General features: G+C 40.9%; 11 protein-coding genes and 1 long non-coding RNA gene across 23 annotated transcripts; 8 read left to right on the top strand and 4 right to left on the bottom strand.

The window, feature by feature from the left end:
- Positions 1-3951: 3951 nt before the first annotated feature.
- Positions 3952-9127, top strand: s1pr1 (sphingosine-1-phosphate receptor 1). The gene is made up of 2 exons (XM_085437072.1): positions 3952-4206; positions 5721-9127. Exon 2 carries the CDS (start codon positions 5831-5833, stop codon positions 6959-6961), a length of 1131 nt encoding a protein of 376 aa, XP_085293198.1. The 5' UTR covers positions 3952-4206; positions 5721-5830; the 3' UTR covers positions 6962-9127.
- Positions 9128-20385: 11258 nt separating this feature from the next.
- On the top strand, positions 20386-38551 carry zbtb37 (zinc finger and BTB domain containing 37). The gene is made up of 4 exons (XM_085437798.1): positions 20386-20745; positions 26651-27589; positions 27712-27811; positions 29958-38551. The coding sequence occupies exons 2-4, from the start codon at positions 26670-26672 to the stop codon at positions 30477-30479; spliced, it is 1542 nt and encodes a 513-aa protein (XP_085293924.1). The 5' UTR covers positions 20386-20745; positions 26651-26669; the 3' UTR covers positions 30480-38551.
- A 28-nt stretch (positions 38552-38579) lies between these two features.
- On the bottom strand, positions 38580-49144 carry serpinc1 (serpin peptidase inhibitor, clade C (antithrombin), member 1). Of its 2 annotated transcripts, XM_085437800.1 has the most exons (9): positions 49074-49138; positions 47427-47498; positions 46307-46667; positions 42817-43032; positions 42012-42149; positions 40923-41141; positions 40168-40342; positions 39502-39566; positions 38580-38923 (listed from the first exon to the last, which is right to left on the bottom strand). In XM_085437800.1, the coding sequence occupies exons 3-9, from the start codon at positions 46664-46666 to the stop codon at positions 38747-38749; spliced, it is 1350 nt and encodes a 449-aa protein (XP_085293926.1). In that variant the 5' UTR covers position 46667; positions 47427-47498; positions 49074-49138; the 3' UTR covers positions 38580-38746. The 2 variants fall into 2 exon arrangements, with proteins under 2 accessions (XP_085293926.1, XP_085293925.1); XM_085437799.1 differs by lacking the exon at positions 47427-47498 and having other exon boundaries at positions 49074-49144.
- Positions 49145-51214: 2070 nt separating this feature from the next.
- stil (STIL centriolar assembly protein) lies at positions 51215-61475 on the bottom strand. Of its 3 annotated transcripts, none has more exons than XM_085436709.1 (16): positions 60772-61475; positions 59837-59944; positions 59376-59491; positions 59085-59260; positions 58523-58770; positions 58364-58447; positions 57950-58036; positions 57737-57878; positions 57554-57657; positions 57350-57458; positions 56041-56766; positions 55716-55818; positions 55411-55630; positions 55069-55141; positions 53953-54227; positions 51215-52176 (listed from the first exon to the last, which is right to left on the bottom strand). In XM_085436709.1, exons 1-16 carry the CDS (start codon positions 60834-60836, stop codon positions 51600-51602), a joined length of 3213 nt encoding a protein of 1070 aa, XP_085292835.1. In that variant the 5' UTR covers positions 60837-61475; the 3' UTR covers positions 51215-51599. The 3 variants fall into 3 exon arrangements, with proteins under 3 accessions (XP_085292835.1, XP_085292833.1, XP_085292834.1); XM_085436707.1 differs by having other exon boundaries at positions 55069-55144; positions 60772-61474; XM_085436708.1 differs by having other exon boundaries at positions 55069-55144; positions 57554-57654; positions 60772-61474.
- On the top strand, positions 54158-59377 carry LOC146689152 (uncharacterized). The gene is made up of 3 exons (XR_014915988.1): positions 54158-54216; positions 58337-58663; positions 59030-59377. It is a non-coding gene; the product is annotated as an uncharacterized LOC146689152 (long non-coding RNA).
- A 1227-nt stretch (positions 61476-62702) lies between the features above and the next one.
- On the top strand, positions 62703-90504 carry LOC146689150 (polypyrimidine tract-binding protein 1-like). 5 transcript variants are annotated; one of them, XM_085436123.1, is made up of 15 exons: positions 62728-62785; positions 66557-66590; positions 76007-76067; positions 77634-77806; positions 78058-78204; positions 78294-78422; positions 78955-79065; positions 79146-79320; positions 79842-79919; positions 80375-80499; positions 82014-82047; positions 85136-85228; positions 86502-86718; positions 86817-86894; positions 87332-90504. In XM_085436123.1, exons 1-15 carry the CDS (start codon positions 62778-62780, stop codon positions 87462-87464), a joined length of 1596 nt encoding a protein of 531 aa, XP_085292249.1. In that variant the 5' UTR covers positions 62728-62777; the 3' UTR covers positions 87465-90504. The 5 variants fall into 5 exon arrangements, with proteins under 5 accessions (XP_085292250.1, XP_085292249.1, XP_085292246.1 ...); XM_085436120.1 differs by having other exon boundaries at positions 80357-80499; XM_085436122.1 differs by having other exon boundaries at positions 62735-62785; positions 66560-66590; positions 80357-80499.
- A 10417-nt stretch (positions 90505-100921) lies between these two features.
- Positions 100922-128089, top strand: b4galt6 (UDP-Gal:betaGlcNAc beta 1,4- galactosyltransferase, polypeptide 6). Of its 3 annotated transcripts, none has more exons than XM_085436405.1 (9): positions 100922-101688; positions 106927-107043; positions 113505-113618; positions 113735-113916; positions 114950-115066; positions 119709-119896; positions 120018-120140; positions 122083-122184; positions 125517-128089. In XM_085436405.1, exons 1-9 carry the CDS (start codon positions 101574-101576, stop codon positions 125662-125664), a joined length of 1206 nt encoding a protein of 401 aa, XP_085292531.1. In that variant the 5' UTR covers positions 100922-101573; the 3' UTR covers positions 125665-128089. The 3 variants fall into 3 exon arrangements, with proteins under 3 accessions (XP_085292531.1, XP_085292533.1, XP_085292532.1); XM_085436406.1 differs by having other exon boundaries at positions 100923-101688; positions 113792-113916; XM_085436407.1 differs by lacking the exon at positions 120018-120140.
- A 2737-nt stretch (positions 128090-130826) lies between these two features.
- LOC146689148 (desmoglein-2.1) lies at positions 130827-151734 on the bottom strand. Its single transcript, XM_085437354.1, has 14 exons — positions 151584-151734; positions 151206-151331; positions 150421-150576; positions 149222-149360; positions 148610-148779; positions 148114-148248; positions 142511-142696; positions 140511-141097; positions 136680-136822; positions 135992-136213; positions 134844-135083; positions 134399-134532; positions 133878-134186; positions 130827-133762 (listed from the first exon to the last, which is right to left on the bottom strand). The coding sequence occupies exons 1-14, from the start codon at positions 151623-151625 to the stop codon at positions 133064-133066; spliced, it is 3288 nt and encodes a 1095-aa protein (XP_085293480.1). The 5' UTR covers positions 151626-151734; the 3' UTR covers positions 130827-133063.
- On the top strand, positions 144874-206453 carry prpf38a (pre-mRNA processing factor 38A). Of its 3 annotated transcripts, none has more exons than XM_085437358.1 (10): positions 144874-144955; positions 200387-200546; positions 201634-201755; positions 202939-203024; positions 203109-203219; positions 204078-204184; positions 204327-204353; positions 204453-204544; positions 205309-205357; positions 206196-206453. In XM_085437358.1, exons 2-10 carry the CDS (start codon positions 200410-200412, stop codon positions 206239-206241), a joined length of 777 nt encoding a protein of 258 aa, XP_085293484.1. In that variant the 5' UTR covers positions 144874-144955; positions 200387-200409; the 3' UTR covers positions 206242-206453. The 3 variants fall into 3 exon arrangements, with proteins under 3 accessions (XP_085293484.1, XP_085293483.1, XP_085293482.1); XM_085437357.1 differs by lacking the exon at positions 144874-144955 and adding an exon at positions 145329-145414; XM_085437356.1 differs by lacking the exon at positions 144874-144955 and adding an exon at positions 198102-198330.
- Positions 179129-196543, bottom strand: orc1 (origin recognition complex, subunit 1). The gene is made up of 17 exons (XM_085437355.1): positions 196273-196543; positions 194390-194514; positions 193192-193364; positions 192685-193117; positions 191165-191417; positions 188813-188875; positions 188397-188498; positions 185090-185333; positions 184906-185012; positions 184393-184494; positions 184081-184252; positions 183709-183816; positions 181931-182080; positions 181408-181527; positions 181141-181310; positions 180955-181042; positions 179129-179498 (listed from the first exon to the last, which is right to left on the bottom strand). Exons 1-17 carry the CDS (start codon positions 196365-196367, stop codon positions 179304-179306), a joined length of 2700 nt encoding a protein of 899 aa, XP_085293481.1. The 5' UTR covers positions 196368-196543; the 3' UTR covers positions 179129-179303.
- A 2494-nt stretch (positions 206454-208947) lies between the features above and the next one.
- On the top strand, positions 208948-226148 carry trmt1l (tRNA methyltransferase 1-like). Its single transcript, XM_085437182.1, has 16 exons — positions 208948-209009; positions 212188-212283; positions 212430-212492; positions 216867-216980; positions 217193-217257; positions 219475-219631; positions 221360-221480; positions 221565-221644; positions 221939-222191; positions 222650-222862; positions 222944-223134; positions 223741-223807; positions 224680-224843; positions 224921-224986; positions 225400-225526; positions 225690-226148. Exons 1-16 carry the CDS (start codon positions 208949-208951, stop codon positions 225877-225879), a joined length of 2028 nt encoding a protein of 675 aa, XP_085293308.1. The 5' UTR covers position 208948; the 3' UTR covers positions 225880-226148.
- Positions 226149-227927: 1779 nt separating this feature from the next.
- On the top strand, positions 227928-257627 carry LOC146689144 (protein Niban 1-like). The gene is made up of 14 exons (XM_085436986.1): positions 227928-228054; positions 243772-243902; positions 244647-244775; positions 244860-244974; positions 247570-247734; positions 248611-248726; positions 250172-250276; positions 250544-250706; positions 250869-251056; positions 251457-251603; positions 252415-252525; positions 252770-252877; positions 253581-253692; positions 253799-257627. Exons 1-14 carry the CDS (start codon positions 228000-228002, stop codon positions 255010-255012), a joined length of 2859 nt encoding a protein of 952 aa, XP_085293112.1. The 5' UTR covers positions 227928-227999; the 3' UTR covers positions 255013-257627.
- Positions 257628-271426: the final 13799 nt, after the last annotated feature.

Raw genomic sequence — 271426 nt, 5'->3', positions numbered from 1 at the left:
GTAAAATCTCAAATTTCATGTTCAGCCCCTTTGATCCACTGCATTTGAAATTAATTCATTTTGTTTGGACTGTATTTTATTTTATTTTTGTCTGTGGGCTTGTTGGTGATTTCTCTTCCACAGTTTCAGAGTGCTCCTTCTCAGTTCTCTAGCTGTCGTCATGGTGATGCTCAGCTATGCAGAGCCTGAATACAGTTAGCAGCTTTGAGGAAAGAGGCCTTTGTTACCCTCAACCCCCATTACCTCCTATTCTGTCCTCCCCTTTTCTCACCCTTGAACACTTTCTGTTAATGTCAGCTTCGTCTTCAGCAAAATAAAATCGAACCTCGGTCATATGCCCAGCAGCAGCATTTACCAAATACACTAATATAGCCCCAGTATGGTCCAAAAACATATATGCAGTAACATTTCTCTTTTCATGAGATATGTAGTATGATTTCTTAGGTTCAACATTCAATTTGATGTTTTTGGACTATTTTGTATTAAATGAAATGAAGGCTTTAAATTATTTCCAAATTATTGCATTCTGGTTTTTCTGTACATTTTTTATACATTTCTTGTTTGGCAACAAACAAGAAATGCGCTGAAGCCATACTGGAATTTAATTTGTAATAAACAGTCATTAGAAAGGAGTCCAATCTAATTTTAAAGCCAGAGAGCTGGATTTACTGTAAATTCTCAGAAGCTCATCCTTTACATGTACTCAGTTTTCTAGGACATCAATCAAGCATCTTACAAAAGTGCTAAGTTGGGTTGAGATCTTGTACCTGTGAAGGCAACACCATTTCATTCACATCATTTTCAGTTCAGTGAGAAGTACACTACACACTGCCTCAAGATAGAAATTCTTTATCATATGATAAAGTCTAAATTCTGTTTCAACATGCTGTGCTCCTTCATTCTAGTACAAAATGTATGCTATCAAGATTTTGTGAGTTTATCTATGGAGAGGGTTTTCAGCCATGCTGCTCCCATGGAGTACTCCAAAATCCTAACTGCAAATTGCTTAATGTGTAAGACACTGTGCATTGGTCAAGGGAAGCAACAGTGCAGGTCACCAGGAAATAATGTCAAAAATAAAAAAATATGGCATGAAAAGCACAGATAATCTCTGCAGTGGTCATTGTTTTTAACACTCATTTTTCATGTCTGCTCTTCATAAGTACTTTATCTTTCCCCACAGCTGACTGACGTTCCAATAACAGCACAAATAAGAGCACAGTCTGCCTGTACCACATATTTTAGACACTGTCTGAAAAGAGATGTTCTCTGCAGGGAGACAGACAGTCTGCCGTCTACCTGGAGTTAACACGGTACCACTGCTGTCCCTTTAAGGGGGCACCTGGAACCAAAGCTTGCTAGCAAAATGCATCATTCAGCATAACAGCCACTAGATAGACCTACTGGAGGGTCCCAAGGTTTCATGCATTTTATATAATTTGTCATTATCTCAATATTCTTATCAACAGTTTCTGTATAACCGGTTGACCTGCAGATCTCAAACAATGGCAGTGCCTGGACAGGAAGTAAGGTCATCATGCAGGCATCTCACAGAAATGATCCCAATGATGGCGCCTTTCAGAGCTATTGTCAGTGTCTTTCTTGGTAAAAAAGATAAAATCTTCACTATTCTTAAGAGGGGTAATGTTTTTGATGTCATCGTGTCCTTTTGTGATGTAACTTTGTGTTCTGAATCATCAAGGTTTCTTAAAAATATCTATAGTCCCAAGAACATGAACAATCAGATAATCCCCCTATGACCAAGTACTTAGTCACGGTGAGAAGGAAAAAAATCCCTTTTAAAAAGAAAAAACCTCCAATAGAACCAGGATCAGGAAGGGGAAGTCATTTGGTGTGACTCATTGGGGACTGGAAAAAGACAGACCACCCATCCATCCATCCATCCATCCTGCTTATCCAGGGCCAGGGGGCAGCAGCCTAAGCAGAGAAGCCCAGACCTCTCTCTCTCTCGGCCATCTCCAGCTTATCTAGGGAAACACCAAGGTGTATCATTGGCTGTGCAAAAACTGAAACACTAGATACAGAAAAACACAACCTGAAACTAGAAACTTAGAACAGACTAGAAATAACAAAGAAACCGAGGGGCACAAGGAAACACACAGCAACAACAACGACATCAAGCAGAGGAAGACAGAGGACTAAATACACCCAAGAAAACGAAGGGATGAGAAACAGGAGGGAAACGCTGCTGGAATCAATCAGACTAACAAGAAAGGGAAACAAAACTGAACATAATGCACACAGGCCAGGAGATTTTCAAAATAAAACAGGAAACATGAAACACACAGTAAGACACAAGAGAGACACGACTAGGAAACAGATGAATAAACATGGAGACTTGGCACACATGATAGACATGACAGACTACACAGGGAAGCAGAAATGGGAACAGACTAAAATGAACAAAAGCCTAAGAACTAGAAACTAAACTGAAACTAAATGCCACATGAGAGAATAAGAAACATAGAAACACTGAGCCATGAACCCAGTACAATGACACTTCTGCCAGCTGGCTACACCTAGAAATTATGTCCATGAAAATACTGAACAGAATCAATGACAAAGGGCAAGTCTGGCAGAGTCCAACACTGACCAGGAATGAGTCCGGACCAAGCTCTTACAACGATTGTATAAGGATCGAATGGCTGAATGGAGAAAGATAGGAAGAAAAAAAATGTAAGAAGCCGTCACTTGACCCAGCTGTCTTACCCTTACTCCCAAACTGAGATTATTGTACTCGGAACAAAAAAATGTAAAAATATAGTGTCCAACCAGATGCTTACTTTAGATGGCATTACCCATCTCCCCAAGATATGTTCGGTGATCATATTAAACAAATCTCTAAAACTAGAAACATCCTGTTCATGCATTTATTATTTCTAGGATGGACTATTGTAATTCTGTATTATGTGCTATGATTCACTTTAAATCCTGACTAAAACTCTTCAAATAAACCATTCTTTTGCAAGTGATCATATAACTGCTTGACATCTACTCTAAGAATTTTTGAAATAAAAGGAAAACAAATTAGGATGATGAAGAGAGATCTTTCCACAAACCCAGCGACAGACAGAAGACAAGATATACATAATGTCTCAGGAAATATCTAACAACAAAATGTTTAATACAATTGGTTAGACAGATATAAAATCTACTCACTCAGTTAAGCGTGTCAGTGTGTCATATACAGTATATGCTATATAAAATTTTTAAAGTATGACACAATACAAGCACAATATCAAAATAAGGCGTCAATAAGAGATCTTGCACCCACATCCGGTTACTATGTTATGTGTAAGAAAACTTCTAAAAGTGCTATGCTAGCGCTAAGTGCTAAAAAAGTGTCTTCATTGTTAGATGCAGGAAACATAATTAATAATAATTTGACAGTTAGCTGAAAGTGTATGAACCCATGATGAATCCATGACAGCCCCCCCCCCCCCCCCCCCCCCCCCCCCCCCCACACACACACACACACACACACACACCATGACATGAAAGATATGATGTAGGTCACAGAGGCTACAGACTCATTATGGGGCAAACCAAGTCTGGATTGAGGGGGGACATGGTATAGGGAGTGCATATGGTTGATTCCCACAAACAAACTAAATGACATACTGTATGATAACTAAAATGCTATTATATTTTTTAGAATGTTGTTTCTGCATCTAATTAATTTTTACTCTTTTATTTAATATAAACTTTGTTTACTTAAATTACATCTCAGGTCAATTTTTGTTTTGTGTTCACTCTAATGTTTTTTACTCTCAGGTCTCTGTTAATAATAATCTTTATATGAGTTTTATTCATTTATTTGTTTGATTAACGATAATAAGAAGGCAGAAAAACGGCAAAAAAAGACGCGTGGATCCGAAGGAGGGAAGTATCGTCATCATACCATCCTCATCTTCAGTGTGTGTTTCGGATAGAGTGTGCGTGTGTTTCATTGTGTTTGTGCGTCTCTGGTGTCTTTCACTCCGACGCGGGCTGTTTTCCTTGGGACTCTGACTGAAGATGTAAAAAGAAAAAGGGGAAAAAGTGTCTGTGTTATCAACCTTGTCTTCAAGCAATAGAAACTTTGTTTAGCTGTTTTAGCTGAAATTAAACCGAAGCGGATCGTCGTGAAGTCGTTTTGCGTTCATTTGGTGTGAAGAGGAGAACTCCGCGTTCATCTGAACTCAGGTCAGTTTGATCAAATAAATGGAATTTTAGAGATTTAAAAAAAATCGCAGACAGTTTTTATAAAAATCCTCAAAAGGCAGTCGTGCAGTAACTTAAGTACTTTATAATATGAACAAGGACTAACCAACCGATTTCACCGAACAGGGAATCACCGAGAAAATATTTCATTAATAATTTGAAACCTTTTCTACAAGTAGTCTTGTAAGGCGCGACCGTTAGAAATGCGAGGACTTCTCTTTAAGACTGATAAAACACATCTGAGAGACGAGTTTCTGAACCCAAATCAATTTCTGGGCTTTAAAGTTTTTTTTAAAGGATGTTTGTTCGCTTTTGAGCTACAAGACGCCAACATTTTTTCCATTTCCTTTATAAAAGCTATGCGTTCAGTTTGCAAGAAAAATCACCGTTTGCAAATAAATTATCCGTCTAAACAAAATCCTCAGTTAGTTTATGATTCTGAACAAAAAATAGGAAAAAGATATCACCATGCCTCAGTGCATTTAGAGCGTTCAAATCACCAGAATGCTAGTTAGGTTACAGTTATAATTCCAATAATTAAACAACATATATATATATATATATATATATATATATATATATATATATATATATATATATATATATATATATATATATATATATATAGTCATATGTTGTGATATGCTGCTGTTTGTTTGTTTGTTTTTAAGCTTTTTTGGGGGGGGGAGGGGGGGTGATGACAAATAGGTAAAGGATTAGTTATAAAGTTATAAAGTAAGTTGTAAACAAAAAAGATTCTTTTGACACATCAGGAATGACAGATTAATCATTTGGTGGTTTCTTTTATTTGGTGTTCCATATATTTTTGGTTAAATTGAATCAAATCCCAGACTCAAGAAAGCAAAGTTTATACAGCTGCACAATTCAACATTTCTTTTTTATTTAATGATTAAAAGGTAAATATAACAAAATATACTGCAATGTTGTGTTGTACTGTGTTTTAGGCATTCTAAAGCTTCTATCCTTCTCTTAATACATCAGACTGAAGACAGACTTGAGATTTGCTTTTCATTTTTGTTTTCATTTGTTGCATTTTTCTAACTCTAAAATGAAAGATTTTCTTACAATATAGATAAATCAGAGTCTACACTACAGAAATATTCTTCTACAGAACCCTTCTCATGCACTTTGATTAGAAACTATTCACTGAGAGCCAGAACAAACAAAAAATGTCACTTCAATTTGTGATGAAACAATGATCCAGCAAAAAAGAGACTAATCTTAAGTAAGCAACTTAAATTCAAGTCATTTAAACTGTAAGTCCATACGAATACTCAACTAAAAGTATCCTTTAGAATCATAAGATAATGAAACCTCAGATGACATTCAAAGCTTGCTTCATCAACCTAGCTGCTCCTAATCAGCTGGTTTGAAAGCAAAGATCAGAAAAAAACTAAACTACTTTTAAAGACTATTTGTTGTCTAATATGCTGATGTGAGACCAGTTATTAATGTTTTTTTCTTTCTCTCTGTAGGGCCATGTCACCATTCAGCTGGACTCTCTCTGCTGTTCTTCACAGTTACTACCAAACATGAAGGACTGAAGTCTGAGGACACGGTGCCCCCTGCTGGACTAGTGCTGCAGATGGAGGCCATGGCTGAGCCCAGCTACTCTGATCTGATTGCCAAACACTACAATTACACCGGCAAGTTCCGGAAGACGGAGCAGGACTCAGGTCTGAAGGCTGATTCTGTGATCTTCATCATTGTGTGCTGCTTCATCATCCTAGAGAACATCCTGGTCCTGACTACAATCTGGAGGACCAAGAAGTTCCACAAGCCCATGTATTACTTCATTGGGAACCTCGCACTGTCTGATCTTCTGGCTGGTGTCGTCTACACTGCCAACATCCTACTGTCAGGTGCCAATACCTACAAGTTGACACCCACCCAGTGGTTCTTCAGGGAAGGCAGCATGTTTGTGGCGCTGGCGGCCTCTGTCTTCAGCCTACTTGCCATTGCCATTGAGCGCCACCTCACCATGCTGAAGATGAAGCTGCACAACAATGGGAACACCTTCCGCGTCTTTCTACTCATCAGCACTGTGTGGATGATCGCAGCCATTCTAGGCGGTCTGCCGGTGATGGGCTGGAACTGCATCCAGAGTATGACACAGTGCTCCACCGTGCTACCACTCTACCACAAAGCCTACATCCTGTTCTGCACCACTGTCTTCAGTATCATTCTTATGGCCATTGTGGTGCTCTATGCCAGGATCTATGCATTGGTGCGCACTCGTAGCCGCAAACTGGTCTTCCGCAAAGTGTCCAATGGTCGCAGCAATGCCAGTGCAAACAGTAAGAGTTCAGAGAAGTCAATGGCACTCCTGAAGACAGTCATCATCGTTCTCAGCTGCTTCATTGCCTGCTGGGCACCACTCTTTATCCTCCTGCTGCTAGATGTGGCCTGTGAGACGCTAAGCTGCCCAATCCTCTACAAGGCAGAGTGGTTCCTGGCACTTGCAGTCCTGAACTCTGCCATGAACCCACTCATCTACACGCTGACCAGCAACGAGATGCGGCGTGCATTCCTAAAGACACTGTTGTGCTGTACTGCCTTCATTCGACCACGCACCAAGCTCACAGGACCAATAATGGGGGCGGAGTTTAGCCGCAGCAAGTCTGATAACTCCTCTCATCCCAACAAGGAGGAAGTGGAGTACTCACCGAGGGAGACAACCGTAGTGTCCTCGGGGAATGTCACCTCATCATCTTAAACATGCAGGACAAACAAGCAGATGTACAGGGTCAGATGAGGAGTACGTGTTTGTACACAAAATACATGTGAACTCTGCCATGTAGCCAAGTCACGAAACCTCCAGCTGACCAGGACTCACAGACTTTCAGACTGATTGGAAAGTAAAAGAGGTCCAGACACTGTTTGTAGTTCCAAACCGTCATGTCGCAGCACCTACTGGAGAGTCAGTGGCTGTAACTCCTGTAGGCTGGGATGGATTGTGTTTCATCTCATCTGCTTAATGTGGATCATTGTGGTCCTGCGTCATTCAAGACCTGGTCAGAACATAAAGTGCTTCTTCAGATTTTATACAGATATCCAAACATGCTGATACACAGCATTTCTCTGCAAAATACACTTTACCAGACAGTCAAAGCATGATAAAATAGTGACTTATTGATGTGTTTTGATGCATCAAGGTTAATTTTACTGAATAACACTTACGACATACATAGAAAGTGATCCACATAGAGGAATCAGACTTTATACTCACCCTCTAAGAACAACTAGAACATGTAGCACTTACTATCAGATGTTTAAAATATGAAAATGAATTAAAGAAAACTGTCCTCTATCCCCTTTTACCTTCCCATACAGGGACGCACTTATGAATGCAGAGCTCAGCTGCTTTAAACAACAGTTCATTTTTCTTTAATCGTCATGAATAAATCTTTTACCAATGCTTTATTATTGTTCTACATATGAAGTCTACTCTGCTCAAAAAGAAAAATAATATTGAGGCAAACTTTACTTACCTATTAAAAAAATCACATAAGTCATGATTATAAATAAAATCAGTTTGTTATTTAAACAAACTATTTTTAACCCCAATTTTCAATTAAACTGTAATTGTATTTTCCTGTTAATCATAAGTAACTTGCCTTCCATGTATTTTAAATTAAATTTTAAAAACCTCAATAAGGTGGAAATGTTCAGATAAAGGGTCAAATATAATTCATTTGTCAACTCTTTGTATTTATTTACTTTTTTTTAAAAAACATTTTGATCATTTTTGATCTTGTCAAATTTTCTTTTCCCAAAATGATGCGATTCTGTCAGAATTTTGTTTCTATTTTTAGAATTTTGCTTAATTTTAATATTGTTATAGAAATGAAATGGTCTTAAAACCACAATAGAGCCTTACCAAAAGTGGCTTGAAAAATAAATAACTAAATAAACAAATAATCAAATAAAGAAGTCAGAAGTCCAAATTTGTTCAATCTATAATAACAATAATAAGAAATAATAAAGACAAAGCACAGAAACGTTAAACGTTTTTTGTCTTGTTTTGTCTTGGTCATCATAAAAAATGTTTCTTTAAACCATCACCAATATTGTTATTTAGACTATTGAGTTTATTGTAGTATAAAACAAACAAAACATTTGGAACGTTAAATATTTGACAAAATATTGATATAAAAAATTATATTCAAAATACTAGCCTCATCTAAAACCCTTCAATAAACACTATCTATTAAAAAAACCCAAATAAGATAAAAAACTATTTTTTGTCCAAGAAGCAACTGAACTCTGAATTCATGAATGTTTTTGATGTGACAAGAATTAACTGTGCAAAAGTTGTAGAAAAGTTTGGGTCAGAATGTATTTTCTGCTTTCCGTCAGTGTTCCCATTGTTATTAGTAGTGATGTCAGTGTATTTTAATTATTTTAAAGCTGAAAGGAAAAAATGTAATTTCCACATTTCCTGTAAATTTGTTAATTTGGTAACTATCTTCAAAAGAACAAATAATCTTATTGAAAGCTATGAGTAGGATGCAAACTGGTCTCTGTGATGAGACGATTTTTGCAATTTTAGGATTTTTCTTTTAAATTTGCTGCTGAAATGCTTACAGAGAAATGTGCCATTTTTATCGTAATGATTGTGTTTAGTCATTGACAGGAAAGGGCGTTCATGCCAGTTGTTCTCTGTTACCAAGATCAACGGTCCCTTTCAACTTCTCTCATCCTTTATCAGGAGCAGATCAATTAATTAATTAATTAAATTGTGTGTTATCAAGAACATTGACACAGTCCAAGCTGACCTGTGCATTCTTTAACTCCCAAATGTTCGGTTGATGGGGTTTTTTTTGTTTTGTTTTGTTTTGTTTTGTTTTTTAGCAATTAATAAAGACAGAAATAGAAACACGCTGTTTTTGTTCTTCACAAATAACATCTGAAAGGCTGCAAACTGATGTTACAATTTCCAAAAGAAATTCATATACAGACAATACAAAGATTAGGGGTTAGGGAAGGAAGACAGGACAAAAATATGATGTAGAAGAAAGCCAGAGATTATCAATAACTAATAATTAAATGCAGTGAGTGAAAAGAGGTGAGAGAAGAAGGAATGCTCACTGCAACAAGGGAAGCCCCCCAGCAGCTTAACTCCCATTCTACTTTTAAACATCCTGGGAACCACAAGTAAGCCAGCAGTTTGAGGGTTAATTGGGGTGATATGGTACTATGAGGTCTTTCAGATGAGATGGGGCCTGATTATTCAAGACCTTTTATGTGATGAGAACAATGAAAGAAAGGAGAAGGAAGAATTATTTACACGAAAGTGATTGAAATTTTAACCAGATGTTCAGTGATAGCTTACAGCTGTACTATGCTTTAAACTACGTATTTCACGTGTTGTCAATGTAGCCACTACTCTCTCTTTTTTTGAATCATTCATTTTAGAATGAAAAGGGTATTCCTAATTTATCAGTTTCTTTTTTTATCATGAAACACCAACATTTCCACTTTTCTTGAGCCATTAATTTGAGGTTGTTAATTAGTTTTTCCCAGTTAACAGCTATCCTTATTTTAGCAAACAGTTACAACCCTTTGTCCAAGCACCAGTTTTAGTCATGTAAACCATTTATAATTAAACTTTGAATTGTTGTTTCATCCATGATTGTTACAGTCCTCTTGCCTGAGAAGTCTAGGGGAGCTATGGAGTGTAAAACAGTGTCAGTAACACAGTAACAGTAAGTGTTAACAGACCAAACCATAGACTTAGCCTCCAAACAAATTAACCATTGTGTCAAAAGGTTTTTTTTTAATTTTATTATTATTATTATTATTAAAAAACTTTTTCAATTTTACAATTAACTATTTAAAATTAACTTACACAATGAAAATGAATAGGAGAAGAAAAGGGAAGCAAATTAACACCAGGGTCTCCTAGGCCACAAAACCCTCCAACTGTTAATAGAAAGTACACAAACACTATTCTCAAGATTGAAACCAAAGATATATCGCCTGAAGTCCTTGGGTGGCCTCAAAACAGGAGAAAAAAGTACATAAATAATAATGTCAGACAGCCCCTAACAAGCTTCCACTAATAAATAAATTAACCACTTTACCAAACCAGCTGAACAAACAGGTCCCACAAATTTGCTGCTTTTATCTTGTAATATCACTTTAAGAAAAAGCAGAACTACAACAACTACTATTACTACTACATGCACGTAGTGGCGGACAAGCAGAGGAAGATAGCCGTAGTGGTAGACGTAGTGATACCGAATGACAGCAACATCAGGAAGAAGGAAGACGAGAAGCTGGAGAAGTACCAAGGCCTCAGACAAGAGCTCGAGACGAGAAGATAACAGGTAACATGGGTGCCAGTGGTAACTGAAGTGCTATATATGTGTGTATGTATATACATAAAAAAAAAAAAAATATATATATATATATATATGCAAAAGATGGATTGATAGATTTTCGATCCCTTTCTCTCTGTCTTTCTAGACAGAGAGAAAGAGAGAAAGGGAGGTAGAGAGACGGATAAAAATCAATTACACTTGATGTATAGTGTGGTTCTCAGCTTGTCTTTTGCTTCAGAGTGTCATTGTTAATGAGATTCACTGACTATCCCAGCTGCTGATCCCTGACTTCTAAGAAGGGGGTTGTCTCTGTGAGCCCACAGGGAGAGATAAATATAACTAAAACCTTTTGCTCTGAATGAGGCCCAGTCGATGGTCAGCTGATGCCCTGCATCTAATCCAGACTGATCGGAAGTCTGTTAGGTCAACACTTAATGTTATTTTTCATTCATAAAAGCAATCATGACACAGAACATTACAAAGCATTTATTTCCTCAATCACCTGGCAATGGGCCAAATAAGGTTTCACAAACATCTAAGATTAGGGTATATTATGGGCTGGAATGATATTGAGGAAGTGCTTTGCTAGTCTCTAAAAAAAGAAGTTTTACCTCCACCATGGAACCACAAACCATCACATTTCATCATCATGTTAGCACATCTATAGAAATTTGACAGTATTATTGAACCTAAAAAGGTTAATGGCCCAGAAACTAAAACATGTTAATATTTCTTAAGCAGAAAAACACTTTTTGAAGCCAGACCTATTTCAGTGATAAGCTATCATTAATTCTTTCAAGAATAAGTCTAAAACTATTTAAAGCAGATGTAGGCCTTATAACACTAACCCTGATTAAAAATTACAACCACTATCTGAAAAACCTTTCATTTTAAATTGTGACTTCATTCATCTTTTCTACATCCAAATGTAAGTAATTCTCTGAGTGTAACCCTCATTACAAAATCACTCACATGGTATTTGGGTCTTCTAACTAAAATAGGAGAATGGGAACATAAATGCCATCATTGCCACACCTGGCCAACATCTGGCTGACATACACCCTGCCATGACACCAGTCAGTCAGCAGTGCCAGTATGATGCCGGATCTGGGCCAGACCTGTTTTCTGTGAGCCTGGGCCACATAAACCAAACCACAATCGGGCCAGATGTGGCATGCCATCACATAAACACTGCCATCTATGGCAGGCCTGACCCATATCTGGATGACATACCACTTACCATGCCAGCAGTCAGCCAGCAGTGCCGGCTTGACACCAGATTGGCACAGACCTGTCTGCTATGCGGGTTACCTCTCATTACATCTGAGAAAAGGTAAAAAGACTTAACATCCAGCCTTTTATGTTTAAAGCGATACAGAGTGCTAAACAGAGTTTATCTAAATGTGCTTTTGCTAATAGTAAATCATTTCTATTCTTAATAAAATATATAATCAAAGTATAGTTTGAATTAATATTATGAATGAGAAATGCAGTTTAAGTGACGAAAACGTCTGTTCTAATGTCTTGATTTTGTTTGCGTAGACCTGATTCATAGACCGCGGAAGATTAGTGTCTGTGTGTGGCTGCAGGAACGTGAAAAGATAAGAAATGTGTCTGCGGGCCGTCATTATACACGATTCTGAATGAGAGAAATGGTATTAACTGTGTTGTAATTGTTAAACACAGAACCATAAGTTGCATGTCATTTTGCTGATAGTTAGTCATGTCCAGAATCAAGGACTGACTGACCCAATATTAGAGATGGACCGATCCGATATTACGTATCGGTATCGGTCCGATACTGACCTAAATTACTGGATCGGATATCGGAGAAAAATAAAAAATGTAATCCGATCCATTAAATATCAGGAAAGCACCTCACAAAACTTGCAACACGCCGTAACTCACCTCAGAACGTTAGCAGTCGGAGCAGTATGCATCACGTGATAGAGCGGCTGTGGCATGCGGGACCTGTCGGTGGTCTGGATAGCATTTGGAGCTTCGCTAGCAACCCAGCATTTCATCTCCGACAAAGTTATCCCGAGAGAAGTAAAGCAAGTGTGTAAGTCCATCTCTGAATGTTTGTAAAGCATTCCTGCATTAAGCTTAACAAACGATATATGGAGCGACTGCCTCTTCTTGCTGCTACTTCAATCATGAAACTGCTTAACGATCAGCTGATCGGCTTTTCTGTCGCGAGTCCGTGTCTCTAGTTTGCTTTTGGCCCACTTTGCACCAGAAAGAGGAAACCAGCGGCTGAACAACAGCAGCACGTTTAAGCTTGATCAGCTGTTGTTAGAATGTATTTAATATTACTTTCTACTCGAGGATCTTTTTCTACGTAGCTGACGCTGGTAACTGTGCAGGGGCGGATCTAGCAAAGTTTAGCCAGGGGGGCCGATAGGGCATTAACAAGGAAAAGGGGGCACAAAGACATACTTTTCTTTCTTATTCTCATTTAAAATGTCTAGCTTTTAATAAATAATTATCTGACACCCAAAGTTTTAATTTGATGCAAAATAAATAGAAGTCCATTACTGTATATAGTAACTATTAAGTCTAATATATATACCCTAGTAAGCTATAGTACTTTTTCCTTTGGGAAGGTACCATCTGTGCAGTCTGCAATTTTGTTGAAGAAAGATGTTGAATCTATTTAATATTTCTTGAAAAATAATTGATTTCTGTGCATTTTTTTTTCACACTGCATCAAATTAAGGTTGATTACGTCGATTAAGCATCATGAGGTGGAGCGTGAGGGGTGGTTCCCTATTTTTTATTTATTTATTTTTGTTGTTGCTGGGAGTTGGAACCCTATTAGTTAGGCTGCTTAATATTTATGCTAAGTACTCTTTAAAATACCAGAATAGGGAGGATGGTGTAGGTTTAAGTTTATTAGATTGATCAGTATTGCTGAACTATGAAATATTTTTTTTTGCATACAGGTATAACAGAATAGCTTTAGTGTAGTTGTTGTTTTAAACTTGAGTATGAACTTATACAAAATGCAGCAAGATATTTAAAAAAAACAGTTTTGTTGATTAAAAAACACTATATCGGATTCATATCGGTATCGGCAGATATCCAAATTTATGATATCGGTATCGGTATCGGACATAAAAAAGTGGTATCGTGCCATCTCTACCCAATATAGACAATATCTGCACCATCCAATGTCCAGTGTTTAGTGGGTGAGTATCAAACCCTTGCACTATTTAACTCACCAGATCAAAGTCAGAAAGTTTTATTGTCTGGATGCTTTAAGATGATTAAAAGGGGAGGGGGGTATTTCTGTTATCTGTTACATCATTCATCACTTCTGACAGTAATTTTGAATCTTAGCAAGGTCAGATGACTTTGAATGAATTCATCTGTCGTCAGAGGAAAATATGTTGCTTATTATATTCAGTTGAATCTCCCTTTATTTCCAAAAACAAAGAAGAAGAAGAAGAAGAAGAAGAAGAAGCAGAAGAACTAAAAGACAAAACAAATTTTTTGTGACCTCTCATGTCCAAATACATGAACTACATGGTGGGTACTGGATGTGCGTGGGGGGCTGAAAGCACTCAAGGGGCCAACCACCCCTACATGAAGGCAAATAAGCAGAGACTCTGCCTGATACCCTGTCACAAAATTCTCCTCTCTAAACACAATGTAGCTCACATTCTTCTCTTGCATAAGAACACAAAGCCTTAATCTGGTTTTCCCATCGTATCCTGATTATGAAGACTATATGCCGTTTTGCACCTCCATATCTTTATGTGTTCAATACTTTTTCCCTGTGTCATTTCACATTATTATGCATAGTTAAATTTATGGACATCTATGGTTTCATTTGTTTGTATGTTTGTATTTGAAAGTCTGATAAGAAGGACCCAACACACAGGCATTTTTCTGCTCATGCAGCTTTCCAGCTGCACACTACACTGCTCTCCCACTAGGCTCTAGGGTCCTACTCGAAAGGGAAGGCATGATCAGATGATGGAGGTCAGCTTTGTAGGTCAGCCTCCCCTGACACCACACCCTGAATCACTGCTCCACCAATCACCTGCAGCTGAGGCACAAACTACACCTGCCACAGAAGAGTCGTTACCTATGGATGATCATGCCCTTCAGATAGCCATCAGCATATGGAGCATGCAGACCCAGCACCCAGTCCAAGAGGCCCTGGAAAGTGGCTGGCTCTAGACATGCTGAACTGAAGTGTCACAGACTGCTACAAACCATACCCCACATAGCAGACAGGTCTGGCCCAGATAAGGTGTCAAGCCGACACTGCTGGCTGACTTCTGGCATGGTAACTGCTATGTCATCCAGATATGGGTCAGCCCTGGTGTAGCTGGCTCTATTTGGGGCGACCGTGGCTCAGGGGGTTGGGAAGCATATATGTAACCGCAAGGTCGCTGGTTCGATCCCCGGGCTCTCTGTCCTGGCTCTCGGTCGCTGTGTCCTTGGGCAAGACACTTTACCCTACTGGTGTTGGCCAGAGGGGCCGATGGCGCGATATGGCAGCCTCGCCTCTGTCAGTCTGCCCCAGGGCAGCTGTGGCTACAACCGTAGCTGCCTCCACCAGTGTGTGAATGCGAGAGTGAATGAATAGTGGCATTGTAAAGCGCTTTGGGTGCCTTGAAAAGCGCTATATAAATCCAATCCATTATTATTATTATTTATGTGATGGCATACCACATCTGGCCTGATTATGGTTTGGTTTATGTGGCCCAGGCTCATAGAAAACAGGTCTGGCCTGGATCCGGCATCAAGCTGGCACGTCTGACTGACTGGTGTCATGGCAGGGTGTATGCCAACCAGGTGTGGTCCAGGTGTGGCAATGATGGCACTTTTTATGTTCCTATTTTAGTTAGAAGACCCAAATACCATGTTGCAATACTATACTGCTATGGTAGCCAATGTTTCTGTGATGGACCGAGTTGAAAAACAGGAGGAGCCTAGGAATTATTAGAAAAACATAGTTTCCATTTGTTTAACCCCCACAAAATTATATTTACAAGACTAACAAATGTTGAGCTCTAGTGATGGGACGTTCTGTATCGAGGCTTCGGAGCGTGTGTCGAGTAATGGAGGGGGCGTTTCCGCGAAGCGCGTATCGAGGCTTGCTTCATTTATGGGAGGAGCTGAAAATGATGACGTCCGAAGCCTCGCTGCCCGGCTGTACCACGTGACTGGTTCATGAAGCGGTTCGAACTTTGCCGCAAATAATCATTTTCCATGCTGCCAGCATAAATATACACAGTATACTGCCATCACTACACTATAGGTGTTTTACACACTCCTTTTGTTGTTGACATTTACAGGCTGTGTGCAAAATGCCACACTCTTCAAATTCATGCCAGCTATTATTTTTACGTCCAGTAGGTGTCCTGCTAGAGCAAATGAAGCTTCATGAAGCTTCGCGTTGGGGTGAACCAATTGGATGAAAAGCTTCAGTGCTTCATGGGGCTTCATCTGCCCATCACTATTGAGCTCATAAAAGAGGTCAAAGAAACAAAGCTGAACTTAGGCAAAGACTGCAACCTTAACCGACCAAATGACTGCCCAAACATACATAATTGACCTAAACATGAAATGACATACTAGGGTATATATAATGGCTGATCAGACCATTGTGACACATGAGGGGTAACAAACAAAACACAATCATAAATCACAACAATGCAGTACAATCTAGTTTGTTAATAAACTAACCACTAAAGAAGAAAATCAAAAAAACCCCATTAAACCCTAAACTCAAATATTTAATTAAATACAAATACTTTGTTTTTAAGGTAAAGAAAACACACATTCCCCCCTTCAGCAGGAAGTGGTGGTGTGGTCCAATTATCTTCCTTCATATTTAATGGTTTCAAACCCTGGCTACCATCTTTTGTCCAGCAACTCCCAGGGATGATGGCAGGTAAGAAATAAAAAGACAAAAGTTAGTCAGAAAGCAAAGAAATGAAGAAGTATGAATACATAAATAAACTAAATGTGCGCGCTTACAAATAGAACAAATGTATCCAAACCAATCAATGAAGTTATTGGCAACTAAAATGTATTACTATGTTCAAATGAAGAATGAAAATACAAAAGTTACCGACTTTAGAGTGTGGCCATGGGTTTGGCCATCACAGTTTCAAATGCAGGTTTGACAGGTTAGTGAGTGTACACTTATTTGTGAGAGTTTACTCATGTTTGTGTTTGTTAGTGGTTTGATTCCTGGCTCTTCCAGTCTGCATGTCAAGTATCCTTGGGCACGATACTAACCCAAACTGCTCTCCAATGCATCATTGGAGTGTGAATGTGTCTGAACGTAGTACTCAGCACTCAGTTTAGAGAAAGTGATTGGGCGACTGTTGATGTTGCTTTGAGAGTAGAAACGCCGTTATATAAGAATCAGTCCATTCACTGTCCGAACAGTTCCAGCAGCAGTATTAATTGATATATTGTTAATTATAAATTATCAAAATTATTCAATTCAAAATAAATTTGCTGCATTACCTTTGTTGAGACATTTTTAATCTGTGCTAAATATGGTACATGTTGTTATTACATGGCTTGATTAAGGTACACATTAGACTGACATCTGGAGCCACAGCTGAAACTGTTCTGGGCCAGTACAGGACCACCAGTGTGTCTGCAACTGACCTTGCGCTGGCCCACCTCTGGCAAACCTGATCTGGGCCACCAAAAGGCCGTCATTCTTTGCGGTAAGTGGGCCATGTGTAAGCACATTGTGTGGGCCAGATCCGGGCCATACCAATTTTGCTATGTGGGACAGAGTGGAGAAGGCCATTTTTCCCTTTTTTTCTGCCAGTAGCCTTTGGTTATCCAACTTATCACTAGCGCCAGAATGGTTTTTGTGACGTTTGTTTTCAACATCTGTAACTCCTGTAACTTCTGAACCATTTGCTCAGTTGAAAAGATTCCAGCGGTTCCTGAAAGCACCAGCTCTACGCTTTTCTGTGATATTAGGGTCATTACGGTAAATTCAAGTCTCGCAGCAGCCCAACGAAGGCAAAGGTCACTTGAGAGAAGAGAGAGTGAGTGTGATGAAAGGAGAAAACGGACATTTTATCAGGCATTTGTCTGTTTTAAGTTGTTTTTGTTTTGTTTTGTTTTTGCTGTTTGCTGTGTTGTCTTGTTTTATTTGCAGATATTTGGATGTTGCACCCCGCCTAGGATTACTGTAATGACCCTAACATCACTGAAAAAGGATGGAGTTGATGCCTTCAGGAGCAATTGGAATTTTTTAAAATTGTGCCAGTGGTTCAAGAGTCACGATAATTTGACATACAAAGCCAGCACTCCCATCGGGTTTTAATGAGTTAAATCCAGTACTGTGAAAAAACCAGCCTATCCAGTCCAGGAGCTCGTCAACCTGGGGCATGTAATAAGTGTCAAACTCTGAGACTTCATTCACCTTGCAGTAGTCAACACAAAACCGTATAGACGCATCTTTCTTTACCACAAAATCTATTGGGCTACACCACGCACTGTCTGACTCTTATAATATTTATAACATTAGTTTAATTAATATTACTATATTTTTAGCATTTCAGCCAATTCCTTCTGTACAATTTTTCTCTTATGTTCAGGTAACCTGTAGGGTCCTGAACACCTCTGGCCTTCAGCCTCTCTCCATGCTTTTGTCAGGTTGAGGTGAAATATCTCTGTGACTCCTCCCCTGTCCAAAAAATCATCGCACAAAGTGTCCTTGCCACTTGGCGAATAACTTTGAGCTAGAAGAAGGAAGTAATACAAGTACTATGTCTCTCAGTGAAAATTGCCTGAGCCTAGTGACTCTATTGTACAGGTGCTGCTAACATTTCCTCCTGATATAATCTGCTCAATGTGTGCAGCTTTGCTCTCAGGTCCAGAACATATTGAATCTCATGTTTAGGTGTTGATCGATGCTGGCGGCTGCAGCCCGCAATGCGGATGCTCAGCAGTCGGCCTTCTCTTCCTCAGGGCCAGGGTGCAAGCCATAGAAGAAGGGTCAGTCTTCTGGTCCCATCTGCCCCTCCCTGAAGAGGCAGTGATGGTCCTCCATGGAGAGGCCCAGCCTGTCCAACATTGTTCACCCTACATCAGGGCCATCACCTTTTACACTCACTATGTGAGTGCATTTAATTATTTGTTATTATTATAAGTCTTTCTCCCCTCACTCCAACCTGTCATGGCTCGAGGTTTCTTCCTGTTAAAAAGGACTTTTTCCTTCACACTGTCGCCAAAGCTCTTGCTCATAGGCAGTCATATGATTGTTGGGGTTTTCCCTGTTCTCTTTGTATTATTGCAGGGTCTTTACCTTACAATATAAAGCACCTTGATGCAACTGTTGTTGTGATTTGGCCCTATATACATAAAATTTAATTGAAATGAACTGAATGACATGGTTGCTGCTGCAGGGAGGCTGAGGTCCTCCTCTGATAATAATGGCAGCAACCTCAGGACCCATTCTTCAACTGGATTGGAATGGCTAGGGGTCGACCTCTTCCCCCATCCGATGGAGTGTCACTGCCAGGGCAGGGGTTAGTAGAGGGGTGTCGGCGATGAGCCAGACTGAGCGACCAGGTCCTCCAGCACATTTGTCCGGTGCTCAGCCTGGTTCTACAGCCAGACTGTCCAGTCTGCTACATCTGACTGACTGTTTAGATCCTGCCTTTTCCTCTTTTCCAGATAGTGGTGGGTTCTGTTTTATCTACCAGTTCCACTTACAGGTTTCACTAACTGAGTACTCTGCTTTGCCCTCCTATGTTCACACCTGCTCCTCCCATTCCTTATGCTCAGTCATTCTCATTGCCCATTTTCTCAATTATTAAGCCAAAAATAAAGATAAAATGACCTGGTTATGATCGCTCACCAACCTCATATTTTACTGATACTACAGTTTAACCTATCACTGTAATAATGGGCACAAAATTAATAGTCTTATTTTTTTTAAACCAAATTTCTAAATCCAGAATTAATCATATAATTTATGTGCTCTGTGAAACTGCCAAAGCCTGACAGTTCAGCAGTTATTTCCCTTCTTAGCTTCAGGTCCTTTACCAGTATATTACCTTTTTACCTCTCAGAAATCAGACATTTTTGTACCATTGATACTTGGCTTTAACCAGGGCACCGCTGCCCCTTGTGCCCCCCTTAACTGCTCCACACTCTTATTTTGAAACCACAGGAGATCGCGCTTTCACTTTGTAATGGCCAAACGTCAAAACTACCTTCATCAGCCATCAGGTGTGCTAAATCTGTGGTTCGTTTCAAAAAAACCAATTTCTGTAGGTTAGCTTTTCTTAAATCTGTGGCCCATTATCTGTGCTTTTTGTTCTCCTTTAATTCCTGCATGCAGGGATGAATATTATATTATTTATTTATTATTATTATATTATTGTAGACTCACTACGGGTGTCAACAAAAATGTAAAAATAACTTTCGAGTCTTCATACCTTGCCATAATACATTTTCATTATAATGATCTGGTGTTTATAAGTTGTACATTTGACTTCCCGTGTCTGAAAAAGTTGTTGAAATGTACAAATGTAGAACTTTGAATACCTAAAAGGCTTTTTGCCACATGCCGGGGTTTATGAAGTTTCATATCTTATGAAAGGAGAAACAGCTTTTCTGAATCCAGCTGTGAGGATGTCCGGTTGTTTTACTTTAGGTCTGCTGAAGTCAAACTCCAAATACCAGGAGATGGTCTCTGGGCGAATGCACGCAGGGAACCGTAGTGTTTAGGCTGTGCTGAAAACAGCGCTCTGCCCTGCTAGGACTACATTTCCCATCGCGCCGCGCGCTTTTTCTTCCCCCTTTCCTTCCTTCCTGCAGTCTCGGCCCTTCTGCCGTGAAAAGGAGGCTGTGAAGTCTGGGCTGTCCGCCGTCACTGAGCCGATCCTGAACCAGCTCGCAGGTACAGTGGAATGGCAGCAGAGCGCCTGCTGACGGACCGGAGCCCGCGCTCAGCTGTCGTTCCGGGGTCTTGAACAGCTCGCTACCGCCGCTGGAGCCTCGGAGCCTCGGAGCCTGGAGGAGCCGCGGGTGGAGCTGCAGCCTGTCAGGCCGAGCCGAGCCGAGCTGCTGTCATCTCCCGTCCGTTAATGATGCTCAGCAAGCTGCAGAACTGAAGTATCGGCAACCCGAAAGCAGACCAGAGCATTTTTCACTGCTCCCTCCCCCTCAGGTGAGAATCCGGCTGCACACCTGGAGGTTCACCTGCCCCCCCCGAGACACAGCGACTCGCATCGGTTTGGTAGTTGTCCTGTGAGCAGGCTGGACCTGATCAGAGTACAGGTGATCTACCCTGTGACCTGTCATTTCAACGCGACTCCTCCATTTTGATCGGTTAATCAGGTCTTGATGTAACTTGAGGTCCTTGGTGTCTGTCAGCCTTTTGTACAGGCAGGTTTGGGTGGGACTGTGGTGCAACATGACCCTGACTGAAGCACACTTTGTGTGATTTTGGCGCCTGGTCTAAATTTTCCCTGCACATCGCAATGAGCCAGTGCAATGAGTGTCAACACACTGTACAGATTCATACAAATTAAAAGTGTGTGAAGCTGCTTTATGCAAAGCCTGGCAGCAGATAGAGTACTTGAGTTTCTATTGAGGAGGTGGCGTAAATAGACTTCTTACTGAAAGTGCTCCTGATCACAGAAAGTGCTGAACAGCGGGGTCACACCAAACTGAACATCCTGTACAAACAAAACTCATTTTCCAAAAAAAAAGAAATATGAAGAATGACTGCAAAACAACTCCAGAGAGGCAAAACTACAGACGGAGGATGAACCTCAAACCCAAACTTAAAACCACACAGACATGCAATAACAACCATGCAGACACAACACTACACAAAAACACAAAGCAGCCACCAAGGATCTGGGTCCCCTGTGTGGTAGAGGTAGGCCTTTCACGTGTCTGTACCTACGAGCATGTTTGTCTATGGCCCTTCATACCTACAAAACACAGCATCACTGAATGTGACAGGAAACCGAGAAAAACTGCAGTTATTTAGTGAATAGTAATTGTTGATTAGTGTAATATGTGTAAGTATAACTAACATGAGAAAACTTTGATGGGATAACTCGATAGTTAACTGAGTGCTACGGGGCAGTTTAACACAGCCAAGCCTTCTTTCTTTCTCTGCATTAGCTCGACTAACAAAACCTAAAAGCCCAGCCAGCGATAATGGTTATCAGCATCCTTTGTTATCCAGGGCTTTCAGGTCCAGGCTCTGTGCATGCTCACAGAAAACAGGGAAAAGAAAATGTATCTTTTGACTCTTCTTCCTCGGCAGCTGAGCATTGCTTATTCCAATAGGTTTCATCAGCAGACAAACAGGTAATAAAGGTTACAAGAAATATATTAAAATATATAACAATGAGCTGCAACACTGGTGCTGCAAATAAGAGAGAAATGTTTAGGAGGACTGTTAATTTTGTGAACTAAAACTTGCCATGTGTTTTTGTTGACAGCTGCACATTAGAGCTCTGAAACATTGAATGTTAGTGTGTTCACGTCTGACGCTCCTCCATCGCCTATTGTACAGGAGACATGGAAATCACTTTAGTTTATCACCAGATCAGAGCAAAATTAATCTTACTAATTGGAAAGTATTGGCCTACAAATGTAGATGATGACTTTTTTATCCTTAGCCCTGTTGGCTGTAATTCCAGCAGCGTAAAAACCACTAAACATGTATACGTTTGCACATCACTAACTGAATGCATTCAGATTCCAGTGACCGTTTGTGCTGCTGTAACTTCACAGTTGGGCTTCATTTGATGATGTTAGTAAGGCATGGCTATTCCCTACTCTCCAACAGAGAATCGCTGAAAAGATGCTGTAAGTAAAAGAATAAAACTGTGGAGGGCCCGGCTGATTTTAAATCGAAAGTTGGAACATAACCTGCTCATAACCAGGTTTTGTGTTCAGCAGAAGTTGCCATGGTAAAAAGAGACCTCTTGATGACACTAAGAACTCTGACTTTAAACTCCGGACCTGATTCAGCAGACAACACTCCAGTGCACCATAAAATAAACCAGAGGGTTCTTATTCTGCTGCTCATGAATAAAATCAGTTTTGTCCAATCAGCATGTCATTATCCTCATGAAGATTGAAAATCATCTGATGAATTGGAATCGTCATAGATTAGACTTGCTGGAGGAACTCTGCTGTTTCCATTACTTCTGGCTGTATCTGATTAAACCCTTCCCTGACCATTAGGTAGCCACGGGCATACTAGGCAAAGACAAACACAAGACTGCTCAGAGACAAAAGTGAGAGACTTGGCACTCAGAGAATCGTGAAATAGAAATCTTTGGGAATAGCAAATACGAAGCAGAATGCCGTTAATAGATGCAGTGCCTGGTGACTATAATCTAGTCCTACTGACACCATAGTATGTTCCTGTTTTTACAGTGGGGCAAAAAAGTATTTAGTCAGCCACCGATTGTGCAAGTTCCCCCACCTAAAATGATGACAGAGGTCAGTAATTTGCACCAGAGGTACACTTCAACTGTGAGAGACAGAATGTGAAAGAAAAATCCATGAATCCACATGGTAGGATTTGTAAAGAATTTATTCGTAAATCAGGGTGGAAAATAAGTATTTGGTCAATAACAAAAATACAACTCAATACTTTGTAACATAACCTTTGTTGGCAATAACAGAGGTCAAACGTTTACTATAGGTCTTTACCAGGTTTGCACACACAGTAGCTGGTATTTTGGCCCATTCCTCCATGCAGATCTTCTCGAGAGCAGTGATGTTTTGGGGCTGTCGCCGAGCAACACGGACTTTCAACTCCCGCCACAGATTTTCTATGGGGTTGAGGTCTGGAGACTGGCTAGGCCACTCCAGGACTTTCAAATGCTTCTTACGGAGCCATTCCTTTGTTGCCCGGGCGGTGTGTTTTGGATCATTGTCATGTTGGAAGACCCAGCCTCGTTTCATCTTCAAAGTTCTCACTGATGGAAGGAGGTTTTGGCTCAAAATCTCACGATGCATGGCCCCATTCATTCTGTCCTTAACACGGATCAGTCGTCCTGTCCCCTTGGCAGAAAAACAGCCCCATAGCATGATGTTTCCACCCCCATGCTTCACAGTAGGTATGGTGTTCTTGGGATGCAACTCAGTATTCTTCTTCCTCCAAACACGACGAGTTGAGTTTATACCAAAAAGTTCTACTTTGGTTTCATCTGACCACATGACATTCTCCCAATCCTCTGCTGTATCATCCATGTGCTCTCTGGCAAACTTCAGACGGGCCTGGACATGCACTGGCTTCAGCAGCGGAACACGTCTGGCACTGCGGGATTTGATTCCCTGCCGTTGTAGTGTGTTACTGATGGTGACCTTTGTTACTTTGGTCCCAGCTCTCTGCAGGTCATTCACCAGGTCCCCCCGTGTGGTTCTGGGATCTTTGCTCACCGTTCTCATGATCATTTTGACCCCACGGGATGAGATCTTGCGTGGAGCCCCAGATCGAGGGAGATTATCAGTGGTCTTGTATGTCTTCCATTTTCTGATGATTGCTCCCACAGTTGATTTTTTCACACCAAGCTGCTTGCCTATTGTAGATTCACTCTTCCCAGTCTGGTGCAGGTCTACAATACTTTTCCTGGTGTCCTTCGAAAGCTCTTTGGTCTTGGCCATGGCAGAGTTTGGAGTCTGACTGTTTGAGGCTGTGGACAGGTGTCTTTTATACAGATGATGAGTTCAAACAGGTGCCATTCATACAGGTAACGAGTGGGGGACAGAAAAGCTTCTTACAGAAGACGTTACAGGTCTGTGAGAGCCAGAGATTTTCCTTGTTTGAGGTGACCAAATACTTATTTTCCACCCTAATTTACGAATAAATTCTTTACAAATCCTACCATGTGGATTCATGGATTTTTTTTTTCACATTCTGTCTCTCACAGTTGAAGTGTACCTCTGGTGCAAATTACTGACCTCTGTCATCATTTTAAGTGGGGGAACTTGCACAATCGGTGGCTGACTAAATACTTTTTTGCCCCACTGTAAATTAAACCTGTGTCTATGGGAGTTGTCAGAAGGTGGATGGATGAGGCTGTGGAGGCATAGGAAGATGGGTTTTAAAAGTTTGACTGGCTAAAGAATAGAATATGTCCAATTTTGTGAACACACCATCAGACCAGCCAGCACTGTATGCTTTGTGAACAATAAGCCTTTGATCAGTAGTAACCTGAAAGAACAAAGAGACGAAAAGGTCCAGGAACAAAAGAGCTGAGGAGAGTGCCGCACGATCTAAGGGTGAAGCTAAGGATATGCAAGAGCTCGTACGGGAGGAAGCTGGAGACCAAATTCAAGAAGAACAACACAAGGGATGGGTAGAGGGAGGAGGAGCTGAGGTTTAGGTTCTGAGAGATGATGGTTCTCGGCAAGTAGAAGGATTTCAAGTAGGGATGTTCCTGGCGACTGATTTAATAGTCCACTAATGGTGGAAGAAAATTAGACTAACCCATTAGCCTAAAACTAAGAAATACTCGCGTATTAAGGTAGATTTGAGAACCGTTTAATAGAAAATGTCAAACTCTTATAACATTTATATTCTTCAATAATGAATCATGCCTTAAACGTGCAGCACCTCGACACTATGAACCTCTCCTGATTGACTGAACTCCTCACTCTATCGCTAAGGGAAAGCCCATCTACCTTTCGGAGAAAGCCCTTGTCCGCCACTTGTATCTACTATCATTCACAAAAGATGAGACCAAGATTAACAGATTTATGGTATTTCTCCACAACAATGCGCCAACTGGTGACAGATGAGTGCAAACATTTAGGACACAATAATTTACCTTCATTGGGTAATTAACATTTTAACAATTGGATTAAATGACTAATCTGTATCGACCAGTGAGAAGACATTAGCAATTAGTCGGCTAAGTCCCTACTTTGAAGTATTCACTGGGCAGCATGATGGGGTCTGTGCGCTCTACTACAAAGTGAGTGTAACATATCCAGGGTATATTTCCATTTTCTGGATTCACTTACCCTAACATCGGTTGGTGATCAGGTTACACAAAGCTGGTTATGAATTCGATAAGTTAACCCAGAGTTTCCACAGAGACATTACCAAAGCATTAATGGAAGAACTTCTTTGAGCAGTCTTGTTAGAATGGGGCGTAATCGACACTTTGGAGGAAGTGATTGTTGAAGTTACCTCAGAGAAATTAATTGGAGAGGAAAAAAGTCTAATTGAATATCAATGAAAGTAGCTGTAAATAGTAATACATCTATGACATGGTTATTATTGATTTATAATGGTAAAAATTTTATTTGTCAAGAAATTCACAAAGTCATTACAAGTTAAGGTTAAAGCGATTCTTGGCTCAGCAGAGCTCTGGCCCTTTGTCAGCCTGGCTACAGTGCTGAAGAGAAATCTTGGGCTGTTCGTCTTTTCGTCAGTCAGTGATGAATAGTCCGATGTTCTAGCTTTACATGGGGGCTTTTTTTTTATAGAACTGCAAACTTTTTTTCCAGACTAATCATTGATCTTCTAAATTTCTGCCATTTTCTCTCCAACTTATGGGCTATTTACTTTAAGGTGTGCCTTTGAGAGTTACACCAGGGAGTTTAGTACTTCTGATTTGAGGCTTTCTTTTTAGAGGACCTACAGTATGTTGAGTTATACGCAGACAAGGGTGTAACACTATTAACAAGATAATCGACTCTGTAGGGGCAGAGTTTACTTGCTTTCTTTGCACTACTTTGGCACATGACATTGAAAAAGATAACAGTGGAAGAACTTGAACTGAATTATGCACTGCAAATTCCATATGGCTGTAACTTGTTTTTGCTTTTTGCGGATTTGCTTTCCATGATAAGGTAGCATTAGTCACAACACCCCCAATCAGTAATGTCACTGTTTCATTGAAGATTGATGAAAAAAAACATCCTGTTTTATTAATCTGGAATCAGATTAATAAAACGGGGTGTCCTTGATGGTTTCCACGTTACTGGCATGACAAGGAGCTCCCATATTATTAATCTGGAATCATTTGCCAGTTTTAAGCAAAAAGGTCCTGGTGTGGGTCAGCACTGATGTGTTGCTGTGTTTTCAGTGTCCCTGCAGGCTGCAGCATGGAGCGTACCGGCAGCATACAGCTGGACATCCCAGACTTCAGTAACTCTGTTCTTTCTCACCTGAACCAGCTGCGTGTTCAAGGCCGTCTCTGTGACATTGTGGTCAATGTTCAGGGCCAAAGCTTTCGTGCACACAAGGTCGTACTAGCAGCCAGCTCGCCATACTTTCGGGACCACATGTCTCTGAGTCAGATGAGCACTGTGTCACTGACAGTGATCCGTAATCCATCAGTGTTCGAGCAACTGCTGTCCTTTTGCTACACGGGCCGTCTCTGCTTGCAGCTTGCAGACATCATCAGCTACCTGACAGCTGCCAGCTTCCTGCAGATGCAGCACATTATTGACCGCTGCACCCAAATTCTTGAGGGTATCCACCTTAAGATCAGTCTGGCTGACCTGGACGAAGAGTCCAGGGATGAGGAGGGGGCACGGGGCTCCAGGAATAGTAGGACATTGGAGGCTGTGGTGCGAGGAGGGGGTCACAGTGGTCTGCGGCTGCTTGGCCCACGGGGAGGTGCAGAGCCATGTGAAGCAGTCAGTCCAGCAGAAGAGCCACTTAGCCCAGTTCCAGCGGTGGAGCACAGTGGGCTAGAAGGGCCAGGGACCACCAGCGGAAGAGCAGGCAAAGAACCGATACTACGCATCAACCGAGCTGGTCAGTGGTATGTGGAGACCAGCAGTGAACCAGAACGGACCGGCAGCGCTGAGGAGAGCAGCATGGATGGGATCAGGATAAAAACAGAGAGGATGGAGGAATGGATTGGAACAGAAGAGCACCAGGAGGAGGGAGGGCCAGTGGAAGAGGGGGCCACGGTGATGATTGACACATCAGGACGCAGTACACTGGTGACTGGGCCAGTAGGAACGCTGGGGGCCCGTAGTATCCAGCCATCCTCCAGCTTCAGCGAGACAGACAGGTGAGTCATAGCTAAGATATTCCTCCATGGTTCACTGACTGGTCTGCAGACACCTGATGATGATGATTTGTGTGTGGGTTTTGTTCCCCTTTCCTTTTAAATTAACTGATTTTTGATGTCAGGTTTAGTCCCACTGGCAGCGTGGTCGTCCTCACAGAACGTCAGAGAGCAAAGAGCGAGTCTCCTAGCAGGGCAGATGAGTTGCGACAGCCAAACTCACAGGTACAAACACAAACTGTCATAGTTAGTAAGCCAGTAGAGACCAACCTTTTTTTTTTTTTCTTCTTCTTTTACAGACAACTGAAATTATTAAAACACCATGTTTCTTTTCCATGGATAAGAAACATGGAGGAAGTTACCAGGAAAGAGTCAGCAATATGGAGATGTGTCACATTTGTCCCTGTCACTCTCTTTCACCTTTTCTTGCTCTCTTATGTTACGTTTGACACCTTATTGGGAATGTTTTGTTACTCTCGTGGCCAAATGAGGAAGTGCGGTGTTCACACTGAAAGTGAGAGCAATGTGGACTCTTCTAGGGTGGACATAAATCACAGAGAAACACAGTAAAGAAATTTAGATATATGAAGTGAATAATAAATACTTTTTTTAAATTTATATGCATCCTGTTAGTATGTGTTATTTAATTATTAAATACAACTTCACTAAGCTTATATAGTAATATGTAATGATTTACAAAGAAACTGGAAACCCAGTGGCTCGTGGTTACTGGCTTACAAAGTGGTTCTTAAATAGATACAGAGTCTATTTAGTGATTACCAGCCTAGTCATGATAAAGGATCACTAGACTCTTCCTGTAGATATGCAACAACCTAAAGAAAAGCACTGTTTTTTTTCTGAATCCCATAACAACAAAAATTAAAGTAATGTGTGATCATTTTGTACATCATTGAAAAATGGCAAAAAGTCAGTTTTGGTCAAATTTTAACAAATTGTAGTTTTTACTGAGCTGTTTTACAGCTGATCAAAAGTTTAAGACTGCAAAAAACCAGAAAACCCCCTAAAACAGAAATCAACATTCCAAACATGAACTCAGTAATGAGTAGCTCCGCCGTTATTGTTGATCCCTTCAAAAATCTGTTGCGGCATGCTTGATGCAAACGTTTCCATGAGGTGAGTGGGAAGATTTCTCCAAGTGGTGAAGACGGCTGCACAAAGGGCATCTACTGTCTGGAACTGTTGTCCATTTTTGTAAACTTCCCCTGCCATCCATCTCCAAAGGTTCTCAGTTGGATTTAGATCAGGGGAACACGCAGGATGGTCCAACAGAGTGATGTTATTCTCCTGGAAAAAATCCCTTGCATTGTGGGTATTGTGTACTGTAGCATTGTCCTGTTGAAAAACTCAGTCGTTACCACACAGACGAGAGCCCTCAGTCATGAGGGATGCTTTCTGCAACATCTGGACATAGCCAGCGGCCGTTTGATGCCCCTACACCTCCTGAAGCTCTATTGTTCCATTTAAGGAAAAAGCACCCCAGACAGTTATGGTGCCCCCTCCACTGTGGCGCGCAGAAAACATCTCAGGTGGGATCTGCTTGCCATTCCAGTAACATTGGAAACCCTTTGTCTCTCTCCCATTTCTTCTTGTTGCATGTTGAAGCTCTACTTGGAACCTTGTTGAGATCTAACCATGCAAAATATGATTTATTTATTTTTTTGCCATTTTTCAAGTGGTCTTAAACTTTTGATTGGACCTTTCCTGCTGAATCTAACCTTTTAAAGGACTTTTAAAATCTCCTTATTGTGCAGTAATACAAAACAATCAGGGTACATTTAAATCACATATTGAATTAAATTGAGTTGAAAGTCTTTACTGATATACGTTATCATAAAAGATACAACTGTCAGTGTAAATGGAAAAACTGATCCACCCTTTGAGGGCTCGACTCACTAAAAATGAAAGATAAAAAATATCACCACAGGCTTGCGTCATAATGTGGGTTAGTAGTGTGTATGGCCTCATTGTACTCATACGCACTGCTAACAACATCTGGTCTTTATGTTGACGAGATGATTGATGTCCCAAGGAATCTATTATAGTTTGAATTCAGTTTTATTTATATAGCACCAAATCATAACAACAGTTGTTTCAAGGTGCTTTATGTTGTAACATAAAGACACTACAATAATAAGTTTTCACTTTTTTTAAAAGAGAAATCTGTTGGCAGTTTCTTACGGACATTAACATACTCAGGTAACGCAAATTTGACCGACAACAGAGTGTGATGCAGGAGGACAGTTTTGTTCAGGGCATGTTTATCTAAAATGATCTAAAGTCTTATTTGATTCATTCTGTCATGGTGTCCACTATGTTAACGTTTAATTTTGCATTTCATTCTACCCATCAGGGAGAGGAGCATACAACGTTTGATATGGGCGGTTACGAGGACTACTTGAGGGAGCAGGTAGGAGATCGCTGGTTCCGCTACAATCCACGCCTCACCTGCATCTACTGCTGCAAATCCTTCAACCAGAAAGGGAGCCTAGACCGTCACATGCGCCTACATATGGGTATAACACCATTTGTCTGCCGCATCTGTGGGAAGAAGTACACCCGTAAAGACCAGCTGGAGTACCATATCCGCAAGCACACTGGCAACAAACCTTTCCACTGCCACGTTTGTGGGAAGAGCTTCCCCTTCCAGGCCATCCTCAACCAGCATTTCCGCAAGAACCACCCAGGCTGCGCACCCCAGGAAGCCCACAGCGCCTCTCCTGAGACTACCACCGCTTCAGTTACATCCAGGGGTGGTCCCAGTGATGAGGCCTCCCCTAGTCAGGAGGAATCTGAAGGTGGAGGAGGTAATAGTGCTGGAGGGCAATATGGAGAGGGTCCCCAAGCCTCTGTTTCTACAACAGGACCAGACTGACCCCAGTGAAGGAAGGAACATGGGGTGGGGGGTGAGTGGGGCAGCATGATCCTGTTGTAACCAAAGCTAACAGGATGTTAAACCCGCTGAAGTCAAAGGACCCCTCAGAGTCTGAAATGAGATTTATCCGCTTTAAACCGCATCTACCTTCACCTACTAAACCGAACAGATTAAGCTAAAATGAAGAAATTCCACACACTCCAACAACCTCATATGCCACAAAGTTCAGTGGTTCTCGTTTGCCTCCGTCTAGTTTATGTTACAGATTTCTACTTTTATATTTACAGGTATTACTGGTCCACAATACAGCATCACAACAGTATGTCTGGTGGAGACTTTGCCAAACTACTCAGTGCCAGTTAAACAATTCAAATCCCTCATATTTGCCTTGAGACAATCTGGAGCCGTTGGATGATGATGATAATAATAATAGTAGTAGTAATAATAATCTTATGCGTTCTATAAGTGCCATAATGGCGTTAAAAGATATAGTTGCACAAAAAAGTTCAATGAGAAACTTAAAACTATTTAGCTGACGGTGCATCCCAGTGTGATTGGAGTTACTGGTCTTTCCCCATTTTCCTGCATTTGGCACGATTCAGGATAGATAAAGTTATTACACTACACACTTTGACACTACGTACATACCTCACTGTACAGCACAAAAAACTGCAGGCACAATCTTCTGTTTCACAATATGACCATCCATCAAAAATTGTAAAATGTATTGCGAGACGGTAGAAAGACGATGTAAGTGGACTGGTTCTCATGTAGCGCTTTTCTACTCTGAGCACTCAAAGCGTTTTATACGACTTGCCTCATCCACGAATTCACACAAACACTTTGCTGTGTGCTTTCTATCTAACAGTCACACACATTTGAGCGACTTGGGGTTAATATCTTGCCCGTGGATATTTGGATTGGAGATTAGAGCAGCCATGGCTCGAACCACCGACCTTCCATTTAGAGGGTGACTTGCTCTACCTCTGAAGTCATAGCCACCCGTGTGTGCCCAATGGAAGAATTTGCAGGTGTAGATGAATATATACTTGGCCGATAAAAATCTGCAAATGTTTAATGTTATTATTTTTGATCGAGAATAGTCAAAAACCCAAATACCTGCATTTTAAAAGAGAGAAGATTTGCCTTCGTCACTGTGAACTAAATTTTTCTTTGGGGAGTATTTTGGGGTTTTGAACTGCTGTATACAAAGTTTTTAACTATTAGTGCATCTCACAAAAATAGAATATGGAGAAAAAGTGTGGCTCTGCTAAGATCCTATTGAAGCTGCTCTGCCAACTTCGTGTGGATTTTTGGATCAGGTTTTCACATCTTCCTCGAAAATACTCCATAGAGTCTCTGTGGGGTTTAGGTCATGTGATTTGGCTTGACAATTAAGTAGAGTAATAGCGTTGTTGGCAACCATGTGGTAGTAGTGGTGGAACTGTAGTCAGGTCAGTCCTGTTGGCAAAGGAAATTTGCACCGGCATCGCTAGATAGAAACATGAACTCTGTTAATGCAGCCGTCTTCCTGGAAGTTTATCCTTTGACATATAAAAACTCTCCACTCAGCCGGCCTTTTCAGCAGTGACCATCTGTGGCTTACCCTCCTTGTGGTGGATATTAATGATCGTCATGTGGAGAGCCGTCAGGTCAGCAGTCTTCCCCATGACTGTGATTGTGTACTGAGACAGATACTGTGGTTTGAATAGAAATTTTCTAAAATGATAAAGACCTCAGTGCAGTATCTCGGACAGTTTGAAATACTCCATTTCTAATTTTCTTGAGCTATAAGCAAACTTCAAAAATGCTTGAAAATATTGACTTTGTGTGTAATTAATATAGAATATATGAAAATCACCATTGTGAATGAAATTGCCAAAATAATCACTTTTTCACTGTAATTTTTGGAGATGCAGTAGTATATCCCATTGCCTTCGAATGCAACATAGGTCATGTGACTTATTTGTGTCACATGAAAACTATTACATGCTTTCATGTGACCCTGTGATAAAGTCACAAGTTTGTATGTATGTATGCACAAGTATGGCCCTGAGAATCGAATGCGGACGGCTCCATCAGCCTTCCGCTTCTCTGGATGTACACGGGATGTGTCGTAGAACAAATATTGAGAGGCATTCTCACGCTTCATGCAGGCAAAATGGATGGAAAAAGGTCTGTGGGGACTCCAGTCACACTGGGTTAATGAATTTGGCGCATGAATTGAATAGAACTTCCTTACAATAGTGTTTTTACTGTGGCAGTTGAACTCAGCTTCTACAGCAGGTTTTAGATCACACTTGACCACCAACAAACTCACAGCAGGAAAACTGGACATGGTCCAGCCTCAGATAAGCTACACAGCTCAATTACCTCTCATCACTACGCAATACAGCTGCAGCACAGCACCACCAGGAAGCGCTCTGCTCCACTCCCACAGAGATCTCAGTCACTTTTCTCAGATATTTTTATAAACAAACATGTATTTATTGTTTTTCTTCAGTTTTCTTGGACACTTTCTTGCTCTGACAACGGGTGTGATGGAAGACAGCTTGTTGTTTGAGGAGAACAAGATATTGGGAAGACCCGATCAGTATCTTGTGTGACAGTTAGTGACGCATTTAATCTACTGCACTTACCAACAAGCCTGAGGGAAAAAAATCAGACTGAAACTAACAGTGAAGAACAGGTGAAGCACAGGCATTCAAGACACCGACACAGTAGAAAGGTCTGCTGAAGTGACTCCAATTATAGTCAGCACACCGGTCTAATCAAAATTTATTGCCATCGCTACTGTAAACACAGTGTACAGAGAGACGAGACAACATGGCTCCAACAGCTGTAGTGCAACAAAAAACTACAAACATGACTCGTAGATTAAAAAACAATATAAATGGGGAGAAAGCCTTATATATAAGGGGGCCAGACCCCACTGACATAGCTAAAAACATGCATTATTATAAAAAAAAAAAAACTCACCATAAAGTGTCAGGAAAAGGGAAATGATCTCTTCGGGTCTCCTTTGGGAATACCTCGCCTTAGAACAGGGGTGGGAAACTCCAGGCCTCGAGGGCCGGTGTCCTGCAGGTTTTAGATGTGTCCTTGATCCAACACAGCTGATTCAAATGGCTAAATTACCTCCTCAACATGTCTTGAAGTTTGTTTGTTTTTTACCGGATAGTAAAGATCATAAAATAATACATTAATATGCTTGCCTTATTTAACCTATTAAAAATATTAGTTTTGTGAGAGTTCAAAAATCCTTCTGTAACTTGTTGAGCACCACAGCACTGCCACAGATGACCTCACCTTCACTCCTGATGTCACAGACATGAAACTGTGACATTTCAGACACTGTTGAGGATAAATGTCTAAACATTCAGAAATGGAGTCTTCACCTAAAAAGGTAGACCACAAAATATATACATTTGATACATAAACAGAACACACGTTACCCGACCTTGGCTTCGTTTTTGTGTACGGAGTGCAGTAGAGGTAATGCGTCACTGACAATAGATGGTTCTGATCTGGATGAACGTTGATTGGATATTGACAAGCCAAACCCTGATAGACCAGATGGATGTAGTGGCCAGGCCATGGAGCTGAACTTCAGAAGCCTCCTGTGATCAGAGTTGACCTGTTGGCGGGCGGGAGCAGGTCGGACTATCTGGCAACCAAAGGAAAGATGGCGTGGCCGTGTGGGCCCCTCAAAACGCCAAAACAACTAAACCTCTTATCAATGAGGGAGAACGAGAAGGTCACAAAGTTTTTGTAACAAGAGAACAATAACAAATCTACACACATTATAAGACAAATGTATTTAAACTACTAAGATGTTTTTGTTTTGTTTTTTAAATATGATTAATGTAAACAAGCTAGGAGTAGGCAGGTAGCACACAGATGGACTGTTACTGTTTTCTTCTACAGAGCTGTGAAACAGATTCTCAGTGGATGGTCAATTTTTTTATGCAAGTGAAGCCAGCGGCTCTGTCCTCAATCGAGTGATTGGAGATTTTGTCCCAGATGCCACTGCAGCCACTGCTGCTAGGCTCACACTTCAGGCTAACCAGGATATCAGGTATACAAACTCTTTTCTTTTATTCAAAGAATTGGATGTTTACCTTTCCCACGTAGCAGTATGCTAACAGCTAAACCTCAGTGCAGTATGCACGCTGCAGAAATAAAACTTACCTGTAAACAAAAAAAAAAGCAGCAGGGAAGGCATCCTCATGAGTCGCCGTAGAGGTCGGCAAAACCAAGACTGGGAAATATGAAACAGAAATGAGCATGGTGACCTCAAGACCTCTTTCCACAGACTGTGTGGATGTCTCCCACAGTCTGGGTCGGTGTTTAAGTATGTGGTGATCTTGCCTCTAACAGATGTTTAAGTTTTGTCTGCTGTGTTGGGCTGGAACGTGACTTTGAGCAGGTGTTTTGAGAGAAATCGACTTTTAGAAGCAACCAAAAGGGGCTGAATACAATGACTCGTGCAGGAAATATTGCATAAAATTAAGCAAACATTATTCAATTAAGTTCCATTCAACAGTCACCCCAAGGTGCTGTGTATTGTACCCTACAGAATAACGGGGAAAAGCACATTTATAGAATATTTCATGTTCCATAAAGTGACAATCAAATGATTTTAGCTGCTAATTAATAATCAAATTCTTTGAACAAATTCCCCTAAATGGACATTACTTTTGGAAGGTATTTAGTATTTCAACATGGCTCCATCACATTCAAATCAGGAGCTGATTAAAAACTTTTTAAAACCTGCCGTGATTATACAGATTAAACAGTGCAACGTGCTGGGAGGTATGTGACATGACAAAGAGCAGCTCAAGTCATTTGCCTGAACCCGCATCTAGCAGCAGCCAACACGTGACTTTACAGTACATTTGTGTATTCGTGTTATTTCCTGCATCATTTTTTCAGGTCAAATGTATCCATTTTATTGTAGTCTTAACATGTTATGTTAGCAAAATAATGTTCGTCTCAATTTCAATTCAGTTTATACAGCACCGAATCGCAACAACAGTCTCCTCAAGGCGCTTTATATTGTGAGGTAGACCCAACAGTAATCCATACTCAGTAGGTATTATAGCAGTTGAGGACTTTTAAGTGTGGAACTCTTTAGTTTTGTTGATATAAGGCTAAAAAGAAGACGTTGGCAATTACCTGCTATTTCTTCTTGTGTTTAAACGTGAATTACAAATCCACAGGTACAGGGCTTTCCTGCTGCAGAGTGGGCCTTTTCAGGGTAACAACTAGACATAGGATAGACTGTTTCAGCATTGTATTGCTGTTTCTGGCCATTGACCAACAAAAATGCCTTTTATTTCTGAGAAACCCCACCCAAAAGAAAAAAAAAACTAAAAGAAATGGGTGTGCCACCATTTTCGTAAAATCCCAGATGCATATACTTGTTTTATCATATATAAAGTCCAGTACCAGAAAGCGTAGCCCGAAACACTTTTTCACCTTCAATAATATTTTCTGCACAGGTCAGGATTCAGCCCCTCTATTGATTCAATTACCGACATCATGTAGACGATTTAAGACCTGAGCGTTTCTTCATGTGTTTCATAAGAAGTCCGGTTCATTTTGGTTCACTTTGTGTTTTACATTTATCAGGAATTATCCAATGTATAGAAATTTTTTTAGAGCAGTGATCATGAGAAGTACTTCAAAGAGACATTTCTGACAAAGAACAAAAGATTCAAGTTGCACATGTTGACCTGTTCCAGCATTAAGACATTAACTTGGGGTTTCCAACCACCGTAGATCCAGGAACAAACAGATTGGCCTTCTTTTTTGTGTTTCACGTTCTGTTTCTGCTTCCTCCTCTTTGCCCTGAGTTGAAGGAAAGCAGGGAAGACTTCATGTTTTCACTGAGCAATACATCATTTCAAGTTATTGCTGGTAACAAGCTGCTCCCTTCTGGTTCAGTGTGGTCCTACTTGAGAAATCTACAGCAGGAAAAGTTGGCTTAGAGCTGCATTCAGAAACAACTGCATTTCAAACTTGATCATAAGAGAATCGCTCAACCAAGTCTTTCTCTGCTCAAACAGTTTGCCTATAAGGCACCAACAACAAGCCAATCTTCATGAATCTGTCCAGTGGAAATAGATGCGACAGATTTCAGTCTATATTCAAATTATCATTCTGTTGTACATCAGACTTGTATAGTTATACGCAAAAATATTAAGAAACACTTGGTAAAGCAAGCAAATGTGTCTCAATTCACCCAAAATGGGTTGTGAAGTGTAGCGAACACTGAACTGTAAGAGGGAAGGTGCTCAACTGAACCAACCTCGGTGAAATGGCCTCGCCTAGCATTCTTAAATGTTGTTCACTCGTTAGTTTTTGAAGTAAACTGGCCTGTATCTGCTGTTTGCCCAATCCCTTGGAGTCACAAACAGTCTCTGTCATTATGCTCAACAACACGAGCGACGCAGTAATGAGTCAGACATGAGTAAATGTTAAGGCTCATCGCAGTGTTCACCGTTACTTCAGCTACGTTTGCTTTAAACACAGACGGCCCAAATCAGACTTTTCCTCCTCAGTGATTTCTCATGTCCTGATCCGCTTTCATCCTCAAACTGTGAAAAACAGCAGAACCTCCTCATGATCCTCACGTCTTTGAGTCAGTCAAGGTTCCAGCTCATTTGCTTTATTCAGAATGCTAAAGTTTAATTCTCTTGTAATAGGTGCAGTCTAAATTTTCTTTTTCCTACCTGGATAAATCCAGTGTTTAGCACATGAATATCCAGTAACATTGACAACAACATGCCTAACCATGAATCTGATCATTTAACTATATTCACGTAATAACTCTTTAATGTTGATTCCTCAGAGTATATCCTAATATATCAATGCAGAAAATAAGTCAAAGTAAACAAATTTTAGATAGTAAATTAACTTTTAATACTGTACTTTTTTTTTCTTGAAGAGGAAGTACTTAAGTTCTGTAGTAGATGAACCTGAAAGGTTTTATGTGAACATCTTTTATGTTGCATGTCTATTGCTAAATCATGTTGGTGGAGGGTGTGGGAGGGTGGGGGGATGTGAGGCCAAAGGTCAGTTAGTTTAGATAAATGTGAAGATGCTTACTTTCACTATGACCACTAGATCACTCACAGGTTGCATCTCCTTCAAAGGAAATAAAGCACTTTAAGTGACAAATGCCACCGACTCGCCTCTGTCTCCAGCAGCATTTACAAACGTGCGCGTGTGAACGTGACACACACATCTGGAATTCAGCACTACTCTCTCACCTGTTTTCCATGAACATGTTTAGAAGTGCCTCAAACTGAATACTGCAACTACTCCTACTACTACTAAAAATAAAAAAAATGTATAAAAATAAAAAAAAGTTTGTTGTTATTGCAGCAAAACGCTCAGAATTAAAGTATTTTAATGCGTTAAGATTTTCTGCTCTTTAATATTTTAAGTTATTGGATGTAAATCCTCTCGTTTCTTGGCACTCTGTCAGGTGTGGATGGGTTTTTTTTTTTCCAGTCCTTGTGGAGAATCTGGATGGTTTTCAGTAAGCTGAGTTCGGGCTGACAGGGCAGATGCTTCTTGTCCTTCATGTGGTCTCTTTTCATGTTCAGTTCTTTTTCATCTGAAGCCACGGTGAGTATCTCAAGGCAGAGATATTCAACAACACTGTTATTTCATTTGTTTTGCATTTATTTACTTAAATCATTTACTGTGGAAACACTTTTGAAAGCTGCATCTTTTCTAAGTCACCCTGATCGCTGATTTGAGACCGGGAAGAGGAGACATGAACCCATCGTCAGGGGTGATCAGCTAGTGGATTCCCGGCGCCGGTCCCAAGCTTGGATAAATCTAACTGCTGTGACGTGTTGTTGGGAAATGAGGGAGAAGCACCAAGGCACCATACACCAGCGGGCTGGCCTGGGAACGCCTTGGTGTTCCCCCGGACAAGCTGGAGGAAGTGGCTGATGAGAGGGAGGACTGTGCTTCTCTGCTTAGGCTGCTGCCACCGCAGATGGATGGATGGAATTAAATGAAATGAAGTTAAAGTACAGAACAAACGTCTAAAACTTTGGCTAAAAATCAAAAACCCCACTCTTGAGTGTGTAGTGTATAATGTTGTAAAATGAAGTTTGCATTAGCTCCACATCATACAGCACAGTGCCGAATTGTTATGCAGTATATTTACATTTTGAAATATTTATTACTATATTTTTACGATTTGCGGCTTTTAACAAAGCAGTGATCGCTTCATGTGTAGGGTTTTATTGGTTGCAGGGATCAGCCACACGGCCGGTGAATAGCAGTGTGTTGATGATGGACTCTCTGATGAGCAGCAGAAACGGCCGGTCGGCTGTAAAAACCTCCCTGTACGGATTGAAGGAGCGTCCAACGGCCACCACAGCGGTGGCTGCTGCCGCCTCACTGCCCTCCTCATTCACCTGCAACAGCACACACAGTTGCTTATTAACTCAAATTAAAACCTGTGTCTGAGAGATGTACTCGTATAAATGCATCTCTCTGAATTTATATCAACTGTCAGGATACCAATATGGATTTAGATGTTTATGTTTTAATACCAAACGAAATGATATACAAAAAAAGGCCCAAAATAACATTTAAGGCAAAAGCATTTTTTCCAAAAAAGGTCTGGAAATTCAAGACAAATCGTTAAAAAAAATAAAATAAAAAAAACATTTAAAATGGAAACACTACCACTCAAATGTGGTCTTTCATTACAGAAGCACCCCTCACCCCTTAGTCCTGATCATAGTATGTAGAAATGTATGTAGCCATCACCCACCAGTTTGTCATGTTTTTTACCATCTCAGGACTGAAATAACCAAGAAAACCTGCAAGCTCATAGGAAAACAATTTCTTTTTATACTTCTGCATTGGCTTTGCTTCTCAGACCTGGAAGCTACGCTGATCATTCGAATACAGTCAATGGTCCCGACCCACACTTGGAAAAAAGGACTGTAAAACATGCTCTAAGTGATGTAGATAGTATTTGACTGACCTCCAGGAAAGCTTTATGGAAGGCATCTGAGATGTAGAGCCCAAAGTTGCTATCCTCCAGCATCCCTGAAACACAGAAGGAATTTTGTGGTTTTTCTTAACTGTTCATTTATAACTGCCATAATCAAAACCAACAACAGGTCAAGTTGACTTTTTCTGCTTCCCTTCTATATTCAGAATAAAAACGCAGACCACTTAATAGAAGCCATGAAAACACACCATGCTGCAGGGTCTCCTCCATTTATGTTTGCATCAAAACCTGATTTAAATGACATGAATCTTCAGTAAATAATATAATTTGGTCTTTGGAGAGAGTCTTCCTTTCGTCTTGATGCATGCTCAATCATCCAGGTAAGTAAATCCCCCAAAGTTGATTGTGTTCATCTGGACGTAGCGTTTTCAGTGGGAGAAATGTTTCGTCACTCATCCAAGTGACTTCTTGAGTCTCCGCTGACTGCAGGTTTCCCCAAATTCCAAACATGTTCAGACTGTTAAATGTTTGGACCAAATGTATCATGTTTGACCAGATTGACCAAATATAATTGAATAACATGTATAACAATTATATTTGATTATGTAATGGTATAATCAAAAATAATACTCAAATTCACTTTTAATTCAGTTGATGTGGACTTTGGACTGAGATCCAAAGTTCAGGTTTAAGTACCTGGCAGGCTGGCCTTGTCAGAGCTGAACAGGTCAGTCAATCCCATTTCCTTAAGCTTCTCCTTCAAGCTGAAGCTGTGCTCCACTTTAAAGCGAGGGACCTCAACAGAGACAGTTGTTTCCTTCATCTGATCCAACCAACTGTTCAGTTTTGCCAGGTCCAGACTCTCCTCCACCTCAACAAACAAGTACACATAGCACAGAGGTGAAGTACAACAGCAATGAAATATGCACCAGTCAACATTTGACTCTTAAATTACTACATATCTTTAAAAAGGCATTTTTTCTGTAGCTCAAAAATAAAGAAAAAGTAGCAGGACAAAAGACCAAAAGTTTTTATTTGTTACTTACATTCTGAATTTCTGCTTAATGTAATAATGATTCCTTTTTAATTAGTATTATGGCCACTTTAAGTGTGAAATAACTAGTAGGAGTAGCAGGGGCCCTAGTTCAATTCTGACCTGAGGCCACTAATTGTGTGTCTTTCCCCATTTGCTTTCTCCCTGCTTTCCTATGTGTCTTCACTGTACTATTCAATGAAGGCAAAAGAGCCCAAAAGTTTTGTTAAAAACAATAATAAGCAGCATCAGTGTAGGTCTGATAGCAATTATAATTATCTTATCATTTTGAAACGGCTCTTTTCCATGTTGTGTGAAAGGGACAGAAAATGTTATGGTTGTATTTTTCTAAGTCGTTTATAACTGAAACATAATTATAAACAGTAGACAAGATGAGCTGAAAACATAGACGGGTTACCTGACTGAGTGTGGTGTCTCTGCTTGGCAGGATGATCACCATGGTGATGTCGTCTCCACGATATGGCATCTCCAGCAGCTGCACATGATCATCAGGGAAATACTTGTACCTGAACTTGGTCTGCTGGTACATCATGTTGACGGAGCAGGTGCGACTCTCACTGACATGGAAGTCTGTGTTGAACACCTGGTCTTTATCAAACTTGTGCTTCCACTGACCCTAAAAGGCAGAAAGTGTGCTCACTTTCTTATATTATACAAGCTCCCTGTTGGCTCACTCCAAGTCTGACAATTCTGACGTTCCCACCTGACCCCTGACCCATGTTTAATGAATGCATATCCCTTGATACTGATACTGAGACTTTAGAGAAAGCAATTATGCTGTGTGTTTCCCTCCATACCATCACCCCCAACCATTTACCGTTCTGTGCCTGTAGCTGAAAATGTATGTGGCTGTACTGAAAACATTAGGAGGGTTCAAAAACCACTTAAAAGGCTTCGTAATTTCACTAAATCAAATAAAGTACATGTCCAAAAAGAAAAAGCTGGTTCATAGACTGAACTGGAGCGTGCCTTATCCTCACTACATGAAATTTACTCACTGAGACATAAGCAGACTCAAGAAAGTGGAAGCTATAACGCGCTCATCAACCACTAATCCAAGCACTGCACCAATGTGTTGCCCAGAGATTAAATTCCTGTTATTTTACATCTTTAAAAACCTTATTTCAATCTCAGATCTTAATCTTAAAATACAAAGTTTCAATGGGTGAGGTGTTTTAGAGTGAGAAAAAAATGTAATATGGATTTTAGGAAATGCAGCGATATTTCCATTAGAATTCCATGTTTTGAGATGATGGTCCTGACTAACATATAAATATTCCCTTCTGGTTACTTTCTATAAGGATATTAGTGTAAAAACAAGGAAGAACTTTTTACATTTTGATCAAATTGCAGCATTCGTATAGCACCAAATCACAATGACAGCTGCCTCAAGGCACTTTACAGGTACAAACCCTGCAATAATGATGTATGGAGCATGCAGACAAAAATAATTTAGTTTGAGCTGCAGTATTTGGTATTCAAGTACCTTAAAGTAGATGGTGTTCACAAGCACCAGGACTGTGGTGCGATCCAGGGACCCAGCTGGCAGCGTGTCCTGTATTCGGTTCTCTGTCTTGTTGGAAATCCAGTTATTGATGGTGACCCGGGCGTTCTCTGGGTTCTCCTACACCACAGACACAAGGTTATCAGTATAACTGGTGTAAGACAGATCAATGCCCTTTTGTGAATAATGCTAAATTTGCAATCTCAGCCTCCCTAGAGATTTAAGGAAAATGGGATTTTAATGTTAACTATTTAAAGGTGCAGTATACCTTAAACTGAGCGAGGCAGTTTCTGTTTCACACCACTCCCAATCCTAATCAGTACAAAGTTTTTTTCTAAGCCTGACTTTCCTGAATTTTAAAGTATCCAGATGTTCAAACTAAATAGTTCACATATATACTATATATTGATACAATATAAAGGTCCACCCACTATCTTTATAAGCTTACAGTGTGAATACATTTGCTACACTGGGGGATCCAGCCTTCCAGGCTTGCTGGTTCATTTAATCATCTCATCAGTATAAACTGTTTGTATTTGTGCGACTGGCTTTCTGGAAACTCGACAGCTGTCGTAAGTCGGTGTGGTTGAAGTCAAACCTCAAAGCGTTTGACCTCTCAAAAATAAACCTGAAGAAAAGACAAAGGCCATAACGACCAACCACTCTACTCTGGGCTATTGTAGGATGTCGATTCTTTGACTATTATTATTATTCATATTTGGCAGCATCATAAATTCTAGGCTCCAGAGTTCAAAGTTGTCTCAAATTGAGTTCTTTTCCTTTTTACCTTGAAGTTGAGAGGCAGCAGTTTGGCTCCGTACACTGTCTCGCTAATGTTCTGGTATGTCTCGTTGAAGGTTAATGATTTGTCTCCAAACAGTCGGTTGGCAGATATTAGTTCAGTGGTTTCATCCTTCTTTCTGTACAGACGGCAGTTGAGTTTGGCAAAGAAGAAATGGACCTGATCCGATGTCTTTTCTTTGATGGTATCAAACTCAAATACCTGCAGAAAATCAAAAGTTTATTTTGAGCTACAAAATTGGGATAGCTGTGGCTCTGGGGGTAGAGGGAGTTATAATAATGGATTGCATTTATATAGCGCTTTTCAGGACCCCTCAAAGCGCTTAACAATACTACTATTCATTCACTCTCACATTCACACACTGGTGAAGGCAAGCTACAGTTGTAGCCACAGCTGCCCTGGGGCAGACTGACAGAGGCGAGGCTGCCATATCGCGCCATCGGCCCCTCTGGCCACCACCAGTAGGCGGTAGGTGAAGTGTCTTGCCCAAGGACACAACGACCGAGACTGTCCGAGCCGGGGCTCGAACCAGCAACCTTGCGATTACAAGACAAACACCCAACTCTTGAGCCACGATCGCCCCGTTTCTTGTTAGTTATCTACTAACAAGAAAGGGATTTGATCCCTGGCTCCTCCAGCCTGCATGGCTAAATATCCTTGGGCATGACACTGAACCTCGAGTGGCCCCCAGTGCATCCATCAGAGTGTAAGTGTGTGAATGTTGGGTTAAAAGTGCTTAGGTATAGAAAAAGGTAATTGCATGAATGTATGTGAGTGTGCACTGGGAGCATCAGAAGCCCTAGGATAAGCAGAGGCTGAGGATGAGTGTGATTACTGGGGATGAAGTCACAGTTGCAGGTCCCTGGTGTGGTTGAGCTATATAAATAAAATTTACTAACTTAACTGAAAGTTTTTCTCACAGTCTTGAGATGCTGGAGCAGCTTGTTATCCTTTTAAGAATATTCGAAAATGCATGAAAAACCCATTTTCATGTGCTTTGTGGAGTCGGAGGAGACCTTCGACTGTGTCTCATGGGATCCTGTGGGAGGTGCCACAGAAAGTCCTCATTGCTGTCAGTAAGATGGTCTTGTTCCTGATGAGTGTTGAACTTTTTCCAGCTTTGTCTTTGTCACAACTTCTGTTCATTTTTTTATGGACAGAACTTCTAAGTATTACCAAATGGTGAAAGGCTTTGGCGGTCTCAGAATATAGTCTCTGGCTTTCAGGATTGACGTAGATATATTACACCTCCCATGTCTTAGGGCACGATTCTCAGCTGGAAAAGGGTGAAACTCTCACTCCAGATCAGGAACAAATTGCCACCTCAAGTATCTAAGCAAGTATCTTTCGGGTCTTGTTCAAAAGTGAGTGGAGAGGGGAGATTGGGGATGGTTTGTGGCTGCTTCTGCACTGATGCTGAAGCTGTACAGGTATGTTGTGGTGTGTGAGAGTAAAAGCGATTTACGTCCCCATCCTCATCTATGGTAATGAGCTCTGGATAGTGACTGAAAGAATGAGATCATGGATACAAACTGCCAAAATTAGTTTTCTCTGAAGATTGGCTGGCCTTTCTCTTATAGTTCAGAAAGTTTGGAGGGACTCCGAGTACAGCTGCTATTCTCCCACATTAAAAGGAGCTAGGTGAGGTAGTTTGGGTATCTGACTAGGATGCATCTCTTGCGTGAGGTGCTTCGTCTACCAGGCCATGTACAACCCTTTTAAATAAACAATCAAGATATGATTGTAGTGCAGGCTTTCAGCTTTAATTCAAGTAGGTCAATTAACTGTGAATTAACTGTTTGTGAATTACAACCATTTTCATGCATACTCCCTGAATTTTTACAGGCTCAAAAGTTATTGGACAGTTTAATGAAAAGCATTTTCATGGCCCAGCAAGACCTCTTCCCCTGGTATTGCATGACAAAACTAGGCAGATTGTAAAACCTGGAGTTGATACCAAGTGCTAAACTTCCATTTCATAGTTTTAAATTGAAACTTTCGATATGTGGTCTGAAAGATATCCGAAAGATAGCAAAAGCTCTACAGATTGCCAAATAAACAGTCACGTGCTTAAGAGAGCGATTGAGGACGGTCCTTTCTACGGTCCTCTCCCATAAAGGCAGACAGAAGAAACCAGGATGAACTGGTACCAGAATGATGGAAAGAAAACATTATAAAGAAGGAGAGAAACAGCTCATGATCTGAAGCAGACTGTCCCATAATGCCATGGGTATGTGGTGCCAGTGGTAAATGGACTGGTACTTATATTGCTCCTTTCTACTCAATTGTGACCCCTCAAAGGATATTCTAATACAAGTCTCATTCACTCAATCACATACACACATTCATGCAGTGCTTTTATCTATACTTAAGCACTTTTATCTAAAATTCGGAGACACACTCCAATGAATAGGGGAACTGAGGGGTATCTTGCCCAAGGACACTTCAACACGTGGACTGTAGAATAAAGGACTGATTCACCGACGTTCCGATTGATAGACAACCCACCTGAACCACTCCAAACAGACACTGCTATCACTGGTAAGATTTTAGTTTCTATTCAAAAACTGAATTCAGGCAAATATAGCGGCTCACTGAATGTGTGAGTCTGTCTGCTGCAAAGATTTCTGCTGTTTTGACTGCGTGAAACATATTGCTTCAGTCCTGTGTAAAAATGGACAGACTAACTTTCAAAACTAAAACAGGTGAAGACAGAATTATTAGTCACCCTACGAAAATGTAATTTAAAAAAAAAGTATTTCCCAAGTGTGCTTTTAACAGAGCAGATGATAGCATTTCCAACATACTAGTTTCCTTCAGAAAGCATAAATTGTTTCTATTTGCACACAATAACATCATTATCATGATGTTATCATGATCATCATCATATTGCAATGCTAAAAGTCAAACGTGTATCTTTTTTTGCTGGATAGCAGCCTGCAGTTCTTCACCAGGAGCGACGTATGTTTGGGTTGTTGTTGTTGCGTTGGAAGGCAATGCAATGACTGAGACCCAGTTTTGATATGGATTCTTTGACGTTTTCTGTCAAAATCTTCATATATCCTTTCTTCATAATTGCCCCCATCTAAATGAGATTCCCAGTTCAAAACAGAGAGAAGCATTCCCACAGCATAACACTCCCACTACTGTGCAGATGGTGTTCTTAGATTAAAGTTATGTTTTGATTTATGATTTATTTGAAATGCTTTATTTAAAAGCTCTGTTTTAGCACGCTGATCATTTTAATTCACATAAAGCTGGATGTTAAGACCTACCAATACTGGTAAATTTTATTCTTTTCTGAAATTATTTTAATATTGTGTGCAAACAGAAATGATTTATGATTCAAAATGCTATATTGAAAATCCCTTTGTCTGTTAAAAAAGCACTTGGGAAAATTTTGACAAAAGCTTTGGGTTGGGGGTGCGGTTGTCTTCATCTACAACTAAAGGATCACAATGATGCAGCATTTCACCTTCATGATCTGCTTCAGCGTTTCATTGCAAGCTCCGAGTTTGGTCATGGCGAATGCGGTGGAGACGCTGATGGGGGACATGAAGATGTTAGACTCGGGGCTCCTGCCAAGAGCCAGCTGTTTGTACAGTGACAGACCAAAGCGTCCATTGGCCTTTGACAGTTCCCATACTCGGGGATTGGTGAAGTTAGGGACTGCCTCAGGCTCCAGCGATGGTCCGTCAGAGAACTCAGGGCTGCGATAGACACAGTATGGCTCCAGAGAGAGGTCCTTGGGTTTGGCAGAGCAGATGTCTATAGCGATGGCAACAGAGAGGAATGGCAGGAACACCAGAACCAACAGGCAATCGGCAAACCTCATCCTGGAAAAAGGACGAGCAAGAAGTGAGCTTATAATATTGCAGCTCAGTCCATTTGACTTCAGTTTTCTAAGATTTTATTGGAAGTCTGCCAATTTCAAGCACAAGTTGTATTTATTACCACATACAATTGAGTGCATTTTTCATAAGTCAGAATGAAATCAACAGTAGATAACTCTCTTGAAAGAGTGTAAAACAGCTAACTGATCATACGCATAGGAATGTTTTATTTGAAGAGTTTCAGTTCGGGAAGGTTACAGATGATCTTTTTATGGCCTCTGACAGTGGGGGTCATCTCTGTGCTTGTCCTGCTAGACCTCAGTGCAGAGTTTGATACTGTTGACCATAATATTTTATCACAGAGATTAGAACATGCTGCAGGTATTACAGGTGCTGCGTTGCAGTGGTTTGTACCATATCTATCTAATAGACTCCAATTTGTTCATGTAAATGGAGAGTCTTATTCACACACCAAGGTTAATTATGGAGTTCCACAGGGTTGAGTGCTAGGACCAATTCTGTTTACATTATACATGCTTCCCCTTAGGCAGTAACATCAAAGGCATAGCATAGCATAGCATTTTTCACTGCTATGCAGATGACAAACAACTGTATCTATCCATGAGCCCAGATAACACACACCAATTAGTTTAATTGCAAGAAAATCCTAAAGACATAAAAACCTGGATGAACTCTAATTTCCTGCTTCTAAATTAAGACAAAACCCCTAAACGTCTAACCAGTGTCTAACCAGATACTTACTTTGGATGGCATTATCTTGGCCTCCAGTAACACTCTGAGGAACCTTGGAGTTGTTTTTGACCAGGAAATGTCCTTCAATGCACATATTAAACAAATATGTAGGACTGCTTTCTTCAGTTTGCACAACATCTTTAAAATTAGAAATATCCTGTCTCAGAGTGATGCTGAAAAATTAGTTTGTGCATTTAATCCTTCTAGGCTGGACATTTGTCATTATTGTCAGGATGTCCTAAAAACTCTGTGAAAAGTCTTCGGTTGATGCATGTTGATGTTGCAGCAAGAGTCCTGACAGGGACTAGAAAGAGAGAGCATATTTCTCCCATACTGGGTTCTCTTGTTGGCTCCCTGTTAAATCCAGAATCAAATTTAAAATCCTTATCATCACATACAAGGTCTTAAATAATCATTCCCATCTTTTCTAAAAGACCTCATATTACATATAACCCCAATAGAGCATTTCACTCTCAGACTGCAGGGTTACTTGTGGTTCCTATGGGATATAAAAGTAGAATGGGAGGCAGAGCCTTCAGCTTTTAGCCCTCTCTTCTCTAAAACCAGCTCTCAGTTTGGATTCAGGAGACAGACAGCCTCTCTACTTTTAAGATTGAGTTAAAATGTTCCTTTTTTTGATAAAGCATATAGTTAGGGCTCAATCAGGTGACCCTGAATCCTCCCATAGTCAGGTTGCTGGGGGAGTGTTTCTTCTTCACTCACTATGTGTTTATACACAACTCTGCTTTTTGTCATTAGTTATTATTCATCTCTGGCTCTTTTCCACAGCATGGCTTTGTCCTGTCTCCCTCCCCTCACTCCCAATGGGTCGCAGCAGATGGCTGCCCCTCTCTGAGCCTGGTTCTGGCAGAGATTTCTTCCTGTTAAAAGGGAGTTTTTCCTTCCCAGTGTCACCAAGGGGTTGTTTATATGGGTTCATTTAATTGTTGGGATTTTCTCTTTTTTTTCCTCTATATTCTTGTAGGGTCTTCACCTTTGGTGCTATATAAACAAAATTTAATTGAACTGTAGTTTTGGACTCTTGTGATTGGAATATAGTTTTTTGATGTACTGTATGTACATATATGGATGTATATATCAACTTTTCCATTGATCTATTATTTTGTATGTCTTTTATAGAATGAACATACACTATTAGAATAACAACAAGACAAATAGAAGAGTTCCTTCCATCTTTGTCATCTTCAACTGCTCATTTGTACAAAGCCGGATCTTCTATCCACCGTCAGCTCTTTTAGACAAACTTTCCAAACACTGCTAGCACAGAGACAAAACGCAATCTAAGAGAGAACTAAAATAACCCCAAAGCCAATAAACTAACACAAAACACCAGGAACATGTGGAGCATTAACTTTGCTAAAAACAGCAGCCAGGATCAACAAAAATACAATATACTCTTTAAACATCAATACTGAATACAAGGATAGCATAAAGTCACAAGTGTGTAAAGTTCAAAACAACCAGAAACATTTTCCCTATCATCGATCGATCATCAACATTTTTAAAATGAGACATTTCCTTCACTAAAGCATGTTTGCTGTGTGGCATCACAAACACGATATTCTACTCTAGTCTACCATATGCATATTTCACTGTTATAGCAGAAAAAGAATAAAATTAAAGATTGGGTCTTACTTGACCAGGTAGAGCCGTGAGTGTTCACACAGGCAGATTTGTGCGGTTTGAGCTGAACTCAGGTCAGTGTCCTGCAGAGCGCACAAACAACAAATCAACCTTTGAGACATTGATCCACTGTTAGTCAGAACAATCTGCAGCCATCAACAGAAAGACGCATTCGCCCACACAATGACGACTGGAGCAGTCATCCCACAACAAAACATCCTTAGAAAAACAAATTCTTTACCACTACTGGAACAAAATGTCTTCTTATGATCACAAATCACATATTTAAATATTCGATTTTATGAAATATTTTAAGAAACAATTCTTGGAAAATGTTACATTTGAATTAAAACAGGTTTGACATGGTGAGTCACCTCAGTTCATCCTGCCTGATAAACGATCTTTAAACTCAACTCCACAATCTCTTTGAAACAGCCTTCTTCTCCAAATACTTTGGGACTCTTTTAGTCTTTACCTTAACAGGAAAGCTGTGAGAGAGAGAGCAGGAGGACAACACAACAAAAGGCAACACAGGGCAGATTTAAACCCGGGCCACTTCGACAGCAAATGGGCCAACTGCTCAACCTGGTGAGTTAAACCATGGCCCCAAACCCGATTACTTCTGACTGTCTGTATGCGAAAACGGATTTCAACAGCAGGTGGTTGGACAGTCGGTGTTCAAGGTCAGAGCTGTGTACTATGAAAAGGCCATGTTAGGGATGTCCTCTGAGCTTCAAGGATTACTTGTAAAAACATTGGCTCTCATTTCCTGTTGTGGGTGTCATTTACGAACAGTTCATAGGCACAAATGTCCGCATAAATTATGCATACAAACATTTCATGGAAAAATCAGTTATTAATCTGTTATATTTTCATACCTGGATTCATTTGAACTTAGCAAAGAAATCAGCAGCCTGGCTGCCTTAGAAATCTATACACAAGCCTTTAAATTTACCACCACTACTACAATAAGCAGTAATAATTATATTCATTATTGCCTTTCAGTCATTATTTACAGTTTTCCAAAGTACCATAAGCCACAAAATGCGCAGAATTAAAGTTAAAAACAATGAAGCCTACAAATGAAGCTAACTAACCGGGAGGGCATACAACAAGTTTTGGAAGGACATCCAGCACCATAAAGACAACTTTATTAAAAGGAGCTGGTGCCCCAAGATGAAGTGAAACTCAAAATACAACAATGCCACAGAGCTCTCAGGCCAGAGTAGTGTAGCCTCAGTCAATGGTTTGTTTGCTTTCAGGAATTTCAAACCAAAGAACGATGCTCCTCACTGCATGGAAAAAGACGGGGATACTCCGTGGTGACTGGAGGACACATTTTGAACATGATTAACCCACAGAAACTCTGGCAAAGAGAGAGCCTTAGGCACCAATAAGGAGAACGTTGTGGGAGAGGGAAAACCGCCTCCTGCCAAACTACATGTGTACAAAAGCAGGCTGGTAATGTACAGCAGCGCAAGCAAGGGAGCAGAGGATTTAAAGAAAAGGGGATCCTGATTCATCTGGAGAAACCAAATGGACCTGCTGCTCAGGATACCGCAGAGGTGAGACAGAAGAGGGGTTGGCTGCAAGCCGGGAGATGACAGCCAACAGAGTCACCAGGAGATGATCAGAGAGACTGCAAAGCTTCACGGGGCACCACTAAGTGACAAGATTGTAACTGAAGGCAGCAGGTTGAACTAAATGCATTACAGTAATGAGGAACTTTGTAAAAGATGAAGCTAGGAGTTAGAAAACTCCATATCAAGTAACGAACATGCTGACTACTATTTATGTGGAGTAATGCCATAGCTAATGTTTACTAGGTGATCGTTAGTTTAACAAAACAAAAACAAAAACCTTTTCTAGAACGATCACGTTTCCTTGGCTCCGGCACGGACAGAGTTCTGGTTCTGAAGCTCTGGTGGGTGTGGAAATACTCATTTCTAACAGAGTACATTTCCAGATGACGTCTGAAGTAAGCAACACCATCAGCTGCAGTTTTAATAGAATTTCCTGGGAAAACTTTATTTGTGGATTCATAAATACTAAAACAAATTGTTCATGAGACATTTTACAGAAGAGGAAAATATGACACAAACACACAAATCTGACCAACTCAATAGACTATTAGTTCATTAACACACTGAGCACACCATTCAAACTTTAATGGTTTTTAAAAAGAAACCAGGTTTCCAGTAAAAAAAAGAAAAGAAAATCGTATTAGCAACAGTCCTGAGCTCCTTGAGCAAAGCAAATTCCACTTAAAGTTTAAGAGGTTTGTTTAGTCTGGTTTACACGGTGTCATAAGAGTTTGGGCAGCTATCTTAAATAGTTTACCCTCCAGCATTTTTCTGCATCCCAGAGAATTGCTAGGACTAAAGACGGCAAATTTCCAGTGACAGCCAGTGTCCATGGAAACCAGGACGTCTATCAGACCAGCTGAGAGTACCTAGGACACACCAGGCTTCAACTATCTATAAAAGCTTAGTGCATATTACAGTTCAATATGGGGTTGCTTTACTGGTGATGTGGGCATCAGAAGAGTTTGGGCAGCTGTCTCAGGCGGCTCAGGTCCAGGATGTTTCCCAGTGATCCCTCTGTCTGACGGAGGTTTGCCCTGACAAAAGATGGCTGCCTGTTGGAATGGTTCTTTTTGTCACTGGTATGTGGTTCAGTGTGGTTGGCTAATAGCTGCATTTTGGGGCGCAGATCCTGGATCAGCTGACTCTGTGGGAGGAACCTCGCATTCACAGCTTCTGTCAGGGGCTCACGATCTGATGTCTCCTGAACTCCCACCTCCTTTTGCTCCACCTCATCTTCGCCATCCTCTTCCTCGATCAACCCATACTTTCTCATGTACTTTCTGGTGGCCAGAGACATGTTACTAGGTGATGGCAGAGAATCACTGGTGGAGGAAGGAGTGAGACTAGAATGAGGAATGTGGCCTCCCAAGGACAGCCTGCTGAGCTGAGAGTCACTCAAGTAGTGCAGGGCAATGGCGTTGGCCTCCAGGCTCAGATCCACGCTGCCTCCTGGACACAGAGCGCTGGCTGTCGGCTCAGAAACACTCAGTCTAGAAAGTACTGCTGCCGGGTTGATGCTGGCCAGAGTGCTGACAGTACACAGAGAGAAAAACAGTCATGACATCGGCTATAAACTTGTTGTGCAGATGCATTACATTCCAACACTGACAGGATAAAGTGTAGCAGCATAGTTAAGATAACGCAGACCTTTCATCTACCTTAGTGAAATGCAAATTCCTCGATAACTTGTGTCTTGTCTGATTTAGGCTGTGCATTTGAGAGTTACACAGGGGAGTAGGGCTGTTCGATATAACCATATATATCGGATGACGATATAAAAACGTCTATCGTTTCATTTTACACTATCGTTTGTTTCGTGGTGTTGCAAAATAAACTGTTTATGGCAATATTTTTTCATTGTTTTGATGGTCACTGTAGTGGCTACATTCATTTCTTAAAGTTATCTCTTTCTCTTATATTTAATATAACCACACTACGGACGGACAAGCGCCTGTTTTTATGCGTTGTCGTTAGCAACAACGACAGTAACACCATCGCGTGTCCGCTTGTTTATGTTCCACATAAACCTTTCACAATAAAGCTCAAGATCCTGTTGAGACTTTTCAAAATAAACTGAATCACGTGAAAGAGCAGATTATTTAGGGATGAGAAGTAAAAAAGAGCCGCCAGGTGCTAAAAAAATAAACCTTAGACTCAAACGTTAGAACAGGCTTTTTCCCGCAGCACGCCGTGTAATAAATACTCACAAAGAAAACAGCGGCCTTTACAACTTATGTCTAAAAATGTATCGTTTCATGCATCTGTTAAAACACTCGACTACATGACGCGCAGCTGGAAACACTTCACGCAAGTCGAGCTGCCCGAGATTCTCAGAATTTACAGAAAATGTTACATTTTTGTGATTTATATCGTTATCGGGATGATAGAATTCTTATATCGGGATATGAGATTTTGGTCATATCGCACAGCCCTACAGGGGAGTCAGGCATCTCTGATTTGTTGCCTTCAATTTCAGAGTACACAGTGTGTTCAGAGTTGTATGCAGTGATGAATGTAACACTGTAAAAAAGCCAGTCAACCTCAGTGGGAGTAGAGTTTAGGTAGCTGTTCTGCACATGGCGTTTAAGAACATAACAGTAAAAAAGTAATCATATCCCTAAAATGACACAGAGCTTTCAGAAAGATATCTACTGCAATTCAATTTATCCCCCACTGCTTTGTAATGCATTACTGTAAAATTCAATTTGACTAGAAAATCTTTAGAAGAAAAATAAAACAGCGCTTTCAAGGAATATTGTTAAATGTTCAGTTTCTAGGCCATACATCAGAACAAGATGGACCATGTGATTCAAGTGGTGAGATCACTTAAATTTCGAGAGAAGCTGAGTCTAATAATAGAATAAATGCCATGCTGTGGCAGACATTTTCAACATTTACATGGATATTTAAAAAAACCCCAAAAAAAAACAAACAAAAAAAAACCTCACCTACAATAGTCATTTACTAACATGGAAAAGAGACCTAATGTTTATTAATCCACATTTCACCATTTTACTCTTTTTTTGCAGTTGACGATGTCATATTGTTCTTTGTGATACATTTGGTTTTAATAATCAGGAGGAAAGAAGCAGCAGAGAGGCGTATAAGACTGAAACTCTGTTTGCTGGTCCCAACACTGAATAGTCACATTTTAGGGGGGGGTTTAATAAATTTAGACAGATTTCTAGAAATGAGAGCAGCTTCATCAAAGTGTGCCATCTCTCCAAACAAGATCAGGTTTTTCCTGGAAACTTCCCAATTATCTGTGAAGCAGACACATATCCGTGTGTGAGGCGTTTCAGTACCTGGCAGTTTCCACAGCTTTCCGATGGTTTTTGCCAGACTCTGTCAGAACGTCTTCGTCCACGTGGACTCCGAGCTGCTGCAGCTGCCGCAGTGTAGCACTGACCACCGGGTCTTCTACTGGACTCTGCTGCTGCTTCTTGCTGGATGAAGAGGACGACATGGACTGGAAGGACTGAGAACAATCAGAAACTGCTGACAGACTCCTCGTCCTCCTGGATTCGTCCTCCACTTCCTGTTTGCTAGGTGACTCCTGAAGACGACTGGTGAGTTGAGTCTGAGACACAGAGCAAAAGTAATTATCTTTATATGACATGCACAGTTCTGTCCTTTGTACCCAGAGAACAAATGAACCCTGTGTTAATAATACTGACCAATGGAAAGGAAAAAAAAGTAGTTCAATTTGGAATTAAATGTAATGATACACAATCTTTGTGTTTTAGGTTACTTTTACTGAACAGTGATGTCCTTTGATTGATCCTTGTGGGGGGTTTTTCTGTTAATGTTTGACATATTATGTTTTCATCAGGAGGAGGAAAGAAAAAATAAAAAAATAAAAAAATCAAGGAATTCTGTACAATGAATCCAAAACGCTGCCCTACACCAATGACTGGCAACGCCCAGCAGTGGGCAGTGCAAAGTATATGCAGCCTAGAGCATTCGTACCTGTGCTGCTGTGTACCTGTGCATTAAAGCACACTTTAAATACATTATCTCTCCCTGCTGGTAATGAAACTTCTGCGTGCATGTCTATTTAATGTTTTAGGAAGGCAAAGGGTGAAAGTAGACACAGTCTCTATTACACGTTTTGCTGTGATATTGGTTTGAAAAATTTCTGCAACATGGCTTCTCTCTGACTCTGGAGGCTTAACCCTTTTCTGGATTCAACAGGTGAACACGTTTTTCTAAAGGGACCGGTACTTCTGTAACGCCATTCTACTCAGCTCAGCAGTTAAAGCGCTTTTTACCAAAAGTCTCATTCACCCAGTCACAAAGAGATTCATGCAGTGCTTTCTGGAAAGGAAGGGTCTATTCCTATCATTCTGACTGCAGAGTCAAACTGTTACCTTTTATTAGACCTGGCATCAAACAGGTTTGCAGATACTATTTTGTCTCACCATGAGGTTGTGGTAGAAGGTGTGCTGTTCCTCTGTTGGTTTGTACATGCTGAGACTTTCTCCCAGAACTGGACTGCTGATGTGGAAAAGAGCAAAGGCATTGGTGAGATAGCTCCACAACAGCGGTTAAAACTTTTCGCTAAACTTCAGTAGCACCACAGGTTTATTCAGTGTCACTGCAAATCAAACCATCAATTTACAAAAAGAAAACCATGAAAGCAGAAGTTAAGACCCATTAACTGAGTGGATTTATCTCAGTTGCACGAGGTTGTCAGTACTTCTGCAGTACAGAGAAATTTGAGCTGAAAAGAATTTGTTTCTTTAAATGGCACCTGGTCTCACCTGTGCACACCAGGTGGGGAGCAGGGAGCTGAATGACCTCTGTCACTGTCAGCACTACCCGCAGGCCTGATGAGTGATGATGAAGAGTTTGAGGGGCTAGAGGAGGAAGATGAAGGTGGAGGCTTGGGTGTAGACGGGGGCCCAGTAGAGGAGGGAGGGTGCACCTGCTCTTCCTGATGTGAGGTGGACTGTGCAGGACTCCCCCAGAACAGACTAGCACCTGGAAAAAGAGTGATGGGGAAAAATGGTGATGATGTGAGCTATAAGCCTCTTCCTGGAGATTTGACTGCTCAGTAAACACTCACCCGTCTCTACGGCGATGCTGGCCACACTCATGGGTGTGTGTATGTCGCCTGGGGACTGGTTAGAGGACTGAAGCTTCTTCTGAGCCTCCAGGAGCATCTGGACCTGCCCGATTATCAGAAAATATTAACTGCAGCAAGGATGCAGCCACGTTAAACAGTACTTGTTGAAACTAGCCAGCAATACTATCCACAGAAGCCTTTAAATACAGCCACAGTTCCAGTTTCAGGCCTCTTCCTGGTTCCCTGTGTGCCAATGATAAGTCCTTGTTCTTATTCATGACGTATATATTCTGGTTGTGTTGTGTGGAAAGAGTACAACTGTTACCTGAGCCTGCAGCAGGCGCAGCTGGTGCTCCTGATGGAGGAGGAGCTGGTAGGTGTCTGGCGGTACAACTCTACCCGCCTGATAACAGCATTGATTCATACAGGAGGGTTGGGAAAGCCAGGGCGAGGGCACAGGGTCTGCTGCTGCATAGGAGTGTGGGGAGGAGGCTGGGGGTCTGCACGGGAAAGAAGGAGTAGGAGGGCAGACAAGTGTGCAGGGAGGAGAGTGGTGGTGGGTGGAGAGGGGAGTAGAGACATCAGGGTTGAGGGGAGCTGGGTGGCTGGAGGAGTGTGGAGGTGAAACATGTTGATGAGATGGAGAGGGGGCAGGGCAAGTGAATGATGGAGGAACAGACCGAGTGGTGGGGGCAGGAGGTACAGAAAGAGATGGATGGTTGCTAGGAGGAGGAGGAGGAGCATGGATGAGACTAGAAGGAGAAGGATCATTATGATGGGACACAGGTGAAGCAGCAGGAAGGAGACCTGGGGAGGCGATAATGGCGGTACAGTTGTAGGGATGGTTAGAGCAGCAGTTGCAGGGCTGCTGTGGGTTGGAGTTGGGGTTGGGGGTGCTTTGAAGATAAAGAGGAGTTCTAGGGGCTGAAGAGGAGTTTCCACGTGGATGAGCTGGAGGCTTGCAGGCAGAGGCAGGATTGGGCTGAGTGCAGGTGAAGCTGGAGTCAATCAGCAGAGAGAGCTCGGGAACAGATGGCTCCACCCGCCGAGCCTGAAAGGAACAACAGATTACTGCAGAGAGAGAGACACAGAGAGACAGAGAGAGAGAGACAGACACACACACACACACTTTTGGCTTTTAACACAACTTTATTTACACCACATTAAAAACAAAGACCACAAAAAACCCCACCTAGCACAAAGTTGCTACTACATAATCAGCAACATCAACATGCACTAACCATTTACTAACCCCAACCAGAGAGGAGGAAGAACAAGAGGAAGAATGTTGTTTTGTCAGCAAGCAGGAGTGAAGTATCATATAAAGTGTACACCCACATTTGAATCAAATGTTGTGGATTTCTATTAAAAAGGCTGGGGAAAAGGAGATGAACACGAAACACTGGATTTGCAAGTTGCGTGACGCACAAAAGTAAAATATTCCCAACATCTGAGCCTGAGACAGCCTAAGGGCTGGGAAAACTAATGTTAAATCAGCACATCCGCAGAACGGTCAGACCTCACATCTCACACACGTAACATTTTCCACATCTGAGAAAAACATCTCCACACCACCCAAACCACCCCAGAGTGTGTTAACGGAAGCGTTGACCCGAGCCCATTCTGTGACTGACCTGGTGAGCTGGAGTATGAGGGCTCGGGGACGGCCGTGGAGAAAGATCATCATCCTCAACTCCAGAGTCCTGATCAGTGACAGAAAGGGCAGCGGAGGGTGGAGGCGCTCTGAGGGCACAAACAAATCAGCACACGAGCATTAACACACTTTTTAGTCACCACTGCTAATTGTCTGACAAGTACTAACTAGTTCATTGGCCTGCCTGCTGAAGGAGATCTGAGCTTCTCTGAAGACCTCCAACTTTCTGCTGTGATCCTCTGAAGTCAGCTCCACCTGCAGAGTCTTCCCATCCACCTGCACTGCCTGCTGAGCATACACAGCACAGCTGATCATGAGTGAATGACTGAGGAGGAGGAGAAAGAGTTTAAAACAGGTGCTGTGTTACCTGGTAGAGAGTGGCTGTGTGTGAAGCCGTCAGCAGCTGGCAGTCCAGCTGTGGTCCTGAGCCTCGACAGCGGAAGAACTGAGGAGCTCTGCGAGCGCAACCGAACACAACGAGGAGGAAGAAGCCACCGTCGGACAGCACTCTGAAACACAGCACAGCCGATCAGACACGCGAACACGTCCAATCCACTCCTTTCTGCCACCGTCACCTCACCTGTCCTGGAGGGTGGAGCTGAACATGAATCTCAGACACCAGGCCCACACCTGAGGGTTGTAGATGTGTGTGACTCCACTCAGCCAGCTGTCACGAGACAGGAAGCAGAAAGAAATACCCCCACTTAAGAGAAGCAAAAACATCTGGGCTTACATCTGGACTGTTAGAATTCATCTAAAAAAAAAAAACCTTTCACATCATTTTTTCTCGGTACTCCTACTCGGAGTAGAACATTTCATAAAAAATACAAGTGCCTCTCATTAATAATTAGAAAATTAAAATCAGAATTTCTTAAAATGTGAACAATTTTTAAAAGAACTCATACATCAGTGCTAATCACATCCCAAAAGAACTACCAGGTGATAATTTGGACTTTTTCCCCCCCAGGCTTGTCTGATGAAAGGTGAAGCTTACAGTCCGACCAGCGGCAGGCTGGAGGCTTTCGGATCAGACTCAAGCAGCAGGAGCAACTTCCTGGTCTGGTCCATGGTCAGAAACCTGAAAAGAGAACTAAGACGTCAGCAAACGTGATCAGAGGCCGAGACGTGTGGTGATGAACTCTCGCTCTCTCACCCTCTCTGTCGGCTGCTGTCACGCCCCAGTGGTCTGCTTACGTTGGTTAGACTCCTGAACAGAGCAGTCGGGATGATGGGGACACTTCTGACCGGCTCCACTTCCACGCTGACAGACGGACTGATGATTGACCAGCTGAGGGTAAACGTTGCAGCATCACTCTGCTCACAGCAGGCCACATGCCCTTTGACCTTTAGCAGCTGAGACAGATCTAGAGTCTGTCGGCTGCTCACAAACTGCTGCAACACCTAAAACACCAACACACAGTCAACACAGTTTTGTATTATTGTTGAGTCTTTACCTTACAATATAAAGTGTCTTAAGGCAACTGTTCTTGTAATTCAGCAAAATCACAAGAACAGCTGAATTGAACACCAGCAGCTGCTGTGCTCCACCTAAAACCACATCTGTGTCAGTCTAAGCATGCATATGCCAAGATCATTGTAGTAAGAAGAGTTGATCATGTGCTGCATTCACTGGGAAATGTTTTGTCTGTGTAATCTTTAGGCAGTTTCAAGTGGCCACTAGAGGAAGCGGAAGGGCTGAAGGGTAACAAACTCACCTTGAAGCAGTGATGGAGCTCGGCCTCTGATTGGACGACAGTCTCAGTCTGAGAGGAGAATAAACAGGGAACCAGGACGTCTCCAGGCAGAGGAGCAGAGGGAACCTGACCCGAGGCTCCGGCCTGATCCCGACCCGGGTCGAAGCGATCTAGGGTGATTGTGATGCCCTCCTCATCTGAACCACAGCAACACACAGAGGACAGACAGCTGGACTAAGGTGCTCGATGCCACAGACACATTTATAAAAGAGCTGAATCAGCATTCAGGATGAGCTGAAGTTAACCTCTGACCTGAATCGACAGAAACCGTTCCCAATAAGAAACAGTGGAGGTGGGGCTTGTTACTGCGACGGGCGTGACGATGCGCCAGACGAAGAGTTTTCTCTAATAGCACCAACTGAGGCTTCCTGCAGAGACACATACCTCATCTGTTGTCACTTAAGTATGACAAGATTATAGTAGGTTAAATTTGTTATTGATTCAGTGAATAAAATATAAAGTGTAAAAGTCTGTCATGTTTTTATTGCTCTACGTGGTTTAAAAAAAAGCATCTTATTTTCCTTATTTTCACTCAAATGTGAAAAGTATCCATTCTTAATAACCATCTTAATAACTTAGTATGCAGTCTTTTCCTTCAGCAGACTTTTGCACACATTAGCAGACCACAAGCAGTGAGTCTAGATCTCAGCTACAATGTGCTCTCACTACAACAGTGCACAACCAGCTCTATTGATCAGCAAGGAAGTAGTTACCTGTGTGAGCTGAGGTGAAGGCGGAGCTTCTCGCCCATGGGGCTGCTGTCCCACAGAGCTGATCTGGATTTAGGGAAACTCAGTGGTGTCCGAGGGTTCACCGAGTTCCTGTACACCACAAGAGATAAGATGGGGACACTCCAAAAACAGCTTTGTTATATTTCATAACAAAATAATTCACATTTTAATCAAGTCACAAAAACCTAATCATTAAAGAATGACTAAAATACAAGGATGACAAGAAATTGTATTTTTTGTATTCAGAGTCCAAGTGTCAAAGTATATTCTGGTCATCTTCACCGATGTTGACATAAAGTTTTTAAAGAGCTTATTCAATTCACTGTTAAATCTAGGCTAGCTATAGCTCACGGAAACTCACAGACCAGTTCAGTTTATAAAGAGATATCTAGATGGTAAATTATATAGCGCTTTTCTACTCTGAGTAGCCCTCAAAGGACTTTATACAACTTGCCTCAATCACCATTTTTCTACCTAAGTGCTTTCTATTTAACAATCATACTCCTAGAGTTGCCCAAATGGGAATGGGAGAATGGCATCCATGCTGATTGAGGCTTGGGGAAAAGAGGTCCAGAGGAAACTAGAGACTGTGGGTTTTCAGCAGTGTTTTGGCCTGGAAGGAAGATTGTTTGTTTGTCGTTACCAAGCCAAGTCAAGTCAACACGAAAGTTACAACCTTCTTCCAGCTCAGAATCTGATCACCTCCTTCGCTGCTGTCATAAAGGGGAACACGCGAGGTTCACAGCCTGTGATATAATCCATAACAGATCAAACCACTGCTGAACAGACAGCTTTCATTTCTCTTGTCGTTTTTGGGAGATGGGGGTGGGTTATTAAACTATTACCTGCTGTCAAAGGAACGGGCCCTGTAACGGAGCAGCTTAACGACGACTAGCTGTGTGCTAACATTAACTCACCGTGCTCTCGCAGTCTCCTGGAACATTTCACACGGCAGTCCCTGGAGGCTTCGCGGGTAGTTCATCGCTGTTGTCGCTGAAAGAAGAGACTGTGAGCGCTAAATTGAGCCTGCTGTTACCGACTGCTGGGGTATTTGCGTTAGCCTAGCGATCGGGCCATATTAGCGCCCTTGCTACCTGCCTAAACGTAACAAAGCTGAACTCTTCGGGAAGGTCACTGAAAGATTAAAAAAGTTCCAACCGTCCTGGAACAAATTTCTTGTCTGTTACTATCTTAGTAAATCAGGCCGCAAACAATCCGCAGAAAACACAGGTCTGCTACAGTTTAATTATGGCGCTGTTTCCCGACTCGACTGGCGGGGCAACAGAATCAGCCAATAGCAAGTTCCGCTGCAGCCACTCTGGCCAATGGCGTGCCGCGTCTTCTTCTTCTAATTCTAACCCTGTCCATCCTGCTCACTCGTAATGAAGATCTGAAAGTCTTCAGCTCTTCCTCCTGTATTTGTGTCAGTGCCACCATGTCCAAACAATACATCATTGCAGGTCTCACTACCATCTTGTAAACCTTCCCTTTCTTTCTTGCTGCTATCCCTCTGTCACAGATCAACACTCGTCTCCACCCACTCCACCTGCCTGCAGTCTCTTCTTCACCTCGCTCGTGCGCTGTTTCTTTAAATGGCCAGCGCGAGGTATCCACCTTCACTACCTCTGCTCCTTCATTCACACACGTATTTTTTTCTGTCTTCCATTCCTCTGTATTAGGGCCACATAAGGAAAAAATATTATTCAACATTTCGAGGTTAAGGTCGTAACTCTATTTTGAAAAAGAAAAGAAAAGAAAGAAAGCTGAAATGTGGAGATTACAGTTCTTTACACCCGCTTTAAAATGTCTGGTGTGGATGAGTTAGTGATTTTTAAAAATGTTTTATTTCTGTCAACCTCTTTAAGTTTACCTTGACCAGCAAAAAGCATGGGCTACCAGAGAAAAGTCTGAGCCAGCCAGGTGGTCTCCGTTTAAAAACACATGATCTATGTATGAGAATCTGTTGAATTATTTGTGTGTTCAGCTGTATCATTTTCAAGCACACAAGTAGTTTCCTGGAAAGCAGCACATGGAGGAATTATTTATCAACCTGTTATATGACACCAGTTCAACAGGCTCCTGTGTGAAGCGCAGAAATAGGTTGATTAAAGTTGGATACCACCAAGTTCCTGCACTTCTGGGCTTTGTTATCATGTCTTGGGGACAGTGAAACACATTATTCCACACAATTTAAAAAGTCAAACCGGACCAAATTAAAATATATATTTCCATTACTTTGTGCTTCCTGTCTTTTATTGTTATTTTTTCTTTTAATCGTCTTGATCTTGGACTCTGGTACTTTGTAATTGATGTATTTTCAGATTTCACAGGGCAAGCACTGCTAGCCTTGCTTGCACGGAAAAGACAGGGTTACTACTATACAAAGCATCCCCCTTTTCCCCAGGTTTAAAGGTAAGAGGTTTTATTGTCGAATGAACAGAATGAACTGTGATTTACACCACACAATAAAATTCACTGTCACATACAAGCTAAATCTTCTAAATCCCCCCCCCCCGTTTTCTGGTCAGTATACTCAAAATGTTTTTTAGTGTTTTGTCATTAATGTTGCAGATTCAAAATCAAATATAAAAGTGTTCAGGTGCCCTTTCGGACATATAATCAGTTTGTTTTGTCGGGACAACGCCCACTTTCACAGAGTAAAACGTGTATCCGTTTTTTCCCGTGAATGCGTGTATCTTACTCATAGCAAATCTTCGCTGGAATAGCGCTTCTTTGTTGTTGTATTTTGGGTCCAACCAGCCAATCAACGTACGATTTTGCACATGAACGCCCACCAGTTTTGCGAGCCGTCCAATCAGCGAGTCCTCACGACGGACGCCATCTTGTCCGTTTAAAGCGGCGGTGCTCGGGGTCCCTGTTGGCTGCTGTTGGGACCTGTTGCTCTGTAGTTCCGTGTTGTGCAATGGACGGGTGAGTTATTCCACAGTCTCACGGTGACACTCCGCTTAAATGTCGTTTCTGCTCTTTCATGGAAACCCGGGAGCACCGGGGTTTGTCGGAGGCGCTGTAGTGTGCAGGGAGCGCTCCTGCTGTCGCGGAGTAGTCGCAGAAGTGAGTTTTGTGCTGGGAGCAGGAAGCGTGACTAGCACAGTTAGCTGTGCTGTTAGCTCACGGTGGGCCGTGCTCTGCGGGCACCTACCTCTCTTTTCCAAAGTCCCACATCACGGCCGCACTGAAGCGCGACCCGGTTACCCGCTGAGGCTCTGCTCGGGGACGTTTTGGAAGGTTGTTGGTGATGTGTATAGGATACATGAGCGGTGAGAAGTAACCAGAGCACACAGGTTAGAGGCTCACGCCCATTCTGGTTTATCTTGCCAGGCAGTCGTTCACGTGAAACAGTAACAGTTAAAATTTAAAAAACTAATAAAAGCATAAATTAATAAAGTAGCGTCACTTGTGTCGTGTGTCCCGAAATATGGAGCTGGCCCTCTAATCCTTTAAATGCGGAAACTGTACTTTAAAGTGTGTGTGTGAGCGAGAGAGGACTGCTGTGAAACTCCTAATTGTCATGTTTCATCTGGAGTGCATTTTTAAAAGCTGTAACACACTCGTAGAAGTCGCCATCAGGAGTGTGCGTGTGTTGTTTTCTGGGGGTGATTTTGTTTTGAGTGTGTGCTCAGGTTTAGATGTAAAGTAGATGGTGTCTTGCTTTAGTCTGCTGGATTAGGGAAAGGGCCTAAAAGTGGCTGTTTTTCACAGAGTTCAGTTGCAGCGATGGTGAATAGGAGAAAGCAGCTTTGTTGGTGGAGGGAGGGAATGTGAGGCCTGTAAGCCTGCTGCTGTTAAACTGTGTGGACTGACGGGGGAAAATAGCAGCGTTATTAGCGTTGATCACACCGGTAGCTGTGTCCACTCATAATATAATGCGTGTCATTTCAGCTTCAGTCAGGGGGCTGTGGAGCATTCACGGCCCTGATGGAATATTTGTGTTTCGTCAGGACTCATCCCTGCCCCGAGGGCTCCTCTTCCAGCTGCTCCTCATTGAGCACAGTGGTGTGGGCCTCAGCCTGGCCAGCCGGTTTTCACTTGCTCTGGGCCATACCTTAGTGTGTAAAACGCGTTTTGTTTTTTGTTTAGTTTGTTCCAAGCTCTTTGTGTCATTTATTCATTTTCATATCGAGGCGTCTTTGGGTAGGTTTGTTCAGCAAACCTTTATTTTTGAGACTGACCCATTGTTTGTACATTTCCTCCAAAAAGCTGTGGGTGAAAAAGGGCAGGTTTCCTTTGACTTGCATCCGATAAATCAGTTCCACAATTACGTAACTCTCACCTCTGTCTACAGGCAAACATACTCTTTAAGGGGAAAGTGAGGAACTTGAGCATACTGGATGGAAGTTTGTGTGTTTGTGGGGGGGTGAACAACACCAACAAGTCATGTTTGGAGTATAGCCTGCAGTCCATGTTGATAAGTCAAAGCGGCAGCAGAAAGGATGTAGATATAGTACCTGTGTGTGAGAAAGTCAAACTGCTGTTCAGTGGACTTGTGCACTGTGTGCTTATAGTAGTGCTTTTAAATTTATTTATTTATTTTTTTTACACAAAGGAATTTCTTGAATTGGAATATAATTTATCGAGTAATTCGAAAAATTCTCCAAAAAAGTCTTTGCTTCAATTAATGCACGGCTCTGTAGCGCGCCGTTGTTACCATGGAAACAAGAACACGAGCGTTTCACCCCCATCTGCGATTAAAAACAGACCTGCAATGCAAACGCATTTAAGAGCAGCGTGTGAAAATAAAGTCTGAAAACATTAAGCCTCTAGTTTTAAACAGAAACAGACACACACAAGAGGCGGAGCCGTTACCGAGACGGGAGCTCACGATGAGTAAAAGAAAACTTATTTGTAGCATCCAAAACAGCAGCGCTGTTCCTGTAACCACCATTAAAACCTTTACTGGGAAAAAGCTCGCAGGAGCCCTTCATCAAAGCACCCGATTAACAAACTCCATATGTAAAGACTGTTCGTTTTACACTGAGATAAATCGGCAGTATACCTACAGAAGTTGTATTAAAATATGCAGATGAACTATTCATTCAGTCTGATACATGTTTCAATGATACAGCCTGCTGCAGGCTGTTGTTTTACATATAGACATACCGCAGCAGACAGGGGTGAGTCTAAAGGGGGGCATGGGGTGTACTAGACCATATTTATTTCAAGGCTTTTGTAACATGTTGTAACATTTTTCAGATTAAAAGTGAAATAGTGTAAAATATTTTATTAATTCAGTTACATTAATATTTAAAAATATATAAATAAATTTTCTTCACAAGCCAATAAATGTATTTTCTTTAAAAAATGTATTTTCTTTGCAAAGACCTCCCAGAGCCCTCTAATAGTTTGTTGGCATTGCTTGACTTTCACGGCAATATCCGTGTATTCAAATGCATTGTAGTGCAATGCTGATGTCTCCACACGGATTTGGGATAAATGTCTGTGCGTTTTATTTTGTTTTTTGTTAGGAGCAGCTGTTCTGATAACTGTGACTCTACAGACTGTGTAACAGGGGCCGTCGGGATGCCACCATGTTCCCGACAGACAGGAACTAGAATTGAAGTCAAAGCTTAGTGTTGATGGACAGAAAGACACCAGCACTCCTGTTACCAAAGGAGCATCGTGTGTGTGTGTGTGTGTGTGTGTGTGTCTGACTGTGTTCACACCACGGGTCAGTACACTCTGTCAGTTCTCTACACATCCCGGCTTATCAAAGCCTGGTCATCTGATGATTTGCTGATAAGAGCTGATGGTTTGCTTTGGCAGTAAAAAAAAATTTCTTCATCTGTTCACTGTGAATCCATCACACTTTTTATTGATTTAGTTTTAGTTGAACTTGGTCTAGGATTTCAGTCCTATCCATAGTTGATAAAGCAGCTGTGGAGCACATTCGCATCCTGTATCTCCTGTACTGAGTGACCATATCCCATGTGACTGGCAAGACGCTTCAGCTGCTCAGTGTTCACAGCCGCCTTTACTGGTTGGTTGCTGGAGCTTTGTAATGATTTGGTCTGAATGAGAAATTATGATAGTGAATAAGCAATAAACACAAGTTTCGGGTCTTAAGTGCCTCAAGTGTTCTAATGTCCAACTGCAAAAATTGGTTTCAAAAACAGCAGAACTTCTCAAGCTTTTGGGTTGAGCGGCCACTCCTGTGACCTCTGACCTAAGGAAAAAGGTTGGTGATGGAAAAGAGGGTGCAGGGTTCAGTGAGGTGCAAGTGGCTCTGACTGGCTTCAAAAAGCTGCGTCTCAATAGGCAGCACCTCCACCGTCACCAAACTATTGTAGCAGTCAGAGCAGTTGGAGGCTGCGTGGAGCTAGTATCCATGTGCTGCTTGTGGAAAAGGTCTGCTTCAGACTCTGCTTCATTCTCTTATCACCGTTTGGATCTTGTATGAAAAACACTTGAGGTTGCCGTGAGGTTTTTATGGAAAAGGTGAGGTGCACACTGAGGCAAGCAGGTGCTGAATAGAGATGTCCCATCTGCAGGGCAAACCAACCCGCCGAGCTATCGGTCCCTTGCCGATCGCTGCTGCCTGCTCGGCCTCTCTCGGCTTCTGTCCACCTGCTCCCGCACAGTCTTCAACATCATCACCTTTCTTTTTCTTTTTTGATACCTCAGTGAGACTCATTCTGTGTTCGAGTTTTCCCTGGCTGCCTCTAACACGCTGTCTTTTCTTCACAGCAGTGTCCACCACGATATAACAGTTGGCACCAAGGTAGGCACCTCTGCTTCCTCCTCCTCTTCCTTTCTGTCTGGTTTCTTGCTTTGTTTGCTGCTGTGTCATCACTGAGTGTCTGAATAGATGGAGATGCTGCCATCTGGAACAGTGCAGAGCTTTCTCCTTTAATCGTTGTGGAGGTGGCTCCCTTGTCTGTCTTTTGAATGCCCAAAGCCCAGCAGTAATTTGACCTCAGGTACAGTCCAAAACTGGTCTGTGGATAATCAGTTTATTCAACAGCAACATGCACATGCATGCATGCACTCTTAAGCAGCATGCTACTGCTGTTGCACAAATCAGCCACTCAGCAAAGATCCTGTGGATGTTTGTTGTCATTCCTGTGGACTGTTGAAAAGTCCATCACATCAGAACTTTCACTTTGAAAGTAGTCTCCTGCAGTGAGTGCTTTTCAGGTTCTAGATGGGCTGCAGAGTGTTTTTGTAACTCCTAATCAAGTCTTCTCTGAGTCCACTCAGAGATGCTGTTGATTGCTAAAAAGCACTGACTAAACCACAGCAGACTGTTTTTCATTCTTAATTTGATGGCAGAGGTGATTCTCACAGGTGATTTTGTGTCCACGTTCTATGCTCTGCTTCTCCGACAATGAGGTCAGACACAGTGCAAGGACTCAAAAAGTCCAGAGTTAAAATCCGTAGGAGTGTGGTGCTGCGGCAGAAATGGTGCTGTGACATACTTGCTGTACAACATTTTAAGTGCAGCCGAACTCACTGACTAAAATGGTGTGAAAGTGTAAATGAGGCAACACGAATGTTGATCTGTAAATTATTGGATGTTGTTTGAAGGGAACAGCATCATCAACATAGCCTTGAAGCTCCAGTGCAAATACCAAACTAAAAGAGTGGTTTTCTTAGATGCATAATTAAAAAAAAAAAAAAGAGTAATGGTTTGAAGCTCTTCCTTCAGTCGTCCTTACCAATGTTTGCACAAATGACAGATTTTCTAGTAGCTAGCTGGCAGACGCCTATATCAAACTCGTACCTGCTGGCTTTCGTGTTAAGATGAAGAGTGTGTGAAAAGTGGCTACAACCACTATTTTGTCCTTACCAGTGTTTGGAGAGGAGTATCAATATAGCCACATGTGATTGTAAGTGGTTCTTATATAGTGCTTTTCTACTTGAGCACTCAAAGCACTTTATACAACATGCCTCAGAAAGAACTTGAGCATAGAAAAAGTGCTTGTATGGCTGACTATGTAATAATTTTCACTATTAATATTGGTGTTAATAAAAAACTCCCCATATTCTTCATAACCCAGCAGTGTCAATAAGTTGCTATAAGATGATTCACAAATTTATTTAATAAGAATTTTCCTTTAGCTTATTAAAACCTAAACCTTGTCTGGGTTTAAAAATAAGTTGGTCTGAAGTGAAGTGCCTCCTTCGGCTTTAGTGATTGGCTAGTACACTATAAGCACAAATATCGTAAACAGTGACTCCCTGGTGTTCAGCAGGTCTGTATTCAGTCATTAAACTGGAATGCTGCTTGATCTCTCTGACTTTTCCGGCATTGAAGCCGCGTGTCAGATTACAACAAGTCCTCAGGTACATGACTGCTGCTTTTCATTCTTCAGGAGCACAATGAATAATAGAACATGATATTATAGCGGCATCAGAGACGTTTATTTGTAAGCAGTAGATGTGAAGTACTCATCCTTATTGTGCATAATAACAGGCAGGTTTTTATTCAGCTGCCTTGAACATGCAAACCTGGAAAATAAGTCAGTGTTGTAAGAAATGCAGATGGGGTGTGGATCTGTGACCGTGACCTGTGGGGGTTTAACATGTACTTATTAAATGGACTGGTTCTTGTATAGCGCTTTTCTATTCCTGAGCACTCAATAGCTTTATATATCTTGCTTCATTCATCGATTCATACAGGTACCACCACCTAATAGAACGCGCTAAAAATGGAGTCGACCCGTGCCGACCCGATCCGAATAGGTACTAATGGAAAAGGCCCCCTTGACAGCATCAGCACATTCCCCTTATCAACACTAATTTCTACATAAACGCATCCTTATTCTTATTCAGGCCATTCAAGGTAGTAATCAAAACTAATCATGGTGCTAATTAAACATTGCATTAATTTTCTATTTTACACATTTTTTAAGGCAGCAGCTGTCTATTATTTTATTGAGTAATCTACTGATTATTCCATCGATTAATCGGGTAAGAAATGCTTATCTTATTAATGAGCAATAATAAATATTCATTATTGAGAATGCATCAAGATGCCATATTAAAGTCAAAATTTTTAAAGAAACGATTTTCTTGAATGTAAAAATATATAAATGATGTCAAGTACAGTCAAATAAAAATAAGACATGAAATGTACACTAAGGCATAAAAATTAACCTTTACTCTGTGTTCTTGGAAGAGTTTCTGACATTAATAGGAGACAGGTTTTTGTGCTGCTGAAAACGGACTTTATGATAGTGTAGATGTTGATCAAAATTAATAATAATAATAATAATAATAATAATAATAATAATAATAATAATAATAATAATAATAATCAGTCGCTCAGTGTTTTACTAGCCAATGTACATTTTTATTGGCTTGTGAAAAAAACATTTTTCTGCATTTTTAAATATTAATGTAAATTAATTAATAAAATATTTTACACTATTTCACTTTTAATCTGAAGAATGTTTCAAAAGCCTTGAAGTAAATATGGTCTAGTACACCCCATGGCCCCCTTTAGACTCACCCCTGTTTGCTGTGGTATGGCTATATGTATAAAAGAATGGCTACTGTCAGTCGTCAGTTGATCTGCATATTTTAATACAGCTTCTGGAGGCATACTGCCGATTTGTCTCTATGTAAAACAAATAGTCCTTATTGGATTTAAATTGGAGTTTGTTGATCGGGTGCTTTGATGAAGGGCTCCTGCGAGCTTTTTCCCAGTAAAGGTTTTAATGGTGGTTACAGGAACAGCGCTGCTGTTTTTGGGTTCCAGAAACACATTTTCTTTCACTCATCTCGAGCTCCCGTCTCGGTAACTGCTCCGCCTCTTTACTCTTCTGCATGTGTGTGTTTAAAACTTTAGGCTTAATGTTTTCAGACTTTATTTTCACACGCAGCTGTTAAATACGTTTGTATTGCAGGTCTGCTTTTAATGGCAGATCGGGGTGAAACGCTTGCATTCGTGTTTCCATGGTGACAACAGAGCTACAGAGCAAAGAAATTGTGCCAAATTTTTATTTGTATTTTTTTTAATATTAGAATTACTTAATAAATCATTGCAGCCTTATTATTATTAATAATAATAATAATAATAATAATAATAATTATTATTATTATTATTATTATTATTATTATTATTATTATTATTATTATTATTATTATCATCATCATTTTATAAATTCAGATTCTTTGGACCACTGTTTGCACGGTCCTACCAAAATAAAGTCGCAGCTTGAGTTGAAGCCCGGCAGTTCATGTGATTCTAGTGGTTTTATTAAGGTTTCTGTTACCGAAAAAGTATTGCTCACAGTTGTGAATGTGTGTGACATCTCAGCAGCCAATACTCACATTCCTCAGGTCACTCTTTGGCAGTCACGTTCAGTGTGTTTGTCGATACAAGCTAGAATCTAAGCCAAAATCACATGAAGGTAACAAATAGCTGCGATCTAAGAGCAGGAGGAGATCTGAGAAGGAGGGATGTTCTTTGATGATTACAGCTCTCCTGTTTCTTTCTGTCTTCAGGCAAGTCATTTAAAACCATTCTGAGCTGGTATTGCATGTATTCCGTTAGAATACGTGCAGCACCTTCATACTGCTGAAATTGCAGCGAAGCAACTTAATCATGGTATTTATTGTCAATCAATCACATTTCTTTCATTTTGATCTGTGTCAAACAATTACCATGTCTCCTTTATTAGGCCATGAGGCATCAAGCTGTAATGTTTAAATGCATCTAGTCAGAGCTCTAATGGCTGCATTCATAGGGATCATTTTGTGCAGAGTTGCATGGTATGTGAAATACCACATTTTATATAAACACTCAGAGCCTGAAGGAGAAAACATGGCAGATGGGTTCAGCTTTCTTAATGAAGAAAGCTGAGAACCACTGTGGTGATACCTTCTATCTCCAAAGCCCTTTTTCCATTAGTGCCTACTTGGATCGACTGGTTTCCCATTACAATCTTGTACCACCGATTGTGCGTGGTCATTGTTATATCAGCATGTCTGAGTTTGATGTCATTATTTTGCAATGCGAATTTTACAACAAAGGTGGATGTCGAGGCGATGATGTACCTGCTGCTTGGCCTGTGACTTTTCATCAGACTGAGGAATACGGCATTGTTTTTTGTGGCCATTTCCCTGAGAAAAATGCAGGTACTATTTTAGTACCAGTTATTATGACCTAATGAAAAACCCTGAAAACCATGGCAGGTCGATCCGAGTAGGTACTAATGGAAAAGGGGCTCAGCTGGAGTGTTAGGTTTTATCAAGCCAGCCACCACAAAGCCAACACTGGCTGTGTTTGTGTTGAACTTCCGCTACGATCAGAGGGGAATACTACATTGGGATCCTTGTTTTGGAATGCTGTAATTCTGGGACGATCAAGATCTTTCCCACATGTGGGAAACTTCCTGACATTTGGCTGATATCTGATTATCTGCATTCTGGGATGTTTGAGCACTCGTCGACTGTGAAGAAGAACACCCTTTAACACGAAGCAACTTCCTTACGAGCGCCTTGGAGAGAGAGTCAACTATTTGTCCTACCTGGTTACAGGCAGGTTCTAGTGCTTCTATGACTTTGTCATCGACTCTCGGTCCACATTCCATCATGGAGAAAAATGTACTTTTCCTAATGACTCACTGTAGAGTAATGTGCTTTACCTGAATTTGAGTGATGGATGAGTGGAAGACCTATTGCTTTAACGTTGTCTTAATGTGTTGTCTTCATCCCCTTTGTCTTTGTTGTCTGCGTTGTCTTTGTCACCTTCTTTCTTCTCTTGTACTTCATCCTCCCCTTAAAGTGTTTTTGGGGTGAGTCAGCCATTGCGTTAATCACTGGCAGGCACATAACTAAGACAAAAACAACTCCCCCTCAGTCTAAATGGATTACAGTTGGGCACATAATGATCATCCAAACTCTGGTCTGTACATTAGTGATGAGCTTTCCCTGAGTTTATTCCATTTGCAGCATGGCTCCAGAGGAAGCAGCAGGTCCTCTGTAATTACATGTGGATAAACAGAGTTGTGGTTTGACTGTAACAGTCTGTCAAAACCAGATGTCTGTGTGGATGCGCACAGCTATGGCTCTTTTGTTTTGCTCCTCAGTTATGGGGCAGGCTGGCAGTTGGCATCTGTCAGACAACAGATGGAGATGGCGATAGAGGGGCTGGATGGGGTGGCACAGGAGACAGAGCAGGGCTCAGGTTTCTGCAGCTTTTTATTATTCATCTGATCACGAAGTTGACAACAAATTTGTGAACATAAAACCTCCTGCTTGGGCTCATGTATGAGGAAAGATTCTGGCAATATCAGAAACGTATTTTGGGGGGGCGGTGGTAAATCTGCTCACATATTGACACTGAGCATGAGCAGTGTCAATGTGTGTGTGAATGATAGAAAGTGCTTGTATAAATGGATGTGAATGAGGCAAGTTGTGAAAAGCGCTATATAAGAACCAGTCCATTTAATAAGTGCATGTTAAATCCCCACAGGTCATGTTCCACACCCAATCTGCATTTCTTACAACACAGACAAACTTATTTTCCAGGTTTGCATGTTCGAGGCAGCTGAATAAAAACCTGCCTGTTATAAGCAGTCACAAAAATACAGTTTACAAAGCTGTAGGCAACTGAAAAGCTCAGGAGTTCGAGTGCTTCGGATGTTTTGTGATAAAGGTAACTTGTAACTGTGCCAATGTGTTAATTGTAACTACATAAACTTTGTGCAAATTAAAGGTTCTTTAAAGAATTTAAAGTGACGACTTTAGCCTGAAGTTTGGTGCACAGTAGAATATGTAGGACATGCATGGTGGTGTTTTAGTAGTTTTGACTTTTGAAAATCTACTCTCAGTAATAACATTTAATATTGAATTAAGGTCCTGATTTGGAACAACATCTATAGCAGTGCTGTCTTTACCTCTTCTAGTTGAAACACAACTTCAGAGACAGACACACAGCTCGTCCTCACTAACAGCTAGAGTAGTTAACGTTCATAACACTGAACAGGACTTAAGGAGAAAGTTCAGAGGTCAGTAAAGGTCCTGTTTCATTAACACTGAAGTATTAAAGGGTCTTCATACATGTTAACCTGGCTGACACATATGGTAACATTAGCTGTTTACTATTAGCAATTACATGATAGCTACATTGGGGGGGGACCGTGGTTTGATCCCCAGCTCTCTGTCCTGGTCGTTGTGTCCTTGGGCAAGACACTTCACCCACCACCTACTGGTGATGGCCAGAGGGGCCGATGGCGCGATATGGCAGCCTCGCTTCTGTCAGTCTGCCCCAGGGCAGCTGTGGCTACAACTGTAGCTGCCTCCACCGGTGTGTGAATGTGAGAGTGAATGAATAGTGGAAATGTAAAGCACATGGAGTGTCTAGAAAAGCGCTATTATTATTATTATTATTATTAGCCATCTGTTATCATTAGTACAGTGGCTAGCAGACTGTAGTTGGATAAAAGAATCATTATTGCAGGCTGAACAGGTCACAGATGGAATATTGAGCGTTGTTGGTGGATTAGTGGATTAGATACATTTAGAGGCTGTCAGGCTGCTGACTGTACAGAGCAGTGAGAACTGTGGCTGAACTAATGAGAGAGCTCAGAGTGTGATGAACTCATCCAAGCTAATAAAGAGTGAAATTTGGAGAAGAGGTTTCAGAACTGAGCAGTGTGACCTCACGGTTGTAGCCAACTGTGGGGTCACTTTTAAATAGCTGGCAGTGAGCAGTTAAATCTGTCCCAGTGAGTGCATTTAAAAAAAAAAAAAAAATATATATATATATATATATATATATATATATATATATATATATATATATATATATATATATATATATATATATATATAGATAGATAGATAGATAGATAGATAGATAGATAGATAGATAGAGGCAGGCTCTATTTTAGCATAACTAATACCACACTCCACAAAGTCGGTACTTACGGATTTCGGAGCTGCAACCAGCTTTCAGTGTTGGTTTTTCTGGCTTAAAGTTCAAGTCAAGGTGACGGTATTTATATAACACGTTTTAAACAACGAAGTTGACCAAAGTGCTGCACATTAAAAAAGTATATAGGAGCTTCTAGCTGTGAGGCAACAGTGCTAACCACTGTGCTGCCCCTGATATAAAATAAGATGAAATCAAACGCATTTCACACGCAGTACTCGAGCTGACTTACCTTTGTTTGAATGATGACTTGTACGCGTTGACTCCACGGACAAGGTACGAAAATATGTCAGACTACGTCAATAGCGGTTGGTCTTCAGGGTTTCCACGGCCGTATTTCATACGGGTCCATGTTTCCAATGCACATTATTTTCTGCAAGTACCGCTGCTTCGCCTCTGGACGCAATCGGTCTCTATACAGTCCATTCTCTTTTGAGCTGCTTTTAAGCATCTTTCTTGTAGTCGTCGTTCCAACACAGTGTGTTTGTTTTGATTCGTAGACCCCGAAAATGACGCCGCACTCCCACAATGCATTGCGGTGTGACGTCAACTCCAAAGTCCTATTACCGTGAATGGTATGATATGGTCCAGCCCTACCCAGGTGCCAAGCTTTAAAAGTAGGCAATAAAATCTTAAAATCAATACTAAAACGTACAGGAAGTCAGTGAAGGGACGACAGGACCGGGGTAATGTGTTCATGCATTTAAACACCTGTTAAGGGCCGAGCTGCTGCATTTTGGAGTAACTGCAAGTGGTGAAAAGATCACTGTTAATACCAAAGTATAGGGAGTTGCAGTAGTCCAGGCAGCAAGTGATAATGGCATGAAAGCATTGTGTGCTGGAAAGGGCAACGATTGAGCTTAGCATGTCTTTTATTGTGTGTTAGAAAGTGTTTAGGCATAGTTAATGGTGCTGTATGATTGTGTGTGACTGGGTGAATATGACCTACAGCAGAAAGGTGCGTTTACCATTCATCTTGTTTTGCTTTCTAAGACTAAGACATGGCCGCTATAGACTGTTTCTTTATTGACATCTAGTGGCAGCAGCATTACTGTGTGCCCCTCAATTCTGCTTATTCTCTACAAGTTGTGTAGTTTTCTTCCCTTTTGCCTTTTGCTGTAAATGTTGTACCCACTGTGACCTGGGAAAAAAACAAACAAACAATCAAACTGTTAATCGATGTATCAGTTACACGGCAGGGGGACTAAACGACTTTTGGATCAGACTCTGAGCCTGTCAGCAGAGCTTAATGTCACGGTGTACAGTTGGTGCAAAGGATAAAGAAGTAGCTGTCTGATCACATTGTTTAAACCTAAAACACGAAGTCAGTGGAAGTGCAGTCCAGAACCTGCCCCGGGCTGGATGATGTCAGGTACAGCTCAGGGTTCTGCAGAGGAAAGCAGGTTTTAACAAACCTGGATGTGGACTTCACTGAGACAGCTTGGGTCACATGTTAGCAAATAGTTTTACATCCTGTGTATGTTCGTTTGTATTTAGGCAGTTTTACAAAGGGGAAACAAATATGTCATTACTTTCTATAATATGCTGTAGCCATCTGCCAAATATGATGACTATTATTTTATGATATATTTGTAATATTTTTATGTATTTTTCATTTATTTTATTATTTTTATTGCAACTGTTGTAACAAAAGTATTTTCCACCACCATAATCATCATAAAGGAGATATAAATGAAGCCCTGGTACCAGGACTCTCAGAATTTTATCCCAAAAGTCGGTGCATGGCTGTTTTGCAGAGCAGGTAGACGGAAGAGGAAGTGCATAAATTAAATGCAGCAGCTGGGGTCTGTGTGCTCTTGTGCTAACCAGCTGTTGTCCAGGAAGGCTTGGATTACATCTAAGCGATGCACCACTTAGTTTAACTTGAGATGTATGAAAATCCCAACAGTTGTAAACAGTTTGAATCCTCGAATTTTTTGGTTTGATGGCGAGATGTCTTTATAATTAAAGCCGTTGGACCTCACTTGTGTGGAACTGCAGTTTAATCACAGAACTGTTCTAAAGTTTTGCTAATGAAGAGCAAAAACAGGATCTCATGCAGGCGAGAGCTTTTCACATGTTTGGGACAGATTCATTCACTGCTCTTCATGAAATCTTCTCTCGTCTGTCCCCGTCAAAAATGCAAAGGCATCACTTCTTGTTTGGTATCCTAATTCTGTCCTGTCATGTATAAATGAGGTGCATACTGACTGAGGAGAAGAGGTCAAACTGAAGTGCTTCTGTTGTTTCAGAGAGGATCTGACGAACTTTGCTCCAGCGTCTCCAACAGCCCTTATATCATGAGCACCACAGGTCAGAACCCACTCTGCACACGCGAAGGTGTTTGTGTCAATGCACAACTTTTAATGGACAATATTAGCTTATTGAGTTTTGAGTTATGTTTTTCCAGACATGGGATGAAGTAAGGGGTTCATAGTGTAAGATGACTTAAGATTCCTGACTATGAATGACACAAAACTCCTCTAGAGTCCAGGAGTGAAAATATGTATTTAAAATGATCAGAAAAATAATTATTATTCAGATTTTCAGACAGACTATCTGCACTCTGAAAGAACAGATTGAAATATCCATTAATCTCATATAAATACTTTTTTTTTTTTTTTTTTTTTTTAAATGTAAAAAATATTGGACAGAAATGGTTTCATGCCGGTTTACAGGCGGATGATAAAGACAGAATCAGCAGTGTTAACACAATAAGTTTGAAACACCACAAACTGATGGGAGTGTTCAGTAGGGCTGGGCGATATGACCCAAAATTCATATCTCGATATTTTTTAGCTGGATGGCGATATAAGATATATATCTCGATATATTTTTTTTAAAGCCATAAAGTAAGAACAAAAAGAGAGTTCTTAGTCAAAGCTGTGTCCCAGATGTCACACAGGCACTTTTATTAACATAGAGCAGATGTACATAAAATTTACTCAAAAATAAATTATGAGCATTTATTAAATAATAATGCTCCATAAATAAAAGAAAACAATGTTGTTTTTGTGCATAACAAAAAGCTCACAAATGTGCAGTCAAAATGTAAACTAAAAGACGAGCACTATAACAAGGACAGATTTCACAGCTGTTCCCAACTTGTACTGCGTGACTGACAACCTGGAGTTTGAAATCCGCTTCGCAACCACGTCTCTTAACAGGTGCCATTTATGGTCCTTATACACAGTAAGGTAATATTACGTTGAAGCACAGTACGTATCACTCCGCGAGGCTCAGCCGTAATGCTCCGACAATCCATCAAGCGCTGCAGCTCCGTAGCTTACCAAAGTCGTACTAAAACATTTTTTGACAGATTGCTGAGCGCCGTGTTCCACATAAAATCGGTGCGCGGCCATCAAGCACAACCAGAATTCATACATAAGGCGCGCTGTCAACTTTTGAGAAAATGAAAGGATTTTAGTCCGTGCAGCACCTCTGGGCTGCATGGCGTTAGCGTGGTTAGCTCGTTAGCGTGGTTAGCTAGCTAACACGTTGACGCCGTCCAGCCCCACGCACGGGGCGATGCGCAGTAACTCGTTAACGGATTTGCCGTGTCCATCTTGTCGCTTCCTGCAGGTGAAGCGATGGGGGAGGAGGGGGAGTTGTGTTCAGTGAAGGAGAGGCGAGGCCGAGTAACGTTGCGTAGAGACGAAAGTGGACGAAAGAGAGGCAAACTTGCGGCTCCGCAAGTATAATTATAACGTAACATAGACTATATCGATATAAAGGATATTGTCACATCTTATATCTCGTATAAAAATATATCGATATTTTTTAAAAACTCGATATATCGCCCAGCTCTAGTGTTCAGCACCAGGACTCCCGTCCCTCCTTTGATTCATTTAATAAAAAACGGTTTCCTCTCCTCTGTAGCCAATGGCAACGACAGCAAAAAGTTCAAAGGTGACATAAGAGGTCCCAGCGTGCCATCCAGGGTCATCCACATCCGTAAGCTTCCCAGCGACATCACAGAGGCGGAGGTGATCAGCCTCGGAGTGCCTTTTGGAGACGTCACCAACCTGCTGATGCTCAAAGCCAAGAACCAGGTACACACTACAGCATCCTGTGAGAGTGTATTTCTTTTCCATCCACAGTTCACAGGATCCAGATAACATAACTTAGTTTGGTCGCGTCTCAAATTGAGATGTGTGTTGTTGTTTTTTTTTGTTTTGTTTTTTTTAAACATGTAGAAAGAGACACTGATCAATACTAAGGCTCTCAGGTCTACAGATCTGTGTGTTGAGGAACTGCATCGTGAGCAGAACTTGCATGTTCTGTGTCTCTTGTCTCTTCTTAGGCCTTTTTAGAGATGAACTCAGAGGAAGCAGCTCAGAACCTGGTGGGTTATTACTCCACCATGGTGCCGATCATCAGGCACCATCCAGTCTATGTACAGTTTTCCAACCACAAGGAGCTCAAGACTGACAACTCCCCAAACCAGGAGGTAACACATACTACTGTTAGCGCCTTAACAGCTCCGTCCCTCTGCTAGCACCTTGTTAACCCCCCCCCCTTTCCTCTCTTCTCTTTCAGAGGGCTCAGGCGGCTCTTCGGGCTCTGAGTTCATCTCACGTGGACACGGCGGCGGTGGCTCCGAGCACAGTACTGAGGGTGGTGGTGGAGAACCTCATCTATCCCGTTACCCTGGATGCTCTGTGCCAGGTATCCGTAGTGCACCACAGCAGTGTGCGTGCATGTATGTAGATCACTGCTTTGATCAAAGTCATGACAGATGGAGAATAACTGTGAACCGACTGTTCTAAAGTTCATCTATAATAAAACGGCAGTTAAACACGCACCTTTTCTGTGCTTCGCTCTACCTGTTTTACTCCAGCATCAGGTGTTTGCACTAATGACATGCTGTCAATTCCGCTAAGAAGTAGTTAAGTAACAAATTACTTTAGCAGGAAAAGAGAAGATAACCCGAGCAACACTCGGCACAAAACAGAGCAGCAACACAAACAAACCAGATGCAGCATAAAATGATGACCTGCAGTACAGGTTGGTTAGCAAGAGGCTTGCAGATGTGCAGCAACTCTTGGCAGGCTAAAACAACATAAATGAGATTTAGCAGTTTGGTGTGCAGACGGTATGGTGATCAGCTGATCTGTGGGGAAGAGCTGAGCGTGATGTTGTCCTGCCTGTTGGATTTGGTTTATTTAGTGACTAAACTAAGCTGCTGTTTGGTCCTCAGATCTTCTCAAAGTTTGGCACTGTGCTGAGGATCATCATCTTCACAAAGAACAATCAGTTCCAGGCTCTGCTGCAGTATCCGGACGGCGCGTCAGCCCAGGCGGCCAAACTGGTGAGCATGATGGTTCCCAGTCTTTTTGTCGCTTCTACTAAATGGTAGAAGTAACGAGTGTTACTGCTGCGCTGTTTCAGTCTCTGGACGGTCAAAACATCTATAATGGCTGCTGTACTCTGAGGATCAGCTTCTCCAAACTCACCAGTCTCAACGTCAAATACAACAACGAGAAGAGCCGAGACTTCACCAGACCAGACCTTCCCACTGGAGACGGCCAGCCCACCATGGAGCATACGGCCATGGCAGCCTTTAGTAAGATCCCACCATACTGATGTAACATCACTACAGCTGTGCTCAGCTGAGGCAGAAGAGAAAAAAAAAAAGTACTACACCAGTGGAACTGAGGGACAGATTTAGTATGGAAGTTGTTCTCTGACACACACAGAGACACTGCAGACATGACATGTGAGTCAAAAGGGCATCAGAATGCTCTCAGTGCTCGTTTCAGTCAGTGAAATGAGCAGAAACTCAAAAGAAGATCAATTACCAAACTGAATCCTGCAATACTACTCTAGATGGCAAGAATAAAAATACTGAGTTGAAATTATCATTCTAGTTGTCTGTAATAACCTAAACTGATTAAAGTCCAGTAAATCAGTTCAATTCAGTTTTATTTAGAGATACTGCACGAATGGGGGGAAAAAAGCAGTCCTACATATTTGTTTAATATGTGCATTGAAGGACACATCCTGGTTAAAAATTGTATGATTGATTTGTGGTGGAATCTCACTACTTTGCTGAGTTAAAATCCAGCCGGTGTTTCTTGTCTGCAGCTCCAGGCATCATCTCTGCTGCACCGTACGCTGGAGCCACTCACGCTTTCCCACCAGCCTTCACCCTGCAGCCTGCTGGTGAGTGTCAGTGCTAAGAGAGGATGTCTGTTAGATGACACACACTTTGAAAAGTGATCACCTTGTTTTTTGAGAATGACCTTTGCAGCTGCAGACAGACCCAGCAGTTGAGTTATTGTGATGAAGCCTTTAGAGGGTTTTCAGTTGCTTATCCTTAGGGAGGAGTCTACGCGTTCCTTATCAGTGTGGAAATAATGGTTAGGTTCAGGATCACTGTGCATGGGAAACCTGTTGCATTCCCTCCTTCCTCTGCACCTGAGGAAGTTAGGTCTCATGATTTAATTCAGGGATGCAAATATTTTCCATATCAGTTCATCTGCAATTATCATTTGTTCTCCACATACCAGAAGTGTTGAAGCCTTAGTGTATGACTGTGGGTTGTGTGACGCATCTCTGGCAGCTTGCAGATTTTTGTTTACTTGTCTCAACTCTCCCAGTGTCCTCCCCCTATCCAGGCCTTGCGGTCCCCGCTCTGCCCGGAGCCCTGGCCTCTCTGTCCCTCCCTGGGGCCACCAGATTGGGATTCCATCCAATCCCTGCTGGACACTCTGTCTTGCTGGTCAGCAATCTCAATCCTGAGGTTAGTGATTGTCTCCCTACAGGCTGTTAATTCATGTATCTGATTGTATCTAACCTGCACTGATGTCACCAGTCTTGCTACAGCTTTGGACTAGCCTGCATGTTTTTTTTTGTTTTGTTTTGTTTTGTTTTTGTTTTTTTTAGAGGATTTTGTTTTCTAAAGCTTCAGTTGGTCTGAACATTCAGTATTTTGGACATGGAGTGAGATGTAAAGTGTTTTCAGTGCTCTGTTCCACCTGGATTTTAAAGTTCTTCATGTTTGAATCAGTTAGTGGAAGTGGAGCAGTGAGTGCACAGGAATTAAAAAAGGAAAAAAAGGCAGCTTGGATCACAGCTCAGCTGCAACGTGCACAGCGGTGGTCCTCAGAACCGCCTCTCTCTGACACGGCTTGATGTCATCTGTGGTTTCTTCACCACTGCGGTTTATTTCTAAACGCTACCACATAATCCACAGCTGTGAGCAGCATACAGGCCCACTGTGACCAGTATGACGCTGATGGACTGTTGAGCCACAACATTAAACCTACCTGCCTAGTGCTGTACATGCACCAGTCTGCAGTGTTGGGATACCAGTTGACTAACTCATCAGGATGCTGATGGTGGGTCTGCCTCCCACTCCAGTCCATTTTTGATCAGATTAGGATCTTGGTCATGTGGAGCCCACACCCTCTGGTTCATATGCCCAAATAGAAAACATGTGACTATTGTCAAGCAAGTTCTTAACAGTCCAACATCCCCAACAGAGTGTCACTGTTAGGGATGTTCCCAATCTAATGGAAGGGGTTAAGCATTGTCTATACAGACACTCCGTCTTTAAAATCCATTTAAAAGCATTCGTCACATTCTTAAATGTGTGTGTGGCAGCAGTCACGTGCCTGTGTACACACTGCAGTGATCCAGTAGTTATGTCCCTCTGCTGTGACTCAGCCAGCTGTTCATCTCCTACATCAAAGTACTGCAAGGAGGAATCCATGGTACTGAATAGGCCAATCACTGTCCTGACCTGACATTTAGTGGCATTGCAGGGAGCTGCAGGTCAGATACCCCCTGCGCTTACAGCATAGGAATGTTGTAGATTTGCCACTGCAGCAGAAATCCCCACTAACAGAGCGGTGCACCTCAGTCTGGTTGTTAAATGATGGGAAATCTTTCTGAATTCTCATCATTAAACGGTTTGACTTCATGTTTGTTCGTCTCCTCTGACACTGATGTTTTGCTCACAGATGGGTTTTGCCTTTGATTCGGGAATTTTTTTTCATATTAAACTATGTCATGACCCCTCCCCTACCACACACACACACACGCCTGTGCACTCATGTAAAAATGTTGTTCTCATATTGACATTATCTGTATGTGATCCCTCCTCCAAAGGTAATTAACCTTCTGATTGACCCTGCACCTGTCTTTTTTCCCCTTTAATTTGTTGCCATGGAAACACCTCGGACCCTGCACCTGTCCTGCCCTCCCACCTTTACCTGTCCTGTCCCTCCGCTGCCTTCTCTGCTGTCTTTAAAGAGAGTTACGCCCCACTGCCTCTTTATTCTCTTCGGTATGTTATTACTAGCTTCTTATTTTGAATTATCAGTACCACATGGTTGTTCTGATTTAATTTTTATTAAAATTCTGGTTTCTGTTTGGTTTTTTTCCCCCCTCTTTTTCATTATTTTTGGTTTAATGAAAAATGGTGTGTACTGGTCTTGTCAGATTTTGTGTGTTGAATTGAAATTTTCACAATATTTGCAGCTTTTCCTCAGTGGTTTTCTTGCCAAAAAAGGTCATGTTTGTACAGAACCCTTCATTTCTTACCAAGTAGAAACTAAATAGCAGTAGAGGCTTTTAAAGCCTCTTCTAATTTTCAGGAAGTGCATCCTTTGGTCAGATGAGATGAGACTACACACTGCTTGTGTTTGGAAAAAGAACGTATACAACCTGAAGAGCACTGTCCCCACGATGAAACCGTGGGGGGAGTATTATGATGTGGAGACGCTTCAGTGTATCTGGAATTGAAACAAAACATACGTCACTCTCGGTGAAGAGCCAAAGTAAAGTTTTTGACTGGCCTACACAAAGCCCTGACTTTAATCCCATTTAAAAGTTTTGGGGTAAACTGAAGACCAGCGTCGATGCAAATAGACCACCAAATGTGGAAGATCGTGAGACTCTTTGTGGTACAGCACCCTCTTTGTAACTGACTTTACCTGGCAGTAGTCTACAGCTTCTAGCAATAACTCACCAAAGCACTTTATTTCTTTGTATGAAAGGAGCTATACAAGCTATATACATACCAGTCCATTCAAAAAAATGAGTCTTCAGTGTGGCAGCTCAATCCTGGGGATTTGAATCAGGGGTGTGCAGTAGTTTTCTGTTATACATACACTACCAGTCAAAAGTTTGGACACACCTTCTCATTTAATTGTTTTTCTTTATTTCCATACATATTTATTCATGCTTTGCACACTCTTGGGATTCTCTCGATGAGCTTCATGAGGAAGTCACCTAAAATGTTTTTCCAGCAGTCTTGAAGGAGTTCACAGAGATGCCGAGCACTTGATGGCCCTTTTGTCTTCACTCTGCAGTCCATCTCAATTGGGTTTAGGTCAGGTGACTGGTGCAGCACTCCAACACTCTCCTTCTTGGTCAAATAGCCCTTACACAGCCTGGAAGTGTGTTTAAGGTCATTGTCCTGTTGAAAAATAAATGATGGTTCAACTAAACGCAAACTGGATGGGATGGCATGTCACTGCATTGAACTTCAGTTCTTAAAGTAATGATGAACTGTTGTTTCTCTTTACTTAGCCGAATGGTTCTTGCCACAATGAGTTCTAACAGTTGTCAAATAGGGCTGTCAGCTGTGTACCAACCTGACTTCTGCAGAACACAACTGATATTTCCAACCTGATTACCGTAAGAAGGCAAGAAATTCCACAAATGGATCCTGACAAGGCACACTTGTGAAGTGAAAACCATTTCAGGTGACTACATCATGAAGCTTATTGAGAGAAGGCCAAGGGTTTGCAGCACTGTCAACAAAGCAAAGGGCAGCTTCTTTGAGGAATCTAAGACATATTTAGAGTTATTTAGTATTTCTTTGCTACATAATTCCATATATTTGACATCTTCAGTATGTATCTACTATGTAGTGTCGCGAAATCGATCAATGTAGAGCAGTGTCACAAACCACGGAGGCCCCAGAAAAGTGCAATCAAACGTTGAGTTTATTAACAGCCCGGAGAAAACATCAACATATGTCTTCTGACCAAAATACATGTTGTGGACACTTATAAAGCAGTGGGGTACACGCCCCCCCCATGGCGTCAATGACAGATTAAAATAGGTTCCAGACATTAGTCACAGTTAATCGTACATTTTTAATAGCTATAAGCAGACATAGAACTTCTCTTTTCTATAACAGCTTCCATACAAGGTAATAAACTTCAAGCCCTCAGGGTCTCTGAGGCTAATTATTGACTCTGATCATCTGTTACCAAGTAGAATAAAATATAGTGAGACACCAAATGAGTTAAGGCCTCAGGCCAGACACATTCCTAGATTATATGTATTATATGTACTGTAAGCATGCATTGCAGTTATCCTTCTATGTTCTAGTTTCCATCAGCATGTATCACCTGGACAGTCACGCCAGTGAAGCTTAAGACCCTTAATGAACTCAACATCAACTCAAAATAAGCACAGATATGCAATGTGTATAAAATACTTCCAACCGTACTTGTAATAAAAGTTAACATAATGGAAGGATCCAGAGAGTAGTTTTACTCTCTGCAGATAAATAATCCTTGTATTTAGCCAGAACACTCTGCAAAGAACTTTTGTCATATTTTTGAGATTTGCAACATTTTTACAGTTTCATAAGAAAATCGCTCAAGAGACAGTCATCAGCTGAGGGCACTCTTCTGTTTTCTAGGACATTTTGGCAGTAATGGGAATTTTCAACACAACAGGAAACACTTTGCGTTAATGTGTCGTGTTGTTCTCGAGTTCAGGGTCCAGCTCTTAGACGAGCGCTGCCTTTCAAACTTTGTGCTCTGAGTACACAGTTATCATTCAGTTGGAGTCAGAAAGTTTGAAAGCAAATATTTGCTTTAATTCTTTAAAAAATGTAATTTTTAGTTTGGGCCTAACACTGTGAGGAGCTGCATTTATTGTGTCTTGTCATTTGATTGTCTGTTTTTAATTTTGCATGCTGGGGTTTCTTACATTTTGCATGTCCTCAGTGCTCAATCAGTGCTTTTGTTTTATTATTTTATTTATTTAGTTTTTGTCCCATAATTCATAGCTCCTACACGTTTTTGTTTGTTTGATTTTGTTTTGTTTTGGGTTTTCCCCTCTGACCCTTAATTTTCCTCACTTGAATTTTCCTGTATTTAACCATTCAGGAATTCCTGCTGAGTTCACGCATTTGTAAGTTCCTTTAGTCAGGTTTGCTGCTGCTCCCCTCACTTCTGGGGTTTGTATGCAGCCCTTCAAACACAAAAGCCATATTTGAGCATTGAGACAGAGGGTCAGTCGCCTGGCAGGCTGCAGTCAGTCCAATACACATCTTCCTGTAGGGCTTGGTGGCAGGGAGGGTTGCTTTTCTATTTCCTGTGTGCCAAATAACCCGGTCCTCTTTATTTAAGGTGTCTATGGAGATGTCATGAGAGTGAAGATTCTGTTCAACAAGAAAGAAAACGCTCTGGTTCAGATGTCTGACAGCACACAGGCTCAGCTAGGTAACACTCTGATTTTGAGACACCTGAGAACCACACATGTGCAGAGTATTAAAAGAGTTAGTGCTGCTACATGAGTGTTGCAGAAATGTCTAAAAATGTGTTGTTTCTGCATCTTCTAATTTTAAATGACTGATGAACCCAGATTGTCACAGTGGTCTTTCATCTACCATAAAAACCATTCTTAGTCTGGAGTCTACAAAACTAATACCCTCATACCTCTGCTGGTGCACTGACGGGGAGCACGTCATGGGTTGTTGCTATTTTGTTGACGTTGCTCTCAGCCATTAATTAGGCCCTCTGCTGATTCCCTCAGGTCTTTTTACCTGCCCAATTTTAACATACTAAAGAAGAACTGACTAAGGCTGACAGTCAAATAAACTGGTACTGATACAAGTTGATAATTGTTGTGATCAACTTGTGATCTGTGATCACGACTCTCAACCTCAGCTTGGCAACAAAACACATTCCCAAACTGAAGTGTAAAGTTTATTCAACATCTGAAATGTTGTCGTGAGCATTGGGTTAAGCAAACGTGTTTCATTATAAAGTCAGTTTTTGTATTGTATTGTATCTTTATTTCAGACATACAGGAAAAAAAACAATATATACAAGTACACATACATGCATTTAAATGTACAAATACAAATATATATGTAAATACACGCACGTATGTGCTCAGACAAAACAAAAAAAAGAAAATAAATATAACGAAATAGTCTAAATGACATGAAATTACAATTATTAAGTCTGAAATGAAGTAGGGAGAAGTATAATATACTTATTAGTCCCTACCCCATGTTCAACATTCTATTGAATCCCACTATTCATTGTTACCCCTAATTCCCATCATCACTTACCCCACACAATAAACAAGGAATGAAGGACATGTATTAACATAGCTACAGTGATAGATACAATTTAGTATAGTTACATATACAATGGGTGATCAACTTTATCAGTTTCATATTCTTCCAAAAGCAGTTTTTGAAACATCTTTATGAACTGACTAATGATTGAACATTGCTGTAGGTCCACAGGAAAACTGTTCCACAGTTTTACCCCACAAATGGTAACGCAAAAGGTTTTAACCTTTATCCGTGCTTTATGAGTCTTCAGATTTAATTTTCCCCTCAGTTCATCAGAAATGCTCTTGACTCCAGACTAAAACAAAAGGAAGAGATGAGGAGTGTTCATTGCATTGGAACAGTGTCTCTAAAAGGAGACCAGAAGAACTAGACTCAGGCTGTAAAAGGCTGTGTTTGTATGTGTACAGCCATGAGCCACCTGAATGGCCAGCGGCTGCACGGGAAGCCTCTGCGCATCACTCTGTCCAAACACATGAGCGTTCAGCTTCCTCGCGAAGGGCACGAGGACCAGGGCCTGACCAAAGACTACAGCAACTCCCCCTTGCACCGCTTCAAGAAGCCCGGCTCCAAGAATTATTCCAACATCTTCCCGCCTTCTGCCACCTTACACCTTTCCAACATTCCGTAAGTCCTTCAGCTTACTCCAAACTGAGAGGTGCAGCTGACCCCAAGATGGGGAAAAAAAACTGCATTCCTCAAATCTACTTTGCTTGTGTTTGTAGCCCCTCTGTGGTTGAAGATGATCTGAAGATGCTGTTTGCCAGCTCAGGAGCCGTGGTCAAAGCCTTCAAATTCTTCCAGTAAGTCGCTCCTTTACTGTCTCAGCTTCTTAAACTCGTGGCTATTGATTCGTGTCATCCATTAAAAAAAAAAAAAGCCCTGCACACCCTTCGGTCTGTTTGTCTGTCTCGTCGTGTTAATCTGTTTGATTAGCATATGTACAAGTCCTTGTTTTCAGGAACATGTTGTGAAAACACATTGTGCCGGCTGATGTTTGCTCCTATTTATTTCTTAAATGGCCTGTAATTGCTGGCCAGTCAGTAAATGGGTTTGGTTGTGGACTTTGTGCCCCCTTGCAGTAAAAGACCAAAATCTCCTTCAGTCTTTTAGGCTCCTCTTGGAGTGTCCAAGCAGCTTGTTCAGTGTGTGCGGTACTATTCATCCTTCCCCTGAATGTCCTGTTGTTGCTTTGCCTCAAAACAGTCTGAATGGAAGCTCTTGTTCATTTCTCATACAGGAAGGACCATAAAATGGCTCTAATCCAGGTGGGCTCTGTGGAGGAGGCCATTGAGTCCCTCATAGAATTCCACAACCATGATTTGGGAGAGAACCACCACCTGCGAGTCTCCTTCTCCAAATCCTCAATCTGAGCCACCATCTGAATCCTTAGAGTCAGCACGACAGTATCTACCACACTCCAATCATTCCACCACATGTCTGTAGAAAACACAGAGTCTGGATTAATGTTAAATTATTATTATTATTATTATTATTATTATTATTATTATTATGCTTCTGCTTTTTTTTTTTTCTGATTCTTTGCCTTCTGACAGAATTAAGGTCTCTTGAGGAGAAATCTGACTTTATTCTCTCAAATTTTATAAACTAGAGAATAAAGTTGTAGTTCTGACCTGTTCAGGCTTTCTGCAATAAAGCCGGAGTTCTTCGGTTAGTCAGAATTCAGACAGCAATGTACTTTTTTATCTCGCCTTTGGGCTTTGTTCCCACACCGAGGGATCAAAGTCGACCTTCTTATCCAAAGATGTTACGTTTTTCAGATTCAGACTTTTACTTTGATCTTAAATTAGCCCAAGTTTTACACGTGACCCTGTTCCTTTTTAGCTCTCTTTAAAAGTTCCAGCTCTGCTTGTAAACGATCAGAGGTCAGATGTCCGCTCAGGCCTGCAGGTCCAAGTGTGGCCCCGTAAAGAGAAGCCTGGCTAGACCTTCACATGATCCCTGTGCCTTATTCCTGGAGTGTGAATGACTGTGATTATGTCATGTTTAAGAGAAAGAGGGGGAAAAAAAGTGAAAAGGTTTACTGTTAATGAGCTGTATTACAGATATATCTGCGTTTTCTGTCTCTAGTGTTTTGTACCACTGTGTTACTGTAGTGTGAAACAAGAACTGATTGTCTTTTTAGCAGGTTTGTTGGGTCTTTAGTCCTAAATGCATTGTTTTTCTTTTTGATTTCTATATTTCTGTGTTTGCAATCATGTGTTAATCAAATGTTGTAGCAATATTTTAATCATTCCTGATATAACTGTTTTTGTGTTAGGTTTTTTTTTGTGAGCTCGGCCTTTCACGGCGTGCAGACGAATGTTTTGTCTAGTTGGTGAATCTGGTCAGGTTGTCTTGTGTGTCGCCTTTCTGGATGGTTTTATTTATAAGTTTGTGATCCACTACAGCTGAAACCAAAAATGGCCTTCAGGATGCAAACAAATATGTCTGCCTCAGGTTTCTGGTTTTATGGACTACAGAAAGACTGCAAGCTGTTTTCAGCTTTCTTATTTTCCTGTGAGAATGCGGAACGTTTTTATTCATTTCTTAATCGCAAAACCAGATGTTTGGAGTGCCTTTGACGCAGCACTGAGTTGTAATCAGGCATTAATTTATCTGTATACTGATGTGACAGTTTGGCAGGGAGGAAGCCCACAGTCCTCCGAAACCATAAAATGCTGGTTTGATCTGTTTGTGTCTTAATATGAATATTGTTATTTTGTCATTCCAGCTGCTCAGATGTTCAACTGAACTTCAAAAAGACAAAGATTCTTCACTGACCATGGTTCATTTAAACAGGTTCATTGTGGTGCCTTCAGTAGAGCTGGGAGGGTTTGTGTGTTCACTTTGTCACTAGGTGAGGAGAAAATGGTGATTGTGTCCCTGTTTACTCCCTCCCTACATACCCAGACCAAAGGTCCAGGTGGGCGGGTCATTTCAGAGTCAAACAAATAAACTAGCCGCGTTGCACCTGAATTTGAACATGACAAAAGCCCCTTCTCCATTAGTACCTACTCGGATTGACTCGCCACAACCCGACTCGGATCGACTGGTTTTCCATTACAATCGAGTATTACCTAATGTGCGTCATCGTTGTTATAGCAACCCCTCCCAAGGCCCTGTGACGTAATTAGTATGCGACACAAACGCTGCAACAAAGGTGGCAGTTGAGGCAACAGTATACCTGCTGGTCAGTCTGTGGCCTTTTGTCAGACTCAGAACCACGACATGTTGGTTTGTTTTTTTTTTTGGGGTTTTTTTGTAGCTATGTCACTCGTTGCTGGGTTTCAAAAGTGGCGGTTTAGATTTTTGTGAATGAGACGGTCTCATGACTCATCAAATGAAATGACAGCACTGACCAGCCAGTCGGTGGCATGCAGTCTGAAATAACATTTAGTACCTGTTTGGATCCCTTTGAATCCCTGCCAAGTAGGTACTATTTTAGTACCTGGCATTAGGAGCTATCACCTAATGGAAAACCTGGCAAGTCAATCAAATGGAAAAGGGGCTAAAGGTACATCTTACGAGGTCCCTGCACGTTGTGATTACGGAGTTTGTATGGATGTGCGAGGAATTTGAGACGGTTTCTAAAATTCACAGCTATACGTAACAGGTGGGCATATGTGTCCATCAGGACTCTGAGACATGTCAACGATAACAACCAAACCCTCATGTACTGACACTTTTTACCATCTTCTTTCATTTAACTTTTCAATTGGCTTTAATTCTTACTGCGGAATTAAAATACTCAAGTTCGTATTGTTGGCAAGAGAAGTCTGAGCTCCTAAACACACGTGTTAAAAAAAAATCCCAAAAAACCCAACTCAGATATTGAAGACACATGTTCACTGAACACGAGGGTGTTTGTATTGGCGATTGATCAACTTAAACTGTCCATTTTCTTCCACTATCAGACTGTGATGTGCAGTTCAGGGTTGTGATAAACCAGCTCATTGCAGTTCACACAATGTAAAGCTCAAACCTTTCTGATTATGTGAGGTGCAAGTCTGAGCTGAACCTGACTGCGGTTACCACAGTGTCAGGGACCTTCACCTGTCAAACTGATAGACGTGCTGCATGCTGTTCATCACTACATGGAGGCTGGGAGACATATTAGGACACAGTTCCCTTTAATCTATAACTGCAGCCTTTCCATTGGGACAGATCCCACAGGTGACTGGAATGCATCACAAAACCTGGTCAGGTGAGGTGGGAATGGGACCAGTCAGTAACAGGAGGGAGGGGCATTCAGCTGTACATACACGTTTTATACCACAGTTCAGTGTCTAAAAGGCGATTGTCAGTTTTCTATCTGATGAAATCTGTATATTTTGATTAAAGTGTGAAATCGGTTCTGAGCCTTACATTGTTTGTGTCTAAAAGAAAGATTAAATCACTTTTTAATCTAAACCTCTAAGCTTTTGTTATCTGTCATCAGTGCGGTTTATATCAGTCTTTCACAAGTCTTGTGTGCGTAGAGTTGTTTGTTCATGTTAATCACTTTGTTTGATGACATTGATCAGTCATGGCTAACAGCTTTTTAATGAGTGTTTATTGATGATATGACTTCTGATAGAAGTACCTGAAGCTTATACTGCCAACCAGAATTTAGTCTGATCCAAGGTAACTTTTGGCTTTACACTGGGTGCTTCTAACTTTTTACTTAAACAGGCAGGAGGTTACTGGGTTACACTGGATCAGTGCAGTAAAATATAAGAAAATAAGTTGTATTTTACTTATATTCTATGAGATGGACTAATTTAGGGAAATTACTGCAATGTCGCCATTAATAATACATTTGAATTCATATACAAAGATTCAGCCAGTTCACATCAGTAAAAACAACCATTATGCCAAGAGCAGAACATAGTGACTGAAAAACAAAGTGTTAGAGCAGGTTTCACGCATTTCTCTCTGAAAACAGTGTGGCAATTCTAATAAATGAGAGGACGCTGAAGAAAAATAAATATGCTTTTGATATAAGAAATGACTGATAGGAATTGTAGAGCAGTGTGCACATATTATTCTGATTAAGACTTGGGTGCAGTGCAAGGGCGTAGATTTGGCATGGACGGAAGGGACATGTCCCCACCAATATCCAGCGATTATTGAATTGTCCCCACCAATAATTTGATCTCTTCGAGTAAACGTCTCATTCACCCAGCGGTGCAGAAAGAGTTAAATTACGTTCTCTACTGGAGTCCTATATCATGTGACAAATATGGCCAATGTGATTGGCTGTGCCTTTCAGGGAGCTCTGTTTAGTTTTAGCAGCGGCAATCCTGCGCTGCGAGCAGGAGAGGAGGATGGCAGCAAAAAGAACCTGGATATAAGAAAGTATTTTTCAAAGAAACCTGTAAGTCACTTAAAGTCAAGTTCTACGGTGGCCCCTAGAGACAAAGCACGTACAAACTCCAAAACACTTGCAAACTCCAAAACACTTGCAAACTCCAAAACACTTGCAAACTCCAAAACACTTGCAAACTCCAAAACACTTGCAAACTCCAAAACACTTGCAAACTCCAAAACACTTGCAAACTCCAAAACACTTGCAAACTCCAAAACACTTGCAAACTCCAAAACACTTGCAAACTCCAAAACACTTGCAAACTCCAAAACACTTGCAAACTCCAAAACACTTGCAAACTCCAAAACACTTGCAAACTCCAAAACACTTGCAAACTCCAAAACACTTGCAAACTCCAAAACACTTGCAAACTCCAAAACACTTGCAAACTCCAAAACACTTGCAAACTCCAAAACACTTGCAAACTCCAAAACACTTGCAAACTCCAAAACACTTACAAACTCCAAAACAGATGCAAAATCCAAAACACTTGCAAACTAAAAAACACATGCAAATTCCAAAACACTTGCAAAATCCAAAACACGTACAAATTCCAAAACACTTGCAAACTCAAAAACACATGCAAATTCCAAAACACAACGGAAGTGCTCCAGGACGCTAGGGGCAGTGTTGAGCTTTTGTTACCTAGTAACTACACAAGCCAGGAAGTACCAATGACCGGATTTGGGGTTTGCAGCCTTAAAGGCCGCATTTTAAGGCCGATTACGTCACAGCGACAAGAGAAGGCTTTCCCAATTCAAAGGCTGCTCGAAATGCGGCCCTCAAATGCGTCCATAATTTCCCTGAATTTTAAGGATGGGTCGGTGTAGCCTTCATGGCCCAACATATCCCAGATTTCATAGTGCGGTGGTGGTGTGGATAATTTTGCCGAAAAAAAACGGTGGAAGCGGAGCGGAGGAAGTGTAAACTTTCAGAAGTAAGTACTGAATATTATGTCACTTATTTATGCGCAAATATTTTTTTAATGAAGAACATTAAACCATTATTGTTGGCCACATGTCGGGAAAGTTATGTGACATTAGTCATGTCTGTACTTTCAGAATTAACTTGGTTTTAAAGCCTTTACTTTAAAAAAAAATATATAGTCGATCTTAATCTTACAGAGATTGTGATGATTTTGTGGATAATTAAAGTCAGTCATATATCCACAAACACAACAAGCTGAAAGTCAGTGATGCTGCTCTGTTTGCAGTCCTGAATATCACAGCACAAGGAAGATTCACTGCACTGTTAATGTTAGCTATGTTATATTGCTGCCTCTGTTCGGTGGTGTCGAGCCAAACGGACTTTAACGTGTGTTTGAACGAGCTGACGGTTCACTCGTTAAGCTGAAAGAAAGATGCTTTAATCACAGGAGTCACACATGTGTTCACTGTACCATCTGGGAACTCTTCTTGTTTCGTAATAACACAAACACTAAATCCTCCTCCTTTTGTGCTGTTTTGTAGCAGTGTATACACCTGAGACTGTCACCTGTCTGTCTGTCCTGCACTCTCTCTCTGTTTCTTTCTCTCTGATTGTGTAATAAAAATATGAACATGTGTTAATAAGTTACACTTGTGTTTGAATCCTGCAGCTTATCACACATTTGATTTCCATGTGTGACAACTGCAAGTGTCCAGAGTGAGGACAGACTGAGGGACCCACTGCTGCACATCATCTGTGAGGCTTTGCACCCCTGATGATCCACCAGGACAAACTCAACAGTGTGTGAGGAAGAGGAGGAGGAAGAGCCAGCAGCAGCTGACAGATGGAGAGAATAGACAGACTGTTCCCTGTTTGTGAAGGACTGCTAGGACAGTTTAAAATAACTAATTGTCTGTCCTGAATCAGTCTTATTAGGTAATGTTCAAATAATTTTATCATTCCAGTGTTTCCAGTGTGGGAGAAAGTACTCAGGGCCTTCAAGTTACACACTATGAAAGGCAGCAACAAGTGTAATATTCAGAAACCTAAAGTATGTATCAGCAGCAGAATGGAGCTAAAAACAAATGTTTGTTTCAGTTCTATGAAGCTTTGAGTATTTTGGATCAGTAGCACTGCTGTGTTTGTTGCATCATATTGCTGTAATTGTTTATATGCTTTATATATTCTGAGCTAAGTTGATCTATAGTGTTAGATCAGATTCTGTAAGGATGTTATGTGTTTGTAGACTTTCTGCCCAGTTTGACCCATTTAGCAGAAGCCAGCCTGTTTAAGGCTCTGATATCTATTCTGTATGACTTAAAGCAGTTATGACATGGTCTGATTTTCTCACCCAATAAAGGAATATTTCATATATCAGTCTACTCTTCATTTTATCAGAAATAGTTATCACAGCTTGTACATTTTCTTTTTATAAATATATGTAAGCAATGAGCCAAATTTAGTAATGCCAGCATGAAGGAACAACATTTGTCTCTTATATATGATACACCTATATATGCACTGTCAAAGATACTTGTCTTTGAGTGAAGATTTAAGGTGATAAGACATTTAAATAACTGCAACTTGAATCTGTACTGAAGCTCAGTATTTGACACAGAGTTCATGTTCACTGCTGTAATAGCTAATAATGATTAATATAATAACTAGAATATTGGCCATATTATATTTACATTACCAAAGTGATATGACTTTAGTCTCATGAACAACATCAGCTAATTCTTATTTACTAATTAATCTTGAAATGACTGTTCAGTACAGAAATGAAGCCCAAAAATCATGTTTTACTGTCCTGTGGTCTCAGCCTCAGATACCTATCAAATCACACAAAGCTCATGTAGAAACAAACAAACAAATGAACAAAATATGTTCTCCCTCATTTCTGTCAAACCAAGTTGTATGACACGTTTCCAGCGGTTAGTATCACGGTTGCTAGGCAACCTGGGAAGCGCGACGGAGACTAGACCGTCCCATACAGACAAACTTGCCGTTTATTTTGCAAATCGAGCTCAACACTGCCCCTAGCGTCCTGGAGCACTTCCATTGTGTTTTGGAATTTGTACGTGTTTTGGAATTTGTACGTGTTTTGGAGTTTGTACGTGTTTTGGAATTTGCATGTGTTTTTGAGTTTGCAAGTGTTTTTGAGTTTGCAAGTGTTTTGGAATTTGTACGTGTTTTGGAATTTGTACGTGTTTTGGAATTTGTACGTGTTTTGGAATTTGTACGTGTTTTGGAGTTTGTACGTGTTTTGGAGTTTGTACGTGTTTTGGAATTTGCATGTGTTTTTTAGTTTGCAAGTGTTTTGGAGTTTGTACGTGTTTTGGAGTTTGTACGTGTTTTGGAATTTGCATGTGTTTTTTAGTTTGCAAGTGTTTTGGATTTTGCAAGTGTTTTGGAATTTGCATGTGTTTTTTAGTTTGCAAGTGTTTTGGGTTTTGCAAGTGTTTTGGAGTTTGTACGTGTTTTGGAGTTTGCATGTGTTCTTTAGTTTGCAAGTGTTTTGGAGTTTGCATGTGTTTTGGAATTTGCAAGTGTTTTGGATTTTGCAAGTGTTTTGGAGTTTGCAAGTGTTTTGGAGTTTGCAAGTGTTTTGGAGTTTGCAAGTGTTTTGGAGTTTGCAAGTGTTTTGGAGTTTGCATGTGTTTTGGAATTTGCATGTGTTTTGGAGTTTGTACGTGCTTTGTCTCTAGGGGCCACCGTAAAGTTCACTCATAAAACCTGTACATCATAATAACGTTACAGGCAATGCAAGGCAATACATGCCAACCCTCCCGTTTTTTCTCGGACAATCCCGAATTTCAGTGCCCCTCTTATTAGGGGAGACCGGGGATAGTTGTAACGTGGGTCAGTTGTAACACTTCCAATTTCTCCAATCAGGGCTAAGTTTCAAATGATGTGACTCATCCTGTGCATGCCCAATTCAGTTCTGCTATCACACGTGAAAAATCAGCACATTTTGTCAAACACAGACAATTTAACATGAAAAAAAGTAATTTGTATGCCAAAAAGTAAGTTTTTCTACTTTATTTCAATTTGTGATAGCATTATCTGCTTTGCAGTTAAACTCATCAAACTTAAATTATGTTATTTGTATGTCTGTGGGGATATATTCTGTGTAGGTCTTTAGTGCTAATGTTTTAGCCGTTGGCTGTAATGTTAGCTAGTTCATGGCTATAGGAGTTCTGGGTCAGTTGTAACAGCAACAGTCTGGGTTAGTTGTAACAATAATGCAGATGTTACAACTTGCCACACTATTACTTTAACTTATATTAAACAAGTTGGGGCAACGACATCAGCAGAGAGAGGTTCACTGGTCGCATTTGTATATGCGGTTAATGCCATTGGCAACACAATTCCTCCACTGTTTGTGTTCCCACGCATACATTATGCAGACCACTGTGTCAGAGATGGACCAGTAGGAAGTACTGGTAGTGGAAATAAATCAGGATGGGTGCAAGAAACAGATTCCCTCATCTTTCTGAAGCACTTTGCAAACCACACCAAGGTATGATAAAAAGTAATGGAATTGCGATGCTGGTGAACAACTACATTTTTTCAGCTTCATTGTTATGTTCAAAATTGGTGCAAGAGTTGTAGGTTATAATGCCCACTGAGCCAATGAGGCCAAACTCAAGGAAGACCAACCAAAATTAATGAAATATTCAGTTGCAGAAAATTCCATAATATGTTTTTTTTGGGGGTTTGGAATATGTTCAAAAGCTAGATTTCTGCATTCTGTCTCACACACACACACACACAGCTACATAAATGGATGTAAGTGCATTCATGTGTTGAATAAACAAAGATTACATGTTAATGTTTTGTTAGTACCCTTATTTCATTGTGTTACATTTTACCCCAGGATGTGTTACAACTAACCCAGACTATGGGGTTAATTGTAACATTTCACTCTTTGTGTTTGAGACCATACCATGCAATGGGTAATTGTGCTGCAGAGAAAATAGCTGCATTATTTAATAGCAGAGACATGTAAATACTTTGCATTACATTTTGAATCCACTACCTTAAAAGAGCTTCAATTTACAGACAGAAATGTCAAAAATGTTACAACTATCCCCGGTCTCCCCTACTCTTTCTGGGTTGCAAAATAAACTTTTAAAAAATTTTCAGGCGAGAATGTAGCTGTGCAAACTTCAAATATCTGAACCGGGGAGAACAGCAAACTCCCGGCGCATCGTTTTAGGCTTTGGCCCACATCAGTCTAAAATTGTATGTAACCATGAATAACCTGTTGCCATGTCCACCAGGAGAGACTGGACAGTATAGATGTAAAACAAATATGCCAGCAGTTTCTCAGTTAATGAGAGGAGCAGGCATGTGTTTGGCTCCTTCACATAGTGGACATTGAGTTGTTGTGTGGGACACCAGTAGTCCATGTCTGTTGCTGTAACAGTAGTTCATGTTTAGAGTAAAACACCCCAGCTCACTGACTTGATAGGGGCAATAGTGTGCCTAAAATGTTGCATAATTTTGCTAAGAGATCTTTTACTTTGTGGTAATTTTAGATGAGTAGTTTTATGGACAAAAACCACCAGGTCATTCAGTGTTCCCTTAGTGCTAATGTATCAGAGATGTTGGTGTAATATAACTGAAGTAATGTTGTTAAGTCCTTAAAGTCATATTCTTTTATTGCCATGACTGTATTTTAAGCTATTTTTATTTTTGTATGATATCTGATTTATATGAAATATGGTTGAAGTAAACTAAAGTATAAAATACTTAGTCAGTCATTTGTTTAATAGTAACTTAACATTATATAATTCACATATAAAACTATGAATTGTAATTTTAAATGGTTTAAAAGCACGTAGAATAGCATATGTAGGCAAGTATATTTCTCCTTTTTTTATTTTTTTATTTATTAAATCAAGAAGCAAAGACGAAAAGGAAAAAGGAAAAAAAAAAAAAAAAAAGAAACAGGGCAGGGTTCGGTGGTTGAATCATCCGTCCCCACCAATGCCAAAACCAAATCTACGCCCTTGGTGCAGTGGAAGATTTATGCAAAGGAAACCTGCATTACAATATTACAATAGTGCAAACTATTCCACCATACAAACCTTAAACAGCTGACCTTTATTTTTACTGCTTTCTACATAGTAGATACATATTGAAGACAAAGATGTGAAGCAAGATACATGGAATTATGCAGCACAGAAAAAAAAAACAACTAAATATCAGAAAACGTTGGAACAGTATGGTAAACACAAATTTTTCTTTAAAAAGTTTTGCCTGGTCAACTTCATTTGTAAATGTTCATCCTTTCCTGTCATTCAGACCTGTAACACATTCCAAAAAAAGGTTGGGACGGGAGCAATTTACAACTAGTAATCAGGTAAATTGGTTAAATAATAATGTGATTTGAAACAGGTGATGTTAACAGGTGATTGTAACTATGATTTGGTACAAAAGTAGCATTCAAGAAACATCTAGCCCTTTAGGAGCAAAGATGGACCGAGGATCGCCAACAAATACGTGAAGAAAATTATTGAAATGTGTAAAAACAATGTTCCTCAAAGAAAGAAGGAAGAGATTTGGATATTTCACCTTCAACGGTGCATAACGTAATTAAAAGATTCAGGGAATCTGGAGGAACTTCAGATTCTCAAGCCCACCACTAATGCAGTAAAACACATCACACAGAGGCACAGTATTACTAATGGACTGGACTTCCACAGCTCTGACATCTTCATTATTAAAGCAGTGTGGGATCATCTTGACAATACACAGAACAAAAGGTGGTCAGCCTCCAAAGGTCAGATTTTCAATAACCTTCAAGAAGTCTGGAGAATTATTCCTGAATACTACTTAAAAAAAGCACAACAAAGTAGCCAATAGTCAATTCACTCTGTACATGACGGAGGTGGCAAAAAATGGTCAACGGCCTGTATTTGTATAGCGCTTTACTTAGTCCCTATGGACCCCAAAGCACTTTACACCACATTCAGTCATCCACCCATTCACACACTGGTGGCAGCCACAGCTGCCCTGGGGCGCACTGACAGAGGCGAGGCTGCCAGGCACTGGCGCCACCAGGCCCTCTGACCACCACCAGTAAGCAACAGGTAAAGTGTCTTGCCCAAGGACACAACGACCGAGACTGTCTGAGCCGGTGCTCGAACCGGCAACCTTCCAATTGACAAGACGAACTGCCAACTCTTGATCCACGATCGCCCCAGACTTTCTTTAAGTAGAAGTACTGATAGCTGTTTTAAAAAAATACTCCAGTAAAAAGTTGAAATACTGAAGCAACTTCTTTGCTCAAAAAAAGTGAAAAGCACAGGCTCTGAAATGTACTCACAGTAAGAAAGTAAAAAGTAGCTTCTTGAAGGACAATTCTACTAAACATCTCTGTAAAAATTTAACTTTGTGCTATGTTAATATAATAATAAAACAATATTAGATAGAACATGATACTACAAATGTTATTCAAATCTAAATTCTAACTCTAAGGACTGTACTCAGCTTGAATCTGTAATGTAGCACACAAGCAGTGAAAGGGAATTTTAAAAAATAACAATTTTCTGCTGTCTACATTGTATAGGGTGACTTTGCATCCACACCTTAAAAGTAAAATGAGTACAGTCAAGGGCTACAGTGGAATTCAGCAGGTAGGGGAACCCTAAGATCTGTGTAGTAGTTCAAAAGAAGGAAAAGAATCACAACTCCAATAATTTCTTATAAGAGCTTCAGCAGATTTTCTTAGTGTACAGGCTGTGATCAGGTTACCCCCTCCCCTTTTTTCTGCTACACTTGATGTAACCTAAATCTGACCACGAGGACCACAGCCACTGAGCACCAGTCAAACAAACAGCATTACCGTGAATTCACCACAGGACTGCATATATTTTTGAATAACACAAAGCTGGTATAGCTTAGTTTGATTTGCAAAATTGTTTACAGCATAAAAATACATAATTTATCAAAACACACCATATACAGATCCAGTACATGGTTAAATTGATGGCTTTACATGCAAGCTTAACATATGCAGTTTATCAAGCATCACTGAGCAGTCCTTACCATTAAATCTAACCTCTCTTCTTTCACTCCTGTCCTCTCTGTCTGCAATCATTCTGGTGCTGTGCAAGAAAAAAGAAAACACAACACAAACACCCTCTTTAACCCCTGACTATAGCACATGACTGTGCGTCTTTGATCTCTTTTTATGCGACGTCCCCTGGTGATTAATACACGAACAGGATTGACTTTCACGTGTTACTGTTCAGGCTTAAATCAGTTTGATTTTTGAAGGCCCGCAGTGACGTGAAATAATGACTTCTCCCATATCCCTTAAACCAAAAATAATGAGCCTCTTTTAAAGCAGTAGAAAGTACAGCTATTTGTTTAGAAATGTAGAGAGAAAAGTAAAAGTAAAAGCTGTCAGAAAAACTCAAGTAAAGTAAAGATACCTGAAAATTCTACTTAAGTACGGTAACAAATACTTTGTTACTTTTACTGGAGTATTGTTTAACAGTAGTATCTGTACCTCTACTTAAGTACAGAATGTCTGTACTCTGGCCAGCACTGTGGAGAACATCCTGTATTGTGCCGGTACAAAAAGTCTCCAGCTGAACTGAACGACTGCAGACCAGTAGTCAGGAAAACCTTAAAGCAGCTGATTATGACACCAACTGAAACTCGAGGTAAAAACCAGACTTCCCCTGCAATCTGCATACAAACAACACATTGAAGTGAATGATGCTGTCCTCTACATGCTTCATCATGTCCTAGCTCATCTGGAGGAATCTGGCACTTTTATGAGAGTTCATTTTTCAAACGCTTTCAATACTATTCAACCAAATATACTCAAAGACGAGCTCACAGAGATGGGAACAGATTCTTCCTTTGTTTTCTAAGTCACAGACTACCTGACAGAAAGGCCACAGTTTGTGAGACTGGGGAACTTTGTTTCTGGAATGTTAATAAGCAGTATGGGAGCGCCACAGGGGACCGTTCCAGGTCTATTTCTTTTTCACATTTTATACAGCACACTCCTGCCACATCCAGAAATACTCAGATGATGCTGCCATTAGTGGCATGCATCAGGAATAGACAGAATCTAAATACAGGGATCTTGTAAAAGCTTCCAGTGACTGGAGTCACAAAAACTGCTATTATTTTGAACACCTCTAAGACGAAGGAAATGATAGGAAAGTTCTGAGCAGTAACAAGTATAAATATCTACGTTTACACCTAGATAACAAACTAGACAGTTGATGCCATCCTGAACAACTCCAATAACCCAATTTATAACATCTTCATAGACGAAAAAAAACCCAAATCAATACTGGAAGTCGCCCGTCTTTTTGTTGTCAAACGGAGAAATACAGAAAATGATTCGCCCCCACAGCCATCAGGCTTTTCAGTTCTCATACAGTTAGCAGATATATGATTTTTCCCTCTGAGATCAATAGTTATTCTTATTATTTCTTATTCTTATGGCCTGGATGATTGAGAACCGACACAGACACGTCACGCTCATTGGTTTTCATGGAAATGTGGAGGAGCACACCCCCCGGAAACAGTGCAGTGCCAGCAGAAAATGAATCGGAAGTATTACTTTTCTGTTTTCGTGAGTTTATTTTTCAAATCATTCTGCACTTAGTAGTGTTGAATGCCCCAGCCGTGCGAGATCACAGTGTCGACAGTTTGTGGAATGAATAGGCTTATCAGCTTGATTTGATGAAACAGGGTGCCGACTGTGTGGAAAACGTTGCACCGGCTGAGAGCAGACTGATGGAGAAGGCAGAGCGGTCCTGCCCCCCTCAATGACCATCTTCAGCTGCTAGCGATAAAAGTTCTCGCTGGCGACACTCTTAACTATGGGCCAGTACCATGAAATCCCTTAACTACTGCTGCCACTAAGTCGGTCGTGGAACTCTTTCACAATGCCCGGCTGCTGGTACAGCTGGAAGCTCACAGTAGCCTGATAGTAACGTTACAGGCCTGCTTTTACCATCTCGAAATTTCTTGGCAGGTGAGAGCAGGCCAGCTAGCACTGCTAGCGTTAGCCTTTTCCGCACTGCACCTGTAGTTTTTGATAGTGCAGTTTTTTTCCTCTGGCCACACCTGTGCATTGACATCTACCAACTGGAGGAACATTTAACTTCAAAAAGTATTTTTATGGGATTCTTATCGGCGAAGAGAGAAGCGGGCATAAGCTAAAATGGTGAACTGGAGGCGGCTGCTGCGAATGTCCAACCGATCATTTTTGGCCTTCATATTCATCTTCTCCATGTCCACCACTTGTCTCTACTTCATTTACGTGGCTCCCGGAATAGGTTAGTAATCAGCAGTTTACGCTAACTACCTAAGACGGTAACAGTTAATTTAATTACGTTTGAAATACCCTCTGCACCTTAACCATCTGCTGCTGTTGTAGTTGATACTAACGGTAAACAAGGTCGCTAACAGGCTCACTGTTTCAAGTGTGATACCAGGCTCTTAGGTTTATTTGGACTTAATAATTTTGCTATGTTAATCAGTCAAATGTGTCTATTGAATTAAAACATTGAAATAATAAAATACGCACAAGAGGGTAATGTTTTGACACTAATTGTCACTACATTGCTGGTTTATGAATGGGATGGAATGATTATTATTTTATTTGTACTATTTATTTTGCACATAGTGTTATTTTGGTGAAATTGAAAAAAGTATTGTTAGGTATGGGCGCTGAATTCTGGAACTGTGTTGTAATGTTTGTTAAACTGATTATATTTTATCCCAGCATTTGAGCAATATTGCTTAAGACTTTCCAAAACTGCCTTACCTGAAAAAACTTATTTCAATATTCTGTTTAGATCTACTTTTGAATGAAGGCAGATTCCAGACTTAATCAACTTAGTAGCATATTTCCAGTCCTTTTATGTATCTGACTGGTTGTATAGTAGCAGCACCACCCCTTTCATGCTAACATGCTCGCACCTAGATTGGGAAACCCTTACTTAACTTACTAAGCTGGCAACCCCCTTTGCTGACAAGTTGATAACTACTTCTGTTGGCATAGCTGAAGCCAGTTAAGGAAAAGAGATCCTGGATATTTTGAACTTGCTCTGTAGTAGGGCTACATCTATTGACTATTTTAGTAATATAGTATTCTATCAATTATGCAATTGATTGAGTAATCTGATAAGAATTACTTTTGTGTTATTTGTGAGCAATAATAAATATTCAAAGAGAAAAAACACGGGTAATGTAAAATCGGCTGCTCATATGTTTGAATTTTAGAAATTGCAGTGCATACATTAGTGTATGCACTGTGGTTTTTATTGAGGGGAACAAATTCTATTTTTCCCTCGCTTTAATTGTTTTTAACTACAGCTTGCTTTAAATACAACTGTGTTGACTAGAGAATGGGCTAAATTATTGAAGACCCAAAGTATCAATAACCAACATTATATTGAAAGCACTGCTTTTGTTAGTGGAGAAATTAAGAAAACAGATATATTATCTCTACATAAAAGTTGTCAGCATAAAAGAGCCTGCATGTGAGGGGCGGGTGTGGCACAGCTCTGTCTCACACACACCCGCAGACCCTGGTCTTTGTGAGGATGGTGGAGAGAATTAAATGTTCAAAAGTTTGGTTGTGCTTAGCTGGAGTCAGTGCTGACAGTGCTTATTGCCTCAAATGCAACAGGTCATTTGTTTGTAAAGGCAGAAACACAAGTATTCTGTGGAAACGTTTAGTGAATGTCCATCATATTCAGTCTGAGAAATGTCGTTTTTGACTGCCTACCTTGTAGTCCATCTGGCATTGCTCCAGGTAAGTTATGTTAGCCACCTAGAGCACATGTGCACAATTAACTATATTACTGGTTATTTTATCTAAAATATAAATGTGGTTTATGGTTTAAAAGTAACTACTAGTAGGTTGATTCTTATGAATACGTACATTCAGTATGAGATGGTCAAAATGTCACCTGAACTGAAGTTCAATACCCAATGCCAGTTTCAGATCACTCAGTGATTTGGAGGCTGCAAAGTATGACAACATTAAGCCAATGCATCCCTCTGTTGTGTTTTTGTTTGTTTTTGACAACACAATGATTGTGTCTACACACATACACATCATGAAGAGTAAAGAGGTGAAGCAGGTATTGAGACGTTGAGCTCAGGTGGAGTGAACTAAAACAGGTTTTTTTAGGGTCCAAAACAGGGGTACTGTAATCACCATTAAAGTTTAGTGGTGGTGGTAGGCCTTTATCAAATGTAAAATTTAAAAAAGCTAACTTTGTAGCTGGTCCTGTCCACCACGTTTAGTTTTACACAGGGAAGATCTACAGTAAAGCTACAAAAGTTGGATTAAAATATGCAGATCAACTGATACTGATTCATCTGATGCCATGTTTAAATTAGCTGAAGGCCAACGACAGCCGCAATGACACCTGCTGACAGACATGTCATGAACACACACCAGTTTTATCCAGGATATAAAATATTGTTTATTTTAAAAGATCTATTTTTTCTCTTTTGAATATTTGTTCATGCTCATAAATAAGACAAAGGTCTTTCATGTCTGATTATATCAGACTCAAATCTTCATGCTTGAAGCATGAACAGGCTCTCAATGCATCTAACCTGGTGGCACACGACATTGCAAAGTTAAAGAAGCCCCATTTGTGCGGCAGTATCACAAGTGATGGTGCTGCCTCCATAACAGAAAAAATCTTGGGGTCATAAGGAGAATCCTTGAGGAAGGTCCAAATGCAACTCGGAACCATTGTTTTCTGCATCAGCAGGCCCTGGCAACAAAGGATATGGTTCCCGAGCTTCCAGAGACATTAAATGATGTCATCCAAGTGGACTACATTAAATGGAGCTTAAGATGTTTTTAAAACTGTGCCAAGATGTTGGCAATGAGCATGTGCAGCTCTTGTATCATGCAGAGGTATGCTGGCTTTGGTGGGGAAAGGTGCTGTCCCGTTTTTATGAACTACGATCGGAAATAGCGGTCTTTTTGGTGTAGAAGAGTTCGCCTCTTGCAGATCTGTTTGGTAATACTGTGCAGTTCAAGCTGCACAACATTGTCATTCAAAAAATTTGATGTTGGAAAATTTGGGGTCGTAGTTTGTCATATGAAGGTGATGGTGGGTCCAAAAGCCAGGTAGAGAACCACTGATCTGTAGAATACGAACTTTATTAATCGATAGCTACTACCCTAAAATGTTTACTTTTAATGTTACATGTTTAATTCTGACTCTGCTGATATCTTACAATAGAATAGAACTTGTTGTTGTTGAACAAGGAGGCACTCCTTGTCTATTGCATAAAAATAACATTAAAAAAAAATTATGATGATTTTGGGTTGTTGTTGTTGTTGTTATTATTAGAATATTTTATTTCAAATTTGAATACATTTCTAGATTTTATAAATTCTGTGTATTACTCTAATAATTGCTCAATAGAGAAAAGCGAAATCATAGGTAAGACTTTTGACGCCAACTTCCGATTGAGTGAAAGGTGATCTTCTCACTCATTTCTCTGCATTCAAACATCTTCAGGAAAGGGGCTTCAGTTGTCACGCTGTTAATATCAAGCCACTCCTGAAACAGATGATATCAGAAGTATCTCACTCACAAAGTGGGCTGTTGCTCAGTGATCCAAAGTCATTTTTTAAGATAAAAGTGTATTTTGTGTTCGATTTGGAAATCAAGGTAATGGAATCTGGAAGAAAAGTAGAGCTATCAGGAGATTTTAGACTTCATGTGTCCATCTGCTGACAAATTTTATTAAGATGGTGATTTCCTTTTTCAGCAGGACTTGAAAAGAACTACCATAACTACCCGAAGGTTTACTGACTATATTATTACTATATTATTACAACTTCCATTAGGGATTTCTGGGACTCTTCACCATGTAGTTTTAGAACTGAAGAAGCTTCTTGGATAAGAAGTGAAACAGCTTAAAGAAGTCCAGTACTCCTGTACTCACTCTACACCTACGACTGCACAGCGACTAACAACTCCAACATCATTGTGAAGTTTGCGGACGACACTACAGTGGTGGGTCTTATCACCAACGGTGATGAGACGGCTTACAGGGAGGAGGTCAGCGCCCTGACCCACTGGTGTCAAGACAACCATCTCACCCTCAACGTCGCAAAGACAAAGGAGTTGATAGTGGACTTCCGGAGGTGCAGAGAAGTACACAGCCCCATCACCATCAACGGCGCTGCTGTGGAGAGAGTGAGCAGCTTCCGGTTCCTTGGCGTACACCTGGCTGAGGATCTTACGTGGTCAGTACACACAAACAAAACAGTGAAGAAGGCGCAGCAGCGCCTCTTCTTTCTCAGGAGACTGAAAAGATTCGGCATGAGCCCCCGCATCCTCAGGACCTTCTATCACTGTGCCATTGAGAGCATCCTCACTGGATGCATCACCACCTGGTATGGCAACAGCACCGCCTACAACCGCAAAGCTCTCCAGCGAGTAGTGCGGTGCTCTGAACGGATAATTGGAGGTGAGCTTCCCTCCCTCCAAGACATCTACAGGATGAGGTGCCTGAGGAAAGCGGGGAGGATCATCAAGGACTCCAGTCACCCCAGCCATAAACTGTTCAGACTGCTTCCATCAGGAAGGAGGTTCTGCAGCATCCGGTCCCGTACCAGCAGACTGAGAGACAGCTTCTTCCACCAGGCCATCAGACTGCTGAACACTTCATAGACACCTCAGCTTCACTACTGGAACTTTAACATTATGCACTCCACACTGTACAGTAATGCCACTGTTTTGCACATGTCTCACTCTGTATATTTTATTTTATTTATTTTATATATTCTATTTATTGTTTACTCTATTTAATTTGTAAAATATGTGTACACACACACACACACACACACACACACACACACACACACACACACACACACACACACACGTAGAAAAATATTTAGTATACACATCCAGAAATGCATATACTATTATATATTGTACATATATTTATTAGTTTCAGATGTAGCCATTCTTGTATTTTGCTTGTTTACATTATTGTATTTTGCACAACTCTGTTGCTTGTGAAGCTCGCACACAAGAATTTCACTCACATGTGCTGTACCAATGTACCTGCACATGTGATGTGACAATAAAAGTGATTTGATTTGATTTCAGTGGCTTTCTTTCAAAGCTCCTTAGACTACCATGACTTGGATGACTGAGAACCTATGCAGACATATATGGTGGAGGAGGGGGGGGGGGATTTCATCAGTGATCTAAGTTCCTTCTTATTAGACTTCGTAATGGACAGGCTGACAGATTAGGTCAGGTGTGAGTCTCCATAGACTATGATGTTTGCAGAGAACATTATGATCTGGAGTGAGAATGAGAGTCTGGAGAGGTGGAAGTATGCACTGGAGGTAAGAGGTGGGCAATAGCAAGAAAGGATACCAAGAAAAGTGAAAGCAAAGATTTACAAGATGGTAATTATTAGTATTTAAAAGTTTGAATGTGTAATTTTTTTTGAATTTATGTAATTCACTAAGTCAATAACACTAAATTCTATATGTCTGCTCTTTCCATCAGCCAACACATACTTCTTCATGGTGCAGGCTCAAGGCATCATGTTGAGGGACAATGTGAGGACCATCGGCCAGATGATCAGATTGTATACAAACAAGAACAGTACTCTTAATGGGACAGGTGGGTTGTATAAGTGCTCACTTTGACTTTGTATCTAGCCAAGAAATGACGTGTCAAAAATCAGTATATAGTTTAAAGAGTGTAGAGCAATTGTTTGCATAATGCTGACTGTACAGACATAGCCACTTAAAATTGCTGGGTGGTCTGTGACAGGACTTTAACAGATTCTTGCCCAATTCTTGGCTGATCCATGGCTGGTACATAAGCAGGATTTTTCTATCCACTTCTTGGATCTACATGATGAGTTCCACAGCTTTAGAAGTAACTCAATAACCTTTTAAAACTTTCTTGATTAACAACGAGTGTGGCAGTAATCAGGCCTCAGTGTGGCTAGAGAAATTGAACTCAGCTTTCCAAAGATGCGATACACCACAGATAATTTATGTGAGAATAGGAGAAAGCAATCACGTTTTCCACCCAGTGTGTTTTTCCCTTAATACTAAACGCCTTCAGTTTGAAACTGAATTTTGTGTCAACTTGTGTTATTTTTGTAATATTAAATTGGAGATTATCTGGGTCTTTATGTCTTTAAGACATTCCTGCAGTTCATTATTTGGTGTTTTAAATCTGGCTTCATGGATGGATGAGTTTGGGTTTCATCTGCATAGCAGTGAAAAATGTATGCTTAGGGAATCATGTAATAATATAAATAGAATTTGTCCTGGCACTGAACCCTGTGGAAACCCATAATTAACCATAGTGTGTGAAGAGTATACCCTCGATTTACATGAACAAATTACAGTCTGTTAGATAGATTTGATTCAAGCACTGCAGCAACGTAACTTTAATACCTACACCATGATCTAATCACTGTAATAAAATATTACGGTCAACATTATTGAACTCTGCACTGCTATGCTACTATGAGTCTGCTCTCAGAGACCATAAAACCTTTAATAATAATAATAATGGATTGGATTTATATAGCGCTTTTCAAGGCACCCAAAGCGCTTTACAATACCACTATTCATTCACTCTCACATTCATACACTTTAGTAACCTTCACTGAAGCCGTTTCTGCACTGTGATGACCTCTAAAACCTAACTGAGACTCTTCAAATAACCCATTGCTTTGCTGATGATCAGTTAGTTGTTTTACGACCATGTTTTACCATTTCAAGAGTTTTTGCAATAAAAGGAATGCTGGAGAATAGCCTATAAAGTAGGGCTGGGCCATATTATACCGTTCACGATAATACCGGTATAATGTTAGGCAACGATAGGAAAATGAAATATCGCGATAGAATGGGAGTAAAACGCGCATGCGCAGTGCCTTTGTTTTCATACGCACATGGCCGGTCGTTGAGTGAAACAGATGAACCAGAATTGGTTTGTAAAAATGGTGCAACTTCAGTGATGTGGAACTGGTTTGGTGTTTGTCCGTCAGATACACAACAAAGCACATTTTTTTGCAGAACATGCAAGCGGCCGTCGTTATTGTCGTATTTGTCGGACTAAGATGCTCTTAAATCTGGGAGTAATCTGGGTCCTAAGCTCCGTATGCTTCAGGTCAAACAACACTGCAGCATCACTTAGAGTTAAAAACTGTCTAAATTCTTTCATCTTTAATAAAACGATCAGCATTGCTGCTTTACCAGGTGTAACTATAAAGTTTAACTTCCAGGCATCCATGAAAACAAAAGTTATTACATTTAACGGAGTTAGAAGTTAGCAGGAAGCTAGCGGAAGTTAGCTCGCTAGTTTCGCTAGTTACCTAAGCATGATATAGCATGTTCTGACTGAGAGATTTCTGAAAAAAAATCAAACGTACAGCTCTGCTGTCACTTCCAGCATAAATGAAGACAGGAAACTAAACAGCAGTGACGTTTGTAGGGTTACTGAAGTTGGGCTAGCTGGTATATAATGATGTGCTACGTGATCGCTAGCGACACAGCTATGTTAGCATAACATAAGCAGTGAAGCTGGAGGACGAACACTAACACTTTTCCACTTATAAAAGTTAATGTGAAGGTTCTTCATGGTTAGAGACAAATGCAATCGCATGGCAGGATGCTGTAAACGGACCAAACTTCAGTCAGGAGAACAACTGAGATAATCCATCCACAATACGAGGTTAGTTATTAATATACTGCAACAACATGGGAATAGAGCAGCTGCAGAGAATTCAACATTAATGAATCAATGTTACAGAAGTGGAGGAAGCAAGAAGAATGAGTTTTGGTTAAACTTTCAGCAAGGAATTTGCATTTGCACTGTTACATTTTTATAAAGCTTTAATGTACATAAAAACCAGCTTCTTGTTTAAGTGAAAATAAATGGAAGGTTGTCTTTTTGCACTAGTAATGTTGTGGAGTTGTATTTTGTCTCGCATCAATTATATCGTCGGTTATATCGTTATCGCAAATTTTCAAATATATATCGTGATAAATATTTTTGGCCATATCGCCCTGCTCTACTATAAAGCCCTTTTTCCATTAGTACCTATTTTGTTCGACTTGGCATGGTTAGCCACAGTTTTCAGGGTTTTCCATTAGGTCACTTACTTTTTAGTACCTGCTTGGATCGCTTGGAACCCCAGGCAAGCAGGTACTAAAAAGTAAGTGACCTAATGGAAAACCCTGAAAATCTGATATCGTCAGACGATTGGCTGGTCATTAGCATCACTTGATGAGTTAGAAAATTTAAACTGTCATTAAAACCCGGCAACGAGGGAAAAGGCTGCAAAAGACTATGCCATGATCCTCAATATTGACAAAAAAACAACAGATCAAGCAGGTATATCAGGAGGTATATTCTTTCCTCAACCTCCACCTTTTTTGTAGCCTTCGTGTCACATATTATTTACATCGTGGGACGTTGCAATGACAAAAGCCATGCGCGTTAGGTAGTACTGGATTATAACGGAAAACCAGTTGATCCAAGTGAAGTTGTAGCGATCCATGGCGAGTCAATCCAAATAGGTACTAATGGAAAAGGGGCTTAATTAGCAGACATCTGGGTCAAGTGATGGCTTTTCCAGTAACAGTTTAACTACTGCCAGCTTGATGGCCTGTTGTACATAGCTGATTAATATAGATCGGTTGATTATATTTAAGATTGTAGCTGTGGGCCACTAGTGTGTCATTGTTCAGCTGGCATGGTGGTGAGGCAAAAGCTAAAGAACTCATAATCATCACTTATAAGGTGACAAGTGATGCCAAGATATACCTGGTAGGGCAGGGCAATATGGCCAAAAATATTTATCGTGATATATATTTGAAAATTTGCGATAATGATATAACTGACGATATAATTGATGCGAGACAAAATACTTTACAACTTTACAACTTTATCAGTGCAAAAAAACCCCATCAATGTATTTTCACTTAAACAAGCAGCTGCTTTTTATGTGGATTAAAGTTATATAAAAATTTAACAGTCCAAATGCAAATTCCTCGCTGACAGTTTAACCAAAAGGCATTTCCAGTGGAAATTGGCCAACATATCCTGATCCTCATAACCATTTATAATATATCCACAAAACTTAAAAAGAGGTTATACACACACAATACGGTAATATTATGTTGAAGCACAGTACGTATCACTCCGCGAGGCTCCTGCCTACGGTAGCCGTAATGCTCCGACAGTCCATCAAGCGGTGCTTTGGTGTGTATCTGACGGACGAAAGCCAAACCAGTTCCACACCACTGAAGGTGCACCATTTTTACAATCCAGTTCTGGTTCGTCTGTTTCATTCAACGATCCGCTTTTACCCTTCTCATTCTTCGTTGCCGCCATGCTTTTTCCGCCATGTGCGTATGAAAACAAAGGCACTTCTTATGTGCGTTTTACCCATATTCTATCATGATATTTCATTTTCTTATCATTGCCTAACGTTATACTGGTATTACCGTGAACGGTATGATATGGCCCAGCCCTAATACCTGGTATATTTAAGGTTTAATTAATGGTTGGACTTTTTTGAGCAGTCTTGTAGGAATGGGGTCTAAAAGACACGTTGATGGTTTGGAGGAAGTAATTACTGAAGTTAACTCAGAAAGACCAATTGGAGAAAAGGAGTCTAAATAAATATCAATGATATTGAAAGTAGCTCTAGATAATGTTACGTCTGTGAGATGAGTATTTGTTTTCTCTAATGGTTACTATTTTATTTGTAAAGAAATTCACGAAGTCATTACTAGTTAACCTTAAGGAATGCTTGGTCACAAGAGCTTTTGTCAGCCTGGAGCAATCGGGGACCAAAACCAAGCTTCTGATTTGTAGATGGCCTGCTCTCCTGAGCTACAGCCACGCCTGCAACTAAAAATTATTTTGGTTCCAAAGTAATCTTGTTGATTTATTTATTTATTTTTGATTAGTCGATTAGTCCTATTCTAGGCTCCAGTATATACTTTATCTCACCTTTTCAAGTCTGCCCACCTGTTAAAATAACCTTATTGTCTCTTCCCACAGCAAACTAAAGTAATCACCCATGAAACATTAATTTGAAACTGATCAGCACCTGCCATGGTACAACAGATGAAAATTAACCTGATGGCTAAATATGACATGTTAAATTTGATTTTAAATGGTCATTAATATGCACCACTAATACTTCAATTGAAAAAAAAATCATACTTCATTAATTATCAACTGATTGTGTGAATCCTGTTAATTGTTCGAGCTTTTTGTTGAATCACATCCATTCAAGAGTGATTCAAGAGCTCATCAGCTCTCCTATCACCTGATTGTAGATTGTAGGTTGTAGCTTCATCAATCTTGTTTTTCATATTCGCTTCCATTGAATGCAGGGCAAAAGTTTTTATTTTATTTGTGGGTCCAGATAATCGTGGGTCTAGAGCAGCAGCAGCAGCAGGTTTGCTTGGGTTATCATCTTTGATGATGACTTTCTAACCTCAGTTTTATCTGAATTAAGAAGCAGAACATTAGAGTTCATCCTGGTCTTTATGTCTTTAACACATTCCTGCAGTTAAACTAATTGGTGTGTGTTATCTGGCTTAATGGATGGATAAAGTTGGGTGTCATCTGCATAGTAGTGAAAATGTGTGCTATGCCTTCTGATGATACTGCCTAATGGAAGCATGTATAATGTAAACAGAATTTGTCCTAGAACTGAACCCTGTGAAACTCCATAATTAATCTTAGTGTGTTAGTAAGACTCTCCATTTAAAATGAACAAATTGGAGTCTATTAGATAGATATGACACAAACCGCTGCAGCAAAGTACCTGTAATACCTACAGCATGTTCTAATCGCTCTAATAGGATATTATGGTCAACAGTATCGAATGCTGCACTGAGGTCTAGCAGGACAAGCACAGAGATGAGTCCACTGTCAGAGGTCATAAGAAGATAATTTGTAACCTTCACTAAAGCTGTTTCTGTGATGAGCTCTGAAATCTGATTGAAACTCTTCAAATAAGCCATTCCTCTGCAGATCATCTGTTAGCTGTTTGACAACTACTCTTTCAAGTATTTTTGAAATGAAAGGAAGGTTGGAGATTGGCCTATAATTAGCTAAGACTGCTGGGTCAAGAGATGGTTTAAGTAATGGTTTAACTACTGCCAGCTTGAAGGCCTGTGACACATAGACGATTAATAGAGATTGAAGCATTAATTAATGGTTGGACTTATTTGAGCAGTCTTGTAGGAATGGGGTCTAAAAGACATGTTGATGGTTTGGAGGAAGTAATTACTTCAAAGTCAGAAAGATCAACTGGAGAAAAAGAGTAAATAAATATCAATGGTACTGAAAGTAGCTGTAAGATAATGTTACATCTGTGAAATGATTATGAGTATTTTTTTTTCCTTTAATGGTTGGAAGTTTATTTGTGAAGAAGTTAATGAAGTCATTACTAGTTAATGTTAAAGGGATGGTTGGCTCAACAGCGCTCTGACTTTTTGTCAGCCTGGCTACAGTGCTGAAGAGAAACTTAGGGTTGTTCTTATTTTCTTCAATCAATGATAAATAGTATAAGGTTCGAGCTTTAAAGAGGGCTTCCTTATAATGGAACAAAAGTATTTCTCCAGGCTAAATTATGATCTTCTAAAATTGTGATATGCCATTTTCTCTACAACTTCTGAGTTATCTGCTTTACTGTGTGCATTTGAGAGTTATACCAGAGTATGTGTAGAACAAGGTGACTGTGGCCTGTAGTGTAACGCTCGGTAGCAAAATCCCCAGTAAGACTAGGAAAGATGCCGAACTATTCTATTGTATTGCTCTGTTTCATTGAGTCACACAAGCAACACTAATCACATTTAGTACAGAAGAGGTAGTAAACTTGTAGTACTGGATAACAATTGTACAACAGCAACCGGTTGCGATTGCCTCAGTCATTGTTGTTCATAGTAGTGCTTTTACTTCTTCACTGGAACATTAAGTATATCAATGAGCCAGTGAAAGGGTACTGCTCTGACGCATTTAGCATTTGCTTCGGGGGCCATATTACTATGTAGCTGGGATAAAGTTGTACCTTATTTTGGTTGTTTATACTACAGATTATCCTGATGGCACTAACTCCAGTGAATACCTGGCCCAACCAACTACTTACCTCCCTGAGAACTTTACCTACGCTCAGAACCTCCCTTGCCCAGAACGATTACCTTCTATGAGTGAGTACATTGATATCAGAAGATAAGTGTTAAAGTGGCTCAGTAAGATTTTGGGGGGGAAAGGGGAAAAAATATTTTGTTGTAGTTTTTTCTTTTTTTTTTCTTCTTTTTTTTAGTTTTTCATTCCAAGTATATTTGTGGAATAACCTCCCGCTTAAAAATAATCTCCTCAGAGGGCCTTATGGAAGTAAATATGACAGAGGTCCCTATGGAGGTGATAGAAATGAAGTTCTCCAAGTTTTTTGGCGTCGAGTTTGGAGGCCAGTGGAAACCAAAGGACTGTAGACCTCGCTGGAAGGTGGGTTTTACAAGTCTCGTAATTGTATATTGTAAAGACTAATGATGAAACGTACTAAAACATTTGTATTGGCTGGTATGGCTTCTGGCGGAACTGCAGCTATAGATGATTGTAGTAATCAAATAATCTATCAACTATTTCATTGATTAATCGAGTAATTCGGGAAGAAAGGCATTAATGACAAATAAGTGAATCCAGCATGTGTCACAAAAAACAAACCTTTTGATTGTGCTTATGTGGCATATTAAAATGTAATTTTCAAAAATAAATTTAGTATCTTGACTGGAAGTTGGAAGCCGGAAGTCTGCTTTTCTTTTGGCTTTGGATAATTTTTTGATTCGCCTCAGTTGTGGTGGTATATTTAGCCAAAATGATCACCAATTCTTCCATTTCCAAATTTGTCCAGATAGTTTTCTTGGCTTAAAGTGGGCTATATGTAACAGTAAGCATGTGAAGTGTCTATGATGCCTTATTTGACTCTATTGAAAGTGTTTTCCTATTAAATTAAATTAAATAAAATTAAATTGAATTAGATTAAGGAATAAAACATTCAAACAGTCGATGAACAGCAAATCAGTGACAGTAAAATTAATTTTTGTTCAAACTGTGCAAAATCCTGCATGTTCTTTACATGGCACGAGAGATTGTTATTCCTGCTTTGTATGTTACTATTAGTAAATACTCTTGTGGTTGTTCATGTCACATAACCAAAGAAATATTTTACTCTCACAGAGAATAAAAGTAAAGATGGTATCCATGTTATGCATGCTAATACCTTATTCTACTATAGATATAATCCTAATGATTTTCCTACAAGAAAGCATTTGTTGATAACAGGCAATAAAAACTCCCTTTTAACTGAAGGAAAACTCTGAAAGATCCAAACTCAAGGTGGACAGGCATCTGCCACAAACTTGGTGGGGTGAAAGAGGAAATGAGTAGTGAGAAACTATTACTGAGAATATTTGTTGGGCTACTAACTTCAGTTAATAACTGCACATTGTTGTGCTGATTCTTACCCTGACACCTATAGGTGGCCATCCTTATTCCATTTAGAAATCGCCATGAACATCTTCCCATCCTTTTCCAACACCTTATCCCCATGCTTCAGAGACAGCGACTGCATTTTGGCTTCTACGTCATTGAGCAGGTACAGTGAGTTGTCTGTTAATTGCACTGAAGGGTATACGGTTATTATTCAACTGAATGTGATTCTTCTGAGCTCAGCATGTGCAAAAAGCATTTTCCAAGGAATAGCTCCCAATGAAAACCAATTGTAGGGATGAACCATTACCACATGACATTCTTGATACTAGGATTGCAACTTTTGATTGTAGTAATCGAAATAGCAACAATAAATATTCAAAGTCTTTCAAAGTGAACTTTCCTGGTTGGGTTAAACTTTGTTGGGTTAAATGTTTTCTAAACTAGTTTCCATTTTAGAAATTGCAATGTTTAACTGCATACATCTGCCAGAAAAGTAAACTCCTTGATTGTTCCATATCATTTTTTTTAAAGAAAACATTTTCTTAAATGCAAAAATATGTAAATAAAGTACAGTCAAAGGTCTAAGTCAAATATAATAATAAATATATGCAATAGATTTTTTTCTTCCTTTTCAAAATCCTGTTCTGTCTGTCTAAGGCAGAACGGGGGGGGGGGGGGGAGTAGAGTGGCAGGGGGTAAATGGATACAGATCAAGGACAACCGGGCAATCCGCAGCCCCCAAGAGTACCTAAAACCTAAGGCCATGCATCTCGGCGATATCTGTGCGCATGCATCTGAGCAGGAGTAGGACGGGTGCCCACAGCCAAAGGGTGGGAGTCCCAGACAACCAGAGGTCACGGGCAGCTGACTACACTAGAGGCCGGCCACCCTGGTGGAAGCAGGGTCCCAGGGCTCCAGGCGCACAAGAACTGCCTGATACTCACCTTCATCTATGTGCAAGGCATACAGGGAAATATTACAGACGACCACCTCCACAAAGTAATGGGATTGATCAGTAGGGATCAGAGAGGAACAAATTCTTTCTTTTTTTTCTTTTTTTCTTTTTTTTGAGGAAGCAGATGTTCTCTCCAGACTGATGTGATCTATGAGTACATATTTTTTTATATATCCACTTCATAATGATAGTTTTCTTAGCAATGCATAAGAAATCAATCAATCACCTTTATTTATAAAGCACTTTAAAACAACCACAGCTGACACAAAGTGCTGTACATTGGAACCATAAAATAAAATTACAAAAGATATAAATAAAAGCCAAATAAAAAGAAAAAAAAATAATTAATTAAATAACTAAGTCTCACTGAGGTTAAAAGCCAAAGAATAAAAGTGGGTTTTAAAACGTGATTTAAAAGTGGACAGTGAAGGGGCCTCTCTAACTTGCAAGGGCAAGTTATTCCAGAATTTAGGAGCCACGATAGAAAAGGCTCTGTCCCCTCTGAGCTTCGTCCTGGATCTCAGTATGCCCAGGAGCAGCTGGTCAGCTGACCTAAGAGACCTACAGGGTGTGTGGGGATGAAGAAGCTCAGCGATGTAAGGTGGGGCAAGATTGTGAAAGCATTTCAAAACAAACATAAGAATTTTAAAATGAACTCTAAAAGACACAGGCAGCCAGTGCAGTGAGGCCAGGACAGAGGTTATGTGCTCTCTTTTACGAGTTCCTGTTAGGAGTCGTGCAGCAGCATTTTGAATCAGCTGCAGACATGAGAGCAACGACTGACTGACCCCCACATAAAGCGCGTTACAGTAGTCCAGGCGGGAAGAAATAAAAGCATGGATCACTATTTCAAGGTGCTGCCTCGAAAGAAAAGATTTTGCTCTTGCCAGTTGCCTTAAATGATATAAACTGGACTTCACCACTGCTCTGATTTGGTTGTCCAACTTAAAACCAAGATCAGTAACAACAAGTTTAAAATAAACTTCCAGAGGTCCCAAATCTGCAGAGGAGGACTCACAGGGACCACTGGGTCCAGTGGCAAATAAATTTGGCAGTCATCGGCATAACGATGAAATGCGATCCCATGCCTTCTAAGGATAGAACCCAGAGGCAATAAATACAGTAGTGGCCCTGAAATTGAGCCCTGTGGGACACCACATGACAGAGGAGCAGAGGATGATTCGGAACCAAGAAGGCTGACAGAGAAAGTTCGATCTGACAAATAAGACTTAAACCAATTGAGTGCAGTGCCACCAATACCTACTACATCACTTAATCGAGAAATTAGAATATTGTGGTCTACAGTGTCAAAAACAGCAGTTAGGTCAAGCAAGACAAGGACAACATGGTTACCAGAATCGCATGCCAGAAGGATGTCATTAAAAACTCTTAATAATGCAGATTCTTTGCTATGAATAGTTTTAAAACCTGACCGAAAAACCTCAAAGATGCCATTATCATCTAGAAAATCTTTCATTTGACTAAAAACAGTCTTCTCTAAAATCTTGGAAAGTAAAGGCAGCTTGGAAATAGGCCTACTTTGCTAAAACTGAAAGTAAGGGAACATGTCACATAGATCAGTGTTTCCCAACCTTTTGGAGCCAAGGCACATATTTCACATTAGAAAAATCACATGACACACCACCAAACCAAAATGTGGCAAAAAGCATATTGATAATGTTTCCCTGCGCACCAGGTATCGCTGAATTGGCTTGGTTTGTCCCCAGTATACCATTTTTGAACACACAGTGCTGTCGGCCAATGTTAATTTGGCCGACAGCACTGCACATAAAACTGTACACAACGGTAGACTGGTGCATAATAAACAAGTGAATAATGCAAAAAATAGAGATTTCTTTTATGGTAAACTGAGAGAGAGAGAGAGAGAGATAGAGAGATGTGCAAGAAGTGTGATTTTTTTATTGTGGTGGAAGCAAAACAGCGAAGACAAAATTCATGACAATGTTTTTCAAATGTAAAGCGTAGTTTTGATCTTCTAATGCTGCTGGTTCAGTGAATTCTGGTCACAGTGATGAAACCTGCAGCTTCAGAATGTGTGAGATATCTGCTTTCAGCACCGACGACGTGTCCGTGTACGTGACCCGACAGTTGTTTTTACATCTGTTTGCAGAATCTGTTTACCTGTTCTTTAATCGTTTGCTGTTTTTGCTGTTTAGTGGTTGTCAAAATAGTTTTGTGAGCTTTAAGCTGGGATTCTGATGTTTCTGGTAAAAGCCCACCCCTAGTAATTGTCCTACAGACATGTCTATTATGTAAAAGTAGAAAGAGACGTATGTGTAGATACAGATCAGCTGACTCAATACAGCCATGCCGTGTTGTTTTAGTAGTGATAAACCTGCTGCTGGCAGAACTCCACGTGCAGTGTCTAAAAATCTTTATGCAGGATTTCCAGGAATGCAAAGCGTGCGTCAAAGTTGGACTGTTTTTTTGTTTTTTGTTTTTTGGGTCTATGGACACCAAAATGTCCACCATGTCGCCATTTGGTGGAGAAGCTGGTTCTGGTGAGTTTTCAGGGGGGCTTCAATTCGAGGACGCTGTTCCTGTGCTGCTGGAGGGAGTCAGTGCCTTGTTACCTGGTTTTCCCATAACAATGCACTCAACACTCGTCAATAAATTGCTGCAAACTGTCCAGGTCTTCTTTACAATCCTCCTGAGTGGTTAAGTCGTTTAGATATGTATGCAATCTAAACTAAGGCATAAAGAAATGTACCTTTACTCTGTCTTCTTGGAAGACTTACTTACTTCAATAGAAGGCAAAAAGTGTTCTAACAATGTTTTATCTCCTGGTAGATTTGTTTAAGTGTGCTAGTGAATGAGTCAGTTTGTGTCTGTAAGCATTTAAAGGTGTGTTGTAGCTGCAGTGAAGAAAAGTGAGCATATCAGTATTCTGAAGTTTTTGTGCAAGACATTACGATAGTCTAGATGTTATTTAAAATTAATAATAATTTAGTGTCCAGCCTAAAAACCCAGTGTCTCAAAGTTTTACTGGCCCATGTGCATTTTTGCTGATCTGTGAAGAAAGTTTTATTTTCATAGATTTAAATATTAATGCAATTTAATTAACGCTGTATTTTTATATTATATCACTTTCAATCTAAAAAATGTTGGGAAAGCTTGTGAAATAAATATGGTCTAGTACACCCATGCTTCCATTTAGAGTTACTCCTGTTTGCTTCCATGTGAAACAGGATAGCAAGCTGTTAACCGTTCATCTGCATTTTTCAATACAACGTCTGGAGGCTTACTGTAGATTGCTCTCCGTTCTATCTAAGAAGTAAGCATTACCTAAGTGCTGCCATGGTTGCATCGGAGAGCACCTTTTTGCTCCAGAGGATACACCAAACATCCTCTTTGCTTTTTTTCCCTCATCAGTACCAGCTATACTACTACTTCTTCTCATGAACTGCTCTTTGTGTCGTCCCTGACCCAGGACCAATTTGCCATGGGAGACCCCCCCCCCCCCCCCCCCCCCCCCAACTATTATAAATACTGTTAAAATCCATGCATCCATCCTCATAGTAGTTTGAGTACAAGTGAGATGAAAATAATCAGTTGTTACGTTTATATCTGTTAAAAAACCAAATGTACTGTCTGCAATAACTTGTCTGATGTAGTGCAAAAGTTACATATAGTTAGGACTGATAATGTTTTTTTGCCTAGTTCATATGTTAAAGTTATTGTTTTACTGTGAGCTATGCAATTTGCTAATTGCATTGTTTCAGATCTCATTTGCAATTCAGTGTGATTGCTTTAAATAAGTGCTAATGAATTGTTATTGGCAAAAAATAAAAAAACTGCACCATGCTCACCAGAAATGTGTACTTTTTAGAGTGGAAACCAGCCATTCAACAGAGCCATGTTATTTAATGTGGGATTCATGGAAGCTATGAAGGACTTGGACTGGGACTGCTTGATTTTCCATGATGTTGACCATATCCCTGAAAGTGACAGAAACTACTATGGTTGTGGTCAGATGCCACGCCACTTTGCTGCCAAGCTGGACAAATACATGTACATGTGAGTATGTGGAAAATTTACCAGACTGGTAGGATAATAATTTAATTGCAACAGACCTGGAATTATTAACCAACTAGAAAGTTTCTGATTTTTATTAAACGTGTTCTTTTGTTGTTTTCAGTCTTCCATATAGTGAGTTCTTTGGTGGTGTGAGTGGGCTCACTGTGGATCAGTTCTGGAAGATTAATGGTTTTCCCAATGCATTTTGGGGTTGGGGTGGAGAGGATGATGACTTATGGAACAGGTGAATTACCAACTACGTTGTGTTCTTACTTTACTAGCTACCGAGGAAGCTGCTAGATAAAATGCTGAGTTTGCAATGTGTGATCTACTAAAAATCTTGGACAAGTAGCCACTGTCCAAAAAATGACTTTGAAATGCCTTCATAAAGCCTGGACAGCACCTAAAGAAACTAGGTGAAGTTCTGGCCTCCATGTAGCAAAATATAGAGAAATTTGGGGTCATTCAAGACTTTTGCACAATATAAGAGTCTGAAGAAATCTAAAAAATAAAATATTAAATTGCAACCTAACAGAGAAAAGGAAAGAAGGACATACTCATAATTGAAACTGAAGTCTGAAGAAGTAACAGCCCAGCAAACAATAGTCTCAAAAATAACCTCCACATCTGGTTTGGGATCTATGAGGAAGCTTCTGTGCAAGAATATATATTTTTTCTGTATTTAATTTTCTTTTAAATTGTATCTGTTTATTAGATTAAATTAAAATGGAACACAAGGAAAAGCTGTTTACTGGAAATAGTTTTGGTGATTTGCAGTGTAAAATGGTCAAACTGCCTGTTAAGTTAATTTTACTTTTTTTTTTTTTTTTTTTTTTTTTTTTTTTTTACAACGAAAGCTGTCAAAAGAATGTGAAATTCAATTTTATTTATATGGACTCAAAACAGTGGCCACAATGTGCTTTCTATTATAAGTAGGGCTGTCAGCATTAACACGTTAATCGTGATTAACGCTGTGTGTGTGTGTGTGTGTGTAAATAATGGTAAATGGCCTGTATTTATATAGCGCTTTACTAGTCCCTAAGGACCCCAAAGCGCTTTACACATCCAGTCATCCACCCATTCACACACACATTCACACACTGGTGATGGCAAGCCACATTGTAGCCACAGCCACCCTGGGGCGCACTGACAGAGGCGAGGCTGCTGGACACTGGCGCCACCACCAGTAGGCTACGGGTGAAGTGTCTTGCCCAAGGACACAACGACCGAGACTGTCCGAGCCGGGGCTCGAACCGGCAACCTTCCGATTACAAGACGAACTCCCAACTCTTGAGCCACAATCGCCCCTAATATATATATATATATATATATATATATATATATATATATATATATATATATATATATATATATATATATATATATATATATATATATATATATATATATATATATATATATATTTTAACGTAGTTAACCCATCTGGAGTGCAGAATGACTCAAAATCCCTGAGAAGTCTCTGTCAATGCATTTCGGGCAGTTGGTCCATTCTGTGCTCCAGATGGGTTGTTTGCGTTAAAAAAATTTTTAATCGCGTTAATCATGATGATGGCATTGATACGTTAACACTTACAGACCTAATTATGAGGCAAAGACCCTACAGTAATACTGAGAAAATCATCTGCAGCTAACTATCCAAGTCAAAGTTTTTTTGGAAGAAATCTCTTGGTGACACTCTGCAATTAAGTTAAAGGGGCTTGTTTATAGTGGAAAGTAGATACGCACCAAAGGACGGAGGAGGGGACTCCCAACCACTGACTGCTAGCTGAAAGTCGGCTGTCAGTTAACAGACAGCCGACTGACGTCTGGCTGAAACCGGCAATTTTGAGTGGCTGTTTCTATTCCAGGGATTGAACCACCAACCTTCCGACTGACAAGCCCCTCCTGCAGTGATGTACTGAAAAACATTTGTTCACACAATTCAGCAACGTCGTTGACATAAGTTCTGAATGTTTATACATTTTGCATGCACGAGATAGAAAACGGAAAAACATATTTTTGATTCCCGTGCTTAAAAAGTCCAATATAAATTCAAACTTGTGCACTCAATAATTAAAATAATAATAACAGGAATAATTAAAAGCCCATAATTATTATTGATGTTATGTATACACTAATATTGGTTTTAATTCTGTAAATAGTGATGCAGCTTGATTACCTTGCAGGGTTCAGTATGCCGATCTGAATGTGACACGACCAGAGGGGGAGATTGGCAAGTATAAATCAATTCCTCACCATCACAGAGGAGAGGTGCAGTTTCTTGGGAGGTAAAGTTTCTTTTTTCATATTAAAAAATACATTTACAAAATGTCCTAACTCTAATGAATAATATCTTTTTTAAACAGCATTAAACCTTTAATTTTAATTTGAGTTTATTTTGTTCTGATTCTAACTGCAGCAGATCTAACATCCTCTAGATAGTGCATACAGTGGGGCAAAAAAGTATTTAGTCAGCCACCGATTGTGCAAGTTCCCCCACTTAAAATGATGACAGAGGTCAGTAATTTGCACCAGAGGTACACTTCAACTGTGAGAGACAGAATGTGAAAAAAAAATCCATGAATTCACATGGTAGGATTTGTAAAGAATTTATTCGTAAATCAGGGTGGAAAATAAGTATTTGGTCACCTCAAACAAGGAAAATCTCTGGCTCTCACAGACCTGTAACGTCTTCTGTAAGAAGCTTTTCTGTCCCCCACCCGATACCTGTATGAATGGCACCTGTTTGAACTCATCATCTGTATAAAAGACACCTGTCCACAGCCTCAAACAGTCAGACTCCAAACTCCGCCATGGCCAAGACCAAAGAGCTTTCGAAGGACACCAGGAAAAGTATTGTAGACCTGCACCAGACTGGGAAGAGTGAATCTACAATAGGCAAGCAGCTTGGTGTGAAAAAATCAACTGTGGGAGCAATCATCAGAAAATGGAAGACATACAAGACCACTGATAATCTCCCTCGATCTGGGGCTCCACGCAAGATCTCATCCCGTGGGGTCAAAATGATCATGAGAACGGTGAGCAAAGATCCCAGAACCACACGGGGGGACCTGGTGAATGACCTGCAGAGAGCTGGGACCAAAGTAACAAAGGTCACCATCAGTAACACACTACAACGGCAGGGAATCAAATCCCGCAGTGCCAGACGTGTACCGCTGCTGAAGCCAGTGCATGTCCAGGCCCGTCTGAAGTTTGCCAGAGAGCACATGGATGATACAGCAGAGGATTGGGAGAATGTCATGTGGTCAGATGAAACCAAAGTAGAACTTTTTGGTATAAACTCAACTCGTCGTGTTTGGAGGAAGAAGAATACTGAGTTGCATCCCAAGAACACCATACCTACTGTGAAGCATGGGGGTGGAAACATCATGCTATGGGGCTGTTTTTCTGCCAAGGGGACAGGACGACTGATCCGTGTTAAGGACAGAATGAATGGGGCCATGTATCGTGAGATTTTGAGCCAAAACCTCCCTCCATCAGTGAGAACTTTGAAGATGAAACGAGGCTGGGTCTTCCAACATGACAATGATCCAAAACACACCGCCCGGGCAACAAAGGAGTGGCTCCGTAAGAAGCATTTGAAAGTCCTGGAGTGGCCTAGCCAGTCTCCAGACCTCAACCCCATAGAAAATCTGTGGCGGGAGTTGAAAGTCCGTGTTGCTCGGCGACAGCCCCAAAACATCACTGCTCTCGAGAAGATCTGCATGGAGGAATGGGCCAAAATACCAGCTACTGTGTGTGCAAACCTGGTAAAGACCTATAGTAAACGTTTGACCTCTGTTATTGCCAACAAAGGTTATGTTACAAAGTATTGAGTTGTATTTTTGTTATTGACCAAATACTTATTTTCCACCCTGATTTACGAATAAATTCTTTACAAATCCTACCATGTGGATTCATGGATTTTTTTTTTTTCACATTCTGTCTCTCACAGTTGAAGTGTACCTCTGGTGCAAATTACTGACCTCTGTCATCATTTTAGGTGGGGGAACTTGCACAATCGGTGGCTGACTAAATACTTTTTTGCCCCACTGTACAAATATGTTGTACACAAACATAATTTAGAAAAAAGAGCAGAGCAGGCCATCCAGTAATTGAAACATAGGTTTGTTGGATTATGGTTTCCACCGGTCTGTATCTTTGTACCCTGATGTGTTCACTTGTCTATGGGTCTGTTTATGAGAGGAAACTGTATGCACAATTTAAAGTTGCCACAAGAGGTGTTTGTATTAACTTCAGACTTTCTTAAGTCACACCATTGGTAATGGTGTTGAGGTCTTAGAGTACATCTACTGTATCTGCCTTTACGCTGATCTGCACACCATCTGAACTACACACCAGTGTAACATGGCGGAAATGTTATGGCCTGGGAATGTGGAACCATGTGAATTTTTTAATAATCGCATAATAAAATAATGCGATTGCTGATGGAAGTAGCAGGATGAATTCTGAAGTATACAGGGCTATACTCCCTGCTCAGATTAAGCTAAATACTGCAAAATGTAACAAATGGTGCTTCACAGTACAAATGGATAATGACCAAAAGTCTACTACAAGTAACCCAAGAGTTTCTTAGGGCAAAGGAATGAGATATTCTTTAATGATCAAGTAAGTCAACTGATCTCAGTCCAACAGAGTTTATGATTTTCAGTGACTGAAAATAAAGCGACACAGTTCAAATAGTCAACAACTGAAGCTGTTTGCAGTAAAGGCCTGCAACCAGTAATCATTTTCAGTATGATCAGTTTCTCTAAGTACTGTAGAAATTTGGCCGTCTGTACCTGACGTTGTTGAGGTTCGGAACATTTCGGTCAAGTTCAGATCTGGACTTTTATTGGGCTGTTGCAATACCGTGGTTCCTTTCTTTCAATTTCAGTCATTCTGTTCTATATTTAGTAGTCAGAGGGAGAGAGCCCCATGTTTGACTCTAGAATACTTTGCTATACAGAGGAGTTCATGGTTGACTCACAAGTCCTCAATCCTCCAAGTCTGTACTTGATAGTGTGTTTTTTGTTAATATGCTGTTTTCACAAAATTTGGCCTTGTGAATTAGAGCCAATCATCTTCACTTTTGGTCTTATCTGTGGTGTGTTTATATCTAACTTTGCAAAACCGAGCCATGTTTTTTTTGTTTTGTTTTGGTTTTTTTTAGAGAGAGAAGGGGCTTTCTCCTGGCAACCCTTCCAGACAAGCCATACCTGTTTAGTCTTTGTGTAATTGTACTGTTATGAACTCTGGTATTTAACAGTAACTGGGGCCTGTGGAGTCCAAGATGCACCTGAGTGCTCCAGACCAGCAAATTGACTAAACATCTGCTTTTGTAAATGTGTTCACATTTGCTGATGATCAGTTACGCAAGTATATTTGATTAGCAGCACCTGTTTGCTATGCAGTCCATTGGGGTGGTGTAGAGAGGCAGAATTACAAAAGTACTGACCAAGCACTTCCGGACCTGACTATATTTAGATAACCGTTACCTCAATGTTGGACCAGTTTAGACACTTTGGGTCTAATAACCTGATGCTTCAATCTCGTAAATGCCCAAATAGGAGTAGAGCAGGTAGAGTGTACTGATACTGTGTCACTTTTTTGTTTGTAGGTATAAACTCCTAAGATATTCCAAAGAGCGGCAACACTTGGATGGTCTCAACAACTTGCGTTACAGTCCACACATCTCGCTTAGTAGTCTCTACAAGAACATCTCTGTGGACCTTTATCCTGAGCTTGCCCCTATCACAGAGTACTGAACTGACCCAGCCACATCTTCCTGCACTCCCTGAGCTCACCCTGTTCTCTTCCAGTCTGACCTCCTGGTGTCATCTTCAGCAGTTCAGAGGTAAAGCTGTGGAGAAGAGGTGGCACAGGCTCTGAGGGATAAAGAGAAGCGCCATATAATGCTGCCAAGAAATCTTGCTGTGGAAAAAATCCAATCCAAATAAAAAAGTTTTTTTGCGTTTCAAAGGCAGTGGCTAGTTTCTAAAGATGAACAATTCATTCTGTGTGTCAGTTGAAAAATGTGTGGGTGTGCTGAGTGTGAATTGATGGGTTTGTTGCTGCATGTCATTTTGTTTGTACCAGCTTAACTACAAGTCGACATTAATCTTGAGCAGCAGTGATCTCAACTCTAATGTTTACTGCAAAGCCTTAATGTGGCAAAACCACAGCTCCCTGCTCTCGGCTCTGCACTGCTTCACGTCTGATGTATAAAACCATCACCTTACAAGCCAATAAACATGTTTGTTTTTTTCTCAACTTTTATTTCATTTGTTTGATACATATCATTTTATTATAACAGTAATCTTTTTAAAAGAGGGACACACTGTTAACATTTATATACATATATATGTATGATGTACATTTTTTTTTCTTATTTTGATAAATTGTATTTATTTTCTGTTTCAGGATGTTTAGTATTTCTCTTTTGTCTTGTTTTTTCTCCTGCACTGCTGCTGAATCTGCATGAACATGTATGTAAATATCAGCCTCTTAATGATCACAGAACACAGATATGTAAATAGTCTTTGAATGCTTGAGCAAATACAGTGATATTCCAGTGGACATGAATTTTATTTTGGCAGCTACCCTTGATTTGAGTATTTAATAAGAGTGAATCATTCCTTTCCAGCTGGAAGTTCTAACGATGTAAGATGTTTGGGTCAAAAAGCATCCACATCTCATTATTTGTTAGCATCTTTTGCATGCCTTAATTTTTTTTTTTTACTTTTTTTTTCAAACATAAATTAATTTCATCAGGTAGAGATCTGCGTATTTAAATGATTTAATTTCTATTTTTTAAATGTGCACTGTACAAATAAAGGTTAGATAAAGCATGACTAAGGCGCTCCATGACTTTGTAAAAAGAGCATGGCTGGCCATCGTGTCCACACAACATGCTCAGTACAGGTTCATGGTTTCACATAAGTCTATATTTTTTGTCTCAGATGTTTCTGTTTTTTATGATTTTCTATGCTTTTTTTTGTTTGTTTGTTTTTTCCAAGTGCTGGACGAGATGATAGACCTCTTTATTGTACTGTACCATGTAATGAAGCATGGCAATTTGATGTGTGGATGATGTGTCTGGACTGTGGCTTTAAATGTTTTGGGGCTTTTTTTTTTTTAATTTCTTCCAAAGTTGCCAAGCAGTGAGAAGAGCCAGAACGAGAGAACATTGGTGTGAGCTTCTCATAGGTATTCATGCTGTGAAAACAGGTTTTTTTCTAAACCTAAGCACTAGAGAGCGTAATGATAGAAATGTGTACACAGAATTTTTGGTGACATGTTGACCGTTATGATTCTGTGTCGCTAGGATTTAAATTTGACCATGATTTGTATGTTTGGAGATTTTATGTTGTTAAATAGTTCTCTGCCCACGTTTGTCCTGGACTTTTTGCTGATTATTGAATCCTGTTAAACAGCTTCAGAATGAACCTCTTACTCTCCTATACATGTGTCAATTTGTTTTTTGGTTGTCAGCCTAAATGGTGTTCCTGCTTTGGATTGCCCACTAATTTAGAGCATTGGTGACCAAATATGTTTACCTCTGTAACTGCGATTCATGCCTACCTAGAGACCAGTTAGTCAGAATAAGATATGAACACAAACTGTCCAGCCTGATTTTGTGTAAATGGGTACCACGTAAGAAAAAAGACCAAATCAGTGATTTGCAAATTAAACCTTGGATTTAATGCAAAATTGTACAACGGCATATCCATATAGTATAACTAATTTTAGTGTTTTGGTTGGCTGGAAATTGTTGAATGTTTCAATCTGTAGATCCTCAGGCAATATTGCAATAAAAGCACACAATTATTTAGGGAAAAATCAAGAACGCATCAGCATCAGATTCATTTAAACGAAAATCAATTCGTTTAAAACTTTTAAACATATACATCGTTGCGTTCTATTTTTTCTATGTGGTTTTCAACAGCTGGTGAGGTTTGCCTCTTGTAAAATTGGAAGTGGAAGGAGATGGCTTATATTATGTTAAAAGTTTGAAATCTGCAGATAAACTGCGTAACAGATGTTTAAGGTACTTTTGCTAAGAAGTAACTCTTAAACAAGAAAAAATTAAAATACATCAAAACAACTGGCAACAGATGATGCATTATTGTTTGCATATTTATATTTTTTTTAAGTTCATAGAAAGTTATCTTGATCGCTGAAATTAAAATATCCCACTGATGGAGAGAATTTTGTTTTATATTTTCTGTATGTTCCATGTTTTTGAGCTGGAAAGACTAGTGAGAACCTACAATCCCATCCAGGCTCAGGTTTCAGAAACACTCTGCTTTATCACAGAGTAGGATCTGCAGGATCTAAAGGCATGCACTTGTCTTTCTTGTGACTCTGCTGTCATGTTTTGTTTTTGGTTATATTTTGTATTAATGTGATCCTCCAGTGACAGTACTAATGCCTTAATTTCCAACTTGTAGAAAAATATTAAAATTTTGGGAAGCAGTATTCAGAATAAAAACCTTGTTTCACATGGGATTGGATTAGATCATCTGGTACATTACCCATGTCCATTATCAGTGTACAACTGAAGTTTATACCCCTTTGCTGGGATATTTTTTGTGGTGCTAAAGCCTAACACAAGCATGCTAACTGGAAGGAAATGGAAACTGTATGCAGTTCAAACAGCCAGATAGACTAAAGGTGTGGTTGCTGGCTGAATCCATTGCAAGTCTCTAGTATGTTTTGTTTTGTTTTTTGCTTTAAGTCAGTCTGTGTAATAAGAGTATTTTCCATTATGAACTAAGAGATGGTCTGACAGGGCAGCTAACATATAGCTCCTTTAGGAGGTGACTTGACTGGCCAAAACTGATCCATATACAGAAGTAGGTGAGAGTTTTCTTGATTGTCAGCTCACTGGGTCTCAGTATCAGGTGAAACTGACTTTTTCATCACATGATTATCAGTAGTCTAAAAGTATGTAAGGTTGTTCAGGTAATGTGTTCACCATTGGGCAATGGTTATTCTATTTGTAGTATTTGTGCCTTGAGTTTTTATGTTACTTTAGGACTTTACATTTTTAGCATAGATATTAAAAAATGTTCTATTTTACTGAATTATCAGTGATTTTCACCCTTCATATTAATTATATGAAGTCTAAAAGAATATGCAGTATGTTTTTCATGTTTCAGATCCAAAAGGTTTTGATGGAATGTTTTGCATACTTTGTCCTCTCTTGCCTTGATGTCCTGTCATCCTTTAATGATCTACCATGACTAACTGTGGGTCATTTTTAAGAAAATCTTGCCAACGATGCACTAAGACTGAGCTGTCAGGGCAGTGGACATTTTATCCATCTCCTTTGTAGCTGAGGTGCCTTTAAAAATGATAAATAAATAAACAATCTGTGTTTCACATCCTTCCAAGACAATATAGTTTGAAGGCAACTACATATTTTGTGCAAAGATCCTCAAGCTTTGAGGCTAATCAAAACAATGGCTACACCTTAAAACATATTTTATTTTCTTCATTCTGTATGGCTTGGTCTTAAAATTCATCTGTGCACAAGATATTGTAGGCCATAACTAGTTTCCATGTGCATGAAGACAAGCAGAAACGAGGTTTTGTTGCTTTTATGGCTGGCACAGGTGGTAACTTTCCACTGTGTAGAAAGCGGTTACTAAGAACCTGATGTGATGACTTTATGACCTTGACAGTTTGGGACGTTCATACCTCTTTGGGTGATTGCCAGTAAGTTCACCATTTTAGTGATAAACCGTCAAGTTCGTTCATATGGTGAAAAAACCCAAAATATGTTAAGTTGCTGTTGTTTATAGCTACAGTGGTTGTTATTTCAGAGTTGATAAAGTAGAGACATTTTCTAAATAATGGCCCAATTGTGTCATGAAACTAAGAGTAATAACTGAAATATTAGAAAGAAAACAAAATCACTCCCTGTACGGAAGAAGATTAGGGCCACTGGAAAAAAAAATCTGAGAAAAAAGTCAGAATTCTGACTTTAATCTCAGAATTCTGGCTTTTTTCTCAGAATTCTGACTTTTTCATCAAAATTATTTTTTTTCAGAATTCTGAGATTAATCTCAGAATTCTGACTTTTTTCTCAGAATTCTGAAAAAAAATAATTTTGAAAAAGTCAGAATTCTGACTTTAATCTCAGAATTCTGAGATTAAAGTCAGAATTCTGACTTTTTTCTCAGAATTCAGGAAAAGAAAAAAGAAAAAGACGTGCCCACTTTTTTTTTTTCCAGTGGCCCTAATCCTCTTCCGTACTCCCTGCCATGCTCAAGTTGGTCTGAGTATTTTAGATTTCATCCCAGTTTCATCTAAACAAAGTAGCCTGTGTTCTTTGTAGCTCTTTGATCCTAACTGTCTAATTGTCACGTTTTTCATGCCCACATCTCTATAAAAGAACAAATGAGCCAAACCTGTTAAAATGTTAATGTAGCACCTACTCCCTGGAGTTGTGCCTCTTACTAGCAAGTGCTAGAGCCCTTCATATTGTCAGATTTCTGCGGTCTTTAGTTCCAGACAGTATAAAACAATTTAAGTGTTTTATGTTGTTACTTTGTGAAAGCTTTTTTTTTTTCTGTCAATCAAAAAGTAAATAAACACATCAGCATATTCTGGAAAGTGAGCTGTCTCATCTGCTTTCTTGTCCTCATAACATTACATGTATTTGTTGTGACATTTATCTCCAGACTGCCTTGGTGAAGAATGAACTTTAATTGGACTTAGATATGCAGATCCGTGTGTGTGTGTGTTTTAACAACGAGTCAGTGTTTGACTTTGTACAACATGAAAGTAGATTTGAAATCAAACAATGAGGCAGGGTCTGTCCCAGCTATCAGTTCAATTCAGTTTTATTTATATAGCATCAAATCCCAACAAGAGTCACTTAAATGTGCTTTACACTGTAAGACAACTTATAATCAGACAGGGATATCAAACTAATTTTACTTTCTTAAGTGAACCAGAGCAGTGAAATTCCTCTTTTGGTCAATGTAAAGATATTTAACTAAACATTTAATCCCTTATATTCTAATAAAAGAAAGTATAAGTACACTTGCAGCAATACATCTCACAAGTCTGCTCTCTCATGCATCCATCTGAGTATGAAAAAAGAAAGAAAGGACTTACAGAGAAAGAGCATAGGAAAAAAGTGCTGCCGTGACTGGGTGAATGAGTCAAGGTGTGTACTCAGAGTAGAAACGCGCTATATAAGAAGCAGTCAGTTTACCAAGTTTAAAGATATCATTCATCTGCTCTTCTTCAGTGCCTTGTGCCAACAGAGTGCAGAGCAGCTAATCTACAGAGGTTGATTATTTTGTTAATAATTTTACATCTTCATTGCCTATAACTCTGGATACTGTAGCTCTTATGAAAAAAGGGAACCTCAAATGAGACGTACTTGACTCCCTGGTTTGACTCTCAAATGCGCACCTTAAAGTAGATAGCTCATAAGCTGGAGAGTACTGACAGAGACTAGAAAGAGAGATCATATTTGTCCTATATTCATTGACTCCCTGTTAAATGAGAGCACTATCACATAATGAGAAAACAAACTCTTGGGTTCAAGAAACATCCATCTATCCTTTGCATGCTAAATGCAACAATCACCACACCTTTTCCCCCGCATTTATATTTTTGGGATCAGTTCATCCTGCGCATGCATTACAGAGTGGAAAATCAATCAAGCTTATTGATTTTAGCTCAGCAACACTCCACTGGGTTCACTGTCATTTTCACTAAGCCTCAGGTTCATGATGAACTCGTTTTGATATTTGATTTGATTTGATATACCTTTATTAGTTTTATAGAAATTTCACAAGGCTGCCGACCTATTGCACACAATGGCGGCGCCATCTTACCCTCCGACCATACATACATTACACAAAACATCACGTGGGGAAGACAGGTCAGAGAGGTATAACAATGGAAAAATGCACCACATGAGGAAAGATAAGGAGAAAAAAATAACTCCCCTCAGACTGAGCTCCAACAGGGAGATCAGTTTGAGAACAGAAATAAACACCTCTGCACATAGCAAATGAAAAAAACTCTTAATACACCAAAGAAACACATGACAAGCAACAGGGGTGGGTAAAGGGTGAGAGACAGCTGAATTAGACAGTACATCCGGGCCTGCACCCTTTGCGCTGGTCTCCATGATCCACCGTCAACATCGGAAGGGAATAAGCATCGAAGGCGTTTGGGAAGGGAGCGGGGATGAGTGTGTGCATATCAGTGTATATATGTATGTGTGTGTGTGTGTCCAGAGTTCAGCTGAGACAGTGTCCTTCGCCCTGCCAGGCTAAGTAAACAGTCTTCCAGCCAACCCAGGTGGCCTTGCATGGAATGGGAAGGAACAGTCTAAACACAGTTGTTATCAGGGTGTCGCTGAGAGGGTATCCACGTGAAGTGATGGTGCTTTTTACTTTAGTGCGAACAACTCATATGAATATGGTATTCCTGCTCGGGGGCCACTCGTTCCCATGAGCACAATTGCAATGAACATGACTGGCCTTTAAAAAAAGATTTAAGTTGATGTTATGAGCCAACTTCCAGTGTCAACTTTCACATGAATGCAATTGTCATGCAAGGTTTTTATATTACTATATTTGATGTGACTAGTATTATTTATTTCTTTTGCTTAAATACTGTTGTTGATCATATGACCAAATTATTAAGCTTGAAACTGACTTTCACACAGTCTACCACTCCTTCATGTGTTTTTGGAATACAGTTGACAGCTACTGACAGCCATTGTTTACACCAATGGCAGATTTTCTTGGAGCAGTGTTATGCTGATTTGATCAACTACGTCTGGACAAGTCTGCCTTGTTACTACCACCATCACAAACCTCTTAAAACATAGAATGGTCCTAACCACATCTGCCCATGTGTACTCCATGTGTCTACATACTGCAACAACAACAACCACCACCAACTCTTTTTTTGTTTGTTTTTTTTGTTTGGCAAGAAGATGTCCTTGTAGGCTATGATGCATACTGGACTGCCAAATCTAACACACTCTGAAGGGTTCTTTAACCAGAATAACACCTCTTGTCAAAATGCCCTGAGATGAGATTGGTTCCAACTGGCCTTCCTAATTCCTACTTTTGACTACTTTTATCCTTAATCGGCATACAATGACCATTTAGCTGCATTAGTTTCCTATCTCGTAGAGCCCAGGGGCATAGGTGGGCTTATGGGTAGGAAGGCAATGGGGCTGGTTGGAACACTGTGGCTAGCAGGATTTCTTGACCTCTCAATGTCCTGGATAAAAAATCGATTGGTTCCGTTGGAGCCATCTACTAAACATAGTGTGTTCTGTAGATGTGGTTGAACTACATATTGTATGGGTTGTGATACAGAGCTGGTGTAGTAAATTGGTTCCTGTTGTAGTAAGACAGTCTGAACTGGACTGGGTAGTTTATCATAATGACTAATATGAGAGGAACGTCTGACACTAGTACTCTTAGAGGTAGGAAGTGTCATAGATCGGGCAGTACTTACAGTACCGACAGATGATTGTAGTATATTTGTATTGGACGTTACTCTTTCTGTTTTTATGTCTGCATGCTTTGTTTCAACAATGTGCTCCTGTCTGCTCTTAAAAACTGGCTCGACAAAATCAGCTGTGCTTTTGATAGCACCTGCAACATTTTGTGCCAATATGGGTTTGGGGGACACTGTAGGAAACATACAGATCTCAGCCAGAGTCTTGAACTTTGGCCCAAGTTCAGTGAGGAAATCTAAGTCATTGTCATCCTCCAGAAGGCTGCAGCAACCCACAGAGCCAGCAGAGGAGCCCTGGCCCTCAAAATCATATTCCAAATGGGAATCCTCCACAGGAACAGCACATGCCGCTTTCTGTTTGAGGCAAATAAACAAAACAGTCAGTGGCATCAAAAGCTTCATTACACAGGAGTCCAAAGAGAAGATACTGTGACAAATAATTGCATGTATAGCTATTATACCATAGTACCTGAGAGTAGTAATCATTGAGAAAAGCATCAGGAAGGGCTATGTCCTCACACAGGGCTTCTGTGTGTTGTATACCCATCACTTTTCTGTTGAATGACGCACGCCCTCTGCCAAGGTTCACTGATTCCCTTGAAAATGTGTAAGCATTGTCAACCTCCATTACAGTCTGGACAGCTGCCTGATATTTCTGCTCGCTGCGGATTTGTATCTCATCAATTTCCATTATGTTTGAATTTTTCCTGTTGAAATTTGATGACTGTCCCATCTTAACCTTTTGGAGCATAACAGGTAAACTTTGGAGTGACATTTCCTAAAAGTAAAAGAAGAAGAAAAAATTATCTTTGAACACAACTTCTGTACGAAACGACATTGATTTCAGTTTTCAGAATCATGTTTTTAAAACAAAATTGAATCAGGGATGACTGACAAGCTATCGCATTCCTCCTTAAAAATCAGTTTGTTTTCTACATATCCACATTAAATAAAACAAAAAAATTTTCCCAGACAAACGTGAATGCCCACCTTATCCTCGCCTCTGCCTTCAGTATGATAGGATATGAGGTTTTCTTTGGGGAGAAATGGTAGCTCATTAAATTGTTCAGGAAAGATTTTGTCTGCCCCTGCATACTGACAGACCACCAGAAGAAATGGGATAACTGCACAAATAAAACATAGATAAAAACATTTAAATTCAAATGTAAAGATTCAAACTAAAGCATAAAAGTTTGGGCTTTTCATGTATTTAAACCTTTTTTCTGTTATGCACAGTACTTTTTCAGTATAGGTAAAAATACAATAGGTTGCAACAAACTAGTATTATATTTAAATAGAACTTAATAATACTATAGAATAAATAGCTGTACAGACACAAAATAGTCCTGAATATGTATTGAAAATCTTAAACACATGTTTTTCCCAACTAGGCCTGTTATACATATCATTAGTGGATGTTCTAAAATCAACTCACATAGCAGTAAGCAAAATGCCAGTAACAACAAGCCAATGGCTGGTGTAGCAAGCTTAGATGATGTAGTTTCTAGTCTTGCTGTTCTCAGGCTGCAGTCCTCTGTTTCCGAACAAGTACAAACATTCACCGTAAAAACTTCCTTGGTTGGACAAGACAGACCCTGGGCATCCAACACCTCTACCTGGAGATTATGTTGTCCAGGCCAGAGTGGCACATGAGAATGAATAGCAGCGCTTGTCTCTGGAGATAACAAAGCACAAAAAGTTTTCAAAGACAATTTCCCTCCACTACACTGCAACTCAAGCTTCGAATTAACTTTACTTCAGGATTTATTCTGCCTCCTCAAACAAAGCAAATACTTTGGAAAGGAAAAACCAATTACATTACATTACATTTAGTAAAAACAACATATAAAAATTTGCCCAAATTTCTTTTCTGTAAACTAGCAGCTAGTTTATTTTACTGCATGATATTAGAATAGGGTGAATTGGTGCCACTGTAATAGGATTAGAGGAAATAATTATTGTATTGTAACTGAAAATGTACACTATATTTCCCAAACACTTTACACACATATGAACTTGAGTGGCATTGCATTCTTAATCCACAGAGTTTAACATCATGTTAGCCCACCCTTTGCAGTGTCAACTCTTCAGGGAAGGCTTTCCACAAGGTTTAGGGGTGTGTTTACTGCGCCCATCAACTTTTATGGAATTGTTCTTAATCTAAATGTTTGGTTTATGATCTCTCTCTCTATTAAAATGAAAAACTGTTCATTTCTTTGTAAGTGAGCAAACTTGCATATTCTCAGCAGGGGATCAAACACTCATTTCCCCCACTGTATAGATAAGGCTTAAGTCTTTACGGTAAATCACTATAATAATAAAATTAGTGCTACAATTACTAAGGCAAAAATAAATAAATAAATTAAATTAAAATGGTAAATGGCCTGTGTTTGTATCGCGCTTTACTTGGTCCTCAAAGGACCTCAAAGCGCTTTAAACGTTCAGTCATCCACCCATTCACACACACATTCACACACTGATGATGGCAAGCTACATTGTAGCCACAGCCGCCCTGTTGCGCACTGACAGAGGCGAAAATAAATGTTTCCATTTTTTCTTTTGACCCAAACCAGATTTTCTTACCATTGATGACTTCTACAACCCAGCTGCCTTGTGTCCCATCAGGTATTATTCTGAACGTGAATGGAGCAGCATTGGGACTAACATCTTCATCAATGCCCGTAACGTAAACAGATTTCTGATCAGAGCACAGACTGGCATGGTTTGTAGTCAGGGTTGGACAGTGGTCATTGCCGTCAGTGACTTGAATGGCTATTGTTCCTGTTGCTGTCTTTGATGGCATGTCTGAAAAGCAGATACGGTAAATATGTCAGTAAGAATTTGAAGCAAATGCCGTGATTGCCATTTGCTGGACTGGTATACATAGCACCTTCCCATTTAATAATAATAATAATAATGGATTGCATTTATTTAGCGCTTTTCAGGACCCCTCAAAGCGCTTTACAATACCACTATTCATTCACTCTCACATTCACACACTGCCATCGGCCCCTCTGGCCATCACCAGTAGGCGGTAGGTGAAGTGTCTTGCCCAAGGACACAACGACTGAGACTGACCGAGCCGGCAACCTTCTGATTACAAGACGAACACACAACTCTTGAGCCACGATCTTAAAAGTTGTTGCTACCAATATTTTATTGGTAGTTAACTGAAATGAAATCCTTCAGTAGGGAAAAAGATAACCTTCAAACCTAAATATAAGAAGTGGAGGAAGCAGCAATGAAGTCTTAGTGTTGACAAGAGAATTACCTTTGGGTATAGCTAGAATCTTGGCGATATAGGTACCATTCTTCAAGTAAGGTGACTCCCTGTCTGGTGTCCTTTTGAGTTTAATTTCAGCTGTTTCAGCATCAATTGTAAACAGGTTATCTGGATCATAAGCTTTGGCATAACTGGAATGCAAAACATATATAAGAAAGAAGAAAAAACATCAGTAAAGTAAAAACGAGCATCAGTGAAGTAAAAGTTTCTATTTACATAAAACACCTGCTCAACATTATGATAAAGATGAAACCTTCAAAAACAAACAAAAAACCTCTAACACAAAGTAGTTTTTAACTATTTTATTAATTATAATAAATAATAATCATACCTGGTAATGCTTTACATTAAAGACTTTATATTATTAACATAATTTGTGTCTTGATAGGATTAAACAGACCCATCAAAGATATTTTAAATGCTAAGAAGAACACAGCTGTTAACGTTGTTTTATTGTTTTTACAGCTACCCCTGCTACCTGCTACGATTAGTTAATGTATTATTACACCAATTGACAACTTTTGCTGTTACCAGAGTAAAAGTAAGGAAAGAGCCCTCATTAAGATTAATACAGCTATTCAATTTCTTCCAATTCATTTTTGTTCAAATAGCACCAAGTAACAACAGAAACTATATTTTATTCATTTTTCTAAAACTTTAATTTATTTCTTGACTTCACTAGGATACTTTTCTTGTATATTATAGCTAAAATCATAAAATGTTACCAAATTTAAAAATAATTTAGTAAAGTTTAAAAAATGTCATCATTGATACTTTAGTTAACCAGTTATAGTCTTTTTGACACATAATATTTACATATGTGTTAATAAATATCTTGTAATGAATTTTAACCACATTACTGCCTGTTCTTAGAAAACCTTAATGTAAAGCATTAGCCATTATATTATTATTGCCATTACTGCAACACTCTGCTATACTTTGATCAAATGAAATAGGTGTTTGTTGAGTGACATTTTTATATAAATCATATCATTGGTAGCTTTGCCATTAATGGAAATTACTGAAAACTGGATCATTATGACTAGGTCAAAAGCTGATGACTGTTCAATTACTGAACATAAGTCTCACAGACTTTCACATCCCTAGCTCGTTTCCAAGCTAGGGATGTGAAAGTCACAATTCTTCAAGTATATGCTCCAACAGAAGAGGCTGACAATACTGACAAGGATGGGTTCTATGCGATGCTCCAGGATGCCATTGACAACTCCCCGCGTCATGATTTGCTGATCGTGGGCGGAGATTTCAACGCGCAAATAAGCAGTAACCGGGATGGCCTGGAATCGACTATCGGCCCGTTTGGAATCGCAGCAATGACAAATGAAAATAGTAGGCGGCTGATCTCGTTCTGTGCGGCAAACCGGCTGACCATCAAGAACACCTTCTTCAGCCACAAGCGGATACACAAGGCGACGTGGAAGGCCCCCGGTGGCAGATATACAAGCGAGATCGACTACATCTGCATATCATCCCGCTGGGCATCCACCATTAGCGATGTTAGAGTGTGGCGTGGAGCCGACATTGACTCGGATCACTACCTGCTAATTGCCAAATGTAAACTTCACCTGAAGCGCCTCCAACCACGACTGCAGCGGCCAAGTCCTTTTAACATTCAACGCCTAAAAGATGCAAATACGGCAGCAGAATTTCAACTCGAATTGAGAAACCGCTTCCAGCTCCTTGCTGCGGAAGGAAATAACAAAAATCCAGATACACTCTGGGATGGGATAAAAGAGGCTGTGGTCGGTGCAGCAGAATCGAAGATTGGTCGCCGACGGGGCGGCTTTAAGGAGCGCTGGATCTCCGACCGTTCATGGGAACTTATAGATCAACGTCGCTTGGCAAAGTCAGTTCGGGACCAGGTGGCCTTTGACCCACATGCTTCTGCAGACCAGCGTGAGAGGGCCATGGCCACCTACCAAGACCTTGCCCGACAGGTCAAACGCAGCTGCCGGCGTGACAGGCGTGAATGGATCGAAGCTAAAGGCATCGAAGCCCAAGAAGCAGCCGATCGGAACGACACCCGAACCTTATATCGCATTGTACGAGATCTAACTGGGGCTCGTGGTGGCCGCGGTGTTCCAATCCGAGACAAAAATGGACGTGTCCTCCTTACTGCAGCTGAACAAGAACAACGATGGGTCGAACACTTCCGCGATACTCTGAACCAACCTGAGCCACCCCAACGGTTCGAGGCCGAAGACCTGGCACCTTCCATGGATCTTCTTCCTGTCGATATCGGACAAATCAGCATCACTGAAGTCAAGACAGCGATCCGACTACTCAAGAGTGGAAAGGCCGCAGGCCTGGACGAAATCCTCGCCGAAATGCTGAAGAATGGTGGACCCCATCTTGAAGCCGCCCTTACAAGACTCCTAAACGCCTGCTGGGCAACATCACATGTACCCGATGATTGGACAAAAGGCACCATTATCAAACTTCCAAAAAAAGGTGATTTGGGTGACTGTAACAACTGGCGGGGCATCACGTTGCTGTCGGTACCCGGGAAAGTGTTTTGCCTCGCTCTTTTGAATCGGCTACGACACGCTGTGAACGAACGATTGCGAGAAGAGCAGGCTGGGTTTCGGAGTGGCCGGTCATGCGTCGAGCAAATCTTCACCCTCCGCATGATCATTGAACAAACATTGGAATACCAAAAGAAGATTTCTATTAATTTCATTGACTTCGAGAAGGCTTTTGACAGCGTCCACCGGCCGACTCTATGGGCTATCCTACGCCACTATGGAGTCCCTCAGCAGTTTGTAGATGCCTTTCGTTGTCTCTACTCCAACTCCCGTTGCTGCGTCCGGACGGATGACGGCTGCACAGCCTTCTTCAAGATCAATACTGGCGTCCGACAAGGATGCGTGCTATCCCCTTTCCTCTTCCTGTTGGTAATTGACTTCATCATGCGACGATCAGTTGACCAAGCTGACATCGGTGTGCCCTGGCACGAAGCGCGTAATCTCACTGACTTGCACTTCGCAGATGACATCGCCCTGCTGGGCTCGACTCAGGAAGACCTCCAAAAGTTGACCGCGGCCCTGCAGAGGGAGGCAACGAAAGTTGGATTAAGAATCAGCGCCAAAAAAACCAAGGTACTCCGAGTTGGCTATGCACGTGCCCGCATTCCTGTCATGATCAACCAACAACGTGCTGAAGAGGTGGAGAATTTTACATATCTTGGCAGCATCATCTCGAATGACGGGGTCTCTGATCGGGATGTCGACGCCAGAGTAGGGAAGGCAGTTGGTGTCCTGCGACGTCTCCAACCTATTTGGAACTCGACCTCCCTGAATGTAAGGGTCAAGATCAGACTACTGAACTCTATAGTCTTCCCTAATCCACTTTACGCTAGTGAAACCTGGCGCTCAACAAGTGCAATTATTCAACACCTGAACGTGCTTCAACAACGTGGCTTGCGGCGAATCCTGAGAATTTCCTACCGGGACCGAATAACAAATGAGGAGGTCCTACAAAGAGCAGGCACCCGCCCATTAGCCGATGTTGTTGCAGAAAGGCGCTTTCGCTTTGCGGGACATATTTTACGCCTACCCCCTCATCGCCCAGCTAAGATTGCCATGACATGGCGTCCACGCACTGGCAAGCGAAAGCAAGGCCGACCAAAGACCACATGGCGTCGAACATTTATGGACGATCTGAGAACTGTCGACATTGCCTGGGACGAAGCTGAAGCAGTCGCTGCTGACCGACATCGATGGAGATCACTAGCTGCCCGATGCGCCACTCGGCGTAGGAGGAGGAACTAAGTCTCACAGATTTTACTGTAACTTGACAAACCTGACATCTTCAGCTGTTTTTCCTGTATCTGGATCGGTGGCAGCAAACACAGCGATCTTGCCATCTTTAGGTGCTTCCTTTGGGTCCTCGGATACATGAACAATCTTGGTGTCAGGTATAAATGCTGGACCCTCTGGTACATTATTAACTGATATTTTAATGGGGTAGCTTTTTGGTGCATCTGGCTTCAGCTTTGTTCCTGGTCCTGGTTTAAACTTCACATCAGTGCCCACTTCAGGTCCAACTCCAGGGCCAGCCTCCACCTCAGGTTTAAGTCCTGCATCCAACCCTATATCCCCCTCGCCTACATCCAATTCCACATCTACTCCCAGCTCTGTCTCTGCACCCACACCGGCACCAGCACCAGCACCAGCACCAGCTCCTGCCCCGGCACCAGCACCAGCACCAGCACCAGCACCAGCACCAGCACCAGCTCCTGCCCCGGCACCAGCTCCAGTAACTAGAGGGTTACCCTCTCCAACATGAACATCCACATCCATGTGTACAGCACTACCAATCACAAACGGAGCAATATTCTCAATCAAAAGGCCAAGCTCAAGCTTCTGGACTTCTTCAAAATCCACAGGCTGCAAAATAAATGATAAAAGATAAAATGAGTTACTTGAGAGAAAACAGACACACACAAAAAATGAAATACATTCAAGAGACAAACCCAGAACTAGCTGCAAATTAAAATGTTTGAAGTGAGTTTATACAAATACATAGTGTAAAACATTGAACACGTCACCAATTTCTAAAGGTGCTACTGTCATGAAATTCTCACCAGATGTTGAGAACAACCAATCCACCAATCCACACATGTAGAGAAATCAAACTATAGATGTTCATGGTTTTAAGTTTTAAGTATTGAGTTATGTGTAAAAATGAGAAATGTGGTAACAATAAGAACAGTGACAGACTGAACTAAATTATATTAAATCTAAGAAAGAGCTCTAGTGTATACAAACCGCTCAATATATAAAGACCCATAATATTACAGTGATAACATATATATGTGGTGATATGCAGTGCTTTTTGACCTCCAAACATGGCATCGGCAGACCAGAAGATATTCTCTCAGGATCTCACGAGCTTGCCTAAATGTTGGTCAGCAAACTTTAAATGCACTTCAAGATGTTTTTTCTTCAGTGAGCATGCCTACAGGCCATAGTTTGAGTGCATTACTTGTTTTCTTTAAAACAATTCAACCTGCTGATTCCAGGTTTTTCTGTAGCTCTCAACAAGTGGACAACTCTGCTGATAATTCTTTTTACTCTGTCTGAAATCTTGTGGGGGAGCACCTGGTCATGGCCGGTCTATGGTCTTTCCACTCCCTGGTTATGGCCCTAGCAGTGCTCACTTAAACATTCAGGCAGGCGGGCAGGATTGCTTCTAAGTACCGACAGATTTCAGCTGGTGTCATGACTTTCCATTCCTTTTTGCACCTCCCTTTCTTCATGTGCTCAAGACTTTTTTCGCGGTGTCCCTGCATCTGTGGTTTGTTTTCTTTGCAGGTATGAATTGCATGGGTCAGGTTTAGGGTTGGGCAGTAACACATTACTGTAATCTGATTACTTTTTTCAAGTAACGATTGAAGGGATTACTATTGCAAAAAAAGTAATAAGAGTACTGTTACTTTCCCTTGAGCATGCTGCGATACTGCGCTACTAAACCGTGATTGTGTTTGTTATAGTGTCTCTAATATTACATATTCTGGTTGTGTATCATGTTTTTTTTAAATTGTAAGTAAGTAATAAAGTAACTAATTACTTTTGAAAATATTTAATCAGTAAAGTAACAGGATTACTTTCTTGGAGAAGTAATCAGTAATTAGTAACTAATTACTGTTTTCAAGTAACTTGACCAACACTGGTTGCGACTGACATCTGGTGAAAATGCTTTTATAGCTCCTTTAAAACTAACAAAGGTGCTACTGAAATATCGAAAATATTGAAACTTGGTGACACGTTCAGTAGTTGTTTACCCGCTGTATTAAATACCTTTATCAACTTTAAGATGCCCTCGTTGGTTTCCTTGTCTGTCTCAATGGAAAAGAGATTATCTTCATTTCCTTTGGAAATTGTGAAGCGAGTCAGCCAGTTGTCTGTGTATTGTTGGTCTTTGTCCAAAGCCTTGATTTTCATCACCACGACATTGTCAACATTTTCATCCACTGAGCCAGAATACTGAAATTAGAACAGCGTGATAAAGATACACCCCATTATGAAAATGTTTTTGTAATAATACGATGTTAAGTGCCTGGAAATAATACATGATTTTAGTAATTCAAACTTATCCTATTGTCATCTTGTACTGTTTTTTCTTTATCATTGTGCTTACAGTGCTCAAAAGACTAGAAAAACATTGAAATTATATGAAATGATAAACTGTACATAGTTCCTTCTTAAATTTTCTATAGCTTTCTGTAAGGTGGTCTCTCACAGTTAGCATTCTTGTTAATTTTAGATTAAATGAAATCCTGCCAAAAATTCATGCACCGTTTTTTCAGTGTCATTCTGAAACAGGATGTTTTGTATTTACCAGATGAAAAACGGCAGTTCTGTTTTTTCACCAATAATTATCATAACCCCAGTGTTAAGCGATCCATCAGTCCATCCTTCAGAATGCCATGCTGTGAACCACTGCAGTGGAAGCTGCAGGTCTCCACCCGATGAAGCTAACAGAACTACATCATCTACAAAAAACAAAGATGAAATCGAGCCGTCCCCTCATCCTCAGACTCTGCTTCTATTATAGAAGGCCTGAGATGAGATTGATGAGATTCTCAAAGTATTTCTCCAACTCTACAGGCCTGACAGGCCAGGCACCAGGGTAGGACCCAGGTAATCCTGTCCCGCACAGTGTACACTGGACCCTTGATTTATTACAACGTAAATGGGTTATCTGAATCGCTCTTTGTCTGCTTTAAAACATGCTGCAGATTAATAGTGGTAATAAAACAGTGATCACTGACCTTTTTAGGGCATTTTTAGAGCAAAGAATTAAAGACAACAGCCTTAATGAACACAGTGTAGTTTGTACTCGGGAGCAGGGTTTATGGGGCTGTAAGAGGCTTGTTGGAATCTCTGAGCTTATGGTGTGCTCATCCATAGCAGGAGGCACTAATACTGTCTTGCTTGGAAGTTTTTCTCCTGGCTTGGATGCTAGTTTTGGTTAAAAGTTAAAACACGATGCATGCTTTATAAAAACTGAACAGCAGACATCGTTACATATTTAGTACACTATAATACTGAGTAAGTAATAGGGATAATAAGTAATAAGGTAGAGCTGACTTAAAAACTGTTTATAACAGTAACCTGGAACAACATGAACAACTCACATGACATTACAATGTAAGTATGCTTGAAAACATGCACTCCTTCCATTTTATTGAAAATTGGCCCATGCTCAACAAAGCAAACTGTTAGAGTGAATTGTTAAATGTTTGTCATTTTTATGTTTACCATTTGTACATCGTTTTAACTCTGATGAAAGAAATTCCACTGTCCTTCCCCCCAGATTCTCGAGGTTCTAGGTGGGGGGCTGTAGTCTTTTATCACAGACACATCCTTGTGCTTTTGATGTAAGCTTCCTGCGTTTACGACCCTTTGGTCAGCAGGAGGTCTGACACACACACACACACACACACACACACACACACACACACACACACACACACACACACTCTTACTTAAATACAGAAGTTCACACATATACATACAATGCCTGTCTAACCAAGGGGGCGTGGCTTTGTTCTGACGTGTTTTGTGTGAACTGTCTCTCAATAAAAGGCAGCAGGAGGAGGTCAGATCTGGAGGTCATTTTCATGGTGGACACAGTCGAGGCCTCCCTTGCGCAAATAATCGATCGATTGACTGTCTTGTTTTCTTCATGATGAATAAGTCTCTAGAATTAGCGGGGCTTGTGGAAACACAGACCCAACACAAACATTAAAACTATATTGAACTTGAGCTCAGGAGAGAAATTGTCACGATCCTGGGTCTTTGGACCCAGCGTTTTGAGTTTGAGTTTATTTTGATGGTTAAGTTCATTGGGTTATCTAAGTTCATGTGTTTATTAGATTCCCTTGTGTTTTCAACCCGTGTTAAGTCTTCCTTGTCCTTTATGTGTTTCATGTCTTTTGTTGTCAAGTTCATGCAATGGCGTGTCCAGCGGGGTGGCCTGGGGGGGCACAGGCCACCCCCCCAACCAGACTGGCCACCCCAGGTGCCACCCCAAAGGCAAAACAATACAATTCAATCAAATATCAAATGTCCGATTATGTTTTCACGGTGAACCTCAGATATCCGAGTGTAAGTGAATGCAGCATCGGCTTCTGCGCTATGTGCATCACGTTAGCAAAGGTAGGAGAGCCAAGCAAGAAAGACGGCACTGCAGGAAACAATTTTTCGGTGAAAGAAAATGAGGACAGAATAAATGTCCCGGTAAGTAATATTAAGTTTGTTGAGTTTAGTAAACTTCGGTGAAATTAGAATACCAAGGAAAAAATAACACTTAAAGAATTATTGCAGCCCTCGAATATTTCTGACAGTATGCTACTGAGGGCAGCTAACATAAGAGTCATGAGTTATAAGATATCATCTAAGTCGTAACATTGCTGTATGGAGCTGCAGATTTGGTTGCAGGTTAACATAGCTGGACTGGCCATCGGGCATACCGGGCATATGCCCGGTGACTTATTTTTTATTTTTATTTTGTAAGGGCATGAACAATGAGAGGTGGTGGATTGGCCAGATGCAGGTCGATGTGTAAAAATAACTCAGTTGTTTGGTGGTGGCTATGGCGGGGCTTCCACAGAGGCAACAGGTGGATGAGGGAAGGGGAGGCAGGAGGAGAGACCCGAGGCAGCCGCCAGTCCGAGTGTCAGGTGAACTGAACTTCAGGTAAGAAGTTATGACCTGCAGTCTATCTGGGTCAGATATAAACTAAGTTTAGGTGGAGTTTATTTTCGTTGTGCTGACTTTTTACCGTCAGTTGCAATAACTCATACTGCCCGAGCTAGCATGACGGAGTTTCTGTACAGCTGTTCAGTTGCTATGATGTTACTGATAGTGAACTTTATTTTATTCATAAGGTTAGTTAGTAGAGTTGCCAACGGCTCCTTAAAAATGGGATGGTCCCTCATTCAGAGAAAATATTATGCATTTGGTATTGAGCTGAGAAGAGACGCAGTTTGTCCCGAACTTTAGCTAGAATGGAAAAAGACACAAAGCTGGAGTTATTCTGTCGTTACGCTGCACAGCTGCCTCTTCTCTCTCCCTCCCTCTTCTGTTGCTACTTCAATCATGAAACTGATCAATGATCAGCTGATCAGCTTTTCTCTCTTGTTTATTTATCGCCCACTTTGTGCCAGAAAGAGGAAACCAGCAGATGTCGCTCTAAACAACAGCAGCACGTTTAAGCTTGATCAGCTGTTGTTAGAATTTATTTAATATTAATTTCCAGTATCAGCTGATGTTTGCTGGAGCCACAGCTGTAAACCTGCTGGTCATGATGTCAGTTTGGATATGTGGTGAGAGGGAAACATGAAGATGAAACCAGGAGATGTCCTTACTGGATCATCAGAGCTGAACAGGTGATGGAGAAACAGGTTTAGGTGACATGAATGAGTTGAAGGGAAGTTATGAACTGTTTCTGAGAGACAAATAACACCAGGATCCTTTTTTACGTAGCTGACAGCTGGTAACTGTGCAGGGGCGGGTCTAGCAAAGTTATGCCAGGGGGCCAGGTAGGGCATTAACAGGGAGAGGTGGGGCACAAAGAAATACTTTTCTTTCTTATTCTCATTTAAAATATCTCGCTTTTATTAAATAATTATCTAAATCTTACAACCAAAGTTTTTATCTGATGTAAAATGTATAGAAATCATACATATACCAACAAGACTGTACATCACTGTCACAACAGCATTTGTTTTCATTCAAAGGCTTTATGGTTTTAATACCTGGTGGGCCGGTCTGTAGTCAAAATGCCCGATTTTCTGTCCCAGTCCAGCCCTGCAGGTTAATACTGGCAGTGTCACCATGCCAGCTGACTGTATTTCATCATCAGCCAGTGTTGTTCTTTATCAATATTACCAAAGTTTACCATAAGGCAGCATAGAAAGTATTTACTTGCTTTCAGGTTTCATTCAAATGTTAGTCTTTTCAGTTGTTTCCCCACTTTTTTCCTGTTTCAAAATCAAACACCAGTTTGTGAGAAGATTATCTTCTTTTTTTAACAGGCAGAGAAAGTTTTACATTGGAATTGGCTAATTTGTCAATTGTTTGTTACAAATGTTCGTATTTTAATATTCAAAAATGTTTTTGCCCAAAACATACGTATGTGCACTACATGTCAGTAAAAATACTATGCAAATATTGCTGTCCTTGAATGCTGAGTAAACACTGACAAAGCACTGATTGTATCTCTTGTACTTTATCAACGCAGTATCTAAAAACTTTGCACCGTAGTGGTTAAAATCTCATTCTAATAAGAGTTAAAAGCTCATTCGGTTATTAGGTTTATAGGATTATTGAATTATGGTTAATGGTTGGTAGAATTTTTTTTTTAAACATTATCTGCCAATTACATCTGCCACCCTTCTCCAAATCTGTGCCCCTACCTGCCCCCCCCAACAAAAAGTTTCTAGACACGCCACTGAGTTCATGTTCTCATGTCTGTATTTCATTATGTTTCCTGTTTTATTTTGAAGCGGTCCTGTGTTCCTGTGTTCATTGTGTTTAGTTTTACTCTCCCCTTGGTTATGTTCATTTCTTTCAGCTTTTTTCCCCATGTGTTCCCACTTCCCTCATTACCCTCCTGTGTGTACTTAGTCCGTTTGTTTTCAGTCATTCCTTGTTAGGTTGTCTGCTAGTCCACGTTGTGTTTCCAGGTATCCATGCCAGTTTTCCATGTTTTAGTTCACCCAGTTTAGGTTTTTGTTTAGTTTCACCCAGGCCTTAATAAACGGCTTGTTTTTGTTTATCCACGTCACTTTTCACGTTCTGTTTTGGTCTGCATTTGAGTCCTTTTCACAATACATGCAGTCTGCCTCAGACAGACTGTGACAGAAATATTTTCTGAAGTAATAAATCAACAACTGAAACTGGTTTTTGCTACCAAGGGACTTACCCCATGGCAATTAGAAAGAATGCAGGGTAACTTTCTTCCTGTATTACTTTTCAAATCCATAAGCTATGTCTAAATTACATAGACAGTCCAAAGGAGCAAACTCCAGAGCTTTCCAAAATGGGCCAACACAGTTTAAGAATTTTTTAAACACCATTTTGCCACAATTTGTCTGACACGCAGATGAATACTTTCATACTACGAAGATGGAAATGAATCTACGACTGCTTCTCAAAACTCTGGGAACAGGTAGCGTGCAGAAGTAACAGCCTTTTACTGCTACTGGATATTCCTAAACTCCCTGCAGCTTGGGCCACCAAAGCACACTTGATACCACTAACGTAAAGTGCATAACTCAAGCCATCCATAAATAATGAGACAGACACAGCTATGTACAGTTGTTTTGAAAGTGATTAATGATATAAGAATAAATTTGGATGCCTTAAGAACAAGTAAAGGCCATATTCATCACCTCAGATTTTTCCAGAGTAGGTATGTTATCATTGATGTCCAGGATCTTGATCTCTACAGTTCCAGTTCCTGTTAGTCCACTTGCTGCTCCTCCCATATCAGTTAGTTTTATAACCAGGCTGTAGAAGTCATAAGTCTGTGAAAAGGAGGTGAAAACGCATGACTTATATCCAAATACTTCAGAAGAATTGTAATCATACTAAGCTAAGATGAGTCGGACCAGTCGGTCCTGTTTTCCTTCCACGATGAGAAAATCACTTTTGCGCGTTTAGCAGGTATGGTCCAATTATGACATCTGCACACTGTCTCTCTTAAGAATATTTTATTTTAATTACATTTTCAGTCCAGGAACATTGTTTTATTGTACCTGACAAAGATTGCCTGAACCAAAATGTATATATTTAAGAAATATATTAAGAAAGCTAAGAAAGAAATTCGTGCAAAAATGCAGAAGCATATATGTGTCTTGCTGTACGTGCAGTGACTGCTAGCCTCACCTCTCTGTCCAGCGTGGGCTCTTTGACGTACAGTTTTCCAGTCTTTTCATCTAAATGGAACATGTGACCTGTGCCTTCTGGCTTCTGACTGACGATGCTGTAGGAGATCTCTGCATTAATTGTTCCAGCTTGATCGTTGTCTTTACCCTTAAGCTGCATGACAAAGGTTCCTGCAGTGGAGCACAACAGCTCAACATGATCATTTGACAAACAACTTTCACATACATAATATATGCAGACTGTGTTTATATGCGACAAAAAAGAAGGTTAGAGGCTGATTCGCAAAATGAATGTCAACTGGATCTTATAGAACGCAGACATATTTTAACAGTTTTTAAGATGTAAATATGATGCGGACGGCTGTGACTAAGCAAGTCGAAGGTCGTCTGTGAAATGTTAAGCTTCTACCCCAGAGTTCTTCTGTTCTTCTTTTCCCCTGTCTGTCATGACTCCCCCTCTCTCTATTGCTCGTGCAATATCATCTCCTAGGCTGAAGAAATATCTTCAGAAGAGGACAGATTTCAGGGATTTTCTCACAAGAACTCCATAAAAGCTAAAATGCAATTTGTATCCCATCACATATAGAAAACTGTGTTTAAAATCCATCATTACCTTTTTCGCTTGCCTCATTAATGTTTCCAGTATGCAGCTCAAAAGAAGGAGCATTGTCATTTTGGTCCTGGACTGTTATAATCAGTGGGATGTTATCCTCTGCCGTGGTCCCATTCCTGTATCTAGCGATCCCTGATAGCTGTGTAAATTGTGAATGACAGACTGAGATAGTTTTAAAATGTAACTTTTAATATGTAATACAATTATATATAGAAACTATATTAATGACTTTGGAATTTCAGATCGTACCTGGAGTTCTATGGCCTAAGATTAAAATTGATCCTTCAAGTTCAACTTTAAAATTCAACTTTTACTGAAGAAAAGTCATTTCTTTTCTTCAGTAAAATTTGCAATCTGGTATTAATCTGGTGCGATAGGGCCCTTCTCTATAAAGGGGAGAGTAAGAATGAGTTTAGGGAGAAAAACAGGAAGGAAGGAGGCTATTGGACACAGTTGTGGCAGGTTGAAGGTGGTTGAAATTAAACACTCCGGTGAGAGAAAAGGACATTTTAAAGGAAAATACTTTTAACCTGGCCTGAGTAGTTTTGCTTTTAAAAATAATTACATTTTATCAGAAGGAGGATTGATTTTAGATTGGATTTATGTGGACTTGTTGTGATAAAAGACTGGACTGGAAACTGTTGGTTTTGTGGCCTACTTCATAAAACAAGCTGCAAAGCAAGTTTGCAAATTGGCATCAGTGAGCTATCACCAGCTATTAGCAATCAGAAATTGTGTAAGCTTAAGATAAGCCATGAAGAAGGGACTGACTTACAATTGTAAGAATGACAAATCAGCTGGAGCTGCCTGTCATCCAACAGCAGTATGACCAGCAGTCCTGGCCACCAGCTAATGGCAATGATTGACTCTAATAGTTTCGGTGAAATACAAAGGCCAGAAATAAATGCAATGACTGTACTTCTGTTTGACATTCATAATATATATTTTAGCTGCTAGTAGCTAATGTTAGCAGCTAATGTACATTCCTTCAACCATACAAAAATGCTAACTCTATTTTTCTGCGATTGCTGTGGATACGTTCCCTGATGTCTGTATCTCACAGAAGTGGAGCTGAGACCAGGAATGGAATTCCATGATATTGTTTGGTGTTACATAATAGAGAAAATGGTGAAAGAAAACTATGCAGAGTAAAAAACAGAAAAGAAAAAATGAACAAACAAACATCAAAACAAACTTACATTGTAGGATGGGCAGCTTTCCCGATCCAGCAGATCAGTGATACGTACAAAACCAGTCTCTCGGTCCACCACAAAGAGGTTTAATGGATTTTTATCTGCCCCTTCTCCAGAAAGGAAATATTGAACTATCTCAAATTTGTCTTTATCAGAGCGTATCTGAAATAAAACAGGGGGAGCATTTACTGTAAATTACATAGTAAGACTTGGTAAAATAGATGGTAAACATGTAAAAAATTGTTCTACTATTGAAGTTGAACTTAAGTCTCAGACAGTGATGTCAGGTTGGGGTGCTTCTTAAATATTCCTTGTTATACTTTTTAGCAAGAGCAAGTATGTGTTCAAGAACTGTTTTTCACTCTCTACTGGAATTGTTTTTGTAATAATACAAAAACTATGCCAAAGCACTGCAGGTACAACAGATACTGCACAGACATAGATGATGTCTAAACTTTTAATTTTACTATTGAAAAGAAAGAGTATATGCAGAACTTTACAAATGTCTGCACCTGAAATGTATCACTGCGATCATATTGGATTTGCAAATCCTTTAACAATTAGTTTTTAATAGGAAATCTGCACTGACAGCAAACCTATGACTTGTGGTTGTTTTCAAGTGTTCAACTGTGAGTACAACTGGACTTTTTTAAAGGAATGTTCATGACATGCTATCCTAAAGTAGCGGAAGATAACCAAATGATGTGATAGAAGCCACTCAGCCACTGCTTAAAAATATAACGTGCATATAACATGTGTATATGCTATAAAGATTTCAATGAGCTGAAGACCTTTGCAATGTGTTCCAAATGGGTGTAGTCGATGTTCTCCATCAGCTTTGTAGCAGGAGGAATCCACTCTCTCCGATTCCTCCTCAGTTTCTTTACCTTCTTCTCTTTGGCCTCAGAACTCATCATCTGTAATGACAATAGTACAGTTAAATCCCTCAGTCCACAACAAAACGCTGGGCGAGGCTTTCTTATTTTCCTTACACTGTGTTATCTGCGAACCGCCAACTTTGATTGTAGCATATAAATAATAATCTGTGTTAGGCAGTAAAATAAATAATATCTGACCGCACCACTTCATGGTGCTGTTTTGTCGCTTTAAATAAGAAGAAGGATGCCCTAGCATGTTAATGTGATAATAGTTTAAGACTGAATACTCACTAAGGCCAGTAAAAATAGAAGCAGTAGTCTCAACTCCGCCATGAGTGCAGAGACGCGTTGGGATGTGTTGAGTCAGGTTTTCAAAAAATAACAAACCGATGGGCTGTATGTAATCTAATAATGTAATAATGTAAAGACACACCCACATCACGTTTAAGTCCGTCCCTCTATAGGGCTTGGAAACATGATGTTACCTCACAATGTGCTGCCAACACACTCTGTGATGTGCAGGCCCTTTCTATTTAGCGTCCTTATTTAACACAAGCATGTACAGCATGTACTTTTGAGAGTTAAAGGTGTGTCTTATCAGCACAATAATTTTAAAGGTAATCCACACCTAAAGCACACTTCAAAGGCATTCCGTGAGAAGAGGCTACTTTTCAAAAAGATAAATGAATAACTAGTTTAGCTTTTTTCAGTGTTTTCCATGGTAAAATTTAAATAAGTTCTTTGATTTTGGGAAGAGAGTCTGGCAAAATGAATTTTGAGTTTTCCTGACTGTCTGTGCAGTTTATGGAAAATTAATTCCGCCAGATTGATTCCAGATGTTGGCCTTCCACTAAATACTTGTTACCATTTAACATTCAAGTAAAGGATCGACTGGGCTGAAAACTATCAGAGAGAGAGACTTTAGACTTTGTGAGTGGCCAAATCATCAATCTAGAACATTCATAAAAGAAAACTGCAATATCAGATGAGGGACTGTTTCATGTATAGGGGTTTTGAGTAGGGCTGGGCCATATTATACCGTTCACGGTAATACCGGTATAATGTTAGGCAACGATAGGAAAATGAAATATCGCGATAGAATGGGAGTAAAACGCGCATGCGCAGTGCCTTTGTTTTCATACGCACATGGCCGATTGTTGAGTGAAACAGATGAACCAGAATTGGTTTGTAAAAATGGTGCAACTTCAGTGATGTGGAACTGGTTTGGTGTTTGTCCGTCAGATACACAACAAAGCACATTTTTTTGCAGAACATGCAAGCGGCCGTTGTTATTGTCGTATTTGTCGGACTAAGATGCTCTTAAATCTGGGAGTAATCTGGGTCCTAAACTCCGTATGCTTCAGGTCAAACAACACTGCAGCATCACTTAGGGTTAAAAACTGTCTAAATTCTTTCATCTTTAATAAAACGATCAGCATTGCTGCTTTACGAGGTGTAACTATAAAGTTTAACTTCCAGGCATCCATGAAAACAAAAGTTATTACATTTAACGGAGTTAGAAGTTAGCAGGAAGCTAGCGGAAGTTAGCTCGCTAGTTTCGCTAGTTACCTAAGCATGATATAGCATGTTCTGACGGAGAGATTTCTGAAAAAAATCAAACGTACAGCTCTGCTATCACTTCCAACATAAATGAAGACAGGAAACTAAACAGCAGTGACGTTTGTAGGGTTACTGAAGTTGGGCTAGCTGGTATATAATGATGTGCTACGTGATCGCTAGCGACACAGCTATGTTAGCATAACATAAACAGTGAAGCTGGAGGACGAACACTAACACTTTTCCACTTATAAAAGTTAACGTGAAGGTTCTTCATGGTTAGAGACAAATGCAATCGCATGGCAGGATGCTGTAAACGGACCAAACTTCAGTCAGGAGAACAACTGAGATAATCCATCCACAATACGAGGTTAGTCATTAATATACTGCAACAACATGGGAATAGAGCAGCTGCCAGAGAATTCAACATTAATGAATCAATGGTACAGAAGTGGAGGAAGCAAGAAGAATGAGTTTAATAAAGTTTGATTTATCTGACTGCTTTGTTTCGCTTAATGTGCCTTATAATCCCGTGCACCTTATGGTCCGAAAAATACGTACTGCACACTGCAGTTTAATGTTGCAAAGCACCTCTTTTTAACTTCAGTGGATATTATACATGGTTATGCTCAGGATATGTCAGCCCATTTCTACTGGAAATGCCTTTTGGTTAAACTTTCAGCAAGGAATTTGCATTTGCACTGTTACATTTTTATAAAGCTTTAATGTACATAAAAACCAGCTTCTTGTTTAAGTGAAAATAAATGGAAGGTTGTCTTTTTGCGCTAGTAATGTTGTGGAGTTGTATTTTGTCTCGCATCAATTATATCGTCGGTTATATCGTTATCGCAAATTTTCAAATATATATCGTGATAAATATTTTTGGCCATATCGCCCTGCTCTAGTTTTGAGTCCATCGACCATGGCGCCTATGATGTCACCATTTCATACTGTAGTCTTGTAATCTCTGTAGTTTGTTGTTGGACAGTCATCTGTAAATCTGCAAGTCATCTGAAAATTAATTCATATGAACTTATATCATTGTTGGAACCTTGTATTTTGATCAAATGACTGGTGCCTACACACATACTGTGAAATACTCCATTTCAATCATGGATCAACATTTAGACTGATGTTGATATCCATAAAGTTTTACTGAAATGATGCAAATGGCGGTGTTAGCGTGACAATGCAATGCACACAGTTTGCCTTTGGGCACTTTAAGGCGTTCTCCAAAATAAAGGAAAATAAATAAATCAAGTCAAATGACTCCAGGGACGCTATCGTCAATGCGTAGTGTGTTAAATGAAAATGCTAGTCCTTCTCATTAATGTTTTAGCCTCAGGCAAAAAGATAAAATCAGCATACTGCTGGTTTAAGACTCTTATTTTTACATGCAGGTACAGACAAGAACGCTCTCACATACTTTCGGTGGTATATCTTTCAACCAGTTTGAGAGGTCAAGATAGGTAGCGTAACAACTGTTCACACACACACACACACACACACACACACACACACACACACACACACACACACACACACACACACACACACACACACACACCAAATGGAAATCAGTCAACTATAACAAAATAATAAAGTAAAGTGAGAAGAACAGATTGACAGACATTGACTGATGTTGATATCCATGTGTTTTTACTGGAACTATGCAAATGACGGCGTTAGTGTGACACTGCAATGTACACAGTTTGCCTTTGGGCAAAACAGATCAGGTTCCTTATTAACAATGGCTTGTTCATAAAGTTTGAAGGTCCTCAATGTGAGGTCATACTTCACATGCAGACTTTATTTCTACCTCACAGACACAGCTTATTTGGATGGATTAGGAGTTCAGAGGGAGCTGGGTCATTGCTCTAAGGAGCCAGCTGCTCAGGGTCTAGCAGGCAACCACCAGTTCTTATATTTTCATATAAAGAGCTATAGACATGTTTCTCTGTCAAAATAGTGAAACTGGCTTGCATCCAAGGTAAGAGTTCAGCCCTTAGGCCATTCTCCAACTTTAAAGAAACCTTCGCAGTGATGTTATGTTCTGTTGCCAACTCTTTAAACTTTATGAAATGCTTTTAATTGAACTATATTGTGTAATATGGAGATAAGTTTCTGCTTCATAATGTGTAAAACTACTGACCTTAAATATATTGTCAGTCATGGTCCTTGGTCTTTAATCCAAAACCTTTCTTTGGAGAGAACCCTGTCTCCTGAATCGCAGTTTAGATTTGGGAGACAGACATCCTCTTTACTTTTAATATCAGCTTAAAACCTTTCTTTTTGATAGAGTAGTTAGGGTTGGATCAGGTGACCCTGAACCCTCCTTTAGTTATGCTACAATAGGCCTAGGCTGCTGGGGGCCTATCATGATGCATGATGCATTAATACACCACTCTGTATTGCCACAGTCATTGCACCTCCCTGGTTCTGCCAAAGGTTTGTTCCTGTTAAAAGGAGAGTTTTTCCTTCCCACTGCCAAGCAGTTGCCCATAGTGGGTCATTTGATTGTTAGAGCTCTCTCGACAATATATAGCACATTGAGGTAACGTATGGCATTGTAAACATAAAATTGAATTGTACATACCTCATTTACCTCACTCATTAAGTGTGCCAGGAACCTCATGTTGATGTCTTCTGAGTCCTGCAGTGCCCATTTTCTCAAAACCTTCCCTGAAAAGGACTCTTACACTCCACATGATTACTTGTCTGCCTGCTCTCTACGGCTTCAGTGAGCTGGTGTTCACTCGGTTTATTTACAATTATAAAATATATCAACAGAGAAGTATATTCTGACCTGGCACTAAACTTAAAACTTATAGTAAGGGAGGGTCTGTGGAAAGGGTGAGGCATAGTTTATGTGGAGCTGTGAAGCTGAAACTAATTATTGTGGGTTGTGAGTTTAGAAGCATTGCTTGAGATCTGGGGAGGTATTTCCTAAGTAGGGTTTGTAAGAGGACAGGCAGGAAGCCAAGACAGACAGACGGCAGAGAAGGAGAGAAGGGTGTTCTACAAACCATGAGAGGTGGGTTTCACATTTGAGTGAACAGAATACTTTAGCAGGGAGAGAAAGATACATGAAAGGGAAATTACGATGCACACCAAACCGCACATTAGACAAACTATTTATGAGCCGTTTTTTTCAGTTCAATTCAATTGAATTTTATATAGCACCAAATGACAACAATAGTTGCCTGAAGGTGGGTTTTTTTATATTACAAGGTCAAGACCCTACAATAATACACAGTAAACAGAGAAAACCCCACTAATCATATGAACCCCTATGAGCAAGCAGAACCAAGCTCAGGGAGGAGCGGCCATCTGCTGCGACCAGTTGGGCTGCTAACATCTCACTCGGTGCTGAGAGATGCTGTGCTATTTCATGGGCATCCTGCCTGGTGTGGCAGACCCCAACCTCTACTAAACTTCCAGTTATAGATATAATAAGTAGCTGATCACATGGGGCCATCATCTTGGATATCCTGATGGGTCTTTACATCATGGATAGTAGCTCCAACAGCTCACTTTTTACTTTCTCTTTCACATGAGGGGTAAACTCTGTTTCTAGCTTGTGAAAAGAGAGGACTCAAGTTAGATGGATCAGGTTTGTGCAGGTTTTAAACATCACCCTGGGTCAACACACCTGAATCAAATGATTAGTTCATTACCAGCCTCTGGAGAACTTCAAGACATGTTCAGGAGGTCATTTAGCCATTTAAATCAGCTGTGTTGGATCAAGGACACATCTAAAACCTGCAGGACACCGGCCCTTTAGGCCTGGAGTTCCCACACCCCTGTCTTAAGGAGAAACGTGCAGACAGTTCACTCATTAAGTTACATAATGGTATTTTATTCACATGAGCCACACATTTGGCCAGTGTGCTAACTTATCCACACTGTGGTTAAATTTAGCTCTCGCCTTATTTAGTACCCCTATTATAACAAATAATAACACAAACAGGAAATATAATGCCAGTTTCGTAGTAGTTTATACAATCTGAGCCTGTCACCTTTCTGTCTGTCCTGCACTTTTCCCTTCTCTTGTTCTTTCTTTCTGATTGTAAAATAAATATGAACATGTATTTATAACCTAAATCCTGCAATTTATCAATTGAGCAGGCGTCTCAAACTCACAGTCCGAGAAGCCACCTGTAGCCCACGTCACCCCTACTTGCAGCCCGTATATTGACGTGAAGAAATATGATGTAATTTAGCCTTTGAAGTTCCTTTTTTTGTTAGGGAGGGTTTGTTTGTTGTTGAGTGAAATGTTAAATTAAGGTCTTTAAAAACAATTTTCACTATCAGTCAAAAACTGTGTACACTTATGTCAGCGTTTTTATTTTGTTAAATACAAACAAAATTATAGCAGAAGTGCCGCCATGTGTCTGGCCAGAAAGAGAGTATCAGTGTCACGGTTTGCCAGTGCAAGCCGTAGGGATGTGGGGAAGGTGGACCCAAAATGCAGGACTCTGTGCACAACAATGTGTCTATTTACAGTGAGGTAAAGAATAATCCAACAATAAATCCCTGCGCGCTCCCCTGGCTCCCGTGCCATGTCTTCTGCTTGGGCTGCTGCCCCCACGACCCGGCCCTGGATTGAGGACATCAACCCTGTCCTCATAATTCAAACTGTCCAGAAAGTGCTGCGTGTGTCCTTACCAAATGTAAAAAACCCCAAGAAGAATCACTGGCGCACACACACAACCAATTAGAGAGGCCAAGATCAGTGGCATACCAACTGTTCACACACACACACACACACACACACACACACACACACACACTTCAGGTCTTTGAATTTTCATGAATAATTTTACTATTAACGACAACAACAGCGAGACCTGGAGGGGCGTGATTGGGAGGAATGGCCTCCAGGATCTGAACCCGAGCGGTGTTTTGTTATTGGACTTCATTGCAAACCACAGTTTGGCCATAACGAACACCATAATTGAACATAAGAGTGTCCATAAGTGCACGTGGCACCAGGATGCTCTAGGCCGCAGGTCGATGATCGATTTTTGGGCTGCTGCACTGAGCTGCACTGAGCTGCACTGAGCTGCGGCCGCAAGGTAGTTGGTGCCTGCCATGGTGGTAACCCCCGAACCAAATGATGGACACCAGAGGTGAGGGGAGCCATCAAGCTGAAGAAGGAGTCCTTTTGGGTTTGGTTAGCCTGTGGGACTTTGGAGGCAGCTGATAGGTACCGACAGGCCGAGCAGCACGCAGCAGTGGCTGAAGCAAAACTCGGGTGTGGGAGGAGTTCGGAGAGACCATGGAAAAAGACTTCCGGACTGCCTCGAAGAGATTCTGGCAAACTGTCAGAAGTAGGGTGAGAAGTTCCGCCATCCGGGAGGGGCTCAGAGTGGAGCCGCTGCTCCTCCACAACGAAAGGAGCCAGTTGAGGCGGTTCGGGCATCTGACAAGGACGCCTCCTGGGCGCCTCCTAGGTGAGGTGTTCCGAGCATGTCCCACCAGGAGGAGGCCCTGGAGCAGACCCAGGACACGCTGGAGAGATTATATCTCTCGGCTGGCCTGAGAACGCCTTGGTGTCAAGCTGGAGGAGGTGGCTAAGGAGAAGGACGGCTGCTGCCTCAGCGACCCAGCCCCGGATAAGCGGAAGAAGATGGATGTATGGAATTTTACTATTAACAATAACACAGCAGAAATAAGCATATAAATGGAAATCAGTCAACTATAACAAAATAATAAAGTAAAGTGAGAAGAACAGATTGACAGACATTGACTGATGTTGATATCCATGTGTTTTTACTGGAACTATGCAAATGAAGGCGTTAGTGTGACACTGCAATGTACACAGTTTGCCTTTGGGCAAAACAGATCAGGTTCCTTATTAACAATGGCTTGTTCATGAAGTTTGAATTCCTCAATGTGAGGTCATACTTCACATGCAGACTTTATTTCTACCTCACAGACACAGCTTATTTGGATGGATTAGGAGTTCAGAGGGAGCTGGGTCATTGCTCTAAGGAGCCAGCTGCTCAGGGTCTAGCAGGCAACCACCAGTTCTTATATTTTCATATAAAGAGCTATAGACACGTTTCTCTGTCAAAATAGTGAAACTGGCTTGCATCCAAGGTAAGAGTTCAGCCCTTAGGCCATTCTCCAACTTTAAAGAAACCTTCGCAGTGATGTTATGTACCTCACCTCTGGCGTCGTTGCCCACCTCTCAATTTTAAATACACGTAGACATTGAGGGCTAACAGGAGGGACCATGCGCTTACCTGCTGCTCTCTGGCAGGTAGCTCCATGCCCTCCTGGGTTTTAAATGCACCTTAGAACACACATGCATCAACACTACAATGAGCGGGTGGGGGGAGGTTTGGAGTCTTCTCTCACCCCCATTCTCTGCGGCCTGCTGGAGCGGGGGGGCTAGGAGGAGGAGTTGGCCGTCCGACTGCGGTCTGGAGTGTGGGGCCTCCCTGCTGCTGCGGAGTCGGGGCGGTCTGCCTCCCCCCACCGCAGGGAAAAGGGTAACACCACCTGGGTCTGGGTGCAGTTCTCCCCTCCAGGGGCAAGGGTACCTAGACCCGGTTCGTAGAGTACGCTTGGGGAGTGTGATCGTGTGTACAGCGTGTCTTTATGTCTGTCTCCACGTTGGTTGAGTGTGGAGTAGGTTCAAGGTTCAAGGTTCTTTATTTGTCACATGCATAGTTATACAAGTATAACACACAGTGAAATGTAGCCTGAGACGCTCCTCGACATGTGCAAAAAAATTGGGGGGGGGGGTGTAGAGGAAGAACATATATATATATATACCGTATTTCCCGGACTACAAAGCGCACCTGAATATTAGCCGCACAAGCTAAAATCAGGGGAAAATCCTGTTTTGTACATACATTAGCCGCACCTGACCAAAAGCCGCAGGTGTTTCAATGTTGACTCATCATATGTAAGCGAATATGCACAAAGGGAATTGTCAGGAAAGAGATGGCTGTTTGGAGACACACCCCTTTTATTAATATTTTGAAAAACAAGTTATGGGTACATATTTGCACAACTTTTTAGGTATATGTACAAGTAGCGGTAATTACAAGTACGAAACATGTACTGTGCTTCATAAATGAGTAACAAATGTAGTACATAACAATAACCTACAGCACACCAGAAAAATAGATTCAGACTACCTTTTAGGCTCAGGTGCAGTGACACGGCTTTAACAAGAAGAAAAGTCAGTCATTCACCACCATCTTCCTCTTCTTCCTGCACACTAAAAACCACCAAAGTCCTCTTCTCCAGTGTCGGTCACTTACAAAACCAAAGAAATCCTCGTTGTCAGTGTCAGAGTCAAACACCCTCAGAAGGGCCGTGGCGGTGTCCTCCTCTCCATCATGCAGCAGTCCAGCCCTTCGAAATCCGTTGGTGATCGTGGATGTTTTCACACTTTTCCACGCTGTCAGATTCCACCGGTGGAGTTGAGCATAACTTGCTTTTCGCAAGTTTATCGCCGCTCGTCATCCACGACTCCCGCTGAACGCGTAGCGTTAATTTGAAGTTTGTTTTTCGCGCTACTTGTACGGCACTATGTTGCCTGGCGGATGGATACGTGACCAACATACCACTCTTGAACCCAGATACTGTGTGTCTGATCACATGCCCTTCCGCCAGGCAACGTAGTGCCGTACAACAGCGGAACAAACAAAACAAATCGTCTTACGATATCACAAAAATCACGGACAATCCATAGAAAAGCTGCACCTGACTAAAAGCCGCAGGGTTCAAAGCTTGTGCAAAAAGTAGCGGCTTATAGCCCGACAATTACGGTATATATTAGGGGTGCAACGATATTCGTATCGATATTGAACCGTTCGATACAGTGCTTTCGGTTCGGTACGCATATGTATCGAACAATACAAAATTTGTAATTTATTTTATCAACTTTCCTTCTGACGATGCTGTCTGTGTTGAGCGCTCAGTGAATCTGCATTCGACTACTCCGCCTAGGCTGCACTGTCGAGCCTAGGCGAAGAGCGCAGGGCAAGCTAGCGAGACAGAAGTTAAGCTCTCCTTGCAACATGGACCTCCCCCACCCTCATTCAGATCTGGCGTTTGGAATTATTTTGGTTTTCATGTGACGTATGACCCTGAAGGTAAGCGAGTCGTGGACTAAAGTAAAACAGTATGTTGGATGTGCCATGCAATGCTCAATTACATGGGTGGGAACTAGTGTGTTAGCGCAGTTAGCTCGTTAACGTGTTGGCCGTCTAGCCCCATGCACGGGGCGATCGGCGGTAGCTCGTTAACGGAGATTTGCCGTGTTGTGGCTTTAAGGTCATTTCAACGAGATTAACGCTGACAGCACTAGTGGGAACACAACGAATATGACTGCACATTTACGCCGACATCATCTTAGTGCAAAGACAAGTGGAAACAGAAAAAAAACAAGCAAGCATGCTACTAACTTTAGCCGAGTCATTTAGACAGCTGTTAGCACATGATTCTCCTTATGCTGCTGAGAATATAGCCCAGAAGAAGCGTATAGTATAGCTTTTATTTTGGAAAGAGCCATTTCTCTGTAATAAACTCTCTTTTCCAAAGATGAGTGATTCCTCAATCAGATACAGGGCTCGCAATATCGCTAGCCCGACGTCCCGGGGCTAGCGATTTTTTCAGTCGGGCTACCAAAATCTATCTCTGCCCTGCCCGTCGGGCTATTGTAGGAAGGAAAAATATATGTCAATGCTTTTGCATTCTTTCAGAAATGTAGCTGGGTAGTTATGTCATTGGCATCGGTGAGCCACTGTCAATATGTGACATAGGGCTGGGCGATATGACCCAAAATTCATATCTCGATATTTTTTTAGCTGGATGGCGATATAAGATATATATCTCGATATTTTTTTTTAAGCCATAAAGTAAGAACAAAAAGAGAGTTCTTAGTCAAAGCTGTGTCCCAGATGTCACACAGGCACTTTTATTAACATACAGCACAGATGTACATGAAAAATTACTCAAAATTAAATTATGAGCATTCATTAAATAATAATGCTCCATAAATAAAAGAAAACAAGGTTGTTTTTGTGCTAAACAAAGAGCTCACAATTGTGCAGTCAAAATGTAAACTAAAAGACGCTGAGCGTAATAACAAAGACAGACAGATTTCACAGCAGCTCTATTTCCAAGTTTTACTGCGTGACTGACAGCCTGGAGTTTGAAATCCGCTTCATAACCACGTCTCTTACAGGTGCCATTTATGGTCCTTATACACACACAATATGGTAATATTACGTTGATGCACAGTACGTATCACTCCGCGAAGCTCCTCGGTAGCCGTAATGCGCCGACAATCTATCAAGCGGTGCAGCTCCGTAGCTTCCCAAAGTCGTACTCAAACATTTTTGACAGATTGCTGAGTGCCGTGTACCACATAAAATCGGTTCGCGGCCATCAAGCACAACCAGAATTCATACATAAGGCGCGCTGTCAACTTTTGAGAGAATGAAAGGATTTTAGGGTTAGCGCGGTTAGCTCGTTAGCGCGGTTAGCTCGTTAGCATGTTTAGCTCGTTAACACGTTGACGCCGTCCAGCCCCACGCATGGGGCGATGCGCAGTAACTCGTTAACGGAGATTTGCCGTGTCCGTCTTGTCGCTGCCTGCACGTGAAGCGATGGGGGAGGAGGGGGAGTTGTCTTCAGTGAAGGCGAGGCGGAGTAACGTTGTGTAGAGACAAAAGTGGACGAAAGAGAGGCAAACTTGCGGCTCCACAACTATAATTATAACGTAACATAGACTATATCGATATAAAGGATATTGTCACATCTTATATCTCGTATAAAAATATATCGATATGTTTTAAAAACTCGATATATCGCCCAGCTCTAATGTGACATATTGAAATCGCGTTTGAATTTGCGCTTGTTTTTTGCTTTCACTTTGCAATCGCGCGAACTGTGTATAGAGAGCGACAGCACTGATCTGTGAGTGATGATAATTTGTGCACCAATTCCTCTGACATCGTCTTATTAATCGTTAGCTTACTATGCAAACATTACAAGTGAAATCTCCCGCAGCAAGCTTAAACATGTGAGAGGTTGATCGCGCAGAGAATCGCTGAGCTTATGTGAGTGCGTGTGTAAAAGCAGCAGGATATATATTTCAGTTCTGCTGAGCCAAATAAGACAGGTCAGGGTGAAGAAGTGACAGCCAAAGAAAAGCTTACCACAAAACGGAGAAGTTATGACAAATCAGACTATAAGGCAAAAAGAAAGTGCAGCTTTATGGTTTCATGGACAAAAGAATTTCTGTGGCTGCAATATGACGAGCTAAATAACCAGGGCTGCACATAAGTGGTCCGCAGGTGCGCATTCGCTGTCAAAATAAAAAACACGCACAAGGGTTAGGGTTAAATTTAAAAACTGTACTTTTGAGTTAAAATATATATTTATAATTTTAATAAATGACAAATTAAAAAGGCATGAACATTTTTTTTGTATCGAAAAAATATCGAACCGTGACACCAAAGTATCGAACCGAACCGAACCGTGAATTTTGTGTATCGTTGCACATACTATATACTATATATATATATAGTATATACATTGGGTGAATGTGCAGTAGTAGCAGCAAGCAGGTGAATTTTGTACATTAATATGAATAGACATCTGACTATTTTACAGGATAGACAATATAAACATATTTAAAATTAAAGGAATTGAAATGTACATTGTGCCTTGGTTTAGTGTCTGGAAGAGTCCTGTCTCAGTCAATTATAGATGATGTGAGAGGGCGGGTGTGTGTGTTTAGGGCACGGATGGCTTGGGGATAGAAGCTCCTCTTGAGTCTCTCTGTCCTTGCCCGGAAGATGCGGAACCTTCTACCAGATTGCAGAAGTTGGAACAGTTTGTTGCCAGGATGGGACGGGTCCTTCAGTATCTGCGCTGCTCTAGTCCGGCATCTCCTGGTGTAGGTGTCCTGAAGCGGGGGGAGAGCAATCCTGCAGCAGCGTTCTGCTGTACGGATCACTCTCTGGAGAGCTTTTTGGTCCTTCACACAGCTGTTCCCAAACCACGATGTCATGTTCTGTGTGAGGATGCTCTCCACAGCGCCTGTATAGAAAATCCTGAGGATCTTTGGAGAGACCCTGAACTTCCTCAGTTGTCGTAGGTGATACAGGCGCTGCCTAGCCTTTTTGGTCTGGACCTGAATGTGGGCAGCCCATGTCAGGTCTGAGGAGATGTGGACACCAAGATACTTGAAGGACTGCACCCTCTCCACTGGAGCTCCATTGATGATAATGGGCTTGTAGTCTCTGTGCTGACTCCTTCTGAAGTCCACCACCAGCTCCTTGGTCTTGCTGACGTTCAGCTGGAGGGGATTGTCCTGGCACCACGATGCCAGATTCTTCACTTCGTCCATGTAGGCCGCCTCATCGTTGTTGGAGATGGCACCCAACACCACTGTGTCGTCAGCAAACTTCACAATGGTGTTGGAGCCATGGGTGGCCACACAGTCTGAAGTGTAGAGGGAGTAGAGCAGTGGCGAGAGGACACATCCCTGAGGTGCTCCTGTGTTGATGGTGATGCTGTTGGAGAAGCACCTGCCCACCCTCACCACCTGAGTTCTGCCAGTGAGGAAGTCCAACACCCATGCACACAGATGGCTGTTAAGTCCCAGATCCCTCAGCTTTGTGAACAGTCTGCAGGGCACTATTGTGTTAAACGCTGAACTGTAATCAACAAACAGCATTCGCACATAGTTACCCTGTTTCTTGTCCACGTGGCTGAGAGTGGTGTGTAGGACGTGGGCGATGGCATCCTCTGTGGATCTGTTGGATCTGTAGGCGAACTGCAGCGGATCTGTGGTGTCTGGGATGGAGGAGGAGATGATGTTCTTCAGCAGCCTCTCAAACACCTTCATTACTACCGAGGTCAGTGCAACTGGCCGTTAATCGTTCAGGGATGAGGGTTTGCTGTTCTTGGGCACAGGGATGATGGTGGATCTTTTGAAGCATGTGGGGACCACAGACTTCGCCAGGGACTCGTTGAAGATGTAAGTGAACACACCTGCTAGCTGGTCAGCACAGCAGCGCAGCAGACGGCCGGTGATGCCGTCTGGCCCCGCCGCTTTCCTTGTGTTCACTCTCCTCAGTGCCGCTCGGACGTCATGCTCCGCGATGCTGGTCACCGGTCTCTCGCTGATGACGTCACTGTCCTCGGTAGTCAGGCGGTAGATAGCATTAGCCGCCTGGCTAACCTCGAAACGGGCGTAGAACTGATTCAGCTCGTTGGTGAATGCAGAGTCAGCGTTGATCAGCGCAGTGTCCCTGGCTTTGTAGTCCGTAATGGTGCGTAGTCCGTGCCACAAACTCCGTGTGTCGCCCTGGTGGAAGTGGGACTCCACACGTTCCCGGTACCGGCGTTTGGCATCTCTCACCGCGCGCTGCACGCCGTATGAGGCCGCTTTGTAGGCGCTCATATTGCCAGTGGCGAGACCCGCGTTGTAGGAGGCGGTCCTGGCGTAAGTGCATATGAGAGCATGAGGGTGGGAATGGATGTTTGTATATGTGTGTGCCTGTATGTCTGTGTCTATATGTCAGGTTGGGTGTCAGGCGCCACCTCTCTGGGGACATCTTAGGCCCTCCAAGGTTTGGAGGCCTATCTCCCCCTACCACCACTTCCCCTGCCAGTGGCGGACTCCCTCAGACATCGGTGCGTTGGTGGTTCTTTGTGTCCGGGGATGGGCGTCCAGGTACACACCGGCTCACTCCTTGGCGGCCGCTTATCGGGGCCTGGAGCCTGGGGCTCGCTTGGGCCACTTCGGAGGTGGGGTGCCCCCGGCCTCTCGGCCTGGGGCTCGGTCACTCAGGCACAGCTGGCTGCCGGCGGAGCTCACGGGCGCGTCACTGCAACTCCCCCTGGCTTCTGCTCCGCGGCTGCTGAGTGAGCCCTCATCTGGGACTCTCCTCAGCTCTTTCCGGGACAGTGGCGCAGCTGCCCCTCTGTTGGTCTTCCTTGGTCTCTTGTGTTCTGGGGGCCTCTGGATGTCTGGAGTTTTGATCTCCTCCATACCTGCTTCATGCCCTGGAGGACGGGGCTGTGCCCCCCCCCAACACCCTCTAGCAGATCATTACATGAAGGAACCTTTTAAAAAAAAAAAAACAAGCGCGTCCATGCTCACAGGTGTACACACGGGTGATCACACCCACAAACTACACCCTTTTTGGCTCCTACCTCAAAGCACACTGTGTTCTGTTGATCTTATGTGCTGCACAATAATGTTTAATATTTAGTATTTACTGTCATATTCCCATATATCATTGTGATGTTGTTTATTCTATTACTCTTGTTCTCTTCTGCTTGTTTTCTTTTTTCTTTCAGCAGGTGATCCAGGTGATTGATATATGCATTTTTTTTCTTTTTTTTTTTTCTTTTTTTTTTTTGCTCATTCTGTTGGTGTTTGTTTTTTGCCCTTCCCCCCCGTCCCTCTTCTCAGCTGTTTCTCTTTCCCTCTTTCTTTCTCCCCTTCTTTACCCCAGTCAAGTCTGTCCCGTATTCAGTAAGTGAAAATAAAATAAACAAGAAAAAAAAAGAAAAAAAAAAAGAAACCTTCGCAGTGATGTTATGTTCTGTTGCCAACTCTTTAAACTTTATGAAATGCTTTTAATTGAACTATATTGTGTAATATGGAGATAAGTTTCTGCTTCATAATGTGTAAAACTATTGACCTTAAATATATTGACAGTCATGGTCCTTGGTCTTTAATCCAGAGTTTTGAGTTTTCTGTCTTTTTGGTTTCTTTTGGACTTCAAGTGCTATTACATTCTACTTCCCGTTTGGTTTTGGTCTTTAGTTTATTTTATTTCCCACTGCTTTTGAGTTTTGTTTCCTTTGCTTCTAGTTCTTACTTCTTTTTCAGACGATCTCACTCACCTTTCGTGTCTTTCCATCCTAGTTTCATCTCAGTGTTTCGTCCTCGTGTGTCAACTCTGTCTTGTTTACCTTTCTGTTACGACTGTGATCGTAATCATGTGTAAATTTGAGTGTCCAGGTGCTCCTCCGGGATTGGTGCATCCAAGGTGGATGGCTCACACCGATTGGCTGAGGACTGGGAGGCAGCGGATAAGAAGAGACCACCAGGGACTGCCAATTCATTCATCCATGGCCCAACCCAACCGGCAGACCGTTCACTGTGTCAAAAATATTATGTTAATGTAAGAGCATGTAGGGGTGGACCGCCTTTTTGGTTGATCAGTTTTCTCCTGTTTTTGTTAGGCAGGGAGGAAAGTGATTGTCGTTTGGTTTAGTTCTTTTGAGTAGGTAAGTTGTGTTTATTCCTAAGATAGGTTACTTTTTGTTTGTTGTTTTGGCCTTGGGTTCACCCTGAAGTTATGATATGCTCCCTTCCTTTGTTTAACTGCACTTATTGTAAATAAATCACTGTCACAAAATATTAAGTGTGTGACGTGCTGCTTGGGGTTGGACGGGGATGGATCACCCTTTATGTTGTGGTCTGGCCGCGCCTAGACGGGCCATAACATAATTGGGGGCTCGTTCCGTCTCTTTTCTCGCTTGTTGGTGAGTAGGGTTGGCGTGTCTTGTTCTGGTTAGCGGTTTTATGTTTTTGTGTGTGGGGGTGTGTGTATGTGAGAATGGATTTTTCACTTGAAGATTTTGTGGAGGCACCTTCATGGGAAAAAATTGACAAATGTAAGAAAGCGGACCTGCTCATTGTGGCTAACTCTTACGATGTGGAAGTGTCTTACAGTGCTCGCAAGGCAGAGTTGAAGGAAACCCTGGCTGAAAAGCTAGTGGACAAAGGTGTGCTTCTACGACGGGGAGATGATGCGGAAAGCAAGCCAGTGAAAGGCGCAGATGCTTGAAAAGGGCTCAGCTGGTGTTTCCCCAACATCATCAAGCACAAGTGCTTCTTCTTCTGCTGGTTTTGACATAAGTAAGCACATCAAGTTGGTTCCCCCGTTTCGCGAGTCTGAGGTAGACTCCTATTTTAGTGCATTTGAGCACATAGCCGCTGCTTTGAAGTGGCCGAAAGAGTTTTGGTCCCTCTTACTCCAACGTAAGCTTGTGGGAAAAGCCCAAGAAGTGTGTTCAAGCCTGTCTATTGAGCAGAGTTTAGATTATGAAACTCTTAAGAAAACTGTGCTGCAGGCGTATGAACTTGTCCCTGAAGCATATCGGCAGAAATTTAGGATTCTTAATAAAACTGCTAACCAGACTTTTGTTGAGTTGGCGCGAGAAAAGAATGTGTTGTTTGAGAAATGGTGTTGTTCATGTAAAGTTAAAACCGTGGAAGAGTTAAACTCTTATTTTGCTGGAGGAGTTTAAAAAGTGTTTGCCGGAACCCATCGTGACTTATTTAAACGAACAAAAGGTGTTCTGTGCACAGAATTCGTTTCAGGAAAATCTATCTGAACGAAAAAGGTCACCAAGAGCAGTGCGTAAAAATGTATCACAGTATAGTGGTAACATTTCACTCTTTGTGTTTGAGGCCATACCATGCAATGGGTAATTGTGCTGCAGAGAAAATAGCTGCACTATTTAATAGCCGAGACATGTAAATACTTTGCATTACATTTTGAATCCACTACCTTAAAAGAGCTCCAATTTACAGACAAATGTCAAAAATGTTACAACTATCCCCGGTCTCCCCTACAGGCCATTGTTGATTTTCCTGTCCCGCAGACAAAAAGAGCTCTGCGTCGTTTTTTAGGAATGGCCGGTTTTTATCGAGGGTTTTGCAGAAATTTTTCTGATGTGGTTAGTCCCCTAACTGATCTTGTTAGCCCCTTAAAGCCTTTTAATTGGTCTCCAGCATGTCAGGTGGCATTCGAATCTGCCAAAGCATTGTTGTGTAGTGCACCAGTGCTAGCTGCGCCGAATTTTGAGCGCCCTTTTAAACTAGAAGTTGATGCCAGCTCGTGTGGCGCAGGCGCTGTTCTGTTACAGGAAGATGGTCACGGCGTAGATTATCCCGTCTGCTACTTTTCAAAAATGTTTAACAGGCACCAGACCCATTATAGCACCATTGGAAAAAGAGGCTCTTGCCTTACTCCTTGCGTTACAGCATTTTGAGGTCTATGTTGGGTCAAGTGTGCTCCCTATGCAGGTGTTTACCGATCACAACCCACTGGTGTTTCTTTCCCAAATGCGCAACTCCAATCAAAGACTTATGCGCTGGTCCTTGTTATTGCAAGATTTTAACTTGGAGATCAGTTACAAGAAAGGGAAAGATAACGTGTTGGCTGATACCCTGTCTAGAGCACTTTCTCCTTGAATTAAACATTTTGGGGGTAATGTTAATTCTTGGGAAAGGGTGTTACGACTGTGATCGTAATCATGTGTGAATTTGAGTGTCCAGGTGCTCCTCCGGGATTGGTGCATCCAGGGTGGATGGCTCACACCGATTGGCTGAGGACTGGGAGGCAGCGGATAAGAAGAGACCGCCAGGGACTGCCAATTCATTCATCCATGGCCCAACCCAACCGGCAGACCGTTCACTGTGTCAAAATATTATGTTAATGTAAGAGCATGTAGGGGTGGACCGCCTTTTTGGTTGATCAGTTTTCTCCTGTTTTTGTTAGGCAGGGAGGAAAGTGATTGTCGTTTGGTTTAGTTTTTTTGAGTAGGTAAGTTGTGTTTATTCCTAAGATAGGTTACTTTTTGTTTGTTGTTTTGGCCTTGGGTTCACCCTGAAGTTATGATATGCTCCCTTCCTTTGTTTAACTGCACTTATTGTAAATAAATCACTGTCACAAAATATTAAGTGTGTGACGTGCTGCTTGGGGTTGGACGGGGATGGATCACCCTTTATGTTGTGGTCTGGCCGCGCCTAGACGGGCCATAACATTTCTGAATTTGTGTCAAGTTTGCATGTTTGATTCTATGTTTCAGGGTTACTTCTGGTTTTTTAAAAACTATTTGTTATTTTAATAAAGATTCATTTTAATGAAGATAACATTTTTGCCGCTGTGCTCAGTTTCTCTTTCTGGAAATAATCTGGAGAAAAGCCTTTCTTTTGAGAAAGTGTTATTAGGAAGTGATCAGACAAATGAGGGTTTTCAGAAAACACAGTTAAATGTCCGGTTTCTATGCCATATGTCAGATCTAGAGTGTGATTAGAGCAGTGACTGGGTGCTTTTACATTTGAAAGAAGTCAGTTGAGTCCAAAAATACATTAAATGCCATATTTGGGGCTTCTGACAAATTAGTATATCTCAAGGGTTTTGATTCATTTAGACTAACAAAATCATTTTACTGTAACCAGGTTTCTGTAAGGCAGCATACATGAATTTGCTGATCAATTATTAATTTATGTACTTGGGGAGCAGAAACAGTCTGTAAGGAATGAGTTTTTGGTGGGAGAACAGGAGGAGAGCGTTAACAGACATGGAGGCTGGCATAGTTGTTGGGTACGACCAAATTGCATACAGAGTAATCATTAGATTCCTGTCCAGAACAGCATGGATTCCTATGGAGGGGATCAAACAAGTGCAGTTACTCGAAGAACGTCCAGCTCAACTTTAGAAAGAGGATCTGGCAGTTGATGATAGAGAAACCCGTAGCAAGCTGTGGCTGGCTGTGAAGGAGGCAAGGAATAGAGGAGACAAGGTCTATTACGTGGGGAACGCAGCTTATATCAATGGGAACGAGATCAAAATATGATGATAAGATACTATACCGTGAATTCTCTATTATTCCTTTGATAAGCTGAAAATATTTAATTTACTTAATTTCATAAGGTAACAGACGTTGGTTCTAGTGTAGTGTTCTCGGACAGTAACTGGCAAAGTTGTTTATTATTAGAGTTTCATGTTTCTGTTTATTTGTGTTTAGGATTTGTTCTTCGGTTGTGTCTGCTTAGTATAGGTCTAGTTCCATGTGTCATTTTCTGTCTGTCTCTCAGTGTCGAGTCTGCGTCTTAGTGTGATGGTATCTTGTTCCTGTTTTATTGTGAAGGTCTGCGTCTCATGTGTGTGTTCAGTTTTACCTCTTGTCTCGTCTCGTTAATGACTCCCAGCTGTGTCCCCCACCTGTGTGTAATCTCCCTGTGTTTCTGAGTGTATTTAAGTCGTGTCTTCTGTGTTTGTAGTTGCTGGTTCGTCCGTGTGTTCCCTGCCGTCATCATCATGTACCATCGTCTTCCTTCCTTTATGTTCTTGTTCATGCTCAGTAGTCTAGTTGTCCCAGTATAGTTTAGTTCTCCGTTTTGCCGTTTGCCTCTCTATTTTTCGTGTTCAGTAAATCACCTTCACACCTTCACGACTGCCTGCGTTTGGATCCTCCTTTTCCTTTTCCACACGGCTCTTCTGACTTGCCGTGACAGTATGGACCAGCCAGATATGGATTCAGCGGCATTCACCCCACCCACGGAGCTTCGAAAGCTCATAACGGACTCAGCGTCAAAATTAATCAACCTGTGGCTCGAGCATGGGGGAGAAGCGTTTCTCGACGTTCTGGAAGTCAGGCTACAGCAGCTTATTTCCGATTATCCCTTGCTATTGGACTCAGTGCACCCGCTCATACAAAACTTCATTCTCCACGAGCTACACCTTACCCCCCGCTACTGCTCGCCTGCTCGCTTCAACGGAGGACGTGCCATCCGTACCGCCGGATGAGGAGTTACCTGGCCCGTCGGAGCCGTCTCCACGGAGGAAGGCCTGTAACACTGCCCCCATTCAGTCAGCAGCCACGCTGCCCCCAGTTCAGTCAGCCACTTCACCACCTATTACGCATCCACTACAATCGTCTCTGCTACCTATAGCTCAGCAGCCTACCCACTCATTCATTCAGTCATCATCCTCACAGTCTCATTACAAGCAGGGAACACACTTCATACAAACTTTAGCTGGTTCACTTAAGCTGGCCATCTCAGAGACAGTTGCTCCCTCTAGGGCCTCCCCAGAGGCTGGGTGTCAGTCACCAGCCAACTCTGGAGCCCTAGAGGTCAAGATGCCAGCACCAGCAGCTTCACTAGAGAACTTTACTGAGCAGTCTCAGCCGTCATCCCCTGCTGAGAGCTCCAGTGAGTTCGCCCCTCTGCCCCTGTCCTCTGCTGGAGGATCAGAGGGACCCATTCAGCCGTCTATCTCAGCTGGGGGGCTCGAGTCCGTCCAGCCTCACGCCACGTCTGCTGGGGGGCCCTGGAGGACCCAGCAAGCACATCCTCATGTCAGCTGACGGTCCGGGGATGTCTTACTTTTGCCCTGTCTTACTTTTGCCCTGTCTTTTTTTTTTTTTTTTTTTTTTTTTTTTTGCCTGTCCCGTTTGGCTCTTTTGCCATCAGAATTGTTGTCTAAAGGCAAAGAAAGATGCCCAACGGATTTACTTTACCAAACTGACCATCCCAGCCTTGCCGTAATGGTCCATTTGATTCACCTTTTATTGTTTATTTTATTTTCACTTACTGAATACGGGACAGACTTGACTGGGGGAAAGAAGGGGAGAAAGAAAGAGGGAAAGAGAAACAGCTGAGAAGAGGGACGGGGGAGAAGGGCAAAAGACAAAAACCAACAGAACGGGCAGAGAAAAAAAAAATGCATATATCAATCACCTGGATCACCTGCTGAGAAAGAAAAAAGAAAGCAAGCAGAAGAGAACAAGAGTAATAGAATAAACAACATCACAATGATATATGGGAATATGACAGTAAATACTAAATGTTAAACATTATTGTGCAGCACATAAGATCAACAGAACACAGTGTGCTTTGAGGTAGGAGCCAAAAAGGGTGTAGTTTGTGGGTGTGATCACCCGTGTGTACACCTGTGAGCATGGACGCGCTTGTTTTTTGTTTTTTAAAAGGTTCCTTCATGTAATAATCTGCTAGAGGGTGTGGGGGGACCACAGCCCCGTCCTCCAGGGCATGAAGCAGGTGTGGAGGAGATCAAAACTCCAGACATCCAGAGGCCCCCAGAACACAAGAGACCAAGGAAGACCAACAGAGGGGCAGCCGCGCCACTGTCCCAGAAAGAGCTGAGGAGAGTCCCAGATGAGGGCTCACTCAGCAGCCGCGGAGCAGAAGCCAGGGGGAGTTGCAGTGACGCGCCCGTGAGCTCCGCCGGCAGCCAGCTGCGCCTGAGTGACCGAGCCCCAGGCCGAGAGGCCGGGGGCACTCCACCTCCGAAGTGGCCCAAGCGAGCCCCAGGCTCCAGGCCCCGATAAGCGGCCGCCAAGGAGTGAGCCGGTGTGTACCTGGACGCCCATCCCCGGACACAAAGAACCACCAACGCACCGATGTCTGAGGGAGTCCGCCACTGGCAGGGGAAGTGGTGGTAGGGGGAGATAGGCCTCCAAACCTTGGAGGGCCTGAGATGTCCCCGGAGAGGTGGCGTCTGATACCCAACCTGACATATAGACACAGACATACAGGCACACACAGATACAAACATCCATTCCCACCCTCATGCTCTCATATGCACTTACTCCACACTCAACCAACGTGGAGACAGACATAAAGAGACGTTGTACACACGATCACACTCCCCAAGCGTACTCTACAAACCGGGTCTAGGTGCCCCCGCCCCTGGAGGGGGGAACTGCACCCAGACCCAGGTGGTGTTTCCCTTTTCCCTGCGGTGGGGGGAGGCAGACCGCCCCGACTCCGCAGCAGCAGGAAGGCTCCACACTCCAGACCGCAGTCGGACGGCCAACTCCTCCTCCTAGTCCTAGCCCCCCTGCTCCAGCAGGTCGCAGAGAATGGGGGTGAGAGAAGACTCCAAACCTCCCTCCACCCGCTCATTGTAGTGTTGATGCATGTGTGTTCTAAGGTGCATTTAAAACCCAGGAGGGCATGGAGCTACCTGCCAGAGAGCAGCAGGTAAGCGCATGGTCCCTCCTGCTAGCCCTCAATGTCTACGTGTATTTAAAATTGAGAGGTGGGTAACGATGCCAGGGGTGGGGTGTACACCCTGATGGTACTTTGGACTCCATGTATCGTGCCCACCCCCAAGATCCTATATGTATGTGTAATGAGAGTGTGAGTAATGTGAATGTCTAAGTTGTAGAGATGGCACGATACCACTTTTTTATGTCCGATACCGATATCATAAATTTGGATATCTGCCGATACCGATATGAATCCGATATAGTGTTTTTTAATCAACAAAACAGTTTTTTTAAATATCTTGCTGCATTTTGTATAAGTTCATACTCAAGTTTAAAACAACAACTACACTAAAGCTATTCTGTTATACCTGTATGCAAAAAAAAAATATTTCATAGTTCAGCAATACTGATCAATCTAATAAACTTAAACCTACACCATCCTCCCTATTCTGGTATTTTAAAGAGTACTTAGCATAAATATTAAGCAACCTAACTAATAGGGTTCCAACTCCCAGCAACAACAAAAATAAAAAAATAAAAAATAGGGAACCACCCCTCACGCTCCACCTCATGATGCTTAATCAACGTAATCAACCTTAATTTGATGCAGTGTGAAAAAAAAATACACAGAAATCAATTATTTTTCAAGAAATATTAAATAGATTCAACATCTTTCTTCAACAAAATTGCAGACTGCACAGATGGTACCTTCCCAAAGGAAAAAGTACTATAGCTTACTAGGGTATATATATTAGACTTAATAGTCACTATATACAGTAATGGACTTCTATTCATTTTGCATCAAATTAAAACTTTGGGTGTCAGATAATTATTTATTAAAAGCTAGACATTTTAAATGAGAATAAGAAAGAAAAGTATGTCTTTGTGCCCCCTTTTCCCTGTTAATGCCCTATCGGCCCCCCTGGCTAAACTTTGCTAGATCCGCCCCTGCACAGTTACCAGCCGTCAGCTACGTAGAAAAAGATCCTGGTGTAGAAAGTAATAATAAATAAATTCTAACAACAGCTGATCAAGCTTAAACGTGCTGCTGTTGTTCAGCCGCTGGTTTCCTCTTTCTGGTGCAAAGTGGGCCAAAAACAAACCAGAGACACGGACTCGCGACAGAAAAGCCGATCAGCTGATCATTAAGCAGTTTCATGATTGAAGTAGCAGCAAGAAGAGGCAGTCGCTTGTTAAGCTTAACGCAGGAATGCTTTACAAACATTCAGAGATGGACTTACACACTTGCTTTACTTCTCTCGGGGATAACTTTGTCGGAGATGAAATGCCGGGTTGCTAGCGAAGCTCCACATGCTATCCAGACCACCGACAGGTCCCGCATGCCACAGCCGCTCTATCACGTGATGCATACTGCTCCGACGTGCTAACGTTCTGAGGTGAGTTACGGCGTGTTGCAAGTTTTGTGAGGTGCTTTCGTGATATTTAATGGATCGGATTACATTTTTTATTTTTCTCCGATATCCGATCCAGTAATTTAGGTCAGTATCGGACCGATACCGATACGTAATATCAGATCGGTCCATCTCTACTAAGTTGTGGGATAAAATTGAGGCAGAGGCAGCCAGAAGGGGACAGAGGGGGGGTAGCCTCCTCTGCACCCTGGTGACATACCCCTACTCCAAGGCCCTGCATGTGTGGGTGGTTGTGGTGGAGCGGGAAGAGGGAGGCAGCTGGAGATGGGGAGGGAAGGAAGGGAGGGGCAAGTGACCTCTCCCCCGCTGACCCCAGTAGGCACCCCCATACTCCGCGACCCGCCAGGGAAAGGGGGCCCAGGCCCATCCAGACCGGGGCACAGTGCAGCAGCGCCGCCCGGCCCCACAGAGCCCAGGACAGTCCACCCAACCCCACCACAGAGAAAACTGCACCCACCCCACCATCCACTCATCTTCCAGACTACATAAGACAATAAACACCCAGGCTGAGATCTTCCTCCACCTCTCCTGTATCTCCCCCTCCTGCAGAGGGAGCTCCTGAGGAGAGGAAAGCTCCTGCAAGATGTGACAATCTCCCCCACCAGTTGAAGAGCCCCCCAGGTGGCTCGACGCACCGGCGGCACCCTGCTCCAGGGCTGGGCCCCCATGCACCCACCCGCCCACAACCCCGGCAACACACCAACCAGGACCCAAGCCCCCGAGGCCCGGTCCGGGTCCCAGCCCAGAGACGGAGCGCCCCCAGAACCTCACGCCCATCCCGGACCCACCCAGGGGCAGCCAGGCTACCAGGTCAGTAACCCACGTCCGTCAGCACAGACCCTCCCCTAGCCCCGCTGCACGCAGCCGCGAGGAAACAGTCACCTGAGAGCCAACAGAGCCCCTAACCGGACATGACCGCTACCCCGGGTTGAGCCCCCCAAGGAAGATGCCTCCGGGGAACCCCCCGACGCCCTAAGCCTGTCCCTACCCCCACACCAATCACAACAGTGAAGGCGGGACCAAACTATGACCCCCCACCCCCACTAGGTGATGGAGCTGATCAAAGGAGCCCAGAGCAATTGATCTGATGTGGTGGCAGAGGCTGTATCAAGACTAATGTAATCTAATAGATAATTTCTATATTGGTTAGAATTAAGATTATTTTTATTTTTCCAGTTCATGAGGACTGTTTTCTTGGCTATGCATAGGGCAGTGAAAACCATATGGGCTATATTCTTTTCTGAAGTGACATTATCTAAGCTGCCCAACAAACACACTAAGGGGGAAGTTGGAATGTTACATTTCAGACACTTCGATAAGTCTTCACATATCTCGCGCCAAAACTTCTGAACTGGTGGACAGAACCAAAGAGCGTGGATATAATTGTCCGGTGAATTGGTTTGGCAGTGTGAGCAGTTGTTGGTAGACGTAAAGCCTATCTTGAACATCCGATGACCTGTATAGTGCACTCTATGTAATATTTTGTATTGAATTAATTGAAGACTGGGATTTCTAATTAGATGAAAGGTTTTTAAGCAAATCTGAGACCAGAAGTTTAGGTCTAAGTTAACTGATAAATCCGCTTCCCATTTTGCAATAGGAAGTGATATTGATTCATCTGTTGAAAGCATTCTGTATATTTTGGATAGTAATTTGGGGGGTTTAAGAGTAAGAAATTGAACCACACTTGGTGGTGTTTGTAGTTCAACTTGACCCGGTTTAAATTTCTTTTTTACTATGGATTTAATTTGTTGATATTCTAAAAATCTTTTCTTGTTGATCCCATATTGTGTAACTAGTCCGTCAAATGAAATAAATTCTGTTCCTTCTAGTATATGTTCTAAATATTTCATTCCTTTATCACTCCAATCTGAAAAGTTTATCATATTATTGTTTTGTAATATGTCAGGGTTGTTCCAGATAGGTGTACGTTTGCATGGGATTAATGAAGACGCCGTCAATTTTAGAAACTCCCACCATGCTGTCAGAGAAGAGCTGATGTTGATGCTTTTAAAGCATTCATGTCGTTGGATGTCTGAGCTGATAAATGGTAGGTCTGAGATCTCTAGATTATTGCAGAGTGCTTGTTCTACATCTAGCCAAGGTTCATCTAAGAGGGTGTGTTTTAGCCATCCTGAGATAAACTGAAGCCTGTTGGCTAAGAAGTAGTGCTGAAAGTTAGGCAGTTCTAGTCCTCCTTTATCCTTGGTCTTTTGTAGTGTTTTTAAGCTTATACGTGGGGGTTTATTTTTCCAAAGGAATTTGGACATACATGAATCTAGAGATCTGAACCAATCTTGTGGCGGTTTAGTTGGGATCATTGAGAATAAATAATTTATTTTTGCCTTAACTGGGGGCCAGGAAGGGAGAATGAAAGGTAGGGAAAGAAAACCAGAGGTAGAGAGGCACAGTGAGAGAAGACACACAAATCAGCTGGATGACCTGATAGAAGAAAAAATAGAGAAAACAAGCAAAAGGAGAGCAACACAAGAAACACATCACTGCAGCAATAACTTAGATAATTATAAGTAACAGTAAATACTAAATATTGAATGTCATTCTGCAGCACAAAATGTGCTTTGAGGTTGGAGCCAAAAAAAATATAGTGTGCACACCTGTGTGTGTTCTCCATGTAACGATCTGCTAGAGGGTGTGGGAACCATAGCCCCGTCCTCCAGGGCATGAAGCAGGCATGGAAGAGATCCAGGCCCCAGACATCATAGATTTGGCCATATGAATATGGAAAAGGGTTGCTCTAAAGAGAAATCAAAAATAATAGCCAAAATAATGAGATGATCTCCAAAATGTAATTTGGCGGACCAAGAATCTGAGGAATACTCACAGTTGGATCAGGACAAAATATGAGAATAAAGCGAGAGGTGCATTTGTTAGATCTAAGAAGAAAGTGCATAAAATATTTCTTTAATTTAGAAAAAAGGAACTTTTAAGCCACGGTACACCTATGATTATGCCTGTATTACTGACCCTTGTATTCCAAGAGCACAAACACTGCGAGTGGCCAGCAGTGCTAGTTTCAGTCATTATGCAAATGTACTATTTGTTATGTTGGGGAAACCTGCATTAAGCTAAGACTGAAGACGTCACTTCGGTGAGTGATGAAGCGTTTCGTCCAGATGAACAGAAACTTTTGGGGGCAAACCATTTGTCTTTTTTCAAATTTACACTATCCATACCTAAATGAACAAAAATAAATAAACATTTTTAGTTTCCTGCCTCTTCCTGTACCACTTTTTCCTCAAACTGCTCATAAGCTTCCTCAAACAACCATTAATTAAATTAAAATTTATTAATATAACATCAAATCACAACAACAGTTGCCTCAAAGCTCTTTATCTTGTAAGGTAAAGACCCTACAATAACACAGAAAAAAACACAACAATCATATGACCCCCTGTCTGCAATGGGAAGGAAAAAGTCCCCTTTAACAGGAAGAAATCAGGCAGTATGTACAAACACTTTATGGTGTCTGTACATACTGCTGGTTCAGGGTAGAGCAGTTCATCTACTAACTGGAAGGTTGATGACTTGATCCCTGACTATTGCGGTCTGCATGCCAAATAAGATTTATTTCTTCTCGAAAACCACATAATATCTTAAATCACATATACCACATAGGTCAAAAACAAAAAATAAACATGTAGGTCACAAAACCTACAGCAGAAGCACAACACTTAAATTCATTTGTTTGTAGCTGCAGATTATTGCCATTAAACAAACATGGGTTTGTGTTAATGAACAACTTGTGTAATGTACAAAATGTGGATATGCTACATAATGATTACCAAAAAAAGTATTCCTTGGTTCATAGAGAAAAGAGTTGTGCTTCAGTGAATCGGCAACATGGTCCACAGTCATGATGGTGATGCGTTTTCCATATTAAACTCTCATCAAACTCTGCTAGCAGAGAAGCGTCTTTAAGTTTCTTTACAGCTTGAGTGTTCCTGATCCCTAAAGTGCAGCTAAAACTCTAAAGAAACTATAATCAAAGAGGTTTTAATATTACTCCAAGAAAGCAACTGAGGGATTAGTAGAATTTTATTGTACATTTAAGACAAACATAAAAAATAAAATCCAGAGACAGAAGAAAATCTTCCAGTAAAATTGGGGACAAAGATTTAAGCTCATAACTAAAATCCGTGGACGAGGGTTCACTTTTCTGTCATTGTTCAGTTTGTGTGAAAGACTCCCCCTTTCAGTCAGCTTTCAAGGCATAAAAGATGTCATCCTGGCTGACGTTGAGTCGGATGTGCTGCAGGACTCCCAGGTGACTCGGTTCCAGCAGCAGCAGCCTGCAGGCTCCCAGACGCTGACAAACAGCCAGACCCTCCGAGACACCGATGGGCCGAAGACCTTCAATCCGACAGAGAGCTTGGTGCTGCACGAACACCTGGCATACAAAACACAAGGGGGCCTGATGTTGCATTTCAAGTTGAGACACAGCACTCCAATTCCACAGTGCAATGTGAAAGTGGACTGTGTTAAAATGACACAATCAGCTACAATTGTTATCTTTATGTGTAGCCTTTTAAGCTTATAACTGTAGAAAATTTGGGCTGCAATTATTGTAGTAACCGAGTTAACTATTGATGTTTGTTGTGTTATCTGTCAATCATCACACATTTTGTTTGAGGGAAAAAAGGTTTATAAGTTGAAACATTCATGGAATTGGCAAACAGGCAAAGAGAGCTAAAGCTGCCTATTACAAGTTTTAAATCCCCATTTTAAAAAAGGTCCTACTTTTAACGATTTCTGTGCTAATATAACCCTAATTAAGAGGATATCAGGTTAGTTAAGTAGCTGAGAGGATTAATTCATTTCAGCAGGTTTAAATTAAATTAACAAGTGCACTAGAAGGGTAACAATGAGAAACCCCAACACAGGGATGGTTTTGCAGGAAGCGGAAACTGAAATTTTTCCCTCCTCATCTTTTCTGACCAGCGTACTACTGGTTGCATGACACCCTCTAGTGGTCCCTATGCTCACTGCCATGGAGCAAGACTGGCCTTTGCCATAGAGAACCAGAACTGGCAGGTACATTGATGCTTTTTACAGAATACAGCAGGCTCATTCTAAACACATGTGACAAACATAAAAAGACTGGAGAATCTGTACAGAAAATTATGCTGCCTGTTACATCGTTCAGCATGACTGATGGGTCATGCTGAGGTGGACCAGTGATGGTCTGGTAAAACACAGGCATGAAGGGATGCACAGACCGCTACAGGATAGGCAACAGCCCTGAGGGCCACTAGGATTTGGGATGAAATCATTGGACCCATTGTCAGACTCTAAAATGAGGCAGTACCAAGGCTTATTTAGAGAGAATATTCAGGAAGTTCCTGGATGATGAAGGAAGTTATTCCAATGCAACATCCTCTGGATATTATGCAAGCATCACTGCCATTGTCACTGAAATCGACACGCATTTCATTCTTTAGGACACTGCAGAGATCTCTCTCATTCACCTCCAGTTAACGACGACTGGAGCTGGGTAAGCTGAAAGCCCAGTGATTTATCATCATAACAGATGAGTTTTGTACATGTGTGATGTACTGTGATAGACTGCACAGAGATAGACAGTACAGACTGTAATCTAAATAAAGATGTAGGCCTGTGTTTCTGAGCTCATCTAATTCCTCACAGAACATCCAGCCAAACATGATTTCTAGATTATGAATGAATATCTGTATTCATGTTAGATTTAAGGTCTGTGTTTTATTCTTTAAATGTGTATTTATTGAAGCCTTTAAAAAAGTAAATCAACTTATGGATTCGTTTCATATACAGTCTATAGAGGCTTGTTGGTTTTGTTTTAGTAACTTTAGTTGTTTTATATTTCTCACCTGTTGGAAAGTCGCCTCTTCCAATCCCAGCCGCCTAAACTCTGCAATAGCAGCTCTGAGGAAGAGCTGCTCCTGTGTTGACGCACACCTGAAAAAAAACAAACCACATCAGTCACTTCTCCTCACAGCTGCCAATGCACATCTCTACAGCGTGCATTACTAAAGTGACCAAAGGTTTGGTCTCACCTGATGGCAGTGATGTAGGCAGAGGAAAACATCTCATTCAGTGCTTCCATCACGTGACTCATTCCCACCAATCCTGTAGAGGAAGGGTCAGCAGCTGAGTGCTCACAGATCTCCGTTGCCCGCCGACAGATGTCCAAACATCGGCGAGCATCACCGGACAGAGCGGCCACCTGCCAGATATGAGGGACACGGACGTGACTTGACGGTGGGCAGGTGAGTACACAACAGAGCGGGTGAGACTGCATTAAAGACAATCTGGTTGCCAACCTTCCTGGACACCAACTGCAGAGCGTCCTCCTCAAAGGCCTTCAACTTGTTCAGCCTGGACATGATGATCTCCTGCAACTGCTTGAAGCTGTACGGCTGGAATGACATCCTGGTCAAACCCTGGAAGCAGCAATGCAAATGATCAGTGGCTTTTAGTTTATGTTTTTTTCTTACAAGTCATCTGAATGAGATATTTAGTTGTTGTATTAATATTCAGATATTCAAAGGGCTGAAAAGCAAAATAAGTAGGAGAAGAAATGATCTCGAAAAGACAGGAAGTAAAGTGATGTCAAATTGTTTAACACAGTCTTGAATGAGAATTACACAAGTGCATTTCTGTTGCTACTACTTTGTCACAGCTTCAGCTTGTGTCCATGTGAGGGCAGGAACATAAATCAGCCGGTAAATTGCGGCTTTGGCTTCATGCTCAAATCTTTTTACCACACAGCAGTGACCTTTAAACCATCATTCATAGTATTGCTGTCAGGGAATGTAAAGAATAGCAGTGTTTAATCAGTCTCACCAGTCTACTGGCCACTCTGTTGATCATGATTCTCTCGGGCAGATCCATTGTGTTGGCGATGGTCAGCACCACCAGGCGAGCATGACGCCGTGTGGGCCAATCGAACAGGTTGTACATCACGTTCTGCTTCCTCGTCCACAGCAGGTCTAACTAAAGCGGGCCGAAACAAAAAATATAGTACAGGATGGTTATTCTGCTATCACAATTCTTAGTTAAAAGTGACAGACAAGCACACAGGCTCTATACATGGTGTGAGCAGGCACCATTTCCTGAGAAACCTGGGGTTCTGCAACATGTTTAGCAAAAATTATCCATCCATCCTCTTCCCGCTCATCCTTACAGGGGAAAGGGTTACGGGTGGGAGGGGGCTGAAGCCTATCCCAGCTATCATAGGGTGAGAGGCGGGGAACACCCTGGATAGGTCACCAACCTAACACAGGGCTAACACAGAGACAGAACAAACGGTTATCCAGTATGATTTATATTACTAATTAGAGTAATATCGGCCTCTGTGATGAACATATCCCAACCAGACATGAACTTGTTAAAACTAAATAGACTATATTTCCAAATATGGGTCAGACATTGTGGTTGGACGACAAAGTCCGGTTTATAGACTCGGGTCTGTTTTATCCCAAAGATGTTCTATATAGCTGAGTGGAGACTCTGTGTAGGCCAGTCCAGTTCTACCGCACCAAACCTGCTCATGCAGGTCTTTATAGATCTTGCTTTGTGCAGTGGTGTGCAGGAAGGAGCCACCCCCAAACTGTTCCAACGTAGTTGGGAGCATGAAATCGTTCAAAATGTCTCGTTCTGCTGAAGCATTAAGAGTTCCTTTCTCTGGAACTACAAACATGCATGATTTGTTCCTCCAGGAAACACGTCTTCTCTGCTCTACAGTCCAGTGCTGACATGCTTTACACCTCTGCGTTCATTGCTTTGCAGTGTGCTTCATGATTTAACGATTGTATGCAGCTGCATGGGTTTCAATGGAAAGCTGTCTACACACAGTTCTCGAGCTAATCTGAGTTTAGAGGTCTATAGCGACTGACTCTACAGAGCGTTGCTGACCTCTGGACACCACGCAACTCAGCCTTCGCTGACCCTACTTAGTGATTTTATGTGGCTTTCCACTTTGTGCCTGAGTTGTCATAACACCACAAACAGCTGATTGTGGAATATTTAATATCAAGGAAACTTCACGACTGTACTTGATGTGCAGATGGCATCGTATCACAGTATGAAATTCATAGCTCCTGAGAGCAACCTACATTTCTTGGACTATTAGGCAGAATACCAGTTACCTTGTGATAAATGGTGAACAAGGGAATGTGAAGTCAGGGGCTTTGCTCACAGAATATAATTTAAGAATGCTGAACTTGTTCTCACGCCGCACGGTGGCATGGTGGTTAGCACTGTTAGCACCTCACAGGGAGAAGGTCCTGAGTCGACTTTCTGTGTGGAGTTTGCATGTTCCTCATGTGTCTCTGTGGGTTCTCTCCGGGTACTCCGGCTTCCTCCACAGTCCACAGACATGCGGTTACTAGGGTTGGGTTAATTGGTGACTCTAAATTGCCCATATTTGTCAATGTACGTGCACATAGTTATCTATCTCTGTGTTAGCACTGTGGCACACTGTTGATATACTGAGGGTGTCCCCTGCCTTTTGCTCTATTGTAGCTGGGATAAGCTCCGGGCCCCCATGACTATGATAAGGATAAGCGGAAAAAATTTCCTCTTTAAAAGAAAAAAAAAAAAAAAAAAAAAATTGTTCTTACTTCATCCACGAGCATCACAATAGTCTCCTTCCTGGGCGCTAGGTTGCTGAATCTCTTTTCCAGCAGAACTGCTGCGTGGTCAGGTGTGGCTTTCTGACCAGTCAGTTTCTGCAGGGATGAGATAAATAAATGAGACGTTACTACGGCAGGTCAGCAGATAGCCCATGTGTCATTGGCCAGCACAATGAACCCCGAGCTGCCCCCATGCATTAATCACAAGTCTGTGAATGTTGGATAAAAGCACATAGGGATAGATAGCACTGTACACACACACACACACAAGCTCTGAAGAGTAAGTTGGTGAAGTGATAAAGCAAAATGATTATTACTTGACTAAAGCCTGCAGCGGCTGTGAAAAAGCTTCATTCCCACCTGTAGGATTTGGACGTAGGCCTGGTGTGGGTCTGTCATTTTCATCCCATTGATCTCGATGAAGTGGAATGAAGGGATTTCGTCCATGTCAGCTGCGTGCTGCAGACAGCGAATCACCTCATGAACTGTCGCTGTCTTTCCAGTTCCTGGCACACCAGAGATGTACATGCACCTGTAATAAAACAAAATCCCACAGTTTTTCAAAAAAAGACAAAACAAACAAACAAAAAAAAACAACAACAGCCTCGAGACACGTAGACCCTGAAGTGTGCAGATGCGACTCCAGTAAGACTGCTAAAAGCTTTCTCTCACCCTCCTGTGTTGTCAATGATCTTGCTTTCCACAAAGCTGTAGATGTCCTGAAACTCCTGCTCCCTGCAGGGCAGAGACTCTGGCACCGATGACACATGCAGCCTGATAAAAGAGGAAGAACTCATTATAATACAACAGTTTCAATTTCAGTCGATCCGCAAGGAAACGTTTACTGCACCAACTCTCCATCTTCTACTTCGTGACTGCAACGTGCTTTACTACAGCCCTCTTTCACACATATGCGACTAAAAGGTCAGCTGCAGACACAATAACACAGTTGTTCCTGTTTGACTTTCAAGGACACTCAAAGTCCACCTGACGGGTGCATGCATTGTTGCTGCACTGTGGTTGCGGTTCAAAGAAAAGAAGAAAAGAAAAAAGGTCCACGGCTGTATCTTTATCATACAACATGGATACGCATGAAGCGTCATGCTCACCATCCGATGTGTCTGCACCGCAACAAAGAAAGTTTAGTTTTCTGAGTCCTTTCACTTGTGTCTACCGTGAGCTCACCTGGCTCTGGCTTCCTCCAGGATGTTAGCCGGCTGTTGGGTCTGCAGGGACCTGATGGGGATGCTGGGCGTGGCGTGACGGGGGGTTTTGGGCGTTCCCGGCGAGATCTGTAGAAATAGGAGAGAGACGGTGAGAAAGTGGTGATCTCATGTCTGAATATCAGTGTGCGTCTGGTCTTCATCACCTTCTTTGCGGGAGTTCTTCGTTGTGTTCTCGCTGAGGAGTAAGATTTCCTTTTTGAACGAGAATTGCCAGAACCCGTTGCAACATATCGGAACTTCTTCGCTGACACTTGATCATCAATATTCGGCCCATCCTCATCTTGACCCTCCTCTTCGCTGCTGCTCAGCAAGTCATTCTTAGATGGAACAAACTCATCCTCTTCCTCTCCGGATGAGTTTAGGTCCTGATCGTTTTCCAGAAGATTCCTGATGGAACACATAACAGACACCCTTAAGATTTACGAGTCCTTTTTCACTTTGTTAATGTTTGATTCTGGTGGTGCTACGAAGCCAAAACACAGACTACATAAGACTGACACAAGTTAAAAAAATAAAACAACAGAAAGGGTGTGAACGATAAAATGATCATTTGAAACAAATCGTGTTAATTCAAGCTTCAAGCAGCAGTAATGGTGCCCTCACACCTTTAATCCAGGTATTTCTTATTGCTTGAAATGTTTTAAGGCCTGGAAGCTTACTGGCCCTTATAAATAAATTATGCACACTGTGTGGTTTCAAACAACGCTCACTAATTATACTTAATTTTGCTCCACATATTCATGCGTGACTTTATGATGTAGCAATCACTGGACAAGAGGTGGGGTACACCCTGCACAGGTCGGCAGCCTGATGCACAAAGACAATCCTTCACTTTCACATTCACACTTATGCATAATTTAGATGTAATTAACTTCAGAGGAAGCCGGTGTACCTGGAGAGAACATGCAAACTCCACACAGAAAGGCCTCGACTAGTTGGTTGAGTCAAACTCAGAACGTTCAACTTTCCATTCAATTCCGGTTTATTTATACGCATGATCTGATATCGTCGTGTTGGTGTTGTTCCCAGATCAACATAGCAAGTGACCAATCAGAACGTTGTGACGTCATACTTTTGCGACTTCGGGAAAAACCGCCGTAAAACAAAAAACTGTACTGCGAGAAACCGCCTCTGTCCGCCGATCAACGGATCCTGACCCTGACCCTTTAATAAACGCTAAGCAGAATTGATATTGTCCTTGGAACATTGGAATTTCATAAATGCACGAATGGCTTGGCACGCCGAAGAATAACGCCACAACAATGTGATTGGTCACTTGCAATGTTGTTCCAGGAACAACACCCACACGACGATATCAGATCATCCTTATTTATACAGCCTAATGCTCTTCTACCTTTAAATATCCTAGGAACCCCAAGTAAGCCTGAAGTCCAAGAGAGAAGTGCTCTAATGGGCTGATATGGTACTTTAAGGTCATTAAGATAAGATGGGGCCTGACTATTCAAGGCCTTGCATGTGAGGAGAAACAGTGCTAACCATCACGCTGCACACACACGGACACAAACAAATTCGCCATCAGAAAGTCAATGGCAAACTATAAGCCAGTTGCACAAGTTGCCATTAAGTGTGGGATTTACCAGTGAGATGCTCTGTCATTGCTGCCGTTTCGCAAAGACCTGAACCGCCTCAGCCGAATCAAGACTAGCTAAGGATACCGACTACGAAATGGAGCAATCGTCAGCACCTCCGCCACATGGATGACACCGAGCTGTATGCCAAGAGTGAATGACACATCAGTTAACCGATCCACACCAGTGGATACTACACCAACAACACTGGAGTGTAGTCACATGGTAACAAGGATAGGGAAGGCAGTCAGAACTACCAGAAGGCAACATTGCAGACAGCTAAAAGTACCTTGGAATACCACAGGCAAATGGGAAGCACGAAAGGGCCGCTAGGAAAGCTGCAACCAAGAACAAGATCCGGGCAATTAACATCTATGCCCTGCCAGTCACAAGATATCCTGCTGAGATAATAAGCTGGCAAAAGAAGGAGACAGAAGCCACTGACAACAAGACAAGAAAGCTCCTTGTCATCCATGGAGGGTTTCACCCAAACTCCAGCATCCTGAGAATGTGTGCTAAGTGAAAGGAACGAGGGTGAGTACTAGTGGGTGTCAGAACCAACAACCAGGATGAAACAAACATCCGTGATCATCAAGAAGATGATGTGTGCATTATGAATACCTCAGGCAGCAGAAACTTGAGAAAGAACAGGACCCTGCACGGTATGTACCACCGGCAGATAGAGGAGGTGGCTGATATCCAGAAATCCTACCAGTGGCTGGACAAAGCTGGACTGAAAGACAGCACAGAGGCACTAATCATGGCAGCACAAGAACAAGCTCTGAGCACAAGATCCATTGAGGCTGGGGTCTATCACACCAGGCAAGACCCCAGGTGCAGGCTGTGTAAAGATGCCCCAGAGACAATCCAGCACATAACAGCAGGGTGCAAGATGCTAGCAGGCAAGGCATACATGGAACGCCATAACCAAGTGGCCGGCATAGTGTACAGGAACATCTGTGCCGTGCCGAGTGTGGCCTGGAATATATGCCCCTAGGGTGGCTGAGAATGACCGAGCTAAGATCCTGTGGGTCTTGTAGACACAGATGGACAAACTGGTGATGGCTAACCAACCGATCATACTAGTGCTGAATAAGTAGAGGAAGAAGGCTGTGGTGATAGATCCAACTGTGCCAAGCAACATCAGAAAGAAGGAACAGGAGAAGCTGGAGAAATACCTAGAGCTAACAGGGGAGCTAAAGAAGATATGGAAGAAAGCAACTATGGTCCCCGTGGTAAGTGGTGCACTTGGGACAGTGAAGCTTCCCCCAAACCAGCCAAGTGGCTCCAGCAGATTCCAGGAATGACATCCAAGATCTTTGTCCAGAAGAGCGTGATCCTAGGAATAGCAAAGGTACTGCACAGGATCTCAAGCTCTTAGGCCTCTGGCAGAGGACAATAATAATAATAATAATAATAATAATAATAATAATAATAATGGATTGCATTTATATAGCGCTTTTCGAGACCCTCAAAGCACTTTACAATGCCACTATTCATTCACTCTCACATTCATACACTGGTGGAGGCAGCTACAGTTGTAGCCACAGCTGCCCTGGGGCAGACTGACAGAAGCGAGGCTGCCATATCGCGCCATCGGCCCCTCTGGCCACCACCAGTAGGCGGCAGGTGAAGTGTCTTGCCCAAGGACACAACGACCGAGACTGTCCGAGCCGGCCTCGAACCGGCAACCTTCCGATTACAAGACGAACTGCCAACTCTTGAGCCACGATCCAAGTTTCAAGACTGCCTGCAGGGTCGTTTTGCATAACTGCACATACAAACAGGCACATGCATGCACTCTTTCACACCACTGTATGTAAAAATAAGAGAGATCCCATGGATCCACTTTTGCACTCACAGCTGTTTCTTGATGCGTGATGACACCACCATGGCCGACTTCCTCTTAGAGCTCCTCGGTGTTTCAGTGACCATTGGAGACTTTTCATTCTCCACCTCCGCTCTACACACACAACACATGGACGGGTATAAGAGGAACAGCATGTAGTTTTTGGTTTAGTCTACATAAGGAAAACCACATCTTAAATTCAACGCATATATCAAATGCACAGTGTGTGTGACTTGTATGTGAATATGAATGTTAGTCAGGTGAACCTGGTTGATACTTCTCAGAGGAAAGTAGAACTGGATACAAACTGTAGCAAACCAAACATGTTGAAACAACAAGGATAAACAGGTCACGTTAGCATCACGCGGTGCTGTCTGTGTGCAGAGTGAAAGATTATGAAGGGTAAATGTATGGATGAGTGTACTCACAGAACACTGAGGACTGGCTCTTTAATGGTTTTCAGCTCTTTCTTTTGTGACACAGTTGTAGCTCTGTTTGAAAACACACAGGACTTGTTACAACATTTGAAAATCTCTCTAGACACTGAAAGGCTAATCACTTTAATATAGCTATCCAAACCTACATGGCTAATAACTGGTTGGGCCCCCCTTAGCAGCAACAACTGCAATTAAGCATTTGTGATAACTGGTAGTGAAGCACTGTGGAGGATTCTGACCCACTCATCTTTGCAAAATTGTTATAATTCAGCCACATTGGAGGGTTTTCCAGCATGAAACACCCTTTTAAGGTCATGCCATTCAAAGGTGGACTTTGGATCATTGTCCTGCTGCAGACCTGAGGTGTGCTTCAGCTTGAGGTCACAAACAGATGGCTGGACTTTGTCCTTCAGGGTGTTTTGGCAGACAGCAGCATTCATGGTTCATTTACCACAGCAAGTCTTCCAGGTCCTGACCTGCCCCAGACCATCACACTACCACCATCACATCCAGCTGTTAGTATGATCTTCCTTTTCTGAAATGCTGTTACTATCATGAGATGTAATGTGAAACACACCTTCCAAAAAGTTCAACTTTTGTCTCTTCATCCACACAATATTTCGCACCAACTTTTAGGATATTCTTGCCATGCCGGCCATTTCTTGCCTAGTCTCTTTCTTATGGTAGAGTCACCATAAGAAGGGGAGGGGGTCACTTTTCCCCACACAGGGCTATGTAGGTTTGGATCCCCCCCTTTTAATAATAAACACCTTTATTTAGTAAGTGCATGTTTGTTGTCTTTGTCAAATGTTTCAGAGCATCAAACAACAACAAATACTAAAGTGTGACAAACATAAAAAAGAGGATATCAGTAAGTAGGGATGGGTATCGTTTAGGTTTTATCTGATACCGGTGCCAAATCGGTACTTTTGAAACGGTGCCGGTGCTCAAACGGTGCTCGAACCGGTGCTTAAAGAATGGAGAACACAAAATTGGTCCAAAAACCTCTCATATTCAGCTGGTTTTTTGTAAAAAGATAACAATGTTAGCCTTTTCTGCAGCTATAGGGCATATATGGTATCACTCTTAGCTGGAAGCAGTGCTTAAACAATGGAAAAAACACAAACTTTGTCCTAAACCTCTCATGTTTAACTGTTTTCCTCTTTTTCTTTGGTCATTTTAGCCTTTTTGGCCAGGGTGAAGGGAGTATCTGCCATCAAACAAGAAGACAGCCGCATGTAGCTATGATGATGTTTGCTAGTTCACCTTACATGCATTAATGTAATAACGTGGTTAGCCTACTCAACGTAAATTACACACAAACAACATTAAGCTACTCACGCAGAGAAGAACGGCTGCTGCTGCCATCCAATACGGCGCATTTCTCGGCTTTTAAAAAAAACGCTATGCGTCGCCAGGTGTTTCATCGGATTCTTGGTGTTACCTCCTTTGACAGTATCACAGTATCAGCTTAAAGCACTTGTTGCTGCTGAGTTTGCATATTTTGCTGTGAAGTACAGCCAGACTTTTGACCGCTTCGCCTTGGACATTTTTAATCTGTAGCTCTGCTCTAACAGAACGTACGTACCTGGCCCCGCCTACTATCCTCGGAAACATAAAATGATTGGCTAGAAGTGTATCACAGCTCAGGAAAAAAAAGCACCGAAATAAAGCACCGAAATCTGCGCTGCTTTTCGGTCTGGTTACTACCGTTTATGTCAGAACCGGTGCCATCATGGCACCGGACACCGGTACCCATCCCTATCAGTAAGGGGGCAAACGCTTTTTCACACCACTGTATACTCTCCTTGGAGTGGCATCGCTTATCCTCTGTGTCCTAACCAAGATCTTTGTTGAACCAGTCACCATTTCATCACCTCCCAAGGACTGAAAGTGGCACCAGTGTGCTTGGTTTTATACCAGTTATCTCAGGTTTTAAACCAATAACCTAATTATGCTCACATTCCTTTGAACTGTTGTACCTGTTTTGACCTGTATAAAAATCAGGCTCCACCTCCTGAGCTACAACAACCCCTTCCACTACAAGTGTGTATGTTTACATCGAGTTTAAGTCATTTAAAAAAACTAAATATAGAAGCTTTCTTGTTTCAGCCGGTTTATCTTTGCGTTTGAAAAGTTTAAAACAAGCAAAATCTAAACGGACCTTAAGCTGAAAGTAGGAAGCTGTGAGTGTCAATGAAAATCTCTTAATTTTTCAATCTTAACTTGAAAATCCCTAAACCTAACTTAGAGTTTCTACTCCATATTGTAAACTGTGTGACGGTTGAATTTACATAATTAAATGACTGGCTTTCAGTGTGTTGTGTGCGAGACGGCGCTGACCTTGTGGAGTCATCCTTGGCTGGTGACAGAGGGCTATCCGAATCAGAGAGTTTGTTGAGGAAGACAGATGAGGGGACACCACACCGAGCACCGGTGGGTCTGTGGGCCTTCCTCAGGGGTGTGAGGCTGTGGGTGACGGGCAGAGGATGAGCGGCAGAGGGAGGAAGCCTGCGAGTCAGTGTCACCTTTGATTCCAACTCTTCATTTAGCAGCTGACTCAGGACTTCTTCACCTGTCACTGACTTGTCTGGACCTGACAGGACAAAGATGGACAACAGAGTTTTATTCGCTTAATGCAGTTTTATTTATATAGTGCCAAATCACAACAGCCGCTTCATATTGTAAGGTATTGGCCCCAAAACTTGGGATTCTGTTTACAATGTCAATAAATAAGAAAATGCAATGAATTGCAAATCTCTAACCCATATTTTATTCACAATTGAACAAATCAAAGGGCTAAAAAAGTGCTTTTAAATACATCTAAAATGAACATCGACTGCAGCAGGATTGGATTAAAAAGCTCAGAGACGTAAAGATGGGCATTGTCACTAAATCTGCAAATACGTCTACAAATTGTGGAAGAAATTCAGAAAAACGTTTCTCAACATAAAAGCCAAGACTTTGAATATCTTATCATCAAGGACACGGCCGAAAATCAGTCTTGGATTCCTGTAATCTGTGGGCTTTCAAACTTCACAGGACTCAGATCTGTCATGGAAATCATTGCGTGGGCTAGGAAGCTTCTAGAAAGCTTCTTCGTGAACATGATCCAGAAACACTTCGTCTTCTTTGGGTCGTAGGTGATTTAAAATGGACTGAGACAAAGTTGAAAACTGTTGCTTGGTCAAATAAATTGAAACTAGAAATTTGGGAGACAAGAATGCTGCATCGTCGGGACAAAAAGGAAGAGGGGCCATCAGTGGGTCTAAATCTCTGATAATATGGAGGTACATTAGTATTTATGGAACTGACTTGCACACCTGGAAAGGCACCGAAAATGCTGGAAGGCATCTACGGGGTTTAGAGAAACTTGCTCCTGTCAAACACATATTGGTTTTGTAGAAGGGTCCAGGGGCTGAACTGGCCTGGTCCAGGCCATTGGCCAATTGAAAACATTTACTGGATCATGAAACTATAAATATGACAATGATCCAGTTCTGCTGAGGAGCTAGAATCCTATATAAGATAAGAAGCGAGAAAATTCCTTTCTGGAAAAAGAAAAGAAGAAAAGAAGAAGAAGGTGGTATGCTACACAGTGACAAATATGGTCCAGGTGCTGGTGCCATCCAGAAATAACCTTTCTTCTTAATTTGACTTTTTTTGTTCTTAAAATCGTACATTTTCTCAGGTATTCTATGCTCGATTGTGAATAACAAATGGATTTATGCAGACTTGCAAATTCTTGCATTCTGGTTTTAATCAAACTTCACGACTTTTGGTATTAGAGATATATAAAAAGCCCTGTTGTTCTCTGGTACGACAAAGTGGTTGCATTTTAAAATCCTTGTGCGAACACTCACTGCTAAGCTCCAGTCTCTTTCGGACACCAGGCGTCCTGGCCGTGGCATTCCTCCTCTTGGCACTGAGGCATTTTGACGCTGACAGTTTAGTGGCCGAGTGAAGTGACTCAGCCTCGACATTGGCAGGTGTACCTACACTGCTGCAGCCAACTTCCCCTAATGACGCCTTCTGCATTATGGCGTGGTCCGGTGTGGGTAGGACACGCCGAGAGGGTCCTCTGGGGGTGGCTGCAGACTGGGAGCAAGAAGGTGATATCGGGAGGGAGGGTTTAAGACAGGAAGGAGGTGAAGAAGCAGGTGCTGGCTCAGCGGGAGACTCCATCACGGTCGAGTTCACCACCCCGAAGACCTTGGAGTCCCAGGACAACTTCACGTACAGGGTATCTTTGTCAGAGGAGTCAGGGAACGGGTCATTGCTGTCGAGGTGCTTCACCTTGGAGATAAAGGAAGGAAATTAAACATTTTCGCATTTGACTTTAAAGCATTTGTGATTTAAATGAAGCTCACCTTCACAGGCCTGAGGATGGACTCGACGTTGACCTCATTATCACAATTACGACATTCATAGTAGAAGATCTCCTGCGGATGAGGCTCTCTGCCAAGCAATTTCAGTTTGTTGACAGGCAATTCAGACACACGCATGAACCACTGAACTACTGCCTTCATCTGTTGCCCATTCTCTGGAAGAGACAGGCACAAGACAAAGAAAGTCAGTGTCTCAAAGTGGAACAGAGTAAATATCAAGTTAGGCCATTTGAGATTAGTCTCGAGTTGTTTTAGTCCAACTGAAGTCCAAGAAAGTCAAGTCGCGTTCTAAATTATTCTAAATCCATTACTATTTGAAACAAGACCATTTCAAGTGTCCACTAATATGATCTCAGACTTAAGATAGCCAAGAGACATTCAATGATTGATAGTGTTGGACTTGATTGCTCAGGGCTCGCAAAATTGCTAGCCCGACGTCCCGGAGCTAGCGATATCTCCGGTCGGACGACCAAAATCTATCTCAGCCCCGCCCGTCGGGTTATCATGTAGCATGTAGCCCGACGGGCGGGCTACATAATCAGCAAGATCACATTCAGGCACAAAGACATTTAAAAACACATAAAACTATAAAACAGTACTTAAACAATTTACAAAGCTTTTTATTAATAACAATTTTACAAAATAGCAGAAACATATTTTCCTTACCTAATCATTATCAATAAAGTATTCAACAAATACACAGCCATGTGACAGCAGCAAAGTAAACCGAGGAAAATAGGTTTCACTCATACAAATTAACTGAAGAAATGTACAAATATCTCAGCCCCGCTATCATATAGCCCGACGGGCGGGGCTGAGATAGATTTTGGTCGCCCGACCGGAGATATCGCTAGCTCCGGGACGTCGGGCTAGTGATTTTGCGAGCCCTGATTGCTCCTTGGGTTATTCAAGTCTAAAATAATGTATCATCGTTTAAGGCAAGTCCAGCTCAGGACTCAAGTTGCCAAAGTCGATGTCAATTCATAAAAACAATTAATTAATTTTAAAAAGCTGTTTGTCAAACTTGAGACACGTCCATGTCAGCTTGAGGGTCAGAACCAAATCTGTCTTGAGTTAAGTCCCAAATCAGAGCCTAAGTTATTTGTCATCAGTTGAGAAAAGTACACGTCAGGTCCTTGGTTAGCTGAGCCAGCTCCAAGCTTGTGTGAATATGACTCACCATCACCATACAGCCTGGTAACTTTGGCCACATATGGGTTGTCTTCATCATACCCCTCTATGAGGATGTGTTGGCCTGTGTTGATGATGATTTTTGAGAGACCCTCCACACTGATCGCAAAAGAGCTGAAACAAACGGGAGAAAAGAAACAATCAAAAACTACCGATTATGGGAGCAAGAACTGGAATCTCAAAATACAGCCAGATTGATCAATGGTGTCAAAACGCCTTTGTCATCTAGCAGATATTTGATTTCTGGTTTAGGGTTAAAATTTCAAAACGGGTCATTTCAAACGTCTTGATGCATTCTCAGTCATCCAGGAAAGTAAATCTCCAAAAGTTGATTCTGTTCATCTGGACGTAGCGTTTTGTTGGAGAAACGTTTCGTCACTCATCCAAGTGACTTCTTCCGTCTCAGCTGACTGCAGGTTTCCCCAATCTTATAAAGATTGCGCCAAAAATTGGTCCACCCCAAGGATCGGGTCCCCGACACAAACAGAGTAACATAGTGTACGCTGTTAAGTGCCAGGAGGATTGCCAGGATTTATACATCAGGGAAACCAAACAACCTCTGGCGAAGTGGATGGCACAACACAGAAGAGCTACCTCGTCAGGCCAGGACTCTGCGGTCTATTTACACCTACAGGCTAGTGGACACTCTTTCAATGATGAGGATGTACACATCCTGGACAGGGAGGAACACTGGTGTGAGCAGGGAGTCAAGGAGGCCATTTACGTGAAAAGGGAAAGACCATCTCTGAATCGAGGAGGGGGCCTAAGGTTACATCTTTCACCATCTTACAATGCTGTGATCGCAGCCATTCCCCAACTCTCTGTGAATGGTACTCATGGCCATTGATCAGTGGTCTTTGACCAGTGGGTTTTGGTCAGTGGTTGTTGATCAATGGTAATGAGAATTTGCATAATTATGATTAAGGAACTGACCTCCCAATCCATTGTTCCTTCAATGGGCTGGTTTCAGTCATTATGCAAATGTACTGTTTATAAGATTGGGGAAACCTGCAGTCAGCTGAGACGGAAGAAGTCACTTGGATGAGTGACGAAACGTTTCTCCAACAAAACGCTACGTCCAGATGAACAGAATCAACTTTTGGAGGGTCATTTCAAAGCACCAAAACATAACTAACAAACTTCTGAAAATACACTTTAACAGTTCTTCTAGATTTCTATGGAAAGAAGGGTAGAGTACTTCCATCTGGTCACAACACCGGTGTGGATTTAAAGTCCACAAACAGTAAAAAACACACAGTACCGTAAAGCCAATGTGGCACACATTCCACGAGGCGTCATCAACCCATCACTAAAACTGTGCCCCCCTCCAGGCAAACAGTAACATGGTAGACTGCATTAAAACTGACTCCACCCATGAGCCCAGATTAGAGCTGTGATGTCCACAACACAGTTACCATCTTTGTACCTGGGAGAGTTCAATGCTGTGGACAAACTGCTAGCAACAAGTCAATAAAACAAACTATGGCAGTAAATTATATGTTAACTTTGTATGAGTGTCGACTTTGGTAACTTTGACATTTTTGTAACCACATCAAAGGCAAAGGCCGACAACATAAAGTGAAGAATAAGATCAAGGAGCGCTAGACTTTCCCTTCTTTAAAATAAACAGACAATTGTTGCCCCCAGCCCCAGGGATCGAGGGCTAGGGACAACAAAAGAGCACAATCACGCGGCCCACCACTGCCTTAAATGATTATCACATAGTTGTTGCTTGATAGTTTGTCATTCTACTTAATTCATCCGCAGGACTCTTATCTCCCTTAATTATTCCAACAGAAACATTTTTAACCATCACACTGAAAAGACGGAGCATAAAAAGCCATTTTTTAAGGTGGAAAAATAATTACTCACTCATAGTCGTGGGTTTTTAGCCTCCTGTTGAAGCTTCGTGCCCTTCCACTCCACTCATATACTCGTCTGATTTTCATTCGAGTGAAATATTTCATCCTGTTTCGTCTCTTTCAGCTCACACAGAGGACAAAATCACAACAACAAAAAACAAAGTAACCTTCTCCCCACCGCGAAGCCGATCTGCCCGATTCTCTGATTTAATCTACTGAAAATACAATACAGGACAGCAACGAGATTTCGCGCGAAAAATGCGTAGTTTCCGGTTTTCTTTTTCGTGTCTTGAGGATCCAACACTGGCGTCATGCTGCCCCCTGCTGATTACTCCAGCCCTTCGGGGTTGCGTCAGGACACCAGGCATGAACTTTCTGTAACTTTCTGCTTTCCTCTTCATTTGCTCTTCAAATGTCCTGGTAAATTCATGCCTGAACATTTTCTGGGTTTTTTGTTTTGTTTTTTTACGGAAGTTCACTAAATGGCAAAACGGACAATTGTGTAGATTTGCAGTATACTTTGTCCTAAATGAACACTTTACAGTATAAAGTGACTTAAGACAAGATTTGTTGACTGTTAAGTAGTGCCATATGAATAAAACTGAACAGATCTAAAGAAGGTGTTTATTAGAACAGGACAGATGGGTGACTGCAGTCCTCTGAGCACAAGGCTGACAGGACTTCCCCCCATATAATGAATAAATAAAACATAAAAATAAAAATGTAATTAAGACAGATTACTATACCAAACCTACAGATAAAAATGTGTTTACTGGGTTTGTTTTGTCAGCTCTAGCTTTTCAAAGACAATGAGGACCAAAGTACAATTAGAAGTGCTTGTTCTGATGAACACTTCATGGTTCAGAATCATCTTCAATGCACAACTTTTTCTATGCTGTGCTCAAGGTGCTCTCAGCTGTTTAACCCGACATATTTATAATTTAATCACATTAGGTCAACAGTGTCACAAAACAAGCCGCATACTTGAAATAACCTGGTCAGCATTACATAAATCACATTTTCAACAAAAGTTAGAAACGTTTAGTTAATATTTTGAGACAGACGCTTCACTCTATGTGCTATAACATAGACATAATAGTAAATGTGTGAGTCTTTACATTGTAGATTCTCACTGAAGGTATTAAAACCGTGAATGAATACGTATCGAATTATGTAGTAAACAAAAAGTGTGAAATAACTCAAAACATGTTTTATATTTTATATTTGTTATATTTAGATTCTTCAAAATAGCTACCCTTTGCTTTGATTACTGCTTTACACACTCTTGGAATTGTCTGGATGAGCTTCATGAGGTAGTCACCTGAAATTTTTTTCCAACAGTCTTGGAGGAGTTCACAGAGATGCTGAGCACTTGTTGGCCCCTTTCCCTTCACTCTGCCATCTCATCCCAAAACATCTCGATTGGGTTTAGGCAGGTGACTGAGGAGGTCAGGCCATCTGGCGCAGCACTCCATCACTTTAATTCTTGGTCTAATAGTCCTTACACAGCGTGGAGGTGTGTTTGGGGTCATTGTCCTGTTGAAAAATAAATAATGGTCCAACTAAACGCAAACCGGATGGGATGGCATGTCGCTGCAGGATGCTGCGTTAGCTCTGGTTCAGTGTCTTTTCAGTTTTGAATAAATCCTCAACAGTGTTGCTAGCACCCCCCGCGACCCTGAAAAGGACAAGCGGAAGCGAATGGATGGATGAAATTGAGTGTCGTTTTTTCTTTGTGTGTGTGTCATTTTTGTCCACACGCCATACCAGCTGGCGGCGGTAATGCACCGTTTCGCTGTTTGCCAACAAGAAGAAGCGGAAGGAAGAAGAAGAAGAAGAAGAAGAAGTCGAACCGGAAATAATATTTACTCTTTCCGGTTTGGCGTCTAAGGTTTTCTGTTTTTTTGTTCATTTTCTCCATGCCAGAATAGTAGTATCATGGCAAACAGAACCGTTAAAGACGCTAACAGTATACACGGGACTAACCCGCAGTATCTGGTGGAGAAAATCATCCGCACACGAATCTACGAGTCTAAGTACTGGAAGGAGGAATGCTTCGGTCTCACCGGTTAGTAGTGTCACCAGTGAGCTAACGTTAGCTTCATGAGGGCTCATTTTAGCAAGCGGGTTACTATCGACATTAAGCGGGCTCAGTTATATTCTTGGGGAGATAGATAGAGAGATATTTTTAGGCAACAGAAATTATTTTATTTTAGGCTAAAAATTCAAGACACAGTCATACAAGTACAACACACATTAAGATGTGTCCTGAACTGCTCCTTGACTGTGCAAAATATTATAAACAATAAGTAACTTTAAATTAGAAATCGGAAATTTTAAATTAAAAAACTGAATATGTACATTTTGCAAATGGAATATTAAAGTGTTTGTACCATATTAGCACAGCAATGTCTGACCGTGCAATGGAAGTAGAATAAACAAAATTAAGTAACGTAAACACAGTAATTGAACTGAGTGACTATAGTTATTTAGTGTAATGTAAACAGTGACTGGAGTACAACAGTGACCAGAGTAATATAAGCAGTAGGTAAGCAGCATGATCAGTGTAGCAGCGTGTGCCGTAATAATAAATCAGATACGATATGAAATATGACAAGAATATAAAATAAGGTCCTGTTCTAGACCCTTATGGTGATGCTATGAGGGGAGTGGGGGCATGTTCTGATTTAAGCCTTGGATGGTGTGAGGATAGAAGCTCCTCTTGAGTATCTCTGTTTTTGTCCTGATAGTGCGAAACCTGCCTGATTGCAGAAGTTGAAACAGTTTGTTACTGAAGAAAGGCTATAGAAAAAATAAACAAATTTAACACATGGTTCTGTAACATGCCGTTGTGTTAAACGATGTAAATGCAAATGTTTCACCCACATTTGTGACTAAAAACAGACCTGCAAACATATTTAGTTTGACAACATTAAGTCCACGTGGCTCCCAGTTTTATACAGAAGCACTGATAACACAATAGCAGCAGTGATGATAACACTGGCATAGTTTAACATGGAGCTGAACTCTGTTTACACTTACACATGCACCGGGAAGAGCAAATAGGCTTAGCTGTTACAGAGAAGCTGAGGAAAGAAAACGTGTTTCTAGAGCCCAAAAACAGCAGTTGTTCCTGTAACCACCAATAAAACCTATACTGGGAAAAAGGTGGCAGGAGCCCTTCATCAAAGCGCCTGATCAACAAACACCAAAATTTGTTTTACACAGAGAAAAATCTGCAGTAAGCCTCCAAGAGTAGTATTAAAACATGCTGTTAACTTGGTTTCATACCATGTTTATATTACACAGCTTGCTAAAGGCTGATGGCAGCCTTTACAGCCTTACCTGCAGCAAACGGGGGTCTAAAGGGAGACATGGACTGTTCTTGGCCATATTTATTTAAAGGCTTTCGTAACATTTTTCAGATTGCAATTGAAATGGTGTAAAATTTTGTGTTTATGAAATTGCATTAATATTGAAAAAGTGATGTCACTCCCAATTTGGTGCATTCCAGCAAAAGGAATAAATGTTAAAAGACCTCATCTACCTCAGAAATTAGAGACTGTTCTGGCCCTTCCTGTACAGTGTTTTTTACCAAGTCAGTGGGAGTCATTGGTTTCCAGGTCCTCCTAAAGTCCACAGTCAATTCCTTGGTCTTTGTCCCGTTGAGCTGCAGATGTTTCTGCTTGCATCACATGAGGACGGTCCCTTCTGGTGCCTCAGTTGTGCTGATGATCTTGTCAAACACACAATGTTAAAACGCACATATTGTGGTCTTTCTGTCAGGCAATCAACAATCCAGGACACAGCTTGTTGTACTACTTAGGCATTCCTTTCTTCATCTTTCTTCATCTCCTTCTCTGATAGTTGGATACCACAGTAATTGACTCAGAGTGCTAATATGCTAATATGTGAGGGACATCACTCCCCAGTTCTGAAATGGTACTGGTAGTAAAATAGTAGTAGAACTGTAAACTTCTAATCTGTACAAGTCTGTATACCTCTGTTCATTGTCTAATTGGAAACATGTATGCAGGTGCATTTGCAGGCAACAATTGTATACAATGCAATTTGTATTTATAGTTTTTTGTTAACAATGCTTTTGTATGTTGTTTCATCCTCAGCTGAGCTGGTTGTCGACAAAGCCATGGAACTTAAGTATGTTGGTGGAGTTTTTGGTGGAAATATCAAACCCACTCCTTTCCTTTGTCTCACGCTGAAGATGTTGCAGATTCAACCTGAAAAAGACATCATTGTCGAATTCATAAAAAACGAGGATTTCAAGTGAGTTTTCTGCAGAGAGAAAAGGAGTAAACACTTATGTTGTGTTAATTTTCTCAACCAAGTTCATAGTGTATAGAATTCACTCAAACTCGTGACACTTTTAGGCACATTCCCACTATTTTGCTTAGCTAAGGTTGTAGCATAGTTGTAAAGATAACAGACCTTTATGAACATTTGACCTTAAGAAAAAGTTGCATGATATTTAGAATACCCATATATGATTTCTTATATGGCTGTATGTTATCAGTGCAAACAGTGGCATTGAGAATGGCATTTTAAATTGCTCTTTATAGCAGTATTATCACTCGAAACTTCAGATCAGTCTATTGACCTTGAAGGAGAGGTCAGAGGTCAAATGTGACAAGATTTTTAACCTTTATATGGTACTTTTTTAATGTTCAAAATACACACTTGTAAGAATCATAACTTAACTTTTTGTTCAGTTGATCTTGGTGGATGTAAGCCAAATTGTAATAGATTATTATGACCCTTGAGTTTTATCTGAATTTCTTCAAAACTTTTTAAGCTTTTGTGTTTACAAATCGAATGATGAACTCAAACACAAATGTGATGAATCACCAGGGCTCTCAAAATCGCTAGCCCGACGTCCCGGGGCTAGCGATATCTCCGGTCGGGCGACCAAAATCTATCTCAGCCCCGCCCGTCGGGCTATATGATAGCGGGGCTGAGATATTTGTACATTTCTTCAGTTAATTTGTATGAGTGAAACCTATTTTCCTCGGTTTACTTTGCTGCTGTCACATGGCTGTGTATTTGTTGAATACTTTATTGATAATGATTAGGTAAGGAAAATATGTTTCTGCTATTTTGTAAAATTGTTATTAATAAAAAGCTTTGTAAATTGTTTAAGTACTGTTTTATAGTTTTATGTGTTTTTAAATGTCTTTGTGCCTGAATGTGATCTTGCTGATTATAATGTTGCACAGCAGTTTGGTAAACTGTTGTCGGCAGTCAGCAGCGTGTGTAGCACATTTCATGCTGGATTGATTAAGAATATATTTTTATGTGTGTAACACATAGATGAGGTATGACATGTTCGTGCTCATTTTTTTCCCTTTTCTTTTAGATATGTGCGTTTACTTGGAGCGATGTACATGAGGTTAACTGGAACTGCAGTGGATTGCTACAAATACTTGGAGCCTTTGTACAATGACTACAGAAAGATTAAGAGCCAGAACAGAAATGGAGGTGAGTTTGACAAGTTAATCTATAAATGACTGGACTCTAACTGGTGTTGGAGGGAGGTGAATGATATCGCAATATTTCAAGAAAATTTGCAATAATGATATTTCTGACATATAAAAGAAAAATACTAAACATTTTATTATTTGCTCGCTGCTTGCAATCAGCAGTACTTGCAATGTACAATGTAAGTGCATGAAATGCATTCTCCATCTTTTCACATGAGCTAATGTCACTAATAAACTTCCTAATTTGAAGTGTGAATCTTATTGAAACAAGGCCCCAGCACTAGGAGCATTACAGTGTAGCAGTACTGACAGCATGAGGCAAAGGTGAGCACAAAAGTGGCATAGGTGTTTAAGTATGAAACTACTGGTTAACATTTTAGATTAACAATAATTAAAGTAATTTAACCTTGTAACTTGTCAAGAGCTTGTACAGAATTGTAATATAATAAACCTGAATTATGTTTTTCTAAGTCAATTTTTATATGTTTTATACATTTATTCAATTTATGTTATTTTATACCGAAACTTGAGACAGCACAGTCCAGAGAAGTGAGGAATTCATCAAGCATAACTTTCACCCACTAAAGAATATAAATAAATAAATTACAGTAAAATGTAATTTGACATCTTAATAAAAAAATATCTGTTTTACTTGACTATTGTTCTTCTCTTCTTTTTGTTAAAACAGTATTTTTTTTAAATTCATTGACAGTATTGATTCTGTTTTACGATTGCAAATAAAGAATTTTGACTTTTTTCTCAGAATTCTGAGAAAAAAGTCAAAATTCTGAGAAAAAAGTCAAAATTCTGACTTTTTTCTCAAAATTCTGGAAAAGAAGAAGAAGAAAAAAAAGGACATGCCCACTTTTTTTTCCCAGTGGCCCTAATCCTCTTCCATACAAAGCACTTGCACATACTAGTGGATTAAACTTTGCAATTTAGGACAACGTTGGCAAAAACCTTACATTGGGTGGTTGTTTATATTTGTAGGCGTTGTGCATGTATATGTACACCAATCAGGCACCGATCATTCAATGAGACACTGATTTTTTTCGTCATTGTGACACTTGTTAGTGGGTGGGATACGTGAGGTAGCAAGTAAACATTTTGTCTTCAAAGTGGATGTGTTCGAACCAGGACAAATGCGTAATTTTTTTATTTTTATTTGTAAATTATTACAGAGTTTGAGGTGATGCATGTGGACGAGTTCATCGACGGGCTTCTTCACGCAGAGAGAATGTGTGACGTCATCCTTCCTCGGCTTCAGGTGTGTTAGTGTCATTTTTGTATATCTGACCTGTTTGACGTGCCGATGTCATTGACTTTTCTTTTTTTTATGCGTGTATTACAGAAGAGGCAAGTGCTGGAGGAGGCTGAGATGCTGGACCCAAGGATTAGCGCTTTGGAGGAGGACTTGGATGAAGTAGAAAGCAGTGAAGAAGAAGATGAGGAAGAAGATAAGGTTAAAAATAAAATTATCAGTAAAAATCTACCATATAAAACTGATGCAATAAATTGGTGGTTTCTGATTGACATGTTCATTTTCCAAATATATTTCTAATGTTTAAAGAGCCCTCACTATAACAAAACACAATATGTTCAACTATCAGCTTTTGTTTAACTGCACAGTTAGCTTATGTTCAGCTTCACTGAAACATGAAAATCCATCTGTAATAGCAGTAACGTTCTGTACTGCCACAAGATGGCACCATCCATCCATCTTCATCTGCTTTATCCGAGGCCGGGTCGCGGGGGCAGCAGCCTAAGCAAAGAGGCCCAGACCTCCCTCTCCCCAGCCACCTCCTCCAGCTTATCCGGGGGAACACCAAGGCGTTCCCAGGCCAGCCGAGAGATATAATCTCTCCAGCGTGTCCTGGGTCTGCCCCGGGGCCTCCTCCCGGTGGGACATGCCTGGAACACCTCACCCAGGAGGCGCCCAGGGGGCATCCTTGTCAGATGCCCGAACCACCTCAGCTGGCTCCTTTCGATGTGGAGCAGCAGCTGCTCTACTCTGAGCCCCTCCTGGATTGCCGAACTTCTCACCCTATCTCTAAGGGAGAGGCCAGCCACCCTTCGGAGGAAGCTCATTTCTGCCGCTTGTATCCGCGATCTGGCACCGAATATGTAAAAACTGCAAACACAAGTAATACAGATAGTATTACATAGTGTAAATTAGTTCCTTTGCAATACAATGACTGGTTTAGGTTGCTCAGCTCAGTTATATAGAGGCGTCTGCATAAAATAGCTTCTATGTCCACTGAAAATGTTGTCTGTTAGTGGATTAACTGAAAAATAAAAACATGAATGAATTTGGTTGCAGATGGAGAGAATTCAGACTCCTGAGCCACATAGACGTGGTTACCGTGACAATGACAGACCTCGCCGCTCCCCATCACCACGTTACAGACGCAGCCGTTCTCCCAGACGGTACTCATTGTGCTCATCCTTACATTTTCTTGAGTCTTCATATGTTTGTGAATAAGACAAGTAGACTTGCAGAGCAACCTTTTCCCACATTGAGTTTATACAGTTGCTTTCATTATGGTAAGCTCCATTATTTCTTCTTCAGGAGGAGCAGGTCTCCAAAGAGGAGAAGGTATGACTGCGTTTTGCATTCACTTTAATCTTGTTAAAACTGCACTGCTAGTATGTGTGTCTTACAGGAATATCTGTGTTTTTTATTGTACATAAACAGCCCCTCACCACGGAGAGATCGCCATCGCAGCAAGAGCCCCCGGCGCCACCGCAGCAGGTCCAGAGAGAGACGCCACCGCTCCAAATCACCAGGTAATTAAAGGGGAGATCAGTGTTCTGTGGCCATATGGTGTAACCACAATAACAGACAGCTGAGAATGGGGGAAAATATGGGTTATTAAAGAGTCTGCAGACATTTAAGTTAAAGAAGCAACCAAATATATCATTCATATGATTTAGAACATGTATGTTCTCCATCAACTTGGAGTTCCAAAGCATTTTAGCCATTATATCTTTAACTGCTCACTTACTAATGAACAAAGCACTTTGTTTACAGTTAATCAACCAAAATTAATCGATTGGCTTGTTACTGTTATTTTTGTTATATGTATATATATGTACAGTGGTGACTCGTTTATCGTGGTAGTTACATTCTAATAATAACCCACAATAGGTGAAATCCTAAAATAAAAATAATATATGGTTGAATATATATCGGACATTCTTACCTCCAACAGGGTTTTTAAAAAAATGCATGCAAACCATAAAACACCTGAGCCAGACATTTTTGTGGGACACTCAGGATCAGGGCCAGTGGTCCACAGGATGACTTGGATTCAAATTTGTTTTCATCTGTTTATTTTTTGCAAAGATTTGTGCCACAATATCAGTGGGTTTTAAACCACTGAAATGAAGCCAGCAATCATAGAAATTCATGTTGTTCTTCTGCCATCCTTTTGGCAACTGTGTTTTAAGTTTTTAGCACTGGAAATGTTCAAGTTATTTCCATAGTTACATAAGTTTGGAAAACTTTTGTCTATAACTAAAAATGACTTGGTGTCATTGTTGTGATCCAGGTCACCACAGAAGCCACAGACATCGCAGCCATTCCAAGTCCCCAGAGAGGTGAGTATTATTATTATTAATGTATATCTGGGTAACGTTATTTGATTAGTGGGCGCTGTGCTTCCTGGTCTTGATGTCAGTGACTTCGATCTCCTCCTGTGACCAGCTTATTATCCCAGCAGGGTACCTGATCACAGGCATAGGTGTTGATAGCCCAGATCTTGTTCTTACCATTCAGTTGACTCCTTGCGTACTGCTCCTTGGGGCTGTTCATCTTGTAGCCAAACATCTCATGATCACTGCTGCCATAGATCAGCTGGTTAGTCTCGGTAATGTTTGCAGTACGTATTGTCCGTAGTGCTGCATTCACATCATCTAGAAGACCTTCAGAGGGTAATTTATGTAATCTTGGTAACCGGCTACAGAGGGTCCAGGATCCTGTCTTTCAGGTCAATTCCTCTCTCACTTAACGATACTTTCTTGATACCCGGGGCTTCATTCTCACCCAAACTTGGGTATCTACCCCTGACTTGTCGTCTTGGCTCCCCCTTGTGTTGCATTTGTGTTGTTCCTTGCCAGTCTCTAGCTGTGAGAGCAGTTTCTCCATTATACTTTCATGATTTTAATTGTCTATAAACAAGTAACTAAATTAAGTAACTAACAAGAAATAGCACAAGCACACTATACTGTGCCGTAATTTGATATGGGCTAAAGACAGAAAAGAAGGAGGAAGAAAGAGAAATGTGTATTTTTAAGCTCCAGGTTAAAAATAACAAGACAGAGAGGGAGAAGAAAGAGTTTCCCTCTGTGTGCATATTTGTATTCACCAACTCCAGTGTAGTGGTATTAGAATATTCATTGTTTATTTAACTTGGTTTTGTTTTGTTTCACGTTACAGGAGTTCAAAAAAGAGTCACAAGAAGAGTCGAAGAGGAAACGAGTGATTTTTTTCTTTCTTTTTGTTTTTATACCAAACTTTCAGAAATCTGCTTTCTAATTCCTGTGTATTTGTTTTCTTTTCCCTTGTTGTTTTTTTATGGGGGGGGGGAGTATAAATATATAAAATATTTCATGTAAACATGTTCATTGTGCTTAGAATGTGTTTCATAATCTGATTTGATCTGACATTTCAAAAATAAAGGCCCCTAAATTGTGACTCTTCGGATGTTTTAAGGTTGTTGTTGTTGTTGTAATAGAATTAGTGGTAGTAGTAATAGTTGTTATTATTATTATTATTATTATTATTAACTGATAGGCAAATGAGGGAAGTTTGAAATTTGTAAATGAGATGAGGGCTGAGGGAACTGAAAGTGTTTTACCACTCCCTGATTTCCACATTTTCTTTGCATGTTTGTAACATATTGAAACACAAGTAAATATGAATTGTAGTTTCTAGAAGCGGTTAGTAGTAAGGGGTTGGGGAAACTTTGACTGTGTGAAGAGGAGTGTGCCCCTGGACTTCCCCTCGATTCCCCCGGAGGCCTGCGTTTGAGTCCAGCCTGTCCGGCCTTGACTATAATAATGACTGTAGAAGCTACCGGAGCACAGAGGAGAAGAGCTGGTGAAGCCTGGACACTGGGTGTTTGTCAAGGTCATAAAAGAAAAACATGGTCAACAACCCAGGTAGGAGGTATGATATCAGACACTGCTGTCCACACCTACTGCTGTAAAAATAGCTGAGCAAAATACCTGGTTACATCGAACTCACTGTGACACACAACGAATCCCACACCTACACAGGAGTAGTTGTAACGGATAATTGGATGTTTTAGACTGCCTCTGAAACTAATATTTCTTGTTGTGTAGCTTGTGCACCTGCTATGCCAACACTGGCCACATCACCATTTCGACTACCATCAGGTAACTGTCCAGCCAGCCTAGCATGCATGCTGCAGATGTTTAGAAGTCCTTCGCTGTCCCCAAGTGTAACCTGTTTTTCTTTCTGCATTATTGCATACAGCAGGGCATGCAGGATGTTCGGAACGTGCTGTTGAACGTTTATCCCTAACAACACTGCACCTAATGGCACTAAACCAAGCATTAGAAGGGCTCACTGGCCTGAAATGAGTCAACACTTTTCCATGCATGGTATCAGTCAGCATTTGCGGAAATGAACAGGATATTGAAATCCAACTCGAAGTACCAATCCAGACGCCGCTTTCTCGTGGAAGACCCTTCCCCTGATCAGTCTTGTCAAGGAGATCTACAGATAATTCCTTTGACTTCAGTTTGGTTTGTGCTCTGACTTGCACTGTTAACTTTGGGATTTTAAATAGACAGGTGTGTGCTTTTTCAAATCATGTCCAGTCAAGAGAATTTACCACAGATGGACTCCAACCAAACTGTAGAAACATCTGATAGATGATTACTGGAAACAGGATGTATCAAAGCTCGTTTTTTAGTGTAATGTTAAAGGCTGTGAATACTGTAAATATTATATTTTTGTTTTCAATAAATTTACAAGAATTTAAAGCGAATTTTTTTCCACTTTGCAATTATGGAGCATTGTGTACAGAATCTTTGAGGTGAAAAACAACATGACTCTATTTTGCAATAAGGCTGTAACATGAGAAAATGTGCAACAAGTGCAGTGCTGTAAATGCTTTCCAGATGCAATGTATTTTTGTCAGTAAATGACAGTGACAAAGTTTTCTCATGATAGTCTGTCCTGGTTTAGCAAAACTGTGCACCTACCCTTGTCTGCCGGAAGGATGATGATGATATTACTAAGCGGTATGAGTGCCGCCTTCTCCTTGATACTGATATGCTTACTTATATATTATATATACTTATATGCTTGGGTCTTTGCATTGCTAAGACAGGCCAAAACTTTAATCCACAATAACAGTCTGAATAGGGGAAGAAGCTGTTTGTGGAAGTGTGGGACCTGATTGACCTGAGGAGTCAGCCAGTGTGTAGCGGGTCAAACAGGTGGTGGGATGCAAGACAGGAGGAGCTGGCGATGGCCTGCAGGGGTGGCAGAGCGCAGCCAGTGATTTTTTGGGTAGTGTTAATTACGCTCTGCGCAGCCTTCCTGTTCTCAGTAGTGACCCTAATGCAAAAGCAATGTATAAGTCATTGCAGTCATTGTGTAAAAGCTTACATTCTTTGTGGAGTAATTACATGCTTATCACATGTTTGCTTAGGAAAATTAGGAATTGTCTCAAAACTGGTTTGCCATATGAATGGGTGGTTCATTCCTTTAGCCATTACATTAATCATTTCATTTTTTAACAGTCAGTTTAATAATAAAATTCCATGACAAAATATTGCAACAAAAACGGAAAACCTGTTTGGAGACATTATCTTATAATTAGGTATGTCATAATTACAAATATTCTGATCTTGTAATTCTTTTTGTCAACATCATTGAAATGAACCAGTAAGAGTTCTTCTTCACTTTCTATAGGCTACTTGCATAATTTGACACTGAAGGTATCTGGTTATCCTCAGCACGTTGTCAGGTATTCTGAGTGTGGTATTATTTTATTTGCAACAGTAACTCATTTTAGATTATAAAATGTGTATTAATCACGCTTCTGTCGTGAATGCGATGCGCTTCCGTAAAATGTCAAATTGCGTTTAAAACAACGCGCCCTACGTAAAGAACGTAGAATAGAACATTTCCTGTGTGTGCTGCTGTAGTTCGTAATGGCGGAGCTTAAAGAGGCGGACGCTGCTCAGCTACACCAGGAGGACGTCGATAACAAACGTGGGTAAACTGTAGCGCCTGCATGTTTGGTCGCTAAATTTGCAAACATACAATGCAGCATAAATCATACTACAGGCATTATTAATGCTACGCAGCCTATTTAACGGGAGTTTGAGTTTATAACTGCGGAACTAAACGAGGGCCTCAGCATGGAGCTCCGCCATAGGACCTAATAGTCAACAACATCAACGACAAAAAGGGAGGCGGTAATAGTACTCCGCTATCGCTTCCTGTTGCATGAGATAGCGCAGCTGGCTTTGAACATCTGCTGATTTTAATGTGGTTTGAGTTGCGTTTTCAGTTAACCTGGTCTCATCACGGAGCTGCACTACAGGACCGCAGAGCCGCTCACTTCATACCGCTTAAACTGTTCATTTATTTTAACCGGTGTTCCAGCTTAACTGGTTTTGGTTTTCATTGGTGATGTTTGTGAACATTTCATCTGTGGACCCAAATTCAGGGCCCTATTCTAGGAAGCATGTCCAGCAAACCTTAGCTTAAAAATAAAATATGAGTTGGTCAACTTTATGATCGGCAACTCCGGGTTGCTCCAGAACAGCTGATCAGAGTAAGTTCAGTCAACTAACTCTGAGTAAGTTCATCCTGAGTTAGATCCAAAATGTATCATTTTAATTTAATATCCATACTCATCATTTAGCCAGCTTGAACTTTCATTAGATGAATTTGAATCCTAATTCTACGTTTGATTTTAGATCTAATGATTCAGCTGAAACCTGAAAGGTCAAAATGCAAGAGAGAGAAAGTGAAGATGAAATGCAGAGAGACTGATCAGACACAGTTTACTGATGGACCCAGATAGCAAAGAGTCCAGATGCATTCATCCACAGTTTAGTTTAACCTTCAATAAAAACAGTTTCTGCTATAACTCCAGTAACGATAAAGAATTCCATTATTTCTACCTTTTATTGGATAAAAATGCTTAAAGACAGAAAAACTTTGCTTTAATGTTGCCAGTGTAAGCATTCGTCATTTGGTCAAATATTAACCTGATAGATGTTGGCTTCCTGAGATTCACTGTTTCACATTTAACAAAAAAAAGCAGGGCAGCATTTTACGAAGGAGTGTTAGGGTCATATTAAGAAAAAAATATTATTTCAGACTATTTTCAGACTTGTAATTCTATTTTGAGATAAAAGTCAAAATTTTGTTTTTTTTGGAAAACATCAAAAAGATGATTAGATTACAGCTGCTTTACCCTCGACCCTCAGAGGGTATCGCAATTGTGGCAGTTTGTCCTGAAACAACAAGAGTAATCTCCACATTTCGACTGTAACTCTTTTCAAGGAAAGGAAAGGTGGCTAGGAGAATTGCTAAGAACTTGGGTAAAGACAAGAGCCTTGTGTTGTTAATTATAATGACCTTACACTATTGTCCTTAAAAATGTAATGCTGGGTGTCACATTGTTAAGGACAGATGGATTGAAACTACAATGGGCAGAAGATGGACTACAAGATGCACATTTGCCAACACGTGTTCTCATATCAGTGATTTATGGAAGTCATATAAATGAGGTCAGCCTGTGGACAAATATCCCTTTGTTCCAAAGGTTGGAATTTTAAAGATAGAGGAACTTTTATAGGGCCATATTTACAAATGTCTAAGCTGCCTTTTGAAGTTGAAAAGCTCATGGCTTTAAAGAGTCCCAGTGTTAGTTTTGTGATTGAAAGTTGTGAACAGGAGGAGTTTTGTGGCTGAAATATGGAGTTTCACTTTCAGGAGGAGAATATTTAAACCAGTTACGTTATCAGGCGAGTGAGTCATCTGCACTTCAAGTGGATGGCTCAAGTTGTTATTGCAGTGCCAAAACATCGGCTCTGTCCTGAAATTTCGCTCAGTCCTCACACTGAGCCCCACAATAACACTGTCTTTGTTGTGCTGTGAGCACATAGTGAGTGACTTGTTTTTGCTGACTCTGTAACAAATTAAGTTTTACTATATAACTGCCTACAAGATGCCAAAGATCAGTAAACACAAAATGTTCTTACCCTTAATGAAAACAAGGCTTCAGAATAATACCCCTATGGATGAGTTCACTTTGCCCACTTCCTTCTTATTGTTCTTCTACTGTTAGAAATCTTTAATGTTTCTAAATATTTATTTTAAATTATACAAGCAGTTGACTAGTTTTCGCCATTACATGAAATTACCAAAGCAAAATCCTGTCGTCCCCCAAAACACATTGAAAAACGTATTCATGCCGTCATCACCTCTAGATTGCATTATTGCAGTTCTCTGTATTTGGGTCTTGACAAGTCTCTACATAGTGGTTTGGATCCACCCATTTATGGCTACAAGAAGTGCAAGAAGACTTAATTGTGGACCACATGGCATTAAACCATGAAACAAAAATGGAAATGACTAAAATGATAAGCTTGGCAGTGGATGGAACAACAACACTTGAAGGACAAACTGTATACCTACATTTATACCTGGAAAAAGGATAACATTGGAGAAGGGTCTCAAGATTCACAAAGGCCTAACCCAAGTGTCTGAGAGGATTAGCGAGGGCCTCGTGTTGATCACTTGTTCCTTAAACGTGCATCAGAACCACAGATAAAGCCAGATGAAGCACAAATGGGTAAAACATAAAGAAACTCTGTCTGGAAACATGATGTGATGTTATTCTTGTTCTTGTTAATGTTGTTTTTAAGTTAAGCTTTTCTTTCTCTTCAAAGAAGTCTGTTAGTAACTTTTTTAAAAAGTGTATTCTGCTGACATTTATCTGAAATGCTTATGCCTGACATACTTAACAGTTGTGTGTGGTAGAGAAAAATCCAAATGTTCTTTTAATGAGCTGTTTTTTTTTCTTTAAGTGCATTCAAATTTAAGTGGGGAGTAAACTTCAGTGGCAACTCCTTAACTTTATTGTTCTCAGGTTTTGTGAAACGATGTCAAATATTTTTTATTTTTATTGAAATAAAATCATAAAATCGAATTTCCATCATTTTCCTCTGACCTGTAGTGATTAATTTGGTATTAGTTGTCTAGTTTTGGAGAAGTTGGTCATAGAGGTAAATATAATAATACTACTACTACTACCAATGATGATGATGATAATAATAATAATAATAATAATAATAATTAAAACTTTGAGCCATTGAACTCCTTTAAAATAGTTAAGGAAGTATTTTTCTTTTCTCTCTCTTCATTTCTGAAGGTGGGGATGGGGGCGATGGACCATTTGTTGCTGAGGAGACACTGAAGAGTGAAAGTGCCACAGATGATGATGCCAAACCCTCCATCACAACCGCTGGTAATTAAATACAACTCGATTTTTGTTAGGATTTGCATAACAGCTGCATTCCTGTGCTCATCAGAATTGAATCAGGTAGCAATAATGACTAAACTTTAACTGGTCTTTGTAATAATATAACAAGTGTTCTGTTTTTCTCCAAATAGAGAGACACCTCTCCATTCAAACTAAACTGGAGGGCCTTGAGATGCTGGTTGACCTCAGTGGTGGTAAATTCATTTCTTTAGTTTTTATTAGACAGTCAGTGACAGACGGGCAGATTTAAAGACTTGTTGATTTGTTATTGAACAATTAAGATAAGATAAGATAAGATAAGATAAGATAAGATAACCTTTATTAGTCCCACACGTGGGAAATTTGTTTTGTCACAGCAGGAAGTGGACAGTGCAAAAGTTATGAGGCAAAAATTAGAATACAATAAGAATAAATACAGTACACAACTGTACAGAATAGAATAAAATAAAATACTATATACAGTAGAATAAAATAAAATAAATATACAATAAGATAAAAATAGAATACAAATACAAATACTATATACAACTGAGTAAAAATACAACGATGACAGAAAGGATTATTGCACTTAGTATTATTGCATATGTATGGATGTGTGTGCTTGATCAGTTAAAGTCTTTATTATGGAGTCTGACAGCAGTGGGGAGGAAAGACCTGCGAAATCTCTCCGTCCCACACCGTGGGTGCCGCAGTCTCCCACTGAAGGAGCTGCTCAGTGCTGTCACAGTCTGCTGCATGGGGTGGGAGATGTTGTCCAACAGGGATGACAGCTTAGCCGCCGTTCTCCTGTCACTCACCACCTCCACTGGGTCCAGAGGGCATCCTAGAACAGAGCTGGCCCTTCGGATCACCCTGTTCAGTCTCTTCCTGTCCCCAGCAGAGATGCTGCCGCCCCAGCAGACCACACCATAAAAGATAGCAGAAGCCACAACAGAGTCATAGAAGGTCTTCAGGAGTGGGCCCTCCACCCCAAACGACCTGAGTCTCCGCAGCAGGTACAGCCTGCTCTGCCCTTTCCTGTAGAGGGCGTCTGAGTTATGAGTCCAGTCCAGTCTGTTGTTCAGATGAACACCAAGGTACCTGTAGCTGTCCACAGCCTCAATGTCCATACCCTGGATGTTCAGTGGTTGCAGTGGAGAATGCTTGTGCCTGCGGAAGTCTACCACCAGTTCCTTGGTTTTACTGGCGTTGATCTGGAGGTAGTTCAGCTGGCACCAGTCCACAAAGTCTTGGGTCAGACCTCTGTACTCCTTGTCGTCCCCATCAGTGATGAGGCCGACTATTGCAGAGTCATCAGAGAACTTCTGCAGGAAGCACTGGGTGGAATTGTGGGAGAAGTCTGCAGTGTAGATGGTGAAGAGGAACGGAGCCAGAACCGTTCCCTGTGGGGCCCCCGTACTGCAGACGACCCTGTCCGACACACAGCCCTGAGTCCTCACATACTGTGGTCGGTCGGTGAGGTAGTCCAGGATCCAGGTAGTGAGGTGATGGTCCACTCCAGAGTTCACCAGCTTGTCCTTTAGAACCGAGGGAAGAATGGTGTTGAAGGCACTGGAGAAATCAAAGAACATGATTCTCACAGTGCTTCCAGCGGTCTCCAGGTGAGCGAGGGAACGATGTAGGAGGTGAATGACGGCATCATCCGCTCCAATGCCAGGCTGGTAGGCAAACTGAAGTGGGTCCAGTGATGAGCTTGTTAGGCGCCGAAGCTGAGCCAGGACCAACCGCTCCAGGGTCTTCATCAGGTGGGATGTCAGAGCCACCGGCCTGTAGCTGTTGAGGTCCTTGGGGCGTGAAGTCTTTGGCACTGGTACAACACAGGAGGTTTTCCAGAGCTGTGGGACTCTTCCCAACCTCAGGCTCAGGTTGAAGAGGTGCTCCATCACCCCACACAGTTGGTCCGCGCAGGACCTGACGACCCTCGAGCTGATGCCATCTGGACCCGCTGCCTTCTTGCCATTAATCCTCCTCAGTTCCCTCCTAACCTGGGTGGTTGAGAGAGACAGGCTGGAGCCTTGTGTTGAGTGTGTATTGGATGCTGCAGTTGGGGGTGGGGGAGAGTGAGCAGGGTGAATAGAGGAGGTGTGAAGTGTCTGAGGTGGAACAGCAGCAGTGGGGGTGGGTGAGTCTGCAGCCGATGTTGCAGACTGCCTCATGGCTGAATCAAATCTGTTGAAGAAATGATTCAGTTCATTTGCCCATCTCACATCCCTCCCAGGCAGAGAGTTCTGCTGTTTGTGGCCCGAGATGGTTCTGAGGCCTCTCCAGACTTCACCAACGTTGTTTTGTTGAAGCTGGTTCTCCATCTTCTGCCTGTAGCTCTCCTTCCCATTCCTTATCAGTCCCCTCAGCTCTCTCTGCACCCTTTTCAACTCCTCTTTGTCTCTGGATTTGAAGGCCCTCCTCTTCTGCTTGAGGACGGTTTTAATTTCTGGGGTAATCCAAGGTTTGTTGTTGGAGAAACACCGTACAGTCCTGGTAGGTACGGTGTTATCCACACAGAAGTTTATATAGTCAGTAATGCATGTAGTAAGGCTGTCGATGTCCTCTCCGTGGTCATCACAAATCACCTCCCACACAGTCGACTCAAAACAATCCTTAAGAGCCTCCTCGCTCTCCTCATATATTCTAATTACATATTAGAACAAAATTGATACCCCCCCCCTCCCCCCGTGAGATTTTCAACATAGCATTTCTAAACATAGTAGTTTTCCTTACAAAACTTCCTTAGAAAGTTTTCCTTAGAATTAATTATTATTATAGTACACAGTAAATACTTTAAGAAAAAACAATAATAAAAAACGATGGATATACAAAGTTATCACAGATATTCCAAGTGTCAAGAACTAGAGGGAAAAGTAATGAAGAAATTCAAAGAGAGGCACACAGTAAAGAACAGGCAAGTGAAAAATAAAAAAATGAATAGTGACAGATGTGTATAAAGACTCCAGTAAAACTACCAAGACACTAGTGAATAACCAATAATAGCCAAGCCGGGAACTATAGTGAGGAGACTCACAACAACTATGCACAGGAAGGGACCATTATGTTGCAGGTCGGGAAAAACTTTACTTCTGCAGAAGAGATGCCTTCAAGCCAGCCTGAAGTATGTTAAGGATAACCTAGAGACAGATTATACGGATATGTCCTTTGGTCAGATGAGATGAAAGAGCTCTAGACTCTTTGGTTATAGAGAATGCTGACACTCAGAGAATACTGTCGTCAAATAGAAACACTGTGGTGGGAGTATTATGAAATATTATCGTTTTAAAAAAGAACAGCTTTTCATTGTCCTCATCTGTATGTTAGCTTATTGATTATGTAATTATTTAGCTAATACCAATAAAGTAGCTAAATGACACAATAACAATCCCTCACCTTCAGTGTGTATTTGACAATCATTTCTTAAGGAATCCATTTCATACTTGTTAATCACTCTTTGTTTTTATAGTGCAGGGTGATACATTTTAGTGAACTTTAAGGGACAACGATAGGCATTTAAATTGACAGATATTGAACTGAAAATACAAACAGCTGTACAAATGTGCAACAATTCTTGTTAAGTTTAAAAAGGCAAAAACACTTCTGTAGAGTGCACCTCAATGATCTCATGATCCCTTGTAAACAAGTACCTGGGGAAAGTGGGAAGGAAACATTCTCTTATAACAGGAAGAGACCTCTCGCAGAACCAGGCTCAGGCACATCCTGGTCAGAGGGTAAAATGAAAAAAATAAGAATATAGGGAGACCAGTAAAGATGGGACAAAACACAAACTACAGGAGAGACAAACAAAACAGCAAGTAACAAATACCATTACTTCTAGATCCCGACCGATAGAGGATTTTTAGAGTTATACTGATATTTGGTCATTTCAAAAATCCAATATTGTGATATGTTAGCTGTGTTTCTTTTTCTTTCAGACACATGATATACAAACAGATTTCCCTAACATTAGTTATGTGGAGCTATTTATTTAATCATTTACACTTTGCTCAATTCTGCTGGTGTTAGCTCATCGTGTGTTGCCAACTGGGAATATACAGAGTGGCATTTCCTGGGAAAAACAGCAACACATGGTTGAAGGGTGTTTAATTTTAAAATGTTCATTTATTGGCCATATTAAATATTGATACTAATAGGGCTTGCAAATAGTTAATATCAGCCGATAGTATTGGTTTGAGGTTAAATTACACATCAAAGCACACTGATAGTAAATGCACAAGGTTGAAATTAGTATGTGTTTAAGAGGTTAGTTGACAATGAATCAGTAATTATTGATACTCTAATAATTACTGCAGTAATTTTTTTGAGTCCTGTCAAATGTGATCAGATGTGTCAGATTTTACATGATTGAAAATTTTCACAGTTTCAGACGTTGTATCAGGATGTATCAGCTTTTACCATTCAGACATTTATGGACAAAGCAAATATTGATTCAGTCCTGTATTTTATTTTATTTTTTACATTTGAAGTACAGTTATGTAATAGGTCACACACCAACCAATTTATTTTAATCAATAAAGCAGTTGATTAGTGTTGTGCTGATTTTTGCCTTTTTCGCTCAAAAGCTGGGCGGAAATCGTGTCCTCTGTGTCCTGAGGAGAAATTTAAGGCCTGTTACAGCCACAAACTCCGCCGACACCTGCAGAACCTCCATTGGAAAGTGTATGCAGAGTTTGAAGGTAGGAACAATACAAATCGACACACATACAACAATAACCAGCAGTCATCTGGTTTCAACTCAAATCTGCAGCAGCAAGGAGTTGTTTCTTCTGTGTGACTGATGCTGGATCATATTTTGTGTTTAAATTTGTCCTGGATAAGGGTGTGGTCACTGTTTGTACTCCAGGGATCTTCTTCTGTATCAAAATGTGAAAACTGTTTCTTTGAACAGGCTACAGGATGTGCATCTGTCACCTGCCCTGCAGAAATGTTAAGCCCAGCCTCAGCGGAGATCATGTGAGACACAAAACACATACACACATCATTTAGGTTTTTGTAAACAATAAAATGCTAATAAGATAAACATAAATACAGGTAACAATTAACAAGTTTTAAGACTTCCTGAGTGTGCAGGGCTAAAGTGCTGAAATGAAAAAAATAAATGGATCTTTAACGTTACAGTGTGTAAGAGTAGATTGCACATTGCCGTCTGCCTCTGTGCTGTGTGTCAGCAAAGCTTTGTCCAGGCGTTGGTAGGATTTTTGTTCTATGAGACACATTTTCTATCTGCTGGTGATGCATGCGATGCAGGGGACTCCTGTTCTTGCTGCTCTTTCTGCTGCCTGAGGTCCTCATTAAGCACATGAGCAATTGTGGGCATCTTCTTGTTGTACTTACAGATTTTTGCTGTTTCATCTTCAATAGTGGTTCTGACGCTCACTAGTCCTCGGCCTCCTTCCTTATGCTTAACGTATTTAGTTCAATGAAATTTTATTCATACAGTGGTTGTTGAAAACCCCAACAATCAAATGACCACCAAACTCTTGGTGATAGTGAGAAGGAAAAACTTTTAAAATTTTTTAAAAGGAAAAGTTTTAACAGCAAGAAACCTCCAGCAGACCTGGACTCAGGGAGGGGCGGCCAGCTGCTGCTACCGGTTGGCGCTAATGGGAGAGGGGACAGGACAAAAGACACTCTGTGGAAGAGAGCCAGAGATGAATAATAATTAAATGCAGAGTGGTGTATAACCACACAGTGAGCAAAAAAGGTGAGTGAAAGAAGAAATACTCATCATGGGGATCCCCCAGCAGCCTTCGCCTGTTGCAGCACAGCTAAGGGAAGATTCGGGGTCACCTGATCCAGCCCTAACTATATGCTTTATCAAAAAGGAAAGTTTGAAGCCTAATCGTAAAAGTAGAGAGGATGTCTGGCTTCCAAATCCAAACTAGGAGCTGAGAGCAAACTGCTCTGTTGGGATGATATGATACTATAACAAACAGTAATTTTGGGTTATGTACCCTATTTTTCAGACCATAAGGCGGGTTTATATTTGTATCTGTTTTTGATTCATCGACACTGTTGATGAATGGGTCTGTTTTCATACATAAGGCGCATTAAGCGAAACAAAACAGTCAGATAAGTCAAACTTTATTAAACTCATTCTTCTTGCTTCCTCCACTTCTGTACCATTGATTCATTAATGCTGAATTCTCTGGCAGCTGCTCTATTCCCATGTTGTTGCAGTATATTAATGACTAACCTCGTATTGTGGATGGATTATCTCATTTGTTCTCCTGACTGAACTTTGGTCCGTTTACAGCATCCTGCCATGCGATTGCATTTGTCTCTAACCATCAGGAACCCTCACGTTAACTTTTATTGAGTGGAAAAAAGTTAGCGATCATCCTCCAGCTTCACTGTTTATGTTATGCTAACATAGATGTGTCGCTAGCAATCATGTAGCAAATCAATATATACCAGCTAGTCCAACTTCAGTAACCCTACAAACGTCACTGCTGTTTAGTTTTCTGTCTTCATTTATGTTGGAAGTGATGGCAGAGCTGTACCTTTTAATACTTTCAGAAATCTCTCAGTCAGAACATGGCTATATCATGTTTAGGTGGAAGCTAGCGAGTGGGTGAAAAATCCACTTCAAACCATATGGGGTCATTTTTGACCCCTGAGGACCACAGGTGTGATTATGTGCTGCCATTTAAAAATTTTAATGATTCAAAAAAACATTCTCACTAAAGTTTAACATACAGCACTCTGTGGTTAGTCAGATAGTCAAAATAATCTAAACATTTAAATATTTTATTGTTTCGTTTTATTTTCGCTCAAAAACAGATACAAATATAAATAAATACAAATACTTTATGTAAACAAGGTCTGGTGGCCCTAAATTGCAAAATGAAAGGTAAATTTTGTGTTAATATGTTAATCTTAAGTAAAACTAAGGTGAACACTGAATTGATTGACAATTTTCCTTGTACTTGAAAAAACACTCAAATGACATCGGGTCGTTTTTGACCCCTGAGGACCACAGGTGTATGGAAATCAGGAGGACAAGGGTTAAGTGCGCCTCATGGTGCGGAAAATACGGAATGTGGCAATACAGGACACTACAGCAACATTAAATTCATATTATCAGCATATTGCATATTCCTTTTTCTTGTGAGAGAATGATCTGGGCTTATATTTTATCACTTTGTTGTTTGTATTCTTTCCCTGTAGGCATCTGGGAGACACGTCGCTCACTACCACTGCGTAGTGTGCTCTGTTACCATTGCCAGGAAGACGGACATGATTAGCCACTTGAAACGCCACGTAAACAAAGGGGAGACTGAGGCTAGCTACTCCGGGACCTCAGATGTCCTGTTTGAAGAGCCAAGTAAGAAACACTGAGCTAAGCTGACGTTTACAGTTGCAGTATTGATAAAAATCATAAAAGTTCCCTCAGAGGTGAAGTGAAGTTTATATTATGACTTCCAGAAAATCTCCCAAATGAAAGGTGTTTTATGGCAGGTCTGGACCCAGGGCCACTTGAAGAAGTTGACCATGAGCTGTCATGTTTACTTGTAGTAGTAATAATAATAATAATAATAATAACTTTATTTATAAAGCGCTTTCAGACAAAGTGCTGTACAGCTATTTGAAAATAAAGAGATAAATTAAATAAGAGTATAATAATAATAAATAAGAGAACAAAGCAGAATGCACTTTGGGAAGACGGTGATCTATCAGAGGCAGGCCCTGCATCATAACCATGTTCTCTGGTGACTGTGGCCTCTCTCAGCAAAACCATGTCTCCTGCCATATCACAAAAAATGCTTCAATAAAGATCTCAGCAACATGAAGATTGTGTCTTGGCCTTGAGATTTCCAAGATCTCCATCCAATCAAACATCTGGGGGGAGGTGTTGGAAAAAAAATGGCTGTTCGTTGTAGCATGAGTGAAATGGACACAATTTTAACATTTTAGAAACAATCAGAGATGGACCAGGAGTACCATTCAAAAATAAACACAACTAATGTCTCAGATTATGATTGTTTGTGATTTGTGACACAAATATAATTCTATATTGGCACAATCATCTCGATGCTGCAGAGAGCTTACTTCGGTCTAGATAGTAAAAGTTTCATCTTTGATTTCTCCAGTGCAATCCTGCTCCCACTCCAAGAAAGAAAATCTCAGTAAACATGTCCACCGTCTCATGGATTGCTGACTACTTGAGCATTACTCTTTGAACACATCAGACTTTGTCCAACTCGCAGTGTGAATAAGATCAGAGAAGCAGCGATTGCTACACAGCTTTTGTCTGTCTTGGCGTAGAATGTTGATGTGGTAGAGGAATATGAGTTCCTAGGTATCCACACTCTGAACATTGCTGGAGATTTTCTATCAGTTGTGGTGAGCACCGTGTACTTTGCTGTGGTCTGCTGGGGAAGCAGCATCACAACTTCCAACTGAATAGACTGTTTAAGACAGCTGGGCCTATGATTGGCTACAAAACTGGACAAACTGTGGTGGGGACTGTGATGGACCGAGTTGAAAAGCAGGAGTCGTCACAGGAATTATTAGAAAAATAGGGTTTTCATTTATTTAACCCCCAAAAATTATATTTACAAAAGTCATAAATGTTGAGCTCATAAAAAATGTCAAAGAAACACAAATGAACTCAGGTTTTGGATCATAGCAAGTAAGAAGTAAAGAAACAAATGGTTAGTCAAAAATCAAAATGAACTGGTATGAATGCATAAGTAAACTAAATGTGTGCGCTTACAAATAGAACAAATGTATCCAAACCAATCAACAAACTTATTGGAAACCAACGCGTGTTATTGTGTTTAAATAAAGAAATGAAAATACACAAGAGTTACCGACTTTGGCCATGGGTTTGGCCATCACAGGGACCAATGGCTTATAAAGTTATTTATTGAGTCAATTTTCCAAATTGTTTTTGAATGTAAATTGTCTGTTATTTATTTTAGCTGTCTGCAGCTTAATTTCAGGGTTTTAAATGCAACACAGCTGTTAAAGGTCCTGTTTTTGTTCTGCAAAATCACAAGGTATTAGTGATAAAGAACTGATCTCTCCGTCTGCTTTATTGTGCAAACAGGTCCGTCAGGTCAAGCCTACGAAATCATGAAAGAACTCGGAACAAATGTTCAGCTCCTCCCAAACCACACCACTCCGCAGAAGAGTGACACCTACTTCAATCGCAAGATGAAGCCCAACAGGTGGAGATGAGCTCTTGTTAAAATATGTCCAGTATGTCTCTGATGTTGAGAAATTAAAGTGGAATTTGTGGGGTTTTGTTTCAGGCAGCTGGTGTTTTGTTCGCTGGCTGTTTTGGCCGAGGAGAGAAACCCTGTTGAGTGTCTGGATGCTTTTGGAGCCACAGGTGAGTATGAAATGTACAGAACTCCACGGAAGAGTTTCATTTTAGTCAGGAGTTCAAACCAAAACCTTAAAAAACAAACAAACAATAAAATAACAGAAGTTTTAGCATAATCTTGTTTATTTTTCCTATAAAAATTCTATTCATTAAGCTTAGTTTAGTTCAAATCAGTTATTAAGAGGCTGGAAGGCTGTTTGTTCTTTGCAGTGACACAGAAAGTAAATTTACATCATGTCTCAGCAGTATTAGCTAATCAGCAATGAAATTCCACAACATTTCTTCTTTGCCACCTTTCAGGCATCATGGGCCTCCAGTGGGCGAAGCATCTTCTTAATGCTGTGAGAGTTACTATAACAGATATCAGTGAGACATGTGTCAAAATGATCAAAGAGAACTGCAAGCTAAACAACATCCGAGTGGACGGAGGCATGCGAGTTCCCCGGGGGTCTGACGGGCCCAGCGATGAGGTCGAAGGAGTGCCCATTGCTACTGTTGAGGTCGTCAAAATGGATGCTAATGTCATCATGCACCTGCGACCTTTTGACTACATGTAAGTGTGCAGGGTATCTTTTACATGGCAAGTTAGTAACGCTGAGTCATAAAAGTTAACCTCAGTTACTCAGTTACTGTAACTGAAGTGTTTATAGACTCAATCCCTAGTTTCAAGTTTCATTTAACATGACATTTATTTTGATCCAGTTAGTCAAAATGCGATCGTTCAGGTTGAGTCTAACTTGTGATGAACAACTACACAAGTTTTAAGTGTCTCTTAGTTTCTTAGTTGAATTGGAAACATTTATTTCTCATCTTGTCCAGTTTCAAAACAACAGGTTCCCTTTCAAAGTGGTTATGACCCTATTTCAATATAATCTTTGACTATAGCTTCATCTTTGTAGGGTTTTCATGTTATGAATCTAAATACAGTCTGTGTTATGGGTTTATGGGAGGTCCCAATTCTGTCAGAATGTCATTAAAAAATTTCTACTTTCTATTTCATGAATGTTTCAGTCACCTAGATCCATTCGGTACGGCAGTGAACTACTTGGATGCTGCCTTCAGAAACGTCCGAAACCTGGGCATCATCTCTGTGACATCCACAGACACGAGCTCCCTTTATGCCAAGTCACCCAACGTCACCCTGCGTCACTATGGCTGCCACATTGTACGTACCGAATACTACAAGGAGTTGGCAGCACGAATGGTCGTGGCGACTGTCGCCCGGTAGGCTGTTTTTATTTTAATGTGGGATGTGATGCAGAATTAAATCAGCTTTTTATACTGATTAACTTCCATCTGCTGCAGAGCGGCAGCACGCTGCAACAAGGGCATTGAGGTGCTGCTAGCGGTGGCATTAGAGCATTTTGTGCTGGTGGTCGTGAGAGTCCTCAGAGGTCCTGTGCAAGCTGATGAGTCAGCCAAGAAGTTACGAAAACTGATGCACTGCCAGTGGTGTGAGGAGAGAGTGTTCCTCAAACAGGGAAACATGGTGGATGGTGAGTGGCTGAAAATCATATACTGTAGAGGATTATTTACAAGCTTTTAAATCAGAATCAGAATCAGAATCAGAATGGGGTTTATTGCCAAATGTTGAGCAGGTTTACAACATTAGGAAATTGCTGCGGTGCTTCAGTGCAAACATGCTGTCATAAATAGCACTTAAATAGACATGGAAAAAAATAAAAGTAGGGATAAGAATTAAAAGTGCTACGTGGAAGATATGTGCATGAGATATACATGAGATATATACATGAGAATAAGAATTAAGAGTGCTACGTTGAAAGATATATACATGAGTGCAGGTGGTGATCAGTGCCAAACATAGAATGATGCAGTGACACAGCGTAGGGTCATGTGTTAGTGGCGGGTACAGTCATATGGTTATTGTTCATGTGTCCAACAGCAGAGGGGAAGAAACTGTTCTTATGGCGAGAGGTTCTGGTGCGAATGGACCGGAGCCTCGTCATGAAGCATTAAAGCATTGAAGCATTAAAGCAATTTAAGAATCTGTCACATATTTGGTGAGCTGTAGCAAATAATTGTAATTTTAATAAGATGCTGAAGTTACCTCATCATCGTGTTCTAATGCCTGTTTGTTTCAGACACATTACCCTGCAACTGTCATGGAAGTCTGCCTGGAAAAACAGCAGTGCAGCTGGGACCTCTATGGTAAACTGCACATAGCAACACCAGTCACAGACTGCTGCGTTCTCATGTAGCTGTAATAGTTTGGTGTTAACATCCATTCTCCTCCACTTATCCTTGTGCTAACATTTAATTTAAAACATTTTTGTGGCAATTAAATTATTTAATGGCCAGTGAAAGAAATGCTTTACCAAAATCCTGATACTTTAAACCATTTTTGTTATTGAAGGATGCATCTAACACCCACAAAAACTGGGTGCATAATTTAATGATAAAAACAAGCTTGTAAAGAGTCCAGAAAGAGATAAAAGCATGATATCACCACAAGAACCAACAATCAAGAACTATTTTAAAACTGTGTGGCTCATCCTGGCCCTAGTTCTCTATTCCTCTAATGCCTTCCTTAATTAGACTAAATAACCCATCTAAAGTCTAAATATGCAAGGTATTCCCTGAAAAAGATATCATGTGGATGGGAGAATGTGCTGCTCGAAAACCTGTATGTTTTTCCAAACTGCGCTTGCACGTCTTTTCAGATGTGCGAGCTGCCAATTCCGTCTTCCTCTCTTCTTTAGTTTGAAGGATGCTTTGTTTACATTTTACATTCCTTATATTTAAAACTTTGTTAGTCAGTCCAATTACGTTTGAGCCTCTGAAAGTGGGGGGCTGTTTATGAAAAATCGCTGATATCACAACAACAGCGCCCTCAAAGTGTTTATTTGTAAGGTAGATCCTACAATAATACACACAGATGGTAATACAAAATGTAAATGGTGCTACAAACTTTTGTTAAAGACTTTCATTTAAAATCCTATGAAGTTGTGTACACAAGCAAAGAGTTAAAGTGTCATTGTCCAAATACTTACCAAGCTGTTTGTGTATGTGTGCATGTGCAGGTCTGGTCCTCTATTTAACACAGGCTTTCTGAGAAGGATGCTTTCTGCAGCTGTGAAGCACAGCATGGATGATATCCAGCCGCTTGTCAAAACCCTGATCTATGAGTCTGAGTGCAACACCCTCAAGTCTTTAGTCCACGGACCGTCTGCTCTCACCAACCAAGGTACCAATCTATCATCTGTAACATGGGTCTGATGTTGACATGGTTGAATCTTAAAAGGATCTTCTGTTCTTCTGCAGTGGAGTGCGGCGTTGTCATTAAGACCTTAAACACTGGAGAGGAGTCGGGTGCTGCTGATCAGTCTGGTGAGTCAAAGTTTTCTAAGCCTCCATTATTCACTCAGGCCTCCTACTTGGTGTGAAATATTTTCACACACATGGACAACTGAGTGAAAACCTGCAGCAGACAAGGGAAAGGAGTAAAGACTGTGTACACAGACGGCCATACTCTAAGCATACATGTGTCCTCTAGAGGGCAGTGCAAGCCTTTCCTGCATTAAAGAGATTCATGATGAATAAATTAACTACTTGGTCTTAATTTGAACACTTTTTACAGGCATCGTCTATTAAAAAAACTATTGTAGTTTTGTCCTAAAAATTTCCTTTACTGCATTATTTCAGACATATTCAGTATAACATATATGACGTTACATAAAAATGATTTTTGACTTCTTCATTTCCAGTTTTCTGTTGAGGTATAATTTTGAATTTTCCCATAGGAAAGAGGAAGATTGCAGATGAATCTGGGAACTTTGTGAAAAAGCTCAAGTCTGATGCCGCTCTGGATCACCCACCATTCTACTACAGCATCCATCGCCACAGCATTCGTGGCATGAATATGCCCAAGTGAGTGACCTTTACCAAACTCTCTCAAGAATTCAGGTATTTTCACATTTTGGTGACTTTGCCACAAATTTGCAAACTAATGACCAAAGTACAAAAACAGGCCAAACACTAGTCAGGATCAGTTTGAGTGCACCTCGCTGTAAATACTTTGTTCTGTGCACAGGTTGAACAAGTTCCTTCAGTACCTGACAGAAGCTGGCTTCAGAGTGAGTCGGACTCACTTTGATCCAACGGGGGTTCGAACCGACGCCACGCTGCTGCAGTTTAAATCTGTCCTCGCCAAGTACAGCGTTCCTACATGCACCAACGCTAGCGCCACTCAGACCAGCGTGAGCATGGAGAAAACAGTGTGAGCAAATAAAAGGCTTCACTACTCCACACCTGAAGTGAAACTTTATTTCTTTGCTTCTTTACGCCTGAACTAAATTCTCAGTCAGTTTCAGTCAAAACATGTGGTTTTTCTGAATAAACCTTAATCAAACAAACCAAGGAAAGATATTTTTCTATTTGTACACAAATTCAAGTGTTACAGATGGCTCATTTTATCTCTATTTATTTCTGCTGAAAATCTCTTTATTACCTTTTTGTTTCCCTTGTTTTATAAAAGCATCATAAAAATCTCGTCTCTTGCTGTCTTAGTAATTCTTTACTGGGCTCTAATTTCATTCTTTAAACTGTTCTGGGTTTTTTTTGTCCAGTGTGGAACAGGCGCACATGTTACCCAAAATGTACAATGAAGGGTCAGAGTCAATACTAAGCAGTGACATATGCAGAGAGACACCTAAGAACTACTATATTTAAAATGTAACCTGTAATAGGCATGAGATATACATTAGATATTTGTGTGGTCTGTAGCTCAGAAGGTAGACCAGGTCACATACTAATCAGAAGGTTGGTGGTTTGATGCCCGTCTGCTCAAGTCTGCATGACAAATATTCTTGGGCAATATACTAACCCAGGTAGTGTGTGAATGTTAGACAGAAAACACTTCCATAGAAAGAGCATAGGAAAAAAGTGCTTGTGTGAATGAGGCACGTTGTATAAAGTGCTTTGAGCGCTCAGAGTAAAAAGTCGCTGAATAAGAACCAGCCCGTTTAGCCATAGAACAGTGACACTGAAAATATTATCAGCCTAAAAAGTGATGAAAACAACCTTAGTGCATTCAGTTAAAAGAAAAACACATTAAAAGACTTCGTTTTCCAAATCTGTTGCTCTGTGGATAAGTTTGTTTGCGTTGGCTCTTTCCACTGGACATGCTAATATTGGGCTTGTCTGTTAGTCACCAGCAAAACGGTAACCGCAAACTCGAGAGCCATGGAAGTACTAAGAAACTGCAATTCCTCCCATGCATGGCTCCAAAAGTAACTACCGTAAGTCGCTGCAGATTTCAGCGTTAAAATGTCAACCTTTTCAACATTTAAAATCCGGTTTACAGTGTCATACAGAAAAGGGTTTCGGTCTCTGTGGGTAGTTTCTTCCTAGCTACTGTGTGTGAAAAGCATCTTGGATGAGAAGTCAAATGTCAAGTTCAATTGCCTGCTTTTCAATCACTCGAGACTAGCATTGCTTATGTGAGTGATTTATTTGTTTCTTTGATCAACCAAGATGGTTGTGCTTCCACCGAAGCTTATTCAATTCAATTTTATTTGTACAGCGCCAAATCACAACAACAGTCGCCTCAAGGCACTTTATATTATAAGGTAGACCCTACAATAATACATACAGAGGAAAAACCCAACAATCATATGACCCCCTATGAGCAAGCACTTTGGCGACAGTGGGAGGGAAAAACTCCCTTTTAACAGGAAGAAACCTCCAGCAGAACCACGCTCAGGGAAAGGCGGCCATCTGCTGCGATCGGTTAGGGTGAGAGAAGGAATACAGGATAAAAGACACGCTGTGGAAGAGAGCCTGAGATTAATAGCACATGTAATAACTGAAATAGAAAATCCATAAATAAATAAAAAACAAAAAGATGTTATATAGCTGTTCTTGCAAAAGCAATACGTGTTCGGCACCACATTGCATTCACATCACAATTCTGTTTGCGCAAGCTCCGGGACAGCACAGTTTGGGTTGGTAAAATTCTAGTATTTTTATAAATCTATCACAAGATTGTCCCTTTCTAAGTTTGATGTTTGAAGTAAATATTTTACATTCTACCCTCTTGTCTCCTTGTCTAGATAGAGCACTCCTGAATCCAAAGGGTCAGTTACATTAATATTATTTGTTTATTCATTATTAGTCGTTTGATGAACCGAACTGAATAGAGCTTTTTACAGCTGTGATTCAACAAGTCACGGTGGATGATTAGGGAGACCACAGGCGCTATTGGGGCTGGCCTAAGTGGCGGAGCGTCACTGAATGACACACTGGCAGGAGGAGGAGGAGAGCACGCCCTGCTAGCTGATGTGACGGTGTAAGTACCTGAGTGCAGAACACTACCTGCGGATCGTCTCCTGTCAGAAGCATCATGGGGGGTTCCGCGTCCAGCCTGTTGGATGAAAACAAATCCAAGTACATTAAAGGTAAAAAAAAATTAAATAACCGAGAAAGTTTGAGGTTGAAATTTTGGTATGCGTTGGGTGAGCGACGCAACGAGGGCGCAGCGCACTCCTCAGCGCGTTTCATTGAGCACCGATGAAGAGAGTGGGCTGTTTCTGTCGGGTTTAGAGCGACGTTTCACATCACTGTGTTTGGAGTCGAGGCGCTTGAAGCTGTTAGTTTGCGCATAAATATAAGAAGCGCGATTTTAATTTGAATTGTAATGCCAGTTTGAGCTTTTTTTACGTGAAAATGTGAGTTAGAGTGGGAAACAGTTCCCGTCGATTTTCCAGAGAGCCGAGTATCAGGCTACTCGCAAAGCTGTCCGTCTGGTTATGCCTGGTTATCTTTAACCAGGCATTTTGTCCCTCTGTATTTTTCATGGCAAAAACATTAGTTCATGCATTTATCACTTCCGCCTGGTTAGTCTGGGGGGCTCATGGAGGTCACTCCAGTATTTCCAGTACTGCTAGGAAAAAGGAAAATCAGAGAGATCGAACTTTCTTTCTTTTTTCTCTCTTTCTTTTGGGCGTGTCCAGGGGTGTGGACTAATGTTACCTGTCTTTTATTGTGTGTATGCGTGCACAGCAGACAGGTGCACATGTGGTGATGTGTGTTGCGTAAATAGTGAAATCTGATTTGAAGGCAATCCTTCATGCAGCATCTTCCCTCATGCTTTCTTCATCATACAGGCTGCTGTAGGGAGTTTTATTTTTATTTTTATTTTTTTTATTAAAGCGAATCTGAGCTTCATAATTCAAGTTTTTTTTAACCACAAATATGGTTTATTTCAGAGGGACTGGTACTTATAGTGCTTTTCAAAGCCAACTGAGCAGTTTCAGAGTGCTTTTTAGAATAGCTTTGTTCGCTTAGTCACACACACATTCATACAGCCCTTTATTCCATGAGTAAGTGCCTTGTCTCACACACACTTAAATGAATACACTCAGGGCAAGTTGGACTTTTCTTTCCCACTTCAACATGCAATGTGGGGAGTCGGCTATTAAATCAGCCCCACTCTATTTCCTGATTAACAGGCATACCAGAAGACACCATGCTGTGACAAAATTTGGACTGATTTTGGACCTGATACCAGTTTGCAGTACTCAGCTGTAAAATGGGTTCAACTGGGGCAGTCTGTGTTTATTTTTGTTGCCGTTCTTAATAATATCAGAGTGGAAATGCTCTGTATGTTAGGAAGCCAGTGTTCAGACCTTCATTTAATGACATCCCCTGGGAACTTTCTATCTTCTGGAGTTTATGCTTATGGTCTGTACAAGCTGTTTGTACACTCAGTCTCGGGGTGAAGCGTGTGCTTTCACGTTTGCCTTGTCAGATTTTCCTGGCTGCTACTGAGGGGAGGCTTAAAACAGTCAAGATCAGTGACACTCTAGATCTATTTCTCATGGCCAGAGCATTCTTGTCTATCGTTATGTAGCTGTGAAATGTGTGTACAGGGTGGAGCGTGGCAATTTGGTGAGTAGTTTCCAAGGTTGGGTTAGATGAAGTGATCCTACTGCAGTACATAGTGTATGATTCATAAGCTGACAAAGGTCCAGTTTTGATGGAGCTCCGTCCCTTGACACTCACTAGCAGTTTTTCTGACTGATGTAATTTGACCTTTTTCTGACTGTGTCTGAACATATTTCTAACTCTGACTATATCATTCTCCAAAGCGATGTCTTCTTGTTGTTAAACTGTTAGCAGAGGGCTGTGTTGCTTGGTGCTGCATGTTAACACATTGGAGTTATAAAAAGGGGAGTAGAGAAGGAATATGGGATACCACCCCCCACCCGCCCCTCAGAAAAACCCCAGACCTTACATCCCACATACCCCAGATTCACACAGGATAAAGGGGGCTTGAATGTTTGATTCATGGTGTGTTGTCATTCAGTTCCAGTTTGGTTTGGTGTCATTATTCTCCAGGTTATTAAGCTTAAATTATTACAGTGGCCTTAGAAATATCAAATGTTTAGCATTGAAATGAATTCAGTTTTATGTTTATTTTTTGGGGGGGGGCGAAGCAATCTTTCGTTATTTTTTTTTTTTTGTAGTGTTAATCAGACTTGAAAATATGAGTTGATCAGCTGCAGATGAATCTGTTTTGAAGAAAAGTTGTGCCACGTTCCACACTCTTGCAACCTGTTATTTTTAACGATATGCTGCTTTTCCTAGTCTTGTGTTTACAAAATTGATTCTCTTTGAATTTGTGTTTTCTGACAGTTGACCAAGATACAACCTCTAAAGCTGAAAAAACAAGCAAATGCAGAGGCAAAAATTATAGGTCATCTAGGCCCTGCATTGATTCACAGTTGTCCCAGGAGTCTGCTAGGCTTCATCCAATACTTTGAGCCATTATACTATAAGGCAGAGACAAATCTCTTGAAAAATCCTGAATACAAATGTATAGGAAAATTCCATTACATCAAATATCTCGCCTACTTACGTTCATGTACAAGCATAGTCTGCAGCTCTCTGATGCAATCACATTGGTGCGTAAATTTGTGCATAGTAATTGTAACCAGCATGGAAGAAAATCTCTCCAGACCTCATTTTGGGGAAAAGTCATTGAACTTAAGCCTTTATTTAATTAGGGACCTACTAAAAACTGAAAACTGCATCTACTAGGAGTCTGAGGGGTAGTTTTGTGGACTTCATAATACACTGCAAGTGTTAATATTTCCAAGCATTACAGTGCTTAGATGTAAATTTACCTGTAATTCTCTCTATAGTAAAAGATTTCAGGGTTAACATTGTCATAGGCTACCATATGCTTCACTTGAGCTTAGGGCAGAGGGTCTGCAAGAAACTTGGAGCATCAGAAACTTTGCTTCCTGCATTCTGATTGCTGGCATTGCTTTCAAAAAATGATCAACTTTTCACATCTAACATTACTGCTGCTGTGTCAGGAGACATGCAGGTAGGGGTGGGCGATAGAAACGATAGAAACGATATAAATTTGGCCAACGATAGAGATTTTGACTATACCGCTCTATCGCGATAGCGCATGTTGATGATGTCATCAAGCTGTGCCTGTTTTGGTCGAAAGCATTGCAGCGGCTACAACCATTATCATCTGCAAATTATGCCGGGCGTCAGTCACAGCAAGAGAGATGAAGCACTTTTGAAATATGGGGAAAGCCAAAAACTGAGCTTATATATCGTGATATATATCGTTACCGCACGTTCTTCAAATTATATCGCGATATGGATTTTAGGCCATATCGCCCAGCCCTACATGCAGGGATATTTACTTGACAGTTCTGTCTGATATCAGGCTGCTTTTGTGTCTTTTCATTATGACAGTTATCAGCTTTTTCAGTTTTTCATGCTGATTATAAATATAGTTGAATTTATCAATCTTTGCACTTTAACAGATGAGATATATTTCAGTGAAATAGCTGCTAATTTTCAAGGCTCTCTGCACATTCTGACACATAAACTATATGGACAAAAGTAGTGGGTTGCACCTGTTAATCTTTGAATTCAGGTGTTTTCAGACCCATTGCCACAAATGTATACAATCGAGCACGTAGACATGCAGCCTGCCTAGCGTTTCTGAAAGAGTGGATCATTCTGAAGAGCTCACTAAATTAGAGCACGGTACTGTAATACCCAACCAGACATTTCACGGGCCACTGTAAGTGGTATTACTGCCTAATGGAAGCAATTAGGAACCACAGCAACTCTTTCACGAAGTCGCTGACCACGTAATGTTACAGAGCAGGACTGTCGAGTGCTGAGGCACATGCACCGGTAGGTTCATGGTGTGGGTTTTTATTGCCAAGCAGCTCCTGGGGGTGTAATGTGTAGGTGGCCCAATATTTTTGTTCATATACTGTAGCTGTGTATGTGTGTGTGTGTTGTTGTTGTTCCTTCCTCAGCAACAAACCTAAACTTGAAAAACGTAGTCCTCAGTGATGATCAAACTGCCTGTATATGAACTACACCAGAGGAGAGGCTGTGTTGCTGTGTCTGAGAGCACAAAAGCTGATATGTCTGTATGTGTGTTTGAATGAACTCATAAATCTGAGAGAGAAAATGAGCCATTGTTAAAGAAAACAAACTCTCCCCTCTTAATTCCTAAGTAAACTTTAAAAGATGTTTTTAGATATTTCATTTACACACTCTCCCTCTTTTTAGTTGGTGATTATATGCATGTGGTCTAAATGTCAAAGATTTCCCTTTATCCTCTTAAATCTACTTCTTTTGGCTTGAACACGTGTTGCTGGTGTGAAGGTTACAGACTAAGGTAACTGCAACATTTTGTATTCACTTGTAAGTAATGGTCAAGCAGTTTTCAGCAGTTCCCCACACTTACTTAGGAGGTTATTAAGATATGCTTTAATTTGTGTTTTCTGAAGTGTCGGTATTTACTTAATCAGCAAAATATGTCATTTGGCCAAATGTTGGCGAATAATCATATATGTAACAAATAATTCGGGACTTTATATTAGCTGTAATAAAAGTTTATTGTGGCAGTTAAGGGGGCTTTCATTGCTGTAGTGTTGTGGAGAGTCTGTTTTTGCTGTAAGCCTGCCATCCTTCATGCTGTGTCACTCTGCCTCCAGCTGCCATTACACAATCCCTCAGATATTCAGAGAGCTGAGAGAAACTGTGGGACTTTTCCACCCTTTGGATCTGAATGCACTGCTCTGTACAAAGAGAGGAAACTGCTGCTGCTCAGGCTCTCAGCTGGAAACCCACCTGTTGTTTACTCCGAACAACTGACCAACAACTAACTACTGTTTTCATAGTTTGGATTGTTTCCACCAAATGACCTTGGAACACTATATATGATTTGACATTATATGCTGGTTGATACACAGCCTCTGATCATCAAGTGAATAAAAACTAAAAGCACAAAGTCTAAGGAGCTTGGAAAGAAAAAAGCATCTGGGCTTCCTTAAGTTCCTTGAAGACGTTTCACGTCTCATCCAAGAAGCTTCTTCAGTTCTAGAGTCAAATGGTGGAGAGTCCCAGATTTAAGCCCTGTGGGAGTTTCCCTCCAAGAGCGACAATGGTCCTCCTATTGATCCTCTACTTAATCACACGAGCCAAGGCGTGGAAACGGGTGTAGGTCGAAGCCTTCTTTGGGTTGTACTCTTTAGATTTCGAGGGTGGGACGTCTTTCACTGTAAAAACTGTCTCTTGGTTACTTACTCAACATTAGTCATGAGTGAGGATCCTCAACATGAATCCACCCTGCATCTACTGATGAAGATGTGTATAGAGTTTGCATTGGTGCTGCTTCTGCTCATTTAAATCTCAAATGAGCACTGTGGCCTGTACATGAAAGATGGCGATGGCACAGGTGATTCTGAGCTCCACATTCTGACGTCTCAACTTTAGCAGATGCTGTGGTTTTGGAGCTGGAGGTCAACACAAGCTTGTTAGCTGATGGTTATCTGATAACACCAACAAGCTTGTTAAATGGCCTTCATTCATAAACTACTTGTTTATTCTTTCCACAAGTTTATGTGTGATACTTAATAATAGTAATAATAAACAGCGACAGTGTATATTTATATATTACTTTTCAATCAGGGAAGTTGAAGCACAGACAGAAGTTAATATTTTGTCGATGAAGTTGCAAGGGAAGTCTGTTTAAGGCTGTTGTGAGTGTAAACATAAGGACTGTGGACAAAAGACCTTTATTTTTTACTTATGTAATCAAGTCACGATGGCATGCAACTGTTAAACTGGCTCTACAAGCCATGAAACTTGCTGAAATGCAGTTGTTCAAGAAGAGCTTATGATGAGTGTCAGCCATCTGTAGCAATTTCTCAGGTTATGTAAGCCTGATAGAGAGAACATCTCTAATGAGAGTGGCATTTCTTAGTGCAGCAAAACCTTTCAGCTATGGGTGGAATGGAGTAACGTTGGCACTAACTGTTGCTGCCATGTTTAATTTTATTGGTAACTTTATTTGACAGCACCTGAACGACTACGTTTCTCAAATAATTCTTAAACCACAGGGATTCCAAAGCTTCTCTGCTGCACATTAAAATATTATTAATGTGGCTCCCAAGGAGACTATTATTTCTTACAAATGACCAATGAAGTATTTTCTGTCATTAATTTATTTAAGTTAATTAGCTTTTGTAAACATGCAAATGCTTTTATATTTTCCATTGTTCTACAAAAACAGGCAATGAGCAAACCAGTTATGCTCATGAATTATATTCATACAGTTGTACATTTCAGCCATTATAGCCTGATACTTCTGACAGCTCTACATGCAGCGGTGAAATGTACAGTACAAGTTGACGTACTGCACTGTGTTGCTGTGGCGTATTTTCATTTCTCTGTGTGTGTTCTCACAATACTTGTATTTCTGTCAAAGACACCCACACGCATGCGCTCGTGCCGTCTTCCTCTCCACTCACTCTGCCTTTGTCTCTATGGGCCATTGTTTTTTTTCTGCCTTTCAGCGAGTTACTGTTTCAGGTATTTCCTGACTTGCCAAACCTTCAGTGCAGACACTGGACTTCAATTTAGTGTTATTCCTCTTAGCACAATGCTCCCAGTATTTACTATTAACTATACTTGTTTCTTAAACCTGTTTACTGAAGTCTGACTTGGTAAAAGCCATGTGCTGTAACTACAAACTTGATGCTTGTCCATTTGCTCATGTGGGTTTACATGTTTACATGAATGCATGTAAAAGCATGCATGACATGAGCCGACATGTTAATGTTTCAACATTTGTTGTCCTGGAAGAACTTTGGGATTTTTCCACTAGACGGTAAACCGTAAACCTGGTATCTAAATGAACCTCTCTCCAACTTTACCTCTGAAAGACCTTCTTTCTGGCATTCTCCTCTTATACACTGTCATGTCATCATAATAACAATCCCAGTAATCGTCTCAGAGGTCATGTTCAAGGTTCTAAAAACCATTTTAAAAACATGTAAAAAAATCATACATCTAGGGATGCACCATTCAGTTTTTTTCCACTTAGGACGCCATACAGATATCCTGGCTGTGAGTGTATACTGAGTAAAAATCTAGAGATGACCAGTAGATTTCCCTGATTGCTCATCAGATACCATGTTTTTAAAAAAAAGACAAGTTTTCACTGAATCTTTTGAGGATGGAATGCTTTATGTGCCAAACAGAATAAAGCACATCTGTAAAGTTACAGCATGTGTTGCATTGTCATTGGAATTTACATGTATTCAGTCGCTGGTACAGAAACTGTATAAATGTTTTTATGCCTCGTCCTATCGATGCCTCACAAAATAACAAGTGGAAGGCCTAAAACATATCTATAGCAGTTGAATAGTATCTTAACCCACATCTTTAAGTAACAGGAAAAGTCATAAGACCTTAAAGATGTATTTGGCCCTTCAGTCGATACATCTTCTGTTTGCCGAAATGTCATCAAAAATGATCTTAATCAAAGGGTTGCTTTCAAAAAGGCATTCCTAAAGAAGGAAAATAGAGAAAACTTGGATTCCCAACAGGAACGGAAGTGTACAAGTATATCAAAATAGTACTTTTTCTTTGATGCTGTATTTGCAATATTACTGAAAAATATATACATCATGATTGTTAAAACATATATTTTGTAAAATACTTTTTTTTTTTTTTTATATAAAACTGCTCACTACCAAACACTTGCTTCTGTGCAGTCAGACTATGGACAGCTTTCTGGTCTGGTAATGTGAAGTTTGTACCATACAGGGGCCCTTCAGTTTATTTTGGCGAGCCACAAAACTATTTTCATGTTGCCTCACTTATAAAACAGACTTTTGCCATAAAAGACTGCAGGAAAAGTTTTTACTCTGGCTCAGGATGTCTCATTTTTAGTCTTTTTCTTTTGAGTTTACTTGTTGCTGCAGAAACAGACTCAGAAAATATTCAAAGAATTTCAAGAGAGGACATTTCTGAACAGTTGCATTAACTTGGAAGCATCTGCATGAAACTGAATGAATAATCTAGTCCATGATTATCCTGTGACATGAAGTGGAAGTGGAAGAGCAGGTCTCTCCTGTGAAACTAGGACTTGCAGTTGAAATCCTGCAACACTCCCCTGCACATACTCATAGTTCACATACCAAGATATTGTTCAGGTAAGAAACTGGGCACCTGCCTATACTGCATTGCAGTGACTGTTGTCTACATTCCTTTTGGGTTGTAGTGTTCCCTGATGTTTGTTTGTTTGTTGTTGTTTTTTTTTGAGCTAGTAAGTGAATTCCTTTGCACACAATTAAAGATTATTCCGTTCATAATGGTTGTTTTACTTATAGGATAATCCAGATTATAGACTTAGGTGAGATCCTTTGGGTTTCATATTCTTGTTAACATGCAACAAGTGTAAGTGGTGTAACGCACAACACCTACTGCACTGCACCTGTTCACATATTTCATTGCAGTGTCATCAGTTTCTACCGAGTCTGACAACAGAAACACATTTGTGCTTTTGTGTGTCACCTTTAATAAACACACAAATCAAAAATGGCCTGAGCTTGTCTTTCCATCAGCAAACAGAAGAGTCATTAGTAAAAGAAATGGCTTCATTAAGAAGACGGTTGGATTTGCTGGAGTCATGAACCTTTTAAGTATATTTCAATGTCTGCAAGAAATCTCACAGAAAGCTGTAACGGGTACCTGAAACCAGCATAGGCTTGCAGACATGGAATAATTCCTGAGATGGATGGATTACTACTGAATACAAAGATACTGATACAGGCTGAATCTATAATACAGTAGATTTGAGTTTTGACTTATGACTTATGTGACCAAATGTAGGTGCATTTGGTTTTTAATTGTGATTCGACAGCCTGTTCTCACTCCCGAGGTGTAATATAATGATGATTTGTCAAGTCCCGAGGGGATCCTGAGGAACGTGAAAGGTGACCTTCCACATTCTTATGCTATGCGCCATCTTATGTTATGGAAGGAATCCAGTAGAATGACGCTCCTGGGGTAATACACTTTCCGGACATGTATTTCAGCTTTAACCCTAAGCTTATCCCTAAGCTTAACCAGCACTTTAATGACGTTAGTGTTTTCCAAAGCAATTTAAGTAAAACGAACGTACATGTGTAGATTCATTCCAAACGGTTTCCTAATTCTTCCGATCTCGTATATAGGGACGTGTTGGGTGCCCGGAAGCATAATATACAGGCGATTTGTCACCTAGCGTAAAATGTTGCGCTGTGGGAGTGAGAACATGTTGTTTGAACATGCATTTGTATTATATTGCATTAGGATGGCATTGAGAGGAGGAACTGCTGCTATTTTCCTTTTCTCACCGATGCAGAAACTGTTCATTTTGATTCTTTATAGTAATTCTTATACTGTAGATGGAGTTTTTTTGTTTGTTTTTCTACTTCAGAGAGTTTTCTGGGTGTTGGATGAGGCCTGGACCCCTCCTCTACATATAGGTACTCTAACCTAAAGGGTCACTATACCCAAAAGTAATTTTGTTAACATTTGATTGCCTGTAAAAGGGAAAAAAAAAACTAGTCATGGGAGTTAGTAGTGAACATAAGTTAAACGAGCTCACACTAATAAATTAGATCTGTTAACCCTACACAGAAAAGACCGGTATTAAAAGAAATGCATTCTGAATGTATTCTGACAACAAGCATGGGATGACAGAGGACTAAAATACACGGCGGAGTAATCAGGAAACGGGAAACGGAAGGGAAACACAGCTGGGACTAATCAGGCAGGACGAGACAAGGGAAGCAAAACTGAATGCATTGACTTAAGACACGGACCTTCAAAGTAAAACAGGAAACACACCGACTTAACTTACAGACCCAGACTCAGAGACACAAGCTGACACGATACTGAGGGAACATAAAGACGGGGATGACTAGACAGGAAATGTGGAACCAGGACGGGCACAGAGAAAACACGAGGACAGAGACTGAACGCAGAACAGGGAATGTCAAAACAAAACAAGCACATGACAGACACAGACATGGAGAACAGAGGAAGCACGGGAACCAAAGCCTAAGAACTAGAAATTCTCCAGAAACATAACAAGAATTAATCCGACACATAAGATGATATTAATCAAAACATATACCCTTTATACCAGTGTTTGGCCTTCTTGAAGCCCCTATTCAAGTTAGCTCTCGATAGGTCTCACGTATAATACAATGCAAAAATGCTAATTTTAGCTCTGGGTACATTTTAGTAATGTTATCTTGCATCTGGTTTAAAAGTCCAACATTTTCCCTGTCAGCTGTAGACAGCCCATGGCTATAACATTTTTAGCCCCAGTATCTCCAGGTATGCAGTTACCTCTGTTTGTCACTCACTATCATTGTCTCTTCTATTTATCACATGGCTTGTTAGCTCCTCCCTTTCTTTATCAGGGCTGGATCAGGTGACCCTGAATCCTGCATTGAATCATTAGTTATTATAAATCTTTGGCTCTGTGCTACAAAGCAAGTACAGCATACATGCCTATGGTATGTTGTTGTTGTCAGGATTCACTTACCCTAACATTGTCCACATAAAGATGGTTATCAGCTTGTTAAGGTAAACCCAGGTTTTCCCTTACATGTTCACATAAAAAGGATTGTGTCGTCAGAATCTAGCCAATCTAAAAGGGGCATTTCGTGGATCACGTGACTCTTCTTTAAGGCAGATGGATTCCTCTGAGTGCCACGTACTCCAAACAGAGACATTATCAGATGATAATAAAATAGTGAATAAAAAGCAGATCTGTAGGTAGATTGTGGTTAAATTAATTAAATGGTTGAACAAGTATTCTTGGTGTGTGTTCTTTGTTCTAGTAGCTATAATTCCAGCAGTGTAAAAGGCTTAACAGTAGACTGAAATAAAGTAGAACAATTTTCTAATCATTTTCTAAATCACTTAATTACCGTGGCAATGTGATAAGTGCATTTCCTTCAGTAAGGGACAGCTTAACAATAACAGACTCTATGAACTTAAAACACGACATTCAGTAAGCTAAAGGAATCGCTCTCTCTGTCAGTCAGTTTCCTTGTCCCGCTAATCAGTCTTTCTCAAAGTCCTTGTATCTCTCTCTCTGACTCTTCTGCTATCTGTTATCCAAAGCATCGTTAGCATCATGTAGCACACCATGTAGCTGAATTGTTTCTCTGTAAGAGCGACACACACATATCTGTTCCCAGGATAACGTTGGGAGAAATGTATAAAAAGGCCCAACAGGATTGCTCTGACAAGCACTCACATAGACGTTCACCGAGAGTGAAAATAAATGCATTAGAACTCGCTCCTCTGTGTGTCTCACGTCATAAGGGAATTTTTGTGACAGCTAACCACACTGTGTCAATAATTTTTTTTGTTTTGTATTTTAGAGCAATAAGTTGAAAGTTGATTGAAAGGAAGCCCAGCTAAGCTACATGCTAACACTAGCAAACTTGCTAGCAGCAGTCATAAATTGTACAGGCGTAACACATGGACACACGTCTGAATCAGAATCAGAATTTTCCTAAACAAAAAGATACATCCTGTCTTGGAAAGGATGTATCATACAGCAAGCCATGACCTTAGTTGTTATCATGTATTTATTTATTTATTTAAATCAGTGATTTATGAAAAGGTGCTAAAGGCACCTTTCTGTGTTTGCATGATCACTTAACCTGAAAAAGAGGATACATTAACCAAATAGTGGCTGCAGACATTTTGCATAAACAGCAGCAGATTTGAGCTGAAGGTTCACAGACACTTAGCTCAGTCTCGTCAGAGACGATTTGAGATAACCTTGTGAAGAGGCTCCACTGAGACTACGAAAATAACTTTTTATTTTTTATTGTTAAATGTATTCTAACAGAAAGCTTAGAGAGCTGGCAGCCAGAATAAGTGTGCCTGTAAGTGTGTATATATAAGTTAGTAGGGGTATTTCCTGGAGGTGGGAATCACCATACATCCCACGATACGATATTATCACAATACTTAATGCACAATACGATATTATTGCAATTTTAAAAAATATTTTGCGATATTCAGATTCTGTACATAAAGGTAAACTTTATCAATATTCATTTTATCTAATATCAAAGTCTCGCACTCAGTCTTTCTCTCATTTCAGTCAGTTTTATTGTTGACAAACTGAACGGTTTGTATTACAGTCTAGTCCAACTTAACTGAATGCAACCATCTGGTACAATTATAGCTATTCTGAACTATGCAATTTATGAAAACTATGCAGCCCCTTCAGCAACTGAAGAATTTGAAAGTAAATTAAAACAAAATATAATTTTGCGTTAAATAAAAAAGTTTTAAACTTAATTAAAATAAAACATGTCTTAAATTAAAATAAGTAAACTGTCATGTTTATTGCTGCCAAAAAAAAAGTTAAACACATTTGGACAGTGAAGGAATGTCAGGATTCTTGCTCAGAAAAAGGATCAACATGCTCTGAAGTCAGAGCACAAAAACCTTTTTGTAACAAAATATCGATTTCTGCTGTCCCTGTATCGATACATCATTAGCAAACAAAATATCGCGATACTACACAGTATTGATTTTTTCCACCACCCCTAGTATTTCCTTGTTTGTAGCTGCAGTGCAGAGGATCCCCGCCCACACACATCTGCATCAATAAGGTGAAACCAGCTACTAAATGATTCACAGCTTATGTTTTAGTACTTAGTGACACAATAATCCATTAAAACACCATTCACCTTTGTTTTATTCACTACATACATGAACTTCTCTGAGGTCTTCCTGTTTTCCATCTTCAACATTTTGTCCAGTATATCCACTATCCCTTGTATGCACATGTCCAAATCATCTCACCTTTTCCTCTATGTTCTCTTGAAGCAGAACAGCCAGCAGTTTACATCATTACATCATCGTCTGTCTTTGCCATGATGGAAAGTGTCTGGCCATGTAAACTGTTTTACAGAAAGGAATTTTACTCAACTTTAGATCAAGGGTATTTAAATGTTTCATAGTTGTTGTCTTCATCTTTCGGCTGCTCCTTTTAGGCATTGCCACAGTGGATGATTTTCCTCAATCTCACCATATTGCTAGCATCCTGTTCTGTCACACCAACCGTTTTCCATGTCCTTCTCCACTACATCCTCCTTATCAGTACCTAGTGACACAATAGTCCATTAAAACACACTCCATTATCCTTTATTTTATGCACAACATACGTGAACTTCTCTGAAGTCTTCATTCTCGATGTATTCTTCTGTCATAAATGACCGTGACATTCATTTCCACCCACTCCTCACCTTGCTTGTACTCTTTTCTGCACGTCTCTTGCGGACTGTCTGTTGCTTTGAATGGTTGACCACACGTTTACCTTACACTTGCCTTCCTGTCATGCACACATATATTGTGCTCCATACTCTCACTACAAATCACAGTGTGTACTGCAAGTCGTCCATATAGACCTGTCCATCACCACTGCAAGCAAGAATGGGCTCAGAGCCTGATACTTGATGTTATCCCAACTCACCTGTCACTCCTAGTGCACACTGGGTGGAATTTTGTCCCACTCTTCCTTCAGGCTTCCTTAGAACTCACTAGCCTTCACCTTTGCCACCTTTCTCTTTCCCTTTCTCCTAGCTTCCGAGTACTTCTGACTATGACTATGACAAACTACTACTACTACTACGCCACTTTTTCTTTGTTCTTTTCCTTCCTCAATCCACAATTAGGTCTTGTTGTCCCCTTAAAGGTTTTTAACCCTCAGTTTGGATGCTAGCACAGTTTTAGCTGATTGTGAGTCAGTATCAAGTAGATAATTTGACATGGGTTGAATTGAAATGTTCCATAAACCATTATGAAATTACAGCCATTAGTTTATATGCTGTAGCCAGTACATGAAGGCCATTAAGGCTGCTATACTATATTATTTCCCATTATGATTCCAATAAGAGTCTGTGAAAAATGCATAAATTAATAGCTACATTAGTAAATGCTTTTGCCTTGGACAATGCTACACAAACACATACTTCACTTCCCAACTCTGCTCCGTGAGTGCTCTGTTCTTCAGTGCATTAATACAGTGTAACAGAGCTCCAGTTCCATACTAGTCTGAAGGCAGAATGCAGGCATAATGGCAGAGGCATTAACCCCAGCATTAGCATACCTATACTGGGAGACACAACAAGCAGCAGCCAAATATTTGTCGCTGCTCGTCCAGTAAGTGAATGATGTATCACTGGGAATTGGGGACACTGAACATTTGGGGGAGCATAAATACACATTTAACGCATCCCTACCCCTCCTCATCTCTCTGGTGGTGTGATTTGGTTTGCAAAGGCAAGCAACAGTGGAAAGAATTGGTGAGCTCAATTTTATTCCCCCCCCAGGAATCAGGATCCCTTCACACAAGGCGTCTGACCTGATTTAATAAGAATGGAGAGAAATCTGAGAGGTTTTCTTTTCTCTCTGTGTTGGCAACTGTACGGCTGACAACAGGAAGGACTAAGAAAAGCAGAAAGAGAAAGGGGTTCTGGTTGACGATTATTGGTGACAGGTCTTGGAGTCTGACGTGCCAATTGTAATCTGGATAGAGATGACTCATATAGTCTCGAGAGCTACTAACAACAACCTCAGTCACCTAATTATAGGAGAATTATACGGGTCACATCAGGTACAGCGAGATACCATCTGGTATGTATTAAGACTGGAATACTATGTTAGAGGACACTGAAAGACACTGAAAATAAGCAGAAAGAAGAGCCATTTTTCTTCAATATTTCCTAAAAGGCATCTGGAAAAGTTTGAATCAGATATGGCAATTTCAACTCGGACTTCATGTGTTTGTTTTGTTAGTCAAGCACGGCCCATTTTATACAAATTTTTTTTTTTTGTTTGTGTTTTTTTTTGAAGTGGTTGAACTGTTTCACCAGTTAAGACGTTTTTAATTTGGCTTGTAGTAGTGAAGCAGGGATAAATGTGTCTGCAGTTTATCAATCAAGTGTCATTAGCGTTAGAATTTAACCTTTTCCTTGACTTCTTGTAAGCCGTCATCATTCTCTTTACTTGTTTTAATGTTTTTTCAAGACCAGCAGACACTAAAGTGGGCCTTGAATAATAGAAAATTCATGATAATTTAGCTAAACATTCTAACCTCATATTCACAGCTATTGCAGTGATGTATTCATTATTTATAGGTTATCTATTACCAGTAATGTAGTTTTACATATTAACCTACTTCTGTTGCTGTTAATTTTTTCCTGCTCCAGAAGGCCAAGTCATGATTTTAAATCTTTTTAGTCTAATAAAATAAAGTCATAACATTAGCCTGTTTTCTGTATGTACATTAACTTTAAAACTGTTTATGAACACACACACATATTTTATAGTTTATAAAATGCAGGAGAGGGAAAGGTGATCTTTAACTTTAAAGATCTTTAAAACACCGGGTTATGGGTCCATATGGGTTTTACAGTATTTTGTTTCACACTGACAAATTGTGGCTCTCTTATCTCATTTCCTTTGGTCTTCAAAATTGGTCTTCATGCTGCTGTAAACTAATTTTTGTATTTTTGGTATTGCAAAATAACTCAATTCACACTAAGTGCAGCTCTACAGCTTTCCCCTTGGTCTAAACTTGCTGGTTTGCATTTCAGTCTCTTTGTTAGTCTGTCTGTAATCTGACCACCATTCATTCACAGCTTCAGTGTTCAGTTTTCACCACCCATCCCCAACAATAATATGTGCTTTTCTAAGCTTCAAAAGCAATGTATTAAAAACGCGGCCTTTCTTCTGTATTGTTGCAGGCCAGGCCGAGGCTGTGCTGGAAGAGTTCAGCCCGTACTACAGGAAACAGTTCTCTGTGGCTCAGTTCTCTCAGGTAGAAGATGATGTGGAACAGCACAAACAGAAGATCACACAGCTGCTCAAACAGAGGGTATGTCTTTTAAAATGTACTGGAGAAATGTAACATCCATGATGCATGTGCTTCGTACAAACCTTATCTTAGCAACTTTTCACCCGAGCTGAATCAATAATAAACACACAGGGGTTTCCCCATGAAAGGGGTGGTGCTTGCAGCATCTGGCCAATCACAAACACAAATACCGGGAAGTGTAGGCGGCTGGGAACAGAGCAGCTGATTTTACAAAAGAAGATAACCCTATACTGAGGGGAAAATGAAGATGTTAAACACACAATAGAGACTGAAGTAACACTGCAATATGTGTGAGAGGTAAAAGCACTCTTTATATAGAGCACTAAACGTGAGTGCTTTAAGCTCTTCTGTCAATAAGACTGGAAAAGAGGATTGTCAAGGTAAATCTATATTTGACCATCTACTAATAAATAGAGAATACAACACGATAACCTCTAAACAATTTAATAATTGTAGAATAGCTGCATTTTGGAAAAGCTATACTAAAATAAGGAAGGTATAAAAAACAGAGCATTCACTGTGAAAGACCTGATCACGTCCTGCATTTTAAAATTGACCTGGCAGCTGGCAGTAAGAAACTCATTTTAATGAATTATTTTAAAAGCAGAAACAGTTAAAGTTCATCATGCAGTCCACAATAGCCTGGAGGCTCAACTCTGATATGTTCTGATATGCAAACTGAGTTTATAGTCAACTCAAAGACGAGCAGGCACAAATTTTCATGCACGTGTTCGTGTTCACCAGGCGGCTCCAGAGGAGGGTGAAGTGCTATATGAGGAAAGTGTCTTTTACTTTGATGACACCAGGAAGTGGCGGGAGAGGTATGTGGTGGTGAGAGCCAACTACTGCCTGGAGTGTCACGAAAGCGTTGAGGTGAGTCTGTGAAAGTGATGTCAGCAAATCAAAGGCATCTACATAAGGGGCCCCTCTTATTCATTCTGTGTCTTCTTTCTTCAGACCTTTGTTAAAGGAGCTCCTCCATGCCACAAGCTCCTGCCTACAGGGGGCAAGGTTCTGACGGCAGAAGAGGCGTACATGGCTGTAGTGGATAAATGTTTTCCTGATGAAAGCTGTGAGTAAAACACCTAAAACAACTATTTTTCTTTCTTTTTTTTGTCACAATAACGTGGCGCACAGCGTGACGTGAAAAAGGGCACATACCTTTGACGTTGCGTGACGAACTCTGTATTCCTCGTCCACACGTAAGCGCAAAAAAGGGGTCTCTATTGTCGGTGATTCGAAACACCGTTTACGTGTGACCGAAAGGCCCAAACGCATAGAAACAGCTGCGTTTTCAAAAATACCCGTGTAGGTGTGGATGTAGCGTAAAAGAATTAGTAGTGTATTTTATTACTGCCTGTGATTTATTGCAGTTTACTTGTTTTTGTTTAATTGTTTATGAAATGTTAGAGTTTGGAAACAAAATATGGTTGTGTGAGGATGTGTTTGTAAAACAAAGGGAGGCCTAGCAGAAAAAAATTGGGAACCACTGGATTAACATATGGTTTAAGAGTCATTAGATTCACTTACACTTTTATGACATCGCCTTATGGTACTGGGTTCTTAATAAAGCTTTGCAAATTTCCTCTATCACACAACAAAGCAATCATCAGACAGTAATTTTAGAAGATATTGAATTCCAGTAGAGAACATTTTCAATTTAATATTGTCTAAACTATATGTAGGCATTGCACGATACGTTTATATGTGCTATAAAGGGGACTATGGTCGTGTCTGTCTCCTGTCTTCAAATCTCTTCTTCTAAATTAACTCCCGATAACTGGCAGTTCAAAATAACGCTTACCTTAAACTTCCATTAGTATTAGCTACTCTCTCTTTAAAGCCACCTTGTTAGGAGATTCTGTAATATCAGTGTTAGTAACGTCAGCTGAATTTTTATTAAAAATCTTTGACAAATTTGGAAAAACCAATTGTAGAATATTAGATAATACCCTTTCTTCCACTGCTAATATTAATGTTATAGCAATTAGTTAGTATATTTAAAAAGCCAGCTGAATGATGAAAGTTTATATTACGCTTTATATTTTAGTAAGAATAATGTGAAACTGTGTGATGGGTTCATTTTCCACATTGCTCTACTCACAGCCAATGCTTTTATCTACCTTTCGCCGTCATTTCTGTAATAAAACCATAGTTTTGGCTCGTGATGACATCATAGGCTTTATCTTAGACCTTTCTTTAACTGGAAAAAGTCAGTTGCTTTTGGTTTAATAGTAGAACAGCCTCTAACACCGTACTATTACGTATGAAAAGCTCAAATTTTCAAACTGGTAACAGTTAGAGATGGGAAAAGGGTACATAAAGCATCAAGCCTCTTAAGAAGCACAGCTAAAGACGAAATCATGAGAATTTAAATGTCCAAAAAGAAATGGTTATTTTATCAATTATTATTTTATAATAATAATCAACAATAATCTTAGCGTATATATGTTCGTATGTACCGTAGCTCCTCAGAGGGTGGGCCAATCTGAACTAAACCTTCTACACACATTGTGTCACACACAGTTATTATTAAAATCTATATGCTTTTCAAAAAGGATTCATTATAAATCCTAATATTTTTGATTTTCCTATATATTATGTTCATTTCATTGTCCCCCTGTAAATGTGATGTTCTCTGTTTGCATGTGTTTCATTTGTATTTTTCAATGGATGTTGCCTGTACACTACTTCATGACCAACAACATATTTCTAGAGTCACGCATTTCTGTCTGGTAATCCATGGGACGAATCTGGGTTTGGAGGGTGCCCAACTTTGTGGAAGGGGGGACGGACCTTTCCTGTTCCAATACAACTATTTTCCAGTGTACAAAACAAGGTTCATAAAGAACTTTAACACTTGTGGGATGAATAGAAACGGAGACCTAGACCTCCTTGTCCAACACCAGTGTCTGATCTCACAAATGTGCCTCTAGAAGAATCATCAAAAATTAAATAAACGCACTCCTAAACTTTGTGGAAGGCGCTTCCCAGAAGAGTTGAAGCTGTTATAGCTGCAAAGGGAGTGTCGACATCACATTAAACCCTCTGGATTAACAATTCTCAAGTTCATATGTATGAGAAGGCAAACAGGCAAATGCTTTTGGCAATATTGTCTGTAGGCATGTAGGGAATGATAAGAAAATTATAAATATCACATTAAGAAGAGATCAAAGGTTCAATGTTTAAGACTGTCAAACCCTCATAAAATGTTTGTCTTTAAAATTATGCTTAAAATGATACTGCCTTTGTAATGGCAACATCTAAGATATGATAAAATCACATTAAAGATTGCTTTCTAATATCGTTCACATTTGACCTCTGATCTCACTTTTACATTTCATATCTGCCTTTCTTTCAAGTTGATCCCAAAATGCATGGTATTTGTTAAGGAAAGTATTGTCAAGCGAAATGGAAAGAGCTGCTTAGTTAGAAATATACTGCAGTATCATACTGTTTACAGTAATAAGCCTAAGTTATTCATCTCCAAGTCAATACCTATTTTCCATTACCTTCTCCTACATCATAATCAAAGTAATCTTGTCTAGCCTGCTACTGTCATCTAATTTTTAGTGCACTACAAAGTTAAAGAATAAATGGTTCTGGCCATTTGACAGCTGCTCACTAGCAGCACATGTAGACTTTCATCTACTCTTTTCTGTTTCAGGTGCAAAAGAGGACTTTGCTCCACCTATGGCAGGGATGCCGGGACAGTTTCCAGTCTACCTGCGTCTGCCCTACAGAAGGGACTCCTATTTCTGCTTCAAACAACAGGCCACACAGGCTACCTTCATTTCCATCCTATCAGACTGCATCAGACACCAGAACCAAGGTAAGATGCTACAGAAAAGGATGTTCTTACCTCCTCAGGCACACAGTTCCTCCTCTTACTAATAGTGTGAGTAATTAATGTTCATAACACCGAACAACCCTTTACTGATCTCTCTGAAAGTCTTCATAAAGTTCCTGTTTCAACAAGACTGAAGTGTTAATTACACATTTTAAATGTTAACTTGGCCAGTACACATGTTAACATTATCCATTAAACTAGCAGTTCTCTGGTAGTCACATGAGCCATCTGTTAACATTAACCCAGCAGTTTGTGGACTGTAGTCAGAGAAAAGATGAATAATAATGGCAGGCTGAATGGGTTGTGGATGGAGCATTGAGTGCTGACAGAGTGGCCACAGTATACCCGCCACAATGGTCGCTTCGCTCGGCCCCACAACCTCGTCTCACAGTCGCTTGTATTTACACCTGCAGTTAAGCTGCAGGAAGCTGCTGCATTCACACCTATGGGTAATTTAGAGTTTCCAGTTAACCTATCCCAGCTAACTGCATGTCTTTGGACTGTGGAAGGAAGCCGAAGTACCCAGAGAGAACCCACGCAAGATCATTAAAATGGTGGTAAAAACCAACATGATCATACAGTCGTGTCTTCTACCCAGCTGTGGCCGGATTACAAAAAACTGAGAGGATTATGACTGGCCGTTGTGCCACAAAGACTGTCGTGTGACGATTTTGTCATCTGAGCATCAAGATGAAAGATAAATATCTGCTGTGTGCGATCAGTGAAGTACTGTTAAAATCAGCTGATGAATAAATGATAAAGATAAAACAAGCGAGCGCAATGGCCCAATGTTTTGACAGTGAATTCATTTTCTCAAAGCTCCCTGCATGTCTGACTTTTTTCTCTTCCCTCTGTCAGACTTCCTGAAGAAAAAGACTTGTGAAGTTCAGGCCTTCCTTAAAGCTATTCAGCTCTACAGACAGGACAAAGGCAAATACGAAGCCTGGGACATGCTGATAGGAAGTGATGCAAGGGTATGTCTCTTTTCTTTATTTTTCTTAGCAACAGTTATTTCTCCCAACATAGTAATACTGAGGATGAATATTTACTTAAGTATAAATAGTGAAATGGCTACATAATTAATACATGTAAATACATTTACAAAATGAAAATTAAACGGATAAAGGATGGTACAGGAAAGCTAGGTTGACTTATTAGCTGTGTAACGCACCCCTGGACATGTACATGTGTATAGTGGCAACAAAAGGCATTCTGTCTATTCTACCTTATAGATGTAGATCAAACAGGCTTCTTATAAAACACACACATTGGCTTATGTTAGGAATCTCATTGACCAGATGCAAAATTCCTCTGAAGAATTAATAGTTTTAAGCCTTGAAACTTAAAAGGGCTTTGATTCAGTTTTTTTGGGGATACTGTTTTGGCTTTGATGTCTGTATAATCAGAGGTGTGAAATCATTTGTCTCACCATGTGGACCTTGAAAGAGGCTACCGGCAATGTTGATTCTTTGTCCCCGTACTTTTCCCATTATATAAGCCACTAGCACAGACTATTAGAAAGAGATATAATAATTTGGGGCAGTGAACATAAACTATGCCTTTACCCACATGACATTTTCGTAACAGTCTCCAATCCTTCCTCTTAGCATTATAGAAGGAATTTGTCCTCTGATATAACAACAAACTAAACATGCGTAAAACACAAACACTTGCTGGAGCCACTGGAGTATATTCAAGAACAGTGTAAATTTAAATGTTGTCAAACAGTATTTTACAAGGCACAGAGTCTGAAATTCACAGAAAATTTATATTTTTTTCCACTGAAAATCAGCTAAATCAGTCTGAGTGGGTCTGCACACAAAGACATCGGCTATCAGGCCTTCATACAGTTTATATACAGTTTATCTTCAAGAAATTAAAGTACCAATGGGGTAAATGATGACCAAAGGAAAATAAATAAATATTTTAAGCTAATTAAAATGTCCACACTCCCATGCATCAGTATCCCTCAGATTATAATGGAGGCTTTGCTCTTTATTTACCTGTTGCCACAGAGCAACGTGTGTTACTGGAGCTCAATTCACGATGGCTTCCTTTCTCTACTCATGTACGTGCTGAACTCTTTGAATATACTCAGAGTTGATTGAAGTAACTAGCTAATATTCTCAGAGTTAATCAGCTCAGAGTTAATTTCTAAACTCGGGGTTTGTTGGACATTTTTCCTGACATAGGTTTGCGAAATATTCCAGAGAACACTCTTTTTATGTGTGTATATATCGCTATATAAATGGTGTGTTTTTGTTGCTTTGTTTGCTTTTGTTTTGTTTTTTTCGTTTTTTAAAAAATATTGAAATCCTGTCTTACTAGTAAAACCTGAGAGTTTATAAAAGTTTATTCTGGCCTCGTTTGGATGATGATGAGACAAACCTGAGATATTTTCTGTGTCTGTTAACTCTAGGTGATGGCCAACATGGTGATGGAGCAGCTGCTGCCGTCTCTGGAGAAAGACATGCTGCCTGGCCTCAAAGCCAAAAAGACTGAGAGGAAGAGAGTTTGGTTTGCTGTGAGTCATTTATGTTTGCAACTGATGCAGTTTCTAAGAAATATAGGATTTCATTTCCCAGCTGTTGAAAGGAAAAATGAATGGAAGTCTGTTTTTCAGGGTTATATCTGAAAAAGTCGTGCACTAATACATTATTCATGAAGTCTCCGGGCTCTTTTCTGCACTCTTGGAAGTCATTTTTATTTTTTAAAAAAGAGCTGAAATTCATTTAAAAAGAGGAAAAACAAGAAAAAAAACCCATCTTTTTCATGAATTTGCTACCTTCAGATGGTGGAGGCAGTATATATCCTGGTCCAGGAGGACATGTTTGAGGGGCTATCAGCATTGAAGGAGGAATGTCGGGTGTCTGTTCGGCAGCAAGAGGTGCTGATTCACTCCGACATGGACCAGATCCTCAACTCAAGAAGGCAGCTCGAGGAAAAAATCCGAGGTATTCTCATCTATCTGATAGCCTTGTTACTTAGAACATTCAGAAACAGAATGATGTGTTGCATTCCTCTCCATGTAATGATCTAATGAAGTGCAGCTTCGTATAGGGAATAAGGGTGACGGAATTGGGCTGTTTTCTCAAATGTAATTTTTTTTTCTCCAGCCAAAGTGTCAGAGCCAGCTGAGAAGCTGTGTTCCGACTCTGTCCAGCCGTACCTAGGCTCAGTCCTGGAGGAGCTGATGGAGCCAATCAGCGCTGGGTTCCAGGAAGGACGGCGACTAAGTGAAAACACGATGGACCAAGTGTATCAGGACATCAAGCAGGGATGTGGTAACGAACAGCTGAAACAGGTTGGTTGGAATTTCACTTGTTTGGTTTTTTTCTGATATAACGGAACAAACCTCCAGAGAATTACTTTTGGTTGGGCTGATTCATCTCATTTTAAACCTTCAACTTTATAACATTCACAGGAAAGAGTTAACTAAGGTTAGGAGTAGCGTTTTTCTTTAATACAGGGGATTTTTTCAGAAACTAGATGTTTCCTCAAGCCCAAATTTACCTCTACATAAGTTGTTGGTGACCTATTAGATATTAAGCTGGATACATGCTGGACAGGTCACCAGTCTGTTGCACGGCTGACACAAAGTGTCCATTTGCATTCACTTTCATACCTTGTGAAAGTGAACAGACAAACCTTGGCTATTAATCTCATTAATTTCTACTCTGTCTTCTCCTCTCTTTGTCTCTCAGTCTCTCGACGCCATGGCAAAACCGAACCTGCTGAACTGCTATGAGAAGATCGGCTCCCTGCAGGTTAAACTGCAGCACTTGGAGGCGAGGTTTGGATTCTCCGACACCACAGGAGTGATGCACAGTGCTCAGATCGATTTGCAGCAGGTACAGCTTCATGCTGTCATTCACATGGCAATTTATTTGAATTCCCTTTCCCTCCTTCTGAGAGGGTATTTCTACTGAGATGGAGTGAGTGTAAGGATTTCACAACTCGTTTGTGAATCAGCATTTTATGAAACACTGGCGATAGTTTATTTACTTAGTGTAGTTTATGATTGCTGGTGATTCGTAATATGAGCTTCACTTTTCTTATTAGAAAAAAAACTGTTGATTTTGTCAAATCAACTGGATAATTAGCTAAATGTGAGTTCACTCCTGTTGAGTGGCAGTAAACAAAGTAGAAACAAAAAGCAGAAAGGTTGTTTCTTAAATTGCTTTAACTTTGCTACTTACCCTTGATTAAACCAGAAGATGCCAGAAAACTAGCTCCAGAAATATGTCTGTGAAGGTTCTCAGTCATCCAGGTCATCGTAATCTAAGGAGCTTGGAAAGAAAAGCGTCTGGACTTCTTTAAGTTGCTTGAAGACGTTTCACCTCTCATCCGAGAAGCTTCTTCAGTTCTAAGGTCAAATGGTGGACACAAAGGGACCCCCTGATGATCCTCTACCTAATCACATGAGCCAAGGTGTGAAAACGGGTGTGGGTCACAATGGAGTTTCGGGTGAGCTCATTGTGAAACCTGGCCCCTCGGATGAGAGGTGAAACGTCTTCAAGCAACTTTTCTTTCCAAGCTCCTTAGATTAGCTCCAGAAAATTTGGATTAAGTTTTTATAGTGTACAGTGATAGCAAAAAAAAAAAAATCATAACATATTGGGAGTGTTAAGTCCAATTTAATTCTCTGCTTCTTCATTTTAGCTGATTGAGAATGCAGCTTTTACCTTCGAGCAGCTGCTCTACAAAGCCATCCAGGACAACCCAGACAACGCCAGCTCTGCCACTGAGAAGGTCAAACACATAGTGCTCAAGGTCAGTTTGTCATCTAAAACAAAACTTCCCAAGTTTCTAGTTAAGACATGAGAAAATTGTAACCAGGTGCAGGTGAGGTTCACATCTACCCCCTAATATGAAATGTTCACTTGTATACAGAAATGTCATCAGAACTGTAGGCCAAATGCTTGTAAGAGATAACAATCAGAATAGGTCCTGTTTATCTAAAACTAATAAACTCTCCTCCAGATGCACTGACTGGTTTTATTCCATCTTCTTGCAGAAATACGACTATGACAGCAGCACGGTGAGGAAGAGAATCTTCCAGGAAGCTCTGGTTTCCATCACTCTGCCCTTCATCAAGAAGAGCCTGGTGTCTACCTGCAAACCTGTGAGGGCTCTGTCTTTCACACACACACAGCATAATGTCTTTCTATGGACATTAAATTCCAGCACATCTGTTCCTACCATAACTCTACAATTAATAGTAGTTGCTTTATCAACCCTAGCTTATTTGAACCCTAACCATATCAGTTTGTGATATTACTCATAACTCTGACCTAAATTTACTGCTCTTATATTGACATTTGTGTCTCATTGGCAGGTGGGACATACATTGGCTTAACAGTTAGCATATGACTGAGCAGCATTAGCAATTTATAGGGAATAGCCTGTATAGTTTATGTGTCTTTCAAATAAAATTTTCAAGGAAATTTATCACGTTCTCTTGTATTTTGATTTGATGAAAATTTAAAGACCCGAACTCTTCCATGGCATGCATTTTAAATTTCTGTTTGCTATTTGGGCTGATTGGGACCTGATGAATGTAAAAACAAAGAATTATGTGATATTTTTTATTTTTTTTGTACCTGATTTTTGTTTCTGAGAAAAATGACATTCGCTTTAAATTTTGATAGAATAAAGGCAGTATAATGTCCTCGTAAGTGGAAAGTGGATATCAGGCCCTTGTAAAGCAAAATGTGATGTCCACATATGTGGACGCCAGGTCTATGGGATTTTATATTTGTATACACTATGTAACACACATATCCCTCAACAAAGCCTGACACTTTTGTCTTTGTCCCTCTATACAGGAGCTTCAGGGTCTTGAACAGATCATCTATAGTGACCATTCAAGCTTCGTTCATGTTGACAATGTTTATGAAAACATCCTTCTGCAAATTCTGGACAAGGAAGTCACTAAAGGTACAAAAAGACTAATAATGGCAACTTAGCAACACACAGCCTTTCCCCAGACACAGGTGTAGAGTTACGTCTAATCGATCCTCCTGTTTGTTCTGTCATTCTGCAGTGGTGAAGGAGGCAGCCAACCTAAAGAAGTACAACTTGTTCACAGACAAGCGAGACCTGACCAGTCAGTCTAGCCTCTCTTCCTTGCCAGCATCTATTCCTGGCAGCCCAGCCATGACACTGGCTTCCCTCAATAAACCTTCTTTAGAGCCGCAGCCTTCTCCACTTGCTTCTAATGATGTCTTCGCCAGCTCCCAGAAGCAAGAACAGCAGGAGGAAGGGAAAGACCAGCTTCAGAGTGAGGCCTTAAAGGACATGATAGTGGGTGAGACACCTCTGGGGAAGGTTGAAACAGGGGTTGGTACTAGTTCCTCTGGCAGTCAGGAATCAGACCTACCAGCACTTAAAGCAGAGGATGTCATCCAAACTGCTGCGGAAGAAGCAGGAAGCAATAGTAACCTCAACAGCCCTGATTTAATAGAGAACATGCCAGAGAGCTGCACAAATGATACAGCAGCAGCAGTTCCAGCGATTGTGATGCATGAAGATGTGATTTCTGTCAAAACAGAAGAAACTAAGACAGCTGCTGAGCCTGAAACGAACAGCGCAGATGCTCCACAAGAACCTCCCACTGCTGTAGGAAGTATAACAACAACAGAAGCACCAAAGCAGGCAGAATCTCTCAATGCTTCTAACCTTTCAGCAGAAGGAACTGAATCCTTGCCTGCCAATACTGAAGCAAAGACACAGTGTGAGAACCCAGAAATCATGGTCGAGGCTCCACCTAGTGGTGAAGCACTAGGAGGAATAGTCCTCAGTGAGAACGTAGGGGACGCAGAACCAGTTGCTTTCTCAGAGACGAGCTCTCTGGCTGTGTCAGTGGGAAGCGAGTCTCATCCCTCAGATGTTGAGTCCACAGATGACGTGTCAACATCCTCAGACATTTTGGAGGGCGAAGCTAACATCAGGAAGTCACCAGTGGGTTCAGGAGATGCTACTGAGGACATAACAGCAAGTGACAAGGTGCCAGTCCAGACAGAGGTGAAGAGTGGGACTGTCATTGGAACTGGAGCCATTGTAGAGGTGGAAGCAGAGGAGGTGGAGAAAATGAAAGCATCTCTGTCTAGTGAACCCGTTCAAGAGGAGACACCTTCCAGTCCTGCCCAAGCACGGCCTCTGGACTGCGTCAAGGAGATCCGTGACCTGGTGGTGGAGGTGATTGAGGTGGAGGAACCTGTGCAGCATTACCCCAGCGGGATCTCCAAAGAAGATTAAATATTCCAGTAGTTGTCACTTCTATATAGAACGGCTTCCACTTCTGATACCAGTCTGTATCCATTATATTTAAACGCGACCATGTGACAGATGGGAAGCCTCCTCAGCTTCCTTCCTATAAATATGCATGATAGCATGATTATTTATATGAATAAATTAGTCTTGATTTCAGCTGAAAAGTGGCTAAACCAAAATGTCTTCTCCACTCAGTGACTTGGACAGGGCTTTTTTTAAACACTACAACTCTTAAATTATTAAAAAAAAGAATTTAGAACAATTTTATAAGTGAAGAAATTTCTGTAAATTAATCTGATATGAAGGATCAATGCATTTGGGATGGGGTTCATATGAGTGTTATGTTTGATTATAAGGGCCATAAAGAACACATTTCCTCATTTCTGCTCTTCTTTCCAAGAAGAAAATGGATGAAGTGTTTGAGTGCAACTGATTCAAATATACTTTTGCAGAATACAGGTTCAGTGCTAATGGTGTTACTTTTTTTGTTAAACCTTTAGTTAGCAGCTTGTCATTTATACCAAAGATAAACACCAAATGTAGCATGTTTTTTCTGAAGTAGTGTGACTGCAGGGAAGATTTTCCTGCTGTCTACTGAAAGTGTGACTTGGCCAGATGTTGTTTCTGAGGGACGATGCTCCACTTAGAAAAGTTGTATTTAAGGTGTCCGCAAGTATGTGAGGGTCCCCTTAGATCAGAGTGATGTAACCGGCTCCTCAAAGTATGAGCACTGGGGGTGGGTGGATCGTTCCAAATGTCGATAGTATCTAAACCAATGCTGGTATTGGCATCAGGTCATGAAAAATATGCACTATGAAAAATGTCTGAATCTTTTTGTGTTGATTGTCACATATATTTTATTTATATCCTGTAGCACATTTACACAATAGAAGTTGACTCAAAGTACTTTACGTACGTTCCAGGTCTCAAGAAAAAGAAAAAACAAGATGGGAAGCAAAAATCACACTGATCTCCCCGACATAAGCTTAAAATACTGGCCCTGTATTTATTTGGTATTTTCAAGTTTCAGGGTGTTTGGAAATCACTTTAACAGATAATTTAACATACACATACAATATTTACATTATTTCTCCTTATTGTGATTTTTTAAAAATTTAAATATCCACCTAAATACTACTATGGATCAGCCTAAAGTGCATCTGTAGTACATCCACGTTGCCTTAGATTTCACCAGATATACAACTGGATGCAGTTGCTATAGAGACTGGTCTGTAAATCCATCCATTCATTCATTTACTTCCTCTTATCAGGGGACATGCAGAGGAGTATGTGTGTGTGCGTGCATGCGTGTGTGCATGTGTGTGTGCGTGCATGCATGTGTCCATGCATGCATGTATTCCTAACAGTGCCTGTTTATAGCATATTGACCGTAAACTGTCCACCGGCTGAATATGTCTCATTAGTAAAAGCCTGTAAATACATATATTAAACAAACTTTCCCTGAAAGCTTTTCGTGTGAAAACTTTGTGTTTTGGAAACAATTGATAAATACTTTTATCAGCCAGTAAATCAAATGCAGCAGAATGATTTAATCATTTATTATCCTCAGCATTTTTAATGAACCACAGAAAAAATTTGACTGTAATATTATTTTCTGATTTGATATATTGTCATATTTCAGCAGTACTCCAGGTGCATCAAGGACAAGCAAAATAAGAAAACATCAATATACTATTTTTCAAATGTTCATATTTAAAACGGATTGTTCACAATAAAACGATAAAAGGCAGTTAACAACAGCATAACATTAATATAAGTAAAATATCTTCCAGTGCTCAGGTGAGAGATCAAGTTTGTTTCAAGGCTAATTTAATTAATTGTGCAGTATTATAGGTTTGTAGTAGACGTGTTTATCAGGATGGAAGCTCTCGGAGTGATTGATCTCCTGGGATTTGAGCTGAAGAAACAAAATAGTCACTGAAGGACAAAAGGAGATGAGGAAAAAGAGTTACACTCTTTGATACAGGTAGAAAGTATTACCTGACTGAAAGCTATGTTGAAGAAACAAGTGCAAGGTAGTATGTCTTGAAATATATGTGCTGTGTTTTATAAACCTCATTGTATACAAAAACTGACTCCATCTCTATTTTCCTATGCAAATGTCCAATGGACTTTTTACGCTACTTATCATAGCAGGGCAGGCGCAAAGTAAGCTTGTGTTCAGCGGTGAATCAATCGAATCAGAGCAGTGAACAGAAGAGAGGGAAATCGGCAAGCCGGTGCTTTAACAGACTAACATTAGTCACAGCTGCCTCACAGCCAGTGTGTCAATGCAGTGACGTCCAGAAGTCTGAGGCTGCATCAAATGTGTGTCATGTTTTAACGTGAAGCTGGAAATAATGAAAATATTTGAAAAAGCTTGGGGGGGAAAAATCCCAGACAAACAATGAGGTCTGACATGTAGAACGAAGAAGAAATAGTTTAGATTCGACTTTATTTTAGGTCAGTAATCAAAAGGAGGAGATTAGCGTTCCCAGAGTCATATCTTGTTCAGGTTAAGCAGCACTGAGAGTGAAAAATGGGAGAGAAACACATGATGATTTTTTTCCTCTTGACTTTTTGTTTTTAAAACATCCTTAGACTGCATTTATTTAACAAAATAAACATATAAAAAAGGCTTGCAGTCTGGTTTTGCTGTCTTCCTGCTTTCTTCCTGTTAAAAGTGAATTATTCAGATTAATCAGAATTTCAGATTGTTGTAACTTACTCTCTAATATTTTAGAGTATTTATCTTAGAACATGAAGTGCTTTGAGGAACTTCAGCTTGTATAAAGCAGAAATTCAATTAAATGAAATACAGCTACTGCTGTTTTCTCCCACAAGAAGAGTAAACGCAACTGGATAGAGAGTGAGACAGACTGTGAGCTGCATCTTATCAATCAGCATCAGCGTTGATGCCATAAATGAATGACAGTTAAATACTGTTAAACGCACACCACTAGATGGCGCTATGACACCAAACATCTCATAAAGAAGCCCCTCCATCAGCCCTACCCGTCCACTCACTCAGTCATGGTATGGGACTTTAAAAAAGCCTCATAAAAAGTAAATGCAATATTCATCTACAATGACGCATACATTGGACATCACAGTGACTCTATGAATTACACTTCGCTAATAGCTGGAGGGGTAAACATCAGAGTGGCCAAGCCATAAAAACCAAAGATATGCCAAAAAAACAAAAGCCCCACCATGATGAGAGCGAGGACTGACAGCCAAGCCTAGAGGACCTGGCTGCCCTCCTCAATAGGGGCCTGTTGAGGAGCAATGATAAAGGGCTTGTATCTACACCATATAAATCAGTTACTATGGGGCGTGGATTTGAAGGTTGGGGGCTTTTTTCATGCTCCATCTTCTGACCAGCTGCTTGGAGTTTGAGCCTGGTGAAGGGGTCAATGGGTTGGGCCCGGTTGCCTTGTCAGGACAGAGCAGCTGATGGATAAAGCAGGCTGTGATGGATGACGCCACATCTCGCAAATTCCTTCGTTCTTCAGTGGAAGTGGGAGAATTCTGCTACCCAGCCGTTGTCCTCTCCTGGCCTTCTAAAAATACGAGCTGTTTACTTTGCCCCTGCAAGCTCCTATAATGACATGTTGTTTTTAGCCAAATCACTTCCAGCGATCAGTTGCTCAGCTTGCAGCAACACCCACCCAACCCCCACTGGGTTCATCTCCTTGCTTGATGTTTTGCTTTTGCCCCCTGCCACTTCACCTCCTCCACAATCTTCCTCTCTCTCCTCTTAGGGTAGAAATATGTCTTTTTATTTTCTGCACGCTACGGTTGTCAGGGGGGGATTTGAGAGCCAGGCTAAAGGTGGCTGGAGAACCACTGGAGCTCTGAGTCACACCATCCGCATGCCTGTCTACCCTTTTTGTGGCTTTACTGGTTACACTTACCGGACCTCGAGGCTCTGTATAGGACCTGTATGAGTCCTCCTGGTTTACTTTAGTCATTTACTTATGATATAAAAGTTCTAAAACTGCAGGTTTGAGTGAAGACCTAAGCTTTGGTATTGATTGAGGTTCGTGATATCGACTGAGAACAATGATCTTTTTCATGCTGTAATCTGTTGCCGTGATGGAAAAATGCCCCATTTACTGACATCATGTTGGAGATGATGTGAAGTTCATGTCTTATGAACTTCAAGCTAACTTTTGTTTCAATTCATATTTACTACAAAACTCATTCACACACAGTTATATAGAGCCTAAGCTCTTTGTCTAATACACACTCACACCTCACTTCCTAATGGATATGATATCAAAACTCCATAATTAAACTAATTCGCAGTTGCCATTACTGGCATTTGTCCCTGTTAGTTAATGAAACATCCTCGACCTCATTAAGATGCACCTGATTAAAACGTAGCCTCATCTCTTTATTTATTGTGTTAGTAAAATTAAGTATTTGATGTCTACCGATTTGTTAAACTTGCTTTCTGAAACATCAGTATAATGAAATACATTTATAAGTTAGGCCTTTTTTTGTCCAGGTAAACTTCTTATCTATACTGAAATTTATATTAAGGTGCATAAAGTGTGTGGCTCAGGTGGTCGAGGAGATCAGCTACTGATCGGAAGGTTGGCTTCTCCAGTCTGCATTCCAAATATCTTTGGGCAAAATACTAACATTGGAGTGTGAATGTTGGTTAGATTGCACTTAAGTTTAGAAGTGCTTGTATGAGTGGGTGTGAAGGGGGTGAATGAGGCATGTTGTATACAACGCTTTGAGTACTCCAGGAGAGTAGAAAAGCACTATATAAGAATCAGACCATTCACTCTAAATGTATGGACGACTTGATTTAATTCATGTCAATGTAGTAAGACCTAAATAGGAGTTGGTACCAGCTAAGTTGTAGCTTTTAGTACCAAAACAATCTCCCATGTTAAAATGCCAACGTTACCAACAGAAATAACATGGTGGTAGTGACACAGGCAGCTGTAGCTGCTGGGCCTCATCAACACTACTTCAGCTCATTAAAACCTTTTGATATGTTTGTGAAATTGGTGGCTTATGGAGCATTTTTATGTAATTATGTGACAAATAACACGACTGCTGTGTGGTAAAGAAACCTCCAAGACGTTCATGCTTCAGTTTTGGTGAGTGAAATTGTTGTATTTTATTAGTTGGTTTATTAACAAATACATGTGTTTGTGTGTAGATGACAACTTCAGCATTACACCCTGTGATTGTTTGTGGCTCTCTAAAAAAGCGTGGTAGAAGCCAAAATGCTAAATGTGAAGTGTAAAGCCAATTGGTGAGAGTCATGGTTGTTATGATGGTTATCTTTTATAGTGCAACAGCTTAAAAAGCAGGCTAAACTGAGAATCGAAATATGTTTTGTTCTGTTTTTTAAAATCAGAAGTTAACCCATCCGAGTGATTTTACAATATAAGTCACATTCATTTACTCAGACACACATTTACGCTGCGTTTTGCTCAATGCGCAAACAGCTTGAGGGAAATTTGTTGTGATTTGTCGCCATAAAACTAAAATTGAACTGAATTGAACTTTGTTGCTGAAACATGCTGACAAAACGTACGTTTTGGTATTGTGACAATGGGATCAAACCACAAACCTTCCAGGCAGTGGATAATGATCACTTTGAAAACACTACAGTTGAAGAACCTGATTTATCCAACAGGTCAACTGATGCTTTTCCTATTTCTGTCAGTGTAGCGCCTCAGAATATCTACTACATTTTTTTTAGGATGTAACTGAGATATTCTATAAGCCCAGCAGGACTGAACACCAGAAATGACACATGACATGGCTGCTGTAAGCTCTGATATTTGTGATGATGAAATATGGAAATCAGCCTGTCTGCTACATTATATACATCATGTGTGTTGTGAGAAGCTGACAAAATGAGGGCAACAAAATGAGGAGGGTGGCAACTGGGATAATGGGGCCCAGTGTTCTCATAGATGTCTGTTTGGCCTCAGAGGAGAAGCCCGAGCAGAATATATCATACTGGGAAAATTCTCCTGGAATGAACAGGAAAGGGAATATGGCCCTTTTCCTCCTTTGGCGTGTTCTCCTTCACATATGTCTGACTCTTCCAGGGTTTCGCTTTGAACTTTGCCTGCTGTCATTGCTCAGGTCACGTCTCCTGACAGCCCCTCACTGTTAGACGGCCCCAAGCAGTTAGACCTATTTTTTTGTATTTGCATATACTTTACTCTTGCATTCTTGTACTACATGTATTAGTCCTGATTTTTTTGCACCTGACCAATTTCAGTGGGCAGGTTTTTTGTTTGTTAAGTTACTCAACACTGATGTATGAATCATTCAAGTAGGAAATAATGCACAAACTTCAGGGATGAACCAGCGTTAGGTCAGATAACAGATAACTTGGCAAAAAAACTATTTCAAACTCTGTCTTCATACATTTTCTTTATAGTGTTTAACACATAGTTTGTTGTTTCTTTAGCATTAAAAATGATTTTTCATTACGAAAAAGTTAAAACAGTTTGACAGGCATTTATGGGGCGATCGTGGCTCAAGAGTTGGGAGTTCGTCTTGTAATTGGAAGATGGCCGGTTTGAGCCCCGGCTTGGACAGTCTTGGTCGTTGTGTCCTTGGGCAAGACACTTCACCCGTTACCTACTGGTGGTGGTCAGAGGGCCCGGTGGCGCCAGTGTCAGGCAGCCTCGCCTCTGTCAGTGCGCCCCAGGGTGGCTGTGGCTACAATGTAGCTTTCCATCACCAGCGTGTGGATGACTGGATGTGTAAAGCGCTTTGGGGTCCTTAGGAACTAGTAAAGCGCTTTACAAATACAGGCCATTTACCATTAAATATTACCAGTGATCCTCAAAGTGCTGTTAGCCAAAATTGTGCACTGTGTTCTTGCAATTTTAAGGAACAAGTTGAGGATAAAGGAACAAAAGAAAGAAGTGGCATGCCTAAAAGGTTCGACAGCAGATGAGCAGTATCTGAAAGTCTTCCCCTTAAGAAATAGGAATAAAGACCTGACACGGGACCTGCAATTCATCTAGCCCATGAACAGATCCATACAGTGTGTGTAGAGGCCTCATCAGAAATGGTCACAGTGTAAAGGTGGCTGTCAAGAAGACATTCTTAAGGGAAACAAGGAGAAAAAGATGAGGCAAGCCAAATTATACAAGAACTGGACTGAAAACATGTGGCAAGAGGTCTTGGTTCAAATTGTTGTCAGTATGTACAGAGAAGGTCAGGAAGAGGTACAATAGTGCGTCTACAGTCACCCTTAAAAACACACTGGAGATTCTGTTATAAACCATTTCAGCTATTGGTCTTGGGAACTAAATTGATGGAATTATAAATGTAGAAAAGTATCATGAGATTTAAAAAGCATGCAATAAAATGTCTGATTGGCAATGGCTTCATTTTTCAGCATGACAGTGATCCCCAAGACCCTGCCAATGCCGCAAAAACATACATGGATTTTGCAAAACAATAAAAAAATACAGGATAAAGATGGTCATACCAAATATGGTAAATCGACTGGTTCTTATTTAGCACTTTTTGCCTCTACCCGAGCACTCGAAGTGCTTTGTACAACACGCCTCATTGATCGCTTCACACCCATTCATACAAGCACTATACGGACGTGCTTTCTATCTAACATTCACACAGATTAAACACATGGATGCACTGGAGAGCAACTTGGGGTTAGTTTCTTTTGCTGAAGGATATTTGGCATGCACACCAGGGATCAAACCACCACTTTCTGATTAGTAGGTGACCTGATCTATCTCCTGAAATACAGTTACCCCAATATTATTGACCTTTAAACTTGTTTGAATTGTATAAACTATATTCTTGCCTTGGATACCACATTTCCATGATTAAATTAAGATTTATTTTCATGGTTCATATGAAATCATCAATAACATTATATCAGCCTCATTACTACTCTGCTAATAGTACAAACAGCTCATTATAATACAGGTGACTGAACAAGAATGTGTCCATTTTCAAAGGCCTCATTCACACTCTGTTTCACACATAGTTTAGAGCAGGCAGCAGATCTGGTTTTGATTATTATGTTAACCTGGATTCCTTAGAGTACAGGGGCCAAATTAAAACAGCCTCACAGATGCCAATTCCCCTGGTGCTCACAGTATATTTAAAAGGTATCAGTAACAAACCTGGGAGAGAGACAAGCGACAGAGGGAGGAAGGAGAAAGAGCAAAAACAGACAGCAGAGCAATGAGCGAAGGGAGCACTGATTGGGATTTCACTCTGGTTCTTTCCAAGTTCCAGTCCTTTCAGACTGACTCTGCAGTGGATTCAGCTAGTCACAGTCAGCTTCTCAATGTCAGCCAAACTAAACAATCCTTGCTGGTAGAAGCAAAAATAAATAAATAAATAAATAAAATAATTGGCAAAAAGTACTGGTTCGCTAAATAAGACAAATTACTATGAATAAACTCTCTGTTTCCCTGACTATTCATCATCTCAGCAGCATATCGAATTAACTGGTGCTTAATACTGGGACTACAAAACTGAAACTTGAATTTACTGATAACAGGATTCCCTGGCTCTAGTTTCATAGTTTCACAGAGGAATGAGAGAAACCTGGAGAGTACAACAAGAACATGGTGACACAGAGACAGCCGGAGAATGTTTGTTCTCAAAGCTGGAGCAATGCTATTGAGTGATGTCTTCTGGGATTGGCGAGGGGGGCTGTTGATTTAGGCCCGGGATGGTTCAATAACACAGATCAGTGAATGGTGATTCGAAATAACAGTATGAAAGTACTGCTGCTGGACGAGCTGACGGAGTCACTGAGAGCTGAAGGTAAACACCTGCAATTCAGTGCTTTCACACAGCCAGTGTTTATGGACAAGGCAACCTGCCCTGCTTACAGCTGTTGTCATACACTCGCATTCACAACAACGCTGCATACATTGCTGTGTGTTTTAGTGAGCTGGGTCTCTTTAGGAAAGGTGTTATAAAAAGGATTTTTGGTACTGTTGGCATGGAAACAAGGACAAATAAGGGTTAAAGAAGTTAGATTTTTAAATAACATTTTTAAGACTATTATCATTTCACATCCAAACAAACCATACAAAAATCTCAACAATAATCAGCTAATATCAATGTAATTAAAATATTAGTGTTGTCCAAAACAGATTGTGATCATTAGTAACATCCCTCTTAAGATAATTTTGATTTGTCAGTAAAGGAAACATAATAGCAAAGTTTTATGCCTGAATTTTTGTTGTTTCTAACTTGAGCTACTAATAGTACTCATCTGTGGTGCAGGACTAGAAGAAGGTATACTTGCCAACCTTGAGACCTCAGAATTAGGGAGACATTCAAAAGGGCTGTTGGGGGGTGAGGATATACATATACATACAAATACTTCTTATATTGACTAACTACTCCTTAAATTGTTGAGATGTTAGCTCTTTATACTGGGAGTTATAGTGGGTAATAATATCAGGATGGTCCTGTCACAATTTGTTCCCCCTGTGTAAATCACGGACAAACAGTATCCCACATTCTTGATTTGTAGGTCAGAAACACTTCTTATTATGACGTATGACTCCTGAAACTTTGGAGGATTTAGCACTTTATATAGTAAAGTAACAGGAGGATAAAAATAATTATCAGCCAAAATGTTCTTGGTTTGTTAAAATAATCCCATCCGATACCACATGACAACAATAAATGTATAATTTTCTGTTGTAACCCTCAAACTGAATGGTAATGGTACTAATTTTTCACTTTTTCACTAAACTAAAACATCAGTACTTCTTGCGTGCTCCCAATGCAGGGAAAACAAATTCTGTCTGGGATACCTACTTTGGCAACACAGTTCTCACCGGCTCTAGTGACCCTCGACCTCCCAGCTAGCTATTGAGCTGGTGGGTAACAGACGTCTCCGAAAACGTTGGAGCACTTTTGCAAATATGTGATATCTTGATAAACAGATATTTGAAGTTTGCACAGCTACATTATACCTGAAAATATCTTAGAAGTTTATTTTGTGACCCAGAAAGAGTAATAAGAGTAATATTAAAATTTAATAGCGGTCGCCATTGTTGGAAACTGAAATTGGCTGGGCCTCGCTATGAATTCTGAGATATGGTGGGCCGTGAAGGATACACTCGAGCCATCCTTCAAATTCGGGGAAAAGGAGGACGCATGGCCTGTCTCAATCCGGTCTTTAAGTGAAGATCCTTCTGGGCCCAAAGTACTCTGCATTTAATAAGGCTGTTGTGTTTTTGACATGTTTTAATGCTTTGTATCTTGTTCTATTTAATTTCAACAAGCCCCTAAAAACAGTCAGTAATCACTGTCGGCTTCTCTCAGTTTTTATTACCGCTAATCATTTTAAAGCTCGGTTTTTAAAGTCTTACGATGTAACGATAGCCCAGCCTATGCAGCAGTATATTAATGACTAACCTTGTATTGTGGATGGATTATCTCGGTTGTTCTCCTGACTGAAGTTTGGTCCGTTTACAGCATTTACAGTGTTTATTTAGGTGGAAGCTAGCGAGCTAACTCCCTGCTAACTTCTAACTCCACTGAATTTCATAAATTCTGTTTTCATGGATGCCTGGATGTTTAACTTGGTAGAGCAGCCACAATGATCATTTTATTACAGACGAAAGGATTTAGACATTTTTTCAACTCTCAGTAATGTTGCAGTGATTGTGTGACTTAGAGACCTGTAGAGGAGTTTTGGACCCAGACATGGGTAATGACGGCAGACTTAAAGACCGGATATGCGTACTTGTGCATACTTGCATTCTCGTGTACTCGCGATATGTCATCAGTCAGAAACCAAGTACTGTTCCAACTCAAAGTACACATCAAGCCAAGAACGCAAAAAATTCCGGATGTGTTCTCGCTCTGCCCGTTTTATCGAGCATGCATCGGTGGTGACTTGTGTGTACTTGGTACAGCTAGATTCTGATTCTGATATCCCAGAATTCATTTCGTCCAAATCTCAAACCCAGAGGAGCGCAGCTAAAAACTTTTAAATATTACTCTCTCTGGGTCACAAATGGGGCGTCGTGGCTCAAGAGTTGGCAGTTTGTCTTGTAATCGTCTTGAAGGTTGCCGGTTCGAGCCCCGGCTCCAACAGTCATTGTGCACTTGGGCAAGACACTTCGCCCATTTCCTACTAGTGGTGGTCAGAGGGCCTGGTGTCAGGCAGCCTCGCCTCTGTCAGTGCGCCCCAGGGCAGCTGTGGCTACAATGTAGCTTGCCATCACCAGTGTGTGAATGGGTGGATGACTGGATGTAGTGTAAAGCGCTTTGGGGTCCTTAGGGACTAAGTAAAGTGCTATACAAATACAGGCCATTTTGCAAAATAAACTTTTAAGATATTTTCATGCGAGACTGTAGTTGTGTGAACTTCAAATATCTGCTTGATTTATCAAGATATCACATATTTCCAAAAGTGCTCCGATGCTTTCGGAGACATCTGTTGCCCGCCAGCTCGATAACAGACCGGGAGGTCAAGGATCACTAGAGCCCGGACTCTAGTGAACAGCGGCCTCCCGCACATCGTTTTCAAATCCCCCGCGGTCTTTCGCTACTCAAGTTAAACATGATGCACAAGTCTCTTAGATAACTTCTACATGTTAATGTTTGGTTTATTTCAGTGTTTTATTTGTTCCTGAGTAAATCGATTTGGCTGAGATTAGCTGACTCTGAATTAAACCTAACCTTAAAAATATTTTAATTCAGGAGGAAACATTTTCACCGGGAAGAAAAACAGCATGTTAATACGTGGAGATTCTGAAGGCTGCTTCAAAAATGATCAGATTATGTTTTAAATATTTGTTCAGTTCTCTTCCAAACTCCTGCAACTGCAGCCCATGAATTTGGACACCCCCTAAGTGAGCCGGGCCCTCCGAAAGCCGGGTAGGCCGGAAGTGAGCGACTGTGAAACTGGACGGTCTAGCCCTCAGATTTACATCAAGAGCTCTCTCGATGTAGTTAAACTCTGCCGTCTGCTCCTTGCTATCTAAAATATAACCGGACGCTGGCATAAATTCTCAACCATCTCACACTTCTATTTAATCAGTTTTCTGTTTGACGTTTTTTCAGCTGTGTGAAAACCTCGGAGGAACCCACCCGAGGGATTAATAGTTTTATTTAATCTAAATTAATCACTTTAATCTCAGCCAAACCAATTTACTCACGAACAAATAAAACACTGAAAAAAGCCAAAGAATAACATTTATCTAAGTGACTTATATATCATGTTTTCCCTGAGTAGCGAAAGACCGCAGCAGTTTGAAAACGATGTGCCGGGAGTTTGCTGTTCTCATCGGTGTTCTGAGAAACTGTCCTACTTTGACAAATCGTCCTGCCCATATTATAATTTGACAGTGACTTGTGACTAAACCTAACCCCAACCCTAATTGGGCAACACGGGATAATTGGAAACCACAAGGTGATTTTGGCATATAGACGTAACAAAAACCTCAGGGATTACTTAATGAGGGCGAGACTTAGCCCGGCACAACCAAAGAAAACCAGAAATTCATCTATACCATTTGTCAAATTAGCATATGTTAAGAACAGGACAAGAAACAGGTTGTACAAACTCTCACAAAATTTTAGTCCTAGGACCTCCAATTGCGTTTACATGATTGTCTGTACAAGATGCCACATCCAGTACATTGGGGAAACCAAAAGCTCAATTTCCACTCACATGTGGCAACATAAATATAACATTACACATAACAAAGAAGGCCATACTCCTCTTGTCAGACATTTTATTCATTCATGGATTATCCAATTAACCTATCCCCACAAGCTGCATGTCTTTGGGAGGAAGCCGGAGTAACCGGAGGGAACCCACGCAAACACAGGGAGAACATGCAAACTCCACACAGAAAGACCCTGGCCTGATGGTGGAATTGAACTCAGGACCTTCTTGCTGTGCAGCAACAGTGCTAACCACCGTGCTGCCTATCACGGTTTACAGTGACTTAAAATTGCGGGTATCGAAGGAAACTTCTTCTGGACGGATGGTGAAAGAAGGAGATGTGAAAAGAAGTGGATCTGATTACTTAACACCTTGGTTCCTGGAGGTCTGAATATTAGATGGGGCTAAGACACCATATGGAGTCTCGCTCATAGAAATTACAAATAATTGGCGATGATAAAATAGATCTAAATTGGATATTACTCGCATTGTGAATCCTATAGGAGTCTTAAAACCCCCTTTGGAATTTGATTTGGCACACACATCCAATCTAAAATCCAAATCACGTCCGATTCTAGCCCCAACCCGGGAAATTGGCCCTAACCACAACCATCCATCACACCTTGCCACCCACAGAAATACCCCCCCAATCCTATCCCCAACCCTGAGGATTGCCCCTAACCACAACCATTCAACACCCCGAACCACCCAAACAGGAGCCCCCAGGCCCTAACCTTCATCAGGTTTGGTAAGGACCTTAAAACACCGAACCAGAGGCCCTACCCTATTTAAAAAACCTTTACTAATCCCCCGCTAAGATTAAAACATTTTACAATTCTGGAAAACCTTTCTCATAAATACAAAACACTTCGTATAATTTTAAAATCATTATATTCAACAAAAGGCTGAAAACCTAAGGGATTGGACACTGACCCAATACAGAGGATGAGTGACACAGGACATCACTAGACAGGTAGTTAGCACACGATGGTCTGCTGTTTTGATCACAAACAGTCATTTTATTTTGTAGTGACTTACTGTTGAATGTCAAAAAAAGAAAAAAATATAGGTCCAATAGTTAGTGTCATGTTACAGCTGTGTGCAGGCAGGAAAAGAACCCAAATGCAGACTCAACTGAGGCGGGAGTGAAAGTCAAAAAGCAACTTTATTGCTGAACAGAAAAACCATACAAAACCTAAACTGGGCAAAATCTAAGAAAACACACACACAGGACTCAATACTGATACAGAACCAAAACCTAAGAACTAACAAGACATCAAGAAATCAAAGATTAATAATATAAAACGGAACACACTGGGTCACCGACACAGGACCGTTACAGTTAGTGGTTCTCCATCATTTCTAACCACTTACTGTTGTGCAAGCAGAATTTTTCCATCTGGATCTTTGCAGAGGGCCCCAATCCTCATCATGCTTCTGAGGACAGAAAAAGATGAGATAGGAGGGGTAAGAAAGAAGATTATGCAACCACCCAAATCCCTGGACTATTACAGTGTTACTCAGACCTCCCCTCCCCTCCTTCACCCTCCACCTTGCACTAGTCCTGACATGTTTTGTCACCAAGAGGGTGACACAACATCATGACACAGAATTTGATTGAGCACTTAAAGGTCCTTCAGCATTTCTTACATGGCTAATTTCATATAAATAAGCTGACAGCAGGGCTAAGGAAGCACATAACAGGTTTTGGGAGCTTTTGAACATATTCCTAAGGAAATACACCCAGGCTAAGAATATCATTGTGAATTGGGCCTGTGTCCCACTTGGAGCATCTATAAAGTTTCACATGAAACCATCACTATGTTAATGTGTATTTGTACATGAGCAGAGCTGCAATGATCAAAGGCAAGCATTTCAGGACTGCGCAGTTATGGCGTGTGCTGCCAAAAGGATCCCACATTGCCAAGCAATAATGATGTGTGTTTGTGTCCACAGTTCTGCTTTCTCTCTCACCTCTGCTGTCCAGCTGCTGACACACTCCAGAGCCCCAATGGCTACCTTTCATGTGGTTCACAACTTAATAGGTCTCACTGATAATTTCAATGAAACACTTCCTTTGCCCTGTTGCACTGCCTGTCTCTAATCTACAGCTAATTATGTTGATCTGAGGTCTGGTAGTGATCACACACTGACTGGGAGCTGACCACACGTGTCAGTCACAAGAAATTCATCAGTTAGTTAATCACTGATGTGAAATTTGAGAGAAGCTCTGACTTAAAGAGAGGATCAACAGAGAAAATCACTTTTGAATAGAAATCATAAATGTTCTTATATAGTGCTTTTCTACTCTGAGCACTCAGAGCATCTGTTGTAGGAATGCTCCACAGAGTGCAGAAATGCTAGCGCATAGATTGAAGTTCAGTGAATTGGTTCTGGAATTTGAATTTAGATTAATTATTACATTTTTGTTGTAGAACAATAAAACATTTCTTTTGTAATTTGGGCTCTGATTCAATTTAATAAATACAACGAAAATACAGAATTCTGTAATATACATCACATTATAACAGTTCTTACTTGGAAGATTCAATTAATTCAAACCTTTAGTCTTCTGATCTTAGCAGTATAAGATCTTTTTGACACTGAAATGATCGACAGATCCACAGAACCCTTTTTATTTTTATGTAATTTGTTGGTTTTATTATTGTATTATATTTATTGTTTTGTCCGAAACTGCTCAGCACAGTTTCAAAGAAACCCATGTCATTTCTCAGAGATCCATAGCAGGAATCATATTTTTGTGCATGCCTCTGTCATGATAAATTACAAACATTCAGATTTGAGTATTAATGTTAGATAGAAAGCACTTCCGTAGAAATAAAGTGCTTCTATGAATGTGTGCTTCAACAGTGTCACAGTACTGTGTCTCTCAGACCAGCAAAAAGATATTGCAGAGATATTGGCGGGTCCATCATGCTGAGACAGATTCCTGATCATCTTCATCACCCATACATCCTTCAGCTTTAACGCCCGCTTCATCGGGATCTTCAGGCCATACTTCAGATGGAGACTTTAGCTGAGAAAATTAATCGTTGAGGAGATTTTTCTTGACCGAACCCGCCATCAGTACTCCTACCGTTACTGGCGGGCCCGCCCTTTTGCTTGCGATGGGCAGGTGGCAACAACATGTCCTTTGCAACTGCAGTGTGGGCACTCACCAGCGGAGATTTGCCGTTGCCGTTCCGCAGCAGAGAGATGAGAGCCGCCTAGCTGCATGCCCCGTGCCCGGGAGAAGCTGGATTCAGGCGCGACTCCCGCTCCTAATTGCCCCAGTACCTCATGGGAGTTTCTATTAGTTTCGTTGCGACCGGCGGGCCAGCAGCCGCTCATCCACCTTGATGCATAAAGACATTAGTTCATTGAATGAAGTTGGCAGGTCATGCATAATTAGTTCATCCTTTAAATCCTCACGAATGTTATTCAGAAGCACGCTTCTCAGCGCTTCCTGACCCCAGCCCGTTCCTTCAGCCAAAATTCAAAAGTCAATTGCATAATCAGACATGCTCCGCTTACCTTGTTTGAAGTTTAATAGGCGGAGTGCAGCCGTTTTTGCACCGGAACCTTTGGTAAACACATTCTTAAATTTAGACAGAAAGTCTGTATAGGAAATCCCAGGGTCAGAGTTCAACACAACCTGGGCCCATTTCAGTGCACGATCCCTCCGCAGTTGTACAAAAATGTCATTTTCACTCCGTC

This window comes from Copadichromis virginalis, linkage group LG17 (genome assembly GCF_057382275.1).
Source record: "Copadichromis virginalis isolate Kocher_CV1m ecotype Utaka linkage group LG17, C_Virginalis_male_GT1.1, whole genome shotgun sequence".
NCBI lineage: Eukaryota > Metazoa > Chordata > Actinopteri > Cichliformes > Cichlidae > Copadichromis > Copadichromis virginalis.
This window is presented reverse-complemented; position numbering and strand designations above follow the sequence as displayed.

What these genes read in the sequence shown, in the direction of transcription:
- s1pr1 (XM_085437072.1), top strand. Translation starts at nt 5,831, where the DNA reads ATGGAGGCCATGGCTGAGCCCAGCTACTCTGATCTGATTGCCAAACAC.
- zbtb37 (XM_085437798.1), top strand. Translation starts at nt 26,670, where the DNA reads ATGGAGCGTACCGGCAGCATACAGCTGGACATCCCAGACTTCAGTAAC. An exon ending in AGCTTCAGCGAGACAGACAG is followed by an intron (nt 27,590 to 27,711) that starts GTGAGTCATAGC and finishes TTTTGATGTCAG; the next exon opens with GTTTAGTCCCACTGGCAGCG. An exon ending in TGCGACAGCCAAACTCACAG is followed by an intron (nt 27,812 to 29,957) that starts GTACAAACACAA and finishes TCTACCCATCAG; the next exon opens with GGAGAGGAGCATACAACGTT.
- serpinc1 (XM_085437799.1), bottom strand. Translation starts at nt 46,666, where the DNA reads ATGAGGTTTGCCGATTGCCTGTTGGTTCTGGTGTTCCTGCCATTCCTC. An exon ending in TGAACACCATCTACTTTAAG is followed by an intron (nt 41,142 to 42,011) that starts GTACTTGAATAC and finishes TCTGCCTTTTAG; the next exon opens with GGTCAGTGGAAGCACAAGTT. An exon ending in TGACAAGGCCAGCCTGCCAG is followed by an intron (nt 39,567 to 40,167) that starts GTACTTAAACCT and finishes TCTGTGTTTCAG; the next exon opens with GGATGCTGGAGGATAGCAAC.
- stil (XM_085436707.1), bottom strand. Translation starts at nt 60,836, where the DNA reads ATGAACTACCCGCGAAGCCTCCAGGGACTGCCGTGTGAAATGTTCCAG. An exon ending in CTCATACTCCAGCTCACCAG is followed by an intron (nt 56,767 to 57,349) that starts GTCAGTCACAGA and finishes TGTTCCTTTCAG; the next exon opens with GCTCGGCGGGTGGAGCCATC. An exon ending in CCTTCTACCACAACCTCATG is followed by an intron (nt 54,228 to 55,068) that starts GTGAGACAAAAT and finishes TCTGTGTCTCAG; the next exon opens with ACTCAACTCACCAGTCGTCT.
- LOC146689150 (XM_085436125.1), top strand. Translation starts at nt 62,825, where the DNA reads ATGTCGTTTCTGCTCTTTCATGGAAACCCGGGAGCACCGGGGTTTGTC. An exon ending in TTATATCATGAGCACCACAG is followed by an intron (nt 76,068 to 77,633) that starts GTCAGAACCCAC and finishes TCTCCTCTGTAG; the next exon opens with CCAATGGCAACGACAGCAAA. An exon ending in CAGCCCAGGCGGCCAAACTG is followed by an intron (nt 79,066 to 79,145) that starts GTGAGCATGATG and finishes GCGCTGTTTCAG; the next exon opens with TCTCTGGACGGTCAAAACAT.
- b4galt6 (XM_085436405.1), top strand. Translation starts at nt 101,574, where the DNA reads ATGGTGAACTGGAGGCGGCTGCTGCGAATGTCCAACCGATCATTTTTG. An exon ending in GCTTCTACGTCATTGAGCAG is followed by an intron (nt 115,067 to 119,708) that starts GTACAGTGAGTT and finishes TGTACTTTTTAG; the next exon opens with AGTGGAAACCAGCCATTCAA. An exon ending in GATGATGACTTATGGAACAG is followed by an intron (nt 120,141 to 122,082) that starts GTGAATTACCAA and finishes ATTACCTTGCAG; the next exon opens with GGTTCAGTATGCCGATCTGA.
- LOC146689148 (XM_085437354.1), bottom strand. Translation starts at nt 151,625, where the DNA reads ATGGCGGAGTTGAGACTACTGCTTCTATTTTTACTGGCCTTA. An exon ending in TTCTATTTTTACTGGCCTTA is followed by an intron (nt 151,332 to 151,583) that starts GTGAGTATTCAG and finishes TTGTCATTACAG; the next exon opens with ATGATGAGTTCTGAGGCCAA. An exon ending in TAATGAGGCAAGCGAAAAAG is followed by an intron (nt 148,780 to 149,221) that starts GTAATGATGGAT and finishes GCTCCACTGCAG; the next exon opens with GAACCTTTGTCATGCAGCTT.
- orc1 (XM_085437355.1), bottom strand. Translation starts at nt 196,367, where the DNA reads ATGAAATATTTCACTCGAATGAAAATCAGACGAGTATATGAGTGGAGT. An exon ending in ACAGAGTGGCCAGTAGACTG is followed by an intron (nt 181,528 to 181,930) that starts GTGAGACTGATT and finishes TGCTGCTTCCAG; the next exon opens with GGTTTGACCAGGATGTCATT. An exon ending in AAGAGGCGACTTTCCAACAG is followed by an intron (nt 179,499 to 180,954) that starts GTGAGAAATATA and finishes TTTGTATGCCAG; the next exon opens with GTGTTCGTGCAGCACCAAGC.
- prpf38a (XM_085437356.1), top strand. Translation starts at nt 198,201, where the DNA reads ATGGCAAACAGAACCGTTAAAGACGCTAACAGTATACACGGGACTAAC. An exon ending in AAGATGAGGAAGAAGATAAG is followed by an intron (nt 203,220 to 204,077) that starts GTTAAAAATAAA and finishes ATTTGGTTGCAG; the next exon opens with ATGGAGAGAATTCAGACTCC. An exon ending in CCACCGCTCCAAATCACCAG is followed by an intron (nt 204,545 to 205,308) that starts GTAATTAAAGGG and finishes GTTGTGATCCAG; the next exon opens with GTCACCACAGAAGCCACAGA.
- trmt1l (XM_085437182.1), top strand. Translation starts at nt 208,949, where the DNA reads ATGGCGGAGCTTAAAGAGGCGGACGCTGCTCAGCTACACCAGGAGGAC. An exon ending in GCTGGTTGACCTCAGTGGTG is followed by an intron (nt 212,493 to 216,866) that starts GTAAATTCATTT and finishes TTCGCTCAAAAG; the next exon opens with CTGGGCGGAAATCGTGTCCT. An exon ending in CGTGGCATGAATATGCCCAA is followed by an intron (nt 225,527 to 225,689) that starts GTGAGTGACCTT and finishes TTCTGTGCACAG; the next exon opens with GTTGAACAAGTTCCTTCAGT.
- LOC146689144 (XM_085436986.1), top strand. Translation starts at nt 228,000, where the DNA reads ATGGGGGGTTCCGCGTCCAGCCTGTTGGATGAAAACAAATCCAAGTAC. An exon ending in CAAATCCAAGTACATTAAAG is followed by an intron (nt 228,055 to 243,771) that starts GTAAAAAAAAAT and finishes GTATTGTTGCAG; the next exon opens with GCCAGGCCGAGGCTGTGCTG. An exon ending in TGGTGTCTACCTGCAAACCT is followed by an intron (nt 252,878 to 253,580) that starts GTGAGGGCTCTG and finishes CCCTCTATACAG; the next exon opens with GAGCTTCAGGGTCTTGAACA.